Source organism: Cydia splendana, chromosome 7, assembly GCF_910591565.1.
Source record: "Cydia splendana chromosome 7, ilCydSple1.2, whole genome shotgun sequence".
NCBI lineage: Eukaryota > Metazoa > Arthropoda > Insecta > Lepidoptera > Tortricidae > Cydia > Cydia splendana.
Genome location: NC_085966.1, coordinates 14,612,092 through 14,851,157, shown reverse-complemented (window position 1 = coordinate 14,851,157; position 239,066 = coordinate 14,612,092). Strand labels below are relative to the sequence as shown.

At 38.3% G+C, this 239,066-nt stretch overlaps 9 protein-coding genes and 1 long non-coding RNA gene across 21 annotated transcripts; 7 read left to right on the top strand and 3 right to left on the bottom strand.

Moving 5' to 3' along the window:
• Window positions 1-11,794: 11,794 nt before the first annotated feature.
• LOC134792224 (uncharacterized) lies at window positions 11,795-13,092 on the bottom strand. Its single transcript, XM_063763475.1, has one exon. It carries the CDS (start codon window positions 13,014-13,016, stop codon window positions 11,904-11,906), a length of 1,113 nt encoding a protein of 370 aa, XP_063619545.1. The 5' UTR covers window positions 13,017-13,092; the 3' UTR covers window positions 11,795-11,903.
• A 1,325-nt stretch (window positions 13,093-14,417) lies between these two features.
• Window positions 14,418-18,459, top strand: LOC134792515 (uncharacterized). 2 transcript variants are annotated; one of them, XR_010144437.1, is made up of 3 exons: window positions 14,418-14,554; window positions 14,643-14,827; window positions 18,244-18,459. It is a non-coding gene; the product is annotated as an uncharacterized LOC134792515 (long non-coding RNA). The 2 variants fall into 2 exon arrangements; XR_010144438.1 differs by having other exon boundaries at window positions 14,419-14,562.
• Window positions 18,460-19,105: 646 nt separating this feature from the next.
• Window positions 19,106-49,863, bottom strand: LOC134792229 (set1/Ash2 histone methyltransferase complex subunit ASH2). Of its 2 annotated transcripts, XM_063763488.1 has the most exons (10): window positions 49,619-49,863; window positions 49,296-49,474; window positions 48,938-49,085; window positions 46,053-46,249; window positions 29,414-29,631; window positions 29,162-29,339; window positions 28,451-28,607; window positions 27,620-27,743; window positions 26,931-27,185; window positions 19,107-20,418 (listed from the first exon to the last, which is right to left on the bottom strand). In XM_063763488.1, exons 1-10 carry the CDS (start codon window positions 49,765-49,767, stop codon window positions 20,314-20,316), a joined length of 1,710 nt encoding a protein of 569 aa, XP_063619558.1. In that variant the 5' UTR covers window positions 49,768-49,863; the 3' UTR covers window positions 19,107-20,313. The 2 variants fall into 2 exon arrangements, with proteins under 2 accessions (XP_063619559.1, XP_063619558.1); XM_063763489.1 differs by lacking the exons at window positions 46,053-46,249; window positions 48,938-49,085; window positions 49,296-49,474; window positions 49,619-49,863 and adding an exon at window positions 34,962-35,198 and having other exon boundaries at window positions 19,106-20,418.
• Window positions 49,864-50,357: 494 nt separating this feature from the next.
• LOC134792514 (uncharacterized) lies at window positions 50,358-57,858 on the top strand. The gene is made up of 4 exons (XM_063763786.1): window positions 50,358-50,689; window positions 50,888-51,114; window positions 52,000-52,112; window positions 57,674-57,858. The coding sequence occupies exons 1-4, from the start codon at window positions 50,467-50,469 to the stop codon at window positions 57,843-57,845; spliced, it is 735 nt and encodes a 244-aa protein (XP_063619856.1). The 5' UTR covers window positions 50,358-50,466; the 3' UTR covers window positions 57,846-57,858.
• A 1,893-nt stretch (window positions 57,859-59,751) lies between these two features.
• Window positions 59,752-74,169, top strand: LOC134792230 (2-acylglycerol O-acyltransferase 2-A-like). Of its 3 annotated transcripts, none has more exons than XM_063763493.1 (6): window positions 59,752-59,903; window positions 65,622-65,849; window positions 68,569-69,012; window positions 72,465-72,555; window positions 72,912-73,020; window positions 73,301-74,169. In XM_063763493.1, exons 1-6 carry the CDS (start codon window positions 59,878-59,880, stop codon window positions 73,456-73,458), a joined length of 1,056 nt encoding a protein of 351 aa, XP_063619563.1. In that variant the 5' UTR covers window positions 59,752-59,877; the 3' UTR covers window positions 73,459-74,169. The 3 variants fall into 3 exon arrangements, with proteins under 3 accessions (XP_063619563.1, XP_063619561.1, XP_063619560.1); XM_063763491.1 differs by lacking the exon at window positions 59,752-59,903 and adding an exon at window positions 62,420-62,478; XM_063763490.1 differs by lacking the exon at window positions 59,752-59,903 and adding an exon at window positions 65,194-65,411.
• A 150-nt stretch (window positions 74,170-74,319) lies between these two features.
• On the bottom strand, window positions 74,320-113,221 carry LOC134792226 (uncharacterized). 8 transcript variants are annotated; one of them, XM_063763480.1, is made up of 29 exons: window positions 112,958-113,221; window positions 98,857-99,039; window positions 92,426-92,566; window positions 91,611-91,643; window positions 90,220-90,402; window positions 89,766-89,909; window positions 89,004-89,186; window positions 88,515-88,646; window positions 87,921-88,235; window positions 87,444-87,758; window positions 87,044-87,358; window positions 86,428-86,616; window positions 85,440-85,580; window positions 84,821-85,141; window positions 84,328-84,510; window positions 83,639-83,689; window positions 82,107-83,435; window positions 81,594-81,824; window positions 80,344-80,475; window positions 79,939-80,262; window positions 79,667-79,855; window positions 79,437-79,574; window positions 79,108-79,212; window positions 78,297-78,611; window positions 78,055-78,211; window positions 77,809-77,975; window positions 75,981-76,307; window positions 75,705-75,884; window positions 74,320-75,628 (listed from the first exon to the last, which is right to left on the bottom strand). In XM_063763480.1, the coding sequence occupies exons 1-29, from the start codon at window positions 113,118-113,120 to the stop codon at window positions 75,441-75,443; spliced, it is 6,774 nt and encodes a 2,257-aa protein (XP_063619550.1). In that variant the 5' UTR covers window positions 113,121-113,221; the 3' UTR covers window positions 74,320-75,440. The 8 variants fall into 8 exon arrangements, with proteins under 8 accessions (XP_063619550.1, XP_063619548.1, XP_063619549.1 ...); XM_063763478.1 differs by lacking the exon at window positions 91,611-91,643 and having other exon boundaries at window positions 112,958-113,182; XM_063763479.1 differs by lacking the exon at window positions 79,108-79,212 and having other exon boundaries at window positions 112,958-113,181.
• Window positions 113,222-117,315: 4,094 nt separating this feature from the next.
• LOC134792219 (myosin heavy chain 95F) lies at window positions 117,316-168,615 on the top strand. Its single transcript, XM_063763472.1, has 27 exons — window positions 117,316-117,529; window positions 141,452-141,641; window positions 142,215-142,288; window positions 142,919-143,048; window positions 144,093-144,257; window positions 145,459-145,721; window positions 146,339-146,488; window positions 147,401-147,657; window positions 148,283-148,440; window positions 148,867-149,031; window positions 149,430-149,553; window positions 150,427-150,529; window positions 151,224-151,421; window positions 153,707-153,931; window positions 154,503-154,710; window positions 155,393-155,529; window positions 155,711-155,815; window positions 156,538-156,650; window positions 157,394-157,501; window positions 158,282-158,419; window positions 159,971-160,063; window positions 162,391-162,435; window positions 164,517-164,637; window positions 165,179-165,296; window positions 166,491-166,676; window positions 167,932-168,071; window positions 168,288-168,615. Exons 2-26 carry the CDS (start codon window positions 141,458-141,460, stop codon window positions 168,069-168,071), a joined length of 3,708 nt encoding a protein of 1,235 aa, XP_063619542.1. The 5' UTR covers window positions 117,316-117,529; window positions 141,452-141,457; the 3' UTR covers window positions 168,288-168,615.
• Window positions 119,739-120,467, top strand: LOC134792513 (myophilin-like). Its single transcript, XM_063763785.1, has one exon. The coding sequence runs from the start codon at window positions 119,858-119,860 to the stop codon at window positions 120,419-120,421; it is 564 nt and encodes a 187-aa protein (XP_063619855.1). The 5' UTR covers window positions 119,739-119,857; the 3' UTR covers window positions 120,422-120,467.
• Window positions 168,616-187,132: 18,517 nt separating the features above from the next.
• LOC134792202 (cytochrome P450 4V2-like) lies at window positions 187,133-211,467 on the top strand. The gene is made up of 9 exons (XM_063763445.1): window positions 187,133-187,226; window positions 187,538-187,648; window positions 193,364-193,549; window positions 195,081-195,277; window positions 197,553-197,607; window positions 197,826-198,021; window positions 199,211-199,362; window positions 208,756-208,935; window positions 209,672-211,467. Exons 2-9 carry the CDS (start codon window positions 187,582-187,584, stop codon window positions 209,878-209,880), a joined length of 1,242 nt encoding a protein of 413 aa, XP_063619515.1. The 5' UTR covers window positions 187,133-187,226; window positions 187,538-187,581; the 3' UTR covers window positions 209,881-211,467.
• Window positions 211,468-213,846: 2,379 nt separating this feature from the next.
• Window positions 213,847-238,249, top strand: LOC134792211 (cytochrome P450 4V2-like). The gene is made up of 10 exons (XM_063763458.1): window positions 213,847-214,014; window positions 227,758-227,847; window positions 228,128-228,238; window positions 228,865-229,050; window positions 229,455-229,651; window positions 230,016-230,070; window positions 230,686-230,890; window positions 232,493-232,644; window positions 237,243-237,422; window positions 238,002-238,249. The coding sequence occupies exons 1-10, from the start codon at window positions 213,861-213,863 to the stop codon at window positions 238,232-238,234; spliced, it is 1,563 nt and encodes a 520-aa protein (XP_063619528.1). The 5' UTR covers window positions 213,847-213,860; the 3' UTR covers window positions 238,235-238,249.
• The last annotated feature ends 817 nt before the right edge of the window (window positions 238,250-239,066 follow it).

Here is a 239,066-nt window from a genome sequence, read left to right as displayed (position 1 = left end):
TTCTCGCTCTCACTTATAGCTGCGTCCTTAACGGACGTACGGCGGACCACCTTTGATGTTTGCAGAAGTGCGAACGGACGACTTTTTCGCAATCAGACGCAAGCGTGTGGGATCACTACTCAGGCGAGTGCGTGGCAGCAGCAACGGCCTCCTCAAAGTATTGTCGGAGAGCCTTGACTGCCCTATAACTAAATACTGGATCGAAGTGGCCATCGGCAGGGCCAAATAGGATGAGGCCGCGACCAATCGCGGGCCAATTTGTCGTGTTGTATATTTTTTGTATATTTTCTGTACCGACTAACTTAGTTATTAAGTCAAAATTGTTACTAACATCATATGGATCATTGATCTGCAATAAATGATTTTTTTTATTTTTTATTTTTATTTTATTTTTTGACACTTAGAGCATTTAGTAATCTGGAGATGTCATCCAGGCTGACGCAACTAGGAACAAAAAAAGGTTTTGTACGGACTTCAGTGACCTAGCCATAGCCAAAAAAACAAAATAAAACGTCAGTGCTATTTATCTGTCAAGTCAACTGTCAGCCACATTGCCATTACCTATATTACTTACTGAGACTTCCGGTTCGAGCGCCATCTTGACTGCACGCGGCGAGATTAATTGATTTGTTTTTTGCTCATTAATATTGTTTAAAGTGTAATATCGATAGCCTATTATACAGTAAACTAATGTGGTAGTGTGCAGTGAATGGAGAATTTATCTTGAAGCTCGTTTATCCACCATTTTGGAGTCAACGGCCGGTTGTCCACGTGTTTCTTGTAAAGCCCGCTATCGCTTTACAAGAGCTAAATCACCGTACACTGTCTTGTACTAACCGTACAATTTCAATCGTTTTACCCTGCTACTACGACCTTGACACTGGCGAAATAGCCCCAATGGGCTGAAGCCATAATTTTAAAAGAATGAATGAATGAATATTACTTACTTTACTTTTTGCACATTGCTTTGTTGCTTGTCATGGCGGTTCGTAGGTTTTACTTACGTATTGGCGGATCGTGCTAAAGACATTTATTTTTTATTTTTTGCATTCTGCTGTTTAATGTATAATTTAGATAGCATATTATGCAGTGAATGGCAAGTTGACGGGTGCAGTCTTTAATGAAGAATTCTTCTGGAAATGCGAGTACCAATTCTTGGACATCATTCGGCAGTTCGTGGTCTCGGCCGCCATTACGCTTTGTACTGCTGCTCCGGCTATCCTCCAGTGCATCGTGAAGGCCTATCACCGTACATCATGCGTTAATACTTTGTATTGTGAAATATTTTACTTGTAATCTACATTTACTGTATTTTGGCAAGGGCCCATGAGGCTGCCACTTCTCCAATAAATAATATTACTTACGTATTTCTTGCAATTTCTTTTTTAAAAGCCTTCGTTATTTTCCAAAACAGTCAAACGTGATAAGAACATACAGTGATTCAATAGATTTTGTTTAAATGCCACCGAAAACTAAGTTGTTTCAGTGCGAAATATGTGGCAATTGATACGCTCGCGAAAATCGGAAAAAAAGGAAGTTTATGGCGAAATTTCCAATAGATGAAGACCGGTAAGTATTGCTTTAGATACTTTTAGCCTTATTTTGGCGTAGCAGGCTATAATAAACACATCGAAAATTAGATATTTCATATTCACTTTCAATGTGAACTAGTGATGTACTACAAGTATCGATACGAAGTATCGATATCGACTGCAGCCTAATTTTGTATCAATGTAAAGCCTGACAACAGTTTATTTAACCCTGAGATAGTGTCGCTGCAAACAGCTTACGTATGGCAATAATGTGCGTACATCATGTATAATCGGGGTAGTGGGCATTGCCTTCATGTTGATACTCGTATAATGTCAAAGCATTGCTTACAGAGAATTCGGTTCTTTCAATTTACCTATTCGTCAAAATCTGATTCTAAATATTCAATATTTATATTTTCTTTGTTTTCTGACTCTGACGAAGTCTGATTTTCATCAGATGTTGTGTCGCTTTCAGGACCACCAACCTCGATTATAAAACGTTCAGTCTCCAATTCGATTATAGGACCTTTATTCCTATAATCGATCTACATAAACCTTAAACGAAATATTAAAGGAAATATTAAAGTTTAAACCAAACAACTAACCAGTTCAATACAACCGCACTATAAAATGTCAATACCGGTCATGTCAATTACCAACTTTAAAACATTGTTTATTGGAATGTTATGTAATCCTTCGTCTTTTTTAAGCTGTACGTATTTGATTGCATTCACTACATTTTTTTTCGCATCTTTGGAAATTTTTTTTGGCATATTTGTAGTAAAACCGTTTATATTTGATTAAATTCGTAGATATTTTCCATTTGTTTACATCGGCGAAATTCGATGACATCCAACGTTCGTTGTCAAAGAGTACTTGTTGCCAGTAAAAGAAATTAGTACCATTGAAAATCCGCAAAATGGCGAGGGTCAAATAAACTGTTGTCAGGCTTTAAATAAAATAAAATGAGTGAATTTTCTGGTATACAACATGACTATAATTATTTCTCCGAATATTTTTAGTGGAAAATTATTTATCATTTGTGCATTAATGGAATGGACATTATATTATATATTTTTGGAATCTAGTAACGGCCAGCACGTAGGTACACGACGGTAGCACCAATGAGGCGCTAACATACTCCCCCCCCTCGAGGAGGTAGAGCCTCGAGGACGAAGAAAGCCTTTTCCGGTTTGGGTAGTGGACATAGACGATGAACTGCTCTTCGTATTATGCCACGTGCCGTGCTAACATCCGCCACTCTGGATACGTTGTCTTGTCCGGGGAACAACTTAACTATTCGTCCCATTCTCCATTTCATTGGAGGGACGTTTGTCTCCTTAACGACAACCACGTCGTTAACTTGAAGTTGTTGTGTGTTGACCTTCCACTTAATCCGTTCCTGTAGTTCGGCCAGAAACTCCTTATGCCAGCGATTCCAAAATTGCTGCCGCATTTGCTCGATGTGCTCATATCTGCTTAGCCGATTTGGGTTGATGTCCAACAGGTTCGGAGAAGGTAAAGACATCAATGATTGGCCGATCAGGAAATGACCTGGCGTTAATGGCTCCAGGTCGTTGGGATCGGTCAATAAATAGGTCAGCGGCCGAGAATTCAAGATGGCTTCAATTTGATTGAAAAGCGTTGACAGTTCTTCAAAGGTCATGTGGGTGTTGCCTAGGACCCGCGCCATATGGAATTTGGCTGACTTGACTCCGGCTTCCCATATCCCTCCGAAATGTGGAGAATAAGCCGGCGAGAACACGAATTTTATACCCTCATTAGCCCCCCACGAAGCTACAGAATTATTGCTAGACTTCAGAAAGGAAGCAAGTTCGTTACTCGCACCCACAAAATTTGAACCGTTATCGCAATGAATCTCGCATGGATAACCACGACGAGATATAAACCGTCGGAGACATTGAATAAACGCGTCAGTGGAAAGACTACTAGACCCTTGTCGAAAAACAAACGAAAAGAGCTAAGTAAGCCTTGGTTATCTTACAGCCTCGACCCTTACGATCTGTAATCAAGAAGGGTCCCGCAAAGTCAACTCCACAAACCTTAAAGGGCAGACTTGGCGTGACTCTGGTTTCAGGTAAGTTCCCCATTATAGGATTTACAGTTTTCGCTTTCATAATCCAACACCTTTTACATTTATTAACCGTACTCCTAGCTAAATCTCTCCCGCGTATAGGCCAAAATTGATTGCGTAGATTATTTAGTATCAGTTTAACAGATCCATGCAAAGTTCTACTATGCTCACGCTGAAACAGCAGCTTCGTGAATGTGTGTTTAGCATCCAATAATGCGGGGTGCTTTTGCGTGTAACTGACTGGAGAATTCTGAATACGACCACCGACACGTAGTAGTCCGTCCTCATCTATAAATGGTGTAAGCTTAATTATTCGAGACTTTAAAGGTAAAGGTTTACCTTTTTGCAGTGTGCAAAGATCATCACCGAAAGACTCTAGTTGAGATTGCTTTGTTAGATATTTTAAAGATGAATTTAATTCCTCTGTCGTTAAATAACCACAACGTTTAGACGCAGGATTTCTTAAATTGTAGATAAATCTTTGCACATATGCAAAGACTCTTTGCAAAGTCGTCAGCTTCGAATATCTTTCAAAGTCTACGACACTGTAGTTTATATCTACTGTATTATCGTTAAGAGTAAACGTTTTCATTTCGGGTATGCAACTAGTATCGCTGATGAGCGGATTCAGTTGTGGCCAGTTTGACATAATTATATGGTCATTAAGGAAAGAGGGACCCTGCCACCAAATATCGGCGGTACATAAATTTTGAGAGTCAACCCCCCTTGATGCCAAATCAGCAGGGTTCATCTCTCCTGGCACGTGTCTCCATGTACTATGTTGAGACAATTCTTGAATCTCACCTACCCGATTTGCTACAAACGTTTTTAAACTCCGAGGTTCAGCTTGAAGCCAACTTAGAACGACAGCTGAGTCAGTCCAGTGGAAAACTTGCTCAATATTACAGCGTAGCGATTTCTGAACCTTAACAGTCAATCGAACAGACAGTAACGCGCCTAAAAGTTCCAAACGTGGAATAGATGTCGGCTTCAAGGGAGCAACCTTTGTTTTTGCGCACAGTAAACGTGTAAGCATGGTACCGTCAACATCTGAGGAGGTTAAATAAATGCATGCAGCATATGCATCCTGAGATGCATCTGAGAATGAGTGTAGAGTTATGTTTACAGGTTGACTACACAAAACGTATCTCGGTATATTAATGTTTGTCAAATGTTTGAGCTTGTCTACAAAATCTGTCCATTTTTTACCTAAATCAGCTGGAACTGGATCGTCCCAGTCCAGTTTTGATAACCACAACCTCTGAAGAATGATTTTAGGTGTAATTGTAACCGCACTTAGTAAGCCGAGAGGATCAAATATTTTTGCCGAGTTTGTCAAAATAGTACGTTTAGTTACTGGCGGTGTGGATTCAATTTCCACTGAAAATTGTAAACAATCGGGTGCTGGTTGCCATTTCAAACCCAGAACACTCGACTGGCTAGCTAAATCTAAATCCTTAGGTATCATGGTACTTAGGCTAGTTTTGACGATATCAGGAGCGTTCGTATGAAACTTACGAAGAGGTAAGCAAGCTCCGTTTAATATATTGGTAACTGATTCGCATATGTTGCCAAGCTCCGCTTCAGTCTGCGCACCAGTCAGAAGGTCGTCTATGTAGAAATCATGCTGTATTATTTGGGCAATAGTTTGATTGTCGCATTCCTTCGCTAATTGCAGCAAACATCGCGTGCTTAAAAAAGGCGCTGAAGCAGTACCGTATGTAATTGTATTTAATTGTAGTATACGCATCTTTTTAGTATCTGGGTCTTTCCAAAGAATCTGCTGTTATTTACGTTGGCTGGGCTCTACTAGAATCTGTCTGTACATTTTCTCTACATCTGCTGTAACTACGTATTTATGTTGCCTAAATCTTAACAAAATAGACAACAAGTCGTCTTGCACTACGGGTCCTACATACTGTATGTCATTTAAAGACTTTACCTGACGTAGTTTTTGCTGACGCATGAAACACGACTCTTAATTTGGTAGTTTCACTTTTCTCTCTTAAAATAGCATGATGAGGAAGAAACTGACTACCTTCTTCAGCTTTCGAGACTTCAGTCAAATGCCCAAGGTCTTCATATTCCTTAATAAAATCAGAATAACCTTTTTTAAGTTTAGGATTCCTAGAGATTTTTCTTTCAATGCTATAGAGTATCCTTTCTGCCATTTTGTATGAATCACCAAGAGCATCTGGCGATTCTCGAAAGGGGATACTCACGATATATCTTCCGTCACTATTACGGTGCGTAGTATCGTTAAAGAGTTTTTCACAATAAGCATCATCTGAAGATATTACAGGTTTCGAACTAGGTAACTCTTCCAGTTCCCAAAATTTTGACAACTGGTTTTTAATATCTTGTGAAAAGTTACAGCGGATAGTATGAGAACTCGTAGAGTCCCTGGGCCTCCCCCCCGTAGGGCCAGCCACTATCCAACCTAGCTCGGTTTCTACTAAATATGGTTGTCTTATACCTAGCTTCATTTTTCTTTGCCCAATCAAGTCCCAGTATATATCGGAACCAAACAAGAGATCGACTTCTGCCGGCGACTGAAACTTAGGGTCAGCTAAGGTAATATTGTTAGAAATATCTACCTTTATTCCTGTATTGAATGCAGGAAGCTCATCCGTAATCTCAGCTATTATATAGCACCTCACTTCAGCTATAAATGACGTGTGAAGTGAATGTAAATTAAGATCACAATATTCATTTATAAACAAAGGTATTTTATTAAGACACGAAATAGAGCGATTTACAACAATTGTATTGCAACCAATCTTTTGTTTAGCCTTTTCAGTAATAAATGAGGACTGACTACCATTGTCTAACAACGCGCGCAAAACAAACTTGTTTCCGTGAATAGTCACCTCCACTAGAGCTGTAGCTAAAATAATATGACGAAGGTCTGCCGCTGTCAACGTGACAGTCGTGTTAGTCGAGTTTGTTACGATAGCCGAATCAGAAACCTCATTATAGTTTGCGCCGCCGCTAGCGTCTTTATACATATAGAGCTACTTGACCCACGGATCGGCGCGCGACCGTGCTAGTCATGCTTGGGGCTTAGCCTCTTGACTTACGTTTGAAGGCGAAGGAGCTGCTAACATTTGAGGATTTGAAATATTATTACTAGGTCTGGCAGCTGCTTCCTCTTCACCTTGCTGCTGATGGTTGATCACTTCTTTATGCAATATGGTGTTGTGCCTTTTTTGCAAACCCTACATGCAGTACTGGTGCGACACTGATAAGCAGTGTGGCCGGGGCGTAAACAGTTTTTGCACAACCTCCACTGACTCACCTGTAGGAAGCGCTCATCAACCGATAAGGAATTAAATTTGGGACAATCGCTTAGCCCATGATCCTGCTTACAATAATGACATTCATTTACCACCACGGTATTCGCAGATCCCGGTGACAGGCCTGACGAAACAAAGCATTTAGCTCGAGTAACATTTTGACGTTTGTCGTGTTTATTTAAATCCGTCTGAATTTGACGTTTGTCGTTCCTCGAACTACATACCGTTTCTAAAACGTCAGCTCTGTTACGCAGGAATTTATAAAACTCCTTTAATGACGGAGTAGTTATGTCACTACGAAACTCTTCCCATTTTCGCGCGGTACTAACGTCAAGTTTCGAAGAGGCCAAATAGATAACCAAGGTATCCCACTTATCGGTCTCCTCACCAAGAGACTTGAGTGCTTGTAAATTTTTTGACAAATGGTCAATCAATTTGCGTAAACCCTCATCACTTTCCTTCGACAAAGGCTCTATGCTAAACAAACCCTTTAAATGCTGGTTGATTAACAAACGTTTATTATCATATCGCTCGCGTAGAAGAGACCAAGCGATAGGATAGTTCTCAGCCGAGACGGACACAGAATTAATAACTAAGCTTGCATCGCCTTGAAGGTATGACTTGAGATAGTGAAATTTACAAACGTCATCAATGTTCTCGTTATCATGTATTAAAGACAGGTAAAGGTCTCTAAATTCTAGCCACTTATCTGTCTTTCCATCAAAGGGAGGAAGTCTTAGCTGCGGGAGTTTCACATTCTTCGCTCCTCCGCGCTGACGGCTGCTCTGGCTGAAGAACTCGTCCCCTTGATGGTCTTTCTCCTTAAAGGCGGCAATTACCTCTTGGGCCTGAGCCATTACACAATAAAACTCATTTTCTGTGGCCTCCCGAGCATCCAGCTCACTCTGAGAATCATCCTGTAATTCAATATTAGTTTGAATTTCATCGAAAAGATTAAATGCCTCCTGTATTTTAGACAACCTAAGAGTGCATTCATTTACAAGAACTTGAGTTAGATTCCTTTTATCTAACAACGGCATGAGGAATTTTTTGAATAGGGTTAAAGCCCTTCGAACTGTTCCTCTTTGTCGTTTGAGTTACTCCATTTTGAGGGTGCGAGGATTTTTAACTGGTAAATTATACTTGCATACGCATTAAAGCAAATTTAGGTACATAGAGGTACTTACAGTAATAATCCCGCGCTTCGTAGAATTACCCATTAATTACTTACGATAATTTAATAGCGATTGATAGATAGTTGATGGGTACCAGGGGCCTATTTCTCGTACGTTACAAGTCTTGTAATACAAGTGTGTACCTATGGTAACGCTTGTATTTCAATATTTTTTACAAGTTTTCGTTTCACGTAAATGTATAATTGTTACAAGAGCGGGGATAAAAGAGTTTTCACAAGTGTTGTTGTTTCACAAGTTGACAACCACTAGTAGATATTATATACTAAAATAGTAATTTCGTTTCTCAAAAGCTGTACTTTATACTTGTAGCTTGTGACTTATCACGAAATAATGAGGAGTCTCTATAAACTGCTAATATGCGTTTTTGGTAAAAATCGATTAATAAATAAATGATGATATTGCATTTTTAAAATCTCAAACGTGTAAGTTTTGAATGCACTTCGTTAAAATAAAATCAGTAATATTATTTAAATTTAGCTTTTATTCTCCAAAAAAAACAGTAAACTCATTCCTATGAAATTATTATAATTGGGAAAGAACCAGTAAATGACCAATAACATAATAATTTTGTAACGAATTCACCCGTATTATAAAAAAAAACTGACCCACCCTGAAGCTTGTAAACATTCATAGAGTGACTGACGAAACTGAGTTTGATTTTACACTTGTAATTGATAATTTTGAGAAACGCTTTTCATTACTACTTGTATTATTATACACTTGTATATTCCGAAAACACAAGTCAGCCATTTTATTTTCCTCTTATTAAGATTATGATGCATAACAGTGACATTGACATTAAGATCACATTTATAATGGCCATTGCATTTCCTTTTTGCATAGTAAACAAACCTATTTTCTAACTTTAGACAGCAGCCTTGTAGCACTTGTAGTAATCATTCCTACGAGAAACAGAATTAAAACACACTTGTAAAATGAAATTTTAAATGTAAGCTTGTAGACTTGTGAACTTGTAACGTACGAGAAATAGGCCCCAGCAATAGCCATCCGTGCTCTCACCGGCTTAAACTCACAACATCTGGTAATCGTTATTGGATAAATTGGGACATTCTCCGAAGGATAGTCTTCATTTCAAATCAGCGCTATCTTCATACAAATATTGCGAACTTGATCACGTCGGGGTCACCAAAAATATGTTTGAGAACATACAACTCATTTAAACATATCACTTTATTAATATTTTAAGCTTTTTGTAAAATAAATAACATTTCTTCTTTTGGTAAAAAAACAATAATTTCAACAGAATCAACAAAATCATATATATCTAAATTTCGTGTTAATTCAGACCGCTTAATCAAAATTAGTAGCCATTCAGCCTTATTTATTTTAAAGTTTTGTTTGTTGGTTCCCAAATTTACGTACTTGCTCCGTTGCTGCCCTATCTGGAAAGTCGCTAATTTAGTCCAACCTATCGATAGTCTCCTAAAGTCACAACTGGAATCGATTTTGAATGTCCGTTTTAACGAACCAGCTTGGACCCAGGCTTCTTTGCCCATTAGGTTTGGCGGTTTAGGAACACGCAAAATATCGAGTGTTGCTCTGCCGGCATTCTTGTCCTCAATCCATAGCACGTCTGATCTCGCAGGTAAAATCCTTAAAACAACAAACTGCGAGATCGCGTGCTTGGATGAGGCCAGGAATGTCTGGCTAGCCAAACTGCGAGATGTGCCACCTAGACCCGAGAGGCAAAGGGCCTGGGACAACTTGGCCTGCACCGCCGTCATGAAATCCCTAGTTGACAGTTCGTCGGGAAGGGACCGCGCAAGGCTCTTAGCTGTGTCCAGACCAGAGTCTGGACAATGGCTACACGCCTACCCATCACCCCACACCGGCACATTCATAGAGCCAAACACACTAAGAATTGCCATCGGACTCCGGGTCGGGGCCGATGTATGTGTAGACCATAGCTGCGCCTCTTGTGGGGCCCCTGTTAATCGCCTTGGCCACCACGGACTCGCCTGCTCCTCGGGCGCCGGCCGCCTATCCCGTCATGCCGCGCTTAACGACATCCTGAGGAGAGCGCTCGTCAGCGCCGACGTCCCTGCGGCTCTGGAGCCCCAGATCGCAAGGGATGACGGCAAGCGCCCCGACGGGATGTCGTTGATCCCCTGGCGGTTGGGCCGCGCGCTGGTGTGGGACGCCACCTGCGCAGACACGCTGGCGGCGTCCTACATTTCAGCCACCAGTAAACAGGCCGGGGCGGCGGCTGACGTCCGAGAACGTTCCAAGGTTAATAAATATAGTTGTCTCGGCGCACACTACGAATTTGTAGCCTTCGGCGTCGAGACTCTAGGTCCGTGGGGTAGGGGGGCTCGGGGGCTCCACAAGGAGCTCAGCAAACGCCTCAGGGAGGCCACAGGTGACCCTCGCGCGGGCAGCTTTCTCGCGCAAAGATTGGCCATAGCAATCCAGCGCGGGAACGCTGCCTGCGTGATGGGCACCTTACCAAGGGCGCAAAGTTTTGATAAATATTTTTAGTTTTTAGCTTTAGTTTTTAGTTGTACTTAATTTTAGTTTTGTATTCATTTTATAACACTTATTTTACAATAAATGAGTTTTCCCCCCATATATATCTAGTCAATGTCAATAATCGAATCCCGAATTCATTAGGCGATCAAGCGGCCAGCACGTAGGTACACGACGGTAGCACCAATGAGGCGCTAACAAGGACTACACAAGCATTTTTTTAAAGCATTAAAACAACTATCGTGCCTCCTCTTCTTTAATAACTCGCGTAATATATGAGTTTTTTCAGAGAGGTTAGGTATAAAGTTGCCTACATATGTAATTAATCCAAGAAATCTCTCCAAGTCTTTGACACTTGAAGGAGTAGGCATGTTCATTATAGCACTAGTGCGTGAGTCATCGGGACTCACCCCGTGTTGCGTAATCTTATGACCCAAGTATTTTATCTCCGATAAGCCTATCTTGCACTTTTCTTTGTTTAGTTTTATGTTTATTTCCCTGCATCTTTGTAACACTTTCCTTAATCTAATATCATGTAATTCTTTAGTATCGGCATAAATCAATAGATCATCTATGAATAATTTTACTCCTTCTATATCGTCAAAATGTTCATATAATTTCCTATGGAAGATTTCAGACGCGGAGGAAATTTCATACGGCATGCGTAGGAATTTGTACCTACCAAAGGGGGAATTGAAGGTGCAAAGGTCACTACTAGCTTGGTTCAACTTAACTTACCAAAAACCCTGCTTAGCATCAAGAGTGCTAAAGTACTTTGCCCCCGCTAGACTTGAAGTGATTTCATCTAGAGTAGGCAATTTAAAATGCTCTCGTTTAATTACTTTATTTAAATCCTTCGGATCAAGGCATATTCGCAGGTCTCCGTTCGGTTTTTTGACAACAGTCATGCTATTTACCCAGTCGGTGGGCCCTTCAACTTTTGCGATGATGCCTTGATCCTGCATTTCTCTTAATTTATTTTTAACCTGTTCTACTAGCACAATTGGCAATTGTCTAGGGGCATGAATAACCGGTTGGGCATGGTCTTGTAATTGTATTTTGTATTCTCCCGGTAGACAACCCATACCTTTAAAAACGTCGGAGTACTCATCTAATACAGACTTGGCATTATTTGACCTACCTATAGACAGCTCATGGACTCTTTTAACTAAGCGCATTTCTCTACAAAATGTAAGGATTATTTTTATACATCACTTTTAGATTACATTTACCCGCAATTGGTATCAAGTCTCGTGAATAACCATATATTTTTACCGCGGTTGTACTAAGGGACTGCCTATCTACCTATTCCTAATAATTTTAAGTAGCTCTCTGGCAAAACATTTACCTCAGCTCCCGTGTCCAGTTCAAATGTAATGTTCTTATTATTAATGGATAAAGTGACAGACCATTCATCATCATAATTATGTTTATTATTTACCTCATCGGTGGATTCCCCTCTTATTTCGTACACGCGACACATTCTCGAGTAGTGATTGCGTCCATGGCACCTATCACACAGCTGACCATATGCCGGACACTGAAATCTTCTATGTGTAGACCCACATCTTGAACAGCTATGGCCGCCAGTCCTGTTGGGGTGTGACGACCGCTGCCACCTGCCGCGCGCCGCTGGCTGGTTGTCATGCCCGGGAGCTGCATGCTGTGCCTGTCCGGGGCGCCTGCCTCGCCAGGATCCACGGCGGCGCCCGCGCCAATTCGCGCTGACCGCATTTACTTCCTTATCCTCTGTCTCCTCACGTTCTCGTCTATAACAACAACTCGGTTGACCTTGACATTCCGTCGCGATTTTTTGTTTTTTTTTAATTTCATGCACGTGATGTTCCACATTCTCCTGTTTAATATTACCAGCTTGAGCACGGGATATTTCGGCTAGCCTACATATTTCTATAGCTTTTTGCAGCGTCAAGTCACTTTCTCGTAGAAGTCGTTCCCGCAAGCTTGTCTCCTGAATACCACATATTAACCGATCCCTCACAAGGTCACTGCACAGATCTTTAAATTCACACTTTGCCGCCATCACATTTAATTCAAAGACATACTGTTCAATCGATTCAAACTCCTGCTGGTTCCGTGTGAAGAATTTATGCCTTTCTACGGCGAGGTTCTTTTTGGGTTCAAAAAATCCGTCAAACTTCTTTAACAACTCATCTACTGTTTTTGATTCTTCGGTAAACTGGTCATATACCTCGCGGCACTTATCACCTATTACATGCAGCAAAATGTTAATCTGGACCTTCTGTGGTTTTTTCGCGATTTCACAAGCTTCGTGATAAATTAGAAAGGCCTTTTTCCATTTTTCCCATTCTTTGCATAAATTTCCCGATGTAACGTTCACTAAATTGTTCTCGAATTTGAACGGTAATGGCGAATGCAGCACTGACTCCATAGTGGCGATAAACAATTCCCACTCTCACGATACCTATCTATTAATCACGACACACACGTTTATTACTGTCCGCACAGAGTTTCACACTTTATTTATGATTTTACAATGGTAAATAAGTCTTTTTTCCGGCTGCGCCATGTAAAGTATTGGGAAACGTGCAATGAAACCACCTCAGCTGATTATAGACTGATTTATTATTTTTCTTGCATGCCGATCAACCTACCCTACATCTCAATCTACCCACATATAAATACTGACACAGGCAGTGGCGCAAATAAGTTGTAAAGGAAGACTTAATTTTATTATTCAAGAATATTATATATAGAAAAAAAATCATTTAATCAGGTGAAAACACATTTTCCTCTGTTACCTGTGGACCGTTGGACCGTCGGGATATATTTTAAATTAATTATATTAAATTATTAAAAAAAAATCATTTAAGTATATATTTTTATTTTAACAAATAAAAATCGTTTTCACATTTAAGTCCATCCATGTATTAGTCCACTAAAAGTCCACACTATATATAACATACGACTTAAATGTGGACTCGATTCTAACCTGATTTCTAGTACGAAATTTGTTGACAGGGGCCCATGTTGCACTTGCATACTACACTATTTAAGTCTGTTATGTTGATACTATTGTTCTTTGACAGTTCTTTGTCATACATGTTGGTAATGATTGGAACACCAAACATACACACAGACTAATCAAATCGCTAGTATGGAAGTCCCGTCTCTTAAAACGTAGTGATTATATTCTCTTTGATGACATCGCTGTATCCAGATTAGTCCATTTTTCGCCAATCTGATTCAATTGCCCGATCGAATCAGGAAGTGCGGACGCAAATATCAATTTGGCTCGCCGAATTCAACTGCCGATAATGACCGATATTACCGATAAAAAGAGGTGCGGACGCAAGAATACCAATTCGTGAGACCAGTATTTTCGTTCTGGGGCATTTTTTCAATTTAGAGGGCTCTAATATCACCATAAATCTAAAATTGGAGATTGACGCCAATTTCATTTCTGATTAAATCGACCGATTTGATCAGTCCCGTCTGGATACTACTTTTGCGGGGGAAGGGAGTGAGTGAGTGTGTACTCCTAGTGAGTATTATATTCTTTGGACAGAAGGGACATCAAATGTATTGTTATTTCTATATGATTTGTACGTAACGTACAAATAGCCATGTCAGTCCATACAAAAGTTTGCACAATTGTACAAGTTTTTCGGCAAAGCTCTTAATGACCACTCCAGTTATTAAAATAGCTTTCACATGAACGTGCGCCGGATCGCACTAATTTCGCGGTTGGGCACGCTCGTCTGAAATGGCTTTATGATTGAACGATGTAAACGGTACTTTACCATCAATGTCAAAACTGACAAATGTCATTATTATATCGGTAAAAGGGGAAGTTATGTTTACAGATTTTATTTAAATTTTGAGTATTTTTAAAACATTTATTTAAGAATTAGGTCGGTGGTATGTTTCTTAATAGTTCAAAGTCATTGTATAATGCATTCCATACAGGTATAGAGGTATATTATGTAGTCAATTCAGGAACACTACACAATGTATTGTAAAACTCTTCGACTTCTTGCATTTTTACTGTTTACAGGTATTTCTTATACGATAAGAAAAAAGTCCGGGGTAGTAGAGCTAGAGAGCACGATTAAGAAGAAATTGCAGGTTGCGTTGCAAACGACGCACCTAGACGTCATAAATGAGCTGGAACAAGCAGAAAAACCTCAATTCAGACTAGTGGTGGTTACAGACAAGTTCCATGGATTACCTATGTATAAGGTATACTAATATAATTACGATAAGTTTAATTTTTCTTTACTTCTGTAACTAGGAGAATATTTTCCAGTCACTTCTCAGAACTTGCTAGGTGTATTCATTTACTTCATTTTGTATTTGAAATGGTGTGCTTTGCACTGAAAGTGTTAAGTGGACCATGAATACATACACCTAATGAGAACAGTACCAAAAAGAATAGAGTGTATTGTCAAAGTAAATTATGTAGCCACTGTAAATTTACTGCCATCTTTCGAAAGAAGATTAAATCTGTTAGAAACATCATTTGACTTTAATCCTTATTCTTTCACTGATTTGTGTTAATTTGTTAAATATTGAAATTAACGCCATCTACTCGACTGTAGGCCAATAGTTATGGCGCCATCGCTCTAACAGATTGCACCATACCTTTGGCCTAATCTTCTGGCAGTAAATGTACTGTAGCTACATCATTTACCATGACAGTAACTCTCTATTTCTAATTCTCTTTGACAGTACATTTACTTATTTGTTAACCTTTTGAACGCCACAGACGGCAATTGACGTCAACGCAAAATCGAGACAACGACGCCAAAGACAGCATTTGACGTCGATCGTTTTTTGATGAAAATCTACTGAAAAACACCCCACTTTTAGGTTGGCATTATTTATTCACAAAACTAAATTTTACCCCCGTGGCGTCAGTGGCACGGCAAATGGATGCGCCATTTGGCGTTCAAAAGGTTAATAAAATGGATCCATTTCACTGTACAAGGAAGGGGATAAGAGACTTGGAGAAAACAGTCTGAAAGAGACCATCAAACCCCAGAACTGTTACTCATTTACAAATGAAATACTAGTATTTTAGTAAGAATAATCAAAATGAGATTGTAGTATTCTCTTGGTCATATAGCACTAGAGCACAGTCCACTCTAGGTATATTTGTGAAGTGTACCCATGATCAAATGTGTTGTGGATCATGTGTTGGGCAAAAAGTAATTGAATTACTAATTAACAATTGCAATTACAAAATGTAATTATGACTAATAATTTCCATTACATGTAGAAAGTAATTGCACATGTAATTAATAATTACAATTACGTAATGTAATAGTTAATTAAATATTTAATTACATTTCGAAATTACAATTTGAAATTAATTACTTTTCTCAATTACAATTACTTTTATAGAATGCAAGTTTTTAATCATCTTTATTTCCAAAATCAGATGAAAATTTTAAATGAGCTTTAATTTGACTAAGCAACATTGCCAATGTTAACTTTTTATATAAAAAAAATGCAAATGAGTATTATTGCAAGATTTTGTACAAGGGAAAATACGAGGGCTGATCCGAAAGTTGTTAGTTGCTCCGGCTCTACTCATGCGATTGCAATATGATTTATACCATTGTGAGGGATATTTCAATGCTAATTATGGCCATTATTTTTTTAACTTATATGTTTATTTTTTACATAATATATTTTTTACTGAAAGCAGTTTTAAGAAAAAAAAAAACGATTTTTTTCTTAGTCATTTATTGAATTTCGTATTGAAATCTTTAAGATTCAACTTATATTTACCCGGGATTAATTATTCGGTTCCTTCTGCTATTTTCGATGTATAATGCATAAATAATTTTATATGATAAAGCACATTTTTGAATAAGTATCTGAAATTACTACTTTTGATGAAATGACTCATTATTGACACCTATTAAGTCATAATTAGGTTTACTCAATCAAAATTATTTTTACGTAAAAAGACGATCGAGATTCGCAATTAGCAGCACCTAAAAAAAATATATGTTTTTAAACTAAAAATGTTTATAAAATGATACCACATAATAGAGTCTCAATTACTAATCATCCTGGCTGCTGGCCATAGGCTTCGGCACGTCGCAGAAAAAAATATTGAAAAAAAAAACTATGCGTTTTCTAAAAACGAATTGACGTCACCTCTTTACATACTGAAATATCCCTCACAATGGTATAAATCATATTGCAATCGCATGAGTAGAGCCGGAGCAACTAACAACTTTCGGATCAGCCCTCATAATGTAATGGGAAATCCAATCATTAAAATTTTTGATTTTTATACCATGGTATATAGAGTATGAAAAAAATTGACAGTATTTTATTGATACAAAAAAAGAGCGCTAGTGCCGCTGGTGGCCTATCGGTAAGAGCGTGCGACTTACAATCTGGAGGTCGCGGGTTCGAACCCCAGCTCGTACCAATGAGTATTTCGGAACTTCCGTATCAAATATCATTTGATATTTATATTTACCAGTCGCTTTTCGGTGAAGGAAAACATCGTGAGGAAGCCGGACTAATCCCAATAAGGCCTAGTTTACCCTTTGGGTTGGAAGGTCAGATGGCAGTCGCTTTCGTAAAAACTAGTGCCTTACGCCAATTCTTGGGATTAGTTGCCAAGCCTGGGGTCCAGGCTCCCATGAGCCGTGGCAAAATGCCGAGACAGCGCGAGGAAGATGATTATGACTATTGATACAAATGAGATAATAATTGTTCACCGCTACTTCATATTTTTAAGTATTTGCCCACCATTTGTTACAGTCCACGTCGAAAGGCACCTTATAGCGGTCGGCGCTTACGCCATTATTGGCGGCGCCCCAATACTAACGCGGTGCTACGCGACGTAAGCTCCAACTGCCATATTCGACGTGGTTTGTCACATTTTATCCTCTAAACTACTCTAAAGGGATGATTCTCGTGATAAAACATATGTTATAATTATAACGTTATCCAGGGTATAATGGAAATCAAATAAGTTCTTCTTTATAATTACTCCAAGTAAATTTGTTCATCTTTGCAAATTATTGAAAAGGTTAACGAAAAGTAATTGAGTAATTTAATTACCAATTAATGTAATTGCAATTGCAAATTACACAGCAAATTGAATTACATGTAATTAAATTACAAATAATTTAACTACACGAGTAATTAATTACGCCCACCACTGCCCATGATCCAGACCAGACACAGGTGATCAGGGGTCATCCATTAATTACATCACACGAATTTGAAGGTTTTTTGACCCCTCCCCTCTCATTGTCACACTTGGTCACATTTGACATACCCCTCCCCCCTGGTGTGACGTCACATTTTTACAACGAATTCGGCAAATCGAATCAAGTAGGTTGTACCTATTATTAATATTTTACCAAAATATTTTTGAAAAAAGAAATATTAGTAATTTTATAACCCAAAACTGACTAGGAAAGAAAATTAAACGATTATAGTTCCAAAAATTTGTTATTTAACTATACAGCGAATTAATAAGTTAAAGTGACATCACAAAGTTTGTGACTCCTCCCCTCCCCCCTGTCACAAAATGTCACATTTTTTGAACCCCTCCCCCCCTAAACGTGTGATGTAATTAAGAAAAATGACTGTAGTATCTAATAATTTGATTAACTTTTCAGAGATACAATTTGGTTAATGAGGTCCTGAAAGAGGAGCTGCAAGGTGGCGCCCAAATTTCTTCAATAATAGCCAAAACCCCTATCCAATGGCACAGAAGTTTGGCAGCTAAGGAACATGGCCCTGACAGTTGAGGGTTTACTTGAGTTATAGTAACTAATGCTGTAATTAATTGTTGTTCAGTTTTTCATGGAGTAAAATAAATCTTTGGTACATGTTATTATACGATGTTGGCAATTTCATCATATTATTTCCTAAAATGCGGGTGTAACATACAGCATTTAGTAACTGGAGACGTCATGGCTGTCATTTTCTGTACGAAACAGTCTGCCGATTTTTGCCGGGAAGGGGACGTTAAATGTATTGCTATTTCTACATGATTTGTATCTAACATACAAATAGCCATGTTAGTCCATACAAAAGTTTGCACTATTGTGCAAGTTTTTCGGCAGAGGGGTAAGCTCTTAAAGGCAACTCCAGTTATTAAATGCTCTAAGGGGTATAAGCATATGACTTGAAAATTAGATACACATACTATTGTCTACAAGTGTTTGATGGAATCCAGCATCTATGAGGTATCAGATTTGTCTATAATTGAAGGCATGTTTACAAAAACAACATAACTGACTACACTGGTTGACACCAGAAACGATTAACAATGTTCTTAAAAAAGTGCCAACCGCTCTAAGCAGTTATGTTGTTTTGGTATCCATCCCATCAATTGTCCTATTACAAATGAAACAAATTTTTGGGTATAAAACATTTATCAACATGTACACATTGGTTACACAACACAACATTCAACTTGTACAACTTGAGATACCTATTGAAACCTTGGTATATACATACATACTTTGTAATAGTCCATTGTTGCTATAGGAAATATAATACTCATAATTTCACTCACTATACATTATGTGTAATGTTTAATCATATGATTAAAGTTACAATATTAAACATTTCTAAGAGTGATCAACATATTTTAAATTTACCGCCTTTTTACTGGTGATAGACAGCCAGAGTACATGAATATTTTATTTTGACCAGACAAAGCATTCTGTTTTAATTTTAAAACATTATTATGTTTTGTAAGGTCAATATTCTGTTCTGGAATTAAGTAGGTATATACATAGTTGATTTAATGGTAACTATATTATATTATATGTGACAATTTACTAGACTATAGTTACCAATACAAATTAAAATTATGAAATTCATCATATTAGGGAATACATAATATATGATACATACCTAAAATGTATATTCCATTTGTATTCATATTTGAGTACACATTGTTATAGGAGTTACAACATTATTACTAATATTCATAAGACCAATACAGATTTCAGTTATTTTAAACAGTCATTATCAGATTCAGATGTATCATTTATGACCTTAGCCAATTTTTTACATATTATTCAGTATAGTTTGTCTGAATAGAATAATTATTACTGGTAATTCATGTAATATTATAATTTTACACTTCACATTGAATCACTGCACCTCTAGCATGATCTGGTTAATGATCCAAAAGGACCAGGAACAAAAGCCTCAGTATAAGACAAATATTATTTAATAAAATTCTCCAAACTTCCGAAGGTCGTTAGCAACACTTCCGAAGGTTGGATCATAACTTTGGCTCTTCTTTTTTGTATTTTTTTTAACCAGAATCATCGCAACTTTGATGTTTCAACAGACAAGGAGGTTTGAATTCTCGGCCTTGTTTCGGTTAAGTCAGTTAGGCCGCGAACTGTGCCCTGTTTATCAAAAGCTTGTAACTTGCAATACAAGTGGAAGCCCTTTTCTAACAAAAGCTGCCAAAAAGGGACTTCCAATTGTATTACAAGTTACAAGCTTTTGATAAACAGGGCACTGGTCGCACGCTCGTGCAAACATAGTGTACCTTGTAATAGAGTCCACCGTGCGTCCAGTCCGCGGCCTTAAGCGCGATCATGCTGCATAGGTTGAGAAGACTACATGAATAAATATAATACAAATATACACGTATAGTTCACTGTTGTGTCGTATCTCACACTCAGTCCATGCACACCGAATTAACGGTGCTACGTATATCAGAGATTGAAGTTGTCGAGCCGCAGCTTGCCCTCATTGTCGGTGAGGTACAGGAGGTCGGCCATGGTCTGCTCGCAGATCGCTTCCTCCGCCTTCTCCGACATCTGGGTAACAACAAATTAATACTACAGTTTCGGGTTTGTCATAAAACAAGCAAATGTACAGATGTAGTGCATAATCATTTTCCATTGTATTTTCACGGAAACGTACGAACGTGTCTTGCTATTTCAGTCAGTCTCAGTACAAAATACTGACATTGACTGAAGTAGCATGACAAATACGAACGTTTCCAAAAAAATACGATGGAAAACAATTATGTACTACATCTGTATAGGGTTTTAAACGGTCAGCAACGTACATGTAAGCCAATTATAAGTCATGTAACACCCCTAGGCTACAAGTTTAAAGTTGAAAAACTCATTTGCTTGTATTTGATTAAGAGCGCTCTTACAAGAAAAGTCGAAATAATGCAAAATTGATGATACTAGTCGACGAAATTCAGGACTTTGCGCTCATTATTAGAAACAATGAGTACTTGTTCCAGTAAAAGCGTCTTCTTATCTTTATAAATATCGTTGTAAATATTAGAAAAAGGACTTATTAAATTAGTAATGATTTTTTTTCTGATGGTCGTTTCCGAAAAACCCCGTGAAGCACTGAATGGCGAGCTCTTATTTGGAAATGTTGAGAATTTTACTCTGCTAAACCTGGCTATTTTGTGTTACTAATACCCTGTACTTTAGGCATATCAAACTATATTTTTCCTACATACCTTTGAGAAAGAGAAAATCAAAGTAAAACGAACTCGATTTTCTCTCCGAAACAAGTGTCAATTCCTACGAAAATCTACTTAATATCGAAGTCATTTTCATACTCAAGCAATCTGCAACGTTTGCTTATACTGTTGGTATACATTAGTGTTTATGAAATTCTACTATAATTTTTTGGCAATTTTTTGAAAACTACTCTATATTACCGATGACGCGCGCTGCGCCAGCTCAGTGCCGCGGCAGAGCTTGTAGAGGCAGGACCTGTGTCGGTCGGCTCCGCACATTTTCAACGGCGACGACGAGGTTTTTTATCATTGTGTGCGGCGGGCGCCGTGTAAAACGCTATACTGTGTGCGTGTAAACCGCAACGAGAGACTTTGATCCTAGCACTGTTTTTATAGTATTATAATTTATAATGGTACAGTTTAATAAACTACCGGACAGGATTAAAAATATTTGAAACGACCTGACATTCTATATGTATTTATTTGACTCAAGATAGTACTCAGGGTCTGATGATGGAGCCGGAAGGTGGTCACCGGTACCAATCAACCATGCAACTAAACCACTTCGTGTTTAGGCTCGTTTTATTCATCTCAACAAGATCTTTGACACAAGATAGTACTCAGGGTCTGATGATGGAGCCGGAAGGTGGTCACCGGTACCAATCAACCATGCAACTAAACCACTTCGTGTTTGGGCTCGTTTGATTCGGCTCAACAACATCTTTGACTTAAGATAGTACTCAGGGTCTGATGATGGAGCCGGAAGGTGGTCATCGGTACCAATCAACCATGCAACTAAACCATTTCGTGTTTAGGCTCGTTTTATTCATCTCAACAAGATCTTTGACACAAGATAGTACTCAGGGTCTGATGATGGAGCCGGAAGGTGGTCACCGGTACCAATCAACCATGCAACTAAACCACTTCGTGTTTGGGCTCGTTTGATTCGGCTCAACAAGATCTTTGACTTAAGATAGTACTCAGGGTCTGATGATGGAGCCGGAAGGTGGTCACCAGTACCAATCAACAATGCAACTAAACCACTTCGTGTTTAGGCTCGTTTTATTCATCTCAACAAGATCTTTGACACAAGATAGTACTCAGGGTCTGATGATGGAGCCGGAAGGTGGTCACCGGTACCAATCAACCATGCAACTAAACCACTTCGTGTTTGGGCTCGTTTGATTCGGCTCAACAAGATCTTTGACTTAAGATAGTACTCAGGGTCTGATGATGGAGCCGGAAGGTGGTCACCAGTACCAATCAACAATGCAACTAAACCACTTCGTGTTTAGGCTCGTTTTATTCGTCTCAACAAGATCTTTGACTTAAGATAGTACTCAGGGTCTGATGATGGAGCCGGAAGGTGGTCACCGGTACCAATCAACCATGCAACTAAACCACTTCGTGTTTGGGCTCGTTTGATTCGTCTCAACAAGATCTTTGGCACAAGATAATACTCTGGGTCTGATGATGGAGCCGGAAGGTGGTCACCGGTACCAATCAACCATGCAACTAAACCACTTCGTGTTTAGGCTCGTTTGATTCGTCTCAACAAGATCTTTGACACAAGATAGTACTCAGGGTCTGATGATGGAGCCGGCAGGTGGTCACCGGTACCAATCAACCATGCCACTAAACCACTTCGTGTTTAGGCTCGTTTTATTCGTTTCTATAAGATCTTTGACACAAGATAGTACTCAGGGTCTGATGTTGGAGCCGGAAGGTGGTCACCGGTACCAATCAACCATGCAACTAAACCACTTCGTGTTTAGGCTCGTTTGATTCGTCTCAACAAGACCTTGGACACAAGATAGTACTCAGGATCTGATGATGGAGCTGGAAGGTGGCCACGGGTACCAGTCTACCATGTAACTGAACCACTTCGTGTTTGGGCTCGTTTGATTTGTCGCAACAAGATCTTTGACACAAGGTAGTACTGAAAGTCTGATGATGGATCCGGAAGGTGGTGACCGGTACCAATCAACCATGCAACTACACCACTTCGTGTTTGGCTTCGTTCGATTCGTCGCAACAAGATCTTTGACACAAGTTAGTACTCAGGGTCTGATGATGGAGCTGGACTGTGGCCACGGGTACCAGTCTACCATGTAACTGAACCACTTCGTGTTTGGGCTCGTTTGATTCGTCGCAATAAGTTGTTTGACACAAGATACTACTCAGGGTCTGATGATGGAGCTGATGATGATAGACAGGTACCCGTCGCCACCTTCGCGCTCCATCATCAGACCCTGAGTACTACCTTGTGTCAAAGATCTTGTTGAGATGAATAAAACGTGCCTAAACACGAAGTGGTTTAGTTGCATGGTTGATTGGTACCGGTGACCACCTTCCGGCTCCAACATCAGACCCTGAGTACTATCTTGTGTCAAAGATCTTATAGAAACGAATAAAACGAGCCTAAACACGAAGTGGTTTAGTGGCATGGTTGATTGGTACCGGTGACCACCTGCCGGCTCCATCATCAAACCCTGAGTACTATCTTGTGTCAAAGATCTTGTTGAGACGAATCAAACGAGCCTAAACACGAAGTGGTTTAGTTGCATGGTTGATTGGTACCGGTGACCACCTTCCGGCTCCATCATCAGACCCTGAGTATTATCTTGTGCCAAAGATCTTGTTGAGACGAATCAAACGAGCCCAAACACGAAGTTGTTTAGTTACATGATAGACTGGTACCCGTGGCCACCTTCCAGCTCCATCATCAGACCCTGTGTATCTTCAGTGTCAAATATCTTGTTGAGACGAATCAAACGAGCCTAATCATGTTACTACATGGTTGATTGGTATCCGTGACCACCTTAATCATCATCAGATCCTCAGTACCAGTTCGTTTTTAAACCCTCGTTGATACAAACTTTACAACCTATAGGTACCAAATGCAATGACGAAACATGTAAATAAGCGAGTAGGTACCTATAATTTCTTTCGAGTACCTTCATAAGTACGAGTATGGGGCTATTCATAAATTACGTCGTTTCAAATGGGAGGAGTGGGGGGGGGGGGGGGGGTCTGGACATCGGATGATGGTAACATGACGTAGGAGGAAACAGATTCATCCGAAGCTTGATTTTTGGATGATTTGAGGGGTGGGGGGGTCAAAAATCGTCAAAAATAGATGACGTAATTTATGAACAGCCCCTATGTACATTTGCACTGCATTTAGTATTTTCGTACTTACCAAATAACAGTTTTAGAACTTTAAAAGTTAAGTACAGTTAGTGTTGTTATGGTTGATTTCAATATGCTTCGCGAAGGATCAAGAATGTTTAATCCATCATTGTAGTGCGAGTGTGGTAGAAGGGATCGGCATACTGAGCTCGCACGGCCTGCCGCAGCGCGTAAAATACCTAAACTCGCTCAACGCCGAAATGTAATAGCGCTCTTAATGTTTCACTAGGTACCCAACGTTTGTGTGTAAGAAGGTGGTTCTTTGACTTTAGCGGTAGCAGTTTGTGGGGCAGGTTTTTAGCGTCAGGTACTCTTAATGCGTAGTTTTGAAAAAATCCTATAATTATTATGAGGCTACAATATAATTATCACTCTGCGATCATATATAACCATGGATACCGCCTTTAGGAACATTACCGTTCAAATTCTCGGGCCAAATTAGCACACATACACAATTACGCCTACATTCAAATAAGACGACGCGTTTACAGAGCCTGTAATCAAAGCTCGTAAACAAAATAAGAGTCATCTTTATTACACTAATGGTACATAGCTAAGTATAGATGAAATGCATATAATGTCAATAACTACCAATCAGCGACATTAATCCGCTAATAACCTTCTTGCTGTACGTACTGGCCGCTGAGAGTTCGCGGTTCATATTTGATTAGAATATGACTTGGACAGGGATAGGTTTATGCCATACAGTGAAGAACCAGTCAAATAATTCACGTATAATAATTTAATGCAGATTAAAAGATAACTAGTTAAAATGTTGTTATGACATGACATACTAACTCAACATAAGTAAATATATCATTGTTGTATAAATGTATTCCGCTATAATAAATATTTTGTATATTTTATTATCAATCTGCATGGCAGTGCGAAGTCACGTTCAGGTATAGTCTGTCCGTTTTTCTAAGACGCCAGATCAAGTACGCCATAGTAAATGTATGGCGAACTTGATCTTAGAAATCGGACTGGCTAAGTGGCTATACAGTCTGCAAAATTTACATGGGTACACGAATCGGGTCAATTTGAAATACTTTCAGTTCAGAATATTTTATACGTATATAGCCGGGCAAGCAAGTTTGTCAGTAGAAAAAGGTAAATTAAAATTTTGTATAGGACCACAGCCGTTCGCGCGCTTACATTTTCTAAATTTGCCGCTCTTATAATATTTTAAACTTTCGCGTTTTGAACACATATTAACTCACATTATACGAAACGAAACTGATTTACGTCGGTAAATCAAGGTAATTGAATATAATTCGCGTTAGACCCGTCTATAATGTGAGTTAATATGTTTGCCGCTCTTTTCTAATGACGGAAATGGCTTGAGAGAGAACCTACATATATGTGACAGTAGAGGGTGGATTCAAATGATCAACATTTTCAGATAATGTGTGTATTTTTTAAATTAATTCAGTGAAAGCATGATAGGAAAAATGTATCTACATATAGGAGACCGGGTATGATTATCTCACGGGTTATATCTCATGAATAGAACATATTCTAGATATCTTTGCCAGGCATCCACTCAATTTCATGTCTCTCTAATTGGACAGCTTTTTTCCATAGTTCTCTGCGAATAGCATCTTGTGGGAATCTGAATGGAAAGTAATGTAAAATGGCAATACCAAATTTGATTATTAATTTGAAATAACTAGGTAGTTTTTTTATAGCTCCATCTCATGAAATAAAAAAGGAAAATACAAATCTGTAAGAAGGAATTTATTACTACATTTATAATTATATAGAAAATACCTAAACCAAACACACGTTAATAAAATAGTCTACTTCATTTAGCATAACACCATCCCTATTATCCTCGCAATTTAAAAAGTCGTATGTTGTTATGAAAGTCGTATGCAGTTGTTACGTTTTAGCTTAGCACGGTAGTATTGAAAACAAATCGTCATGTTTTTTCCAAATTCTACTGAAGTTATCTGTTTACTACAAGTGAAAAGTGATTCCACTGTCCTTGGTATGAACTAAAATAACTTCTGCACCACTTCACGACACATGAATATATTTTTAATTACAAAAAAACGTTGTTTTTATAAATCAATTTAGCCATTTGTCACTGACTGTCATCTCGGCGGTACTGAGATTGCCAATCGAGCAGTTTGTAAGTACCGCCTATCGCGGGGTAGTTTGCGTTGGGTCATAATTGAGCGGACAGAATACTTCCTAGAGATGCCACGAATATTCGGCAACTATTCGGTATTCGGCCACTTTGCCGAATTTTCGGTATTCGGTCGAATACTGCCTACTATTGGGCCGAATACCGCATATCGGTTGCACCTACCTAAAAAGAAAAATTTCACAAAAAAATAACCAAAAACTAGGTATATTTAATATTTAAAATGTATTCTTGGAAAGTGGTTAAATACGAAGGCACGTTTTTGAGTATTTATTGATTCCAAAATATTTCATTTTATCATGGATCTGATTTGATTGACTCTAACTACATTCATTAGTTCTGTTCGACATAAAAATATATCTTAGCAAATGTTGTGCTTTGTTGGCGAACAGATTTCGTAATAATTGTGACTTAAATGTTCGCATATCCAGGAAGGCTGCCCTTTGGCACTGGCCATTTTTGAAGTAGATCTTAAAATTACGAGGAAGAATGACTCTTACCGGTCTGTAGCTATATTCACTCCCCGGGGGATGCTTGAAGTTGGGCCCAAAGTTGACGCTGACAGTGCCACTCTTATGTAAACTGACGGAAGGATAATAGCAGCCCTGATACACGTCCAAGAAGGCTGCCCCTTGGCACTGGCCGTTCCTAAAGAAGTAGATCTTGGAGCCGGTCAGCGGCTTCAGGCTGTTTAGAGATTCTTGGATGTTGTCTTTGTCTTCGTAGTAGAGGTGGCTTTTGAATTTTACTAGCGGCTGGAAAGAAATAAATTTTGATATAAAATTAACAAATAGCAGTATATGAATATCAAATACAACTTGTACTTGAGTATATTAAAATATCTAGTATATCTACAAAAAAAATTGTTTCATCATCCCATCATGGATATTAAAAGATAGTGTAAGATGCAACAACAGTAGTACTACTGCTACTCTGAGCGCCGGCGTAGCGTTTACTAGTAACATTGACTTCGCGATCTTCGTAAAATTAGACCAAAAAAAGTCTGCAGCGATTTTGATAGCTCACGCAGCACAATTGTTCTTTATACGTCATCATTTCACAGAATTGTAACGATTAAATAACACTGTGTGGGTTATTAAAATCATTGCTGGCTTTTCTTGGTCTAACTTTAAACACTTTGTTTTGTCTGTATACTTAGTGTGCAAATTAACGAACAATATAAACTTACCCGATCCTTGTAGGTGTTGGGCGTGTATTTAGTATTTTGGTTATTAGGCAACACAATAAGGAAACCCAGCGTGTCGCCCTCGCCGTAACCGTTGCTGTAGTGTTTGCCGCGCGACTCATGGAATCTGAAAAGGGGTTGGCTAACGTAAATATTGAGCTAAAATATATTAAGATCAACAAATAGCGCATGCCCTGTAAATACTGCCTTCAGTACTGCTATCGGTGCCATTATGGACCGAGCGAAGTGAGTTTTTGGTTGACGGAACGGATTTACATGCGGTTTTCATCTATTAATAAAGTGATTCTTGAGGAAGGTTTAGGTGTATAATTTGTTATACCGCGCGAAGCCGGGGCGGATCCCTAGGGGTTGTTGGTATTGGTACCTACAGTCGAAGACAATATGTATACATTTTTTCACCTTATTTCAATGGGTTAAGGTGAAGAAATGTATACATATTTATGTCCTCGACTGTACCTATTTTTGGATCGTAAGTTATTCGGGACGGATTGCTAGTAGGTAGGTACCTAAGTAACGCTTTATGTACCTACCTGGTGCCCTTGAGGCTGCGCCACGAATATCCGAACTTGTCGTCGGCGAGCGGTGGCTACAGGTTCTCGTAGACCCCCAGCCGAACCCGGAGGCTGTACCTCTTCGCATCTCCTCTACTGTGGCTTCCTATTAGTAACGTTACCTGGTCCCTTGCGGCTGCGCCACGGGTATCCGAACTTGTCGTCGGCGAGCGGTGGCTACAGGTTCTCGTAGACCCCCAGCCGAACCCGGAGGCTGTACCTCCGGATCTCCTCTACTGTGGCGTCCTAGTAGTAACGTTACCTGGTGCCCTTGCGACTGCGCCACGAGTAGCCGAACTTGTCGTAGCCGAGCGGCGCCTGCAGGTTCGCGTAGCGCCGCCCCCAGCCGAGACGGGCGGCTGCGCCTTCCGGCATCTCCTCCACGGTGGCTTCCCAGTACCATGCCCCTCGTGATACACCTGCAAAGAACCACACATTATTAAATTAATAACTCATATTTTGTACTGCACGCGCATGCCTCTATCGCATCTACTTGCGGCCGTCCTATCTCATTTCTTAAAACCTCGCTTGCAACTCGTGCTAGATACACCTAATAGAACCACACATTTAGAGCGCACTATCCTATAAACCACACCCAAGGGGCACCTAAGGGAGCGCCTGTTGTATAAAATCGGTCGAGACCCGACATTCCAGCAAGTTATCGTATCGAAGGGCCTTTATGCCCTTAATGGTAAGGCTTCACTTTATCTATGGTAAGCCCTCGGAACTCACAAAAATATCTGACTCAACAAAAGTCTCATCACCATACAGCACCCTGTGCCCATCGTCAAATGTATTCTTCAGGCGGCCTAGTCAAGATGATTACAATTGAAAATAATCGCGTAAAACGAAACAACGCTATTTTCTCTCTATCACACTTCCACATTAGTCCGATAGAGACAATAGCGTTTCGTTTCTCTGCAAACGGTTGTCATCTTGGCTAGGAGCCTGGTGTCCCTGCATGTGTACTCACCGTGGGTGGCGCGCACCATGCAGTAGCCCTTCTCGCCGGTGACCGCGAGCCGGTCCTCGGATATCTTCAGCTGCGGCGCGCGGTCGTGTAACGCGAGCAACACGATGCCGGGACAGAGCGAACGGTACAACCAGCCTGGGATGGGCTTGCCGCTCCATTCATTGCTCTCGTCAAATTCCTGGAAAATGGAAATTTATATGAGTTTGATGACATCTGGTAACGAATGTATGCCAAGTCTGATTTCCTACTGACCTGTCTGAACGGAGCGTGAGGGTCAGGCTCGGCCAGTATATACCGATAACCATCCTTATTAAACGGATGCTCGGTAGGATACCCATGGGATGGTAGCTTGAGACTGGCGGGGTCGGCGGCGCGGCCCTTCTTGCCGGCCGGGGCGCCCGCCTCGGCCGCGCCGCCGACGGCCGGACGGCGCTTGCCTTGACGTCCCTTTACGTTGCCTGCCAGGGGTACTGAAAAAAAACGAAATACAAGTGATATCGCAGGAAAATGCTGGTGCAGTCATATTATTTAAAGTCTAATTCAGCATTTACATACATGATAGATAAATGTATATGGTAGAATAATGCCGCGTGTCCAGCGTAGGGTTGCCGACCGTACTATATTATATAGTATTGTACTATATTTTGGCTCTCTGTACTATATACTTTTGGAAAAATATATAGTACGCTAAAATACTATATTTCCGATTAAACGTGTATTACACTCATGTTTAGTATTTTATCTAAAAGTACTATATTTTTTTGAAATGTACTATATTCCACCAAAAAAAAGTTGGCAACCCTAGTCCAGCGGGTACAATTCTTACACAATTTCATTATATTGGCAATTGGATTGTGGATTGTGGAGGGAAAACGAAATTCAAGAACATTGGTGATACCACTCAATTTCTTTGTGATCAACTGACCAATGAATGAAAGTGGCGTTGACACAAGTACGCCAACAATGATATGATGGGCGCCAAATTAAATTACAACCAAATTAATTGACTGATCAGATTGGCAATCGAATTGCTAGGTAACAAGAATGTATGCAAATCGCTATAGTGCTCTAGCCGCATTTAAAGAGTCCTTAAGATATCGATTAGACCAATTAATCAAAAATAATAACTTCGTGTACGCATATTTATGCCAAATTGGTCAATTTTTAAGCCTTGACTGTACATAGAAATGTACTCAGACATGATATTTTGTAGACATGTAGGTACTACTTTGTAGTATGTATCGAAGATTTCCACGTGTAAGTAAGCATAAGCAATGCACATTAAATCCGAGGTTAGCGGATATCCCACACTTTGTCACTGCTCTTCGATAGTGTACGTAACGATGCAATAATAAATCCATCGGTGCATAATGCATATTAACCGTCCAATTTCAATACACCTCCTACTGGGAGCTGGGACGAATATCTGAATGTTAAGGTGAATGTTAAAATAGGTTACATTATAGTTTGCATATGAAGTGTGGCTTATCAGAAGTGATCATTACCAACTTGGTTGCTATTTGGAAATGAACTTTGCTCATGAGACAATAAGGTGGAATTTAATACGAGTAAGAGAAGTAATAAGAAATTTTAAAAAGATGATATTCGTCTGTGCCTACGTGATGGGTTGCGGTTGCGCTATAGAATTTCTTCGTTTTGTTCTTCGGTGATTCTAATGCCTGACAAGATTATAGAGAAAAAAAAAATGTAATATTGTAAATTATGATACAATATCATATCAGTCAGGAATCATTTGTGCGATTTCATGCTGACAATAGAGCTGTCCCGAAATACTTTTGAGCATGTTTTACTGTTTGATAATAATGATAATAAGATTTACTAGTAATCAAGGTGCCGCCTACAAACTTTCTTCGTTGCCCTAAGGTTGGCTGGTAGAGAACGCCTTATCCTTATGATATTAAGACCGCCTTTTGTACAATAGTTTTATTTGTGCAATTAAGATTCAATAAAATAAGGTGGTATAAAAACAACAAAATTAATTAATAATATTTTTTTTTATGATATAGGAGGCAAACGAGCAGACGGATCGCTTGAAGCGATTAACGCCGCCCATGGACACATAAATTCGTTTTAAGCTCATCGGAGCCTAATAGGGAATAAAATAATATTAAGTCATATGAGTGTCCGTTTTAAAACTAAAACGAATCTAAACAACTACAGCTTATATTTTAAAATATTAAAAATATACGATTATACAATCGAACAGTATTACCCTCCTCTTAGTCAGTCAAGCAATAAAAGCTTGTAAATTAAAAAAACTCACATTCCATGTCGAATGCTCCAATATCACCTAAGCCCAATAAGTGACAAAATTCTTTCGTAAGACGCGCGATAAGATAGCGCTATCAATGTGAACTGCGTCTAATCGACGTCTATTTGCCGTGTCATTACTCAGAGTAGGCGAGCCGGCCAATAGCACCAGACCTGTCCAGTGTAACTGAACCTCAAACCTCCTACCTAATAACGAGAGCATAATAAGATGATTACAGCATTAGTTTCGTTTAAAAAGCATACGCAATTTCAGCAGTTCGGTTCACGCGTCTATCATAAATTATATAAAATGGTGTAAGAAGAAGAAGCTACTGTATGGTGCGGCTTGCAGCGTCGTGTTTTATAAATAAAATCATTATTGTGATATCACTGCGAAAACTCGCAGTGATACTCGCAGTGAGCGTTGTAAACACAACGCTCTATGATGCTATGGGAAGTACCATCGACCAGACTGTTAAATGTTAATTGACAATTCGAAAATCTAATTGCAGACATAAGTTCCACCGATGACCAGATAAAAAAAACCGGGCAAGTGCGAGTCGGACTCGCGCACGAAGGTACCATAATGAAAAACAAAACGGAAAAAAAATGCAAAAAAAAAACGGTCACCCATCCAAGTACTGACCACGCCCGACGTTGCTTAACTTTGGTCAAAAATCACGTTTGTTGTATGGGAGCCCCATTTAAATCTTTATTTTATTCTGTTTTTATTTGTTGTTATAGCGGCAACAGAAATACATCATCTGTGAAAATTTCAACTGTCTAGCTATCACGGTTCGTGAGATTCAGCCTGGTGACAGACAGACGGACGGACGGACGGACGGACAGCGAAGTCTTAGTAATAGGGTCCCGTTTTACCTTTTGGGTACTGAACCCTAATGATGCTGTATATTTGATTCTGAGCGCAAGATTATATATTAAGCTCAAGATTTTATATTGAGTTCAAGATCGGTAACCCTTATCGTTGTCTAAGGGCGGAATGGGCGGGTTCTGCCATCTGTCCTCAAACTAAAAGGAGGCGGCTAAACTCTATCCCCCTTATTCATAAACACGCTACAAGTCAAATAAATGATTTATCTATCTATCTATTTACAAGCATCAATTATATATCAAGGGGGTATCTGGGCGCCTATAGCCAAGACGATAATCTTTTGCAGAAACCGTAATGCATCTGCTATGCTATCTGGCTCTCTACCGCACTAATATGGAAGAGTGATAGAGAGACAAACAGCTTGCGTTTCGTTTTCTGCAATCGATTTTCATCTTGGCAAGGCACCCTGGTCACTCTGGCTCGCTTGCGGTAGATAAGGGATGGGAATAGCGCTTTTGGTTAGGGATAGCAGTTCGAATATATCCTATAAAAGTGTAAGATATAAGTCATTTTATCTCTTACTAATACAAACAATTCCGTATAAACAAGAACTTGTCGTAAACAACCTTTTTATTACGATATACTTAGCCAGACTGTAGGCCCATTCACCAGTTATTTCAAAGGTTCTGCAGAACCTGTTTTTCGATATCGATTGAGAGTGTAATATTTGTCAGTAAAGTTTTTTGTTATGCATTTTTTTATTATTATTTTATTTTACTTATTAGGTGGCGAATAAGAAGTGACGCTATTTTATAAGGGCATTATTAATTTAACCTACAGATGTGTTAAGTTGCAGAAAGTTCCAAAAAGTTAGAAAAGTTCTCGGAAATTTTCACAGGTAACAAAGGAAACTTTCATTTTGGAAATGGAAATATTCGATTCCTATACAAAAATATGAGAAGAAAAAAAAACCGCGAATTTGGGAAACTTTCCGATGGCGGCGATGGCATATCACGATATATATAAAATAATAACTGATATATTTAAAAACATGATTTGTTTATACGTAATTAATTTAGTGTAACTACTGCATTTCTTATAAATAAATACTTTTAATATATTATAGTTTGATCTACGACATTACATAATGTTATTCTTGGTATAATGGTTATAACTGTTATAAGGTATATTTACACGTCGTCTAATAAACACTGCAATAATTATTTTATTACATACCTACACTAAAACATATTTGTTCTAACTAGTGACATTATAAATTAAACATTACACACCCACAAACAAATACATAGGGTGTAAGGTAGGGGGTAGGGTATCGATTTAAACTTGCACGACCTTCACTAACTGTTTAAGAGTGGTATTCTACCTGTCCATTTTCTTTGTCCAATGTCATTGCGTCTCACTCTCTAATTACTGTAATTACACAAAATGTGAGACGCAGCAATACACATTTGCATTAGACAGATAGAATACCACCCTAAAAGCGCCACTTGCACCATCCCACTAACCAGGGGTTAACCGTTAAACTAGTGTCAAATTGTACTGCTAACCATGGTTACTCCAGGTTTAACCGGTTAACCCCGGGTTAGTGAACGGTGCAAGTGCATGGCGCTAACCCCGGCTACACACGTTAACTATAAATCGTAGCGATTAATCTGTGCAGTCCGACTTGCGCAGTTTTATCTACCGTGTGTATGACAATTAGTTACCATAATCGACAACGATTTGTCATACACACGGTATATAAAACTGCGCAAATCGGACTGCACAGATTAATCGCTACGATTTATAGTTACGTGTGTAGCTGGCATAAGCTACATTATTGCGTGCTCTTACTTTTATTAATTAATCCCGACGTTCGACGTTTGATCGTGATATAACATAACATATCGCTCTTGGTTAATTGCAGGCAGACCCAAGTATACAATTTCGTTATGGCTCAAAACGATGTGCCTATTAACCTACCTACTGTTTTATAGCCTTGTTTAGTATCAGTACTACATTTTACGAGAAGACATACATACTTACCTATATCTTTATGAAGGAGGCATATAAGCTATTAATGTAAATATTATTTTTTTGCAGTATATTTCAACTAATTTTATCCAAAACCTTAACTATTTATACATCTAAACTTTCCTCTTGAATCACTATTTTTTCACTTCAACAGATTCTGTTGATGAAAACCGCATTAAAATTTCGTTGTGTAGGTACACTAGGTACGTACTAGGTAGGTACCTAGTTTAAAAGATTTAAGCGTACAGACAGACGGAAAGAGTTTGATGTATAGTCGGAATACGTATATTACGCATGTAGGTACTATTATGTACTTATGTAGAGATATAACAGAAGCAGTGTCGGAAAGGTACATTGAATAAATATTAAAGTTATTATTGAAAACAAGAATTTAAATAGGTAATTTCAAAATAAATCCTTACAATTCATGATCGGTCAAATTGAGCTCTAATCTTTACCCATTATTTTAAATACCTATATAGGTCATTATTATTCGTACGCGTTACACGATTGTCCAATCGTTCAAACATTTTCCATAAGAGAACGAGATAAACACGTAAAACAATCGAAGTAAAATATACATACATACCTATGTATAACGTATGAGCCACAGCGTCAGTGATAACGCGCAAATAAAACAAAAATATGTACGAAAAAACTTACCAGCCATCAAAGTTCAAGGTGATGAACCATTTAAATCTAAAATCAATAGTCAAGACACAGCACCGACGACACAATGCCTATGTGAGACGAGGAAATACTGATATAACACATACGTAGAGCTATGTGTGCATGTTTACAAACACGAATGCATACAATAGCGGGCAATGTGGTGATGGAATATTGTAGATGTGTCTGGGAGTTGACCGCGTGTGCGCCGACGGTAGTGCTTGGTTTGACTGACGGAGCGATAACGAATAGTGAATGTACAGACATATATCACAACTAAGTTGTGCCTGCGGCTCCGGTCGCATGGGCTTCCGATTGTATTTCCCCCGCGGGGTGGATTCCCAAAAATAAAATACAGTAAATCCCCAGGACTTCAGGCTAAATTTCATCAAAACTGCTTCAGTATTCAGCCATGAAAAGGTATATAAAGGTAGGTAAGCCATGAATATGTAGTTGGATGCATCAAAATAGACGTTACATCTACTCTACATTTTACACAAAAGTATATCTTAGTAACCTTGACTGTATGAAAATCAAGCATGCTGATTTCTTACTTTTTCAGAAACGGTTCAGCATTAAAGCATTAGATTACAAATTCCGTTACGTATGGTACCCACCACAAAGTATGAACCAAATCCTATTTAATAATTGAACTACTTCCTCCCTTTTGGAGGTCGGTAAAAATTAAGTTACATAGTTGTTTATCTATCTACCACGGTAACTGAGGTATCCATATTGAGGGCAACTTAACTAGCGGAGTTAATTGTCTGGAACCAGCACGTACGACGAGAAATGTGACTGATTGTTTAAAACTATGTACATTATGTCGTAAACAACCAGTATGGTGTACCAACGCCCACACTCTTAACTGTCCATCGGTGGACCTTATGACTTTTGTAATAAGGTCCACCGATGTACAGTTAAGAGTGTTGCTGTTTGTACCTATGGCTTCAATGGGAAAATTGTTAGAATATTAAGGCCCGAGTACACAATGGGCCATCGCCGGCCACTCCAAGGGACGCAGCCATGCGGTAGAATGAGATAGCAATATCACTTGCTCCCTCTAACGCATAAATGCGTCCCTTGGAGTGGCCGGCGATGGCCTATTGTGTACTGGGGTCTTTACATAGCTGCAACCGAAGGTAGAGTCTATTTCACAGAACAATAATCGAGATAGAAGGAAAGAGTTCGTCGATTTATATGGAAACCAAGCGTGCCGACTTTTTACCACCTACAGTGACGTCACAGCTGCAATTTAGTGATGGGAAATCCTAACCGATTCAAAGACACCGATGCCCCTCTACCCCGCTACGATTCAACTGTCTTGCTCATACTCATGGATTTTATATCTGCGGTCCCGCTCGCTCACTTCCCGCTCCCCCGCGAACCACGCCAAAAATCGAATAGTACGCCGAGTAGTTTCAATGTGAGAGGACGCGCTTTCGAGCGGTTTCATTCTGTCGACGCTGGTGGATATCTTCGCGTAATCTCAAGTAAGTTTGTTAAAATATTAAGTATATTCGTTGATATATTATTGTAACAGGAGAGATTAGTATAGAAATGCAAGGTAAAAAACACAATTTTAGATAACCTAAAAATCACAAATCGATTAACGTGAATGTCATCGATTTTCTGACGGACGAATAATAAAGACAGACGAATGATACAGACAGACGAATGGTAAAAACAGACGAATGATATTTAACGGAATCATTAGATTCCTAAATAATATTTGAATTGATTTTTAAAATACTACTTATTATTCTAAAAAAAGATTGTATCTAATACTTTTTTATATGTACATGTATAGGTATAAAATTTAGACAATTTTCAATTTTTTGGATATAACTCAATAAGTATATATGTTGTTGTAGGCTATGGAAACATCAAAATCGCGAAATAAAACCAGGGAAGAAATTTTAGAAGCCAAAAGAAGAGCTAGCCGAATACGCCATGAAAAAATTAAAAAAGATTCGAAACTAAGTGCACTGAGAAAAGAACAACAAAAAGAAAACTATGCAAAAAGAAAGAGAGAGAAGCGTGTCGTATCTATAAAAGATAAAAGTACAGATGAACAGCAGAAACAAAGACAGAAATGGCGTGAAAATTCGAGAGCATATTACTGCAAGAAAAAGCAGACTAAGGAAATACTCCAAGTGAATATTAGGGAAGAAGAAGAAAGTGAACTGATTGAGTCTAGCGGCGGTAGTGACAAAGATCCCTTACTCGTTGAACCGCCATATTCAGTGAGGCAAGACACAAACAAAAAAAATGTGGTTACTGTACTTTCGGACGTCAAAGTAAACTATGGTCTTAAAACCCTTAAAAATCTAGTGGGAAAAAGTATTAAAGAATTAAAACATAAGTAAATGTTTCATAGAGTGTGGCCAGTCAATTGTGTCACAAGAAAAAGGCGGCAAAATCAAATTTTACAGGTGCCACGCTGATAGTACGCCGAACACATGTGTATAATCGATAGACATGTGTAAATTATATGTAACTGCCGCTTTTTTCATATTTTTCGTATTAATGAGTACCGCCTTGTTCATAATAGAAGAAAAGAGTTCGTCGATTTATATGAGAACCGAGCGTGTAACATTTTGCGTTAAATCGAATTTAGCGTGTGGACGGATTCAAGCGCTTTTTTAACGCGCGTTGAAATAGCGCTCGTGCGTATGAGGGCTAAGCCAGCAGACTTCGACGGGAGAGGACGCGCGCGCTGGTCTTGCGACGCACCCGCTCATCATTAGTTTTAACTTTGTTCCTTTTACTGTAAGAAGTAAGACTGAATGTAGAATATATTTTTTTTGTAACGATAAGGATAATTATTAGGTATATGTTATGTTGAGTAGTTCTTATTTGCAAATCGTTATTTTGATTAATTTATAAAGTAGAAACCAAAGCGTGAAATCATAATCATTAACAAAGATCTTGTTGAAACTTATGTGATAAATAGTTAAGTATAATTGATAATTTCTTATTGTTAACCTTACTTACCAAAGTCTATATCTACAATCTAATCATATAGGTATAGAGCATAGGTGTAAAATGAAACTACATATTGATTTCTCTTCGTAATTTCATAAGTTCAAGCTGAATAGTGCCTTCAACAGGCCGGCATAAACGTTTGATTATTTACTTGGGCAAAATGATTCCGCCTTATAATAAAACTTTGATTGTTCTTAATCTAACTTAAGAGGATTGTGAAGCTACAGGTGAAAACACGGTTTTCATACAAATGGCGGTCATGTTTTCACCCTGTAAACATAGACTGATTTTCATGAATATTGGAAATTAAACGCACACACCTAGTTTTATAGCATAGGTACCTAGAACTTTTCAATATTCTTAAAAATCGGTCTATGTTTACGCGGTGAAAAACGCTACCGCTTTTTGTGAGATGAGAAATCATGTAACTTCACAATCCTCTTAATAACAAACATTTCTTATGGACAAATTCTCAATGTACCTACAATGATGGCTACAAATAAATCGTTTCTCTTTTATTTTCTCTTTTATTTAATAAACGATGAAAAAAAATTTTTTTTAATGTGTAACAATAATTACTCTCCCTGAAACAAAATCATTTTGTTGTACAATTGTCTCTTCGTCACTGTGGGTTTCATATGCTTAGTTAAATATCGGAGGCGTAAGTCAATGTACGTGTCTGTGATTGCTTTCATTAAGTTGACTAAATGGTTTTCTGTGGGCGATTGGTCAAATTGGTGTATAGCAATAGAACTGAATATGTTAGTGTTAATGAAACAACGCAAGACCTTATTTATTATTTGGGACTTGCTCACTGATGGGTTAATACAAAAATTTTTTGAATTGTTAATTATTTCTCTGATTTCTAATTCTGCCACTTTACATATTTGGATGGTATCTTTGGATGGATATGCAAGCCCACCTTTATCTTTTCTAATTATAAAATCATATGTATGACATAAGCTAGATTCTTGTAATGACAAAGCATTGCTACATTCAATACATTTTATTGTTTTGCCAAGTGTTCGTACCACATATCCAGCAATGTATGTTATAATTTGCTCGGTAAACTCTGTCATTTTCGGCGTCGTGGAACAAAAATAATCAAAATCTTTTAAACTACTCATATTCAGGTCTTTATTTTCGACGTCTTCAGACTCATCACTAAGGGTACCGCGTGTTGTAGTACTATTGATTATTTTAACAGCTGAAGAACAGTTAAGTACTGAAATGTGTTCTAAGTCTACGCAATTACCAGTGTTACTATTTTTTATTTCAACATGACACAGCAATTTTTTATAAAAAGATTGAAACTGTTTTGATGTAGGGTTATTGTTACATCCGCCATGGGCCCGTACATTACCAAAAAACAACTCTAGGTGATCTTGACTGAATCTATACATGGACAAGAACTTAATCTTTTCTTCTTCAATTAAGTGGTTAAATAAAAATTTCGTACTTTTAATACACACTAAAAGACCAACAAAGCCAGTTTTTCTGCCACTTTTGAGCAAAGAATCGCCTTGTGAAGTCTGCAGTCTCTGTATGTAACTTTCTGCTTTCGTTAGGAGTTCCATGACTTGAGTTTTGTTTTTTGAATTTAATGGCTGCTTATATCCTAGCTGTTTTAGGTTTCTAGAATTTAGGACATCAAATAAGTCGTTAAAAATTCGGATGAATTCTGCTGTGGCCGATGACTTTTTGAAGTCTGCAATTTTCAATGTCTCCCTACAAAAATCTAAGGAAATGGCAACGCTATTACTCAGAAGTTGAGTTGCTAACTTCACTTTCATTTTCTGATTATGGAAACTGATATGATGCTTTCTTAATTTGTTGGCTAAATGAAAATTCTCTGAATTTTGAAGTTTGTGTAAATTTTCAAAATGCGACCATGAGATAACATCGCCATTTCCATCAACAATATTACCATAGGCCTGAAGACAGTTTCTTACCAATTTAACCATATGACAGGCGTCTAAGAATATTGCAACTGGTTTCTTTGTCACTGGATGTTCAAAAGTGGTTTTCATGTCGTCATTTGGTCCTAAATTACATCCCAAAACTTTTGCCATTGATAAATTTGATGCGCTGCCATCGAATGTTAATCCAACTACAGTAATGGCCGATTCGTGTAGATTTCTTAGACATTGTAATACTAGTTCTGCCTTTTGTTTACCGTTTAATCCATCTATTAAAAAATATCCGACAGGAACCTAAAAAAACACGGGAATTACACTAAGCTGAGCACCTAACATCTATTTCATTATAGTAACACAGTAAAGAAAATTAAAGTAAAAATTAATAATAGAAAAGAAAGGTAAGATAAGGAAGAGTAAAGTAAAAACAAGCAAAGTAACGAAAAGGAAGACAAAATAAGTTACCTTCCAGTTTGCATTTATACCAGTGACCATAAATACTAAGGCCTCTTTTGCTTCAGGGATTTCATCCGTGTCCAAGCCTCCCCCGAAATCAACGTAGCCTTGGAATTTTTTGCCGTCCCATTCAATTTTCCTCCTTATTGCCATTTCATCCATCATTAGACAGCAGTACAGGGGACCTTCCTTTTTTTTTGCCATCACCTTTAAAGCTTCCAATGACTCAGTAGTGAAGCCAGGATTACCGTCAATGACTTTGTACCAATTCCGGATTGTGACAGGATGTGGCAAGCTTAAATTGAAAACCTTTCTGACGTAGTTGTAGGCCTTACTTGAGTAATAGTGTAACGTTAGTGCAAAACTCCGAAGAGCTGGTGAGTATTTTGATGTTGTGACCGATCCATTGGCATTCTTCATTTGCCTAGAGTAAAGTTCTTTTGTCGTAACATTGGTTGCTTTTAACGTTTCAGCTTGTTCCTCGCTGATCAACGTATTTTTTTTCAAGCACGTTAGTAATGCCACAAGGGAAAGTATTTTATTTACTTGTCGACGGTTTTTTTCCTGCAAGCGTTTAATTTGTTTGACTTTTACTTTTATCATCTGCCTTGCGCTTTTCAATTGGTTCATAATTTTCTTCTTCTTTGGTGTATGAATTGAAGTTTCGTCTGATGTGGATGGTTCATTAATATCCTGTAAGTGTAATACACTTTGAAATATAATATTTAATGCATAACTACTAATTACACAAATTTAAAAACAAATTAGTAACTATGTCATAATTTTATAGAAAAACTCACTTTTTCCAGCTTTCTTTTCCTTGGCGTGGTCTTGATCGAGTCTTTCTCTAAAGAAGCTGGACCTTTTATCTGTAGCATAAAAAATAATGTATTAATTACACTAAACACCGCACACACAACACACACACACCATACACGCGCCCACACACACACACACACACCATACACGCGCCCACACACACACACACACACACACACACGCACACGCACTCGCACACGCACACGCACACACACACACACACACACACACACACACACACACACAAATAAGCACTTTATGCGCAAAAATATTGTGACGTATAAATGTACCTTTTCATTATTTGAAATTATCATCAGTATATCTATAGTCGGATAAGCTGTACTGATTACTCGCCGAAACTTTGATGGGCCAGTAAAGGTGTCTTCGTGAAAATGTATAGAACAAATCCGGCTATGCTTTGTAGGGAACCAGTTTTTGCGTCCCGTTGCTTTAATCCATTTATTTTTTATACAAGGATCTTCCGGGAAACTGAAACAAAATTGCAATACAGTAATTATATTATTAAATTATCGATATAATTATTATCCTTTCGTAAATAATATTTCATTTTGACTACTACTTTATCACACGGCTACATAAATAGTAGGTTTAAAAATAATTATCATTTTTTCTGTCTTTAAAATAGATCTTAATCGATTAAGAATTCGGCATTGAAAATCGCAGGGTACAACACTATATCTTACTTTTGAGAGACGAATGAGAAATCAACCTTGAACGCTTCTCGACAAGTTTGGATTGTTTTATTTTCGTTGCTGGTTTTCAATGCTTGCCAAGTCTGACGCGTCAAATTAAAGCCGCAATGGAAAAGTAGCATTAGACACAGAGTCGCCTGCTACTGTTTATATGAAATTAATACTTTAGCATCAAAATAAATTGTTTTTTAAATAATAACAGATATTTTAGGGCAAATAGTACTTACCGATGAAAGGAAATGTCTTGATTCATAGCTCCTACATTTTTGGTGGTGTTTGAACAGTTTATTATCGAGCAAGGGGCCATTTTGTTATCACATCCGAACGTCACACACGGTAAGCGGTCGAGAGCGGACTGAGCATCGCGGCGAGCAAAGACGATTTATAATCGTCTTTTCGGCACGCGAGGTACATACACTTTTTCCGTCTACTCGATATAGGTCTGTGGTCTATTTGTATTTTTGAAACAGATTATTTGCCAGTTTAAAAATATATAAATGATCTTGGCCAGAATTTTCGATCATTCGGACCAGAGTCCAGAAGACTGAAAGGTGTCTTTTTCAAAACTACGTCCTCCTTATGCAATTCAAGCACTATAATAATTTTCTCGTCATTTTACGTCTAGACGGAGACGGGCCCCGGATGCTACACACGCGCCATTAATATTTAAACCAAGTTACAATACCTACCTACATTTCGGCCTTTACATATACCTATAGCGACGGACACCCAGTTTACCCATACTTGCGCTTAGAATCATTATCCAATAGCGCGCCGTGACGATACTCTGTTTGAATTGTACGTGGCGCGAACGCGTTTTTCAGACATACTGTACTCATGTACTACATATATTACGGCCATGTCTACATGTACATATCGACATTAGCGACGGACTTCCCAGTCCATATATTATATTTGATCTTAGAGTCATTGGTGAATAGAATCAGGCGTTACTTTGCGGAAATCCATATTAATTACAACCATTACCAAAAAGATTACTTTGCTAATCCGCGAAAAGATAACGTGCTAGTCAATCAGTGTTAACTGTTAACCCGTTATACTTACTTGCGTATTTTTTACATGCAATTAATGTATTCATAATTCATAATGGTCCAATACCATTAGAGATACGGACCCTCGGATGCTAAACGCCCTCGATAATAAAATGTAATACCCAGCTTATACAATACATTTCGGTCGTCTCTACATAGAAATGCACTGCCCAGTCTACCCATATACTTGATCTTAGAGTAATTATCCAATAGCACGCTGTGACGCGCTAGTCGGTGTTTGCATTGTACGCGGCGCGGATGCGTTTTTCAGACACTGGCTGAATGCCAAATTATATAATTTGTATAACATGCGAAATGCCTTTTAATTAAAATTAAGTAAAATTGCGGTCATCAAAGCGCAACTGTTCATTGACCTTGACACGTTCCTACATCCCACTTATTTAGGTAGCCTATCGATTTTCCTCAATTAGTACATTTTACAGTTTTGGATAGGGAAATTTTTTTATAAATTGTGACGTCCCACGGTCAAAGGTACCTTATGGCGGGTATGGAGTTATGCATACCCCAGTAATCTACAATAAATAAGCTATCGATAACACAAAAGATCAACCTTCTAGGTTGCGTAGTTACAGAGATATGATTTTTTGAAAATAATGTTGTGAAATGAGCAACTTTACGATAGAGAAGTTTTAAGTTTAGCCGCCTAAAAAACTATGTTCCTGAAGTAAGTTACATAGTTGACTACAAATAATAATACCTTATATATCTGAGATTAAAAAAATATTGCGACTTGTTCTGTAATGCAAATAGAAACTTTTGATATCGACTGATTTATGTGTATACTAACCAATCTCTTGAAAATAAAGTTTTATTTCATTTTTACGATTGATTGCAATGAGCTCTCAAGATTTAAATTTTATCTATTAGAAAACGACACTGACAGACAGTTTAAGCAAAAAACAATACCGATTTAGAGGTGAAAATGTATTTTCTGACTTTTTCATATAAAATCACAAAATTGAATATTTTTACTTTTAATGTGACACACAATCAATTTTTCTGAGCACATATGAAAGAAATTCTGTCATTCAAATGAAATAAATCCTAAAACCCCAACTAAATACTATATTTAACCCCTTATGCCACTTTAAACTTACATAACAATAACAGTATTTGCTCCATACATTTACGAAAAGGTACCTTATGGAAATAAATCTAATAATACATCACTACAAAATATCAATCATATTACAGTTTATCTTTTATGAATAGAAAATATTAATTTACATTAAACTGCCCCAAATTTAATTAGTTCTTCGTCATAATAATCTTAAAAAAGACCAATAATTTGTATGTAATGAAAAGGTACCTTGTGGTCAAGTTACATGATGAGGCATGATGATGATGGAACAGTTAGGATAAACTAATAATATTTTGGGGTTAAGATGGTATAAATCGTCTATTTCTTATCAATAATATATTTCGGTTGCTATTGAAGATAAGCGGCATTGAGGTTCAATGACCTCAGATATTCCATAAGGTAATGCGTCGGGTATTGGCATTTTTCAGCAAACCAAAGGCTGATTTACTGCATGCGACCAAACCAAATGAAGATTATTCTAGTTAAGAAAGACTTGACGAGAGTAACTTTGGTATTAATAGCAATCTACTTGGATTTGTGATGTCGGTCTATGTACGGTTATAATATTTGCGAGGCGCCCCAACCAGAACTGAAATTATCAAATTAGTTTTGCAGAATGCTAATACAGTTACCAATCTACCAAACTTCTTTTCCCGTATTGACTAGTTTTTTTGGGAATTTTCAATCTTTTTTCCATAAGGTACCTTTTCTACTAAACTCTGAGACGACATTACTAGGCTTATAACTAACTTATAACAAAAATAAAAACAGGTAAACAAACGTTACGCATTAAGGTTTCAGATCACACAATAAAAAAAAATTGAGCATTTTTTCACCTCTTTACAAAACATTTCATATCTCCGAAACTAGAAACCCTCATAAGGTACCTTTTCCCGTGGAACGTCACAATTGGTCTGCAAGATTGTGTTAATGAAATATATATGTAGTACCTATAGTGTACGTACTCAAAAAGAGCTGTAACAATTTGATCATGCTTAGAAATGCCGTGAAATCTCAGACATAGTTTACATTCTCAATATTATAAACGGATATATTGATTGCCCTGAATTGTTGGCGGAGCTCTCTTTCAGTATTCCATCCAAATTTACAAGAAATTTTCGACCCCTTGCTGTTCCAAATGCTTCGCGTAACTACAGACAGAACAGTTTTTTGATACGTGCTAGTAAATGTCTAAATAAACTTACGAAGGAGCATGACATCGATATTTTCAACAGCAACATCGAAACTGTGTGGCGTATCCTGACTGAGGAGTTCTTTAAATGAGCATGGCTTAATGGAATTTGAAATTTCATTGTGCGGGGTTTTTTTTTTCTTTATTTCTTTTGAATCTTCTTTAGTAGGTAATACGAATTCAAAATTAGTTACTCTGCCTTTGGTGTTGAAATGAATGTGTATAGTGCAATAGTGCTAGCCACCAATTGTTTTCGTTAATCTGTATTTATTGGTGAGAACCTGTAATTGGCTTTTTGTATTACATTTATAAAACCTATTAACATGTTAACAGCTGTTGGATCTCCGAATAGTAATAAATAAATAAATAAAAATAAATAAAATAAGTTGGATTTGTTTGGGAGTTAAAAGGGTCATTTTAGTTTAGGGTTTATTCGTTATTTATCTTTAGTTGATTATCAATTTATCACTTTTTATTTAATTTTGCATTGTTGGGTTGGGTTGGGATACTTGGGATGCCAACCGTTTTATGATTTACAATGACATGATCTTAAATTTTACTACTAATACCTATGTACAGCGAGCAGTAGAAAAAGCTAAGCAGGTTAAGCTTAAAATAATCTAAACAACTTTATTTTAACACATTCACTGCCAGCGACTCACTAGGCAGGTTCTCTGTTCAAAGACGCTTTACGCTACATACAGTTTTTCCCATGTTATTAGCTACGCTTGTAGCGCATAGCTTGCACTGGTAATGGGTATTTTAAAAGAATAAGAGTGCATGCAGATCATTTTAAACCAGCTGACCTGCTTATCTGCTTAACTACTTGTAAACTGTTTTGACTTACTTGTAGCAATCCCCATATCAGTGACTTTCAGCTGCCCCTGCTTGATCATGGCTTCGTAGTTAGGCTTGATAGATGTAAGCTCCATATTGTAGAGTCCAAACATTGGCCCGTGGGTTGAGTCCTCCTCGTATGTGAAAAGGACCTGGATATCCTTGATCAGCGCTCTTTGCACTGTAGCATACCAAGACTGGGTCACTCTATACAGAAAAATGGTAATGTTTTACTAACTTTTTAAGTACAGCACTTAAAATCATGTGACAATTACTATTTGACATTTGAAAACTGGCCAGTACCTAAGATGCCAATGCCATGTTAAAAGAGTTATCAAGTAAAGATACTAAGGAGATCCAAGCAACAGATTTTTTTTATATAACTTTTTCTGATGATTAAAAAAAGGAAACTTCTGTTAGAAAGTTGAGACAAAATAAAGCCTAGGTCATCAAAACTCATCACAGGACAAATACAAGTGACACTTTGGTAGGATGACTAGGATGATATAGTCCTAATTTTTAGGGTTCCGTACCTCAAAAGGAAAAAACGGAACCCTTATAGGATCACTCGTGCGTCTGTCTGTCTGTCTGTCTGTCTGTCCGTCTGTCACAGCCGATTTTCTCCGGAACTACTGGACCAATCAAGTTGAAATTTGGTACACATATGTAAGTTTGTGACCCGAATACGGACATGTAACGTAAACAAATGAATTTTAAACATGGGGGCCACTTTTGGGGGGTAAATGAAAAAATGAAAAAAAAAAAAATTTCAAACTATATCATGTTACATATCAAATGAAAGAGCTTATTGTAAGGATTTCAAATATTTTTTTTTTTATAATTTTCTAATCAACAGTTTAGAAGTTATTCAAGAAAATAGGCAAAAAATGACCATTCCCCCCCCCCCCCCCTTATCTCCGAAACTACTAGGTCTAAAATTTTGAAAAAAATACATAAAATAGGTCTATACCTATAGATGACAGGAAAACCTATTAGAAATGTACAGTCAAGCGTGAGTCGGACTTAATTACAATTTTAATCCGACCCCTACGGATTTTTTAAAGAGATTTCACTCACGTTTCACATAAAAAATACATTGTTAACAGTGCCGGATTACTTAGAGTAGTAGTTTTCTTAGAGTAATTGGTGATAATTTTCTGACAAGATAATCATTTTAAATATTTAACGGTCTTACCTACTTACGAGTAATTGTAAGGTCAAATTAAAAATAATGTTTAAAAAAAATGTTAAATTGAGAGCTAGCTTAAAGTTTTTTGTACTCGTCGACTTTAATGGTTGAATTAATAAAGACTTTGTAACCAAGGGGTCATCCATTAATTACGTCACACGAATTTCTAGGTTTTTTGACCCCTCCCCCCCCCCCCCCCCCCCCTTGTCACATTTGGTCACATTTGGCAAACCCCTCCCCCCTAGTGTGACGTCACATTTTTTCTACGAAATCGCCAAATCGAATTAAGTAAGTACCTAAGTATTATTAATATTTTATCAAAATATTTTTGGAGATATAAATATTAGTAATTTTATAACCCAAAACTGCTTAGGAAAGAAAATTAAAAGAATAAAAACGATTATCGTTTTAAAAACTTGTTATTTAAATGTACAGCGAATGAAATAATTAAAAAAAAAAATTCGGTTACTGATGAAGTTAAAGTGACGTCACAAAGTTTGTGTCTCCCCCCTCCCCCATGTCACAATATGTCACATTTTCTTGACCCCCTCCCTCCCCCTAAACGTGTGACGTAATTAATGGATGACCCCCAATAAGCAAAACAAGCACGTGCTTAGGGCACCACGTTCAGGAGGGGCACCAAAATGCCAGGTTGAAAAAGGTGAACAAATTTTAAAATTAGGGACAGACACATCGTTTTTACCACACGATTTTTTTTAGCTGTCCAAAAGCTAATTTGCAAAAATAATGGCGCGTAATTCTTTGGGAAACAATCGGTAGCAGTAGAAGAGTCGTGATTACATGCATAGATTCGATTTCAACCCACTCTTTTGCGGTTCGGCGTTAGGTCTTATGCGAGGCCTTCTGCCTTAATTACACTTGGGCGTGGATCCAAATCCAAGCTTTCCTCTTTCGCAGCTAGGCCTACTGCCTTTCTCACACTTCGCCAATTCAATTCCAAGCTCTGCTTTCTTGCATATTTTATGGATGAAAACAACCTCGAATATCGAAGCCTAAGAAATATCGAGCCCTATGCGAAGCTAGGCTGATAGAAAACTGTCCCATCCCTTCTCTGTATGAAATCCTGGATTCGCGCCTGGTTGGGACTAAAAGTAAAATTTAGTTTGTATATCGAAAAATTTTCGCGCTCGCTTCGCTCCCGTTTTCAATAACTTTATAAGGTATGATAAAGGTGACATTCGGGTGGCGACTGCAGCAACATAACTCTGTTGCAACGTTACTGCTGCAGTACTGTCAACTTCCGTGATAAAATGATGTGACTGATTTCCATACTAAAAGTAAAAATTTACAACTGTCTATCATATTGCGTTTTTATATCGAAAAATTTCCGCACTCGCTTCGCTCGCGTTTCTATTACTTTCTAAGCTATGATAAAGGTGACATTCGGGTGGCGACTGCAACAGCATTAGGTACTCTGTTGCAACATTACTGCTGCGGCACTGTCAATTTTCGTGATAAATGATGTGACTGATTTCCATTCTCAGCTGTAACACGGCAATGAACTTCTCTCAATTTACCAAAAAATCAATGTAATCTTGATGACCCGAGGGAGAGGGGGCACCTAGAAATCCTTAGGGCATCAACATATCTTAATCCGGCACTGATTGTTAAAAATTGTGTAATATACGGAACCCTTGGAACGCGAGTCCGACTCGCACTTGGCCGGTTTTTTGTTATGTATTTACCTTCGAGGCATAGTTGTCATTGCCTCCCAGTATTGATCTATGTATGGAATAATTTCTCTATCCTTGCTGAAAAGGGTCTTATTGCTGCCATTTTTTGCACTCTCCTGCTTCAAATTTGCAATAGCTGTCAGACACATTTGTGGAAATGCTACAAAAACAAAAAAAGATTAGTACTGAGAACTAAGTTTCAAATCGTCAGGTGACAAGCAAAACTCACTAAACTATCAAAAAATTAAAGTAACAATGCACTTTATTACACTTGTAACACGGTTTATTGTCCAATAATTTCAATAATGTTAGTTAGTGACTTTTGCTTGTCACCCGACGAAATATAAAACTTAAAATAAATAATACTCACGAGCTTGATTCTTCTTAAAAGTCTCCAGACCAGTTGGAGAGCAGTTCTTACAAATGAACAGATAATTTGTCATAAAAGGCACCAATTTTCCTAACTGATACCCAATACAAGACTCATGAAACCATCTGTTACATGAAGCGCACAGTAGTTCCACTATGTTAAGATTCCTGTCTTTGCCACTGTTAAAGAAAAAGGAATAAGAAATAGAAATGGGATCTATGTAAAAAAAAGTTAAATTTGGAATGCAAGCTGTTTCCAAAGTGTTTAACCTGCCAGTGTCTTAGTAGGAAAGGAAAGTTTTTTTTTGTTGTACTTCTACTTACCAGTAGCAAGACCCCTGAGAATCACTTCCAGATTTGTTTGTTTTGTTTTTATCGGCATTATCTGCCGGCTTATGAGATTCTGAATTCATGCATTGTGCACTATGTGATAGATCTGCATCGAATGATTTTCTTGTGTCTTCAGACGCCATCTCGCTTAATAAGGTCCCTTGGACACAAATAAATCCTTATTGTCTCAAAATATATATGAGTAATTGAGCATCACAATCACATGATTAATAAAGTAAAACGCTCTAATATGGGCAAAACCAAAACGGGATAAACGCTAAAAACGCTTGACCAAATTGTCAGTATTTTTTTGTAATGAATTAAAAGTCGTTTGTATTATAATGTCACATTACAAATCTGTCAAAATTAGTTTGGCGCTAGTGTAGCATTGTATTACACTAAAGAGTGAAAGAGATAAACTATTAGTTCTCAATGTATCCACTACCTAACATTATTATGCTTGATTTTACCGTACACAACCGTACACTCGTTCAGAATTGTATTCAATTGATGGGATAAAATAAAATTAAAATATTTATAGCAAAATATTGAAGATTATAAATTTCTATAATCAATATAATTCAGTAATGTTATTAAAAAAAACAGAAAAGAAAAAAATGTCAAACACAGGACGAAAATGGAACGAAATAAATAAATGACCAAATGTCAAATTTTAAAACTAATCGACAGTTACGTTACCTTGACAATGCCAAAGAGCATATTATAATCAATGCCTTGACAACAGCTTATTGGTTATTGTTGTGTATGTTATTTATTAATTTATTTAATTTTTACGTGAATTATTGGTGAATTATTAATAACTTGTCCTTTTTCTTAAAAACATGGATTCCACAACGAATACTGAGAACTTCTACATAGATTTAAAGACGTCCCAAGAGAACATTCTGCTGGAAATTATTAAAGAGGTCTGCAGTGACCCCAATAGCAAGATTTCATCAAAATTAACTGGCAAAGTTAATAGGATTATTGCGGACTGTGATTTATCTCATTATTCTAGTTTACACAAGCTAAGTACAGTCGATGAAAGCACATCTACTTTACTGGGTAAGTGGAGCTTAAAATAAGTTATAAATTGTCATTTCAGTTTTTTATGAATAAAGGTCATTTTTGACCGTTAACAAATAGGCAAGGAAAAATCCGAAAATACAGCAATATGCTTAGTGATATAGTGTTGACTACTGACCAAAACAGATGGAGAAGGCAATTACAAAATATTTAAAAAGTCATTTTAATTAATTCCAGGTCTCATGAACCAAACAACGAGGGAGTTGAGCTATGACGAGCAATCGGAGCTGATGCAAGCAATATCAGCCAAGATCCAGGCCAAGCTTCCGGCATACATCGCTGAGCTGGAACAGCTTAAGCGTACCAGTCTGTCCAGTAAAGATGCCCGCAAACAGAAAATCCAGGAGCTTCAGGAGAGCTTGGATGAAAAGCTCAACACTTTGCAAGAACAGGAATCTGAGAAAGTAAAATCTTCTTATAAAGTGCATGAAAATATTAGATAGATAATAATTTTATTGTAAACATGCCATAAGTGTAAAAAAAACGTGTGGGTAGGGTATATTGTTTAGGTTTATTAGTATGGTAAAGTTTATAGGACAGGGGTAAGGGGTTTGCTCATAGAAATAAATTTGAAGCAGAGATTCACCTTTAATAACAGTAATTTTGTCATTATTGAAAGTAAATAAAATAAATAAATAAAAATAGCCTTTAATACTGAAGTTTTGTAACATTAATACTAAATTTTATATTAAAGGAAAAAATGGAAAAATTTACGCTTCCGGCAGGACTTGAACCCGCATCCTCCACAATCCGTGTGTTGCTCTTAACCAATTGAGCTACGGAAGCCTACCAGGACATCGCAAATCTTTCCATTCCTTTCTTTATGTAAACACGCCTACATTAATACTATCTATCTACTTAAAATATACCTTGTCTTTTCACTATACAATTTTATATATTACTATTTACTATTTTCTAATTTCCATCGACAACTTCAGCTTGTCCTCCGACATAGGCCTCCAGAGTCCAAGTCCTTCCAGATACCGCAGTCTCTTGCTTTCCTTGGCCAGTCCACTCCACCTATCCGAAAGTACTATTTATTTATATATATTATTTTCTTGCACGAAAGGATTTTAATAAGTTCCAATTCAAAGGAGTTTCAATAGAGTATTTATTTTAACTACCTACTAGTCAAATCAGTATCTTTTTTGAACTGTCAAAACGATTTTCCAGTATGGAATTTATATGAAACATTACACAATGATGTGAATGGGTCATTTGGGTCAACATCCCTATTCCTTGTTATGCAATGTATCATGATGTTTTACTCAGGAAGATATATATTTCAGGTGGAGCTGATGATGCAGTGGCTTAATCACCGGCTGCATGATGCCACCAAATTCAGCGAGTCCTCCACAGAGCTCCTCACCCTCAAGACTAGAAGTTTGGAGCTCAAGTCCAAGTGAGTTAACATCTGAACACAAACCTACAAAAAATTAGTATTGCATGGATCTGTTTGTCTAGGCCCAAACATTTACCCTTTATTCATAAAACTTTACAAGCTTGAAATAGTTAATTTATGTTTTATGCCTTTCTAACATAGGTATGGATAAGTCAAAATGACAGATTAAGGGCCAGTTGCACCAACCACATTTTAGGGTAGTAAATGAAGCAAGTTGTTGTATGGAGACCCATGCATTAATTTCTCAGTCGATGAAATTTAGCTTGGTTATTGTATAGTATGAGCCGAGACTAACATTATAAATATCCAAAAAAAAAAACTCCTAAGTTAGGTAAAAACACAAATCTGATTATATATTGAACCGAGTAATTCCTCAGTCCAAAATTATTTTACAAAATAAGTTATTTGTATCAGTATGTGATACTAGAAAAAAATCTAAAAGTTTTGTCAAACATGAGAATATTTTTTTATGATACTTCCTTTTTTTGACGCTCATTTTCATGGGAAAATTGCTCTGTCATTTTTTTCTTCTTATATGATCTTAGAATATAATTTGGCGTAGTGGGTAAAAAAATCCAAAAAAAATGCGTATCGAAATGTATGTATGTATAGAACTATTAAAAACTGAGAGTGGAAAATTTTTAGATTTTCATTTTGTAGGTATAAAACGGCAATAAAATGGCATTCCAGTGAAAAAATTAGACTGAGCAATTTTCCGGTCCAAGACACGCCAAAAAATTTTATTTTATTAATACTGGTATTTCTGCTGGGATATTTTTTTGATATTTCATATATTGTTGCAATAAGTTACATGAATATGTCTGGCGAAGAAAGTTTGAACGGAGCATTTTTCCGTAAAAAGATATTAACGATTTAAGACTTTAGGTATTTACTTTAATTCTATTATTATTATTCTTTGGAAATTTATACAATACTTTTTATTTATTGATACTTTATCATACTGTAAAGTTTTTTCAGGCTGAGGAATTACTGCGGGGTCCACTACCTTTATTTACTACACTAATTTGACAGACCAATCGACATCACTCAACAGAGAACTATGAAAAATATTTAGCGAACGCTTTAAGGGGCTACCCGAGATTTTCATCGATTTTTGACAACTTTTGAATCGTATCTCTTTTTTTTGCACTACAGATAGAATAATGAGACAAACCGTTATCGGTTTTTCAATCTTTTATCTCCGGTTTTGTCCACCGGATTTTGAAAGAAATGAATACTTATTTTTTTATGATTTTTTTAAACATTGTCTAAAAAAAACACCTTTATCCTATCTAGTTTGCAGTGAAGGATCTTACATGTACGAAATCTACATATTTGGGTTCGTCTTTGACGTCTCGAAAAACGTGTCCAGGGTTTTAATTTTAAACTAATTAACACAAAAGTTATGGCCAGAAAACCAGTTTTTTACCCTAAAATTTTTCAACTTTGATGCCAAATATCTCGAACACAATGAACTTTGAAGTAAATATGGGATACTATATTGCTTAAAGCCGTTGCTGTGAATATAATAAGCTACAAAAAACATTAGAAAACTAAGGGATTTAGATCGAAGGTCATTGGCGTGGGGTAACCCCTTAACAGTGACAGGCGGTTTGGTGCAAGTGATCCTAAGACACACGCACACAACACAAAAGATACAAACATTGTGTTGTGAGTTAAACCAGCAAACTCACATCCCATCACATCTTTTTAGGGTTCCGTAGCCAAATGACAAAAAACGGAACCCTTATGGTTTCGTCATGTCTCTCTGTCTGTCCGTCCGTATGTCACAGCCACTTTTTTCCGAAACTATAAGAACTATACTGTTGAAACTTTGTAAGTAGACGTATTCTGTGAACCGCATTAAGATTTTCACACAAAAATAGGAAAAAAACAATAAATTTTGGGGGCTCCCCATACTTAGAACTGAAACTCAAACATTTTTTTAGGGTATTTTGGGGTATCTATGGATAGGTCTTAAAAAATGATATTGAGGTTTCTAATATCATTTTTTTCTAAACTGAATAGTTTGCCCGAGAGACACTTCCAAAGTGGTAAAATGTGTGTCCGTCGCCCCCCCGTAACTTCTTAAATAAGAGAATGATAAAACTAAAAAAAATATATGATGTACATGCAAACTACCACCGAAAATTGGTTTGAACGAGATCTAGTATTTTTAATACGTCATAAATCGTAAATCGCAATTTTATTATGTTACTTGCTGCTACGGAACCCTTCATGGGCGAGTCCGACTCGCACTTGGCCGCTTTTTCATCTTCCCTCACATCACTCAAATCACAGCTTGTATATTAAGAGCGCTATTACATTTCGGCGTTGAGCGAGTTTAGGTATTTTACGCGCTGCGGCAGGCCGTGCGAGCTCAGTATGCCGATCCCTTCTACCACACTCGCACTACAATGATGGATTAAACATTCTTGATCCTTCGCGAAGCATATTGAAATCAACCATAACAACACTAACTGTACTTAACTTTTAAAGTTCTAAAACTGTTATTTGGTAAGTACGAAAATACTAAATGCAGTGCAAATGTACATAGGGGCTGTTCATAAATTACGTCATCTATTTTTGACGATTTTTGACCCGCCCGAGCTTCGGATGAATCTGTTTCCTCCTACGTCATGTTACCATCATCCGATGTCCAGACCCCCCCCCCCCCACTCCGCCCATTTGAAACGACGTAATTTATGAATAGCCCCATACTCGTACTTATGAAGGTATATTACTCGAAAGAAATTATAGGTACCTACTCGCTTATTTACATGTTTCGTCATTGCATTTGGTACCTATAGGTTGTAAAGTTTGTATCAACGAGGGTTTAAAAACGAACTGGTACTGAGGATCTGATGATGATTAAGGTGGTCACGGATACCAATCAACCATGTAGTAACATGATTAGGCTCGTTTGATTCGTCTCAACAAGATCTTTGACACTGAAGATACACAGGGTCTGATGATGGAGCTGGAAGGTGGCCACGGGTACCAGTCTATCATGTAACTAAACAACTTCGTGTTTGGGCTCGTTTGATTCGTCTCAACAAGATCTTTGACACTAGGTGATACTCAGAGTCTGATGATGGAGCTGGAAGGTGGTCACCGGTACCAATCAACCATGCAACTAAACCACTTCGTGTTTAGGCTCGTTTTATTCGTTTCAACAAGATCTTTGACACAAGATAGTACTCAGGGTCTGATGTTGGAGCCGGAAGGTGGTCACCGGTACCAACCAACTGGTACCCGTGGCCACAGTCCAGCTCCATCATCAGACCCTGAGTACTGACTTGTGTCAAAGATCTTGTTGCGACGAATCGAACGAAGCCAAACACGAAGTGGTTTAGTTGCATGGTTGATTAGTACCGGTCACCACCTTCCGGATCCATCATCAGACCCTCAGTACTACCTTGTGTCAAAGATCTTGTTGCGACAAATCAAACGAGCCCAAACACGAAGTGGTTCAGTTACATGGTAGACTGGTACCCGTGGCCACAGTCCAGCTCCATCATCAGACCCTGAGTACTAACTTGTGTCAAAGATCTTGTTGCGACGAATCGAACGAAGCCAAACACGAAGTGGTTTAGTTGCATGGTTGATTGGTACCGGTCACCACCTTCCGGATCCATCATCAGACCCTCAGTACTACCTTGTGTCAAAGATCTTGTTGCGACAAATCAAACGAGCCCAAACACGAAGTGGTTCAGTTACATGGTAGACTGGTACCCGTGGCCACCTTCCAGCACCATCATCAGATCCTGAGTACTATCTTGTGTCCAAGGTCTTGTTGAGACGACTCAAACGAGCCTAAACACGAAGTGGTTTAGTTGCATTGTTGATTGGTACTGGTGACCACCTTCCGGCTCCATCATCAGACCCTGAGTACTATCTTGTGTCAAAGATCTTATAGAAACGAATAAAACGAGCCTAAACACGAAGTGGTTTAGTGGCATGGTTGATTGGTACCGGTGACCACCTGCCGGCTCCATCATCAGACCCTGAGTACTATCTTGTGTCAAAGATCTTGTTGAGACGACTCAAACGAGCCTAAACACGAAGTGGTTTAGTTGCATGGTTGATTGGTACCGGTGACCACCTTCCGGCTCCATCATCAGACCCTGAGTATTATCTTGTGCCAAAGATCTTGTTGAGACGAATCAAACGAGCCCAAACACGAAGGGGTTTAGTTGCATGGTTGATTGGTACCGGTGACCACCTTCCGGCTCCATCATCAGACCCTGAGTACTATCTTAAGTCAAAGATCTTATTGAGACGAATAAAACGAGCCTAAACACGAAGTGGTTTAGTTGCATTGTTGATTGGTACTGGTGACCACCTTCCGGCTCCATCATCAGACCCTGAGTACTATCTTAAGTCAAAGATCTTGTTGAGCCGAATCAAACGAGCCCAAACACGAAGTGGTTTAGTTGCATGGTTGATTGGTACCGGTGACCACCTTCCGGCTCCATCATCAGACCCTGAGTACTATCTTGTGTCAAAGATCTTGTTGAGATGAATAAAACGAGCCTAAACACGAAGTGGTTTAGTTGCATGGTTGATTGGTACCGGTGACCACCTTCCGGCTCCATCATCAGACCCTGAGAACTATCTTGAGTCAAATAAATACATATAGAATGTCAGGTCGTGTCAAATATTTTTAATCCTGTCCGGTAGTTTATTAAACTGTACCATTATAAATTATAATACTATAAAAACAGTGCTAGGATCAAAGTCTCTCGTTGCGGTTTACACGCACACAGTATAGCGTTTTACACGGCGCCCGCCGCACACAATGATAAAAAACCTCGTCGTCGCCGTTGAAAATGTGCGGAGCCGACCGACACACGTCCTGCCTCTACAAGCTCTGCCGCGGCACTGAGCTGGCGCAGCGCGCGTCATCGGTAATATAGAGTAGTTTTCAAAAAATTGCCAAAAAATTATAGTAGAATTTCATAAACACTAATGTATACCAACAGTATAAGCAAACGTTGCAGATTGCTTGAGTATGAAAATGACTTCGATATTAAGTAGATTTTCGTAGGAATTGACACTTGTTTCGGAGAGAAAATCGAGTTCGTTTTACTTTGATTTTCTCTTTCTCAAAGGTATGTAGGAAAAATATAGTTTGATATGCCTAAAGTACAGGGTATTAGTAATACAAAATAGCCAGGTTTAGCAGAGTAAAATTCTCAACATTTCCAAATAAGAGCTCGCCATTCAGTGCTTTACGGGGTTTTTCGGAAACGACAATCAGAAAAAAAATCATTACTAATTGAATAAGTCCTTTTTCTAATATTTACAACGATATTTATAAAGATAAGAAGACGCTTTTACTGGAACAAGTACTCATTGTTTCTAATAATGAGCGCAAAGTCCTGAATTTCGTCGACTAGTATCATCAATTTTGCATTATTTCGACTTTTCTTGTAAGAGCGCTCTTAAAAATATTACCTATAATTATAAATGAGGGTTTTTTTTAGTAAAGGGCTTTATTATGTCATTATGTTAACTTCAATTACCAACTAAAAACAACGTTTTTCTGTAATTCTCAGAATACTGCACCTTCAGATCCTGCAGAACATCTTCACGGAGACCAGTCAGTCGATCAAGGCGTACAGCGAACTGCACAAAGACTTGAAAGACAACGTCAAAGATGCGGAGGTCAGGATCAAGAAGTATAGAGAAATCATTGATAGTGATTTCAAAATGGGTGCTAATAAATAGTCAGTATTAATAATTTTGTTTAATTTACCTATTGCAGTTAGTTAGATGATTCACAGACACCAGTGTATTTCGTTTGAATACGCGAGTTCTGGCGAGGCGAAATTTGCGGCAAAGCATTGTAATGTGATCTCGTGTCTTAGTAGCCTAGACAATAGCAGGAAAGTTTCCAGAAAGTTGGAAATTTCAGGAACACTTTATAGGAAACAGAGGAAACTTTCATTTTGGAAACGGAAAACTATGAGAAGTTTCCGATATTTTGGAAACTTTCCGACACCACATCAGTAGAAGCCGCAGACCATCAATAACAATGTTTCATGACAATCATGACTCATCGACTTCCACCTACCAACTCCGCTTTATACCTACAATAGGCGAGTCCGTAATATTTTTCTTTTACTCGAAAAATACTAAACTACGTGTCGCACTTCCGCGCACTAGCACAGACAACAACAGGGTGGTTTACAATATAGTGCGGTGGAGAGCCTAAGAAATCTAAAACTTAAACTTTACATTAAAATCTTATACTAATATTAAGCGTATTAAGCTATATTTTGTGGCATGCATTTCTAGACATCTATTCTGGATAAAATGTATTTGTCACATGATATAAATAAAGCGCCTGAAACAATTTAATAGCAAAAGCTGTCTTTGGATAAGACATCGTAAAGAACATCGTAAATCCTAAAGCGTGACTAATCATAATTTACAATGTCACTTTGACCACTTTGTCTTATAGGTCTCAGACAAAAGCGGTCAAAGGTTTATCGTACCATCGACCACTGTCGCCCACATACATTAGTGACAATTTGTAAATCTTATTGCCAAGGCAAGTTTTACACATGGTCGGTTTAGTGTCGGCTGGCTGTTGCTGTTAGTACAGTCAGCAGCAGAAGTTGCTAAGCGGGCAAGGTGTTCAAAATATTACCTTTGACACACTCTTAGGGCCAGTTGCACCAACCACATTTGACAGACTGATCAACGTCAGCCGGCGCCCCCGGCGCTTTACTATGAAACTTTTCATACATAAAAATTTAGTGAACTCTAACGATACGAACAGTTTGATGCAACTGACCCTTATTCTCTTAACAATAAAGTCGCGTCAAGATAATTTTGAACAACTGGCCCGCTTAGCAACTTCTGCTGCTATCTGTACAGTTGTGGGCATATATTCTCAATTTTTCTATTTTAAATTGTTTGCACAAATGGATCTATGGATCTAAATTTCGGTTTCAGGTCTCATCACCCGCATCTTAATGTTTCTACGAGACGGCATGTGATCGTTGAAATGCTGTGCACAAGGTCGTTTTTCCATTGATAATGCAAATGAAGAATACTCTTCTTTGTATGGTTGATTGGTAGGCACTTCACTATTGTGAGCTCAGACTAATAACGATGATTGTGAGTAAATAATGGTGACATTGAAAGAATACTCGTTTTACCACTTTTCTAATGGAAATACAAATTGTAAACATCTCATGACATGACCTCGTAGTTCGTACATCTTATAGGTATATACTTGAAGGCTACCCTCTTTTGTTACAATCGGGGTCTTCCACTTTGCCCTTTCGTCCCTCCGAATCCTCCGTTTTAAATAGCTTACCTATTATTTTAAATAAAGCCTTGAGGGTAGTTTGTACACGCAATAGGGCAGATACCTATTATTTCATACTGTAAATCGACATTCGTAATTTTTATTGCCAAGGTATAAGATCTATCAATGGCCAGTTAAAAGTGTTGTTGTTAGTACCGCCATAGGAAATAGTGTATTTTTTTAAATCTCTGACTCAGTGCAATTACGGAAGCCGGGACCGCATACATCTTGAAGTTCACTTGTAGTATCTAGATTAAAATAAAACTATGTAATAAAACGAGTTCTAAAGTCCTTCAATACAACATGTGTTGATAAAGTTCATTGTTATTAGTTCAGTTTGTTAGTGGAAGTCACGGCGCGCCGCCGTTTGCTTGTGTAGTGTGGTTTTATGACAAACAAGATATTTCTACAACAATTCGCAGTGTCGTTCACGTGGGCGCAATGGAAATGATTACAACTCCTTTCAAGTGCGTAAGTTTTTATAATTTTAACTATCGGTGTTAAGTTATTTTTTAGATTTTTTTGTATTACGGTCGTAGCAGAATTTGTTTTTTTTAAAGTTAGAACTGATTAGGAACTTACCATTTTCCCAGGTGCCCATCTCTGTATTTTATCGGAAAATATCTATAATAGTAAAAGGTGTGCATCTGAGACATTATGCCGAACGTTTACATGTACTTATACACAGTTAAGCATGAGTTAAGCTATAAGCTAAGTCCTGATTATTTTTAATAACTTAATAGGTACTCCTACAAAATTCTCATTGATAGCCGGTTTACCTTAAAACTGCGTATTAAGTAAATACTTAGTAATGTCAAAGACATATGTAACTTGTAATGTGAAGATACGGAGCAGGGACGGAAAATAACGCTTAACTTATTTATAGTAGTTCATTGGGTATTTCTGTATCTATAAAACTTATGTCGAATTGTTTATGAGTCTTTTGCGGGTATATCTTACCGAAGACTTAATTACCTGTATCTAGGACCTAGCACCCACCGGAATGGAACGGCTTTTTATAGGTCTTTGGACTGCTAGAGGATTTGATTATAACACAAAATTTTTATTTAGATACTTAGGTACTTAACTATATAGGTAATAGGTACTTGTACCTACTTCCATTCATATTTTGACATTAATGAACTAAGTAAGTATACCTAACTGTAAAAATAAAATTAACTGCCAGTAGAGCTAGCTACAGTACACACAGAACGATCATCATGGTCCCGCCGGTTTATTGCTAAAATAATGCTGCAGCCATTTTGACTGAGAAAGTAGATGGCGCTGTAAGTGGACTGCGATTCATACTATATATTACATACTTACTATCGCATCATGTTCGGGATCATTTAGCGCGATCTACTTCAGGTGTCAAAACTGTGGGTAACTACAACTATGTTGCGATATTGTATTAAGTATATTTATTGTTGTACCTCATTATATTAGTCATTACAACACCAACCATGATTTTATCTACCTATGTATGGAACTGTAGGTAAGAACGGCTGGTATCTAAGTGGGTTAATTCTGTCTTACACGTCACGTCCTTAATAACTGGTTGTAACTCGAGACTAAACGCAAAGATGCGTTGCTTGCATACGATCTGTAAAGAGAAAAGCAAAATCCGTACAATTCGGTGACTCTGGCTGTGTAAGTTGATATTTGACTTGTTTACCACAAAATATAATATAAATATAAGGGGCTGTCCTTAAATTTCGTCATCGATTTTTGACGATTTTAAAATCCCCCCCCCCCCCACCCTTAAATCATCCAAAAATCATGCTTCGAATGTTTCCTCCTACGTCATGCTACCATCATCTGATGTCCAGACCCCCCCCCCCCCGCTAATTTGAAATGACGTAATTTATGAATAGCCCCGGGGTTAGACATTACACCTCTTCTGCAAACAATGACTCTTTACTAAACGTAAGGTCACCAGCGCTATATCTGAATTAATGGCAAGGTGGAGAATAGGTCGTTTTAGTTGTTAGACACTTGTTTATTACTAAGATGAAAGGTCAACCACTATCGGTGACGGTATTCTTGTTTTAAAACTCCTTATAAGTTTATTCTTTTATGCGTCATTTATCGACGGTTAAACACTAGTCATTGTTACGAATTAACAAACAGAGCTATCGCAAATGAAGTAGGTATTCATATAACTCTGCCCATGTACCAGTTTTGAATGGTTCACGGTTAGTTTTACTAGACTTATATCGACCGGGATATGGACAGTGATTACCTTATGTATTGTGCCAATGTGACAAAGAAGGGATGAAGATTGTGTTGATGATCTAAAGGTTGATGATTTTGAAGAGCGGAGGAGGGTAATAGGCCTTGATAATAAACGAGATGCTCTAAAGGCCCGACCACCTACAGGCCCTACAGCCTTCACCTATCACTACGTTGACGGAGTCCTGACACTCCTGACATGCCCTCGGTGTGGACGAGCACTGCAGACGAAGATTGGGTACTGCAGTCACATGAGGGCGCACGAGCGAGCGGACCAGCTCAGTTCCCGCTCCTAGGCATAATATAATGCAGTCGCTGTGGCCGAAATCGGCCGGAAAGAAGAGAGAGAGGTTTTTCAGTTAGAAAAAATATTTAATTTCACAACTACTTCCTTACTGATTGCCCCTATATAAACAGATGGGGCCTCCTATGCTGCCCCCTGTAGTTAAATACACTTAAACACAATCTAGGCCTCTCGTATAGTTACTGATACGATACTTATTTACGATTATGGACTTTGGGTCTAATATCAGATTATGAATTAGTTTTCCGAAAATTGATTTCATCGTTACGCAAAAAATATTTGTATGTCCAAGGCGATAAGGCTTAAGTTTAAACAGCAATCGGAGAGATAGTGGTCCTGATAGGATATCGAAGTAATATTTAAACCTGACAAGTGTTATTGACTGATAAAAATATGAACATTACGCATCCTGTTGCTTGATTTGGCTCAAGTGTCTTGGTGCATATAAAAGTGTGTGAAAATATGGATTTTGGCGAAATTTGGGCACATATTAAAGATGGTTTCTGGTACGTATCTTAACTTGTTTGTATCTGTATATATACTCTGATGTCTCTGCTCGACTTCGAAGAAAGGATTAAGGAGTCTGGGTATGCATAGTTGTACACATGCAGACTATAGCTTGGCTATTGAACTTTAATGATGCATCATAATTTTTGTTGGCGTTAGTATTTACCTTGCGTTGGAGTGGTGAAAAATTTTGTGTTTCACTATGAGGTAAAGTTCGTTTAGCCTTCGTGCCTTGAAACCCTCGCAACGCTCAAGATTCCATTGCTCGAACCACTCGCTACGCTCGTGGTTCAATTTTGGAATCTTTCGCTTGCTCGGGTATCAATATTAGCACGGGCGGTTAAACAACAGCTTTGCCCCCTTGTAAAACAAATAACTATTATTTGTAGATCTTAAATGACTTAGGTTTTAGGGTTAGGTTAGGTTAATACCTTTACATTAGGTACACGTGTGTAGTATATATATTCTTTTCACATCACCTAATCAGAAAATGGATTTTTCTTCACTGCTAGGAGGGATCAAAGTGACACTTTTCTGTTCAACGACATTTCATTGCCAGTATAAAATATTAATATAATTAACTATGAACATCGTATGTACAGCCTGGCAAAAAGAGTAGAAATTAAAAAGTGGCAACACTGTAGTGTCAACACTAAGATTTTTTTATTTTCCTCATAGATGATGTGAAAAACAGTATGTGTCACACGGTATCAAAATTATTTCATCTTGGGCGTTAACACTTTAATCCCTCATTACGCTTCATTCAGGATTCAATGTACGCCCTTGACAGAAATATATCATGATCCCTTGTAACACAAACTACTATTCTTAGATTGGCTCATCTCATCAAACCACATTCCAAGCATCTTTCCCCAACGGCACCTTATAGATCCGCGTAAAGGTTTTGTGTTATGTACAGACTAGCTGTGCCCGCGGCTCCGCCCGCGTGGAATTTGGTCTGTGTCAGTAAGCGGCTAATTTCTAATCCTAATTTCTCTCCCTCTCCCCTGGAGGCGGAACTTGAAGTAAAGTTGACAGATGGATATGCTAGAGGACTGTAGTCCAGATAAAATATTTTACAATTAGGTACCACTAAATAAAACTACACTCCAAAGTCAATAGTTTTTTCGCCCTTATTCAAATTTTACACATGATTTAAACGACAGAGTAGTAGGTGTATATCGGACGATACAGTAAGCCGTAAGGTATACGCGCGCGAGCGAAAGCGAAGCGGCCTGCCTGGCTAGACCGCCACTCACCGTGGTCTTCTTCAGACTCCTGAGGAAGACCACGTGCCCCTTGTAACCTCAATGCGTTGCGAGACTTTCGGGAATGATTCGATTATTTTCGGGAATGCATGGTAATGCGTATAAAATGCAAGTCCCAAATCGTTTGACTCCGCAAACGACCAGTGCCGGATTAAGATATTTTGATGCCCTAAGCATTTCTAGACCATGGTGCCCCATCTCCCTAGGGTCATCAAGATTACATTGATTTTTTTTGGTAAATTGAGTGACGTTCATTGCCGCATTACAGCTAAGAATGGAAATTAATCACATCATTTTATCACGACAATTGACAGTGCTGCAGCAGTAACGTTGCAACAGACTACCTAATGCTGCTGCAGTCGCCACCCGAATGTCACCTTTATCATATCAAAGAACGTTATTGAAAACGCGAGCGAAGCGAGCGCGAAAATTTTTCGATTTAAAAACGCATTTTTATAGACAGTTGTACATTTTTACTTTTAGTATGGAAATCAGTCACATCATTTTATCACGAAAATTTACAGTGCTGCAGCAGTAACGTGGCAACAGAGTAATACTGCTGCGGTCGCCATAGCTTAGAAAGTGATTGAAAACGCGAGCGAAGCGAGCGCGAAAATTTTTCGATATAAAACGCAATTTGATAGACAGTTGTACATTTTCACTTTTAGTATGGAAATCAGTCACATCATTTTATCACGAAAATTGACAGTGCTACAGCAGTAACGTTGCAACAGAGTAATGCTGCTGCAGTCGCCATATCTTAGAAAGTAATAGAAAACGCGAGCGAAGCGAGCGCGAACATTTTTCTATATATTATTAATTTATTAAATCAACATAATTATTTAATTATTTTTGTTGATATCCGTGTCTTCTAAACTAAGAGTTAATTTGGCAAAATCTTTCCTCGGTGGCTTATTCATGTCAGAACGTATTAAATTCAGCGCCATCTGTTAGTTTACCAGGGTACTCAATAGTGGTAGCACATATTTGAAAAAAATTTGCCCCTCCTTCCTAAGTAGCGCCATAAGATTCAGGGGCAAACTTAAGTCAATCGAGTGTTGTGGCTACCCCCCCTTTTAGGGGTTGAATTTTTATAGCCTATAACCTGGCCGGGGATTTTATCGACAGATTAGTAAAGTTTTCATCAAAATCCGTTCAGCCGTTTTCACGTGATGCGCGTTCAAATAAACAGACAAACAGATAAACAGATAAACAGACAAACAGACAAAAATTCTAAAAACTGTTGGAACGTGTTCTGTTATCAATTCTAAGTATCCCCAGCCAACTTTTTTTCAAATATCTTCCATGTACGGACTTTCGACCCTCTTCAGCTTTATTATATGTATAGATACACTTAAGTATCTTTACGGGTTCTTTTCTTCACGAGACTTTCATTCAAATTGACCTAACGTCATGGCGCTAAACCAACGCGATTATAATATTTAGACAAACTCCTAAGTAAATCAAACAATGTAATTTTCATCAAAAATTATAAAATATTCTCAAAATGTAACAAGGAAATACCAAATTTAAATGCAGTTTTAATCACTAGATTGGCATTTTGTAATTTTTATTTGAGTGCATAAACTATCCTTCTTACCACTCCCGATGTTGGGTAAAAATTACAAAATGTCAAGAACTCCAAGAAGCAAGTCATATCCAGGGTAAGTAGTAAGTAGATCTAATTCCCATCCCCAATGTTACAATCGGTATAACGCGCATAATATAGGCCCCGGATCGGACTCCAAAAAGCGACCAATATTTCTTCCTGATGCTGTCTGTCCTTTACTACCGCCTAAAACCCACGATGACCCAGTTCACTGCCCTAGCCATAGACGTATACATTAGGTACATCCAATTATATTTAATTCCAGGAGCCTATCAGACGCCCTAGGCGTACAATGGGCGCCACGAGACCTGCCCATGGCGCGGCGCCTCCAGACCCTCGGCGCCATCGGATGGATCAGCCTGGTGCTATTCGGGGAAGCCTTCGCCATCTACCTGTTCTTCAAGCTGCTGTACTCGCAGTACTGGTGGCTCGCCATCATTTACTCCGTGTGGATGCTGAGGGACATTGACACGCCGGCTAGAGGGGGACGCACGTAAGTATACCCTATCTCGAAAGTTAGAATAGAATAGTTAATCGTTTATTGCGAACCATGGTACATAATAAAGTAGTTAGGTACTTACAATAAAAATTGTGGAACACATGGCGCCCTGGTAGGGCATTGCAAATTAATCTTATATCTAGGTATTAAGTTACTCTTAGGCACCTGCCTAAAGTAAATAAAAGAATGGTCCTCTCCTCCTGGTGTTAGCGATCCCTCGAATGCATCGTTAAGGGTGGAGAATGGTCCGTTTTTTTGGTAAAGTAGTCCCAAATTGCCATATTACTTTCCAAGCAGAGGATAAACTAGGCCTTATTAGGATTTAACTGAAAAGCAGTTTGTAAATATCAAATAAAATAAAAACTTTTACAAAAAAAAAAGAAAACCGACTTCAAAAAGGATAAAATAAAATATAATCCGTTTTTAAGTATATGCGTTACTAACTGATATGTTTGAAGTCGGTGCCAAGCCAAATTTGAAGCATACCATGATTTTAGGGCGATCCGATAACAATGTGGCTATATGTATGTACGTTGGATTGCCTTACACGACAGCAGTGATCATACTTTCTTTAGATACCTAAGAACCCACTGTCAATCCACCTTGGCGCAGTCCGTACCATGTTTGTCGGTACTAGTATAAAACCAATGCGATTGCCGATATGTTTTTTAAAGAGCAATTTTTACTAATTTTCGAACTGTTGGGATTGGGACTGAGTTATTTCCCGCCTCTTATCCAGAGAACTTGATTTCAAAATATAAAACAATTCAAGAACCATACCTACCTACAGGGCTTTAACTTTTTACCTGCATGGCAAATTTCACCAGTTTACATGGCAGTTGTTTAGCTGAAAAGGTGACAAAGAGACAGACAGAATTACTTTCACTATTATAAGACCTATTAGTACAGTTGGATGCTGATAAGCAATAGTGTGTCAACCCACATTAATTTTTCAATAAGATGTCAACTCAAACAATTAACGCTTAAAGTTGACATTTTATTGCAAAATGGATGTGGGATGACTCATTTTTGCTAAACACCATCCAGTTGTAATGTGATTTATAGATATAAAGCTGATTATTTTTGACCGGTATTGTTACTATTTGCCTTAGCACCGACTTCAAACATATCAGTTAGTAACGCATAAACTTAAAAACGGATTATATTTTATTTTATCCTTTTTGAAGTCGGTTTTCTTTTTTTTTGTAAAAGTTTTTATTTTTCCATTTTTAATTGTAAGGCATTGTTAACAGCTTATGAGTGACGCGTGACGCATGAATGAAAATAATAATGATGCGTATCACTAAATTCGTAATCATTCCTGTCACTACAGTGCACAAACACAAAATCCATCCTCCGCCCCGCCACTGACCCAATCCCTCAACCCCCAGATCACTCAACCTCACAGCACATCAACCCCTGATCACGGAACCCCTCGACCCTGAAGCTTGAACCACCAACCCTTCAACCGCCATTTCCCGACTCCTCAGTAGCCTTACCATAAGTCTAACACTGACATATTCGCTAGCGTGTGCGTAACTTACTTTCTATGCGTCTCGCTCGTACTGGCATCCTATTAGTGCGAGCGAGATGTATAGAAAGTAAGTTACGAAGACGTTAGCGAATATGTAGTGTCAAACTCGTGTTAAGGCTACAGTTGTACTTCATCAAATGGGTTAATAACGGGAGGAAATGTTTCAATTACTATAAAAAACAACGATGTCGCCATACTCGTAACTTTAAAAATTGAGGAGTTCCCTCATTTCCTTATGAATTCCGTCACCAGATTATAACCAACAATATTATGGGAACACCTTGGAGGTAACTTCGTTCAAACAAAAAAATAATTACTCAAATCGGACCACGGGTTTCGGAGTAATCTACACTTATAAAATCATCATCATTTATCATCAACAATCATCATCATCAGGTCCACTCCATCAAATTAGTGGTTTTCAAGAGGAAATGCTTGATTTGCTTAAGACAATACCCAAATCACCATACATGTTCCTTTAAAAATTGAGGAGTTCCCTCAATTCTTCACGGATCCCATCATCAGAACAGCACCAGATTAATGTGGGGCGCTCTTGGAGGCAGTTCTCTTCAAACAAAAAAATAATTGCTCAAATCGGACCACGGGTCTCGGAATAATCGCTGAACGTCGTACATTTTAAGAAATCGTCATGATTATCATCAAAACAATCATCATCATCAGGTCCACTTCATCAAATTGGTGGTTTTCGAGAGAAAATGCTCGAGTTGCTTAAGAAAACACCCAAATCACCCTACATGTGCATTTAAAAATTGAGGAGTTCCCTCAATTCCTCATGGATCCCATCATCAGAACAGCGCCAGATTAATGTGGGACTACCTTGGAAGTACCTTCTTTCGAACAAAAAAAGAATTACTCAAATCGGCCCACGGGTCTCGGAGTAATCGATGACCATACATAAAAAAAATAAAAATAAAAAAAACATAGCCACAACCGAATACAGAACCTCCTCCTTCTATGAAATTGAAGTCGGTTAAAAATACGTCACGTTGCACATACTCGTAAGTTCCAAGATTCAATTTGATATGAGCTGGGGTTCTCCCATGTCGGCTTACGGGTTTGGGTTTGATCTGGTTCTGGTTTGGTGGCTGAGCGGTAAACCGCAAAATATGTGTTGTGTTGTGTATTATGTACCTTTAATCTGATGTCTTTCTCTTTCAGGTTTGAGTGGGTAAGAAACTGGGCCTGGTGGCGTTACTACCGCGACTATTTTCCCCTCAAGCTCGTCAAAACGGCGAACCTGGATCCTTCCAGAAACTATCTCCTCGCATGTTTCCCACACGGCGTTGTCTGCACCGGGGCCTTCGGGGCTTTCGCTACAAACGCCATGGACTTCTACAAGATATTCCCTGGAATGAGCTGCAATATGATCACTTTGGGCGGCCATTTTCTAGTACCGTTCTTCAGAGATTTGATTCTTGGGCTGGGCGCTTGCACATCGTCAAGAGAAAGTTTGTTGTATCTGCTGGACAAGAAGAAGCATAAAGGCAACTGTGTGGCATTGATCGTTGGAGGGGCTGCTGAGGCGTTGGACTCCCACCCTGGGGAGTACAGTGTCATCTTGAGCAGGAGGAAAGGATTTATCCGTATCGCGATGGCATCAGGGTAAGAGTGCCTGTTTAATTTGTCTAATTGTGGGCAGTGAGGGAATACCTATGTCAAGCGCGAAAACGCAAGTCATGCTAAGCAGTCAAAGCCTCAGCGGGGATATAAGAGATAGCCAAATTTGTTCGGAATTTCTCATTAGGAATCATGAAGCCGAATTTTAGAATACTACCTACCTATACCATATTGATATCTAGCGAGAGATCGGCTTTGGCACATATTAACTAGATTATCTGTTGTTATAAATTTATAATTTATCATATTCGCTGGAGTTCATTACAATGATTTTATCTAAATGAACGCCCTTTGTATTAACCCTCATTATCAGCAAAGTAGTAAACTTTGCAACTTATTTATAACTCGGTATCTGTTGTTTTTGTTTTGCTAAGCAGTGTTTTGTCAATTCCCGACCCGAGATTTGCGTTAATTGCCTATTGATTTTGTTTGTTTGCTCCACCATTATAACATACTCGTATAGTCGTATCATCGAGAGCGTGGAATTGCATTTGTAGTGGTTGTATGCTGATAGTACAAGAAAATAGAAAATTCAAATATAGAATGCCTGTAAACAAACAATACTACTACATATGCAATTCCACGCTCTCGATGATACGACTATATATTGTTTATTTTATTTGTTATAGTTATAGCTAAGGTTCAGTCAACTTATTCGAAACAAAGCAAAGGTACACGGTAAAACAATTTAATCTGACAAATACCTACAAAGACATTAGACATAGACATAGACATAGACATAGACATAGACATAGACATAGACATAGATATGCTTCGAGCAACACCGGCTTCCGACACATCGGAAGGGAGGGGCCCAAGCGATATCTCACCGTACAAATCTTTCTGCCATTTTTCGCGGGGGGAAAGGTGCACACAGTCGCACTTCTCACACACTTACATACAAAATCCAATCTGTAATGACGACACAAATACATAGAAAATGACACACGTCAAAGACAAATCTTGCAAACCTCGATCTCTTTTTGTGTACGGACGAGTGACAAGTGTCACAACACGTACACTAACACATTTTCGTTGAAGTATGTTATTGTATTCTGAGAGATGAGAAGTCGGATTTGTCGCTCGACCGATCCGCAATTTGTACTGAGCGAGCAAAATCGATAAATCCAACAATTACATGAGACTAAAATATAATAATTGTGTTTGAATGTAATTAAACGTATGATATGTAAAAAAAAATATTACATGTGAAATGTAACACTTTCTTTTTGTAAATTTGATGTCCCCGACCTCTTTTTATAACAAAAAACCGAGCAAACAGGCATTTTTGTGCAGCAGTGTTCACGCGCGCGTCTGGACTCGGTCTAGTGAAAAATCCAAGTGCAACTAGTTTTATTACCCGCGCTAGATTAGATTGACGCGCTAATCTTGTACCTCGGCAGAGGGGAAATAGTGCGAATGCCGCCTCCCTTCCGTGTTGCTCGAAGTTCTTATGTTATGATATGACTTTATTTAGGACGTCACTTTGACATAGTTCTATTGACCGAGGAAATGAATAGGTGGACTATACAGGATGTCCCTAGCCATTGGACAAAGCCGAAATGTCCTTATGACATTAATCCGCTAATAACCTTCTTGCCGTACGTACTGGCCGCTGAGAGTCCGCGGTTCATATTTGATTAGAATATGACTTGGACAGGGATAGGTTTATGCAATACATTGAAGAACCAGTCAAATAATTGACGTATAATAATTTAATGCAATTAAAAAATAACTAGTAAAAAATTTGTTATGAAATGACAGACTAACTCAACATAAGTAAATATTCATTGTTGTATAAATGTATTCCGCTATTATAAGTATTTTTTACAGCTAGGTATATTTTATTATCAATCTGTATGGCAGAGCGAAGTCACGTTCAGGTAAAGTCTGTCCGTTTTTCTAAGATCAAGATTAAGTATAGTAAATGTATGGCGAGCTTGATCTTAGAAATCGGACAGGCTATTCAGCCAGCAAAATTTATGGGTACACGAATCGGATCAAAAATTTTTGAACAGGCGGAGACACAATATAAAGGCTCATCCCCACTTTCAGTTCCAATGGAAATATTTTATATGTATATAGCCGGTCAAGCAAGTTTGTCAGTAGAAAAAGGCGCTAAATTAAAATTTTGTATGGGACCATAACCGTTCGCGCGCTTACATTTTCTAAATTTGGCACTCTTTTCTGCTGACGGAAATGGCTTAAGAGAGTACCTAGTCGTAGCATATAGTCGTGACAGCAGAGGGTGGCTTCATTCAAATGATCAACATATCCAGATAATGTGTGTATTTGATAAACTAATTCATTGAAAGAGTGACAGCAAAAACATATCTACATATAGGAGACCGGGTGTGGTTATCTCACGGGTACAAATCGGTACAGCAGTTTTATTAAGCTGCGTGAACCCTTTTTCTGACAAGTGGAAATCTTCATCTTTGAAATGAATAGAACATATTCTAGATCTTTTGTCAGGCATCCAATCAATTTCATGTCTTTCTAATTGGACAGCTTTTGTCCATAGTTCTCTGCGAATAGGATCTTGAGGGAATCTGTATGGAAAGTAACATAACAAATACTAGAATAACAATACGAAATTTGATAATTAGGTAATTGGAAATAACTAGGTAGTTTTTATACCTTCATCCCATGAAAGAAAAAAGGATGATATAAATATATAAGAAGGAATTTATTACAATGTAGGATACCTAAATCAAACTTAAGTTAATAAAATTGTCTACTTCATTTGGCATAACATCATCCCTATTATCCTCGTAATTTAAAAAGTCGTATGTTATTATGAAAGTCGTATGCAGTTGTGACGTTTTAGCTTAGCACGGTAGTATTGAAAAAATGTCGTCATATTTATTCTAAATTTTACTGAAGCTATCTGTTTACTTACACGTGAAAAGTGATGCCACTGACCTGTGAGTGAGTGATTGGTATGAGCAAAATAACTTCTGTAACAATTCACGACACATGAAAACCTGTTTTACTATAAAAAAAACGTTGTTTTTATAAACCAATTTAGCCATGTGTCACTGACTGTCATCTCGGTCGTACTGGGGGTGCCGATCGAATAGTTTGTAAGTACCGCCTACAATCGAATAGTTTACGTTGGGTCATAATTGAGCGGACAGAATGCTTCCTTGTCTATGACTATCTTAACTGTATACGTATTATTAGGTACCTACGTAATTGAGACACAATCAGAAAGGAAGAGATTCGTTCCTTGTGCTCTCTACTGACCTGTAAGTGGAGATGGAGTTCGTGTACAAACGCAAGAGTTAGAAGCGACGAACGAGCACGTCAGACGGTTTTACCTGATAGGCGGTCTTCACTTCACCATATTGACCTTAATCGATTATTTTTTGTTACCAAGTAATCGATTAACGGACCATCGATATACTTACCTACATGACTTCCTTTTTTTACAGAGCGCCCCTCGTGCCAGTATTCTCATTCGGCGAGCCCGACGTTTTCCGGCCATTGAACAACCCTCAGGACAGCTGGCTGAGATGGTTCCAGGTAAGAAAAATAACCAACCCAAAATCGTGATTAGTCTGTTCAAAGAATTCTGGGCATTTGCTTCATCAGTATTTTTCACACGAAACAAATTAGAACCTAATCTGTGTAAGATCCTTCTATTAAGAAATGATCACAATTGCTTCTTTATAATAATAATATCATCAAGCCAAGTTCAAAAGAAGAGAACTGGCGACGCAGCGGCCGTGTGTTGTTGTAATTTCTGGTATGAATCTGTTGAAATACAAAAGCGAGTAGGGAGAGCGCGTTTTTGTGTTATAAAATCAATTTGGGGTACCTACCATTGGCAGTCAAAAGTTTTAGTAGGTAAATTATAACTCTAAACCCCTTATTTACAGGAAGCGGTACGGCGGTGGACCGGCATCTCGCCCATGTTCCCCGTGGGTCGCGGCGTGTTCCAATATAACTTCGGGGTGGTGCCGCTCCGTGCGCCCGTTACCACTGTCGGTGAGTAACACCCTCGAACTTCCCTCAGGGTTTGAAAATGCGATTGCATGGTGCGCAATGGAGCTGGCTGGCTGAGTTGTAGGTGTAGGTATACGAGGGCTTCGGTCGCGTCTTACGGAGTTTAGCTTCGCAAGTCATATTAGAGCGTTCCATGTTCCTAATTAAAAACATTTGGAGGAGTCGCCATCGTCGGACACGGCGAGGAGGACTATATACACCCTCAGGATAGTTTTAGCCCATTATGTCTTAGCAGCTTAATCATTGGATTACTTTCTTCCAGTCGGCACCCCCATGGAGGTTCAAAAGAACCTGGAACCAACCGACGCTGAAGTGGACGCAGTCCACGCGGAGTTCACACAGAGGCTTGTGGATCTCTTCGAAGCGGAGAAGCACAAGTACTTGAAGAACGCGGAGAATACACATCTGGTTATTACGTAACAGGACTATTCTATAATCCATCCTTAGATTATGCCCGCTGTACTGTACACATTCGTCGAGAGACAGGCGGAGGATGAGTATGGTATACTTCTCGCTTCTCGTCTCGTCTCGACCTTCTCCGATTGGGTGAAGTTTATGAAGAGACTCTCGGCGAGAGGTTCTCGACGAGCGTGTACAGCCGAATAAGAAGGCATACGTTATAGGTACCTACTTGCAAGGTATAGTTTTTAGGTTTCGCCAATATTTTGAAATTGGGTCGATCAACTATTTCGTTTTAATTTAAAACCCGATAAGAGATAATTCATCCAATTAAATTTCGTATAATAATTTGTCCTGTGGCATCTAAGGTCAATAATAGGTACGTACAAAACCCTTTTCTAACGTGTTGGGTACAGAAATCAAATCACATAGCGTAAGGAATAGCTCAATGGTATTAGATACTTTATTCCATATGAATAGACTGATAATTTAAATTAATAATAAGTTCTTTAAAATGGATTATAACAATAGAATTGTCTGGAATATTTTTCGCCCATTGATTTCTACTATTGAAATTATCCAGATTTTGGATAATTAAATTGTTTCAAATATTGATAATATATTTTTGGGCATATCTATTTTAGACTAGCTATGACATCATGCAATATAAAATATAATTATGTTACAAGTGAAATGTAAGGTACAAATATATTTTCGTATGCTGTTACAAAATGTATTGTTTTAGTGATATAAACCTCGAACGGCTTTCCATCTGTTCGTCCGCTATAGTCGATACTCTGCACAAAACAGTATTAAATCTCTTGCACACTACTTACCCAAATACGGCACATAAAGTTCAAAGGCAAAAATGAAACAAAAGTCCATGTTTTACTATTTTTATTTATATTATGTACATTTTATATACAATTTTATCATCGAACGCGCGCGCCTTTTCCCGCGCAGACTCTTTTGAGCATATAACATATCGTAACTGCTTAATGCTTCCCTTATCGTTCCTTTATGACGGTATCATTATAATTATACATATAATAGCGGGAATGATACAGAGAATATCGGGCATGCTACTACTATACTTTAAAACTTAATTATACTAGGCTGAATGGATTACGAGTATAGCTGGATCATCGATATAAAAAGGTTACCAAATAGGTACACGAAGCAAAGAATGGAGCAGTAGGAAATACTAAGGTGTCTAATATTACACAAAATCAAAATTGTCGTGATGTAAATTATAGATACAATACAAATAGAGGATTACTTAGAATATCCATAACTTACTTTAAGTATTGTAGTATCATGCTGATGGCAAGATCCCGCCTATTAGGCAGTCACTAGAACGGAGCTCCAAAGCAATGTCACGAAAAATCAAAATAAAAAATAAAATAGCCGCCAAAGTACCTAACAAATAAAGTTGACGACATTTAAATTAGTGACATTGCCAAAGAACTCGAAATCACTCAAACGAAAACTTAACAAAGACTCAACGGAAATAAGAACGTTGTAGATAATACAGGATCAATACAATCGACCGAAACAGAAACATTGGAAAATGGTTCATCGCACACTAAGATCCATACAGGTAATACTACCAAGAAGATTACGAACAGTCTTAAGGAAGATAACAGCAACATTTTCAAAATGCTAGAAATAAAAACTTAAGTATACGAATATTCTCATAATTGGTAAAATGATGAAAAAGATTTCCAAACCAAAGTACTCTTAGAAAACTTAGCCTATTGTCAATCCAGTAATATTGCTTTGTCGAAGCTAGTTCTATTAATTCGTAATATCTTCTAAAATGTCTATCAAAGAAAATGTTTGATCCCAAGAACTTATAAATTGTCTAATCTTATTTGATCCATTGTCAACAAACACTTGATGGAAGATAGCTGAATGTTAATGGATCATATGTCAAAGTCATGGTAAGAAATCCAAGCCTGAAGGCGGATAAGTCACAATCAAAATAGAAATGTAGGGTTGCCTCACGCCTGCTTTGGATGCGGTGCCGGCGCAGGCGGCGCGGGCTTGAAGCACTGCAGCAGGAACGCAGTGTACATCACGAACGCTATTGACAGCGCTATCAGAGCATACATGAATATGTTTAGCTCCGGCTGTCTAAATCGATTCTTTCGAAGCCAGTCCAGTACTTCCTCTTCGTTCATTGTGTCACCTTTAAATATGTAAATATTTTTTTAAATGTTGATCACTCGTATAAATAATGCACACATACTTAAAAAAAATCTTACCTCTGTATATGCTTGGGAATCTCTTTCTAAAGTACACGATAGCTGGTAATTTAGTGACTCCCCATTTTCTTGCATATCGCGGGTCTTCCATTTTTACAAAAGTTATATCCAAGTTATCCGTTTCGCTGTCAATATTCTCCAATTTGTCTAATACAGCACGACTTTCTTGTGATTTTTCGTCTGCAACCAAAAATAATAATATTTCTGTTAATATTTATTATATGGCGATTATATAAATTCAATTGATTCATGAATATAATACCACATAATACTTACAGAAATAAACAGCTAAAAATTCGTTTTCCTCCAGCAATTTATCCAACATTTTGCGGTTAACCTCCTCAATTTCATTTTTAATTTCAAAAACGTCTTGAGAAGTTAGCCAACTAAGAACCTTATCAACTTGATGGAGGTCCCCATCATAGAGCATGGGTACTTGTTTGCGGAAATACACTAGAGATGGTATATTAATGACGTTGTACTGCGCGGCCGCTTCTGGACTGGCTATTTTTACAAAGTCGATACCAAATTGATCTACTTCACCGTCTATTTGTTCTAGTGATTCGAGTATATCTTCACATTCTGGACAGTCTTCATCATCATCTGTAATTAAAAATAAGTTTTTGGCAAAAATTTCATTTTAGGTAGGTACAAGTTTTTATCGCTGACTGTACTTTTCTTTCCACAGGCAACTAGTAACAATTCTAAAAACCCCAAACACAAATTAGGTTGCGTTATTTTATCACAGAGTTTTAATGGCCACCTCCAGTGTCCATCATCAGATCATCTCCATGCCATCATAATATTGCATTGTCATCGGATTTACATATGTATGCATGCAAAATTTTAGCTCAATCGGAAATTGGGAAGTGGGTCAAATTTAACTTGCACGATTTGACCCACACAGACATAGTTAGGTATGCATTTGGATTTCATTAGGTTTGATTTTGTTTGATATTTTCCTTTGGTCCGTTTTCATAACTATGGTTTTCGTAACTGGCTGCCAAAGAAGATTAATTTTTCCTATTTCATAATTAATTATCAAACAAGAATTTACTTTCTGGTTTCGTAATCGAGTTTCGTAACTGGTTATGAAATAAGATTTTTTTTTCTGTTTTCGCCTGGATTGGCTACGAAATATGAATTATTTTTCGCTGCTTCGTAATTAGTTATCAAACAAGAATTTATTACTCTTTTAGTAATCGAGTTTCGTTATTAACTTCGATATATTTTTTGGAAGTTAAGTTCCCCTTTTGTTGCCAATTTACCCTGTGAGTGACTGACTGGGTAAATTGACTACAAAAGAGAAGAGAGCAACATCCAGGCTCTTTCTGTACCAATTTTGATTAAAAAAAAACTTAGATACAATAAAAGTACCTACCTACATAGATATCCCTACAGTAAATTAGAGAAAATAAAAATACGAATATTGTAAATCATCTACTTTAATTTTCTAGATTTGTATAGATACAAAAGCTTGTTAAAACAGAGTACCCTTAGTAACAGCAAAATAAAAGAAAAATATGACCTAACTTCCTTTAACAAAAAATATAATTTTCACTTCGTAATAATTCTTCTTAGTCTAATCTAATACATAAATGGAGCAATAATCTCAACGCAGAGCCCGGTAGTTATTTTGTGTCGTTTTACACGAAAATGTCCAATTATGAAAAAAGAAAAAGTAATAAGTTTTGATAATTAATTACGAACGAAGAAAAAATACTCGATTACGAAAGCAGAAAGTGAATTCTTGTTTGATAATTAATTATGAAACAGGAAAAATAAATCTTCTTTGGCAGCCAGTTACGAAAACCATAGTTATGAAAACGGACCAAAGGGATATTTTACAGTTAGGTAGTATTTTCCACGCGTTGGTGTGGTGAAAAATTTTGTGTTTCACTCGGTGGCAAAATTTGTTTAACCCTCGCAATCCTCAAGACTCTACTTTTCGAACCAATTTTGGAATCTTTCCCATGTTCGGGTATCAATATTAGCACGAGCGGTTAAACAACAACTTTGCCCCCTTGTAAAACAAATACATAGCTATTTACTTAACCTTTTTTAATTATTTAGGAACTAAGCAAATTAAATTAAAATTACTTACAGAAGAAGACGACAAGTAAATGTGATTCGACTAAGAGCCTCTCTAGCATTCTCTCGTTTACGGATTCAATTTCATCTGCAAGCTCCCGATTTTCATCGTCAATAAGCCATTCAAGAATTGATTCTTCATTTTGCAGATCACCTTCAAAAAGCAGTGGATTGCCGTTCCTAAAATTAGATTTGTTGATTTAGTTTGTGATATTTCAGATTTACACGATCATAGAGTTCTATATTTTTGTTTAAGTACCTGAAGTAAACCATCGCCGGGAAGGTCTTGATAGAATATCGTTTGGCTAATTGTGGATCTTGTATTTTAACCATATGAATACCGTAAACGTCGCATTCGTCGTCTATCTGCTCTAGCCCTTCAAGAATAGCGTCGCAAATATGACAGTTCAATTTGTCTGGAAGAGAAATTTGTAAAAGATAATTTGTGTCGTTGGCATCAGGTATCTCTAAGTCGTGACATTTGAAAACAAAGTTACTTACAAAAGTATACTGCCAAGTACTGTGTTTCTTCAACCATATTTTCTAGCATCACTCTCGTTATCAATTCAATGCGGTCTTCAGTTTTCTGTGTAATCAACCATTGCAGCACTTCTTCCTCCTCCGCCAGAGAACCTTCGTACACATTCGGAACATTGTTTTCAAAATACACCAACACTGGGAAGTCAGTAACTCCATACGACTCCGCTATCGCGTAATCTTGTGTCTTCACGAACTTTATTTTATGTCGGTCACAATCGTCATCTATGTTCTCCAGTTCTTCCAAAATGCCAGCGCATTGCTCGCAGTCAAGCGAATCTGAAACGGGCATATTTATTAGCAATTAAATTGTTACGACAGGTTGTCAGTTATTAGCAATTGGATGGGGATATGTGCTGTATCTCTGAGTTTGCACATAATTTATTAAAACTACGATAGGATTCATAGGATATGACTAGCTAGTACAAAGATGGCGAAACAATGTACAAAATTTATTTTCTGTCCATTATCTAGTCTGTCCACTATACTATTTTCTTTTACATGGCACGTTGATCAAATATAAGAATCATAATAAGAAGATAAGATTCACCATCCCTGGTCTAGTAACTAGATCTAGAAAACTCATCGAACTCTACCTACGAAGAGGTTACTATCAACTGAAATAATTACAATGCAACAGTGTAAAAAATTACGCATGCACGTGCAGTGAAATTCTTCATAATCTTTTAAGATGCGACTAAATACAGGACAGAAAAGGTTTGGTGGTAAAATCGTGATTTTTTTAAATCAAAGGGTTGGTCAGGGGAAGGAGTACCCTCTTCTGGCGCCTCTTCGTCTTCAGGATCCCTTTCTTTGTCTTTCTTTTTCTGCGCTTTTCGCATTGCCTTTGAATTGCATAATTCACATAACGTTTTGTTCCCTAATAACAATTGTAACGGTTATTTATTTATTTATATTAGATACTATATGCTATTGATTCTGTACCTGTAACAATGTATTTCTCCTCCCTGTGTGGGTTAATATTTAAGATTAAATTTACATAAACTAGTATTTTTAATGTAGCGTTGTGTGTATTAGTCCGAGGTATTAGTTGTGTATTGTACAGTATTAATAGTATGATACAAGATCAAAGTCGACACTTACAGAAGTACACGGCAAGGGATCCTTCCTCTTCTATCAATTTGAGTAAATCTTTACCCTCGAGAGCTTCAATTACATCACCTGATGGATTCTTTTGGGTCAACAACCAGTTTAATAACTGATGTTCATCGTAAAGATCACCTGCAATATTTAATATCATACTTTAATAAATCCGACAATAAATCGATTTTATTTAATTCATGTTTATCAGTGAATTAATTACGAGTATTTACCAGCGTAAATGACAGGGTCTTTAGATCCCATTTTGAAGAACAGCACAGCAGGTAAAGCGAAAACTCCAAATTCCTTAGCCATCTGCTTGTCGTCAATCTTGACAAAGTTGATACCGGCGCCGTCAGCGTCGTCGTCAATGTGCTCTATCTCCAGCAGCACTCTGGGACACTGTTTGCAGTCATTACTGTCTAAAACATGTCATATGTGCAATACCATTGAAATTATAATGAACCGTCTATTTAATATTCACCACTTCAAAATGATAACTCACAAAAGAATACTGCTACATAATCGGATGTCTGTCGTATCTTCTGAAACATTTTACGATTAACTTTTTCTATGTGATCAGTAAGTTCCATGTTTTCCGGATTGGTCAACCAGTCCAAAATCTCTTCCTCGTCATCCATGTCTCCGTCGTAATTGATGTATTTGCCCTTCCTGAAATAGGTGATGCCGGGCGGATTGCGGAAACCGTATTTCTTGGCCATCAAACGATCGCTGCATTTTACTACTTTGATGCCGTATTCAGATGCTTCGTCATCGATTAGTTCCACGTACCTTAGGATACGCGGGCTCTCTGGATCGTCTTCTTTATCTAAAAGTATAAATATGTCAAGCAAAGACTTCGCTTTAAAAAAAAATAATGATGCTGTAAGACTGGTAGATAGGTACTTACAGAAAACAACTGCTAAGAATTCTTTTGTGTCAATATATTTGAACAATTTTTCTCTTTCAATATGTTCAATACTTTCATCTTCCTTTTGTTTGACCATCCATTCCAGCACTTCTGATTCATCCAGTAAGTTACCTAAAATATTTCCATCGTTACTAATTTGCTGAAAAGGCTGTGTAAATTAACAAATGAATTAAGGAACCCACATCCATTTTAATTATATTTAAAAAAACTCACCCGTTTACATCCAATAAACGTCATGCTCGGAATAAACTACAGCAATACCATGCTGACATCATTCGTAAATTAATGAATAATGATAAGATTAAGTATAATAGAAATAAGTATTTATTATAACAAAAAAATATTGATCCAGCGCCGACTAAACAATAAATAACAGCCATGCGAATTTACGGTCAAACAATACAACTTACATATCGCCATATATTGTCACTCAATGCCAGCACCGATCATATAAATAATGGGTTAAAAAGGAGACTTAAATTAAATAACAAGAATTCTACGTCACCGGCATTGCATTGGTGTTGAATCGAGAACAAATTATTTTATAAGTTTTGTAGAAAATAAATTCTATGTTTATATTCTAGAAAGTACGTAAAATAGTTTATTAAATCTTTTACAAAATAATGAGATTCCATGAAGACTAGAAAACTATATGAACATGAAATCCTTACAACAATAAGTCTTTCAGATGACTCGGCAAAATACAATAAGAAATGCCTTCGTGTTGTTGTTTTCTCTCACTTTAATTTAAAAATATTGGAATCAATTTACAATAATAATAACGATTTATACATCTGTTCATAGTCACAAAACGTCCCAATATTTGGTCTTCACATGTTCAATTATATCGTAAAAAAAGTTTTTTTTAAAGATGACAAGAATGGTCCGTATTCACATTTGGTAGAGTTAGTGCTCATTTGTATATTGTTTGCTGATGTAAATACAGTCCATTTGCGTTCAGTTAAATACAACATTCAACCCTGTTATGTGCTTGCAGGAATCAAGGGACACGAGGTTACAGAAAGCTAGCGTGTTAATATGCAACAACCGATGCAACGTTAGGCTGGACTCAGAATTAGAGGTGAAACCGTATTGCAAGGACTAAACGTAACATTCGTGTCCTCTTGATGCCCGTGCACTTGCGGCAGTATCAGATGATAAATACTGCTACAAGCTATATTCTAACATGTAATTTTACCACCACCAAGTAGTTTCAGACCCTTGTGAACCTTTTTTTCCTTTTCCCTTTTCCGGCTTGGCGAGTGCTTTCGATCCCTTGGCGGACTTTTCTTGCTGCTTGGGGCTTCTCTTCTCGAGTTTCTTGGCCGGAACCTTGGTCGGGGTGGCTTTGGCTACTTTGGTCGGACTTTGAACTTTAGTGGGACAGCACTGGTAGGGTTCGTAAGTCATTTTTGGGGCGGCCGGTTTCGCCCCCAATCCAATGTAGAAACAGCGATCGCCTGCAGTCAGTAAAAATCTCGTTTATAACCCGTAGAAACCTTAATTAGAATAGTTAACTGCGAGTTAATGCGCGTATATTTTGTTATGCGCTGTCTAGAAAAGATGATATGTTAGTAAAGGTATAAGAGTTCAGAAAACATTTATTGGTAAGCGCGAATGACTGCAGGCGACAGCTGGAATGCTATGCTAGGACCCATGCGAGTTCCATAACTCGACCATGCAGATGTGTGTGGGGTACGTCCGTGCCTCCGTGCAGGGTCTCAGGGCCAACCTTCATTTACCTGTAAACATTCGTTTTATTCTACCGAAAAAACTATCGTCTTCATTGTCATCGTCGTCATCATCATCGTCATCGTCGTCGTCGTCATCCTCGTCATCATCATCATCTTCGTCATCCTCGTCGTCATCATCATCATCATCATCATCGTCGTCGTCATCGTCATCATCGTCGTCGTTATCATCGTCATCGTCGCCATTGTCATCGTCATCATCGTCGTCATGGTTTCGTAAATTCTTTCTTTTATTCTGAATTCCTTTTTTTTGCCCCAAATAATTGTTACGTTTCTTTTTAGATTTTACACTGTCATCGTCACTGTCGTCATCATCGTCATCGTCGTCGTCATTTTTTTGGCGTTTTTTTTTGCTCCCTAAATTACTACCGCCTTTATTTCTTTTGAAGGTTGGTTCATCATCATCGTCGTCGTCATCATCATCGTCATCATCATCATCATCATCGTCGTCGTCGTCGTCGTCGTCGTCGTCGTCGTCGTCGTCGTCATCATCATCATCGTCACCATCGTCATTGTCATCACCATCGTCGTCATCGTCGTCATCATTATGTTTACTTTTCACGGAGTTTTTTTTTACTTGTATTTTTTTTGAACCAGCACCTATATTATTTTTTTGAAATTTATTTGAAATTGATTTATAGCTTCTTCTATTAAGCTCGTCATCATCGTCTTTGTCTATGTCGTCTTCATCATCGTCGTCATCGTTGTCATCGTCGTCATCGTCATTGTCATCATCTTCGTCATCATCGTCATTGTCATCATTATCATCGGCATCATTGTCGTCGTCGTCGTTATCGTCGTCTTTCTTACTATGTTTGTTACCAGGAATACGGATTCTTAATTTACCGACAGTCTTCCATGTAGCTTCTTTATTTTTTCTTAATTTTAGTAATTCTTTTAATTTAGACCCTTTCACTTCGTTGTCCTTGTCGTCATCGTCGTCATTGTTGTCATCATCATTGTCGTCATCATCATCATCGTCATCGTCATTATCATCATCATCGTCGTCATCATCATCGTCGTCATCGTCATCGTCGTCATCATCATTATCGTCATCATCGTCGTCGTCATTGTCATCGTCGTCATTATCGTCATCGTCATCTATTTTCGGTTTTACTTTCCCATCTTCCTTCCTTTTTGGATCACCGGGGAATCTAACTTTCAATGTTCCCATAGTCTTCCATTCTGTTGGTTTTACCCTTTTCGGTGTATTTTTCTTATCCACGTCTGCATTTCCGCCAAACCCCGAGGCTTTACTACCATCTGCATTGGCCTTCGATTTAGTATTAGCTTTATTTTTATGTCGGTTGCTATCTTCACCTGCAGGCATTAGTAACTGTCATGCAAAATGACATAGCTCAAACATCCAGCATTTTTAGCGTAAAGAAATAACAATTTTATATTTATAAGTCTCTCTTTAAGAATGATGTCATGCACGTAATATTGAATAAGTAATATATAGTTTCTAAGTCAAAGTTCGTTTATCCTTAATTAAAAATCTAGAAATGGATGTGGATTCTTACTTTTTTGATCTATAAGCCACTGGAGGACCTTTTTTTCTTTCTTTAAGTCACCTATAAACAGGATAAGGAGTTAGGAGTTAAGCATATTATTATGTATATAAAAACTCTTCCCGAAATCCATTCATTAGGAATTTTAGTAAAGTTTTTCATTGAGGAAATTTGGCATTATGCATTTACAATGCTTTGATTTATTTCGGTTTTTGTAAAATTACCTACACAACAATTCCATAGTTTTTAAGTAATTACATAAAATAATAGTGAAACGTTTAAAAAATAAACAATAGCTTTACAACGTGTAACTAAAATAGTGCCGATCGGTTTAAGGGCATATTCGGTATCGTGTTCTGATTAAGAAAAAGCAGAAGGAAAAGGCCAAAGAGTTGGCCTTTATTTGGAGGGTTGGCCGACTTGGACAAACTGACCCATAAAACAATTTCCGTAAAAAACTATTATTATTACACTGTTCTAATCAAAACACGATACAGAATAAGCCCTTAGACGGCCTTAAATCCCCACTGTTTTTGTTACACCTTGTATAAATTAAAAAAAAATCACTCAATTTATTCTTACTTGACGTTGTTGAAAATCCTTTTTAGAAACCAAAAGATTGAATTTGTTAAAAAAATATACCTACCCTTATAGAAATAAAAAAAAGATTAATATTTTAATTACGAAATATTTGAACTTACCATCGTACATGATCGGAACGCCGGTCTCATAGTATACCAGAGCTGGGAAACTGAAAATGCCAATGTCCGAAGCCAGTTTGGAGTCCTTGGACTTGACGAACTGAATCTCGTATTTGTCCGTGTCGTCGTCAATTGTCTCCAGTTCTTCGAGCACTTCGTCGCAGGTGTCACAATCATCACTGTCTGTAATAGTAAACGACATATTATAACTAAAATTTCTCCCGAACAGTTACTGGTCCTACTCCAAAATTTATTTACTATGTCAATGACAGGACTTGCTAAACTTGTCTTTACTGTCCTAATTTTTTGAGTTTTAATTTACCTAATCAGTAAACACGCATTACTCCAAATATTTCATGTGCGAGAATATGTGTACGCTATAACATATGATCCTATTGGCAATTGGCCTGAATTTTGAATTTGATAACTCGCAAAAAAAGGAACTGGTAATAATTAGAACGAATAAATTATTAAAATCGATAAGGATACTTACAAAAGAAGACGGCAAGATGTTCCACATCTGCAATTAAATCCTTCAAAGTCTTCCTGTCTACGCTCTCAATAACGTCAGGCCGAGAGTCAACCAATTCCAACACCCAGGACAAGATATCTTCTTCATGCATCAGATCGCCTTCATAGATGGTCCTGAACTTGTGGCGGTAGAAAGCTAAAGCCGGCAGCTCAGACAGGTCGTATTCCTTCTCCACTCCTTCATCAGAAATCTTGACGAAATCGATGTCTTTTTCTTCGCACTCGTCATCGATGTTTTCAAGCTCGCTGAGTACTTTTTGAGATTTCTTGTCGCCCTCCTTGTCTGGAATAGTGCAAAAATGAAGACATTTAGAGAGATTATTACAAATTTATCATCTGTTTACATCGATTTTAGTTTCTACTATTTATTTTTCTATGCGTTTGCGTAGAGTCTTATGTTTGTAACCTTTAGTGTTTTATTTCTCTTAAGCCACACGGAAAATTCACGGCCATTTTTGATTTAGTTATAGTTATACAATATAATATACTTAAATAAATTTAATACAAATATACATTAAACACGTTTTCTCCATACACGGGCAAAAGGAAATAGATTCAAGTTTCAATTAATTGATACTTACAGAAAAAGACAACTATGTGGTCGTTTTCAGCGAGGATCTTCTCCAGCATCCTGGAGTTGACCTCCTCGATCTTGCCGGGGATCTCGAGGGTGTCTTCGTCCGTCAGCCATGACAACACTTCATCCTCGTCTTCGAGGTCACCTGGAATTACCAATTGCATACATTTCATTGACGAATTATGAATAATACTCCGTTTTCCATTTTTTTGCGAACCTAACGAAAAAAGCGAGGCGCCAAACCTTCAAACAGAAGATATAAAAAAATTGGATTAGCGTTTGAGCCTAATTATATAGAGAACTTATGAAATGGTAGCATGCCTCTAATATTTAGTAATTCGTTTCTATAACATTTTACTATCGTCATTTTTAAATTTTGGTTGGTAATTTATTTTGTTTTTTTTTTATACTTAATTTCTTATAGCAATTTAGAATAGAATAGAATAGAATGTTTTTATTCGTAAACACACAGACAATAGACATACCTAAAAAGAACAGAGTGAGAATAATTAAGTGTCACGAAATGGCCTCATCTCAGCATGTTGCTGGCGACTTCCAACGCTGATCTTCCGATGATACCATCAAGTGAGAAATAATCACGGGAGGTAACAGACAAAAAGAAAGAAACAAACAGAAAATTGAATTATGCTGATAGACAAATAAAACTATACCAAACAAGGCGTGATAAAATAATCAACTCAACAAGTGGTATCCACTAAATTAAAAAAATAGGTAGACGTACAGTAGACGTCAAACATATGTTTACATTTTTGCACCTTCCTGTCTTGTAATACGGCGAAAACTATAAAAATATATTATCCTTGACGTCGACTTTTTTACGAGTTTGTCACTTACTTGACATACGTTTGATACTTTAGCATTGCTGCTGAAGAACAATTTTCAGTTTAGCCACGAGGAAAAAACGTTTGAGAACGGGAATATTTCGGCAACACTTAAGTATTCCAAACACAAGAATAGGAAAGATTACTGACCCTTGTAAATGAGTGGGTCCTTGTTCCTGAAGAACACAAGCGTGGGGAAGGTCTTGATGCCGTACTTCTTGGCGAGCGGCAGGTCTTCGGTGGTGACGAAGATGATGCCCGTCTCGTCCAGCTCGTCGTCGATGTTCTCAAGCTCATCAAGAATGTTGTCGCATTCATCGCCCTCTTCGCAGTTGCCGCCTGGAATTCATTGGTTTTTTTTTGTTTATTTAGATATGAAATGCTGCCAAAAGTGCACTTTTGCAAGTCTGACTCTAATGTAGAGTTAGTTTTATAGTTTTGTAAGATTCCATTTCTTATTTTATTCACTATTTGATGTTTTTGTGATTGTTTTAATTAAACTTATTATTACCCTCGAAAATGCTGCACATTATATCGTATAGGTAATTTGTTCCTATGGTGTTATTGGTGTTCCTATGAGATTAAGGGAGGATATAGTTTAACCGGAAAGCCAACGTATTGCCATTGAATAGGTCTGTAAATTGGTATTCATTAATGTACGTGTATATCCCTATCACCACATACCTAAATAAAATAACTGAGGTACATACATGTAAGTTGAAAAAAAAACAATATAAAAAATTAAATTATGTAAATATACACTTACTGAAATATACGACCACGTATTCGTGCTCTTCGATAAGATCAGTCAAGATCTCATCAGTAACCTCCTCTATTGTAGCGCTGTTCTTCTGTTCAATGAGCCACTCCAATACTTCATCTTCATTCATCAGGTCACCTTCGTAGATAGCGGGGATGTTCTCTTCGAAGTATACGAGAGTCGGCAGATGGTCGATACCGAATTCTTTAGCTTCATTCTCGTTGTCCATTCGCACAATAACGATACCTTCCTTTTCTAGTTCATCATCAATGTTTTCTAATTCGTTGAGGATTCTTATGTCTTGTTTGTCATCTTTATCGTCTAAAATATAAAAAAAATATTTAATAATTTCATACACTTAAAAGGGAAAGTATCACACCACTCCTTGACTAAGTTTGATACTTACAAAATATAACAGCTAAATACGGTGTACTTTCTATTAGCTTGTCCATCATCTCATCAGTGACTTCAGGAATTTCACTATGCCGTTTCTGATGTAGCAACCAGCCGAGTAATTCATCTTCCTTCATCAGATCGCCTTCGTAGATGTGAGGGATGCCTTTCTCGAAGAAAACCATAGTTGGAATGGATTCAATACCATATTCCTTGGCTTCTTTATCGTCATCAATCTTGACGAAGGCAATGTCATTTTGGTCACATTCGTCGTCAATGTTCTCCAGCTCAGAAAGGATCTTTTGACTCTTCTTCTGGTCCTTGTCGTCTGAAATAAATTCGAAGAACTGTATTTCATTTTTATGTCAGTTCTTCACGGGACAGTCGAGAACGATTCAAGACATTAATCATTGGTGAAGTAATTTGTGAATTTGGCATTGTTTCAAACTGGCCAATGTTAAGGCTACGAGAGTGTGAAGAAAATACTTACAGAACAGCACAGCGACGTATGGCATTTTCTCGATGATGAGGTCGAGCATTTCATCAGTGATGTCCTCAATTTCGTCGCTCTCCGCTTGATACCTGAGCCAAGCTAATACTTTTTCTTCCTCTTCCAGATTTCCTTCATAATAAGTCGGGATACCCTTTTCAAAATACAGAAGAGTTGGGATCTTTTCAATGCCGTATTCTTTGGCTTCTTCATCATTGTCGATCTTTACAAACGCAATGCCAAGGGTATCGCACTCGTCATCAATGTTCTCAAGTTCTGCTAATACTTTCTGAGATTTGCGATCGTTATTGTCATCTGTGAATAAAAACCATAGTTTTATCAAAATTACGAGTGCTCAAGTAAGGTAACAAATAGATGATAAGTGTCATGGCGTGTGTAAATTATGATAGTTCTCTCTGGTTCTAGTGTACATACATATACTTATGTATTTTACAATAGCTATTTACAAGAATGAAATGTCTGGTCTGTCTAGTCGTCAGTCTGGTGTTAAAAATCATATCCACATTCAAACTGCTCTGGAAACGGATTTTATTAGATGTTGCATTTGTTGAAAGCTGTATAGTGTGAATTTACAGAATAGCACGGCAACGGTTTTCCCGTCCTTGATCAACTTGTCCAGCATTTCGTCGGTGACGTCCTCGATCTCGTCCTTCTCCAGCTGACCGACCAGCCACTCCAGGATTTCTTCCTCGTTTTCAAGATCACCTGGAAATATTGTGTATTATAGACGACATTTCAAAAGTTTACAAGGGAGAACCTAGTAACAATAAGGAGTACTTCACATCAATCAAGTTACTTGATGTTGATTCTAAATATATATAGAATAGAAATCTGAAGAAAGAAACTAAGGAAGTTTATAAATCTAGAAGTGTTTAGTGTTTAACATCTTTCAAAATAAGACCTATAAAACTCCTCGCAACCCAGTTTTATGTTCAAACATACAAGTAGATGCTGCGATATTTTCAGGTGAAAACATGAACAGTAATAAAATCTATGTAAACACAGTTCTTTATTTTGAAAGACTTTTATTGCAAACAAGTCTATTCGAGATATTATTGTTACCGTCGTAAACGTTGGGGATCTGCTTCTCGAAGTAGACGATGGAGGGAATGTTGTCGATGCCGAAGGAGTCGGCGGCCTTGGCGTCGTCGATCTTGACAAACTGGATGCCGTGGCGGTCGCAGTCGTCATCGATGTTTTCGAGCTCGCCAAGGACTGTCATTGATTCCTCGTCACCGTGGTCATCTGGGAAAATATTGTATTTATTTGATTGAAAGACAGAATACAGATACTACTACTAGATTTTTAGTTCTTTCTAGATACTGAAAGATCTAAAAAGAACTAAAAATCTTTTTTCAGATAATTAAGCTGAGTCAGATTTTTGGTAAGTAAATATTACTAATGGGAAATGGAATATGTGAAGTGAAAATACCACTAAACCATTTTAATGCATACATACTGCCGAAGATCTTACAATTTCACCAGCATGAAATGGTTCAAGGTTGCAAGTGAACCGTAACCTATTTTCGTGAAAGATATAATTTCGCGTTTGACGTCATTTACAAGTGTAACCCACATTTTCTCCTTTGAAGCGAGTGTAAATGTATTTTTAGAACACGTACGTATGGTATGATTGATTGTTTTGTTTTATTCCTATTAGTTAGCTAAGAAGGCTGACTATAAAAAGGAACTGGCGAGTTTTAATAAATAAATAGATAAGTACCATACTGGGACTGAAGAGATGAAAAAACACCTTTAAAAAAGTCGTTAAAAGGAATGGACTATAGTTGAGCTTGTAGATTTAGTTAAAAACCGTATACGTACAGAAGACAACAACAAGGTTATCCACGTTGCCGATGAGGGTGTTGAGGGTCTTGGCTGTGACGTCTTCGATCACATCTTCTTCGTCACCGGTGGACTTGTTGGCAATCAACCACTCCAGGACATCTTCCTCTTTGCTCAACTCACCTAAAATTACAATGTCACGTTTGAATACAGTGTGAATTTTATTAGCTTTACCACGCTTTACCCTTTATGAAAATAATAACAACTAAATGCAGACAAAAATAGATAATTAAAAAAATATAGACTTTTTGAATATTGATCTATAACATCTATTTTTAATAAATGACAAATTATCAATCAATGCTACGAATGGCAAGACACTGGTATGATTACTGCAAATTATGTTATGCGGAATGCTGCCAAGGCGTGCATATGATGCATCCGTCCATGTCGTAACCATCGTAACTAATCCATAAAAAGCTCTGTGACTCACTTTCATAGATAATTGGTATTTCATGCCTGTAGTACACCAGTCTTGGCAGCTCTCCAAGACTGTACTCCTCGGCTAGTTCTTCGTCGTGGATCTTGACGAACCCGATTCCCAGCTGGTCAGCTTCATCATCAATGTTCTCCAGTTCTTGAAGCGCCTTCGCACACTTCTTGCATTCGGGCTTGTCTGAAACGCCATGACGGGATATTTCAACTTTAAGATTATCGGTTTAAAAATTATTATGTGTACATCTGTTTGCATACCTCCATGCTCCGAGGATTCTAAAGCAGTGCTATTATTGTATGCAATGCTCAAAACTAAAGATGAGTGTTGTGTGTTATTGGAAAATTAGGTGTTTTAATCGTGTGTGCATATGAAGCGTGTGTCGTGCAGTATGGATGCCTCAGGTCAGGCATCCTCCGATTCGCATAAGTATAATATAAAGCGGGGTCGACTAAGTGCTATGTGACTATAATATAACAAGGTGTCTGGATTCTAACCGCTAAACATATAAAGTGCGTTGGGGTTTCACTAAAACTGTTACCACATTTTCTGTTTCTATTCAAATTGTATTATTACACAAATGTGCATCTCGACCTCGGCCATATTTCTCTGCATGGTCTCGAGTATATAAATAGGTGAGCGTAAACAATTTGTGACATGCCGTCCGCTCCCATCACATATTTAGGTCAAGGTCAATTCTAAAACCGACGAAGATTTGGGTTGGTTCGGGGTGTTTGATGAGACAATGGGGTTTGAATAGTCCGTTGTAGTTGTAGTCCGGTGCGTGACAGGTCGGTGGGGCCGTCAATCCCGGCGGCCAACGTCGGAAATAGAAGCTCTGAAATAGCTCGCCACTCGGCCCGATAATGCAAACGCGTTTTTGATTCTACTCTTCCCGTTAGACTAGACTGGATTAATAGTTTGGCGATTTCAAGTAGCTAAATAGTAGCTTGCTTTAGAAAAACAGAAGAAATATGTGTTCTCTTCAGGTACAGGCGTCGATTTTCTGTTCAGAAGTAAATTTAATTTCAAGAGCTAGTAATAATTTTAGTTCAAATTGTAGGATAATAAAATTTTGATAACCAGGGCCGATGCTTTTGTGACCAAATTGTGGGCTTTAGTTCTTATAATTATAGCAGATGAAATTATTGTAATGAGGATTACAGGTACGTACCTAAATATTGAATTATCGTCTGTGTTTTAATTTATCCTATGATTCATTATTAATTAGTTAACATTTTAACCAAAGATTTTCCCTTACGGCCAATCTAGTTTCGCTGAAGCGAAAGCACGGCTGAAACATAAAATTACAGAAAAACATTCTACAAAGCGAGAAGAGTTATGCCACACGAACATAAAAGGAACATGCCGCCAGCTAGAATCTTACTTACTGTTCGATGGGCCGCAACTTTTGTGGTCAGGACCTACGCCACAAAAACACAGTAAAAACCAACGCCACAATGTACAAGTACAGAAAACCACAGTACGCTTAGAGATAGAATGGCGTACCCCTGTTCCCATAGCTTCCAATTGAAAGACATTTACAATTACTACTACTGTACAGTACTGTATTTATAATAACGCTCCAATGAACCCAAAGTGAGTTAATTATTTATTAGTTAAAATCGCTCGGGATATTTTTAATTCCGTATAAAAATCAAATAAGTACATCTTGCATGCAGCTTTAAAAAAAAATTTCCTCGCATGTTTGTTGAAAAACTTCGTATGAAACGCGTATGTATTGGTCATTTACACACGTCGGCTTTCTTATTGAGCGCTCGCTTACAGCTGGCGCGCACAATATGGCCTCGTGTGATATGACCAACGTAGCACACTTTGTATCACAATGTACTAATAAATTATAGCTCATGAAACAATTCCTTTACAAGCCCCTATATAAATACAAGCTCGAGAAGAAAACTAAGATAAACACTGTTTGAAACTTGAGCCCGAGATTTTTGCCTTGAGCCGTTAAAGTACCTAGTGGGTAGTTTTTATCGCCAAAATTACACCCATTATTATGCATCTGTACACGCAAGAAACTCATTTGCTATTAATGCACCCACCTGACATGTTATACTTAGTAAAGTATTTTTAGAGATCACTTTAATTTCAAAGGAGCGTAATGTTAGTTGAGAAATTGCTTTTATCACGATAGCTGATAAGTGGACGAAGACGAAAACCCTCATTCCACGCGTATACTCACAAAAGAGAACAGCAACGTAATCCGTGTCCTCGATGATCTTGGACAGAATCTTCTGGTTTACCTCCTCTATCCGGTCCGGAAGGTCCATGGCTTCTAAACTCGTCAGGAAATCCAGGACGCTTTCTTCGTCCATGAGATCTCCTGGAAATTTAATAGTACATTATTGTCGAGGCTCGGAAGTAGCTACTTGCAGGCTGAGGATTCGTTTTAAACGGACGACCTTGGGAGTCCGTTTAATTGAATCCGAAGCCAGCAAGTAGCCTTCCAGCCGAGTCATATATAATAAGCTTTTCTCAAAAATGGTGCAAGAAATATAAATATCATAGAAATATTTTACAAAAGCAACTTTCTTACGTATATATTTTCACAGAAAAAAGTAGAAACAATTGAAAAAATTAGCTTTGCCGCCTTTTTATTTTTTTAATAAAAAAATAAAAGTGTATTTTTCTGCCGAAAATACGCCAACCTATTTGAGACAGCTAAATAGTCGCGGTACTAATCATCTGTTTGGCTGTTTAATGGGCCTGTGCCTTCATTTGATATGGCCATTTCAACTTTTAAAAAGTTTGGAACTCGACAAATAATGGAATTTGTATGCAACATTGCAGTCCCAAAATCGAGACTGCAATGTTTTTAACTTTTTAATTTTTGACTGACCATAAACTACGCGCTTCGCAACCTATTTTTTAAACGGCAAAGTCGACTTTGCCGTCCATTTTTGAGAAAAAGAATTTTAATGATTGGCAGCATAAGTGGAAGAAATTTGTGACATCATCGTTACGTTGCTTTCGTAATACGACCTTATTAGCTTTCTCATGCTGTTCCTATTACATCAAGTTGATTCTGGTTAAATATTTAATCATGGGTTAGTCTCCTGAAACTAATCTACCATCGTATGTTTTACCTCTGAGTCCAATTATTATTAGACTTGTGGTTTTTCAAATGTGACAAATTAAAACATATCTTTATAAATATTTGTCACATCAGTCACGTTAGTCATCGAGATACTTTTTTTAACGATCGCCTTTGAAGATGTCGGCTGTGAATTCATTTAAAGCGTCTTGAGTTTCATAAATTTTCGGAAAATAATCAATGCTATAGCTGTTCCATTTAGATTTGAACTTAATAGTGTTTGATATAGGTAAATATAGTATTAGGTGTTTGATATAGTTATTTATTACACATGTCTGACAGAGTTGGGCAAAAATTAACTTGAATAAGAATAAGAATAAATATAGAAATTTTATTCTTATTCAAATCGATTTGAATTAGAATAATTCTTGCACTAGTTATTTTAGAATAAAATTAAGATGAATAAATCATGTGACTTTTATTTTAAATGCGGAATAAAAAACAGAATAATTATTCTAGAAGTGAGACTATTCTAAATAAGGTTTTATTCAATTAAAATGTTATTTAGAATTAAGTTAATTTTTGTAGTACAATCGGTTATACATATTTTGTAAGTTGATTTTCAGCCTTCTATTTAAAACTCGGATTGAATTGATATTTGTCACTTTAGTTTAGGTACAGTACACATTGACGAGTTCCGCTATATACTATCTAGTTCTATCATCCGATCAGGGTGCTTAGCCAATATGCCAAACGTTAACGCTCCGTAGAGTTGCGTATAGTCTCTCTCTATCACTCTTACATATTAGTGCGATAGAGAGACAGATAGCCTTTCGTTGTCGTAGCACAAACGATTGGCATGTTGGCTACGCACCTAAGGTGCGTAGCCAAAATGACAATTTTTCTTTTTAATTTAATAGCCAAATAATTAGGTAAATTTAGCTGTTCTGGGGGCCTAGCCAAGATGCCAATCGCTTGTGCTTCGACAACGAAGCACTTTCTGTCTCTATCACTCTTACATATTAGTGCGAGAGAGAGACAGAGATAGCGTTTCGTTCTCATAGCGCAAACGATTGGCATATTGGCTACGCACTCAAGGTGCCTAGCCAAGATGCCAATTTTTGTTTTTAATTCAATAACCAAATCTTTGGGTACAATTTAGCTGTTCTAGGGGCCTAGCCAATATGATAGCTTGCGCTCTAACAACGAAGGGCTTTCTGTCTCTATCACTCTTACATATTAGTGCGATAGAGAGTCAGAGAGAGCGTTTTATTGTCGTAACGCAAACGATTGGCATGTTGGCTACGCACCCAAGGTGCCTAGCCAAGATGACAATTTTTGTTTTTAATTTAATAACCAAATCATTATGTACAATGTAGCTGTTCTGGGGGCCTAGCCAACATGCCAATCGTTTGCGCTACTACAACGAAACGGTATCTGTCTCTCTATCGCACTAATAAGTAAGAGTGATAGAGGCAGAAAGTGCATCGTTGTTGGAGCGCAAGCGATTGGCATGTTGGCTAGGCCCCCAGAACTGCTAAATTGTACCCAAAGATTTGGTTATTAAATTAAAAACAAAAATTGTCATCTTAGCTAGGCACCTTGGGTGCGTAGCCAACATGCCAATCGTTTGCGCTACGACAACGAAACGCTATCTCTGCCTCTGTATCGAACTAATATGTAAGAGTGATAGAGACAGAAAGCGCTTCGCTGTTGGAGCGCAAGCGATTGGCATGTTGGCTAGGTCCCCAGAACAGCTAAATTTACCTAATGATTTGGTTATTAAAATAAAAGCAAAAATTGGCATCTTGGCTAGGCATCTTGGGAGCGTAGCCAACATGCCAAACGTTTGCGCTACGATAACGAAACGCTATCTCTGTCTCTCTATCGCACTAATATGTAAGAGTGATAGAGACAGAAAGACCTTCGTTGTTGGAGCGCAAGCGATTGGCATGTTGGCTAGGCCCCCAGAACTGATTGTACCCAAAGATTTGGTTATTAAAATAAAATAAAAAATTGGCATCTTGGCTAGGCACCTTGGAAGCGTAGGCAACATGCCAAACGTTTGCGCTACTACAACGAAACGCTATCTCTGTCTCTCTACCGCACTAATATGTAAGAGTAAGAGACAGAAAGCGCTTCGTTGTCGGAGCGCAAGCGATTGGCATGTTGGCTAGGCCCTCAGAACAGCAAAATTTACCTAATGATTTGGTTATTAATTAAAAACAAAAATTGGCATCTTGGCTAGGCACCTTGAGTGCGTAGCCAACATGCCAATGGTTTGCGCTACGACAACAAAACGCTATCTCTGGCTTTCTATCGCACTAATATGTAAGAGTGATAGAGACAGAAAGCGCTTCGTTGTCGGAGCGCAAGCGATTGGCATCTTGGCTAGGCCCCTAGACGAGCTAAATTGAACCTAATGATTTGGTTAGTAAATTAAAAATAATACGGTTACTGAAACTATGCGATAGTCAATTTGTAAGATTTTATTCCATAAAATGGGTATCAATTAGACAAGAGACTAACTACTATTACATCTACCTAACTATTATACGTAATTAGTACCTATACGGTACCCAGACCACATTTTTATTCGTGGAATATTATTTCGAATAAAAATCATGATTATATTTATTTGATTAAGAATATGTTATTCTCATTCAATTTTTTCTCATACGAATTATTCCCGACCAAAATTATTTGAATATTTTTGACGGGAATAAAATCGAGATGATTTTATTCCTACAAATTCTTATTCAAATAATGATTTTATTCTTGAATGCCCAACACTGATGTCTGAGAACACCGTAATCCGTTAAAGATATGATAACGGTCGGTAACCGCAGACACCGATAATTGAAATTTCATTACCTAAATAAGTACTTATCTGCCAGTTCTGCCACTCAATCGCTCTTGCATATTTGAGCGACAGATAGGCTATAACGAAATTTCGATTTTCGATATTCACGGTAGAACCTCAGTATAAACGCTCGTATTGCGGTGCGAATTTACTGTGCGGTATGTTTCTCAGCTGGATTGGAACCATTGTCATAACTATTAAAATAAATAAGATATTTTCCGCATTCAAGACTCCCTGTACGCCCACACGGTCTTTTTACAAATCGCTATCTGCGTAAATAACTTTTACAATGTCGCGTAGCTATTCTTTTATTTAATTTGTTTTTAGCGCCTGGCGCTTTTGGGTCACATCAATCTTTGATTTAACATTCGACAAACGTCTAAGTATAATCAGAAAGATTAGAAAGCTTGCGCGCTACATCTACTTTAATTTTAAAAGTAAAAGCAAAGTTGAATTGATTTTTCTTACAAATTACTTTTGGAAACTCCCTATGTAGGTTAAATAGTATCATCTCTATCAGGATAACACATTATAATCATCAATTTATCCACAACTATCACTCCTGATTGAAGGTAGGTACTTGACATGGTAAGACGTCTGAGGTATTTGATGTTCGACATTTTTTGGGTTCCTTGATTTATCGTTTGGCAAATTTTCTTGACGACGAAAATAACATGAACTTTAAATTTTATGTTTGGTACCTACTAGCTTTTATCGGTGACTGTACTTTTCTTTCCACTGGCAACTAAATACTCATCTAGACAATTCTAACAACCCCAAACACAATTAGGTTGCGTTGCTTTATCACAGAGTTTCCTATGGCCACTTCCAGTCTCCATCATCAGATCAGCTCGATGGTACCATAATATTGCATTGTCACGCGACTTACATATGTATGCATATTTTCAGCTTCATCGGAAACCGGGAAGTGGGTCTTTAACTTGCAAGTTTTGATTACAGACAACGGGACAGGTGAAACTATGTAAATAAGAGCTTGTAATTATAACAAGTGACCGTCAATAGTAGATTGTTAACCAAGGGTTGAAAGGCACCCATTTCTGTCGAGGTATTTTGGCGCTCGAACGCAGTGAGAGCGCCAATAGTCCGAGACGGAAATGGTGCCTTTCACCCGAGTTAAACACTCTACTTTTCATATCGAATGCGAGGAAACCAAACAAGACAAGGCAATTTCGCAAAATCAGTAATTGAAGTACCCAATAGACCTACGGCCATGATTTTTTTCCTTAGGACTTACTTGCAATCGGAGACTTTACATGTGTGAAGATTAATAACCCCTAGCGAAAATCATTTAGATTGCAATATTTACGAAAACACACATTTTTTAACAAACTGCAGTAATTTTAAAATGATTTGTTCATTATAGTATGAAAATCAGCGGGATTGCCTCTTACTTTTTAATTTTATACTTTTTCGTTCTAAAAGCCGCAACAGACTACCGGACCGCACCGCGACCTTGGTGCGCCGTACCACGTAATAACATAATAAAAGTATTTTAAATATTAAATAACAATTTAATTAATAATATAAGAATTTTTTATCTTGTATTTTATTTTATTTTCATGAATATTGTGCGAAATAACTTTAAAAACCAATTTAATATCGTACAAACGTTTAACTGTGGCTGTATAAGATTCTGCCTTTGCTCATTTACGCAAGTGTAAGGTTTAAAAAAAATTTTTGGTGTATTCCTTTTGGTTCCCGCCTTATGAAATCGAGTAAATAGAATTCAACGAAAGAAATCAAGAATAATTTGTTTTTAACAATTTACTTATATCATTTTTTATAAAAAGAGGATCAACGTGGGATTAGTAAAATTAATCAATTACCAATTGTTACAGGCGAGGAAATAAAGACCCTATTTTTCCATTTTATTTCCACCCACTTGTTCATGGGACGGGGACGCAGAGGAGTACACCACTTTTCTGCGCTAGAGCATAAACATATCACTTTCTGCGCACCTTTTAGAACAACAACGACCCACTTTCAGAGCATGAGATATGAAAAAATATTTTTGGTACACACTTTTATCGCCGACTGTACTATCTCTTCTTTGCATGTCTATCAAGTGCTTCTCGAGATCGTTCTAATGAGCTTAAACTCAATATTTTTATGTTTACCCATTGAAGAGTTACTTTGGGTCTTTGGCTATCTTCTAGTTCTGACTGCTTCATCCTAGTTCTGTGGCATCAGATCAGCACCATTAGTACGTATATTATTGCATTGCCATCGGATATAAAGAAGTATGCCAAATTTCAGCCCAATAAGACACCGGGAAGTTGTTAAAATTTAAGTTACGAGATTTGAAGCACATATAGTAATTTTTTTTATCTACATTTTTAAAAGAAGCCTTTATCAATGAGACATGTCAGCTCCGTTAGGCCTCTACATTCAGGTGTTACTCGATATAAAAAAAAAACTATACACGAATTTCGCAGTTTCAGACAGGGGTTCCGCCAATATCGAGTGAAAAACCCCAATATCAGTTACTGCATAACCCCTAGCTTCAAATAGTTGTCTCGAGTCCGAACCGAACACATTCCATTAGGAAGTGCTGTACATCCTCGACAGAGTCGCAGATATCGCAGTTGGGCGACTCTGCTTTTCTCATCAGATGAGCAAACATATTTAATGGAATCTGACTGGACCGAAGCCTGATGTAGATGGAGATGCTAAATAAAAGTGTGTAAAAACTAACCTTCGTAAATGATCGGTTCCTTCTCACGGAAGTACGTGAGGGCGGGGAATTTCGTGATGCCATACTGCTTGGCGAGCCTCTTGTCGTTGATCTTGACGAAGTCCACCCCGAACGTGTCTGTGTCGTCGTCTATCTTCTCTAGCTCTTCTAGCACTTTGTCACATGTCACGCAGCTTCTTGCATCTGTTGGTGATTTGATAAAACGTGAGTCACAACTCACAACCTTCCTCTAAATATAAAAGGGCCTACCGCGAACCACGGTCGACGTGTTGCCTCTTTGTCGCTCTTATAAATTCGTACGTAAGTGTGGTTTGCGGTAGGCGTTCTGATTAGGACTAGTTAGTCTTACTGGTTATGAAGCTTTTTTGCCCGAAAGCTGCACATTAGGAGGAAAGCAAGCCGCTTTGCACGATGATAGTAGAGGCCCATTAAAACATTTTTTTTCGAACAACCAGTCATTTCGTCCTTTAGGAGCCGAGGTGAAGCGAGGTCTATTATAAACAGAAAAAAAAATCGACAAGTTTTACAGATCCTCCGATTTCGAAATTAAAACAAAATATGTCAATACAAAAATAATGTAAAAAAAATTGAAAACCTATTTTTTCCTATTACACTTTATTTTTGCAAATAGTATATTCTTCTTATCGTATATTGAAAACCGCATCAAAATCGGTTAAGCCGTTTATGAGATTCAAGTTTTAGAATTTGGCTAAGTTTTATTTACTTGGCGATAGTACTGTCATATTCCTTAGACGAGACTTTTGCTTCTGTTAATGACCAAGTTTATGCGATGTAGGTTGTTACGATAAGCAAGGATACACATGTTGAAGTGTTCGTGTTTTGATGCCAGTGGAAGATGGCCCTTCGTGGACCAGAAACTCTTCCAGGCTTTTTTCGATGCGACGATCGATTTCCTTGGACTGCTTATTATCGAAGGATGTTATCTCGCCCAAGCAGGTGTATTCGTCAACGAAATTGTATATCCTGCCCATCTACCGTGACCCTACGCCTCACGCCATTGACTGGGTTTTTGTCCTGTTCATTTCCAATCCGACTTCAAGACTTGGCTGGTCTAAGGTCTTCTAACATTTTCTCTAAATGAGGTGCAGTGTGGGGGAAAACAAGACTATATGTCGTCGGAAAAACGCAGCTTTGTCAATGTCAACCTTATTTCGCCGACGTCAATGCCCATTGTTTACCATTTAGCCACCAGCTTCTGGACGATTTCCTGTAGGCAAGAGGTAAACAGCTTTGGAGATAGTGGCATAGTGGGTCGATCATCCTGTTTGACTCCTTTTTGGATGCAGAATTAGGGCCGGGAACTTGCAGTACTTTTGCAGTAGATGGTTCCGATGAACTCGTGCCTATAACGCTGCTCGCGTTGCTTCGCTGTGTGGCTAACGATGTGTCTTGCACTAAAGATGCGCCGACCCTGGGGTCGCCCTTTTTTTCACGTACCTAGGCATCAATGTCCTAACTTATTGATAGTTTTTTTTTTGCCTCAGCACAGTAAGAGCCGCTTGTCTCTACGGCTACTAGTACCTACTCGTATGTACAAATTCGTAGGCAGGCTCCAAATTGGAATATTTCGCTCGTTTAAGTTTTGCTGCGTTTTCGGCGGCTGCTCCGACGCGCCCTGGCGCCTGAGGTGTGAAGGGGCAAGTGTGCTTACACACGTCGCATCACAAATGAGGCTGTGTTTTCGCGCTCACGGAAGCAGTGTCAATTTAGGCCCTGAGACTCCAACACGACTGTCGGATGTCCAGCGTCCAGTAGCATCCTGAATTACCTGCCTTTATAAGCTTATTTGAACCCCTAGAAACCATTTCATTAAATTGTATGATGCACATGCAGAGCACTGAACGGTTTTTTACAGTAAAGAACAAACTTGGAACTAACCTTCCCTCAACTCAAGCTGCACTTCACAAACATACCTTGCATGCAGCGTACCATGTGAGCCAAGTACGAATGACGGCGAATAGACCTTTTCAGGATTCCGTACCCAAAGGGTAAAAACGGGACCCTATTACTAAAACTCCGCTGCCCGTCCGTCCTTCTGTGCAAACGGACAGAACTGGTAAACACCAGGCTGTATTTCATGAACCGTGATAGCTAGGCAGTTGAAATTTTCACAGATGATGTATTTCTGTTGCCGCTATAATAATAAATACTAAAAACAGAATAAAATAAATATTTAAGTGGGGCTCCCATACAACAAACGCAATTTTTTTGCCGTTTTTTGCGTATAATGGTACGGAACCATTCGTGCGCGAGTCCGACTCGCACTTGGCCGGTTTTTTTGTGAATATATACACATTTTTTTTTAAATAGATAAAGTAAATACCCACAAGATACTTATAATTTACTATGATTTACGTGCTTCTTGGTCTATAAAATAAATAAATAAAACTAAGCCAACTTCTGAAACATGGATCTCATAAACTGCTTTGCCGATTTTGATGCGGTTTTCAGTATATTATGAAAAATGTGTTTAATTTTATGGTATAGTACTTTTTTCTAAACATTATTCAATGTGGAAGACACTATTTGCACAAATAAACCGTAAAAGAAAAAAATAGTTTATCAATCTTTTCACACTATTTTTGTATAAAAATATTTTGTTATTATTTTTTTAATAATAAAAAATGTACTTTTCTTTCAATTGACACCAAATTTAACGAAATCGGATGATCCGTGAAACTTGTAGATTTATTTTTCTGTTTTTAGCAGACCTCGCTTCACCTCGGCTCCTAAAGGACGAAATTACTGGTTCTTCGAAAAAAAATGTTTAGATGGGCCTCCACTATCATCGTGCAAAGCGGCTTGCTTTCCTCCTAAAGTGCAGCTTTTTCTTCATAACAAGCATGACTATAGTGGGGTCTAATGTCTAATACGTGAGGGCTTAGAGCATTTAATAACAAGAGTCGCCTTTAAGAGCTCACCCCTCTAAGGTCAAGGGTGAATTCCATAAACACCAATGGGGGTTCGGAGACCCCTAGGTCTCCGAACCCTCTGACCCGAGGGCCACGGCCTCAGCTCTCCTGCTTCCGGGCAGGGTTATATGGCCTTTGGCCACCTGTTTCCTTTCCGCATCCGACAAGTAAGGGCTTGCAGACCAATCTGCCGCTTGGATTAGGTCATTTTGAGCATTTGTTCCAACTAGGTACGTGTTTGTGCATATATTTTGGTAAAGAACTAAAAAAGCAATAGATTTCCTTGGCGTTGTTTCGTTAGGGTTTATGATATGTGTGTTGACTATGTGTGTACATAATCCATTACATATCAAGATCAGATGTTTAAAATTCGAATGCCGTTCCAGACTTATGGGCTCTACGAGGACTAAGTACGCCGTCCACTACGAGTGCTACGCCGTAGCCCCGTAGTAATAATTTTAAACAATCTGTAGAACGGTATTCAGATTTTAAATTTTGTAATGGTTTTGATATTGATACGAATAGAATAGAATAGAATAGAATAGAATATATTTTTCACCTCAGCAGCTCGAACAAGGGTACTTTGCTTCTTAAAAACAGTGAGCAAAATGCGATTTTGCTCACTGGGTCATTTTGTCTCACTCAGTGAGCAAAATCGCATTTTGCTCACTGATTGTGTCTCACTCAGTGAGCAAAATGCGATTTTGCTCACTGAGTGAGACAAAATGACATTCAAGTGACCTTTATAGTCATTTCAACATGCGGGGTCTAATACAAGTTCGATATACTTGGGTTCTATTATCTCTGTCCCTCTAGGTATGTTCTCACTGCTTAGGGTGAAAAATTTTGTGTACTACACGAGATCAAAGTTATTTACATCTCGTGCGCTTTTGAATCCCTTACTACGCTCAAGATTCTAAATTAGATTCACTCGCTACGCTCGTGAATCTATTATAGAATCTTTCGCTTGCACGGGACTCAAAATAAGCACTCGAAGAAATATCAAACTTTGATCTCTTGTTGTACAAATAACTATTATTTGTATTAATTGTACATCGTCATATTCATAATTTACAATTAGGGGAACAAACATATTATTATAATATTAAATGAATGTTACATTTATATACAAGTCAATTACGCTTTAATGCAAGTTAGATTAAATATAATGATTAATGAATTATACTAAACATAATTTGAACACAATTTCATTGAATAAAGATGACATGTCATGAAAGTTATAATTATACCTATACATATTCATTCATGGTTTGACTTTCGACATATTTAGTCATTCATCCAAAAATTCTTTCACCGAGTAGTATGCTTTTGTTGTGCAAAACGTTTTGAGTTCACGTGTGAAGCGTCGTTCAGTACTCAATTCTTTAATATGATATGACCTCTTAAGATTATTTGATTCGTGCGCAATACACTGGGAGTCGTAATGTTCTATCTAACATTTAGTAGTGAGAGATGCACTGCGAATCTTATTAAGGTCGTATCAAAACAAGTTGAGATTTTAAAACTTAGAATTGGCCTCCTTTCAGAGCGCTGAATAGGTTTAGGCTTATTTTATTCTAACCTCTAAGTCATGCTTAGCGAATCGTGACACATTGTCGTAGAGAACCTCTACGACGCATTTTCGCTACATACCGAATAAAACATATATAGTAAAACGTATACGAAGGCTACGCGCTTAGCAGTGAATGAAAATGAGGTAAAACGAGGATGATTGTTAGAAGCTTGTTTTCAACTTTACGTAACTTTAAGTTACCTAGGTAGAGTAGGTAGTTCATCTCACTCATAGTTACAGCAGATACGCAAGTTGTAGATTTTAATAGTCGCGGTGCTGCGTTTAATCTAAAATCCATAACGAGTCAAGTTGAAATTATTATACTCGAAGTAATAACATATGTACTCGTAATGTCAGTAATAAACGGAATGATGTAGTCAGATGTAATGTAAGTTATTATAGGAACGACTTAAACTTCTGTTTACTAACACTGATTTACGTAAACAAATCCAACGTGGCTTTTACTGCCTCAGCGATTACTATTACTGCCGTCATCGGGTCCTTCATTGTGGCCTAAATCGAAAACTTAACTTCATTAGGCAGGGTGCCCTTTAGTTCCCGCGCGCGTTGAAGGGACTGTCATCTCGTGGCCAAAATTGGAAACTAAAATTTGCCATAATTTACCGCCAATAAACAGGGGGCTTCTATGCTACCCTGTACAGTGCACACATGATCTATACACGGTGTAACATGAGGAAACCGAATAATTTTAACCACGTTTTTCTGAGGTCAAAAGAAGTAAAAAATGTAATATGAGTTTAGGTCAATTTCGCCAAAAAAAAATTTTTTTTTGTTTTATTTTATACATTTTTTGTATGTATTTGTATATAAAAAATACTTAAATGTTATTGGTAAACTTGTCACTTAATATTGATTTTTACATTTTTTTTTCGTAGAAACTACATTTTGCAAAGTGTTACTTGTCACTTTTTGACATCTATCAATAAGGATATTTAGACTACGTCCCATAGCAGCAACATCACCATCAAAAAGGCCTTTTACACTATGTAACAATAAAAACTTGTTTTTATTTTAATTAATAATATCTCTGAAACTAGGCGAATTTCAAAAAAGTTTATAGGACATTTTTGTCTCTAAATATGATCAGGAATACGCTGTTAAAATTATTCGGTTTACTCATGTTACACCGTGTATAGTTCTTTCAAATAATGTTGATCGTGATCCGTGACACGGTCACGGTCTGCAGACGCTTTATGTTTACATCATCAAAATAAAGCTCTGCACACATCTGAGGCTCTCAGCCTTCACGTCGCTATTCTGAGCCGGGCCCGACACGTTCGTCTGCGTCTTCGTTCGGTGCTAGATTACGTTGACATTAGCATTGAGAAAAATTAGACTATGATCTCAAAGAATGTCAAGGATGAAATGAATAAGTTCAGACCCTGTCGTGACGGTAGCCCTGTCGCGTAGAGAGTCAGTCCCAGCGTACTTTGCAAGCCTGCACCGATTTGACAAGCTAGACTGAGAAAAGTGTGAAGTGCCAGTAGAGTATAAACTACAGATTTCTAGAATAATATGACATTTTTTATAGCGGCACCTTTACACTTTGTCGCTGGAAAGTCGATGCTCGGCTAGCTTAGAAACTAGACGGACTCTACGTGTTATCGCTGTTTGCCTATCATTCTAAAGACTGTGAAGTGCCAGTACAGTATAAACTGCAAATTTCTATGATAGCATGACGTTTATAGCGGTGGCACCTCCATACTTTGTCGCTGCAAAGGTGCAGTTATCTTAGAAAATAGACGGATTCTACGTGTTATGGTTATCGCTGTTTGCCTATCATTCTAACAAGTAGTACCTAAGGTTTTTACGGAGAGAGCCAAACAGCGATTAGGTTAGGTTAGGGTATTAAAAGGGACGCTTAATGTAATTACTTATCTCAAACGGAGAGCTAGGTAGAGCGTAGTATACACGGTGGCAAAAAATATTTGCTACCACATAATCATGTTAGACGATGGCTTGCTTTAATTACCCTGAATGAACTAACGCCCAGAAGGCTAATTTATATCAGTCATCGCCTTACTAGGTAAGTCGTACATACTTAGTAAATTTTATTAAGTCGGCCGGCCTACAGTGGCCGTTTTATTTCCAACAATACCTACATCGGAAACAACGAACATTACGCAAACACATGCCCGGCTATTTTAAATGTCCTCTGATTCATATAGAAAAACGTCAGAAACGCGTAATGCTACGAAATGCATAACTACAAATGTGTTGGGTATTTTTAACCGAAGCGAAATGATGGACGGACAGAGTAAAGATAGCTGTGACGTCGACCAATTCAGAGTTTGGAAGATACAAAGCTGGAACACGCAGAAGTACGTAATTTTTCGTTAGATTTTATTGCTCATTTTGTTCATTTTATTTGACATGCCCCATAGTCCATAACGTATAATGTGGTACCTACTACCTACCTATGTATTAGGTTGTAATTACGAGTAATATTAAGAATAATGCCCATTATGATTTCTTTACTCACTATAATATTGTCCTGTCTTATTTCCTATATTGACTCTTTCGTAAAAACACGACCAATTGACGAATGGCTTAATTGTAGGTTTTGATAGCATTTCCTATAATTTGATAGGGATTTTGTATAATAAATATTAATTATTGTGTCCACGAAAAGATATTCAAACAAATGCTCAAATTTAATGACCTATACGTTCTAACGGCTATGCAAATTAAATACGGTAGGCATGTTATGTTCTCCGTAGGCAACAAAAGCTCATATCAAAATCCAAACTGAAAGGTTGCACAGAACCTTGTTACCTATTCTGGTATAGATAACATTCCAAGGCAAGACATTGTAGTAAAATATCAAAATAATTAAGACAATAAAACAGCTACTTTTGTACACACAGATGCTCCATAACCGCCCACATGAAATGCAAGGTGGTGTTGATGTAGGTATATCCAGACACTTGTTGTGATGAAACATTCTTTGAAAACTCTCATTTGTGACAGTAATTAGTTTCTTACGAGTTACCTTGTTTACCTACTAATGTATAAAAATACGAACAAAATTCCATGAGTACCTTCATTTGGTTCAAAATTAAAGTAATTCGAGTTTGCTCCATTCCAGTTGTGGAAGAATTTTTGCTCTTTTTCAGTTTTTTGCTTGTAGTTCAAAAACAGTACGTCCTACGAAAAATTTGCTCTACTTAATCATGATAAAAATGGACATCTGAGGATACCTACCTACCTACGAAAGGTACCTTAACATGAATTCGTTAGACAAAGATTATAAAAAAATGGCCGCCACTTTTTCCGCTTTTTTTGGTATAATCGTGTTAAAATCCGAAAACATTTTTCACCAGTGTCTGATCCACAACAACCTTGACAGTAGTGACATTGTAATTGATAGTGGGTTCCTTTTACATCGAGTCAATCCAATGTAAAATGTATCTTACAAGGCTCCCAAAATTTATCTACACTTCCTGGGAAGGAGCAAACTCGGATTATACGCATTTAGGACCGTCATTATAACCAACATTGCCCGCTTTAAAAATAAAAAACACGAATTTCACAAAAACAATATATCACATCATATGACTTTTTTTTGCTCAGCACGTCCATACTATGGACTCCATAGTGATCAAACGCATCAGTTTAATTGAAGAAAAAGATTTTTAATCATGTTTTTACCTACTTTTTTGGCGTTTTAGAGGGCGGACAAAGATATCCGGGGCGCCAACATTGCCCACGTCAATTTGGTGTTCAAATACAGCTCGTATGATGATGATGTCTAAGGATCATTTAAAGGTTTTGGGCAATCCTACCGTTTCCTGTTAATAACTTGGCGATAAGTGTAAAAACTTTTGAATAAATTTGGTGGGCAATATTGCTCGTTTTTGGCCATTTCCATACAAGACTCACCTAAGAATTTTACAAAGGCTAGGGTTGTCACTTTAGAAAAAACCTGTTACCATAGTTTAATGGCCTAAAATATGAGTTTTGCTGTATTTTTCATGCGTTAAATGGATAAAACATCTAAATAAAGGATAATAAGACCAATTCAATACAGTATATATTTATAAACTTATTTTGGTAATGCGTATAAAATGCGAGTCCCAAAATCGTTTGACTCCGCAAACGACCAGTGCCGGATTAAGATATTTTGATGCCCTAAGCATTTCTAGACCATGGTGCCCCCTCGCCCTAGGGTCATCAAGACTACATTGAATTTTTTTGGTAAATTGAGTGACGTTCATTGCCGCATTACAGCTGAGAATGGAAATCAGTCACATCCTTTTATCACGAAAATTGACAGTGCCGCAGCAGTAACGTTGCAACAGATCGAGTACCTATATAATACTGCTGCAGTCGCCCCACTTGAATGTCACCTTTATCATATCTTCTATTAGAATGTTATTGAAAACGCGATATATAAAACGCAATTTGATAGACAGTTGTACATTTTTACTTTTAGTCCCAACCAGGCGGCAATCCTGGATTTCTTACAGAGAAGCGATGGGATTTTTTAACCGACTTCAAAAAAAAAGGAGGTTCTCAGTTTGACCCGTATGTATATATGTATATTTGTTCGCGATTATCTAGCGTTTGGCTAAACCGATTTTGATGTGGTTTTCAGAAAAGTGTTTGTTGCATTCTGGAGAAGGTTTTAGTATACATAGATCTGAGCTGATGCTGAACCCTGGCTGTACCTAGTGGAACTCAGGTTTGGTGCAACATAGGCCCACGCTGTTTTGGTCATCCGACGCGTCTTGATGAGCACTTGGGAGAACAGTACTCAAGATAGAGCTGATGCTGAACCCTGGCTGTACCTAGTGGAACTCAGGTTTGGTGCAACATAGGCCCACGCTGTTTTGGTCATCCGACGCGTCTTGATGAGCACTTGGGAGAGCAGTACCCAAGATAGAGCTGATGCTGAACCCTGGATGTACCTAGTGGAACTCAGGTTTGGTGCAACATAGGCCCACGCTGTTTTGGTCATCCGACGCGTCTTGATGAGCACTTGGGAGAGCAGTACCCAAGATAGAGCTGATGCTGAACCCTGGCTGTACCTAGTGGAACTCAGGTTTGGTGCTACATACGCACACGCTGTTTTGGTCATCCGACGCGTATTGATGAGCACTTGGGAGAGCAGTACCCAAGATAGAGCTGATGCTGAACCTTGGCTGTACCTAGTGGAACTCAGGTTTGGTGCAACATAGACACACTCTGTTTTTTGTCATCCGACACGCTTTGATGAGCACTTGGGAGAGAAGTACCCAAGATAGAGCTGATGCTGAACCCTGGCTGTACCTAGTGGAACTCAGGTTTGGTGCAACATAGACACGCTCTGTTTTTAGTCATCCGACACGCTTTGATGAGCACTTGGGAGAGCAGTACCCAAGATAGAGCTGATGCTGAACCTTGGCTGTACCTAGTGGAACTCAGGTTTGATGCAACATAGACACACTCTGTTTTTGTCATCCGACAGGCCCTTGTGGGAGCACTCGTGAGAGCAGTACCCAAGATCACTATTGGACCCTGTAGGTAGCGCTGCTGTCGGTATATCACCAAATTTGATTTGCTTCAAAAAGTTGATTGCTGCGGTTTAGTTTTCTCAGTAAGCAGTAAGTAATAAACATTGATATTTAGTACCTAATAAAAAACATATATTCTTTTTTAACCGCCTTCAAAAAAATAGGAGGTTTTCAGTTTGACCCGTATGTATGTATGTATGTATGTATGTTTGTTCGCGATTATCTCGCGTTTGGCTGAACCGATTTTAATGCGGTTTTCAGAAAAGTGTTACATTCTGGAGAAGGTTTTATTTAGTGTACAGTACATGGATGGTTTGAAAAATCAATTGGACCCGGTAGGTGGCGATGCTATCGGTATACCTACCAACAAATTTAAGTTGCTGAAACCGATTTAGATAAAATAGTGGAAGTGGGAGTGGGAGTCGGACTCGGACTGGGACTGGAAGTGGGAGCAATATACATACAAATCGTTTAGCACCGAAACGTCATATTATGTTTTGTCGCGATTATCATCGAGTTAGACCATCACCAACATTAGTAGGTAGTTACTAGCCCAAAACTAAGTGGAGAAGATAGCAAACTAGTATTTTAGCCCATAACCTAAAATAAATGAAGTACCTATCACTAAAAAGTAAAAATAAAAAATGATAAAAAAATAATGAAAAAAATAAAAATAAACAAAAAGAAAACCATAATAAAATAACTTAATTTATTTTCTTTTTATAAAAAGGGAACCGCCTTCAAAAAACCAACCCACTGAAAAGCACATTTTTTTTTTATATGGCACCCCTATACGTGTCCAGTCCCTACCCCGTCGTAAAGCAAATTTCTGCCAAAAAGTAATTAATTCCTAATAATAAGAAAATTAATAATCATCCGGGTAATTACTTAGTTTTTGAAGGCGGTGCCAAACCAAAATTTTAGAGAATCGATATTTTAGGCAACGAAGAACGCTGCACTTAATTAAGACTTGTAAGTACTACTACATACTCGTATTTTTTTTCTTATTGGCAGCAAATAGTGTTTTTGTTGGTTTGGCACCGACTTCAAAAAGTCGTACTCGTACCCTTTTAGGGGTTGAATTTTTATAGCCTATAACCTGGCCGGGGATGTTCTCGACAGATTAGTAAAGTTTTCATCAAAATCCGTTCAGCCGTTTTCACGTGTTGCGCGTTCAAATAAACAGACAAACAGATAGACAGATAAACAGACAAAAATTCTAAAAACGTGTTCTGTTATCGATTCTAAGTATCCCCAGCCAACTTTTTTTCGAATATCTTCCATGTACAGACTTTCTACCCTCTTCAGCTTTATTATATGTATACCTAGATGTATAGATAGATTTACAAGAAAAAGATTATTCATCTTCAACTTCATTCATACTGGCTAAACTGGTTAAACTAGAGGATGAAATAAAAAAGAGAATATAATGTAGATCAATTTTTACAGATAAATATACTTTATATTGAAAATGTAATATTTTTATAAAACTATATAAGTTATTATACGTACTTTAACGTACCTACTAACTTTACAATTTTAATTTGCCCAATATTCGGTAGGGATTAAAGTACTAGCCCTACTTTTAAACACAATGCCTCATAACTGTTTTAATGAATTTGTAGATATATGTATAAATATTTATATAAAGGTGTGTTTTATATTAATAAGAAAAGCACAAAATAGTTAGAACTTAATACAGTACTTCAAAGTAGTGACTAATTATAAATCGTCATGTCAATAAAACTAGGCCTTCTGGAACATGAATCTTATAAACTCCTTAACCGATTATAATGCGGTTTTCAGTTTCTGATAAGAAATATGTTTGACTTTATTATTAAGTACTTATTTGCAGACATTTTTCAATGTGGAAGACACTATTTGAAAAAAAAAACGTCAAAGGTTTTTTTTTTATAATTTTACACTAACACTATATTTCTTTAATATAATTTTGTGTATATTTTTTTTCCTGTTTTTAACAGACCTCGCTATTTCTCGGCTCCTAAGGGACGAAATTACGGGTGCTTCGAAAATAATCGTTTCTCCACTATCATCGTGCAAAGTGTCTTGCTTCCATCTTAAAATGCAGCGTTTCGGCAAAAAAGCTCCATAATCAGTACGACTATAACTGAAACCCGGAAATATTTGTCAAAGGGTTCTCAATTTTTTTCTACTTGCATTCATTTTTCAAAATTTTTTTACCCGCCTAAATATACCCTATATTTGACAACTCGCTGAAAATTCCCAAGTCAAGTTGTGCACGTTTAGTTTTGTCACAAATATAACCTATTTTCTATAGGGTGGCTATAAGTATTTTTAATTTTTTCTACATTAACGTGTTTAAAATTGTCTTTTTGGGCAAAGTTTCCCCTGGAGGCAAAGTTGGCTATAATGACGGGACCACATGAAGGTACTAAAATGATTTCCAGCTTGCTGGGCATTAATTGCCAAAACGTTTTTTTGGATCTAATTTAACTGGCTTAAAACAGTATGAGGATTCCATACAAGTGATAGTCTTACCCCGGTGATAGTCTTACCCCACCTTACCTTATGTGAAATTGATTCAGTAGTATAGGTATATTAGGTAGGTACAATTGAATCTTATAGAGCAAATGCAGTGCAGCAACGTCCACTCCAAAAAAGAGTATTTTGCTGACTTTGCTTCTATGTACGTATAGGTATATGACTCTATTATGCGAATTACGTGAATACTAATTAATAAAGGAGTATCTACTTTTTAAAGACAAGTGATATAAACTGTATTTGCCTTAATGTCTGAAAAATTCAATAAAATTTAGAAAATTACACTAAATATCTGCGTGCTTCACAAAACGCGGCCGTTATTTTCATTAATCCAGTAACTAAATTGATAACATTTCGTGATTTTGGATGATTTCCAAAGGAAACAGTTGTACAGAACATTTTCTTAATTGTCTTTTCTGTAAAACACACTCGGCAACCTGCGCCTATTTTTGTAACAACACGTTTTATGACTGAAACTGTAAGCAAGGGCTTCGAACGCGCGTGACTATTGGCCAGATGTCTGTGGGTTATTTGAAGTCATTGGAATGTTTCAATTGACTTCAGGAAACAGATGCGACATGAACAGGCTGACTTGTTAACAATAATCTTATTTCAATAATAAACGATCTTTAGTTTATCGACATGATATCAGATAAACTAATACTGCCCTCTAATGTTTTGTTTATGTTTTTGTTGACGTCACCAGCCATGTCTTCTGGAGCGAAATACGAAATAGACACCTCAAACTGCATTTCGCAAGAAGTCTGAGTTAAATCAAGGGATCGTCGTGCTTAGAGGAACGATCGCAGTTAGATCAGAGCGACGGCTTCTCAGCCAAGAGACAAACTTGCGTCGGCCGGGCTCCGACAGTGATTTATTGCACTTTTTGTGTCTAGCCGGCCACTGCATCCTTCAAATGAGTGAGAGCCGCATTTGACAGACGAGTGACGACACATATATCGCGAGTAACATGTACATTCGAGATAGCGTCCGAGCTAAATCCGCACTCACAGATCGCACTTTCTGAAGCAGGAAGATGTACGAGTCAACGAACAGATAAAATTGCCACCACGCCAGCTGGTGACAAGCAAAAATAGGTGGAATGCCTAAGAGCACGTAATGAAAGTCTATTTCAGCGGCACGCACGGCACACCACACTAGTTAGTTTTAGCCGGGCCCGGAGCGTAGGCGCCTGTGACCTTGGAGCCAGCATCGGTGGAACGGTGGAAAATGAGACTCGCCGCCATTTTAGGCCACGCCGACGGCCGCTGCGGTCGGGTCAAGTTTTATTGTCTCCGCTATTCGGTTGCATAACGAGAGAATCTCGCACCGAGCCGCTCGCTTCGAAAATATCATGCGCACAGCCGAAAGCTCCGGTGAGTCGAGGCGGGCGGCTCGGCCGTCTCCCGAAGATCATTAACTCGGCTATAACCCATTTGGACGGGCGCCGTCGCAGACGTTTCGACACGGCGGCCGCCCCCGCGCTGGCGCCAGGCCAGCGGCTTTCGAAAGCACGAAATTAATGGAGACGCGCGCCGGTCGGCCGCCGCACTTACACCAGTACACCGCGACGAAGTCCTTGTCTTCCAGCACTCGATCCAACTGTTTGGCGGTAACCTCCTCGATCTGGGGTTCGGCTTTCGGGGGCGACTTGCGCGCGGCGGTCGCGGCGGCGGCGAGGAGGAACACGGCCGCCAGAGCCTTCAGCCAGCGAGCCATGGCGAGGGCGCGCGCGTACTGAGAGCGCGCCCGGCGTGCGTCTGCGCCGCCCGCCCGCGCTGCGCATGCGCCCCGATATAGCGGCGTGCGCCCGCCCCACGTCCCGCCCTACGCGGAGCGGAAACGCTACCTCTTATCCCAAAGCAATTCATAAAATTCCTTATTTTATTGTAACCTCTTTGGAGGTACTATATAAACACATCCACACAGAGCGACGGGTATATTCACCTTGAAATCTCAAAATTGAGATTCCTTTTTCGTCTTAAAGCGTCGTTTATTTAACTACTATTGAAACTTTTAGAAAGTCACGTTACTCCATCCATATGAATAACTCGGTAGTTAAAACATTTGTAGAACATAAAAAATAATCAGCAAAGGACACCAAAGAAAAAAAACTGCTGTCAACACCATTCATTGCTACAATCGTTTCCGCTCCCTCAATCGTCGAAAGAACCGCTCCAACCTTACCACCATCCCATACGAATCCCGCCGCCCAAGCCATGGGTATCGGCACGAAGCTCATTCTACATTGGATATTTTAAATTCTCTGAAATATCTTGCTATCTGCTTCCGTCCCCATTAAAACGTAAGAGATAGGCAACACTCTGAAGGTGACAAAGTCTTAGCGTTTTAGTTTCTCCCGGTTTCCCGGCACCTCGGAGCGATGCTACAGTTTTGTTTACATCGCGTTTGTTTAAGCATGGTGACACGGCCTTGGCGTCAGTTATAAATGTTAGATAATTGGAAACGTTTAAATAACTGTTGTTAAGGATTCTAGGAAGCGTGGATATTTTCCACTATGGGTATAATAGCAAAATTTGTTACGGCACATAACTTGTCTGTATTGTGACACATACTTTTTAAATTCGTTACCAATATTCAGGTCTCTTGACCCCTTAACTCCCAGGGATCGGATACGAGTATATATCAGAGAGATTTGCCAGCAAAAACACAGTCTTGAAGTTTTAATGGGATTACGTTTTGAAGCCCTTTGCTGACTTGATATTGAGGCGGTAGACTTCGAGGGGTTAATACCTACTCGCATCAGCTCGTCGATAAGGTCAATGCCCGTAGAGACATCTATAATGATTCCTCCTGCTGCTGGATGCTGTTCTTTCTCCTGACTGATTTCGGCCACAGCGGATATTTATTCTATTATTCTTATAGGATACCTAGGCATTTTTATTTTTAATTATTATTAATATTGGTTTGCTTTATGGATCCGAGTGCTGGGGAGTTCGAAAGCACGAAGAACAAAAAATGCATGCCACTGATATGAAAATACTGCGATGGGCTGGTGGTGTACCAAGACTAGACAGGATCCAAAATAGGTAGATACATCCGGGAGTCTTTCAAAGTGGCCGAAATACCGCAAAAAATGCAAGAGAACCGCCTGCGTTGGTTCTCGAGAGGTACTGGCCATAGAAGAAGGCGAAAGAGGTAGAGGCCTCCCACCAACCACCTGGATGCACAGACAGTCCAGAAAGCTAGATTTGCTGACGACGGGGTTAAAGCCAGAAATGACACAAAACCGCCAAGATTGGCGAATGAGTATCAGGAGGGCTGACCCCGAAGAGAGATAAAAACCAGGGGATTGATTGATTAGTATTGGTGGGCCTTTATGTGACTTACGTTACGTATCCGATTTTCCTGTTAAAGGTTCGAGCGACCTTTTAATATATCATGACAGTATGTACCTAACCTACACCACCGACAAAGTTGTTAACCCGACGCCTAGTTGTACGATATTGCTGTAGAGTGTAGATGGTCAATCCATCAGCTGATCTCCCTTTTGGTCGAGTTCATTGCGGCACTCAATCTCCAAGCCATTAACTTGATCATGAATCATGAATACGTCGCCATTTGGTTTACCATGCTGCCAGATTTGCAATTCCTCATATGCATTTACAGATTGTCCTCGTATGGCTAGAAGTAACAGAGGGCCTAATAGGAACACCGAAGTTCGCAAATTGCGGGCGTCTATCTCGTTTATGGAGTTCCGAAAAGAGGATGCGCTCCGCCAATCAATTAGGTATCCAAAAACTCAAGCGGCTTTACTTTTTTTTTTTTTTTTTTGGCAGAGAGGGATTCGGAGCGATTATTTCCGAAATATTGAGTATCAGAAAATGGGTTTTCATCATTATCACCTATCCAACGCCACCCGAAAAAAATCATATCCACTTTACGTGTAGGTAGGCGACATACCTGTGTACCTACCCTAAAAAATGTTTTTTCAAACTTTTATTTTACCACTATCTCGGCTTAACGGGCATTTATATACCTTTGTGAAATTGCAGCTTTCTAGTGTTTTAACGCTGGGCTATTCCGGGGATGGACAGACAGAAACAGACGGACATGGCGTAACTAGAACAAGAGTTCCTAGTAATCCTAGTTGACTCCGGAACCCTGAAAAGGCAGCCCTTTACCTATTGTATGTGTGTCCTAATTATCGTATCGAGCGAGGAAGCTGAGAAAAGAAACCTGCATAGGTACAGAGATATATATTATTCCCGCTTATTTAAAAACATCATACAACCAATTTGCAACAAATCTAAAAAGTAAGCTGGTCGAAAAGTGCTACTACAGTATATCTGAGTTTATGGAAGATACCTTGTTATAATTATAAGTATATGTAAGTAAGAAAACACATTTTAGTTAAAAAATATTAAATTGATTAAGTACTCCTAATTGTTACCTACTCTTAATTTACTTTATGTCATGTTATGCTTGTCACATAAAATTTATAATTTGATTTGTTAGAAATATTTTTGCGATACCCTACCAGGGTCCATGTGCCTGTATGTTACTATGTAGTTTACTTGTATGTAATATAAATATGTACATTGGATGCAAAATAAAGATCTCTATCTCTATCTATCTCTATCTCTATATAACTCCGTATGGTATAAATGTAGGTATGTGTTATTAAACTTATTAATTATTGTAAAGTCCCCAGTTGTGTGAGTTATGATAGTGATAGGTCTTTGCCCAGCAGTGGGATGAATATAAATGCATATTGCTTATATCGGTGATAATTTGAAGACTGAATAGTTAGCTTGCATGTTAGTACGTAATAACGTAGGTATAACGCCTGGTAAAATATAATAGCTATACTATCAATACTACAATTAAAATTCTGGCAGGCATTTACAAACATTTTACAAAATCGATAAGACTTATTGTACTTAAGAATAAAATTATACTTCTAACCTCAATTTAATGATTAATAAAATACCTTCAAATATATAAATTTCCACGTAGACATATAAAAATAAACTGTACTTACTTTATTATATTTTTGGTGTACTTAATTATATTTTCGTTATTGATTTTCACACTTCACTATCTGTTTACTTCCAAATCCTGACAGAACTTCTGCAGAACATGCTATTCAACCTTCATCAACACTGAAATAGTTTATTAACAAAATCTTCTTTACTAATAAATAAAAAATAAAAGAATGATTTTATTTTAAATTACCGATTTCCGAACGAAACGAAATGACGTAAGTAGGGTTGTACTACATAAAATCGGAAATGTCGATATCGAAAAACTACACAATACTCAACACACACAGTATTAAATTAATAAATTTTATTTAAATAAACTTACAGTAATGTCTAGTGATCTGCGATTTGGTTCCTATTAGAGGTGGGTTACTTTTAATCAGGACATCTTTTGACAAAATTAATTTTCTATGATATTTCTGCTTCTAATCTTCCAAACAACTAAATCATGTTTGCTGATGACAATAACGTATTCCATAACTACATATAGTTATTCTGAACCTTATTTTTATATGGGATGATTCATTAGATGGTAATGCAAATAGGTTATTTTAAAAACAAGGTTAGGTGGCGCCATCATTAAAATGCAATTAGACTTAATTTCTTTATGAAGTTAGAACTCGTAGCTTACATCAATAAAGTCCCTCAACTTTTGTTAGTCAATTTTTTTTATCTATGTTGCAAATTTGATTCGTGTCATGTGTTGCCCATTTATTTTGTCAAGAAACCCAAACAGCGTTAATTGATAGTCAATTTTCGTTAATTTGTACCAAAAATACACTGAGTCAACTCGATTCTCGATAACACTGTATGACGATGTATACATGCCCATCTCTATTTTATAATTGACCAATCACAAGTTCGCTCGGAACTGTCACTTTCAAGCTGTCACGAGGAGGGGGCCGTGGAAGTGGGAGAAAACGTTTCCGAACGGATAGTCAGCGCGCCGCGTACACCGTTGACCATTCGTTGTGTCAACAATTTTTTGTTGGATACCTGCGGTCGGTTGGCTGCTAAAAACTTGTGATAGTGCTGTGATTGTGAAATAGTACAAATGGATATTCAATCTTAACTCGTTACTGTTTTGTGAAAAGTGGTATATTAATACGTATCAAATACTTGGTAAGTAATAAGAAAAGTTTGCAAACTAAACTTTCTTACCTTTGTTAGATTTTGATGGAGTTCTTATCATTGATTGCCGAGTCACTGAAATCTATCCACGCTGGAAACTGTGCAGTGTGCACGATTTTTAGCGATGTAAGGAGATCTGAGCTGATTAGAAATAAGGCTGCTTCCAAAATTTTAGATTCTTCATGTTTCATTGCGTTTATTAATTTTAATTCAGGCATAAGTACTTGATTTTATCGGGTTCGCTATTTTTGATAATCTAATATGATTATCACCGTATTCGTATAAGTTCTTTATCCATAGACGGCATAGCATGATTCACCTTATATTCTACTTTTTTAATAACATTTTGAAAAATAACTATTAATATTCGAATAGGTAAGTGACAAAAATGTTTTGGTGTGCCTAAAGGTAAATAAACATTGTTGTCATAATTGAACTTTTTGGAAAAAGGAAAATTGGACCATTATGCCATGTTAGTATTCTTATTAGACTACCCCATTCCATCATACAATATGTACACAAAAATAAAAATTGGTTATAAAAGTTTATTTGTCTTTTTTAAACTGTATTTTTGTACTCAGGGTATGTACCAATAGGGCTGCCATCTCTAAATTCGCCAAACTCGGACAAAGACTTAAAAAAACCCGGACATTTGGTGTAATTCACATTTTTTCCTGGACGTGTATCTATACGGTTTTTACCTACTTCATACACAATAGTGCCGGTAAATAATTAAATTCAACAAAGTTTCTTCACATATAAAGTGTCCAGGTTTTCCCCAGACACCGCAGAAAAAATACAGAAAAAAAGAGGTACAAAAAAACAAACTTACACATAAGGCATAACATTACAACACATAACATTACATAATATTAGCCTCGTAATGGTCCCAACTCAGCATTGTGTTATCCTGGATGGGCCAATGCTGGTGCTACTGAAGGTTTTGATAGTGATCACCAGATTCCAATAGAAATATATGGAAGTACCTAAAAAGTTATTAGATTTTAGTATTGGTGACACTCATACATTAACACTTTGAGCGCCCTTTGTTTAGCTCCCTCAAGTGAGTTTTTGCTTGATCCCTTCCCACACTCCTCTCTAATCTCACGTGAGTTTGAGTGGGTTCTGTCTGATTTTAAATTCTTCATTTCATTTAATTCAACAAAAAATAATAATTAAGGAACAATATTTGAAACAAATGATGTTGGTGTGTGTGTGTATATTTTAGGATATAACAAATGAAGGCTACATGTGAAAGATGTGTTAAATTATACAGTGGTAACAGAAGATATAAGTAGGTAAGTAATATGTAGTTCATTAAGATACCTCTGTATTTTGAGATTAATATTTCATTTTCAGAAAAAAGTGACTAGACATGTTCTTTCCGTGTACCCATCAAAAGCTGTCAAAAGGTAAATTCTATTCACCCATACCATTAAATTTTACTTAGGTATAGTTAGCTATAGATCTGTAATTATCTCCAATCTCATCGTAGGGTGTTGAAAGCTCATAGTATACCTATTATTCCTGTCTCTACTCTTTCAATATTTCTAGTTTCCAAACATAAGGGTAAGTTATGTTTTTGTTTCTCGTAAGGCACATATTTATGATACCTACCTATGTACCTAAGGCAATATGGGAAGGTATGCATATGTGTTGGCTATTAAATTTTATCACACAATATCATTTAATATATATATGAACGTGAGTAGGTATCGCTACCTTACGTCAGCGTTGATATAATGGTAGGTAAATCAAAATTATATTCTGGATAATTCTTTGAATAACGAATTTCCTGAAACCTAATTGATCCATATGCTGCGAGCTAATCGAGGTGCAATTTTTGCTTTATAACAATTAGGCACCTACATCTGATAAGGTTTATATCTGTATCCGGGTAAATCCGAATCACTAACGAACGTCGGCTGATTCCGAAATTCTATCATGTCAGAGTTTATTTTCGGAATATGCCGACATTCGGAAGTGATTTGAAATTACCTAAAATCCTTCAATACACATTCTTCTAATTATCCGAACGACGAATACTTATAAAAGCCTAATTCTCTATAATTCCCTCGTTATCATGTGATGCCTATAACTAGACGATGATTTCATACATTCTATCACTTATTGATAGTTTATACACATCGATCATATAATTAAAGGAATAAGTATACCCTTATCAATATTGCCGCAGTAATAAATCGACGTCAATTCGTGAAACAAGTGATAATCGTTATCGACCGTACTTATCGCGCCGGTATCGAGATATCATAAGGAGGCTCAGTGGAACCTTGTCTGCAAACCCAACAACACATCATGGCAGAGAACCGCGCGGGGAAAGCTGGCATCAACGCTGACGCCCAGGCCAGGATTAACAGCAAGTACAACGATGATGTCGCCCGCGAGACGCTCGAGTGGGTCAGGGTCCTCACCGGACAGCCCGCCAACACCTCCGGCGACGTGGAGAACCTCTACAACGTCCTTAAAGACGGTACCCTGCTCTGTAAGCTAGTTAACGCCATCCAAGAGGGCTCCGTTAAGAAGATCAACCAGTCCACCATGGCATTCAAGTGCATGGAGAACATAAATGCCTTCTTGGAAGCGGCCAAGAAGCTGGGCGTACCTCCTCAGGAAACTTTCCAGACTATCGACTTGTGGGAGAGGCAGAACCTTTACTCTGTCGTGACCTGCCTGCAGTCGTTGGGAAGGAAAGCCGGTAACTACGGGAAGCCCTCGATCGGGCCCAAGGAGGCCGACAGGAACGTGCGGGAGTTCAGCGCGGAGCAGCTCAAGGCCGGCCAGAATGTCATCTCCCTGCAATACGGCACCAACAAAGGACAGCAGACGGGCATCTCTTTCGGAGGCAGGAGGCAAATATAAATCCTTATCTATGTATATGACTAATAAATTTGTAATACTTTTCTAATATGGTATTTTTATTTTATTACAAGGTGTGCCTGTAGATTATATATACAATGGTATGCGTAACAATTTCTGATTAGATAAGGTTAGAGCTCAATGTTTTAGTGCAGCTGCGGTCGATTTAAGGCGGTTACCACACTGCCGTCGCATGCTGTCTGATGTCGTTGCGAAGTGCGAAGCGACGAATTCGCGTGCGGCGACGACGGTACGATGGTGCAGTTTTCTCCATATATATCTTCGTCCAAAGCTGCATGCTCGACGAATCGCGTTTATGAGCAAAAATCCTCACGGTGCTATGGAGCTCGGTGTGGCATACCCTGCGGCGCGCATCGCATCTCCGTCCGAAAGCACGAATCGTCGTGCGATTCGCACCTTCGCACGGAGAGGCGGAGCTAATGTGTTATACCATGCGTTTTTGCATACAAATCGAGATTCTACAGTACAAAGTAAAAAATCGCAGCACCGGACGTCGCTCCGAAGTGCGAAGCAGTGTGATAACCGCCTATCACTTGCGTAGTACTTACCTGAGATAGCATGCAGTTTTACTGAAAATGTTGCATCGCATGTATGTAACCTATTAGTTAAAAAAGCCAGCATTTAATAAGCCTAAAGGATTCAGTTCGGCCCTCGATAATAAATAGATAATGTTAGATAAGGTGCGCGATTGCATTTCCATTATGTACTTAGAAATGAGTAAGTATTGGATCAATAAATACTTAGCAACGAGGCCAAATAACTTCAAGGCACGCTATGAAGACAAAGCCGGTCTAGACCTACCTTGTAATACATCGTAGAAAATACTCTGATACTTCGGTGTCTATTTAAATTTATCAATACTCAATAGGCATAAACATGGAACTAAATATAAACACGGAATAACCCGGTGTATAAGTACCATTTTTTATTTTAAAACACTACTTGTGTTACTTTTATCAGCACTAACTAAGTAATAAATAGCTGACACCTGGGTAAGTGTTCACCCAACCTTGAATGGAACGAGATAGTATGGCCATTTCTCCGTGACCATCACCTTTAACAAATGTTAAGGGGAGAATTTGTGACGTCACATCCTAAATATTGATCTAACGTTCGCTTGCACAAAGATAAGATGTCATTATAATTGCTTACCAACCTTTGCCGAGTCGAAGACTCGAGCTAACCAATATAAATTATAAATGCTCCTCCGATATGCGTAGTTGTTGTATTAGGTCTCGAGTTGTAGCTCGCCAGAGAACTCAACTCTTCCGCGGGCGTGGGAATATACAGCCAGGGTATAAGCGGTATCAGCTACCGCCAGGTACTAACCGAGGATTATAATTTATGATTAAGTGCTGAACAATGCAAGTACCTACGTATTGTTAATGCTTATAGTTTTTTACTTTACTTAAGCAGTCAGTACAATCATCTGTATTAATAATATTAGATGACAAAATGTAATGTTCCGTAAGGCCTCCGCATGACGCCGTACTCTTCGAACAGGATCAATATAGCGTCACGCTCTATAAGAAATTTTGCTGTTTTCCAATACAATGACGCTGTAAGTAGGTGTAGGTACGCAGCGCCTGGAGATCAGAGACATTGGTCTGAGAGCCCGTAAATCGAAATTTCGTTATCTGATCTGCCTCTGTTGCTCTCGCATATTTGAGCTATAAAGAAAGATGCAAATAGACGAACGAACGAAGTGGTTTGCGGTAGGCCCTCATATAGGAAATCAGAAGGTCAAGTTTAAATGAGTTAAATTGGGTGTCGGTGTCAATGCAAGTCCTGTTTTATACTCCGCTTACTATTACACTTTTAACTCTTGACTGAGTCACAGTATAATTGGAGCAATTACACTGGAGACCTTCCTGACAGTTAGCTTCAATTTAGCACTACAGGCGGTCCTGTGTGTTGTTTAATGCTTTATTTAATGTCATATTTTGCTTGGATAAAGAAAAATGCAGGAATGATTGCAACGACAACTTACATACTTTTTCCGATGGAATAAATGTTACTTAAACGAGCCTAAGGTCTTAGGAGGATACAATAATAATTTAACAGAGCATGTTTTCTTCCACACCCATACTGTCACCATAGACATAACAACACTCTCTCTGTAGGTATGCAGTTTTGTGTTTCCGATGATGAGTAAGTTGCTCAAAGCTTCCGAGGATGCACTATGTTGGTCAAAGAAACAATAGTAAATTGCGCATGCCGAACATTTGGATTCGCTCTCAAAACATTTTAATCGTTTCTTTACCTTGTTCGCGATTAACGAGAAAAACATATATGTTTATCTTATTAGTCCAAAATGAGTCATGTACATACCTAAGCAAGCAGTCGGGCAGTGTAGATGACGTCACACATAAACAAAGCCCTAATTTTCCGTCACGGCCGTGTCAGCACCCCAGCCGGAAGCTATGGTCACGCGTCGGTTGCCGACGGAAGCACGGATATTCCCGTGTCTATGGGACAATTGCTCCATACGGCTGCGTACGCGCCGCGTCGCTACCGCGTGTTGCTGATTATTTTTGAGTCTGTATTCTCACTCACTCTATTTGATTCTAAATTCAAATCTTTTAAAAGTTCTAGATCGTCTCATTGCTAAAGAAAAGGGCCACGTCTCCGTCCGGAGGTGTTGGGCTTCACGTCAAGTAGCATTACAAGCATTTGTCTACTTTCAATCAAAGACATAAGAGTTCTGATACTTCTGATACCTGAATACGAAAAATAACATTCAATAATACAATCCTACTAGGGAAATTAACTGAAGGGGAAGAAGCTATATACCATATCAGGATGAAAGTGGCCACTATGTTTACTTTGATAAGTGGCCCTCACTCTGCCGAACTTATAAATTTCCAGTCACCTTTATGATCTTTGTCTTTATTTATTTACCTATCCTAAAACTACGTGGAACTATACTGCGTGATAGTGGAAATAGATGCATAATGACTACGTTTCATGGACATACTTAACTCGGTGCATTACTCCTAGGTCAGCTTTAATTACACAGCGGTCAATGGGTCAAATGCTTTTGAGAAAACCTACTTGAGCGATTTCTTATTGTCTCGTTTCTAAGTACTTATAACCCTTCAAATATTTTTCTATATGCAATTATCAGAAGAAAATTCTCTATAAGATACATAGTCATCTTTGACTAATAACCGGTTTCCTTACGCCATTTACCTTGAATCATAAAATGCCGCTTTTACCTCAACGTTTAACAATTGCTTCGTCATTTACTCTAGAGAATAAATTCTCAAGTCTTCTGAACGTCATATGTGAACAGTGAAAAATAGGGCTGACCGAAATACGACTTACTTCCACCTCAATGCCAAATCTTTAAGCATCAATAAGTATACTTATGGAATAATAGATAGATATTGTTCCCGGTAAACTACTATAATTATTAGGCTTTGATTCATGACCAAAATATGATTGTCATTTTGATCCTATCATTGCTCCAGTGAAAGTTGTTCACGTATTCGCAGTATCATTCCAACCTACCTTCGCATATTACGCGTTTGACACTTTGATGACGATGATACTGCAAAAGCGACATAATACTCGTAATGAAATAACCTTATGGCTTAGAAAGTTGTAACATTTCAGCAATTCGCCATTTCTGGGACAGTTATGTTGCATAACTTTTAACAGTGGGCATTAAGCTTTGCATGTTTGCATTGAAATGTTATACAATTTGTTGCTAAGATAGTGCATGAGAAAGTCCTGTTGAGACGCTGACATGAGCAATTGAGCATAAGTCTTTAATCTTTTGTTAATACAACAAGAACCGTGTAAAATAGAAACTGGCTATGAATTATCTTGGTGGATAATCAGGCCTTCACCCGCTTTCCTTTGCAATTTTCTATTAAAACGAACTTGAAAGATTCCTACTTCATAGAAAGATTCAGAGAAGATAAAACCAATACTAGGCAAACGTAAATGCCCTACTTATTGGTTTTTAAAATCTGCTAATGTTAAATTGTCACATGATAAACTGTTCCACATGCATCCTGTCACCTGTCAGGGCATATCAAGTTAAATACTGCCTAAATTTTATTTGTTAAATGGACTTAAAAAATAAAATATTTGATGTACATGAATGCAGCGCGGCGAAGATAAAAATTAGATTAAATGGGTAGTTAAATTAAATTAATTAACAATATATTCGGATTATACCTATGGTTAAATAATTTTGCTACAAATGGTAAAATTGTCACATAATTTCCATCTCCAATCCCACGCAACGCGATATCGATCGCTGTTGCAAGGCTTCCGACTCGGTCCGCTGGAGAAGGCTCCGTTACTCAATCCGGGCTTAACGGGATGACGTCCGATGACAACTGGTCTCAGGTGCACCAGGCCAGCGTCTTGTCGCAGCATCAAATGCAGAGGTAGTTATTGTATTTTATCTATCGCAGCAATGGAAAAAATCCTAGGCAGTTATTGTATATCCTATTGGTGCTACAAGCAGATACCTACTTGGAGACTGCAACGCTTAAGTCAATGATAGGTTCGATTATCTGCTACATTCGGGTATTTAGCAATTATTGTAATATTTGCATGATTTCTAACCTTAAGAAACGGCCATTAACTTAGGTATTTCTTTACAAAATTCGACAAATTAATGGACAGTATAAGTACTGGTTCTTATCGACACTATCAGAAATGATTTTAGCAATGAAAACTTACTGTTTTCGTATGGATGGTATTTAAATTTCCATAAGATCTTACAATATGAATATGCACACATTTGCACCAGTTTAAGAGAAAGTGTATCTTAATGTCTTAAGTACATACGATAATGACCTAGATCCAGTACTAATTGATACTGTGCTTACGTATCAGTTTCCCGTAATCAAATCAGCGTAGCGTGAACATTTAAGATTCGCGTGTTTCAAATATTTCTTATTTATTACTGTTACGTCAGAAACAGTCATTGTTTTCGGTTTTGAAAGTAACTTTGTTTCGGATTGGAGCACGGAGTAAGTGAACTCGAATTAAGTAGAGCTGCATAACTCATTGTGCACCCGAAATGTGGGCCACACGTAATTGTATTGTCTTCGCTGATCATTTATGATATAATGTTTGTTTCATGTTTATTTGATAGATCTATTTATTATTTGTTGTCTGGTCACGTTTGTATTTGTCCTGGTCATTATTAATTAATTACGGAATTAATTGTTGTGGCGATGACATGCTGTTTTGAATGCGTTACACGTGCTTTATGTCTCATCCACTTAGCAAAATAAAAACAGAAATTTAGCACTAAAATCGAAAAATCTTATCACACCGGTTTGTTCAAAAACAAACATTGAGATATAATTTGGCAGTTTATTTTAAATTGCTTCGTAAATGATCACCACAGTTCCGGCTTGCCTTAGAATTTGTTATGATACTCACCTTAGGTACCTTGAAAGGTATAATATACAACGATTTTCTTTTATTTCAACACGTACTTATTCTAAGGTTTATTCATTTTGTAAAGTACTACGACGTCGGATTTCCCATTATACCGTATTTCGCATCACGTCACTTCAGCCGAAGCCGACGCCGAAGGGGAGGCCAAATTGATACGGCCCTGATGCCTTGCATGATTTATTCGTTAACCTGCGTTATTGATAAATGCAGTTTGACCTTATCTGTTGATCTGTAATTGTCACAATTAGCGAACTACGCAAGAGTTCAGGATCAATCATTGACATTAACTGTTAATAGTTTGGATTAAGATTAACGTCATATCGATTATGAGTCTACCACTCACCTCAGGCCCTTGGTAAAGAGTTGATGATTTTCTAGTAAATTGTAAAAACTAGTTTATTTATTACATTTTGACTTACATAACATAATACAAATCAGCTTCATGCAGCCAAGCCTTCAACTAGTCCGTAGTTGACCATAATAGCAACTACTTACTTACCTACCGCCTCAGTTCAGTACGAGCTGAAAACTCGCCAGCCTGCTTCCATTCACTATTACCACTATGTGGCTGATGTCCTCACGTGCCCTCAATGTGCGCGGAGGTTCACCTCGAAGATCGGCTACGTCAGCCATATTCGGGCGCACGAGCGCCGAGCTAACTAGGAACCGAAGTGATCTTCAAGGACATAATCGGCCGGAAGGATCATCATCAGTATCATCACCTACCGCCTCACCTATAGTTCCGTGGATAAGCTATATTAAAAAGCTTGGATTAGAGTGCTACGCTGTTACTTTGTTAAACTGATAAATCAAGTTAGCAGACTAGTATAAGCGGCGTAAGCGCGAATCGGCTTAAGTCAGGTTTTATCCGTTCCATCCGTCCGTTAAGTATATACATTTTTTACCATTAATAACCGAAATATAGCGCATAAAAGAGCGCAAGTTAAAACAAAGTTTGTTTTGTATTTGAATTCCGTCGGTTTCTCATATACTTACCTACATTAGACGAAAGTGCGTCATCAAAGTAAGAGCCCATACATCAACGAAACATTAAGCATCTTACCAATACTCTCTGGAAAGTCACATAGCTCATTTCCGTTCGCAGTTCCTTTTCCGTTACTATTGACTCTATGCTAATGCACCTCGTAATCGTAACCATTCGCGGCAATTGATGCCAGTCAGGTTTCTAATGTCGCCAGTTCGTCTCGTCATGTCTGATTTATTTTTGTATTGTGTGATGATGATGTGAAGTCATCTATCTTATATGGCTTTTTTTACTGCTATAATATCTACATATATATTTTATAAATACAAGACTAAGTTCTAATTGTAGTGATTTATGTACACTTAACACATTCACTGCCCCCAACGCACATGTGCGTTCACCGTCATACAAGTTTGTTCCTAGGCCACGCCCCCTGGCAGTGAATGCGTTAATTATTTACGCTACACCATACCAACAACATTCATCATTAGCATCATTAGTATCATTACACATTAAAGCTTCGAGCAACACCGGCTTCCGACACATCGGAAGGGAGGGGCCCAAGCGATATCTCACCGTACAAATCTTTCTGCCATTTTTCGCGGGGGGAAAGGTGCACACAGTCGCACTTCTCACACACTTACATACAAAATCCAATCTGTAATGACGACACAAATACATAGAAAATGACACACGTCAAAGACAAATCTTGCAAACCTCGATCTCTTTTTATGTACGGACGAGTGACAAGTGTCACAACACGCACACTAACACATTTTTGTTGAAGTATGTTATTGTATTCTGAGAGATGAGAAGTCGGATTTGTCGCTCGACCGATCCGCAATTTGTACTGAGCGAGCAAAATCGATAAATCCAACAATTACATGAGACTAAAATATAATAATTGTGTTTGAATGTAATTAAACGTATGATATGTAAAAAAAAATATTACATGTGAAATGTAACACTTTCTTTTTGTAAATTTGATAACAAAAAACCGAGCAAACAGGCATTTTTGTGCAGCAGTGTTCACGCGCGCGTCTGGACTCGGTCTAGTGAAAAATCCAAGTGCAACTAGTTTTATTACCCGCGCTAGATTAGATTGACGCGCTAATCTTGTACCTCGGCAGAGGGGAAATAGTGCGAATGCCGCCTCCCTTCCGTGTTGCTCGAAGCATTAAAGTCTTGCCAAAAGCTTATTGAATAACTATTTAGAATTTTAGATAAGACCAAAATTAGCCCTTGCACACAATTTTAAATAATGATAATAGTTAGTCAAATAATAAATAGGGTAGGTAAGTGTACTTACCTGTAGTACGGGTGCAGTAGGAGTAATTTTGACATGTGTCATTGCTGTCCTTCCGTCCTTGCGTGTCTGATGCATGGTGGGTATGATGGTGGGTATTTAATATGAATTGAATAGTGATTGTATTTTGACAGACTACCTCGAAAGGGGGTGTTGTATTAATGATTATCATAGAAATAGGACAAAGCAGTGATTAATATGTAGATATCATTTAGAGTAAGTAATTAATTATAGTGTGTGTGACTTTTTTGACTGAGTTTATGCAATCGGCTTTTGTTTATCCTCCTGTACGGTTACCATCAGTTTGTCACTGACATAAACGCCGTCGAGAACGTAATTTACTTTCTATACATCTCGCTCGCACTCGCATATTAGTGCAAACGGGATGTATAGAAAGTAAATTACGTTCTCGACGGCGTTTATGTCAGTGACAAACTGATGGTAACCGTACTGCTAGCGTATAGTATACGTACGTAATACAAGTGTATGGAGTGAAGAGACATGTGACAAAAAAGCTAAGCGACTGACAATATCAAAGACGGTTTCTACAGTCTTTAATTCTTTTTTTTAACTATATAGTTAAATGAAATGAAATGAAATGAAATGAAAATGCTTTATTGCCACAAAAAAGTACAAAATATAAACTAAACTAACTATTGTAATAATATTAAGTATAGGTTATAATTATTTCTATATAATTATTTATAGATAGTTCTCTTTTTCTTCCCTTAGCTAGGGCAAGTGCTAATTTAAAAAGCACGTAACAGCCGTATTACACTACAGCCAGCAGTGCAGAAACCGGCACGCAAAATAAAAAGGCAGAGCATAACAAAGCTGATGGCAGATACAAGATACCACTGATAGCGGACCGGCGACATGGAACGGATTAGCTTCCGATGCCGTCGACCGAAACACCAGGCTCTGCGGTTTAACACTAGCCTAATGAGCGTTTATATGTCAAGGAGACATAGTCGTTGGCCGGTCAATAGTTATGGCAAATCTCTAAAAATCATTAGTACTTGAAGCACTTTTGTTTATTTGGACCAATATAGAAGGCATCGGCATATAGGATAGTAAAGTGTCATTCTATAGAACTTGCTAACTATGTAAACAACCCGCCATATTGAAATTGTCTCTGAATGATGAGTTTACTAGTGACTTTTGTTTACATAGTTAGCAAGTTCCATAGAATGACACTTTAGAGGGAGCTTAGTTGACCGAGCAGGAGCAAAGCATGTGGCAAAAAGTTTGTCTGTCCGGATGTTCTCCTCTACAAATTGCATTTCTCAAACGATTCTCGAGAAATTTGGTAAGCAGGTTTTTCTTAATGGCGCAGCCATAGTGGTTCGCGAGATCGCGAGGGCTACAGCTCACAGATCTACTTTTCGATTAAATCGGTTTATCAGTTTGCACTGGCAATTACGACAATGCCAAAGATATGGCAGGTACCTACAAGATATTTCTGACTAGAAGGGTATTAACTGTGGGTCCAAATCCCCATTATTGCCAATTTGCCACGATATCACTTAATGGGCATTTACATGTCAAGGAAACTGACACTGTGGCTAGTTTTAGCTAATTTGTGCTAATTTAAATGTCACGCCGCACTCCGAACAGGTACAAACTGTTGCAAAACACAAGTAAAAGTAAATGAAGCTAACGGCAGAATAAAACGATACCTAGGTAAATCTGTTGTACCCTATTTGGCCTTGGAAAGGTCACATTTATTTCCGTGTGGCTATAATCGACCTATTTGTCTACGGGTTGATGGATTTCAACTTTTCAGGCCACTCAATTTAGGGGAGGTTTAAAATGCAGCGTCACATACTAACGAAATCTATTTGAATTTCTGCGATGGCTGTTATTAGTTTCAAAATTGTGTTCTCGCTCCTAGAACTTAGTTTTGTATTTATAAAAGATATATGTAGATATTATAGCAGTGAAAAAAGCCATATAAGATAGATGACTTCACATCATCATCACACAATACAAAAATAAATCAGACATGACGAGACGAACTTGTCCATATAAAATGTTTTAAATAATATACTTAGCTTAAGAAGCCGTACAAAAATATGCATTATTTTTATTTTAGCAATCCATTGGCATTGGTCTTATTCAACATCAAACTATAATTCCAATAATGTTTACCATGTACCTCTAGGTAGCAAATATTTAATTTGACCTGCTTCAAAAGGCATCTGATAGTACTATATTCTGTAGCGAAGACGTATTTACATGAGAATAGTCTTTGCTGCTTATAAACGTAAGGATTCAAGTCATGCTCGCTGACTCACGCTTTCATTTACACTTGGTAACTTAAAGACCACATGTGGTTGTGGTGTTATGAGTCGTAAAATACACATATGAGGTGCTCTGAAAGGGAGATAACAGTTCAAAGACCCAAAATATAGGCCACGAAATTGTTACTAATTGGGCATTTTTTCCAACATTACTGAAAAAAAAAAGGAATGTAGTATTTTGTACCATTAACATAAGATAACTACAGTGACTTCGCAAAAAAGGTTATCAGCATTGTAAGTCGCATTGCAAAATTTATGTACAGTTAAATCTGTTGAAATATCTGCAGAAGCAAACTTGACAGTTCCGTATGAACGGTAAGCATTCTCTCAATTTTACCGTTGTTGCATGGGTCACTGCAGCGACCGTGTTTTCTGAGCTGCCTTAATGTAAAATGAAGTAACCACCTATCTTGGTATACACAGTTACTGTATTTTGGAATTGTGATGGCAGTCGTTTACCGGTTCGAAATGGTGCCCGGCAAACCAGTTCCCTTATCACTCACCTTGCCATTGAAGACGATGACTAGCGTGTTACGTCATAAAAATATGGTATTACGCTGACATTGAGTAGAAAAGGACTTGAGAATCATTAATTATTCTATAGATTACGCCGTTTTTTTAATATTATAGTAAAGTAACGATTACTTGTGTTGCGCACTGTATCGCGTGACGATAATACATATTTAATAATTGCTTATGCCAATATGCCATTTTCGAATTGTTTTTCCATTTGTATGCAAGTAAATTGAGTATTGATTCGGGCCTTACTAACCTACTTAGGATTTTACGCTTGTAGGTTTGCGACAACTGGGTGTGGTAATTTTACAATTTATTATATTGCAACACGCGATTTTAGCCAAAACAATGTTTTTCTAAGATATTGGTGAGTTGCGAAGGTTGCCTATGACATTCAATAGACATTGTCAATAAACCGAAAGTAACCCTAATTGTTTTTAATTACTTGACAAATATTCTGTTGTGATTTCTAAGGTATCATTTACCTACTCCTATTTTTATGTTTATAGTTAATCTACGCATACTGGTCACTGGTTACTTCATACACTTTTTTAGAGTAGCGGGTATGATATTTGCATTGTTCACAATAAATGTGATAGCTTTCGCGTCTTTGGTCTGCTAGCTTTCCTGGTCTGTATTACAGATCCTGTAATCCAGTTTACTTATTAATTCCCGGGTCATTAATTCACGGGTGAAACGGTGAAGAACCATAGTCGAATCCAGCTTTTTATGCCGCTGTACGCAAGAGCCGGATAATTAAACCATATGTTTAACACGCCAGCAAGTTCAAGGTTTAATTGGATCAATAAGAACTGGATTCTCGACGATGCCTGTATAAGTCGAGGCAGGTGTCCGACTCCTACGCTCGAATCATATTCCGTGTATAACTATCTTAATCTTATTGTAATCCAATAAGGTGCACAATTGCGTAAATACTTATATTTTAACTCTACGCCGTTTTTGTATATGCCTAGCATGCCAGTGATATGTAAAGTCTTTATTACCATTGAAACAATGGTCTGTGAACATAGCATTACACAGATAAGTACTTTATTTTTTATACGGAATGCAGTTATGGAGATTTTATCAAACCCAGAACACTGGTTTTCTTTTAAAGCAAATTGGCTTCAGGAAGGAAAAGCGTTGACTTTTCAGGAAATCTCGTATAATGTAAGATAGTGATATTATCGGTGCGTGTTAAGTATATCATGTACCTATTCCGAAACCGAGAGACATTTTAATACAAAAATTTAAAGTAATAAAACGCTGAAACGTTTAATGATTCCAGACTAATGACGCTTTCTCAGAAACAATTTAATAAAGGTCTACAATACGTGATATGAGACCTATTATATCCTAAAAGAAACAACTAAAATAACTGTCTCTAATGAAAAATACCTTATTATTTGAATCAGTGTTTTGTTCAGACACTTCACTACAACACCATTTATTCGCTATGGTGACTATTATTTAATTAGATTAAAACATTACAATACAATACAATACTATTCGCAAGTAATCGTAAATCCAGTCTCACACCGTTTCATCACGAAGTGTCGACATGGAAATAGAGCAAGAATTTTCATTGTGCTTCGAGCCTTGGAGATAAGATAAAAGACCGGCTAATTGTGCGCCATTGTTTTCAACATTCCTATTGGTTTACTACACTTTTTTACAGTTTCAGTTGAAACTGTTTAAGACCAAGGTGAGATCACTTATTAGATGAATCGTATGTCGCATAAAATATATCTATGACAAGTTCAATATTACCCTCCCTATAGGAATAACGAACCCGCTCAATACATCACTAACTAGATTACTAGATACATGAAAATACTTCTAAATAACTACATGTCAAATCTTCACTTCTGAAATGATAGAATGTCCTAAGTTCTATAAACCTGAGAACGCTTGGGCTCTATTTTCTTATCTTTACATCTATCCTCTTTATTTGTCCTGTCCATATTTGCTGCAATTGGTTCCATCCAGTACCTTCTTTACCATAAGGGCACACGGGGCCTGTGCCCAGGGCCCCCATCCTCAGGGGGCCCCGAAGGACAGACAGTAACAGTATTTTTGATTACTCATAATAAATAGAAGATCGTAGTAGAAAAATGTTAGTTTAATTCGCTTTCTTTACTTTCCAAAAGTGCCCCTAATTCTTATGTGCCCAAGGGCCCCAGCATAGTTTAAGATGGCCCTGGTTCCATCAGTTTTAATACTTATTCTGAAACCAAGTACTTAATCGAAGTAAACGTGTAATAAGTACGCTACGAGTAATAGGCTAACCGGATTAGGCTTATAAATGAAGTAAGAAGTAGGTAAACAAAACAGCATATGGCATTTTACTGCTTACTACTGCAGTAAATGGACGAAATACTAGCAATAACTATGCACTTGTCGACTTGACAATTTTAGTTTTTTGAATAAGTCGCCGAGGGTGAGAGGTTCGGATTTACCAAAGATGATGTGATCATGACATTCATGACGGTCAAAAGGTCACTTTAAGGATCCATAAAAGCATTGAACTGAGAACATTTTCCACACATATGGATTAAATAACTAATGGTTCACATAAAATAAGAATTTTAACATAATTTGTCCAACCTTTTCCTTATTCATCTTAGATTCCTTTAGTTTGGAGTATTATTTTGGCTTATAATTCACAAACCTGCAGTGGGCAATTTATATTTAAACACGCATGACACGCACCATCTGTATCTACACCATAATGTGGGGTTACAATTCCATTACAGCTATAAAAACGAGGTAACTGGGCATTAAAATACTTGAGTGACTTTCGACATCATTAAATTGCATTAGTTTTAACTTCTGATCCCTAGAATTAATGATTTATTTGTATACTGTCATAGTTACAGTAATTTATTTAATCACACCAGCCTTCCAAACCCCTTTCAACGTTCTCATCTCGATGTGTCATCTAAACAAAGAGAGGAGCAATTGCGTGCGATCTCGGAATTGTCTGGCGTGTCAATGAATGTGAATCATTCGCTTTCCGGCGATTTATAGGCATTACTAGCCCAGATTTGCTACACTCAACGAACATAATTAAACTACACAAACACTACTGTTTCAGGTTTCTACTTAAATTTAGTTTGAATTCGGACCTTGTGCTCTACAGTTAAAGGATGACTTCAAAACTCTATTTTCTATTTAACTACATCCAATTACTGCCTAGAAAACCTGTTAACTTAACCCGTTCGCTGTTGAGATCGCCTGCGTCTATAATCTAAACTAATATCGAAGGAAGTATTCTAGGTATATGTTCTAGGTACCAATAAGTAATCTTCAGAATTGATGGCCAATTTAAAAATGCCAGTGCGTCTATAAAACAGCCGCGTGTTGTTAGATGCGATCCACTGATATTGCCTGATTCTTATGCGAAAATGTCTCTACTATAATTACAGGCCCATTTTATTGTGAACATGATAGTTTACCGTAGAAATTAAGTCTAATATATGTTAAAGGGCAAGTCGTGACTCGTGACATCCAAGAATACCAAAGGTAATGATGGGACAATGAAAATTGACACGGTAAAAGCATATAGGTGCGGTCAGTGGTCCTATTTTCTGAAATGGCGCGGTTCGAGGTCGTGGGGTCAGGCCTAATGTACGACTTGACCAGTTTTGTCCAATTTTGCAAATGTAAACTCTAGATATATGAAGATAAGGTTTAGTATCTACGAAAGGGTCTTCGTAAGTTCGAGGAACCATTGTCGAACACGGTCTAAAAATGGCAGAGGTCGCCGACATGATTTATTAGGTTCTTCGTGATACTTTGTGTTGGTTATGTTCGTGTGAATCCGGCGAGTGCAAATGGAATTGTGTGACTCATCAATGTTATGGTTGGCACAGCCTGTTTGGGTTACAAGTTTCGATGAATTTGTTATTTCGACTAAATATCTTGTTTTCGCACATCACAGGAATGTTATCTAGGCAAGGTGTTCTTATTCTATATCAATGTACCTAGGTGCTTATAATACCTGTTTCTATGAACTGTAAAGCCAAAAGTGTATGCAATATTTTATACTGTATTTTTGCCTATACTTATTAGTATTACATAGGGTAAACCCTCCAGTGAATGAACACCCCCCAGTGAATGAACAAAATCACGTTTTTTTTGTCTAAAATAAGAAATATAGCAATTTCTACCACTTGTCGTATTTTTTTTCTTATTAACAACTCTATTTCCTATGCAATTATAACCCCTGCTAAATTTATTTTCGACCAGTTTGAACGTGACTGGCGTTTAAAGTTTACGTATTTCTGGTTTTGAAGTTTTGTATGCAAAAATTATATCCCAGATAAGAACAGTGTACGTTTGGAGCAACTTATGAAGTGATTATTTAATGTTTACCTGTACAAAGTTTGGTTATTTGGTTAGATTAAGAGTTAAACCTTCTACAAATGTACACTTTGTCGACGTATTATGTGATTAAGTCTTTATTTTTTATAGTTCCAATACTGGCTTATCAAATGTTCTGAAACCAGTAAATGAACGGTGTTTTCATTTACTGGTGTCGTCTAGATATAATTTTTTTTCTAAATTTATGTGTAAACGAATTGGTATTTAGCTTGTTTTTTGTGATCCTGCATAGAAAATGATTCTGATTCTTTCAGCCAGTATTGGAACAAACAAAATTTCTATAGTCCATTTACTGGATTTTTCATGCCTATGTATGAACAATACAACATTTGGGGTGTTCATTTATAAGATTTCTACTAATTCTATGTTTGAACAATGTAACCACGAACAATGCAATGACAAGTTTATTATTTTAAGCATTATTTGCTAATCCTAACTTTTTTCATCAGAATATGCTGATTGTTTCTTGTTTTAAAGATTGATTCTCTTTTTCTTAATAATATGTAATTGGGTTCTGGTGAATAACCATCATTTTATTACATTCTAATCTATTTGAAATCAATATGGAGGGGATAAAAATATATGAACGCTTTCGCTATACCTACTAAAATAGAGCTGGAAACGTTTATAGTGTTAAAAATGTTTTTTTAAAGCTGATTAAAAATATCTAAATGATGTTCATTCACTGGATTTTGCGGTGTTCATTCACTAGTTTTTATGTTCATTCATTAGGTTTTTGGGTACTTTTTGATTAATTCTGCTATAACTCAAAAACTATGAAAGTAATAAAAAATCGCAGAAATTACTTTCTTATTTATTAAATGAGGATTCATTAAATTGCAGATAATTATTGAAATCATTAATGAATGCTGAGAAATAATTTTTCAAACTTGGATAATTCCTTAAGTGTTCATTCACTGGAGGTCTTACCCTATTTCAGGTTTTTCTTAATGTTCAAGGAAATCTCGTGCTTAAATCAATCGTTAGGATAAGGAAACCCGTAAAAACGTAGGCATTACGTTACGTAAATGGTTCAAGTTTTTAACTTTTATACAAAATAATAGTTTTAATCGGTCACAATGTTTAATGGTCTACCTCCCAATAGATGTTTAATTATTGAACGTGATTACAAGAGAGATCTGACCATTTCAGAATAAGCCCTTCAAATGCAAGTGCACGCAACAGCAGTTAATAGACTAAGATCAATGCAAGAACATGAACATGTACCGCCCACATTTACCTAACCCGTTTTAGTTGTAAGGTATAACGTAGTGTTTTGCCTCCGCTTCTGCTGGTGTTCGTACTTAGTAATGAGTTCTTGCAATCCTAATGAACTTTTACCCATAAGTAATATAACTATGGAGAGAAGAAAGAAGTTCTTCAATTTGGAGTACGGTCTGATTTTACATAAAATTGTTCTGTTATGTTGGTATTTTGAGGTAATTGATATGCCATTGTTGAGTTGGTATGAAATTGCTTTAGTTGCGGGTTCCATGGTCTTTGAAGTCAAATATTTTAAATCGAAGGATTTATAACGTTCAGTTTTAGTCTTGCTTCTCATCTAAAGGATTATACCGAAACATCTAGGTACGGTCAGCCAAGAAAGTGATCTACCACTTTTCGACTCTATCAATCAGATGATAGAGTCGAAAAGTGGTAGACCACTTTCTTGGCTGACTGTACTTGTTACCTGCCAATCAGTCTTGACCTATGAATTGCCAACGAATAACAATTATAATAAAATACAAATTTTAGGGGTGGGTTAGATAAAGCTGGCCACCACGCCAACACCACGCTGTTTTCTGTCACCCTTTTTCCCATCCAAGATTGGTATTGGTACTTAACATTATTTTTAGGGTTCCGTACCCAAAGGGTAAAAACGGGACCCTATTACTATGACTCCGCTGTCCGTCCGTCCGTCCGTCCGTCCGTCCGTCTGTCACCAGGCTGTATCTCATGAACCGTGATAGCTAGGCAGTTGAAATTTTCACAGATGATGTATTTCTGTTGCCGCTATAACAACAAATACTAATAAGTACGGAACCCTCGGTGAGGGAGTCCGACTCGCACTTGTCTGGTTTTTTACAACTGGCAAGGAAATCCACCGGCAAAACTTGTGATAATACTACGTCAAACCGTCGTCAAAATGACATTCTATCTTGTTGTTTATTAATAGTGAAATCTGTAAAAGTGTATTTGATTGCAAAACAGATACAAAAATGGGTAAATAATAATAAAATATCATGTGGCAACGCAATATCATGTGTTCGTCATTAAACCAATATCAATAGACACAAATTATCCCCAGCGCTGCGCTGCTTCATTCTCAGAAGGATAAACGAGCAAAAACGCAGCTTTCATCAACGGCTTGATTGTGTCACGTTCTTAATGCACCGCATGATCTCTAGACTAACTACCTACACAACATAATGGCCTTATTTCAACTGATTAAGAGCTACATCCGCGGCTCAGGATAATAAAGTAACTTTCATTGGAGCGTTTCGAACGATTTCTGCGATGAGTCTACAAACCCCAGGATGAAGTAGCAGTTTATTTGTGAAAACACGTTACAACGTTTGATTAATGAAATAGGTACGGTAGCGGTACGATTTTATTGCAAGTTATAATATTTCTAGGCCTGGAAAAATTCGTGTGTTACGTGTGCTAAAAGTCAAATGTCTCTCCATCAGGCGTGGCTCACTCCGCGATTTCGTCCCTTTGCTACAGGTAGCTAAAACGGTTCCACACCAATTTTGGTTGTTACTGGCTAGCCATAAGCCGCGCGTGGCGCTGTCGCCACCTAGCGGCTATATCTGTCCTGATCGGAACAGATGCGTTTTGTTAGAGAGTGAGTCTTCTGTACCTAGTACTATTATTTATTCTGTGTCTCCATGTAAAACCCCGTTCTAGTCTTTCCTTCCGTTTCATATCATAATACAATGTCTTACGATTACGACTTAATAACATAGTTTATGATACTATTGCTTGTGCAAAATTCAATTCCTATTTTGATCGAAAAAAGTTATCATTGTAAGTTCTTTTATTTGGTTACTAATTAACAACTACATGTATTACTGCTCGCATAAAGGAACAATTTTATAATACCTAGCTTTCTTTACAATTAATAAACAATTAAAGCATTTTATAATACGAACCAGTTTTATGGAAGTTAATAGATCTCCAATTTTAATGCCTGTTATGTAATAGTTTGTGTATAATTAGTGGTCAGATCGTAAATTGTATGACTTATTGTTTGTTTTGCTCATTGATTCTCAACGTTGTTTTATAGAATTTTCCATGATAATGTATGAGTACTCATATTATCGACCACATTTAGATTCCTATCTATTAGTGCGGTACCTAATATCCGTTTTAAGTTTAGTATCAGTTTTGATTCAGTAAAGTGTTGTTGATAATAACAGTTTCTTTGGCGTTAAGTGCACTTAGTTTGGAACTATGGTTTAATCATAGTTATTTTAAAAACTAAGCAGCATCTACAATTTAAGTCATTGGTAATATACATAATGAATTTCGGATAAGATCGAGTGAAAGGTGAGGCCTTCAAGAACATTAGATTATTTCGACTTTAATATCATATTCATTATTTAGTCAATTCTTTTAATCATAATATCATATCAAGGTTGGTTATTATCCATCCGCTGTAACCCACCATTGACTAGTCAATAATCAACATAATGTCTTAATACCTTAAATTGCTAGAGTCGCCGTTATAATATGTACTTACAAAATTTAGAATGGCTCGTAATTTGTCTCCATTTCTACGGCAGCCAGTCTTTGTCCCATTGCGCTTTCATTCGCTTTTCCAGTTCGTTTCTTCTCGCTACACCGAATAATTCCCTTCGTTTATCCACGCCAGCAGCCATTCATGTTTACTCGTACCTTTTGTGATTTTCTCCGTAATGTTTTGGACAATTTTCTCGGCTTTGTCCCGGAAGCAGGTCAGCGTTCGGAACTGTGTCGTTATGGTGGAAGTCTTACAGCTACCCTTAATTTGTAGGACGCGGTGGGTAGGGAACTAGTGTAGTGAATAATCCCGTATCAAATTACCAAGTGGATGGCTTTGTATGAACAATTTGTTACTAAATCACTATGCTTCCTGCTGATCCTGATATTGATATATGTAGTGTGTTTGTTTTAGTCGATCATGACGATAAACAAGTTTCGTCTTCAAGTCAATTGAGGCTCACGTCTGTTCCCTCATTTTGTGTAAGTACCGGTAATATTGCTTGTTATGTTCTACATCATTGTTGTTCTCACGTGTACCGCATTAACTATGTCCAATCTAGTGTTTCGCGAAATTACGCGGACGCGGGTTTATCTTTGGTATGTTTGTGTTTGCCGTAAAACTGTAAGTGTCTGTTGTTTCTAAATCTTAATCTCAATGTAGGTAGGTGAAATCTCTCTGAAAAATCTGAATGGCGACACAAATTTTAGTTGATACGACTTGGAATACCAATGCAGCTTTTTCTTCCTTTAGACGTCATTCTTGGTGTCACAGTCTTTTAATTGAACTTGCTGCAATCCGAAACGTAACCGGTACAGTTTTTGTTTCCGTCGTTCCATCTAGCGGAACGAGGCGCCTGTTTTTACGGACCCTCCTTACGTCATTTTGAAAGTGTAAGTTATGCTCGCTAGGTCCGAAAGTGAGTTAATCGTACGTTAATTCTAGCGGAATTACATCGGGCTTAATGTCTCAGTGTAAGCTTTTTTCGCAACATTTTTTGCCAATTAAATCACAAATACTTCTCAAAGCACCCTAGGTTAATACGTTTCGCCTTCTGCTTTGGATCAATATTCAATTGGGTATTTCCCATATCTTTGCCACGTTATATGTCCTACTCCCTACTCCTAACTAATTTAAAACATAAGTTCAGGGACATTTACAGTTTAGTTCTATGTTTTTTTTTACACATATATTAATTTATTTATTGTCAATTACATACATAGAATAAACATTAATTTCAGTTAAGAACTAAGAAATAAATTATCAGTAACCTCTAAAACTATATTACAACTAAGTTCTTTGGTTGAATCAATGTTCTGTTGGCTTAATTAAATACGAGGTCACCCTTTTACATTTTGTAAAGTATTCAAGTATACAATCCCTTTGTAGTTTGAGGTTTTTTGTACTTAATAGCTGCGATAACAGGCTTGAATCAAGATTATCAAGCCGCTTGATAGATTTATGGTAAAATTGTTATGTTTATGTTCAATGCAGAAGATTTGTTCTTAATAAGTGCTCTCGGTAGATTAATTGATATCAAATCATCTGTGTTCTAAAGATTTTTAGTATTTTCTTGTTGCAATACCACCACTAAGTACACAAACAATAAACATCCTAACCATAAAGATGTTTATCATCACTGTTATGTTTCAAGTGGTATAACACGTGTTTATTGGACTGATATTAATGTGTACACTTCCTACGTCAAAATAAAGACATTACGTCTTATTCCATCGCAATAAGGTGTAGATTGTTTATACATATATGTTTAAGTCTGATTTCATACGGTTCATCTTGACGCTTCATGCGTGCTGTGATGTAATTTTAATTACTTAGTCTGAACTCTGAATATGAATAATGCTTCTGGGTTAGTAAAGTCAAGACCCACTTTCGGAAGAAGATAAAGAAATTATTAATTGCTGTATTTATAAAGCTAGTTCATTAATAAAGGTTGGAAGTTGCTTAAATGGCAATTTGTAATATGTGATATTATTATATTTTCAATGTTCTTTACCTACCTATTTATAAAGCACAGATTCTAACAGAGTGAAGATAATTCTAACGACGTGAAAAGGCCGTTTTACGCCTAATAGCCCTTTCAAGTTCATATTTCTTATATTCCCAAAACTCACAGAGTATTCACACCATTGAATTCGAAATGGTGCCTAAACTAGCATCAGTAATCGATTGGTATATCACGTGATGGCCTCAATTGAAATATCTCTTGATAGAAAGATTGTAGAAATATTCGGAATTGATTGGGCCTACTTTAATACTCGTAGACCATGACTTCTTTAGTAGCACTGGAGCTGTACTGTAACCATACTGTCTATTGTCGCAGGTCACGATGATGGACAAGCAGCTGGTGTGGGTGCGCGACCCCACGGACGGGTTCGTCCTGGCGCGCATCCAGGAGCTGATGGGCGAGGAGGTGGACGTACTGCCTCTGGATAACAAGCATCCTCGTCGAGTGTGCAGTTTTGAGGATGTCATGCCCGCTGGAGATCCTGCCAAGGACGTCGATGACAACTGTGAGTACTGTTGACTTGACAAGTGGGAAGGTAGGAGCTGATAGTCGAGGAGGTGGACATACTGCCCCTGGATAATAAGCATCCTCGTCGCGTCTGCAGCGTTGAAGATGCCATGCCCGCTAGAGACTCTGCCATAATTGTGAGTAGCGTGACTTGATCATCAGCGGATCGCTAGGAACTGATAGACGAGGAGATCAACTCAACAAGCATCCTCGTCGCAAGTTTGAGGACGTCCTTCAGGCTGGGATCTTCATCCTGCCACCGATGTGGATTACTTGTTAGAAACCAATCTCAATAGCACAAATATTAGGTCATATTCACATTTTGGCAATACTGTTGTTATTATAGTCTTTATATAGTGATGTATGAGGTGATGTTTGCGCAACCGCCAGAACCGCCTAATGGTCAACTGTAAAGTAATGCTCCCTGTAAACTTCTGACTGAGACCAGTATCTTCAATATCTATCTATATACTTGAGTTGAAATAAGCGGGGATCAGGGGGATGAGATGGCGATACTTATTAAAAATTATAAATAAGCTGCCTAATGTTGTCATTAATCTTTCGTTTTCAGGCGAACTGATGTTTCTCAACGAGGCCACACTTCTGAACAACATGGTGGAGCGGTACAAAAAGAACAAAATTTACGTAAGTATTGTCTTAACTTACTTGTTCGCAAGACTCATTTTTACGAAGTAAACGTTGACAATAGATCTTATGAGTCATATTGCTTGGATATTCTCACCTTGGCCGTTACACTTGGGATTTATTGATTATTGCAGCTGGTTCTTGTTTGCATGAATATTTATGAATACATTCTAAATATGTATTGAAAAATTAAGGCGTCTCGCGGGACTTGTTTACATTGATCACATAAATTAAGAGATATTTAATTTTATTGCATTAAAATAAACATAATGCCATTTTTCTGTTGGAGTACGTCGACTTTATTCAGAAATTTCAACATCTCGTAACTTTTCAATCGCCTTGGCCTGGCAAAGAGCCAAGAACAATGGACACCTAGTCTAAAGTGTTAATTATATATGATGCATGCTAATCATCATGTTCTCTCATATCTCCTCCCACGTTATAGCCTATTTAGCCGAAACTTATGTTAAACATCAACTGATATTCAGAAACTCTGCTTACTGTTTCACAACATTGGTTCTACGTGTACTCATAGCGTTAAGAGCGTGCACCTAAATGTGCCTAAATCTATAGCGGTCGGCGATCGTGCGTTTCTTGGGCGAGGCATTATACGAGAAATTTCGTTTCCAGACATATGTAGCGAATATACTGCTGGCAGTGAACCCGTACCGCGACCTACCAGACATGTACTCTTCGGCAACGATCAAGCGTTACCAGGGCAAGTCTCTGGGCGAGCTGCCGCCGCACGTTTTTGCCATCGGTCAGTACAATACAATACTCTTTATTGCACTCCTCACATACTTACACGTAGTTTACAATAAATGTACAATAACATAAACAAAGACAGTAGAGGTAACAACTGGCGGTCTTATCGCTTAAGGGCGATCTCTAAGATCAGTATTTAAGTTCATCGGTTTCCGAACTAAGTGGCACTCAAGTAGAAATCCCGTTATTCTCGCTTTGTTTCGAACTTGGCCACTTGGTTTGGCTTGGTTATTTTGAATTGAAATTAAAGCGTGGCCAATTTGAAATGCCAGAGTTCCAAGCCTTATAAAATGGGTTTATACCTTAAAACCCATCATCATAACATTCATGACACTTAAAGAATAGTGGGAAGTAGGCAGGTGCGCTGTCCATTTTAATATTTAAGCGTTAGCAATCGTCTACCTACAGTATTGATTAGGCTTTATTGATATTAAATTTGCTTCTGGCTGCAAGGCCCATATTACAAATAATACAATTGATGTATTAGTTGGGACACTCCGGACTTTACAAGATGTACGAGTATAATGAATAATGTAAGACGTCTTAATAGTCTTAGTAAATGATTGATGGATCAGCATCCATAACGCTATTGAAATGCATTCTGTTAGCATTATATTACGTGACAGTCAGTAATTACAATTGCTAATACTATGACTTATATCCGTTGAATCGCAATTAGAGCTTATTTCTCCCGTCACTAATTTAGTTTGAGTAACATTTTTACGTTAAAAAATAAGGTTGAGGCTGTCTCTCAAATATGCATTAGTAATATATTTTTATTGGTTAGATATGGTTGTAGCTAGGTAAATACCTGTCTTCTTGACCCTTGATAAAAAGGTCGAGTTAAGACTGAGGGAAAAACCTCCGCTGAGGTTTTTCTTTAAGACTATAACTATTTATCATCATCATAAATTTGATTATTTTCTATGCTACTGTTTTGAGCTCCTGGTACTTACATTATTGCGTTGACTATTATCTTAACTTACCTTCTACTACCCCTCCTTCCGTCTAACTAATAGTAAATTTTATGTAATTTCAGCCGACAAAGCGTTTCGCGATATGAAATCACTGAAACAGTCGCAGTCCATCATAGTGTCGGGAGAGTCGGGCGCGGGAAAGACAGAATCCACCAAGTACATATTGAAGTATCTTTGCGACCTGTGGGCTAAGGGAGCCGGGCCGGTTGAACAGAAGATTCTAGATGGTGAGTACTCGTTTTAAATTGATTATTCCGTGTTTTAGCATACTTCAGCAGCTGAAGAAATCTTTGAAAACAACGAAATAGAGGCTTTCTCCATGAATTACGAGATATGGTAAACTATCGTATGATGAAAATAAAAATATGAAGGAAATTTTACATAACTGACCGGTCAACTTACGATTAGAAAAGGCCGGGCCATCAGCATCACTGACGGCGAATTGAGGACAGTAAAAGTGTAGAACTATTTTCCAAGAATACTGGAAGTGCAACACAGCTGAAACGTCGGATAAAAATCTATTATATCGCGTTAGATCCGCTCTATGTGTACAAAACGCGAAGTGTTATATGCTGTGAGTCCCACACTTTTACTGTCCTATATCTAAAACTTGAGGATGGAATACAATTCCTCGTTTAGACGAGACTATATTTTCCTAGATATAATACTTTGTCACGAAATTAACTTATTCCTTTTTTTTATCAGTTCGTTTAAAAAAGAGAGAAATGAAATTGAAATTGAAAGAAGAATTACAAACGCTTGGAGAAGATTTTGGGGACTTAAAGAAGTTATGAAAAGTGATATGCATATTAAGATTAAACAGAAAGTTATGGATAGCTGCATCCTCCCATCACTGACCTATGCGAGCCAAACATGGAATTTCACAGTTTGTAACAAAAATAAGATTAGGTCATGTCAAAGAAGTATGGAGAGAAGTATACTCAATGTAAAAAGAATTCAAAAAATATCGCATACATTAATTAGAAAGAAGACAAAGGTCACAGACGCCCTAGGTCACTGTAAGAAATTAAAGTGGCGGTAGGCGGGACACGTCGCTAGGATGACAGACAACCGATGGACTCACAGACTGACCACTTGGAAGGGGCCATCAGGTACAAGAAAACAAGGCAAACCCAAAGCGCGATGGACTGACGAAATAGTGAGACTGGCTGGTGATCAATGGATGCAAAAAGCTAATAATAGAGACGCTTGGAAATCACTAGAGGAGTCCTTCACCTTCGAGTAGCGAGGGGTTCTTACATTATTAGATATTATAAATTAAGTATAAAGATGTTAGAACGTAGAACTGTTTTGTAGAAATAGGTTTATTTAAAAGTGTGTATTTTTTTTGTAAGAAATATAAGGCTTTTATTATTATTTATAATATTTTGTCACGAAATTAACTTATTCCTTTTTTATTTTCCACAGCCAATCCAATTCTAGAAGCCTTTGGTAACGCGAAAACAACACGCAACAACAACAGCTCCCGTTTCGGCAAGTTCATGGAAGTACACTTCAGCGCCAAATACCAAGTGGTCGGCGGGCACATCTCCCACTATCTCCTCGAGAAGTCCAGGATATGCACGCAGAGTGCCGAGGAGAGGAACTACCACGTGTTCTACCTGCTGTGCGCTGGTGCTCCGCAGGAGTTGAGGGCGGCTCTGAAGATTACCAAGCCTGATGACTACCACGTAAGGTCACCTTTCATTGAGAGACTTCTAGTGGTAGCAGGCGTGGCTCACTCCGCGATTTCGTCGCGTCGCTACAAGTACATGCGGCCCACACCAATTTTGGTGTCTAGCAATAATAGTTGCCGCGCACCGCTACGGAACGGACGCCTGCTCGCGCTTGCGCCACCTTGCGGTCATATTTGTCGTAATAGATGCGTTTTGTTAGAGAGTGAACCTTCTGTACCTAGTACTATTATTTATTCTGTGGTGGTAGGTATAACTGGATTGTTAAGTTCGGTGGCTGAAACAAAATTTACACCTAAAGTAATACCAGTAATTGTTACTGTAAGTCACGCAGAAACCACGTATTCTAGAATTGCCCCATTACCTTGTCCAGGTATCATTATGTAACAGTCGAACGGCAACAGGATAATTTTTTCCAAGTAAAGAGATGATCTTATTACGTTACGTTCTTATCTTACTAACGTCAGTGTAAGAAGTAACAGTGGCGCGATGGCCTGTGACGTGTACCGAGCTACTAACAATGGCGATAACAGCCGATGTATGCGGCTCGGGTGCGCGCGACCCCTCGTTGAATGACTGTATAGACTGTGCTAACGTTGAATGTGAATTTCCAGTACTTGAAGAACGGTTGTACGCAGTACTTCACGACGCCGGAGTCGGACAAGAAGCTGTCCGCCGCGCAGAAGTCGCAGCAGCAGCAGGCCAAGGGCGGCCTCCGGGACCCCATACTGGACGACGTCGAGCACTTCCAGGCTCTCCACCAGGTACTAACATCAACACACTTGGCTCACCATTTACAGGTTTTATGTCATTGCAATACGGTTCAACTTCGCGACGCCGGAGTCGGACAAGAAGCTGTCCGCCGCGCAGAAGTCGCAGCAGCAGCAGGCCAGGGGCGGCCTCCGGGACCCCATACTGGACGACGTCGAGCAATTCCAGGCTCTCCACCAGGTACTAACATCAAGACACTTGACTCACCGTTTACAGGCTTTATGTCATTGCAATACGGTTCAACTTCGCGACGCCGGAGCCGTACAGGAAAATGTCCGCCGCGCAGAGGTCGCAGCAGCATCTTTTGCAAGTATTCTTTGAGCTACTTTGACAGTACAATAACATCGACGACGTTATGACTACCGGTCTGGCCTAGTGGGTAGTGACCCTGCCTATTATGAAGCCGATGGTCCTTGGTTCGAATTCCGGTAAGGGCATTTATATGTGTTTACTGGCTCAGTCAATTTGTGTAAGAATGTCCAATATTTATTTATTTAGTGTTAATTCTATAAATTTGTAAGCACTGGTGGCCTAGCGGTAAGAGCGTGCGACTTTCAATCCGGAGGTCGCGGGTTCAAATCCCGGTTCGTACCAATGAGTTTTTCGGAACTTATGTACGAAATATCATTCGATATTTGCCAGTCGCTTTTCGGTGAAGGAAAACATCGTGAGGAAACCGGACTAATCCCAATAAGGCCTAGTTTCCCCTCTGGGTTGGAAGGTCAGATGGCAGTCGCTTTCGTAAAAACTAGTGCCTACGTCAAATCATGGGATTTGTTGTCAAGCGGACCCCAGGCTCTCATGAGCCGTGGCAAAATGCCGGGATAACGCGAGGAAGAAGAATTCTATAAATTTGTACCAACATATAATAAGCATATTATCTATAACAAACCCTTTTTCCACAGGCCCTAACCCGCGTCGGTCTATCAGACGCCGAGAAGAAATCCGTCTACTCCGTAGTAGCCGCCGTCCTACATCTCGGCAACATTCAGTTCGAAGAAGAAGGAGGCGCGAGAGGCGGCTGCCATGTCACTCCTACATCTGAAACTTCACTCGCTACTGCGGCGTCTTTATTGGGAGTTGATAGTGGGGAGCTCAGGATGGCGTTAGTGTCGAGGCTGATGCAGAGCTCTAGAGGAGGGATGAAGGGTACCGCTATTATGTAAGTAACTTTATGTAATTTTTGATCTCCAAGGGAGGCTGCCTATGGCATGGCAATTAGGGTACTCTTTGCTTAACGCTGGTAGTAGGCGCTGGTTTTAAGGTAATGGCGCTGGTTTCAAGGTTAATGCAAAACCTTAGAAGGGGATGAAGGGGACTGATATTATGTAAGTAATGTCACGTTTACTTTTGGGATAATACTGCGGCATCGTTGCTTGGAATTCATAGTGGGAAGCTCAAAATGGCGTTACATATATTCAAGGTCGATGCAAAACTCTAGAAGGGGCATGAAGGGAACCGCTTTTATGCAAGTAGCATCACGTCTACGCCAGAGACTTCACTCGCTACATCGCGTCAGTAAAATGTTACTTGACATATAAGACGGGAAATATTTCGTGTAAATACCGTACGAAGTCTTCGATTATCTTAAGGGGCTCACTGATTAACAGTCCGCCGGACGGTATCAGCCTGTCAGTTAGAACAAAATTTTGACAGTTCCGAACAACTGACAGGCCGATACCGTCCGGCGGACTGTTAATCAGTGGGCCCCTTTAAAGTTACTTTTAGTCAGACATACCTAGTCCATATTATATTTTTTTATCCAACTTTTCTGTTTCGTTTTTAAGGGTCCCTCTAAAGACGTACGAAGCAGTGTCAGCCCGGGACGCGCTAGCTAAAGCGGTGTACAGCCGCCTGTTCGACTACATCGTGCACCGCATCAACGCCTCCATACCCTTCCAGGCCTCGGCCTACTATATCGGAGTACTCGACATCGCTGGCTTTGGTGAGATATTCCAACAAGATATAACATCCCCGCGACTAGGGCTACCAGATAACAATTTATAATTTCGTGATAACATTCCTGATTTGCGAATATTTTTCCTGGCGCTCATATCGGTGACGACGACAACGTGGGGAGGTCCCCCCTCCTTGGGGAAGGGGGCTTACTTGAGGGGGTACAGGAAAATTCCTGACGTCTGGTAACCTTACCCGCGACCCCAAAGTGACTGATTGCCCGTATTATATTGTAAAATTTTGTCTGCTGAATTTCGAAAAAATCCCACTATAATTCATAAAGACTTACAAGCGCTTCTGTTATGTTTCAATATTGGTCCTTGCTGAATGTCCATAGTTTGTAACTACAACCCAAATCCCCTATTTATAAAGAGTTTCCCGAGCATTTAAGTATTTGGATTACGTGTTGTTTCAGAGTACTTCCAGATGAACAGCTTCGAGCAGTTCTGCATCAACTACTGCAACGAGAAGCTGCAGCAGTTCTTCAACGAGCGCATCCTCAAGAACGAGCAGGAGCTGTACAAGCGCGAGGGGCTCGTCGTGCCCGAGGTGCGCTTCAGCGACAACCAGGACTGCATAGGTACGAGGGCTCCCACAGGCTGGCCTCATTTTGAGACGGTCTTTCTTGACATCACCCCGCCTAGCACGAACATTTTCGCGATTTACTACCCTCTGCTGATATAGGAGATTTTTTTATCTACGGCTTAGCGACATTCCTACACCCCTTTAAAGTTGTCTTTCAACCTCCCAAAGAGAAGTTTTAATGTTGTTATGAGCACTAGAATATATCCATAACTTCAGATCCATGAACGTGTCGTCACGCTCAACATAATTCTTATAAATTTGAATCTCTAAAAAAACAAAACTTATTCTGGTAACTAGCACTGACGTTAAAAATTCATTTTTGAACTTTTTATTGACGGCTACTTTTCTTAGAAGGCCACGTTGCCATTACTAAAAAACAAAATTTACTTGCAGATTTAATCGAAAGCAAGAACCACGGCGTTTTCCATCTTTTGGACGAAGAATCCAAGCTACCCAAGCCAGAGTTCGGCCACTTCACACACTCCGTGCACAAGCAGCTAGGCACCAATAACTCGAGGTAAACTGTTGTTAACACGTTGTCACTTAACCTTTTCGCCGCCACGTCCTGACCACCTTAGAGGATATTACCAACGGAGACGCCATGTCTATAATTTTCGGTACATAATAGTCTGCCGTTTTTTGCGGGGGAGGGGCACATCAAATGTATACGTAACGTAAACATAGCCATGTCAGATAAACGTCAGTCCATACATGTGGTTGACATGTCGTTGACCATTGGCCGCCTATTTTCGACAGAGGGGAACGCCTGTTAATGACCACTCCGTGCCACGTCAATGAAATAAGAAAGTGTCATCAACGCCATGTTAAAAATTGCACGTAGACAACCCGCATAACATATCAAGCCGTGACGGCGAAAGGTAAAGAAAACTTGTTTGTGCTATTAAAAATTGTGCTTATTATCGACCTATAAAGCGACACTAACAAGTAATGTTTTATGTATTTGATGTGTGGACGCATCGTATACATAGCAATTATACTGCAAGGGTGTCTGGGTGGTGGACGATAACCGGCAATATTACTTGGGTAATAGGTTTTGGCCGAAGGGTGTCAAGTTCCGGCGTTCCGCGGCCGGCGGGGTTGCGAACTGCATCGCAGCCATATTGTGTTTTTAATTTTATAATAAAATATATTCTAGTTTTAAGGTCTATGGGCCAATAGTTGCCCGAAAAAAAATATTCATTAATTTACCATACCGCCAAGAACTCCTGTAGAACTGGAAGTCCAAGATCATTGCTAAGGATATACGTGCTAGTGGTCTTGCAAAAAGGGACCCTGACCCTGGGACCCAAAGCAATAGCGTCTTAAGACGCAACTGGGACAAACGCTAAGATAATAGAGATATGTAGAAGCATTACTTTTTAATTTTCAGATTGCAGCTACCTCGCTCCTCCCGTCTAAAGGCGCACCGAACTCTGCGAGATGACGAAGGTTTCCTCCTGAGGCATTTCGCAGGCGCCGTCTGTTACAATACTGTGAGTTACCATTCCAGGAGTGGGCTATTGGGTTTTTAGTAGTTATGATTTGGCTTCATCAGATTGGATGCTTTCAAAGAGTAGGGTAGGGTAATAGATACAAGTTCGACTTGAACACCTGGACCAAAAGCGCCTTCAACGGAAATCTCGACCTTAGCCGTCCTACGCTTACACTTATAACGGCCAAGGGCAGCTTTATTGTGCACAGTGCGATCGGTCATTTAAAACTAAGTTCGGTTTTGCGAGCCATAAACGTGCTCATCAGAGGAGGTTGCCGTTGTCGGACACGACATGGAGGACTATATGGAGGAGTACTTATAATTTGGCTTCATCAGATTGGATGCTTTCAAAGAGTAGGGTAGGGTAGACGCGATTGGACACTGCAATGCATCATTAAATCATCAATATTTAAACTAACTTGGATTGATAGTTATTTTATGAGAAATTTGCACGTTTTATCACTGTAAACACTAATCAGTCGCAAATTTTCATACTTATCTTACATAAGTATCAATGTTAACATTGTTAACCTTTCCAAAAATGTCGGAAAAGTCGTGTAATTAATTCAAATGTCTTTAATTACACAAACGGGTCTACCGCGATATAATTTCATTGTTTTTACCTTAAATTCCGACGTTGAATATGTATACAAAATGCGAGAGTTTAAAGTGTTAATTCAAATTATTATTTGTAGAGCCAATTTATAGAGAAGAACAACGACGCCCTCCACGCGTCCCTCGAGTTCCTCGTCCAAGAGTCGGGCAGCACGCTCGTGCAGCAGCTGTTCCAGAATACAGACAACAACAACGCCAAGGGCAAGCTCAACTTCATCTCCGTGGGCGCCAAGTTCCAGAGCCAGCTGTCGCAGCTCATGGACAAGCTGAAGCAGAACGTGAGTTGTCTATAGGCTGATACTAATATTGCAGCATTCCATGAAATTGTCTACCGTTTGTCCCGTACAAACGCGAATTTTCTGAAGATTTGCAGGTATAAGAGTTTCCTTTTCTATGACAAATTGTCAAAAAAATAATCGCCTGCTTAAAAATGCCGAAAAAAAATCGCAACACAGGAAATAAAATGCGTTTGTACGGGACAGCCCGTGGAATGGCTATTATGAATTTTGTACGAAAATAAAAATAAGCCAACAAAATTGTGTAAAACTGGTAAATCCACGTAATATTTCTTATACCCCGGTCACAGTACAGACTCATAGGACACAATATTGATCATGCCATGGCCACAAAATAACTAATAGTACTCGGTACAGAAGGATCACTCTCTAACAAAACGCGTCTATTACCGCAAGGTGGCGCAAGCGCGAGCAACTATCTACTATTGCTAGACACCAACATTGGTGTGGGCCGCATGTACTTGTAGCGACGCGACGAAACGCGGAGTGAGCCACGCCTGCCAGTGCATGATTTGGGGCAATATCGCCCTGCTCATTGCTCTGCCCTCAAAGACATACTGTAAACGGGTTAAGCTGAACTTCAAAAGACGCGAGGCCCTTCTTGTGCGCGTCTTTCGTCGCGTACTGTATGTGTGGTGCCATCCACAACGAATACGTAATTTCATATAATCTGTAATAGTTTTTTCTCAAAAATGGACGGCAAAGTCGACTTTGCCGTTTAAAAAATAGGTCGCGAAGTGCGGAGTTTATGGTCAGTCAAAAATTAAAAAGTTAAAAACATTGCAGTCTCGATTTTGGGACTGCAATGGTGCATACAAATTTCATTATTTGTCGAGAACCAAACTTTTTAAAAGTTTAAATGGCCATATCAAATAAAGGCACAGCCAAACAAATGATTAGTACTTATTATTATAATGTTGGTACCGCGACTATTTATAGTTCGTTTTTTTTTAGCATTAGAAATAAGGTAAACAATCTTAATGTGTCTTTTAATTTAAAAACACGTTTTAAAAATAAGTTACGGCAAATATGTAACAATTATGAATCTAATACGATCATTTATATTCTTCTGCTTTCATAAGTAATAGTTACTGATTTTTAAAAAGCGTTTTTCAATTAAAAGACATGTCAAGATCGCTTACCTTCTTTCAAGTTCTTTCTAATGCTAAAAAAACGAACTATAGCTGTCTCAAATAGGTTGGCGTATTTTCGGCAGAAAAATACACTTCTATTTTAAAATTTAAAAAATAAAAAGGCGGCTAAGCAAACTTTTTCAATTGTTTCTACTTCTTTCTTTAAAAATATATAAGTTGCTAACAAATTAGTCACGGATATATTAAGAGATAATACATAACATTAAAACAATAGGGGATATTACTGCAATGTTCTGCCGCCAGAGTGCAGCACTACCGACTCAGTAAATTCATAGACTAACTTATACATACTGTGCCTTAAACTGTTTTTTGACAAGTTTCACAGACAATAAAATATGACATTGATGCATCAAGGCGGTTTGTTAACAAGGGCCTACCGGTAAACGCGAAAATCGAAATTTAGTTATCTGCCTCTTTATCGCTCGAATATGCAAGAGTGATAGAGAGATTAGATAACAAAATTTCGATTTTCTTGTTTCGCGGTAGGCCATGTGATTGACGTGTGTCAATGTGGTTTGTTTACTGTATGTGCCACAAAGGTGCCACCTACGCAGAGCTTTGCCTAATATTCCCTATTAACTTTTAACTGTAATTAAGGAACCTTTGTATATCATTTTTTTGTTTTCACTTACCGAACAAAAAAATAATTGTAATTTATTTTTAAAATAATCACCCCTATTATGTACCTGTCAAGATGTTTAACACTGTCTGTCATGTCACGTCACGTCAAGTTTAAAGAGGTTCTCGAATGTCTAAAGAGGTCTCATTTAATTATATTATTAACAGGGTGTTTTAACGTAGCAAATTTGTTTCCTAGTTTTCTCCAAAAAAAAACATAACAAAACCAATGATGTTTCATACTTAAATGTACTCCGAGAACCGAGTACTATCACCTGTAAAAATATCCGTGACTAATTTGTTAGCACCTTATATACATAAGAATGTTTCTTCTGTAAAATATTTCTATTATATTTATATTTCTTGCACCATTTTTGAGAAAAGCACTATATATGACTCGGCTGGATGGAAGGCTATTTGCTGGCTTCGGATTCAATTAAACGGACTCCCAAGGCCGTCCGAGCCTCGACAATAATGTACTATTCATGTCCCCAGGGCACGAACTTCGTGCGCTGCATCAAGCCCAACTCCCGCATGGTGGGGCTGGCCGTGGAGGGGTCGCTGGTGCTGACGCAGCTGGAGTGCAGCGGCACCATCGCCGTCCTGGAGCTCATGGAGCACGGCTTCCCGTCGCGCGCGCCCTTCCAGGACCTCTACTCCATGTACAGCCAGTTCCTGCCGCCAAGGTTGCGCACGCTGTCGCCCAAACTGTTCGCCGAGGTACATAATACCATCCCGATGACCGCATTCTGTAAAAAACAATTAATTCGAATCGAATTGATACATCTGGTCGCATTGTTTGTGTTTATACATGGAATTGGAACAATTTGGTACAATCACTGCTTTGTCCAATGTGTATTTTGTCTCACATTTTGTTTAATAAGAGAGTGAGATGCAATGACATTGGACAAAGAAATTGGACAGATTGAATACCGCCCTTATAATCATGAATATCATGATAATGTAATAAAATTCTTAGTATAGTAGTAGTAGTAGTAGTAATCACTTTATTGTACACAACACAGGTTTACTTAATATTTACAGAAATAAAGATACAAAGGCGAACTTATCCCCGATTAGTTTTATTTACATCGTAAAAAAAATATGGTGCGGTGTAATTTTTGTATCATATTTCTGCAGTATTGCAAAAACTTCAAGACTCTTCAAATGTGAATTCAATACACTTTACGTCAGAAGGTGAACGTTTTTGACGCAAAATGATTCAAGAAAATCAGGTCTAAATGTTCTTAAACCGTAGACCAAAATCATAACAATCCATTTTATTTCCCAGGCTATAGTGCACAGCATGGGTTTATCCACCTCCGACTACAAGTTCGGCATCACCCGCGTGTTCTTCCGGCCCGGCAAGTACTCGGAGTTCGACACCATGATGCGCTCCGACCCGGAGAACCTGCGCGCCGTCATCGACAAGGTGCTCGCGTGGCTCGTCAAGTCGCGCTGGCGGAGGTCCATATTCGCTGTGCTGTCTATTATTAAACGTGAGTTATATATACTACACAACATGGTCTATACTTCCAACTACAAGTTACGGCTCGTCAAGTCGCGCTGGCGGAGGTCCATGTTCGCCGTGTTGTCTATTAGTGAGTATTGTGGATCTTGGATCATAGTCTATACCAGAAGTCGGCAAAGTTTAGAGGAGAAAAGAAAAGCCAACCACAGTAGACATCATTAGCTTTCGAGTGGCAAAGAGCCACAAGAGTTAACTTGAGTGGTCTAGTCCACTCATTCTAAACTAAATTTTTATTCCGGCTTTCATACAGTCGAAATATTAATTTATGACCCATTTTGTACCTTGTCACAGTGACAATAGTATGAGGTTTCACAATCAATATGAAAGTCGCTAGAGACCTCATACTATTGTCACTGTGACAAGGTACGAAATGGGTCATAAATTAATACTTTCGACCGCACATGAGCATGTGAGAGGATCTTCTGTGAACTTCGATAAACAGCCTCAAAGCAAAAAACCTTAACTGCAATAACAAATGCAAATTGATCTCGAACTCCCTGACAATGGACAACGAATATGTTACGGATACTTTTTAACCACGCGTCCTATTTACCGTGCTCGGATTTTGCGATCGCAATCTGTTTCGATAATGTTAGAAGTAAAAGATAATTACAGTTACACAGCATTTCCACCTTTATTTTGTATTGCAGTAAAGAACAAGATAGTGTACCGGCGGCAGTGCCTGGTGACGATCCAGAAGGCGGTCCGCGGGTACCTGGTGCGGCGCCGCCACCAGCCGCGGCTGCGCGGGCTCGCCAAGATACGAGCGCTCGAACACAGTCTTAAGGTTGGTTTTAATACCGGCTGTTTTATTACTGGATCAGGGAAATAGAAAAATAATAGCAGCTGAAGTCAGTGAAACCAAACTGCTGCTAAGCTTAAAAACTAATTAAAAGTGGAAAAAGCCTAACCCTAATGCTCATATATGGTGGAGATATTCGCTGATATGGATGTTTTTATTACTAAAGGACATGGAGTCAGTGAGCCAACAACTGAAGAAAGAAAAGGATCAGGCTTTGAAGAACATCGACGTGTTGAGGAACAGTATTAGAAACGCGTGTGGAACCATCAAGGTACGTCAAATGTATTCCTTTCCATCCATCAATTAACCAGATCGATGGTACCCTGGCAATTTAAGGGACTGTCATACCGTCGTCGGTCACTGTTAAACGTTCGCTAAATTTTACTGTGTGGGAATTTTCGTTGTTGCTCTGTGTCAAATCAGTTCGTCATTTTTGGTTGGTGCAACTGGGCCCAACTCGTGTCTAATATTATCAGTAGCTTCTCCTGAATCCCAGATGTTCTTAACGCATTCACTGCCAGGGGGCGTGGCCTAGGAACAAACTTGTATGACGGTGGACGCACATGTGCGTCGGGGGCAGTGAATGTGTTAAAAAGTCTTTATTCCAAAATGTAATTTTAACTTTTATTAAATAAAACTTTGGTTCCAAATTCTAAAACAAAACTTAAGCTTTTGAGACTTACGAGGATGTATCTCTTATTTTTTTCCTTAACAAGTGCTAGAGCGTCTGCAGATGATTCAAAATGATTTAATACTTCCCTCATTGAGTCTTATTCTAGCGCTGATTGTACAGATGTAGTGCACAATTGTATTCCATCGTATTTTCTCGGAATCGTTCATATTTGTCATGCTACTTCAGTCAACCTGAGTATTTTGAGCAAGACTGACTGAAATAGCAAGACACGTTCGTACGTTTCCGTGAAAATACGATAGAAAATAATTATGCACTACATCTGTATAAGCAGTTCCTAAAATTGCGAGTGTTTTTTGCAGACCAACGACAAGATCAGTCGCCCCGAGATAGACCAGCTCTTCGCGAAGCTAACTAAGGACATCGAAGTGCAAATGGCCACGTTGCAGAAAGCCATGGTCGACCAGAAGAACAGGTACATATTGCTTCATTCTAACTGTGTTCCTTTAGTAAACATAACACTGTTTTGACAATATTAAAAGATAAGATAAAGATAAAGATAATTTATTTGTCAAACATGATGTGTGAATATTGTTTGATGTGTGTGCGCGGTTGTACACGGTTGGATCAACTTTTCCTTGTCGATCGTCGTTGTGATTTGCATATTTTGGTGTCCTAAGAAGTAGTATTCTTTGAAACAATGTTTCCTTTTTTTATAACCAACTGTTACTGTTGTCCTCTGGCTGATAGGGCCGAATAACGCAGGAAATACTTGATTCAATCACATTCAACCAGGCCATATCCCACGAAAGATTACCAATGTACCATCACCCACACTGTTAACTATACATCAGTGAACCTTAGGCCTTCTATAATAAGGTCCACCGATGTACAGTTAGGGGTGTTGCTGTTTGTACAATAGGGTTTTAGACTGACTAGTGAAATCAGTTTCTTTTTTCTGACTGTCAAAGCGCTTAGCTACTATGGAATATATACAAACATGTGACGGTCAAGTTACCTACTCTTTATAGTTCTATCCGCTTTATTAAATATAAATTGTGTCAATAAAATAACTGCTGTCTATGTTATTGTAATAATTTTCTGGTGCCTTATTTCGTGAACGTTGTGAAATAATTTATTTTAAATACAGTTAACATGCTTATTGTTGTACATGAAACTCGCTATCAGATAAATGTGTAAAGTCTGTGTAACTTACAGGGAAGAACAAGAGAGATTACGCAAGATCGAGGCGGAGATGCGCGTCGCCGAAGAGGCCAAGCGGCTCGAGCTCGAGCGACAGCGCCAGGAGGACGAGCATCGCCGACTGTGAGTACACAACTATAGTTATATCTAACGCTTGCTGTACGCGAATGCGTAGTGCGGTCTCTGTCACGCCTGCCCGCGGTGGGCGGCGTGCTGTCCCTTTCTTACAGGGAAAAACAAGAGAGATTACGCAAGATCGAGGCGGAGATGCGCGTCGCCGAAGAGGCCAAGCGGCTCGAGCTCGAGCGACAGCGCCAGGAGGACGAGCATCGCCGACTGTGTATAGTTGTGACTCTGTCGCACCTACATGCGGCGGACGACATGCTATCTTTTTTTTATTAGTTACTTGCGTGCAGCGGGTAGTTAATACAGCTATCGCCTTCTTTCTTAGTCTCATTCTTTAACAAATGATGTGAGAATTTGTTACTCCTTGTGCCTCTCACGGTCGATTGCTAAATTGACGAACGTGAACAACTGTAGCCCTTGTCAAAGAGAATTTGAAATATAGTAATGTAGTACATTTACTGCCATCTTTCGACACAAATGATTAACACTTTTAGAACGCCATTTGATTTTAATCCTTATTTTTTCACTGATATGTGTTAAATTGGTTAGCTGGTCAAAAAGTATCGGCATCTAGTGGAGAGCAGAGGCTAAAGGTATGGATGGCGCCATCGCTCGACTAGATTGCACCATACCTTTGGCCTATCGTCGAGTAGATGGCGATACTTTTTGACACGAAGGAAATGCAAAATCAGTATTTTTAACTGTTCTATGGTACAAGACTATACATCCTTCCTGCTACTGTGATATCTAGTCTGATATGTGCGTAATGTTCACCAGGAAAGCGGAAATGGAAGCGCGGCGGAAAGCGGAAGAAGCCGAGCGGCTGCGTCAGGAGGAAAAGGATCGGCAGCAGGCGCTGCTGCTGCAGCAACAACTCGAGCAGGCCGCGCAGGAAGACCGCGACAGCCGGGAGAGGTAAGAAGCCGAGCGGCTGCGTCAGGAGGAAAAGGATCGGCAGCAGGCGCTGCTGCTGCAGCAACAACTCGAGCAGGCCGCGCAGGAAGACTGCGACAGCCAGGGGTAAGAAGCCGAGCGGCTGCGTCAGGAGGAAAAGGATCGGCAGCAGGCGCTGCTGCTGCAGCAACAACTCGAGCAGGCCGCGCAGGACGACCGCGACAGCCGGGAGAGGTAAGAAGCCGAGCGGCTGCGTCAGGAGGGAAAGGATCGGCAGCAGGCGCTGCTGCTGCAGCAACAACTCGAGCAGGCCGCGCAGGAAGACTGCGACAGCCGGGAGAGGTAAGAAGCCGAGCGGCTGCGTCAGGAGGAAAAGGATCGGCAGCAGGCGCTGCTGCTGCAGCAACAACTCGAGCAGGCCGCGCAGGAAGACCGCGACAGCCGGGAGAGGTAAGAAGCCGAGCGGCTGCGTCAGGAGGAAAAGGATCGGCAGCAGGCGCTGCTGCTGCAGCAACAACTCGAGCAGGCCGCGCAGGAAGACTGCGACAGCCGGGAGAGGTAAGAAGCCGAGCGGCTGCGTCAGGAGGAAAAGGATCGGCAGCAGGCGCTGCTGCTGCAGCAACAACTCGAGCAGGCCGCGCAGGAAGACCGCGACAGCCGGGAGAGGTAAGAAGCCGAGCGGCTGCGTCAGGAGGAAAAGGATCGGCAGCAGGCGCTGCTGCTGCAGCAACAACTCGAGCAGACCGCGCAGGAAGACTGCGACAGCCGGGAGAGGTAAGGAGCCGAGCGGCTGCGTCAGGAGGAAAAGGATCGGCAGCAGGCGCTGCTGCTGCAGCAACAACTCGAGCAGGCCGCGCAGGAAGACCGCGACAGCCGGGAGAGGTAACAACACCTAAAGTATATTCAACCTTACTTGTCCTATCATGTAAACAAACACTTCTCGAAGACATTATCACACTTTTATCTGGAATTACTCAGTAATCATCACTTAAAATGTTGTTGTATACTTAAAGATACTCACAGAGTATTGAAATCAACCAAATAACCAATGAGAAATATACTTTCTAATAAGATTTTCCTCCATAATCGCAGGAACGAACGGATACCTCAAACATCTGACATTACAATGTCTAGATTTTCTATGGATTTGACGTTTGTTTGTTTACGTGATATTGATAAGACACGTAAGGATAAATATACTTTATGTAGTATACAGCATGTAACCAAACGTGAGGCAAAGAAATGTACCACACAATTGTTAGATCATAAATATGATAATGAATGCGGATTGGCTCGCCGCTCCTGTGTGCGAGAGGGAAATCTGTACATATACGTGAACAGCGCTGTCGCGCGTTCCACTGACGTAGCTAGGCGTGGGTGGACTGGGCCGTCGCCCACGGCCTCGCGTCCCAAGGGGGGCCTCGCGCGAGGCCCCTTCGGGCACAGTGAAAGAAAAGGGCCTCGCAGATGCGACTTCGCCCACGGCTAGATTAGTTCACGCTACGCCACTGGCGAGTTCTTTGGCTAAAGTGCTTTATTAACAAGTATCTCTTACTCTGTCTGTTTGTGCAGGTTGGAGCAGGAGCGTCGGGACCACGAGATGGCCGTGCGGTTAGCCAAGGAGACCAACGGGCACGTGGAGGGCTCGCCGCCGCAGCTACGCAGGTACGCGTCCATACTTACATATCATGGCCTATATGTGAACACGAATGTACAGTCACCACACGGGATTCTTATGCCATTTAGGGTTCTTGCTAAATTAGAAATTCTATAGCGTAAGTATTGAACCACCAGTTTAGCTAGAACCCTAAATGGCGCAACAATCGCGGAGCGTGATGGTGCGTCTATACAGGGTGTAATCGTTAAGTGTAGCCAGGCGATAATTCCGTAAATATAACAGATAAATTTAAAAGTGGAAAAATTACTGTCTTGGGTGTGATTGGGTGTCTAAGCTTAATAGCATCGTTCGCAGACGTTTCTGCTTATTAAAATTAAAATTAATATAACAGATATCTGAAAACTTCAAATTGGTATCGAAAGTGCGTTACCCAATGAGTAAAATGACATTAATAACTTTTTTAAATAAAAGCCGAAATATCCCAAACATTATCTTCAAACTCTCCCAAACATTTAGTACGACCAGTACGACGACTCACCCCTCAAAGAACGTCGGTGTCGTAAGAGATAAAACTGCTTGAGACTCATTATTTGCGATAATACACTTTAAGAGCCAACAGGAGTGGTCATTTCTCCATACAAACGTACTCCTCGTTTTCCTCTGTGGTTTTTGAAGCTAGAGCAATGATTTTTTCAACACAGATTAATATTGTCAATATCTGTGTCGGACCGTTTTGGTTTTTTTGTTTTTTAAGGCGCTAGAGCCCTTCAAAAATGGCCAAAATGGCCTAATTGACTATGCCGCAATGAGAGGCGTGGCATTCAAAACTAATATCAATTAGCCAAAAAAGCAAAACGGTCCGACACAGATAATTTCATAATCATTTAGATTTCCAAATTTGGTTACGATTGGTTAAGTTTTGGAGGAGGAAACAGAGGAGTACGAAACCTCGATTTTTGATATTTTTACGCAGGATTTTTCGCCTTGTCCTTATCGCACTACTTTTAGGTGCCGCTTACGTTAGCGAGACAGGTATATTTACCTAAAATGTTTAAAACTCAGCTCCTGTTTCGTCTTAACTAAAATAATAAAACTACCGTTTATGAAATAATAAATCCTAACATTTATTCGACATTCGTTGAGGGGTGAGTCGTCATACTAAATGTATGGGAGGGTTTGAAGTTAATGTTTGGGATATTTCTGCTTTTATTTAAAAAAAAGTTATTAATGTAATTTTACTCATTGGGTAACGCACTTTCGATATCAATTTGAAGTTTTCTGATATCTGTTATATTTACGGAATTATCGCCTGGATACACTTAACGCTTACAACCTGTATATGACGAATGCACCATTAGCGTGCTATGTGCGAACTTCTCGCGCAACGCATACACATCGTACGCATGGTAACTACGAAATGCGCGTAAGCGGTTAGCAAGTTTCGCTAATGGTTCGCTAGTGGCGCATATACGTCAGATCTTGACGAGCTTTTCGAAGTTCGACCGTGGACTAGTAATAATTTCCTTTTTGTACAGTTACAGATCATTACTTATCTTGACCGCGTATACGTTAACGTCGTACCCGGGGCTCGTTTCATGATAGCTGATGTCTGTTTAAGGGAAGGAAGGGTCTTTTTTGTATTATAAAAGGATGTAAAATAAGCAGCTTCATGGTTGCATTACCAGTTATCATGAAATGGGGCCCTGGACAACGGCCGTACTTTATAACAAAATATTTAAAAAAAAATGAAAATATCATAATGATTTTATAATATAAACAAAAATCTGACTTACGTTAGAATTGTTCAGAAACAAATGTTTATCGAATAAACTAAATATTACTTCAAATCAAAAGAACACTGTCGCATGTCGCGCCTTTCTTCCTGTATATAGCTTGGCACGACATACTGCGACAAGACCACAATTAACAATCATGAGCAGTACATTGACTTTATACAAACGTCGAGTCGACCCACACGCTTTGTGATTATCACTCACTCGTTCAGAAACACAGTACTGTATTCTAAACGCTGAGTGCGTTAAAACAACACCGATCGGCCGACCTTTATGATGTTCCCGAAAAAAAGCGTCATCATTATCTCACATACGGGTAAATGACAGCTCACACTACTAGTAAATTGACAAAACACACTTCCTAAACAGCGCACAAACTGTACTGTAGTTCCGTGTGAAGTGTTTAAGAGAAATATATATTTAAGACCATTGCAAAATGATAAATATGATTTATAGTTCTGAGGTAAACAGATTGTTGTACATATTTGATTGGTTGTACGCCGTGTCAGGCTTTTGTTAGAAGTTGATATACTGCGAATGATTAGTATTGTGATGATAGTAAGTATTATTTGTTTGCACAGTTTCCCAACAATGGACACAGTGAATGGAGAAAATAAGTTGAACAGGTATTCAGTGAGACTAACGTTTCCTTCTACGCACGCTCGCTATATCTTTATGATTCGCTTTCAATTATTATAACAGATAGTAGAGCTGTGATAGTGTCATATGTTGTGACATCTTGTGCTACTATTTATTTATTTATTTATCGTATGGCAATAGGTACACACACTTATTAAATTTACACTTAACATCAAAATTTACAATTCCGCAGATACAAACTCGCGTTTATTGTGATCGCCTAGTATTTCTTTCGTTTGTTCGACATCAGTTGTAACTACACGCAGGGGTCCAAATTATATAGATAAGTTTTGGCAAGAGAACTATTTACACAATTATAATATGTATACACATTATTTTGTGTAAGGGGCTGTCCATAAATTACGTCATCGATTTTTGACGATTTTTGACCCCCCCTCCCCTATAATCATCCAAAAATCATGCTTCAAATGACCCCATTTCCTCCTACTTCATGCTACCGTCATCCGTGGTCCAGACCCCCCCCCCCCCCCTAATTTGAAATGACGTAATTTATGAATAGCCCCTAACTAATAATGCACATAGAGCATGCTGATTGAAAACTGCTGATAATCTTCTCAAGCGGTCTGTAGTTATGTTAGTTTCCTTTTCATTCGGCGATTTTTCAACGTTGATATTATTACAACTCTACTTTCTGATATAGACTACAGGATGCGTTCTTTTACTGATATATGTATAATATCGGGGTAAGACAATCTTCGAATTTTTTCGCTGAATCGACATTGGATTGATAGTTTGAAAACTAGAATTCACACAAAGAATATGCACAATATGTCCCAGACTTCAACAAGTTTTACAAAAAAAATATTCCTTAACGTTTAAATCAGTTGCAAAAATTATCTCCCTGGGAACAAAATAATACACTTTCTAACGAAACAGAAGTACAAAATAAAAGTAAGTATGAGTCGAAGTTATGATTAGGATCAAGTAAGAGCGCACCTATAGTAGAATGATTGAAAGCGAAATGATCTCTACTGACACCTACTAACTCACTGCTAACTTTATATCGCTTATTTCTACTATGGCATGGACTGCGCTTAACTATGTAGTTGTAAAGTAGTTTTTATTATTATTTAGATGTGTAACTAAACAGTAATCACATTAACATGAAACATGGAATAATCTTCTGATTTTTTGTAGTTTACATAATGAATATTGTTGGATAATTAAATTAATATATAAAAATAAAACAATAATTATAAACCTCGATTTTGTAATTGAAAACCAGTCTAGGTAGTACAAAAAAAAAGCAAAAATGTAATTTAACCCTATTTAAATATTATTGTCGAGTATTGCATCAATCTATTTTGACTGATTGAAGCATTGTATGTGTATCGATCGAGTTGGAATTCATGGAAACCGTAGTAAATAATACGTAGACCCTGAATTTTAGTATTACTGCTTATAGAAATATAGCTGTCGTGTGTTAGTTTTTTGATTATTTTAAATTTCGATGAGCTTTATAACACACCTTATAAGTGGGGTAATAATTTAGTTTGTTTTTGTCGATTAATGTTACTGCATGCGTCTTCAGACTTGCATCTTGCTTCTACTTTGAAATCGTTTTGCACTGTAATTAAAATCACTTAAACCGTATGTGAAAATCGTCTATTTTCATATCTATCGGTATTTCTGTATTTGAGCGATAGATTATTTTCAAATATCGATGTTCGCGGTAGGTCCTGTTATATCAAATGTATTTATTCGTAGGTTACGATATAACTTTTTTTGCATCATACGAAATAGTATTTCTCCCTCAATCAAGTAAATTAAGACGTGTACTAGTAAATTGCTTGTAGATATATGACAGTCCTATATAAATGAAATTATTTACGGATGCTGATTATAGTACTTAGACATTTTTTGATAAATATCATTACTATACTATACTAATTTGTTCTTTTATAATACTTGTATGAATGTGTAGTTAATGTGTTGTTACTACTATTATGTGTAGGACTACTTTTGAACAAAACTGCATGAAAACTGCACGTGTCCTTATCCCACCGCAACACAGTTCGGTTTGGTATAATGCGTGTTTGAATTATAGATCGGAGCGAGTTAGGATGCAGCAAGCGATGCAAGGCAAGCAGAAACACGACTTGTCCAAGTGGAAATATTCCGAGCTGAGGGACACCATCAACACGTCGTGCGACATCGAGCTTCTAGAGGCAAGTGCATGTAGTCATCCTCCTCTCTCTTGATGACTGCGACCCTAACTGAACATTATGGACGTTGTCTATCGTGAACCCTTATATGGCTGGCTTGGCCGAACTTGCACATGTGACAATAAAGTTGGTTGGTTGGTACAGTCAGTGTAAGGGTCGGTTGCACCAAACCGTCTGTCATCGTTCCCTAAATTTGATTGTATAGGATTTATAAATACACAAAAAAAAACTTATTGACATACGCCACCCGCACCTTCCCCGCCGCCCTTAGTCGTCCTACCCCGTCGCCCCCGTATCGCGCAGGCGAGGACTCATTTAAGCGGTCGGTCTATAGTAGGTCACAAATAAATGCCCTTACCAGGATGCAAACCCGGGATCTGCTAAAAAATATATAAAGGGATGAGTATAATAGGCGGCAAACTTAAAAAGTGTAAGCGCGAAGGGTCGTTTAGTCATTAGTCGCAGAAGTTTGAATTTTTACGCCTTTTTTTACTGACAAGTCAATTTGGTCACTGAAATTTATGCGGTATTGGTTGTTATATAGGCGTGCCGACACGAGTTCCATCGGCGCCTGAAGGTGTACCACGCTTGGAAGGCCAAGAACGCGCGCAAGACTACCATGAACGAGCAGGAGCGGGCGCCACAAAGCATCATGGACGCAGGTACATATTTAACGTGCTCAATATTTAGCGTGCTAACACGTGCACCATCGGCGCCTGAAGGTGTACCACGCTTGGGAGGTCAAGAACGAGCATCATGGAAGCAGGTTACGGAGGTCAGGTTACCTACATATGTATAGATGGCTCGAAGAAGGACGCACGTAAATCGACCATGACCGACAACGCATCACGCGGCACGCACCTGCTGTCACTATTTATACCATTACAGATAATAATAGAAATAGAAAAAAATAATAATTTTAACCTCTTTGAACTAATATTGACGTGTGTTGCGTTAGACGTGACGTAAGAAAATATACGTCTAGATTTTTTACACAGGCTAGTTTGTTTAAGAAGATTCTATGTAATTATCTGCTCACGAAATTTCACGAGAATCCCTTTCTAGAATCTAGAGGTGCACAAAAGCAAATCCCAATCTGAAACGGAGACTGCGTTCGCTCAGACAATAATAATATGAATTTTAATCAGTGTTGCGAACTCGGATTTTGAAAAAATGCTAGACTAATGTCTAGATTATGCCAAAATTATGTCAAAGTTTTTTGAAAAATGCTAAAAAAAATTTTCACTTGACAATAGACACTTAAAATAATATGGTGTCTAAAAATATTCAGTATAAAACACCGTACGTACCTCTGCTAGGACTAAAATGCCGACTGCTGTCCCTTCTCAGCAAAATAGCAAAACAGAGATTTGGCTAAATTTATGTAAGTACCGACAAGATCAGTGAAGGCCAGTCCAGATGGGACAATTTTCGCCCAACCTGATACAATTGTCTGATCAAATCTGCAAAACGGAACTCAAATATGTCAATCCACGAAAACATCAGAGAGGTCAATTTAACTGAATTTATTTGCCATTAAAAAAAAAATATTATATACATAAATAGTCCGTCGACGTCCATCCGCCTACAAAAGTCAAAATTCATTTGAAAATATGAACCACATAAGGCGATGGCGCATATTGTTACTTCCAAGTTGGTGCAAATTTGCCTTAGACTAAATTATGCTAAAAAATATGCCAGATGCTAAATGGAAAATTTTGGTGCCAAAGCGAATGAAAATATGCCAGATCTGGCATCATTTATGCCAAGTTGGCAACACTGATTTTAATAAATTTTCACCCTTCGCTTGAATAGCCCTCTTCTGTATAATATACATATGTATAATGTCCGTCCAGCCAAGACTCCCCGCTTGCCAGCCAAAGGCGACGTGCTCGGCGCCCGGCACCGCTACTTCCGCATCCCGTTCGTGCGGCCCGCGGCCACAGACCGCCGCGGCTGGTGGTACGCGCACTTCGACGGCCAGTACGTCGCGCGCCAGATGGAGCTGCACCCCGACAAGGCGCCCGTGCTGCTGCAGAGCGGTGAGTGACACATCCGCACATTATGATTGTACATAATACCTTCCACACCGCACAGTTTGACAAAACCAAATATTGTACCAGATGTAGTGCATAATCATAATTATAATTGTTTTCCTTCGTATTTTCTCGGAAACCTTCGTATTTGTCATGCTACTTCAGTCAACCTCACTACTTTTTGTACCGAGAGAGACATCGAGTACATTTCGATGCTTAGTGCGGAAAGTATGTCATTACTTCACGAGTACCGAGATATCGTACTCGGGACGAGTGAAGAATGACATTTCCGCACGTGTATCGAACGACCTTTTTTAATACAGTTGCGAAAAAATAAGAAAAACAACAAGTAAGGAATTCTAAACTTACTTATTTTTAGATTTTTCAGGCAAAGCACTCTCATTTGCTATTGCAGCCTTCTCACAAATGTCTGGCGGTGTTAAAAATCAAATTCAAACTCTAATTCACTCATTTTATAAGTAACTTTTTGAAATATTAAGATTGGAAAACAAAGTCGTTGTAAGTTCAATCTTTCGCAGTGAAAATTTTTGACATTAGGAAGAGGTGTTTTTTTTTTAGCTTTTATTCTTGAATTTTATTTTTATTATTGAACCCACTTCAATTAAAGTTTTTTTTTCTTCAAATGCATGTTCTATACTCGGGTTCTATAAGACATAAACAATTGTAAATATAAAACATTGTATTATTATTACCTAAGTATCGTTGTTTACGATTATTTGTGTATCGTATTGTGTATTTATAAAAACAATATCGAATGTTGCCTTCTCTTAAGAAAAACGCCTCTTCTTTGACAGGCGTTTGGCAGCTATTCCGTTCCATTCAGACAACTTATTAAGAAAGGAATTTTCAATATTCAATATTAAAAAATAAACGTGTTATAATGTGTTATATGCTGGTAAGTAATAAAATATGACATATGTATATTTTTCGTATTTTTACATTAACAGTAGGTTTTTATGTTGATTACGACGTTTAAAGGAAACTAATATTAACACTCATCAATAAGTAGTCGTAAATTGGAAAAAGTATCAATTTAAAAAAAATGGAAACGTGAAAAGCACTAGTTCGCGATAACCAACTTTCCGCACGCTAAACAGCTACGTAAAGTAGCACTTTTTGAGCAACTGTATTAAAAATAATTATGCACTACATGTGTAATATAACTAAATGTAATTTTAAAGCCTTTCAAGTGTCGATGTCGCTACCAGCAGCTTAAAATGTGGTATTTTTTTTGGCTCAGGTGTGGACGACATGCAGATGTGCGAGTTAAGCCTGGACGAGACGGGGCTCACGCGCAAGCGCGGCGCCGAGATCCTCGAGCACGAGTTCGAGCGAGAATGGGCACGCCACGGTGGCGCCCCCTACCACAGCAACAGATAGGTAATAAGATAAGACAGACAGACAACATTTATGTAACTACCATAACAACACATGTGTAACTTTCACAACAACACTAGGTAACAAACGACAACAACAGTATAACATATAGGCAACACACGACAACACTAAACTTATGTAACTATCTCAACAACAGATAGGTAACACAAAAACAACACGTATATATTATATGTATAACCTAATTTTTTTGTGTTACAGGTACCCAATATTCGTGGCGGATATCAAGAAAACGGGACATAAACAGCGAAACGCAACGTATCATAATAATTTAATTACATAATAACTAATTCTATCTTAGAAGAATTAGTAGAGTAAATTATAAACCTACACGAAACATAGTGCTTTTCAATGTGCCTTCACAGGTTCCTAGTATCATAAACATCAAAGTGCAATAATTAGGCTTAGGAATTTCGGTAGAACTCTGTATCGTTAGAGCCATGAAGTCTTATAACAAAATATTGTTTGAGCTTACATTTATAGTTAGAATTGCAAAAAGTACGAGTTAGACGTTGCGGGCATGTATTTAGTGAATAGAATCAGGCGTTACTTTGCGGAAATCCATATTAATTAAAACCAAATTATTACTTTGCTAATCCGCGAAAAGATTCTTTTCGCGGATTCTTCTTTCCATCCTGTTACCCCCTGCTGGGGTGTAGGGCTCGAATCTTTTTCTTCCACTGACTCCGGTCCTGGGCAGCTTGGGTAGCCTCCTCCCACCCCATCCCCAATACACCCAGCTCTTGCTCCACAGAACGGCGCCAAGTAGATTTAGGGCGACCATGTTTCCGTTTGCCGGGCATCTTCCAGGTCAGGGCCACTTTGGATAGGTGGGTGTCAGGTTTCCTGAGGATATGCCCAACCCAATGCCATTTCCGCGTCTGGATCTCCTTGTGTACGGGTGCTTGTCCGGTTATTCTCCATAAGTGAGCGTTTGTGATCCAGTTAGGCCAAAAGATACGTAGGATTTGCCTTAAGCATTTGTTCACAAACACTTGGAGTTTTGTCATTAGGTCTTTGCGGACAAACCAGGTTTCGCACCCGTACAGTAGCACGGCCTTTACATTCGAGTTGAAGATCCTCACTTTAGTTCTTCTCGTTAGGATAGAGGAGTTCCACACAGGTTTAAGCTGGCTGAATGCAGCTCGGGCTTTGTTTATTCGAGTTTCAATGTCAGCTTCCGTTCCTCCACTCTGGTCGACAATACTGCCCAAATAGCAAAAGCTCGCCACTTGATCGATCTGGTTTCCCTTAATCAGCAGCGGAGTTGAATCGGTGGTATTCTGGCGCATTTCCTTTGTTTTCTTGTAGTTAATGCGCAATCCTTCCTTTTCAGCCTCCTCTGCTAGATCTTCCGCCTTGTCTTGGAGTTGCTCACGCGTGGTTGCTATAAGACAGAGGTCATCTGCAAAGTTGATATCCTCGAGGTCTTTTTCAGATGTCCAAGGCAAGCCTCTTCGACCTTTGCTGGTAACCCTGCACATCACGTCGTCGAGCACCATCAAAAATAGCAGTGGGGAGAGCAAACAACCCTGTTTGACGCCTGCTGTGACATCTATACTCTCAGTGAGTTTACCCTTGTGGAGCACTCTACACGACGATCCATGGTAGAGTGCTTTGATAATGTTGATCAGCTTATCTGGCACACCGTTAAGCTTCAGAACCCTCCATATGCTTGCCCATTTTACCCTATCGAATGCTTTTTCAAAGTCCACGAATAGGGTAAAAACCTCACACTGCATCTCCTGACATTGTTCTAGGACCATTCGCAAGAGGTTGATCTGGTCCGCACATGAACGCCCCGGCCTAAATCCTGCCTGTTCTTCTCTGAGCTTGCTGTCAATCACTTTTGCCATCCTCGAGAGTAAGATCTTGCACAGCACTTTAGAGCAAATGGGTAGCAGATTTATACCCCTCCAGTTAGAGCATTGGGATAGGTCTCCTTTTTTGGGTAGTTTTATAATAATGCCTTCCTTCCATGATGTTGGTACCTGCTCTTGCTCCCAAATGCGCGTCAGTAGTGGCTCGAGAATTTCACCGGTGAGATTTACATCCACTTTCAGAGCTTCCGCCGTGATCCCATCGTTACCGGGTGCCTTGCCAGATTTTAACGTAGTAACTGCTTTGATGATCTCGCTTATGCTCGGAGGGTCTTCATCAATATCGGGCAGAATCTGGCTATGTACGACTGTAGTCTCCAAAGAAGTCGGGGCCCTAAACACCTCAGCGAAATGCTCTCGCCATGTACAAAGCTGCTGCTCCAGAGTTACCTGTAACTTTCCGGCTGCGTCCTTCAGTGGTTTGTCAGCGATAGGCTTATTGCAGAGAGTCCTTGCAGACTTATACAACTCCCCCATATTTCCTGAGTACGCAGCCAGCTCCGCCTTTTGTGCTATCGCTTCCGTCCAAGTACGTTTGTCTTTTTTGAGGTTGCGCTTAATTTTTGACTCGCATAAGTAGTACTCGTACGCTAGCTCTTCCTTAATTTCTACGGACTGCGCGGAGTTAATTCGTTGTTTCTTTTCGTGCCTTGCCTGGATCATATCCCAAGTGGTTCCTGAGATCCACTGCTTCTTTGGCTTTCGCTCGTATCCGAGCACAACCTCGCAACTTTTCCGAAAAGCGTCTCTAACGGAGTTCCAATGTTCTTCCAGGGCAACCTGAGTTTCACTTATATTCTCGCCACGCGCGCGGAGTTCGTTTTGAAAACGTAACCTTGTGGGGGATTTTTGGAGCTCCTCGATATTGAACCTGCGATTTGCTGACTTAAAGCTCTGCTGGATGCTTGCCACTTTAAGTTTGATTTTGGCGACAACTAGGTGGTGATCACTGTTTATGTCAGCCCCTCGTTTATTTCGGACATCTAGAAGAGATCTTCTCCACTTTCGGCTTATCATAACATGATCGATTTGGTTCTCCGTGCGACGATTAGGTGAGACCCATGTCACTTTGTGGCATTTCTTGTGTGGGAATATAGATCCTCCTACTATTAAGTCATTTTGGCAACAAAGATCTATGAGCCTATCACCGTTTTCAGTTCGGTGTCCCTCCGCGTGCTTGCCTATCCACGGTTCAATATTCGAGTTGCTCTTTCCTATTTGGGCATTGAAGTCTCCCATACATATAACAATATCTTGGCGCTTTGTTTTCTGTAGTGTGGCCTGGAGTTGGCTGTAGAACTTGTCCTTCGTTCTTGCGTCCGCTGCATTTGTTGGCGCGTAACACTGTATAACCGTGATGTTTCTTACTTTTGAGTGAAAACGAGCTGTTATAATGCGGTCCGAAACAGGATGCCATTCTAACAAGCTATTCTTTGCTTTGTCGGTCATTAGGAATCCTACGCCATATTCGTGTTTCTCAGTGACATCTTTGCCGGAATAGACAAATGTCATCCCATCCACCAGCTGCTCCCCAAACCCCTTCCATCTGGTCTCTGAAATGCCTAGAATCTCAAGCTTATAGTTACGCATGACTTTGGTAAGTTGGTGTAGGCGACTTTCTTCTTTCAAGGTTCTTACATTCCAGCAACCAATCATTGTCCATTGTTTCATGCCGAAGGTTGTTAGAGTTTTATCAGTCCGGTTTCTTTTGATTCGAGTTTCAGTAATAAGAATGGATTCGGGCATACAGGTTATTAGCCCATAGTGCCCTAGGCTGATGGCAGGGCTGCTGCCTCAAAGCGTACCGCCACGCTTGATTTGTACCAGAGTTTGCTCTCCTCTCATTCGTTTATTGGTTATTTAGACCAAAAGGCCGATGAATGCCTCCTCCAGTGAACTGGGTGTATGGTTATACCGCCACGGCTCGGTCGCCAGAGCCTCGTTTGTTATCCAGCAGGGAGCACCACGGAAGCAGATTTGCCTCCGCCGCCATTCGGCGCGTGCAGGTGAGGTTGACATTAGGGCAAGCTAGATGTTGATGCTGTTCTCCCCTTACTCCCCTTTTCGCGGATTAGCAAAGTAATAATTTGGTTTTAATGGACATGTATTTAACAAAATTTACGGTAAAAATGTGTTTTCCATATTATTGAACAACGATATATACCTATTATAATTTATAGCAATTCCATGGTATTTCTACTAAAATTCCTTAACCTAGCAACTACATATAAATTTAAATGCGTTATCTAGCTAGCATTTCATTCAAGCAGGAGATTACATACGAGTACAAGTTTATGGTAAAAAACAATGAATTATAGATTATTTGTATCCCTTTGAAATACAATGAATTAATTAGTCTTGGGTGTATAACAGTATCTCCTAGTTCGAATGAAACGGTTGTAGAAATGAATGCAAAATAGTCGTATACATTTGTAGTTGTTGAATAAATAAAGTACATACTTACTAGTAATATAATTATAGACAAAATTATTAAATTAATGTCATAAAGCTAATAAGGTGCTGGAGAGGAAATAAGCAGCTATTTTATAAAATATAGGTATGTGTGTTTAGCGCGTGATGAGATTTTTGAATGAAAAATCTACTTAGGTATACATTTTACAGCTAATACTTATACTTACTCTGTATTAAATACATAAATCAAATTTTGATCAGAGTAGTAAGCGCATTGTGTATTATTGAAACGTATGAAAGTATTTTAACAGTATTTATTTATACATTCCTTTAATAAAATATTTCGAAATCGAAACGTCCATGCATTCCTATTCGAAGACTTGTATAACTTTTTTTATAATTTGGGAATAGTTTTATGAAGTACAATTGTACATATAATCATACCGTGTCAACCGTGTGCCTTTTAAAGTGCTTAGCCAGAATACTGCTATGTATTTATGTAATGTGTATGCTTTACCAAATAAAAGTAACGTGAATTTGATCAAGTTTTTTTTTTCATATATACTCCAAAACATATTATAGTCCGTCCGTTATTCTAAGATCAAGTACGCCATACCATAGTAAATAAATGTATGGCAAACTTGATTTTAGGAAACGGACAGGCCATACCTACAGGTTGTAACTAGACGCACTAGCTGATCTAGTTAACATAAATAATGATTGACACAGCTGATCAATCGATAATATTTTCATAAACTTTAAAACCTCAATTATTATGTACAAATGTTAATTAAAATAAATACATGTAAGTAACTATAATGTATGCATTCAGTAAATTAATTTTAAATAAAAGCAAAACATTCTCACGAGAAATCCAAAACAACAAACAAAAACTTAACTAAGTCAAGTTTCGTAGTGAGCCATTAATCAGAAAAAGTGATTCGCTGAAACCAAAGAGAATGGAATGTGTATAGAGAATTACTGTCGGTGAATTTTGTAGTCACGAAGGTTATGCTGCCATCTGTTGACGCAGTATTGAAATTAAAGATGAAAATGTATAAACATATCAATAAAATAAATATATTTACATATAGACATAAATGATTTTTATTAATTTTGGATCGCCATGTGCTTTGATCCGTGTTTTTTACATTGATGTGCGTTAGAATTGTTAAATATCAAGGGAGTGGCGCCATCTGTTAGAGAGTAACTTTGTCTTGATTTCCGAGGCAAGGGGTTTCTTTTGACTTTACTTGTCTTATGGGAATCACATCTCTTTGCTAAAACTACTCAAGATTGGTACTCGAGTTTAAAGGAAATAAATAACAAAGATCTTATATCGAAGTGCGTCTAACGCGTCAAATGCGTCAAACGCGTTTTGTTAATGTCTTTTATGGTTATAAATACCCCCACGCCAAGCTGGGAACTGATTATTCTATTTTTGTCCGTCGGATTGTCACGATCTCTGGCTCGCCCGTAGACGTTAAAACAAAGGTGTTATTTTGACGATTGGATGTTTGACTTTACGTAGCTACTATGCTGCTTTTTGTCAGACTGTTCAATTGTTAGTTCAGTGTAGATACTTACGTGTGTTTTGGTGTTTTTTGTGTTTTAGAGCCAGATTAGTGTCTGATTGCACGGTCAATCAACCGGAAACGCCTAACCTAGCGGTGATAAGCAGGCTTTTCCGGGAATCCAGTAGAGTGTTAGGTCCAGGTCGCGAGAGGGGCCTGGCGTCAACCTTTTTACCTACACAGGTGACTATTATTCCTCTTACGTTCTCTTCAAGGTCTGACAGAGGGATGTGAGGATCTCGCGTGTGGATCATTAAGAGTAATCTTTACTCACTGAAATCTGTTGGTAATTGAAGAAGCGTGGTCTTGTTATATATTTATATATCCACATTTTATATTTGGAATAGGGCGCCTTATTCGTCAGTACCCTTGGCTACGGCCTACACTGCGGAGGGAGGCAATCACACAGACACTAGGGTTTGCAATACCTCGGTTTTGTCGGCCGAACGTTTACAGCTTAAATTAGGGTCCCTCTCACACACATCCCCCTGTAAAGATAAAGGTTCGCCTCGGTAGAGTTAGGGTAGAGTCATTATAAAATTTTACTTGTGTACACCTACTCATTTCTATGCTATTTTCTTTGTTAGTGTAATTCTTTCCCATCACGGAACAATGGTGTTCCGGACCTTTGGGAGGCGTGCGCGGAGCCGAAGCCAACACGTAGAGGCCCTTTTGACACTTTAATGAAATGTAAGGGGTACACCGAGCGGAGGCTGCCCTTGCCCGTGTCATGGGACGCACGCAGAGGCAGCACCCGCCAGGGTGTAAGGACTATTGAGAGTTGATGGAATCTAAAATGAACTAGGTTATTGGGTGAAAGCGATGGACTAAGAACTGAGCTATGGGGTAAAAAACCGGACGCCTGCCTAATAAAACGGTATGCAATTTTATTTCCGGCAGACGGTGACTCGCCCTCACAAGATGGGCCCCCACAAAAAGCGACATCTAGGATGGCTCAAGGGCAACACCGGTGTGAGCGGCTCAGGGGTGTCGAGAGGTGTGCGCCGCTTTCTACCCAGTGGCTGTTAACAGCCACTGGGCCAACTCGCGTCTTATGCATATTTCACTTCCACCCCTGGAGCTTATAGCTCTAACGACTCCACTCTGGCCGGCCGGCTAAGGCAAGCCAGAGGCAGAGAATCCTGTCCCACCCACCCTCCTTGCGGGTAACAGAACTCTCCAGGAGCACTCGGGTACGTGAGGTCGCTAATCCCCAACAGCTCGCCACAAGCTGCCCTGCGTTGACTGATTGCACTGGTAAAACCAGCGGGCGATGGGGTCGTCACATCCCTACGCCTAGTGTAATAATTATTGTTTTTTTTTCTGTCATTGCAGCTGTCAAATAAATGATTTATCTATCTATCTATCCATCTATCTTATAAAAAAATCCATGATTTTACTAATATTCAATTTGGTCAAGCTCTGGATCAAATCGACTGTTTGTGATAATGATGGCCCTTCCGACCGATTTCGGCTCGCTCGTGCGGCCGAAGATGGTTGCCGTAGCCGATCGAAGCACAAGGTGAGTGCTTCACTACGTGGCTGGTGGCACGTGAGGACACCAGCCACGTAATGGTAGTGGATGGCAGCAGGCTGGCTTGTTTTCAGCTCGTCGCTTTTAGCGTCGAGGTCAACTTGCCCTTGCTCGCGTACTTTGTTCTTCCCATTGAGAGGGCTCAATGTTGCATCTTTTCATGTGTCGCTTCTGAACATCTTTGTATCTGAGGAGTTGTCTGTATGTAAGCAGTAGGTATTCAAAAGCCGTGCCAGAATAAGCTAAGTGTTCTGGCCCCACCGAGTTTGGGCTTGTATAAATCCGAGCTTGGCACGGCCTCTACATATATTGTGTGTACTCCGTGTACTCACAGTAGTTTTAAATTCGATTGTTGCTTATTTATTTGAGTGCCATCTACGCCATGATGTCGATAAACACTATGTTGGCTAACATGCTGCGCCGCTACAGGATATTGCCGCCTTCCCGCGTGGAAGAACACAGGCTCCAGAAACCCTTGAAAGTCTTATATGACATGATGAGGGACGTAGATAACTATCAAATAAGGCTAGAGGAAAGAACAAAAAATGAGATCAGCAAGCGAAATTGAAATTGGTCCAATGTGCAGTAAAAACTGGTGGAGGTAAATTCTGCTAAAGAAGTATTTCTGCTCAAAATCGAAAACGATTAGGTACAAAAAAAATATTACAGAAAAGTAAAATGTTTCTATTTTCCATGACTAAATTTAAATTTAAATCACAAAAATAAATGATTAGACTTTTTTTTATTCATTTATTTATTTAGGGGCTTTTAATTACGACAATCCCATCGTACCTTAAAGTAAATTACAATCATCTACGCCCTACGGCCTGACAGCATACTGACTAATGAAAACTCTTAAAAAATAAATTTTGTGGTGGCGTTAAGTCACAAAGATTTTTCGCGGCTTGTGTCGCATTTTTCCCTTTTATCAGCTTTTATTAAATTTTATTTCAAAATGTATCGTTTTTTTTTTATTTTAGCGGACAAAAAAAAAAACAACAGAAAAATGACTGCAAAGAGTTTTTTTGTTATTATTTACCTAAGGCCCACTTGCACCATCCCAATAACCCGGGGTTAAGCGGTTAAACCGTTAACCAAGTGTCAAATTGTACTGGTAACCATGGTAACTCCAGGTTTAACCGGTTAACCCCAGGTTAGTGGAATGGTGCAAGTGGGCCTAAATGTAATTTTCAATGGTATCAAAACCAGCTAGATACAAACCGTAGGTACAAAGAGGTTTTATTACAACTTTACTTTACATTAGAATAGAATAGAATAGAATTCTTTATTGCGAAACCATGGTACATTTAATTGTTACAGTAAAAGGTTGTGAGAACACATGGCACCCTGTTAGGGCATTGCAAATAAATCTTACTTCTAGGTAGTTTATGAATATTAGAACTAAGCCTAATTTTAAATTTAATTAAAACATTTTCTTAACTTATTTCTATACTAACAATTAAATAGTTGTACCTATATTATTATTTACACAGGGGATTAGTATTAGTACCTGGTACTCGTAATTACAAAAAGAAGCTATCTTCCATGAACTCTTGGACGGAATAGTATGCCTTCTCTATTAATAATAATTTTAATTTTGATGTGAATGAATTTAGATTTTCTATGTTTCTGATATTATTAGGCAGTTTATTGTAGATCTGGATGGCCCTGAAATAAGGGCCTTTTTTGTAGATGTCTAAAATTGGTTCCGGAGGGACGAGCTTATTATTTCTACGTGCGCTTTTACAATATTCAAATAATTTTATATTCTTTCTGACAAAAATTGAAATTTCTAGAATGTACAGAGAGTGAAGAGTCAGAATTTGGAGGTTGGTGAAATGTTTCTTGCAACTGTCGATTTGTTGTATATTAATTAGTATGCGGACACATTTTTTTTGGGCTAAAAGAGATCGTGAACGTCACTGCTATGGCCCCATAATATAATACCGTAACGAAGCCAAGCTTGAGCGTATGAGTGGTATGCGGACAAGGCGCACTCAATATGTGTGTTTGCCTTTAGGTTGCTCAGGGCAAAAAGGAAAGAAGATAGTTTTGATTTTAATTTTGATATGTGTTTTTTCCAGTTGATATGGGTGTCAAGAGTTATCCCTAATAGAGTGCAGTCTGTGTCTTCTTTTATTTTTAGATCCTTCAACAGCGGTGTTAAATCGGTAGGTTTTTTCTGGTAGGGCCTGAATTGTATTATCTTTGTTTTGTTTGTATTTATTACTAAATTGTGTTCCTGTAACCAGTCAGAGATATTTGTGAATGTTTCTTTAATGTGCGAGTAGTCATTGGAGTCGTTGTCATGTCTAAACAGGAGGGTAACGTCGTCAGCAAATATGATAGATTTGTGGTTGGTAATTTTAGGAAGATCGTTAATATAAATTAGGAATAGCAAACATCCTAATACACTACCTTGGGGGATAGAGCTATTAATAGTGTGCCAGTTAGATTGCGGTTTTATTAGTTTGTCGGAGTCTTTAGTGGTGGTCTATTTGTACGAACTGCTGTCTATTGTTAAGATATGATTTTAGCCAATTATGAGCATTGCCGCGAATTCCCATTTCATACAGTTTGGTGAGTAATATAGGGTGAGAGACCCTGTCGTAGGCCTTGGACATGTCCAACATAAGACCAATTTAGCGTAGTTTTTAGTTTTAAGGTGTTCCAGTATTCCTTGGATAAATGTGTAGACTGCAGAGTTGGGCAAAAATTAACTTGAATAAGAATAAGAATAAAAACGGAAATCTTATTCTTATTCAACTCGATTTGAATTAGAATAATTCTTGCACTAGTTATTTTAGAATAAAATTAAGGTAAATAAATCATGTGACTTTTATTTTAAATGCGGAATAAAAAACAGAATAATTATTCTAGAAGTGGGACTATTCTAAATAAGGTTTTATTCAATTAAAATGTTATTTAGAATTAAGTTAATTTTTGTAGTACAATCGGTTATATTTTGTAAGTTGATTTTCACCCTTCTATTTAAAAGTCGGATTGATTTGATATTTGTTACTTTAGTTTAGGTACAGTACCCAATGAACAGTTCCGCTATACACTATCCAGTTCTATCATCCGATCAGGGTGCTTAGCCAACATGCTAAACGTTAACACTCCGTAGAGTTGCGTATAGTCTCTCTCTATCACTCTTACATATTAGTGCGATAGAGAGACAGATGGCATTTCGTTGTCATAGCACTCGTAGTGCAAACGATTGGGTGCCGCGCTAAGATGCCAATTTTTGTTTTTAATTTAATAACCAAATCATTAGGTACAATTTAGCTGTTTTTAGCGCTTTCTGTCTCTATCACTCTTACATATTAGTGCGATAGAGAGACAGAGATAGCGTTTCGTTGTCGTAGCGCAAACGATTGGCATGTTGGCTACACACACAAGGTGCCTAGCCAAGATGACAATTTTTGTTTTTTTATTTAATAACAAAGTCTTTGGGTACAATTTAGCTGTTCTGGGGGCCTAGCCAATATGCCAATCGCTTGCGCTCCGACAACGAAGCGCTTTCTGTCTCTATCACTCTTACATATTAGTGCAATAGAGAGACAGAGATAGCGTTTCGTTGTCGTAGCGCATACGATTGGCTGGCTACACACACAAGGTGCCTAGCCAAGATGACAATTTTTGTTTTTTTATTTATTAACAAAATCTTTGGGTACAATTTAGCTGTTCTGGGGGCCTAGCCAATATGCCAATCGCTTGCGCTCCGACAACGAAGCGCTTTCTGTCTCTATGACTCTTACATATTAGTGCGATAAAGAGACCGAAATAGCGTTTCGTTGTCGTGGCGCAAACGTTTGGCATGTTGGCTACGCTCCCAATGTGCCTAGCCAAGATCCCAATTTTTGTTATTAATTTAATAACCAAATCATTAGGTAAATTTAGCTGTTCTGGGGGCCTAGCCAACATGCCAATCGTTTGCGCTACGACAGCGAAACGCTATCTCTGTCGCTCTGACACTAATATGTAGGAGTGATAGAGACAGAAAGCGCTTCGTTGTTGGAGCGCAAGCGATTGGCATGTTGGCTAGGCCCCCAGAACAGCTAAATTTACCTAATGATTTGGTTATTTATATAAAAACAAAAATTGGCATCTTGGCTAGGCACCTTGGGAGCGTAGCCGACAAACACAACAATTTACCTGTACTGGGGGCCTAGCCAATATGCCAATCGTTTGCGCTACGACAACGAAACGCTATCTTTGTCTCTCTATCACACTAATATGTAAGAGTGATAGAGATAGAAAGTGCTTCGTTGTCGGAGCACAAACGATTGGCATCTTGGCTAGGCCCCTAGAACAGCTAAATTTACCTAATGATTTGGTTATGAAATTAAAAACAAAACTTGTCATCTTGGCTAGGCACCTTGGGTGCGTAGCAAACATGCCAAACGTTTGCGCTACGACAGCGAAACGCTATCTCTGTCTCTCTATCGCACTAATATGTAAGAGTAATAGAGACAGAAAGCGCTTCGTTGTTGAAGCGCAAGCGATTGGCATGTTGGCTAGGCCCCCAGAACAGTTAAATTTACCTAATGATTTGGTTATTAAATTAAAAACAAAAATTGGGATCTTGGCTAGGCACCTTGGGAGCGTAGCCAACATGCCAAAGGTTTGCGCTACGACAGCGAAACGCTATCTCTGTCTCTCTATCGCACTAATATGTAAGAGTAATAGAGACAGAAAGCGCTTCGTTGTTGGAGCGCAAGCGATTGGCATGTTGGCTAGGCCCCCAGAACAGTTAATTTACCTAATGATTTGGTTATTAAATTAAAAACAAAAATTGGCATCTTGGCTAGGCACCTTGAGTGCGTAGCCAACATGCGAATGGCTTGCGCTACGACAACGAAACTCTATCTCTGTCTCTCTATCGCACTAATATGTAAGAGTGATAGAGACAGAAAGCGCTTCGTTGTCGGAGCGCAAGCGATTGGCATCTTGGCTAGGCCCCTAGACCAGCTAAATTGAACCTAATGATTTGGTTAGTAAATTAAAAATGATAGTTACTGAAACTATGCGATATGCGACAGACAATTTGTAAGATTGTATTCCATAAAATAGGTATAAATTAGACAAGAGACTAACTAATACTATTACATCTACCTAACTATACGTAATTAGTACCTATACGGTACCCAGACTACATTTTTATTCGTGGAATATTATTTCTAATAAAAATCATGATTATATTTATTTGATTAAGAATTATGTTATTCTCATTCAATTTTCTCTCATACGAATTATTCCCGACCAAAATTATTTGAATATTTTTGACGGGAATAAAATCGAGATGATTTTATTCCTACGAATTCGTATTCAAATAATGATTTTATTCTTGAATGCCCAACACTGGTAGACTGCTAAGGTGGATGATCGATTTTGGCGGAAGGCAAATTGGTTCTCTTCTAATAGGTTGAACTTTTCTAGAAAGTTATAAATTCGGTCTGCCATACATCTTTCAAATATTTTTGAGATTGTGGGTAGGAGAGGGATTGGTCTGTAGTCAGCAAGATTATGCTGTTTTCCGCCCTTTTTTTAAATTGGTTTTATAGCTGCTATTTTTAACTTGTCGGGAAAACAACATTCATGGAAGGACTGGTTAATTAATAATGTGATTGGTGATGTTAGTTCGTCGTTACATGCTTTTATTAAAATTGGGGGTATCTCGTCAAAGCCGCAAGTGTATTTGTTTGGTAGGTTATTTATAACTTTTTGCACTTCTAATGACTGACACGGGCTGAAGGAATATTGATTTGATGACATTAAAATTCGGAAGAAAAGTTTTCCCCGACGTTAGTATTTTATTATAATACTTATCTAGTGATTTCTCTTTGCAATTTATATAGGTACCTACTTCACTTTGTAATAGCAGGTATATTCCTCTGAAATTTTGCACTGCTTAGTTTTTCATAAAGTTCAAGTAAGTACCTGAATAATATATGTATTTAGTTTATTTACGTTCATACCGCTGATAGATGTATGTCTTCAACTGAATTTGCATATGCATTGGCATTTGCATACACTTCAGTAGGTAAGTATTAAGTATAATAATATTTAAAATGTGATTAAAAATGTGACGTTCCATGGGTAAAGGTACCTTATGGTTGGTATTGAGTTATGCATATCCCAGTAATCTACAATAAATAATTTAAGCTATCGATAACACAATAGATCAACCTCCTCTAAGTTGTGTATACTTACGGAGACGTTATTTTTTGAAAATAATGTTGTAATATGAGCTACATTACGAAAGAGACGTTTTAAGTTTAGGCACCTAAAAAACTATGTTCCTGAAGTAAGGTACCTCCATAGTTGACTACAAATCATAAATCATAAGCGCCTGCTTCCAGCACGTATACGTTCGCGTTCACGGAGGTCGCTGAGGTGCTCCGCGCGTTGCAGAAACTCCCTCCTAAGCGCTCAGTAGGCCCAGATGGAATTCCACCTTTCTTAAATTTGGCGCCCCGGGCCAATACGTTTCGCCGCCCCAGAAGTCAAGGAAGAAAAACAAAATGCAATCCGCCAGGAGCGGCATATATGGGGTAGGCGCCCCGGGCCATGGCCCGGATGGCCCTATATAGGGTAAATAATGTAAATATGCCCCTGGTTCAGTGGCGGATTTAGACATTTGCCGCCAGTAGGCTATGCAGATTTTGCCGCCCTTATCCACCTCGCTTATAGCTTTTTAAAGTAATTTCCAGTCAGAGGCGAGGCGTTTAATTTTATAGGAGAACACACCATTTAGACGGTGTCGACACAAGATGTGTCTACACCGTGTCGTAACGGCGACTGGAAATGGTTGTATAGGTAGCCATATTAAAATGCATTGGTATTAATAATCTTACTCTTGACTTGTCACATGGCAGCGTGTCAAGCCAAGTTCAAGGTTACCCTTCCGTTATTAAGTAATTAGGTAGGTAAATGTTAAGACAAATGAACTCCAGTTAAACGTGATAATGAAAAACAGGATAAAGCTTACCCCTGCTTAAGTTTAACGCACAGGTTTAACGCCTTGCCGCTGTGGTTACCATATCGTTCAGATTTAGTGTCTCAAAGACACACGCATTTTTGCTCAAGCTGGGACGGGGACTTCACTTCGCTTAGTCAAAAAATCCTACTAGACTAGCTGAAAATGTTAGAACTATTAAAACTCAACTGATAAAAAAAAGTTAAAAGCTTTTGGAGTGACATATGAGACCAAGCGAACGACTCCCCACATTTTATGGGTGATTCTCAGAGAAGACGTTCGGTGCGTGACTTCGGTGCCGAGTTTTTTTTATAACTTATTTGATATGCAACTTTATTTCAAATGGCCCTCCTGAGAAATGCCCTTATAATAATCCAACAATCCTTTTAAGATGGAATTCGAACTTCACACAACTTTGGGAAATTAGTAGTAAATAATATTTTTATAAAATATTTTGATTTGTGTTTTTGTGGTTCATGGCGTTAGCCCGGATAGCTAAAGACGCCGGTTCGAATCCTTCGCCACTGGAGGGCTTCGTAACTTTATCTTTATATATGACATCTATTTCGGTTTATAAGTCGAACTTCTGTAGAAAAAAGATACGTAATTGTATAAATCGTAAAACATTACTCTTCTTTCTCCAGTCGGTCAATCAACACTTAACAATGTTGCGCATTGCCGATCAACATTTTAATTAGTACCTACCTACTAAGCGCATGTATTTAAACAAAGCGCTGTAATACATAAATGCAGTTCTGGTTTAGTACCGAGTACCGAGTTTACATTATTACAATAGTGAAGTGGTTACACTAGAACAATGTTTTGGTCGCTCTTATTGGTTGCAGTGATGGCGGGTGTTGTGTACTACAGATGGCAACGGCGAAGGCTCTATCAGATTCATAGTGAGCTACCCATTAGTGGCAAGCACTACCCGATTATTGGTTATCTAATGAGGAATTCTGATGCTAGTAAGTTTCATCATAGATTCGCCATTTAGCTACCACAGTGGACCGTTCCTGATCAACCTGTAAATTGGCATACTTACATAGGTCTGATTTATATAGGTATTATTACTATATAGGGTCTGGCCGCAATCCTATAGTGAAACTGCCCCTGGCTGAAGTGTATACATACCTTTCTTAGGTGCGTTTATTTGTCTTATTATAAGATATCGTTTTACCAAATTCCAAGCCCCTTGGTTTAGCCAAAAAAAAATTTTTTAGGATCGTTTTAATTTTTTTGTTGCTAAACTACTGGTTCGATTGTTTTGAAATTTGGATGTTACATGCACCTAATACTCTTAATAATAGTAATTCATTTAAAAAAAAATCAAGGTTCTTACTTGTTCATAAAAGCTTAAAAAAATGTTTTTAATTTTTTTTAATACTTGAGAGATAGCGACATTCGACAACCTCAATTTTTAGTTATAGATGGTCAACCAAATCTTGTCAGTAGAAAAAGGCGCGAAATTCAAATTTTCTATGGGACGATATCCTTTCGCGCCTACATTTTTCAAATTTGCCGCCTTTTTCTACTGACAAGATCTGCTTGACGCAGTTATATTTAATGGTTCACGTTTGTATGGGAAAAATTCAAACTCTAGCTAGAAGAAGCGGCACCCCCTTATTTGGTTACACTTATTATGCTGATAAAGTACACCAAGTTTTGTAACTTTATCTCAACTACAAGGGGGTGCTCAACCACTTGGAAATTTTTCAACGTTGTATGAAATCCAAAAATAAATAAATAATTATTTTTTAGATTTTTATATAAGTAAGTAGTTGTTTTCACATTATTTGTAATTGTGATTTATAAACTACAAGTTAAAAAAAATTAGTTCTTTTTATAAGAAATTTTCAGGTCAAATTCAAAAAATCTAACTTGAAAAATTATGAAAATTATAAATAAATATATTGTTTTACTTCATAACTCAAAAAATAATCAAAGTAAATAGCTGAGAATGAAGGCCTGTTCACGTAACACATAAAATTAGTTTGTTAAGGAATATTTTAAAAGCTATAGGACAGGACAGGAACATTTTTAAAATATACAGTACGGAGATGGTGAAAAACTGGCGCATATTTTTGAGGCCCGTCGCAAGTTATGAGAACATCTAGATAATAATCATTAGGCATTTTAAATTCGTAATTAGTTTCTCTATTTAGTTATTAAATACATATTTATATACAATTAATGTACCTAATACATATACCTACTAGACTTACCTAGTTTATATTTTATGCTGCCAGCATTTTCGGCTATCATGTCGTCGGGAGCATTTTTAGATATACACTCGTTTAGAATTGATCATTAATACACAACATTTTACCAAGCGAGTAAATAAAAAAATATGCTAAAACAATAAAAAATACTTTTAATACTTGCCTATAATATAGTCATTTATTCAACGATGCCAGTCCCAACTAGCAAAATAGTCGTATAAGAATTGATTTACTCAGCCTGTAATCGTATAACAGCCGAGTTACGGTTGTTGAAACACCAATATATCGTATAATAGCGGTTAACTCGACTATTTAGCAATTTTCGCTAATTAGTGCTATAATCATGTCGTATAAACGTTTATAGCACTATCTTTTAGCACTTTTATTCCACCTTTTAATAAATGCTGAGTTAGCGCTACTAAATCACTTTTATTCAGCATAATTGTTCTATTAAAATCATATAACAGCTATAGAATAGCTAATTGTCTGAATAAGGCGCTTTATTAATACAACTGTTACTCAATTCTCTTCTCTGTTGCTATAAAAGCTTATTAAAAGCAATCCAATAACCATTTGGCAACAATGCTGCTGTAACAGCGCGCTCATATCATAATTCGGGTAATGGGGTTCAAACCGCTGTTATAGGAGCTGAAGTGTATTTACAGGTTTTATTCAAAATGTATTCAGCTTAGAGTACTTTTAAAGAGTTTTGAACTACATTAACAGCACAAGTCAGCCATGTTGTCGTTTCAATATAGTCCGGTGGCCAACTGCATGAAACCCTACCTGATAAAAAAATAGAAAAATCCTACTCTGTAGGGGTAGCTGACTTTTAGTAGCATCAACTGCTCTTGGTCGGCCGCGGCTTAATTTGGCAAATTTTGCGCAAATGGCAAAATGGTGGCACAAAAATTCATCAAAAAAAACCCCATCGTATAATACAATTGAGGACAGCAAAACAAAAGTGGTCAGCTACATCCTGTGTTGGCAGGTTCCTGTGTCCTACCGAATTTGTGGTACAACGTGACAGCTACAATTTACCTCATCGAAAAATAGACTGAAAAAAACTGATTGTAATACCTACATTAAATTTGTTGACGTATGTCTTGGTCGGTCTCACCTTAGCCTGGCAGCTTTTGCAGTCCGTCCGCATTACAAAAAATGTCAATGGCAGCTATCCTACCATACAAGTGACATTCTATTTTTCGATGAGGTAAATTGTAGCTCACTTGGTACCACAAATTCGGTCGGACACAGGAACCAGCCAACACAGAATGTAGCTGACCACTTTTGTTTTTTGATGAATATTTGTACCACTTTTTTGCCACTTGCGCAAAATTTGCCAAGTTAAGCCACGGCCGTCCAAGAGCAGTTGAAGCTGCTAAAAGTCAGCTACCCCTACAGAGTAGGATTTTTCTATTTTTTTATCAGGTAGGGTTTCATGCAGTCGGCCACCGGACTATAAATCCATAAACATGGCGACATCATGTGCTATAAGTGTAGCAGTAAACGCAGTTATTCGACTTATAGTCGAATTAATGAGATATAAGAGAAACTAGATCGTGTAAGCAAATTTTTACTTATTTTAATTAATATTTTTTTATTGAAATTTAAGAAAATAGACGGCCCATGAATATATATGAACCAGTGCCTTTGGTTTTATCAATAAAGTATTTTTCGCGCTAGGTTTTACTGTATTACGTGTACTTACAGACAGTAAAAACTTATGTACACAATCACGGTAAAAATAAATGTCATGGATGACAGCAGTAAAAAAATACTTAAGTACCTTTTTGTTTTATTAGACACGTGAAGACGATTAGGCCTCAAACATAATAAAATAATTGTAATATAATCGCTTACCTGAGATCGTTTTTAGCACATATTAGTTGAATAAAAGCATTTACTGCACTCTTACACATTTAAAATGCCGAGTAAAAGCAATTCGGCTACTTTTACGAAACATTTTTGCTGAGAAAAAGCAGTGCGGCTGCTTTTATAGAACACTTTCACTGAGTAATAGTAAATTGCTAATGTTTATAGAACAAATAGTCGAATAAAAGCACTATCGTTGCTATTAAAACACTAGAAGCGCTTTTATCCACTTTTACTCAACTCTTGCAGCATCGATTTGCTTCTTATACAGCGCTTACTCGATTTTTATAACACTTTTAGTCTGTATAAGTGCGCCTTTTCGCGTTGAGTAAACGCTTACAGGACTTTTATTCGACTGTTTTTACACCTTTTATAGCACCAAAAAGCGAAAATAAAAACGTGCTCTCAGCTTTTATAGCACATAGATTTGCTAGTTGGGGTGGGACGTACCTTTTTGACGCGTCCTACGAAGAGGCATTTTCTATACATTTGTATATAAAATAGAAAAATGCCAAATCACCATAAATCGTAAATAATCTTATTGTAATAAATATCTTGCATATTTCAGGCAAGCATCAAGTTTGGTTCAAATCTCTTGGTCATTTGGCCATTGACAATGGCGGCGTTACATCGTGTTGGGTCGTAAACAAGCTGTATATAAGTAAGTTTTCATAGCCTTATTATCTAAACAATAAGGTTATTAGCTCTCCAACAACCTATTTAGCTGGACATATACCTACCCAAAGTTAGATAAGAACTATAAATTAAAGCTTGAGAAATGTTCTGATTGAAACCTTTTACATAAAGGACCTATATACCTACTCGATTCCTATCAACCTGTGCACATTTTGCTTTGTGCGACTGCTTACAATAAGCTGTTATTATGAGGTTACTTTGTACCTATGGTTTTTAAAAAGTACGTACGTAACTATAAAATAAATAAAATACCTAATTACCTATACTGTCTAACAGTTATTGCGGACCCGGACACTTCCGAAGTCGTATTGAAGCACTCGATGGAGAAAGGCTACGTGACCCAATTCATTCGCTCGGTGATCGGGAACGGCAGTATATTTGCTGCAGGTAAATACGAACAACGCGTAATTTTGTAAGTTGTACGGAAAAACGCGCACTTACCTTTTAATCTGGGCCTCGTAAAAAATGTGCATAAAATATTTATAGTAAGTATAGCTAAGCAATCAAGAATGTATTGCCGACTTAAGCTTTAACGATTTTAACAAGCAAACTTAATGGGGTTGCATTCATGATAGAATAATAATAGATGATTAATAGAATAATATAATAGATTCAATTACACAGTTGCTACGGTCAGCTGCACCGACGTTTGACCCCAGTTATAGAAATGAGTACCTATTAAGTATTTGACCTAGCCAAGTGACAATCATATTTAGAAATAATCGCCAATCGAAACATAAGTAGGCATATTAGTAAGACGATATAAAACGTAGTGATTTAATACTCTTTGAGACGATACAAGTGCGAAAAGTATAAACTCGTGTCGATTTAAAACACTCCCAAGTAGCATGAAAGTGTCGCGGTAACATCAATATACCAGCCAATTTAGAACTTAGAGTGATTTAAGGGACGTATAAGAGTGTCAGAGAAGATATAAGCTGTATAAAAGGTATTTTACACACATTATACAGCTCAAGCTGTATAAAATCATTATAAAGGGTTCTGCGGAAGCATGGGGTGCTTTATCAGAATATAAAAAATCTACTATAAAACTAAAAGTGTTGTGAGACACTACAAGCTAATTCTATCGTAAAAGCTGTATACAGGCTGTATTGTAGTAAGACTTGGCACTTTTAGCTGTACAAAAGTATCTGTCAACTCCGTTTTAAAACTTTAAGTGTTGTGAAACACAACAAGCTAATTTTATCGTAAAAGCTGTATACAGGCTGTATTGTAGTATCACTTGGCACTTGTAGCTGTCAACTCCGTTTTAAAGCTATTTCTTATGGCGTAATTTTATTCTCCTATAAGAATAGTAGTTGTATAACTTCTGTCTGTAAGGGTATTATAAAACTAAACGAATAAATGGCAGCTATTGTACAGCTTTTTTCTGTATTACTGACAGAGTCGCTTATACTTAACAATCTTTTGGCGTAATTTTACACTCGTATAAGTATAGTAGTATAATAATTTTTGAAAATAAGTGTATTATAAAACTAAAGGAATATATGACAGTTACAGTACGTGATTTTTATTTATTATACGGATCTCTAAAGAGAATTATAACTTATGTACGGAGAACCGAAATACAGCCAAATGAATACAAATATTCTATTATAAAGCTGTTTTAATTACAAAAGCTGTAAAAGACACTCCATTTATTACACAGCACAGCTACTAAGATTATAATGCTCTCCAACTATCCTGTAGGCTGTTTAACAATTGTCGCCATTTTACAACGAAAAAAAAACGTATTTGTAAATATAATTAAAGAAATACTTGCAAATATTTAGCAGACTAACGCCGTGTTATGATTACCAGGTAAAATAAATTGACTTTAGCCTTAGAATGAATATTATAAATATTTTTGATATGCTAACCTTAAAAACACAAACACTACACACCACACACCACAACACTTTACCGATTTTTGATATTTTCCTTATGGTTTCTCTTTGTTATTTTGCAGGCGCGTGAATATTTTGCCAGAAAAGATACACAGGTTCACAATAAATAATAATCGGCACTTACCAATGATATAATATTCCAATTCCACTCAAGTCCTGTATAATATTTACTTTTACTTTTACCATCCACTATAACACTTTATTGTCGCCATTACTACATTACGAATGAACAAGATTAAGACATTTTAGTTTCTTAAATGATTATTATTCTCTCGTAATTATTTTTCAAAATTCATTTAAGAGCGCTATTACATTTCGGCGTTGAGCGAGTTTAGGTATTTTACGCGCTGCGGCAGGTCGTGCGAGCTCAGTATGCCGATCCCTTCTACCACACTTGCACTACAATGATGGATTAAACATTCTTGATCCTTCGCGAAGCATATTGAAATCAACCATAACAACACTAACTGTACTTAACTTTTAAAGTTCTAAAACTGTTATTTGGTAAGTACGAAAATACTATATGCAGTGCAAATGTACATAGGGGCTGTTCATAAATTACATCATCTATTTTTGACGATTTTTGACCCCCCCCACCCCTCAAATCATCCAAAAATCAAGCTTCGGATGAATCTGTTTCCTCCTACGTCATGTTACCATCATCCGATGTCCAGACCCCCCCCCCCCCCCACTCCTCCCATTTGAAACGACGTAATTTATGAATAGCCCCATACTCGTACTTATGAAGGTATATTACTCGAAAGAAATTATAGGTACCTACTCGCTTATTTACATGTTTCGTCATTGCATTTGGTACCTATAGGTTGTAAAGTTTGTATCAACGAGGGTTTAAAAACGAACTGGTACTGAGGATCTGATGATGATTAAGGTGGTCACGGATACCAATCAACCATGTAGTAACATGATTAGGCTCGTTTGATTCGTCTCAACAAGATCTTTGACACTGAAGATACACAGGGTCTGATGATGGAGCTGGAAGGTGGCCACGGGTACCAGTCTATCATGTAACTAAACAACTTCGTGTTTGGGCTCGTTTGATTCGTCTCAACAAGATCTTTGACACAAGACAGTACTCAGGGTCTGATGATGGAGCTGGAAGGTACCATTACCAATCAACCATGCAACTAAACCACATCGTGTTTAGGATCGTTTGATTCGTCTCAACAAGATCTTTGACACTAGGTGATACTCAGAGTCTGATGATGGAGCTGGAAGGTGGTCACCGGTACCAATCAACCATGCAACTAAACCACTTCGTGTTTAGGCTCGTTTTATTCGTTTCAACAAGATCTTTGACACAAGATAGTACTCAGGGTCTGATGTTGGAGCCGGAAGGTGGTCACCGGTACCAATAAACCATGCAACTAAACCACTTCGTGACACAGACCCTGAGTACTAACTTGTGTCAAAGATCTTGTTGCGACGAATCGAACGAAGCCAAACACGAAGTGGTGTAGTTGCATGGTTGATTGGTACCGGTGACCACCTTCCGGATCCATCATCATACCCTCAGTACTACCTTGTGTCAAAGATCTTGTTGCGACAAATCAAACGAGCCCAAACACGAAGTGGTTCAGTTACATGGTAGACTGGTACCCGTGGCCACAGTCCAGCTCCATCATCAGACCCTGAGTACTAACTTGTGTCAAAGATCTTGTTGCGACGAATCGAACGAAGCCAAACACGAAGTGGTTTAGTCGCATGGTTGATTGGTACCGGTCACCACCTTCCGGATCCATCATCAGACCCTCAGTACTACCTTGTGTCAAAGATCTTGTTGCGACAAATCAAACGAGCCCAAACACGAAGTGGTTCAGTTACATGGTAGACTGGTACCCGTGGCCACCTTCCAGCTCCATCATCAGATCCTGAGTACTACCTTGTGTCCAAGGTCTTGTTGAGACGAATCAAACGAGCCTAAACACGAAGTGGTTTAGTTGCATGGTTGATTGGTACCGGTGACCACCTTCCGGCTCCAACATCAGACCCTGAGTACTATCTTGTGTCAAAGATCTTATAGAAACGAATAAAACGAGCCTAAACACGAAGTGGTTTAGTGGCATGGTTGATTGGTACCGGTGACCACCTGCCGGCTCCATCATCAGAGCCTGAGTACTATCTTGTGTCAAAGATCTTGTTGAGACGAATCAAACGAGCCTAAACACGAAGTGGTTTAGTTGCATGGTTGATTGGTACCGGTGACCACCTTCCGGCTCCATCATCAGACCCTGAGTATTATCTTGTGCCAAAGATCTTGTTGAGACGAATCAAACGAGCCCAAACACGAAGTGGCTTAGTTGCATGGTTGATTGGTACCGGTGACCACCTTCCGGCTCCATCATCGACCCTGAGTACTATCTTAAGTCAAAGATCTTGTTGAGACGAATAAAACGAGCCTAAACACGAAGTGGTTTAGTTGCATTGTTGATTGGTACTGGTGACCACCTTCCGGCTCCATCATCAGACCCTGAGTACTATCTTAAGTCAAAGATCTTATTGAGCCGAATCAAACGAGCCCAAACACGAAGTGGTTTAGTTGCATGGTTGATTGGTACCGGTGACCACCTTCCGGCTCCATCATCAGACCCTGAGTACTATCTTGTGTCAAAGATCTTGTTGAATGAATAAAACGAGCCTAAACACGAAGTGGTTTAGTTGCATGGTTGATTGGTACCGGTGACCACCTTCCGGCTCCATCATCAGACCCTGAGTACTATCTTGAGTCAAATAAATACATATAGAATGTCAGGTCGTTTCAAATATTTTTAATCCTGTCCGGTAGTTTATTAAACTGTACCATTATAAATTATAATACTATAAAAACAGTGCTAGGATCAAAGTCTCTCGTTGCGGTTTACACGCACACAATATAGCGTTTTACACGGCGCCCGCCGCACACAATGATAAAAAACCTCGTCGTCGCCGTTGAAAATGTGCGGAGCCGACCGACACACGTCCTGCCTCTACAAGCTCTGCCGCGGCACTGAGCTGGCGCAGCGCGCGTCATCGGTAATATAGAGTAGTTTTCAAAAAATTGCCAAAAAATTATAGTAGAATTTCATAAACACTAATGTATACCAACAGTATAAGCAAACGTTGCAGATTGTTTGAGTATGAAAATGACTTCGATATTAAGTAGATTTTCGTAGGAATTGACACTTGTTTCGGAGAGAAAATCGAGTTCGTTTTACTTTGATTTTCTCTTTCTCAAAGGTATGTAGGAAAAATATAGTTTGATATGCCTAAAGTACAGGGTATTAGTAATACAAAATAGCCAGGTTTAGCAGAGTAAAATTCTCAACATTTCCAAATAAGAGCTCGCCATTCAGTGCTGCACGGGGTTTTTCGGAAACGACCATCAGAAAAAAAATCATTACTAATTTAATAAGTCCTTTTTCTAATATTTACAACGATATTTATAAAGATAAGAAGACGCTTTTACTGGAACAACTACTCATTGTTTCTAATAATGAGCGCAAAGTCCTGAATTTCGTCGACTAGTATCATCAATTTTGCATTATTTCGACTTTTCTTGTAAGAGCGCTCTTAAAATTTATATTCTTATATCGTACTTATAAGAGATTATCTGTAGTGTTAAGCTTTCCTGTTACACCGAAATATAGCTGTAATGCAGCTTATATATGTATTGCGTATACAGCTACTCTACAGCTCTAATAACGCGAAAGGCTGTATAATTTGGGCCCTTTTTTAACTTATAAGGGCTGTATAAGCGCTTATACAGCCTTTGTACAGCCTAACTGTACAGCTTATAGTATACAAATAAACTTAAATAGGTACAGCTTGCAATGCTACTTGGGCTCCCTTCGGTCGTGTCGTGTGGTCGTGTATTGTACAACGTTTTACAGTAGGGTAGGGACATACGGCCGTTAAAATTTTTGATGTAGCTCCACAGCCTTCACACCATATGTACCTACTGTAAAATATACTTAAACGTTCACGTCACTTTTTGTTGCGTTTGCCATTCCGATATATATAAGTACCTAGTTTTACTTTTTGATTGGCGTTTGTCGATATACCTACATACGATTTTTATCTGGCCTACAGCCCCTGAAGGACGTTAAATATCTCATTAGCTGAGTGTACATATATGTATATATATTTTGTAACGATAATCTCACACTGAAAGTGCATAATATGTAGGTATCTGTTGCAGTGGACATATGGAGGCCGAGACGAAAAATTTTAGCTCCTGTCTTTAGTATGAAGAATCTAAACCAATTTGTAAAAGTGTTTAATAGACAAAGTATGATCATGGCCGACATGCTGGAGCCGATGGCTGGAGGCGCTGACTTCTCCGTGTGGAGATATTTTAACACTTACACGTTCGATTCAGTTTGCGGTAAGTAGAATTTGAGGTTTTCAGTAGGAAATGAAAATATATCTACCAATAGACCTGCGTAAGTAGGAATAATATTGAAAATTCTTCATATAACGTTTAGAGGATGTTGAAAGTTTGTTGAGAACAAATATTTCTTTGAGTTAGGGACTTGAAGTGTCGTAGAACAGAAGAGTGACGAAAAGGACTCAAAATTATACAGACATACGATTTTACCGGTTAAATAATATTTAAATAAGTAAGTACCTCATAACGGATTAACTATGACACAATACACCTCTCACAATTAATAATTATAATAACCTAATCACCTACTGTCGGAGTCTGTCATTTTACTTGAACTCTTCTCAAAGAGCTCAATTTAGGTACTCATTAAAAGATGTAAAGTAAAATATGTAAAAGATGTAAGCACTTATGTAGATTTCAGTTTACGTTGATTGCGAATTGAAAATTAAAGACATGCAATAATTTTCGATATTTTGTAAAATAATTTAACATTTAAGTAGGTAAATACGAGATAATAATAATGTTTAAGTAGGTAATTCATATTAAAATACAATTCTTTGGTTGACCTTCAGCCTTAATTTTGAAACAGCAATTTGAGTATGTATTAAATAAAATTGGAATCAAATGTATATCATATATATATACATGTTTTTAGGGTTCCGTACCCAAAAGGTAAAACGGGACCCTATTACTAAGACTTCGCTGTCCGTCCGTCCGTCCGTCCGTCCGTCTGTCACCAGGCTGTATCTCACGAACCGTGATAGCTAGACAGTTGAAATTTTCACAGATGATGTATTTCTGTTGCCGCTATAACAACAAATACTAAAAACAGAATAAAATAAAGATTTAAATGGGGCTCCCATACAACAAACGTGATTTTTGACCAAAGTTAAGCAACATCGGGCGTGGTCAGTACTTGGATGGGTGACCGTTTTTTTTTTGCATTTTTTTTTCCGTTTTTTTTTCATTATGGTACGGAACCCTTCGTGCGCGAGTCCGACTCGCACTTGCCCGGTTTTTTATCATATAGCTACCTATATCATACATGTTTTTATCATATAGGTAAGTACCTATGCATACACTTTAGGTTAAACATTTAAAATATTAAGTATTTGTGTAATTGGTCTTTTGATTCCCTCGTACGACGCATTATTTTTCACTTGGCTGAGATATGTGACTCTAGGCTTTCCTCTGCCTCTCGTCTGACTGAAGATAATAACCCAGGAAAGAAAGGATTGGCAATTATTCCACCGACAAGAGCAAAGCTCTTAAATTATGATGATGATGTAATTATGATAAGATTGTATTATGGTACGTCATTAATCGTCATCTAGTTTTTAGTTACCTACCTATATGTAGAAATAGCGCTTAGCTAATCATTTGCGTCGTTTCCAAGCAACCCCACTTTGGCGCTTGCCATAAGAACGCTTTGACAGGTTATTCGTCTAAAGATACAAGCAAATTTCGTCCTTATGGTAAGCGACAAAGTGGGACCTTTGACTAGACTTCGACACATTTATCTTTTTAGAGACCACCTTAGGCATTGATTTAAACAGTCAAAATAACCCAGACCACAGCTTTCTCGTCGCATTCGACTGGCTGTCGCAAGACGTGGCAAAGCGAATAACGTCTCCGTGGCTGCACCCGAACTTCGTGTTTCAGCGGCTGCCGAAGTACGAGAAGTTTGTCTACCACAGACAAAATATACATGATTTTGTTGACGAGGTACTTAGTTAAATTTTCTTAGCTTTCGTAGGTAAATGTACCTACATGCGCTCGTATAAGTTTAACTGTTAAGGGCTAGGGAGAAAACCACAACCCCACGATTACTTCCAAACGCCGACGTATTTTTATGTTTCCGCTTGGGCTTAAAAGTTTGATTAGAGTACATTTATTTTAGTAAAGGGCAAATACCTATTGGAGGGATCCTATTCTGGCCTATTCTTTTTAGTTTCAAGTTTTCTTAGATATTTACAAACAACATCATTTACGTATAGAATTAACCACGCCATTGGCAACGGGACTAATTGTTCATAAATTATCGTGTTGATAGTTGACGTCTGTACAATGCGATTATCTAAAGATTAGCATTTCTCGACCTTTAGGGGCATATACGTCAAGATTCAGAAAGGTTAGGGTATCATAATATCTATAGTCTGTGCGGAAAGAGACGACGCATAGAATTTATTGGTTCCCTTATACTTAAGTAGGCATTCGAGGACTTTTCTCTTTCCGCACAGACTCTAAATTACCTAGTACGTTTAATGACTTCATGTCTGAAAGTAACAATATTCACAAGTAAGTCCAAATATTATGATGCGCTAATGTCAAAGTGTGTTGCAAGTTTAATAACAGACGAAGTTGCGAGCTAGTATTAATTATTTTAAATATTTTTCTCAAACATGCAATGAAATATTGATGTTATGTTCCTTATAATAGGCTGCGAAGTATGACGTTTCAGGTGCGGCTAGGACAAAAGGTCGTTAATGGAATTTCATACACATCTTGCAGGCCTAGGCCGGCAAAGTCCTCTTTTTTAATTTTCATTTCACAGATATTTGTGACACAGCATCGTGGCATTGATCCATTAAAAAAAATTAGAGGCAGTATTTGCTTTATGGTTCGTAATGACACTCTGCCACTACGCCTATAAAAAAAAGAAAAAAAAAACAATGTTTGCTATAATTTGCAGTTTTATTTGTATAAAATCAACATGAACTTAATAAATAATACATTCTATAATTTTAAATTATAAATTTAACTACACAAATAAAAAAAATTAAAATATTTCATCTAAACGTTAGCGGTAAAAAGGTCTACTCAAACACGCGTAGTTATATTTTTTAAATTCTTATGGAGGTAAAGTTGAAAAATATTCATTCTGTTTTATTGGATTTATGGTGCGTTGTTGATTTTTTGACTTTAATATGAGTTCCGACGAAATAATGAAATTAATATTAATTGTAATCGTAGGCGTTGGAATTGGCAGCGTAAGCAGAATTGATTTTAATAACTTGCTGCCTCTGCCGCCAAGTCAAAGACGAAGTATGTATATGGTTGCTTATGGCAATTTTATTATTTGAGAAACTAAGAAAAATGGCTTACAGTTTATTAGAAACAGTTTTGTGGCATATTTTAAATGGATGTAACTACAAATTCGTCAACACTGTGGAAATTATACTTATTTACCCCGTGCATAAAGCAACGATGTATGTGAAACATGATATCAACATGAAAGGCAATGTAAACTTATGTGACGAAAACGACAGTCAGACGGATACAAGGCGAAAAAATCAAAGATACATGAAAATATACGGGTAGTAAAAATACACGACTCGTGTAAAACATACGCGTGATAATGATATAGGTACGTGTTGGTTATATTTTGGGTGTACTTTACTTTTAGTTTTTTCTATAAATAAAACTTGGGTTTCGTGGATTTTTTATTTTATTTATTTCATTGCATGTTTGAGAAAAGCACTATACATACCTCGGCGGGAAATGGGGTTGCCCGCGCTCAGACCTATCGCCGACCTCGCTTCGCTCGGCCGTCTATATGTCTTCGGCCGGCAACCCCTTTCGTCCCGGCCTCTGTAGTAATATACTATTATAAATATACCGGGTGTGGCCTGTAACATGAGCAAAAAATTAAACTGTAGGCTGGCTCCTCATACTGACCAACATTTGTTCAGCGACTTTTAAAAATAACTTGTGGTTTGTTTTTTAATACACTTTAAAGTTTATTCTAAGACGCAATGTAGGTATTTTGTTATGTTTAAGGCGTGACGAGCAACGTCAATCACAATGAATATGGCGTGGCGATGGCGTCCATTGAAGATAATATTTATTTTGTATGAATAATAGGGAGTCTAAATACTGTGTCACGGCTTGAGGAGTACAATCTATGTTTTAATTCTTTGCTCGTGTTACAGGCCACACCCGGTATAAGGTATTTTACATGTATTTATTTACATTTAATTTAATCGGTGTTCATGTTCAGATAATACAAATGAAACGCAAAGAGATAGAAGCGATTCGGCGAGGAACAAAGAAAGGTAATTATTAATGGACATATGTATAATTGATGTTGAAGACAACAATGTACTTAGCAAATATTTTTTTTCTTTAAAGAGAAACTAAACTTTGAAAGTAACTAATTAAATCAAATCCTAAAAATCCTAAAAAAAAAAAAAACAAAAAAAAACAAATCTAATACCACTATATTAATGCAACGAGATTAACGATGTGCTAGTACCATTTACATATTTTACAGCAATCAGCGCAAGAACTTTCTTGGACATGATGATAGAGTCATCGGCTCGCCTCGAGCAGAAGTACTCCAACCTGGAGCTGCGCGAGGAGCTGATGGTGATCGTGATGGCCGGCACCGACACCTCCGCCGTGGGCGCCTCCTTCGCCGCCGCCATGCTGGCTCGCCATTCCCACGTCCAGGAGAAACTACACCACGAGTAAGGCCTTATATAATAAAATGCTACGCCACAAAATTGTCAGTTAGGGGTAGGGTTGATGATTTCATGACAATCCGATTTTGCACACACGGAGACACGGACACATATAAGTATAATACTTATCATATTCAGGGATCGTACATTTTCCAGCATTTTTGGTGCACGAAGTGTTGTTAACGGAATTGGTATAAATAATTTCAACCCTAATGATTAATTAGCGTTTATTACGTTGATATTAACCTTAATTTACCATTTCAGTTGAAATTATCTATACCAATTGCGTTAACACCACGCGAATCGATTTGGTGCAGCGGAGTGGTGTTAACGGAATTGGTATAAATAATTTCAACCCTAATGATTAATTAGCGTTAATTACGTTAATATTAACCTTAATTTACCATTTAAGTTGAAATTATCTATACCAATTCCGTTAACACCACTCTGCTGCTGGAAAATGTACGATCACTGCATATTATCATACTCCCAATAGGTATTTTATTAGGGTCTCCCCAGATATATCGACGCGCATTCGGCAAAAGCCGATAGGAAAAAGCTTTATGTCCGGCAGGCGCCGGCCGATGCGAGCCGAGCAAAACGACGACTTCTTCGCTCTTATTGCGCGGACATAAAGCTTTTTCCTATCGGCTTATTCACCGACCCTTATTGTTCAGTTACGAGTTGTGAACGTGTAATAGCGAGCATGCGAATGGAAATCGGCGGGCTAAGAAATGATAGTTTCGTCCTAGCGACTCTACCTCTTCTTTTCCTTCACTCATTATGCAACGCAACGGTTTTCTTAACTCTATAGATCGTTATCACCGTTAAATTTATACAACCTTTAAAAAAGCTAATAACAGTAGGTAATAACTCTTTTACCGTCAGGTAATTATAGTTTTTTTATAAGTACATCATCATCATCATTGGTTGGTTGGTTGGTTGGTTTGTTGTAGGTGCTTGTTGCGGCGCTTATGGGTTTAGGGGTCCCGTATCGCCGTTGATGCGTATAAAGTCCTGTAGCTACATCGATCGCACACAAAACGCGAGTCCGCATATAAATAAATATCACAAATAAAGCTATACCTAGTTAAAAGTGATAGGTAAATACGGTTTCCAAGTTGATCATTTACACTTTACAATACACATTTAAATAATTATAGTGATTTCACAATCCCATAATTTTATTCACCAGGTTAGATATGATATTCGGCAACTCTGACCGTGATTTGACCGTGGAAGATTTGCCAAAGCTTAAATACATGGAGGCGGTCATCAAAGAAACTTTACGGTTGTACCCTCCAGTGCCCGTCACGGCGAGAGAAGTCACCAATGACGTGACATTACGTAAGAACTTTAAGCTTTCTTCTATGTTTCACAAGGATTCTGACCGATTTTTTCAGTCATCTTTATTAAGCACTTTTTTCCGGGATTTGAACCTACGATTTTAGACCAACACACACAAAAGGTTAATAATTAATAAGATATCTTGAACATTTTAAGTAGGCTTATTATTAACCGGGCAACTAAAATATTAAACAAGAACTTTCACTGGGCATATAATAATATAATTTGGCTGTGCATTAATATTTTAGCACCAATAAATTTATATTAGCCACAAATTTAAGCATTATATTATTAAAAAACTGGCAGCAAAACAAGCCACTCAAAAAAATTATAGGGAAGGTTGGCGTCTAAAATAATAAGTTGGCAACTAATATTGTAAAGCGATCATAAAATTTGGTTGTTTATATATTTTGTACATATACAGAATACCTAAGATACCTATATACATAAGCTTTAAATACTCCATTTTAAAATAATTTAAATTTAAACATATTGTGAGCGACGCAATTAGATTTAAGTTTTTAAATACCAGTTTTACGTTTGTCAAAGCTAGGGGACGCACGGGGAAGGCGGGGTGCGCGGGAGCGGCCCTGATAGTTTACCGCACTAGAGCAAATTTTAAACCAGTCGATATAAGCTGTTGCACTCTCCGCACGTCCCTTTATGCTAGTATTTTGTGGATGTACCGCCCTCTTAAAAATATAAGTAGTTTCCATAATTTTGGCTATTTTTTCATCGTGAAACGAACCCACAAATCTCACAAAGTGGTCTTCGAGCCGGATCTTGATGTTCATCACGCCGCCGTCGAAAATAATGGTCAAAACTCGTGGAACTGTAAGAAGAGAACAGGAGAGAAAGGAAGCTTACGAAGCCGTTCAAAGTGAGCCGAGTACGAGTGCAGCTAAAAATGATGAAGCTAAAGTGCTACCGGACAAATTATTGGAAGTACGAAGTGTGAAATCCGAGATGTTTAAAGTTGAAGTGATGCCCGGCTCCCATAAACCCGTGTCCGAGAAATCGTTTACAACTTCTATGGAGGCTCGCAGAAAGCTAGAACTAGAGTCGGTCGAGAAGAAATCACAAATCGTGCAACCTGATAAAACAATAGTGTTAAAAGCCCTAAGTACAAAGTCCGAAATGCCCGGCTCCCATAAGTCTTTGTCCCGGAAATCGTCTACATCTACCATCGAGGCTCGTAGAAAGAAGTTAGAACTGGAGGCAGCCGAGAAAAAAGCACGAATAGAAATGCAGCTTATCGATAAACGCTTAGAAGCGGACCTTGCAGAATTAGAAGAAGAATACAGTCCCCCGTCGGAAACCGATAATCGAAGTGAAGTTGCTAAGTGGGTAGAACGCAGTAATTTAGAGTTGGAATCGCAGCACGCCGCTAATCAAGGTCAATCTTCAGGCTTGCTGCACCCGCCGGCCGTCATGGATTCCGGCACAGATGGTCCAATTCAACAGTTAGCCTGTGTACTTAAGGATATGATGTCCACTTCTGTTTGCAACCAAAACGACAATTCTAATTTGCTAAGCCGCATCAGCACACCTAAAGAGTTACCCATATTTTCTGGAGACCCTATGGAGTGGCTTCAATTTAAATCTGCATTCGACGAGTCTACCCGAGTCTGCAAATTTAGCGACAGCGAGAACCTGTGGCGCCTAAGGAAATGCCTTCGTGGACCCGCCAAGGACGCAGTGAATGCCCTACTTATCAGTACCACATCTCCAGATATACTGATGTCAACCTTAGAGTTACAATTCGGGAACCCTGACGTCATATTATCCCGAATCGTCTACGAGATCAAACGATTAGGCACAATGACCCCTGATTACCACAAAGAAATCATTGTGTTTTCGAATAAAATAAGAAATTACGTCGCTGCCGTACGTGCCCTAAAACGTGAAGAATACCTACAAGGAATGAGTCTTGTCACTATTGTGTTGTCAAAGCTGCCTACCATATTGTTATCAAAATGGGCCGACTATGGTTATCAACGCATCACCGAAGGTACTACTTCTAGATTCGACTTATTGGCTAATTTTCTTCACGAAGAAGCGCTCAAAGTGTCTACATGCAGTGCTACGTTACTAAATACACGTCCGGACAATTTTAAACGTAATAAATATCACGATAAGAATGACTATAACGCGCAGACTGTGTTAGTGCAAAGTGGACATAACGAACTTAATAATATGTGTCGTTACTGTAAAATAGCTACACATGACTTGCCGCAGTGTAAAAAGTTTAAAAAATCTTTACGCAAAGATCGCTGGCAATACGTTAAACGCCGCGGTTTATGCTACAAGTGTTTGTTATCGCATCACGACCGAAATACTTGTCCCGCAGCCGCCTGCGATGTAAACAACTGTGGATCAGCGCATCATCGGTTATTGCATTTTATACCTAATGAGAAACAAAATGAGGACAATAATAGTACAGTACAAGTAACCGAGATTGAAGCGGAGCCTAAAACGGAAATAGTGTCGAACGTGAACTCATCTTCTACGCCAAGGGGCTTAATAAAAGCAGTGCCTATAAAAATCCATGGACCCTGCGGTGTGATTAGTACCAGCTGCTTGCTTGACGACTGCAGCTCGGTCAGTATGATAAGCGCAAACCTTGCCAAACGGGTGGGGGCGCGCGGCCGTCGCGAGTGCATGCGTGTGCGTGGCGCGTGGAAGGACTCGGAGCTAGTGTGCGAATCTTATCTCGTGGATATAACTATATCTAACAAAAATGGACAAAAGTTTACGCTTACTGCGCAAAGTGTAAATGACCTTGACCTACCGAACTATAATAACATGAACTTAGTGAACTGTGATGAATATACTCATTTACAAGGACTCAAAAATAATTTATGTGATGAAAACTTAAAACCAGAAATACTGATAGGCCAGGACAACTACCACTTGCAGTTACCATTGGAAATCGTTGTTGGTAGTCCTGACGAGCCCTGTGCCACTCGAACACCTCTTGGTTGGTGCATACATGGAAGAGCACCCGCCCGTATGTCGTCAGCTGCGCTGCACTCAACTCTGTTTATCTGCAATAATGACGTCACCGATGACGCGACTGAGAACAAGCGACTGCTGCGAGACCTACATGAAGAAGTACGTCGTTCTTTCACGTATGACTCACTGGGCGTAACTAGTAAACCCCGTGAGAACTATAACGACGTATGCGCCGTAGAAAAACTTGACAAAACTTCTAAACTTGTTGATGGACGGTGGCACGTTGGACTCCCCTGGAAGAATGAGCAATGTGAATTACCTGACTCTTTCCCTCACGCCATGTCGCGCCTTAAGGGAGTGGAGCGCAAGATGGAAAAATGTGATGGCTATAGAGCAGTGGCGTAGCTAGCATGGGTGGCACCCGGGGCGGAAATTGTGGATGTCACCCCAAAATTCAATCAAAATTGTAAAATATGTTTAATATTTTACAATTATAAAATTACGTTTAATATTCCATAGCTCACAATTTACTCCATCGCTTTCATTTTAGATTCCATGAACTCTCAATAGTCCACACCCTGGCGGGTGTTGCCTCTGCGCGCGTTCTATGACACGGGCAAGGACAGCATCCGCTCGGTGTAACCCACATTTCATAAGTGTCATAAGGGTCTACATGTTGGCCTGGGCTCCGCGCACGCCTCCCAAAGGTCCGAGTCATCATTGTCCCGTGAAAGATATACAAATAATTTACGTTAAAAAAAAATTAAAAACTTTTTTTGCCAAGTGCGCGATTTCAAAGAGATTCTGTAAAATCCCATTTCACAATGAATTTCAAATAGTCCAGAGTCACCAAATTAGAAATAGTGACATAGCTTCTCAATTACAGAAATAATCACATAATTAAAAAAAACTTTCTGAATAAAAAAACCTACGAGGCACCAACATATTATTGTTACATACCAGGAACCCCGAGAGATTTTAACCATGCATTTCTGAGGCCAAAATGAGGAAAAAATACTAAAAGAGTTTACGTCAATTTCGCCAAAATAAAATTGTTTTTCGATTTTTTGTACATAAAATGTAAATGCTATAATTTGTAAAACTGACACCCAAAAATAATTTTTACTTTTTTTTGTCAATTACAGAAATAATCACAATTAAAAAAAACTTTCCAAATTTGCGAAACTTTCCACATGAGAATTTCTCGTTTTTCGATTTTTTGTACATAAAATGTAAATGCTATAATTTGTAAAACTGTCACCCAAAAATAATTTTAACTTTTTTTTGTCAATTACAGAAATAATCACATAATTTAAAAAAAACTTTCCAAAGTTGCGAAACTTTCCACATGAGAATTTCTCGGTAACTTCTGAGAATGTTCTCGAGAACGAGAATTTATTTATTTATCGTAGTTTATACCATGAATATTCACAATAGTTTAGGTGTAGTATCCTTACCCCCAGAAAATTCCGACTTTTGGTCTACCGCTTCCGGTCAGAAAAATGTATGACGGCCCGGCCAAACGGTCAGACCTAGGTGGGGGGTGCTCGACCAAATGTCATATTGACGCCGCCATGTTTTTTTTTCAATATGGCCGACATTTTTCATTTTAATTTTTTCAAGTTTGCACTAGCGCGCTGAAATTTTGGCCACGGAATCTCGGGATCCCCTAAATACCTATCAAAAATAGTGTTTTTCGAAAAATGCTACGATTGCGGGAAAACTGGCCACTTTTATTTTGTATGGCAACTTTTAAACGGTGCGTGATAGGTGGGGGGTGCTCGACCAAATGTCATAGAGGGCCCCGAGACAAAACAAACTGCATTAAAAAAAAAAATGGCCGACTTTTTTTTTTTATTTTTTTCAAGTTGGTGCGAGCGCGCTGAGATTTGGCATGGCGGGAGATAGAGGCCTCTAGATTCCTATGACAAAAAAAGTTTTTTTGGAAAAAATCCAAGATGGCGGAACAATAATTTCCATGTTCTGAGAACATTCTCGAGAACGTTTCCGCTTTTTGGGAATGTTCTGCAATTTGTACATTGCTATGCTGGTGCTACTGGACTATGAAACTAGGCGAATTCCAAAACAGTTTATAGGATATTTTAGTCTTTAAATATGATCAGGAATATTCTGTCAAAATCTCTCGGGTTCCTCGTGGGCATGTTGTATATTATTTCCTTAATGGCGGTTGTGCAATCTGCCACAGTTTTACGAATTTTTATAGATGGCACTACTGATGTTCACGGTCGGGTGTCACCCCCCAAATGGGTGACACCCGGGGCGGGCCGCCCCCGCCGCCCCCCCCCCTAGCTACGCCACTGCTATAGAGAGAGATACAGCGAGCGCGTCCAGCACCTGTTTGACAATGACTACGCACAAGAGTTAAAGGATACCACAGTAACTAGCAAAACATGGTACTTACCACATTTTGGAGTGGATAATAAAAATAAAAAGCGCCTCCGTCTTGTTTTTGACGCTGCCGCTGAAACGAATGGATTGTCGCTAAACCATTACCTACTTAAGGGCCCCGACCTACTGAGGTCACTGTTTGGAATAATGTTGCGGTTCCGAGAGCAAAGGATTGGTGTAACTGCCGACATTAAAGATATGTTCTTACGCGTCAAAATCAGAGAAGAGGACCAAAATGCACTACGGTTTTTATACCGAAGCGACCGCAAGGGACCAGTGAAAACCTATGTCATGACTTCGCTAATATTCGGTGCTAACTGTAGCCCCTTCGTAGCCCAATATATAAAAAACAAGAACGCTCAGCGTTTCGAGCCGACGATGTTACCTGCCTGCGAAGCTATATACAACCAACACTATGTGGACGATTATATAGACAGCCTACCAGATGAAAAAACCGCTATTGAATTGATAAGAGATATAAAATCAATTCATCAGCAAGGTGGCTTCGAATTACGTAACTGGACTTCTAATAGTAAACAAGTTCTCGAGTCCATGCCAAAATCAACTCTCGGTGAAGCGGCTGTAAAGTTTAAAACCGGAGAACAATATGAAAGCGAACTAACTCTTGGCTTAATCTGGTTTCCACATGAAGATGTACTGGGTTTTGACGTTTCATTTAAAAAGATTCCTGAAAATATAATCAACGGAACACAAAGACCGACGAGTGTTGTTATGTCCATATTTGACGTCTATGGATTTTTATCTCCGTTCACTGTAAATGGCAAAATGATTCTACAAATATGTTGGCAAGAAAACATAGATTGGGATACGGAAATACCTAACAAAATATATGAAAAATGGTGCAGTTGGATAAGTTGTTTACAGTCATTACGTAACATACGGCTGCCGAGATTCTACTACAACGCAGCGCATATGGGTGTTACGGGAGTGAAGGAGACAGACTCGGCCGGTACCGCTAGTGAGCGAGACAAGGATGGCGCGCCCGCGCCGGCGCAACCGCTGAACTTAGAACCATCGCCCGCTGCATGCTATACGAACCTACAATTGCACTTGTTTTGCGATGCGTCTGCCAAAGCTATGTGTACCGTCGCGTACTGGCGCTGGGAAAGCAACGCTCATGTGTACATGGCGGTTGGTGGCAAGTAAGTGTCGAGTTTCGCAAAATAAAATTACGTCAATCCCGCGACTTGAACTGAATTCTGCTGTCCTAGCTGCTAGATTGGCTGACACTATAATAAAGGAGCATAAAATAAAACCTAATCGCAAAATATTCTGGAGTGACTCATCTACGACTTTACACTGGATCAGAAACAAGTGTCGTACTTATAAGCCATACATAGCTAATCGCTTAGGCGAAATAGATGAACTTACCTGCAGTGACGAGTGGAGGTACGTCCCTACGCACCTAAATGTAGCGGACGTAGGAACAAGAGAGGCGTATGATATATCTATTCTGCAAGATCAATGGCTACACGGACCGGTTTTCTTACACGATAATGAGCGCACTTGGCTGACGGATTGTTTACAACCTGCAATAAATGACAATGAATTAGAGTGTGTTAACATTATACAAATGGTAAATAATGATTGTAAGGACTTACCTGTACCTGAGCCTACGCGATTTTCATCTTGGCTGCGCCTGCTTCGAAGTACTCACGCTGTTTTGAAGTTTATAAAAAGATGTCGAAAACTTACCGATAATAATAATTACGAGGCAATGGAGGAAGCCGAGTGCCTGCTGATAAGACAATCACAGGCCCAATCGTTTAGTGAAGAGATTAAAAACCTGAAACAAGGAAAGTACATAGAAAAAAGTAGTAAGCTACTTACCTTATCACCTTACCTTGATGAGCACGGAGTCCTGCGCGTCGGGGGCCGAATTGATGCTGCTGCCGATGTGTCACCTGAAACAAAAAGACCAATAATCCTAGATGGAAAAGATTATATAACTAGATTGATTGTGAAGTCTTACCATGTCAGCGCTGCTCATCAGAATCAAGAGACTGTGGTGAATAACCTTAAACAAAAATATTGGGTTATTAAACTTCGCCCAACGGTTAAAAATATTGCATCTAAATGTATGGTCTGCAGAATAAAGAAAAGCCGACCTGAAATTCCCAGAATGGGTAACTTACCTGAAGCACGGATGGCTCATCACCAGCGACCGTTCACCTTCTGCGGAATAGACCTGTTCGGCCCCCAAGAAGTGGCAATTGGGAGAAGACGGGAGAAGAGGTACGGCGTAATTTTTACATGCTTAACCGTTAGGGCTATTCATTTGGAAACCGTTGCTTCCTTGACGACCGACGCCTTAATTATGGCCCTCCGTCGTATGGCCGCGAGGAGGGGATGGCCTCAACAAATATTTTCCGACAACTTCAGGAACTGAAAAATAATGACGAGATTCGCAACGCTGCCATAAATAATGGAACCAAATGGACATTCATCCCCGCCGCTAGCCCACACTGGGGTGGGGCATGGGAGCGACTTATAAAAAGCGTAAAGAGCTCGCTGAAAATCGTCCTGAAAGAACGTGCACCCAGAGAAGAAACGTACAACACGTTACTCGCCGAGGTGGAAAATATGGTTAACAGTCGACCTCTTACGCACGTCTCTGTCGAAGCCGGAAGTGCATTAACCTTGACACCAAACCATTTTCTTTTGGGCTCATCGTCAAACTTACCTCAAATGGGCATTTTCGATAACTCCGAGTTTTTCCTTAGAAAACAATGGCGAATTGCACAGAGGCTTGCCGATTTATATTGGAAACGTTGGGTCAGAGAAGTGTTACCCGATTTGTTACCGCGACCAAAATGGAATAAGGAGCAGAGGCCCTTGCAAGTGGGGGACCTAGTCCTTATTGTCGACCCTGATGGGCCCCGTAACATCTGGCCACGAGGCATCATCGAACAGACTTTACCTGGACGAGACGGACGAACCAGAATGGTTAAGATAAGGACGAAATCGGGTGTCCTAACCCGATCCGCCGCACGCGTCGCTCGAATACCTATTGCAGAAGAGTGCTGCTAGGGCAGCACTGGGGTGGGGCATGTGAGCGACGCAATTAGATTTAAGTTTTTAAATACCAGTTTTACGTTTGTCAAAGCTAGGGGACGCACGGGGAAGGCGGGGTGCGCGGGAGCGGCCCTGATAGTTTACCGCACTAGAGCAAATTTTAAACCAGTCGATATAAGCTGTTGCACTCTCCGCACGTCCCTTTATGCTAGTATTTTGTGGATGTACCGCCCTCTTAAAAATATAAGTAGTTTCCATAATTTTGGCTATTTTTTCATCGTGAAACGAACCCACAAATCTCACACATATGCATACCTAGTACTTTAAATTGACAAATTTCCTAATCCTAAAACACCACAAATTTATTTACCAATATTACCCTACTATACTTGCTATACTTATAGTCGAAATTCCTAATCATGAAACACCTAATGGCCATTATACCATTAGGTCTTTAAATTTTTAATTACTCATTTCAATAGTTACCACTGTGTTCTGCCAGAGTCAAAAGATAGGTGCGACGACGAGCGAAGCGAGGAGGAGCGTGGTAGGTTGACCGTATAGTGACCAAACAAAATATTTTAAAAGAACTTCATCTTTAAATTAATAGATAGCCATTTTCTTTTTAAAATGTGCTTCATAAAAAGTCGCCAATATAATAATTCAGTTGCCAAATAAATATTTGGTACCTGCCTAAAAATAAACAAAAGCTGTAACGGCATTAAAATACAACTCATATTGATATATTTTAAGGCTCCGTTTTTGTTGCCAAACTATTAATTTCAGTACCCATTTCTATTATTTTAAACTACCCAAATTCGATTAATTAGTTGATTATTTTAAATATAAAATACAAATGCATTTATTTCATTACTTTTTACAGCAGTTCTTGGTATAAAGGTTAGGTAAGTAGTTCATCTTAGGTATAAAGAGGTATTTCAACACAGAAAAGAGTAAGTAGGTAACTGAATTGCCTTTTTAACGAATTCGCAGCTTCTGGCACAACCTTAGTTGACGGGGTGACGGTGGTTCTGAACATCTGGGCGACGCACCGCAACCCCACCTTCTGGGGAGCTGACGCGGAGCAGTTCCGCCCGGAGCGCTTCCTGGAGGGGCCGCTCAAGCACCCCTCGCAGTTCCAGCCCTTCTCGCTGCCCATGAGGAACTGCCTTGGTTAGTTTTTTCTTGCATGTGTCTGATGGCTAGCGAAATAATAATTATAAAAAAACAGAACATAACGTAAAATAAATATGTACATGTAAAATATATCCCATTTTAAATATCTAAAAAACTCCTAGCAGGGCTGGTAACCCATGGAGTATTATTACCACGCCTTCTTCTTCTCTCTTGAAGGAGAGGCCATTTTAAGTCTCAATTATTTCGTTAAATATAAATACATTAAATGGTTCTAATGGCTATTCTGATTCTGATGGCTAGCGAAATGTTGAATCATTATTGTCATTAGGGTCTCCCCAGATATATCGACGCGCAAGAAAAAGCTTTATGTCCGCGCAATAAGAGCAAAAAAGTCGTCGACGCGTCCGCAGGCGCCGGCCGATGCGAGCCGAGCTGAACGACGACTTTTTCGCTCTTATTGCGCAGACATTATAAACTTTTTTCTATCGGATTTTGCCGATTCTGCGTCGACATATGTGGGGGAACCTTTAATATCAGCTGGAAATCATCGACTGCCTGGTATGACTCACCCAACGGGCCCCTGCGTTTTTGGCCAGATCAATCACTGACAGCTTTCTGGCCCACCGCCGGCTATATACTTCTCGCTATACAGCGGCTATACGTAGTGTACCTACTGGCCATAGAAAAAAATCAAGATTTTATGAATTTGATCCAGTACTTAACTGTCTTAGTGTACCTATTGTAATTTATTTGAATACTTTCTACTTTTCAGGATACAACTACGCTATGATGTCGATGAAGACTATGTTGGCCAACATGCTGCGCCGCTACAGGATATTGCCGCCTTCCCACATGAACGGACACAAGCTCCAGGAACCCTTGAAAGTCTCGTTCGATATCATGATGAGGGACATGGATAACTATGAAATAAGGCTAGAGGATAGAACAAAAAATCAGAATATCGAGGGAAGACGGAATTGAATTGAATCCTATGAACAGTGTTGTATTTTTATTCTTGTAGTAAGAATTTCAGTAACGTAAAATGTGCCTATATACTTTGCTCCATAATTCGAATTTTAATTAAAGTTTAAAATTATTGTATTGTAGATTTGTAGGAAGCAAGTTTTTCAGTAGAAGGCGCGAAATAAAAAAAATCTATGGGCCTTCGTGCCTACATTTTTTAATTTGCCGCTCTTTTCTACTGACGGAAATGGCTTGACAGAGTTGGTCTATTTGGTCTAACTCTACCCATTTTCATAGTGCGACTGTGACTTTGTAGTGAATTTTAAATATTTTATAAAATAAGTTATTTTAATGTTTTTAAGCATTAATTTGACGTTTGAAATATGAGAAATATGATTATCAACAAAATCAAGCGTAACCTATTTTATTCATCGATATGTTTGTTCAAATGTAGGCAATATCAAAATATCTAAGATCTTGCCAAAGAATTAACATTTTAGGTACATTAAGATGAAATAAGATGAATCTTAAAGAAGCGTACTATGCATATGTGCACTCAATCCTTTCATACGGAATCCTGTTATGGGGAAATGCAACAGATTTTGAGCGCGTCCTAAAAATGCAGAAACGTGCAATCAGAGTCCTGGCTAACGCAAAGTACAGAGATAGTTGCAGGGACCTTTTTAAAAGCCTAGGAATCTTAACATCAGTGTCAACATATATTTATGAGGTATTATTATACGTAAGAAAAAACCAGAGTGAATTTGTATGTACTAGGGATATCAGTGTTCGCCCAACAAGGTATCCAGACAATCTGAGGCCAATAAAAAGTAGATTGAACATTGCTAAAAAATCCCCCAAGATAATGGCTCAGAAATTATATAATAAGCTGCCAAAAGAAATTAAAGCCGAAACTAATATCAACACGTTCAGTCTCCAAGTAAAGAAATTGCTACTCAATAAGACAGTGTACAGCACAAAGGAATACCTAAATAATGAATATAATCACACCTCAATTATGTAATTTAATATTGTAATTTGCAAACGATTATAGCATGTATTATTTACTAGATTATTTTTTTTGTATATTTTTGACGATCTTAATATGTATTCATCTTTATATTCGGTTGTAATAAAAACATGTAATACTTATTGAGAAATAAATGAATCTAAATCTAAATCTAAATAACTTTTACCAGCTTTCCTTTTTTTCGCAGATTGGTATGAGTATACTCTCCAATGGGAACTAAGATTTATATTATTAAATCTGTATGCCTCAACCCTAGCAAGTACTATCTTATGAATGACATGTGTCAATTTAAAATGTAAATAACTTTGTAGGGTTGTCACTGATATAAAAATATTTAATTTTAATGATTTTGTTTTAGTTTTTAATCCAGCTTTACAATTATAATAACTCGATTATAGATCACTTAGATAACACTATTCTTTCAGCTCAGTCTCTAGAAATGTTCCACCCTGTATATTCACCCGGAACACCTAAAATAATTGGTCGAAAGCGGGCCTCGCAGATTAGCAGCAGCGTTGATCGCAAAAGAAGGCCACACAAAATATTAGACTAAGTTTAACGTATTCACTGCCTAGGAACAAACTTATATGACACTGAACGCACATGTGCGTTGGGGGCAGTGAATGTGTTAATTTGCGAATGTACTTACTGTATGATTTAATTTGTCCAAAGCAAAATGAAGTGCTATCGATAATTACGTTTGTAAATAAATAATTTTGATGAATCTCGACCTCCATTATGTATGTATAATAAAATTAATAAATAAGCCATGAAATGTCCTACAAGTTTTCCTAAGGCATAAGGTATACCGGAATTCATAAAGTAATAGTACCTACACATAGAACCTTTCATTTTGGTTTAAGTGTATGATTATTTTTGTCCAGCTCGGTACATACCCGCTGCCTATATAGGTACTTACCTACACTATGGCCACGCCTACTTTCTTACAAAGGACTTGACCAGTATACATTTCATACAGTAGATATGTTTATCACAGTACTTATTTACAAAGTGGTTCGAATCCGTGTAAATAGTGCAAGGATATTCTTAGGATGCACGGAAGTGAGCAAGTTCCTCTCAAGTAGTTCTTGACCCGGGGGCCACATCGCCGTGTTGTCGCTGGACCGTGACCCTATTCCTAGTAGGTGCACGTGGATAATTACCATAATTGCTATTATTATGAATAGGACGCAGGTTGCACGGTTGGTTGGGGCGATTTAACTTTTTGAAAGGCATTTGATATATTTTTAAGAAATTTATCTATTTCTGAAAAGCGCAATTTTAGGCTGCGTAGGTTTATGCAACTAGGGGTATGTTTTTTCTATTAGTTAGCCTCGTACTGCCTTACCTTTCTGAGTAATGTCGACCTCCCCTCACGGTCCCTCATATCGTAAGATTTATAGCACGATTTCATTAGATACTTACTTTTGAGTTTATAACAAAAACTACTAATGAGAAGTACCTACTGTCAAATGAAGGCTTGGGATGCATATCTAATTACAAAAACATTGCAATTTACCTTACGTCTTTTTGCGGAAAAACATAACTACCTACCCCTCTCCCCCCACGTGAGTTTTGGGGAAATTAAACTTAACCCCCTCATCCACTTAAGCGCTTGGATTAATTGTACCTGCTAGGGTAGACCGAGGCGAATCTGGTCATTTTTTGTTTGACGGTCAATAAATACAATTTTTAAGGTGATACTGTTTTTATTAATATTCAGTTGGATAAATTATTTATTAATGAACAGAATCCAAGGTTCAGACATAAAATCAAACTTAAATGTGATTTATGAAAAATAAAATACAAAACCTCTTAAAAAATCCGATTCGCCCCATTTTAAGGGGTAAAACGGATCAAAAAACTCTCATAAAATCTTAATTAATAATGGTTAACAATGTTAATCATATGATTAAGAATCACAAAGGTCAAATAATTGAGATCAACTATCATTGGTATCTTTAATGTTGCATTTGAGCATTATTTTTATTCCTCCTTTCTAGTTCAATTTTTTATCACGCCACCTACAGAAAGCGCAACATAATATCACTCCTATATGCTACTATATATTTTAACAATAAATCCAAAACATGCTAATGGCCATTTAGCAACAAAATCGAATTAAAATATTTAATGGCCTTAAATGAAAATAAACAAAAACTGTAAACTTTTGCAAACCAAAAGATGAAAAATCACACATATCCGATTCACCCCATATGAGAAAATTAGTTGTTGGTAACAAAAGACTCTACGTAGGGATAGCGGTTTCGTTAAAACCTTATTAGCAGCTGTAGTCATATTTTCTCCCGACCATTCCCCCTGATACCTCTTCTTTTATACGTACGCACCATCTAAAACATGCGAAAATAAAATAAGCCAAAAAAAACGTCCAAAAACCTTGTTTTATAATGTGATCCTAATCGCCCCCAATCAGATGTTTGAATTATTTTCGCGTAACGGAAATATACCTTTAAATACAATAAAAACAAAATCAAATCAGGAAACACTATGCGCCATTCACAATAAGTAACAACAATTACAAACCTTTAGCCTTTTGCGTTTACTTTTATCACGGACTGTATTTGCACATTTTTTACATCGGCGGTAAAATCACAATACACCTGTACGAGCGACTCATCGGGAAGTGTCACCGTGACCGAGGCGTGAGTCTTTTCCAATGGCAGTAACTGTGGCGACATGCGTTAGGAACAGAGCGAACGCGGGACGCTGATTGACTGGCTGTAACTAACCGCGATCTATCAAATTTTACAGAAATGCTTATTTTGATCCGATTTCCCCAGTGATCCGAATTGCCTCGGTCTACCCTACATAACAAGGTAAGCTACCTACATAAACATCTGCAGTACTATTTTTCTACAGTTATAATCTGACAGGAATGTGAAGTAGTTCTTTTCCGTTAATCAAAATATTTTAAAAATAGGATTAGTAAGAGAGTGGCCACGGAGCAATGTTTTGGCTGCTTGTGTTGGTGGCAGCGATCGCGGGTGCTGTTTGCAGGCGACGAAGGCCAGTACTTTGTCAGATCCACTCAGACCTTCCGATCGGCGAAAAGTGCTATCCGGTTATCGGGCATGCATATCTTGTTAAAAATTCCGATACAGGTACAGGTGAAGTTTCTTTATTGTACTTACAAGCCTTTTCAATATACCGACCTATTTTTTTAGGGTTCCGTACCCAAAGGGTAAAAACGGGACCCTATTACTAAGACTCCGCTGTCCGTCGTCCGTCCGTCTGTCCGTCCGTCCGTCTGTCACCAGGCTGTATCTCATGAACCGTGTTAGCTAGGCAGTTGAAATTTTCACAGATGATGTATTTCTGTTGCCGCTATAACAACAAATACTAAAAAGTACGGAACCCTCGGTGGGCGAGTCCGACTCGCACTTGTCTGGTTTTTTATACAGGGTGTCCCATAAGTGACACGTCACAGTGACACTGGGGGTAGACCAGGCCAAGAGGAACCAAACCAACTTGACCCCAGTAAAAGTGGCACGGTTTTCGAGGCCAAATTTGCCAAATTAAGGTTTTTCATGAATTTTGACCGTTCCCAAGTAACACACAAGCAGGATAATAGAGTAAAATTATCATCTTATTCAAATTAAGATTGCATAAATTTTGTGTATAAGCGGTGGAAATTACTAAATTCGGAATAAGAAAATATGTGGGCCTAGTGGGGTGTCCAAACCTTATCTTTTAATGTATATGAATTTCTTTGGTACTTCACAGTTTCACATAATTCATTCATAGATGGCGTTAGTAGTAGCGGTTTTGGAAATTTATTCAGGTTATTTTTGTTGGCAATTAACTCTAAAATATTTGTAAAATTATTTGGAATAACATGTTTGTAATATTTTGCATTAAAATTCACAATTTAGCGATTTATTGTTATAGAAAATTAATTACCAAATAAGTTAAGAGATGGCACTTTGTTCCCAACGCGTCCGTTCTACAACGCGGTGTTAAGATTTTTCCGGGTTTCATATATAAGCTTCGAGGAACAATATGTCGTCAGTTCAAAATTCAAATCAAGCAGTGAGTGTTATATACAGTGTGTAGTAGTTGTAAATAGTAAATAAAGTGGTGGTTTTAAACAGTGTGGTGTTATTTTTGGACCTCGTACATGGTCCTTCGAGCCGGATAGTTGGCTATTCGGTTATAGGATTCGACGGCAGAGGGCGCCGTCCGGCACAGTGCGGGTGCTGCCGAGAGCAGTGCCGACGTGAACCACGGCCTGACGTCATTGGCAGCGACGACATCGGGTGACGTTATCGGCAGCAGCGACATCGCGTGACGTCACGGCAGCGGCGACATCGGGTGACGACACGGCAGCGGCGACATCGGGTGACGTCATCAGCGGCGAGTGCAGTGTGACGTCAGTTGTGGTCAAGTGTGAGTGCCGGTGGTGAATTGTGAGTACTTTATTATTCATTACTGAGTGAGGACTTAGAAAATTTCACGTGTAACTGGACTTAGAAAAATTCAATCGGATAATCTGGGACTTAGAAAATTTTCAATCCGATTGAGTTGGGACTTAGAAAATTCAGATCAGTAGCCAGGACTTAGAATATTCTATCACGGGGAACCTATGCCCGATTTAAGTTAGCTGTCAAACACTTAGAAATAAATCACGATGGAGAAACTTCTGAATATACAGGATGACTTGCAGTCTAGAATTGTTCGCGGTTTCGAAAACTTTAAAAAGTCTCCCAAAGAACGCCGTAATTCTGTTGATTACCTCAACACTAGATTGGAATTGTTGGAGGAATTATGGACTCAATTTTCACGCACGCATACGCATATCATTCAGAACAGCGAGTCAGAAGCTTATATTCAAAGCACATATGTCGTAAACAATGTGTATGATAACGCTGAAGAAGCATACATAACTTATAAATGCCTTGTTAAATCTTTCCTTAGCAGTCTCAAGCCAGCTTCTACATCTGCAACGTCAAGCATGAATGTCACCGAGCCCAGTAAGTCAACCAACAAGGCTGAGGAACGCGTCAAACTGCCCAAGATTTCCATACCAACGTTCTCCGGTCTGTATGCTGAATGGGTGAGTTTCCGTGACATGTTTATTTCATTGATACACAGCAACAAGGATCTAGATGATGTCCAGAAGCTGCATTATTTAAAGGGGCATTTAACTGGCGAAGCTGAACAGTTGTTGAGACACATTCCAATCACCAAAGATAACTACAGTACCAGTTGGGAGCAACTCGAGAAGCGGTATAACAATAAGAAATATTTATCAAACTGCATCCTGAAACGACTGTTGAGTCAGCGTAACTTGGCTACTGAATCTGCAAGTGCCCTCAAGGAGTTGTTAGATACGACCAACGAGTGTCTACAAGCGCTGAAGAACTTAGGCATAGATGTTAAGAGTTGGGACGTTATTATTGTACATCTAATGTGTTTAAAGCTAGATGCTGAGTCGCGAAAACAATGGGAACTCAAGTCAACTGAATACAATAGTGAGCTACCAACTTACGAACAATTTGAAACATTTTTGGAGATACGGTTTCGCGCATTGGAGTTCATTGACCCGAAGCTTTCTCGACCCAGCACTAGCACTTACAAGAGTTCCAATAATTCTGTAAAAGTTCATCACGTATCAGCTGTTACAAACCCATCTTGTGCGTTTTGTTCCGAAGCCCATAAAATAAGCAATTGTAAGGAATTTTCCAAACTTGATATTGATGCTCGTCGTGGTTTTGTCCAATCACATAGCCTGTGTTTTAACTGTCTAGGCCCTCATCATTCAGTTTATGCATGCCGTCAATCATCTAGATGCCGAATTTGCCAAAGGAAACATCATTCTTTATTGCATTCCAAGAATAACACACCAGCAACTGAGTCTCAGGAGTCTGAAGAAACAAATTACTCAGTTGTATCAAATGTGGTTGCACCTGCAACTGCATCTCACTCGTCATCTGATGATGAGCCCACCACTACCAACATTAAAAACCACTTTTCGACAGCTCATAGGCTGATTTTATTACCAACAGCATTGGTTAATGCCATGTCGAAATCTGGTCAACTCATAACACTCAGGTGTTTTATCGACCAAGGATCAGAAGAGTCGTTTATCAAAGAATCTGCGGTTCATCTGCTCGGACTTTCCAGGATTCCCCACAAAAGCACAATCACGAGACTATGCGAAGATGAAGAGGAGAGTTCCCTGAGCTCTAACTCGTCGGTGAAGATAACAATCACATCTCGCGTAGACTCTGATTTTAAGGTAAACGTAAATGCTTTTGTGTTAAGCAAACTCACATTGAATCTTCCAGAGAAACGAGTCAATGTTGAGTCTTGGTCCGAGCTGTCTAGTTTAGATTTAGCGGATGCAACATTCAATGAACCGGGACAGATCGACTTGCTACTTGGTGGAGAAGTCTATAGTCAAATACTCATGGGCGGTGTTCTCAAAACTCCACAGGGAGGACCCATCGCTCAGCAAACTTCCTTAGGTTGGATCATTTCCGGGCCGGTTCACTCAGGTGAGTCGGAATTACACAATAAGATCAGAGCTAACTACATTCATGTCATTGACAACGAGCTTCTGAAGAAGTCTTCAGAGCTTGAGGCTGATCCTATTGCGCCAGATCCCAAGCAAAATCACACTGAGGAAGAAGAGAAGCAAGTAGAATCTTTTGCTACCACTACTAACCGGGATTGTAGTGGTAGGTATTCATTCAAGTTGCCCTTCTGCGAAGAAAATATACAGTACTGCAGGTGCACTGAAGGGAAACTTTATCTCGCAGCAGTTAAACGATCCAATTTACTCGAGAGAAAAATCGAGCAAGAACCCCAGTTGAAGGAGAAGTACATGAATAACATCAAGGAGTACGAAGAGCTTAGCAACGTGAGAATGGTTTCGAATGAAGTGCAACCCAAACCAGAAGTTGTGTGCCTTCCCCAAAATGCTATTACTCCAGAAGACAACAAGGTAGCGATAGTCTTCGATGTCTCATGCACGGGAATAAAACGGCAGGTAAAGGTCTACGTCGAAGATGCTGAGTTCCGACAAAGTTTATGTCGAGATGGTCAAAACGAACTCGGAACAACTGTGGCACCTACTAGGGCTTCCAATACCGGGATCCCGGGATCCCGAAATACCGGGATCCCGTCATTTTAAACGTATTTTTGAATACCGGTATTTTTAAATGCAATACCGGGATCCCGGTATTTTCAAAAACAAGGAAAATTTGCAGTATAAACCATTTATATCCATTAGAATGGTCTTATTCAGCTGTATTAAGAAGCTTACTACACGTCAGACGCATCTAAGTTGCATCTAGCCCATATTTTATTATTGAAATAAGATCGTTGCCTGAACGTCAGATAAATATTTGGTGGTTGGTGGTAGATGAATCCTGACAGTGAGATTAATAATTATAGTTAGTTCTTAAAATTTTATCAAAAATATTAAAGAAAAGAGCAAGGAATAAGGAACTGTAGTATGGCGAACTAATTTAGGCGGAAATTAGAAAAAAAGTTGGCTGGTGGGTTGTTGGACTAAAAATGTGACTGGTGAAGTCAACAAGTTGGATAAAATTATTGCCAACCTTGAGTGTGAAATATAATTAATGCATATGGCGACATTGATTGTTTATTGTTCTAAAAGCTTTTAGGGCATATCGGGTGTTACAGTAACCCTTTTTAATTCCCCTTTTTAATAAATCTTTAATTTTTTAAGCGCTTCATATTCAATACCGGGATCCCGGGATCCCGGTATTGATAAAGACATTTTCGGTATTAATACCGGTATTCTAAGAAGTCCGGTATTTGGAAGCCCTAGCACCTACTCTGGCTGTCAAAGCACTGCAGCAAGTTGCACCTGAGCGCGAAGAAGCCTATCAATGGGCAGCAGCAGACAGAATGTTGCGTGTGGATGACCTCCTGTCAGATTGTGAGACTGTGGGAGAAGGAAAACAAACATTCAAGGAACTCAATGAATTACTGGGCAAGGCAGGTTTTGAACTAGCAAAGTGGAATACTAACAGCGAACAATTAATGAAGATAATTAATCAGGGTTCTGGAAATGAAGGCAATGTAGAAATCAAACTGGATACAACTATGAAGATTTTGGGTCTTACTTGGAACCAAAAGACTGATAGATTCGAATATGCAGTTAAATTACCTCCATTGCAGCTTCCTATCACAAAGAGAAGAATGATATCGGACATATCCCGATTGTTCGACCCGCTTGGTTGGCTGGCGCCAATTATCATCTGTGCGAAGATATTCATCCAGAAATTGTGGTTGACAGGTGTGGACTGGGATGACGAAGTTCCACAACAACTAGTGTCAGAATGGCTGAGCTACAGAGAAAAATTGGATCAAATTGCCAACTTTAGCATACCAAGATGGGTACATACGGAGAAAAGCAGCAAAATTCTGGAACTTCAAGGCTTTTGTGACGCGTCTAATGAGGCATATGCTGCGGTAGTGTATTTGCGTACAACGAATGAAGATGGAGATGTTCATGTCTCATTAATCACAGCCAAAACAAAGGTAGCCCCGATAAAACAAGTGTCAACCCCACGTTTGGAATTATGTGGGGCAGTGCTACTTTCAAAGTTGCTGATGGAAGTTTCCCGAGTGATGAAGATAGAAAAGTCAAACATCCATGCATGGACTGATTCGACCATTGTGTTGGCATGGCTCAATAGCAGACCTAATCGATGGAAGACATTTGTGGCCAATCGAGTGACAGAAATACTTACTTCGCTTGATCCTCAGCAATGGTCACATGTTTCATCTAAGGACAATCCTGCTGATTGTGCCTCCAGAGGTACCCATTGCATACAAGAAGAGCACTTGTGGAAGGAAGGTCCAGCATGGCTGAAGGAAAAGGATATTGAGTATCCTAAAAATATGCATCTTCAAACAGATTTAGAAATGAAACCAAACAAAGTCTGTTTGTTGACTACTTGCTCACCTCAAGAAAGAATGGACATCATAGGAAGATTCTCTAGTCTTAGACGGCTCCTCCGAGTAATAGCGTACTGCAAAAGATTTGTTAAACGAATGCAAGGAGAAACCTTGGAAGCGTGGCTAACTACTAAGGAAATTCAAGAAAGTTTGACAACATGTATTATGATAGTGCAAGATAGTTGCTTTGAAGCTGAAATAGTAAACCTGAAAAAGAAGAAAAACATTAACAAAAGCAAACTTACCTCGTTAAACCCTTTCATTGATGACGCAGGACTTTTGAGAGTCGGTGGACGTCTGCAGCACTCTTGTGTCAGCGAAGATATGAAGCATCCGATAATCATTCCTGAAAAAACGCATTTTACGAATCTTCTACTTTCTGATGCGCATGAAAGAACGTTGCACGGTGGTCCTACTTTGATGCTCAATTATTTGAGATCCAAGTATTTTATACTTGGAGTCAAAAACTTGGTTAAGTTTTATGTGCGAAAATGTGTGACATGCATTCGCTTTGCAGCTTTATCTAATCATCCGTTGATGGGGCAGTTACCTGCCGCTAGAGGGCTCCCCAGCAGACCATTCCGTCATAGTGGTGTGGATTATGCTGGCCCTATAAGCATCCGAACTTCAAAGGGCAGAGGCCACCATTCGTATAAGGGCTATATATGCCTGTTTATTTGTATGTCGACTCGAGCAATCCATTTGGAAGCGGCAAGTGATATGACCGCTCAAGGTTTTTTGGCAGCTTTTAGGCGATTCGTGGCAAGGCGTGGCCATTGCTCAGAGTTATGGAGCGACAATGGCACCAATTTTGTAGGCGCGGCTCGCGAACTGAAGCACCTATATGCTGATGAAAAGTCCAGCATAGCAACTGAAATAGCTGACCAGTTAGCAACTAACGGTACAACTTGGCATTTCATCCCTCCCCATGCACCTAATTTTGGAGGACTGTGGGAGGCGGGTGTGAAGTCTACAAAACATCACCTCAGAAGAATCATTGGAAATACAACTCTTACCTTTGAGGAGATGTCAACAGTTCTCGCCCAGATAGAAGCATGCCTGAATTCTAGACCAATTTGCAAGAGCACTGAAAATAGTGATGCATCTGAACCTTTAACCCCTGGTCATTTTCTGGTAACAGAACCTCTTGTGTTGGTACCTGATTACAACTACAAGCTTCAAACATCAGTAGTCTCAAAAGATGGCAGTTAACTCAGAAACTGGTGCAAGATTTTTGGCGTCGTTGGTCGCGCGAGTACTTGATGCAGTTTTATCATCGATACAAGTGGGCTCATCAGACTCCTGAGCCAGCTGTTGGTGATGTGGTCTTGGTCAAAGAAGATGACCTTCCTCCATCTCGATGGTTATACGGTATCATAGTTGAAAAACATCCAGGTGCGGACAATATCACGCGAGTTGTCAGTCTTAAATGTAAGAATAATATTATAAAAAGGGCTGTGAACAAATTATGTTTCCTTCCTGTAAACTAGTTTAATTTTATTCGTTGTTGTTTCAGTTAAATGTTAATTTGTGTTAGTACCTTGCATTGTTATCGTTTGTTATATTATGCCATGGTGGGCGGAATTAAGAAAAAACTGGTATTTGTTCTTGGTGGGCGGAATGTCCAAACCTTATGTTTTAATGTATATTAATTTCTTTGGTACTTCACAGTTTCACATAATTCATTCATAGATGGCGTTAGTAGTAGCGGTTTTGGAAATTTATTCAGGTTATTTTTGTTGGCAATTAACTCTAAAATATTTGTAAAATTATTTGGAATAACATGTTTGTAATATTTTGCATTAAAATTCACAATTTAGCGATTTATTGTTATAGAAAATTAATTACCAAATAAGTTAAGAGATGGCACTTTGTTCCCAACGCGTCCGTTCTACAACGCGGTGTTAAGATTTTTCCGGGTTTCATATATAAGCTTCGAGGAACAATATGTCGTCAATTCAAAATTCAAATCAAGCAGTGAGTGTTATATACAGTGTGTAGTAGTTGTAAATAGTAAATAAAGTGGTGGTTTTAAACAGTGTGGTGTTATTTTTGGACCTCGTACATGGGGCCTATATACCAATAAATGCTGAATAAATTTTGCATAGTATCGGTTTTGCATATTAAAGCTGAATAATACTTATTTCTTACACCGTTAGTCAGACATTATTCAGCTTAAAGCATTTGTGGTTACTAAAAGCTGCATAATAGCAGCATTAGCAGCAATTAGCTGTATATATTTTGTGTCGTGAGATATTAAGCAGACAATATTAAGAAAAATGTGATAGTGGCTACTAAATGCTGAAAAGAAGCGTCGGTGAAGACTTTCAACTGTATAAAAGCGGTTGCAGTTTCTGTTTTAATGCTAGTTTTTGAATAAAGGTGGACGCTATTACTGGAAGCTGTAATGAAATCCACATATTATTTGTTATTCAGTAGCTGCATATATGGGTTAGTTATGGCTTTTATAGACATAATGTCTGAATAATAAATACTAAAACAACACTTATACTTAAGTTATAGCGATTTTAGTACACATATACTATCTTTCCTTGCTAAAAGCTGCAAAATGAACGCAACGAGAAGCGCTATTCAAACTACTGCTTAGTATCAACAAATGCGCGGTGGAGAGGGTTCCGTAGCTTTATACACGGTCAACAGTGCTACTTGAGCCTGATTGCTTTGAGCTTGAGCGTGTTTTTATTTTATTTTGAACGCATCTTGCGTATTTATTCTTTAATCCAACCATTATTTAAAAAATCGAGGTTTAGTTTTCTTAACAATTCTCTTCGATTGGTTATTTTACACAAGATGCATTGTTGTTTTAATGACGTAAAACAATTGCTAGCTACCATCGTAAACACTGTTAACTGACCATTTGCATACCTTACTGCAACGAGATAAAGTTTACCAATGGCCGTTTAAGGTTGTTGCTAGTTGGCAAACAAGGTGTCAAATGCTAGTTATTGATATTGTTGCATTAAACACTTGTAGACTGGACTGGGTATGAGAAAAATTAAATAATCACCCCCATTAAAATATAACGAAATCGATTCTCCTGTCGATTTTGAACAGACTGTTTTTAGGTTTCAAGTGGGTCTACTCATACCCACGAGTATAGTGTGGGATGGGTATTACCCATCCCACACTATACTCGTACTCATACCTAAACAATAATGCCCATACCAAACTATACTTGTACTCATACCCGTGATACCCGCTACTAATATACCCGCACCTTCGCACCAATACCATATTCATATTCATACCATCCATACTCGTAACCACACCATAGTCATACTATACACATCTTCGTACTCACGTCGTACATCTTTGCGTATACCTTTACCTTCTACATATTTGTCGGAACTGATAACGGAAAAAATAACTGTGTAATCTGCCGAGCCCCCAGATTTATCATATAACTTAAATATTATATCGCGTTTATAATATTAGTAGGAAGTAGGATTGAATATTGCCCGTGTTACATACCTATAATGTTTCTCATCAAACTAGTGAGGATCTATGTGGTTTTTACTATTTGTGTATAGGGGTCATCCATTAATTACGTCACACGTTTAGGGGGAGGGAGGGGGTCAAGGAAATGTGACATGTTGTGACAATGTGTTAGCCGTGTTTAAGGGACGCCCATTGAAAGGCTTTTAGCGCGGAAAGGGTTGTCCGGTCCCTGAACACGTGCCTATGGCGAAAATTTAAAGAATTAATGTAATGTAAAGCGTTTTACAATACATATTTTACTAATATCATGTAACTTAAATATGATACCTATCGCGTTTAGGTATAATATAAGTAGGAAGTAGGATTTAATATCGCCCGTGTTACATACCTACAATGTTTCTCATCAAACTAAGTGAGGATCGATGGTTTTTACTATTTGTATATAGAACCCTAATAGGCGTTAAGATCGAGAAAACAATTACTATTATACTGATGCTATTCAAAACTTGTTGTTCTAAAACCATTGTTATCTAAAATGTAGCTTAGTAACGCGTCTAATGTGAATGCTTTTTCAGAAATTTAGCACATAATAGCTGTGGCAGCAGCTTATATTCAGCACGGTCGGACGCCATTATGGTTGCTCATATTCTAACCTCTACAATTAAATAGGAATTCAAATTCAACTCAAAAACCCATGTTTATTCATTTATAAAACGAATTTTATCGTAGCATAACTTGTTAAAGTTCATTTTCTATTACTAAAATTTCAAATTTAAAAGTGGACTAGCAAAATGTCTATATTTACTTTTTAAACGGTGCATTATTTACGCGGCGCTTCAAAATTTCAATTTAAATATATATATATATATACCGGGTGTGGCCTGTAATATGAGCAAAAAATTAAACAGTATGCTGTACTCGTCATACTGACCAACATTTGTTCAGCGACTTTTAAAAATAACTTCGGGTTTGATTTTTAATACACTTTAAAGTTTATTCTAAGACGCAATGTATTGCGAATTTTGTTATGTTTAAGGCTTGACAAGCAACGTCAATCACAATGATATGGCGTGGCGATGGCGTCCATTGAAGATAATATTTATTTTGTATGAAAAATAGGGAGTCTAAATACTTCATAATTTTTAAAAGTTGTTGAACAAAAGTGTCACCGTTTGAGGAGTACAATCTATGTTTTAATTATTTGCTCATGTTACAGGCCACACCCGGTATTTACAGTAAAGTGGCATGCGTAATGAAATTGGAATTATGTAAACATTAAATCTGTGTATACTTACAAAATCAGTCACTAATTTTGTATTCACTACAGAAACACTTGACACGACGAGTTCACAAACTAAAATGGAGGACAAATCATTGATTTATATACACATTTTCTGTATTTTAGTGCTAATGTCTGAATATATTTTCTATAAAAATGCACTTGTACTTGCACTGTATAAGCGCTTATACAGACGTTATACAGCTACCTTATTCAGCATTCAGTACGGCATGCTCTATTATTCAAACAATATTCAGCTACTTCTGTGTTATTTGGGTTTTTAATCGTTTTTAACATTGTTAGTGCCAGTGTGCACTCGGAAAGGTCTCGAAGTTAGTTTTTTTTATGTGTACGGCATCATGAATAGGTAATTAAGATAACAGAATAGGTATTTTATCTATAAACAATGTAAAATGCAAATAAGTACTGGCTTAATCTTGAATTAAATTCACAGCGAAACATTAATTTCGACTTTGACCACCTGTCGTGAAAAAAAAATAAGTACTAGAAAAGTAATGAGCAAATAACGTCAAAATATTGAGCTTGTTATGCAGATTCAAAAATGGTATAACACATGTACCTTCCTGCAATAAAATAGGAATTATTATCATCTTTCGAAAGCCTCATAAAAAATAGTTAAAACTAAACTAAAAGATATCTAATTCTGGATACAGAAATAAAAATAAAGCCTATTCAGTATTTGCCGAATGCTTAAAAGAAAGAGATGGAAAATGGTTAAGTCCCTTTTTAAGTATATCATTGAGTTGATAAAGGTTCAAAGAAAATAAAATACTTCAGGTTAAGTTAAATCAATTTTTTAAAGTAATTTTATTTTACAATAAGTGCTCGAATTGTTTTTCCCCGGCTCGTATCTCGTATGCACGCTTGGCACCGTCTTGTAAAACTTCAAATTAATTTCGGATATGTTTCGTGCTGCCTCGAACATACGCCGCCGTAGTTCCTCTTGAGTAAACTTTACCTTTTAAGCATTTTAAGCATCCCCAATGAAAAAAATCTAATGGGTTTACTTCCGGGGAACGCGGCGGCCATGCCACTGGTCCCAATCGGCTGATCCATCTGGGAATTTCTGTGTGAGGTGGTCGCGAACATCGCGAGCGTAGTGTTCTGGGCAGCCATCTTGCTTTGGTTCCAGCTCCAAGAAGATGGATCGGCCGACTGGAACCAGTGGCATGGCTTACGTTCCCCGGACCTAAATCCATAAGATTTTTTATTGGGGATACTTAAAAGATAAATTTTACTCCAAGCCAATAAGGTCCCAATAAGGAACCTTTATCAACTCAATGATATCCTTAAAAAGGGAGATAAGCATTTTCCATCTCTTTCTTTTAGGCATTCTGCAAATACTGAATAGGCGTTTTTTTATTTCTGTATCCAGAATGATATTATCTTAACATAAATCGTTATTTTTACTAAGTAGCAACGGATTGCAGATTTCCAAATTTTAACTTATTTTTATGAGGCTTTCGAAAGATGATAATAATTCATATTTTATTACAGGAAGGTACATGTGTTATACCATTTTTGAATCTGCATAACAAGCTCAATCTTTTGACGTTATTTTCTCATTACTTTTCTAGTAATTTTTTTTCACGACAGGTGGTCCAAGTCGAAATTTATGTTTCGCTGTGAATTAAATTCAAGATTAAACTAGTAATTTTATGCATTTTACATTGTTTATAGATAAAATACCTATTCTGTTATCTTAATTAACTATTCATGATGCCGTACACATAAAAAAAACTAACTTCGAGACCTTTCCGAGTGCACACTGGCACTAACAATGTTAAAAACGGTCAAAACTCATGAAAAACCTTAATTTGGCAATAACTCGAAAACCGTGCCACTTTTACTGGGGTCATGTTAAGTTGGTTTGGGTCCTCTTGGCTTGGTCTACCTACAGTGTCACTGTGACGTGTCACTTATGGGACAGCCTGTAGAAAGTAAACCATTTTCCAAGAATCTTTTATTACCGCTATAAAAAAGAAAATTAACATTTTGGAGTTAGGTTAATGAAACTTATCAATTTGTTAAATATAACATAAGTACATATAAGTAGGAATTAAAGTTACGAATGTAAGATTTGCATGACTTGTCGTGAAACTTTCCCGTGTGAACTAGATTCAACCTCTTGTAGGTACACTTTGGTACAATGAATTGTTTAAAGCAAAAAATATAGGTTTCACTGACACATTTCTTTGCAGCATTTAAATAAGAGTTAGTTATTTTTTTATAGAATAGAGATTCTAATTCTACTCCCTTCGGTCGTGTTTTAAAATTCGCCACTAGTTCCGAATTTCTTATTAATCGCACTAGTATCGTAGTAAATAGCTATTTTATGATATGATTTGCTTGTGTGTCATATAATTTACAATAAATTGAATAAGCATTCTTATTTAAAATAGGTTAAACTAACCTAACACAAAGAGAATTAAGTCCTTACATTAAAAACGTTCAGTTCACTTGCTTTATTTAAACTTTTAATTTCAAACTAGCACCAATAAACTTAGAGGATATAAATAAATAAATATAAATAAATATTATAGGACATTTTTACACAAATTGACTAAGCCCCATGGTAAGCTCAAGAAGGCTTGTGTTGTGGGTACTCAGACAACGATATATGTAATATATAAATACTTAGATACATAGAAAACCACCATGACTCAGGAACAAATATCTGTATCATCATACAAATAAATGCCCTTACCAGGATTCGAACCCGGGACCATCGGCTTCATAGGCAGGGTCACTGCTCACTAGGCCAGACCGGTCGTCAAACCAACGGAGACGCCATGTCTATAATTTTCGGTACAAAATAGTCTGTCGTTTTTTGCGCGGGAGGGGCACATCAAATGTATACGCAACGTAAACATAGCCATGTCAGATCAGTCTATATATGTGGTTGACATATGGTTGACCATTGGCCGCCAATTTTCGACAGAGGGGAACGCATGTTAATGACCACTCCGTTTGGTTATATTCTCTAAGCCAATATAAAGGATAAAAATATTTTTAACCAGTGGTAAAAATTACAAAAAAGTCTGCTGTTCCCAGAGGCCACAATTTGGTGGTAAGTACGTGACCTTTCCTCTCATGTCGGTTAAGGAGATTTTAACTGTCTGGTCTTTTAATTTTTCCTACATTATTGCAGACGGTGCCGTTTGGTTTAAAGCGTTGGGCCGGCTGACCATTGAGAATGGCGGCATCACATCTTTGTGGATGGCTAATAAGCTGTATATAGGTACGTATCTATAACTTTTTTACTATTTTTCCAATAGGCAACATTACGATCAACGATCATACATTGTTACTTCTAAATAACATAAAGGTACTTAGAGTTAGACCAATAAGTCTGCAAGTTCTGCAACGATTTTGATAGCATACGCAGTGCAAGTGTTATTTATATAGGTCATAATTTCATAGAAGTTTGACATGTAAAACAACACTTGCACTGCGTGTGCTGTGCTATCAACATCGTTGCAGACTTATCTTGGTATCTAACTCTACCTATTTTCTAACAGTCGTTGCTGAGCCGGAAACCTCTGAAGTAATATTGAAGTCTTGTATGGAGAAAGGCTACGTGACTCAATTCATACGGACACTAATTGGCAATGGCAGTATATTTGCTGCAGGTAAAATATAACCTTACGTATAATTGTATACCGGGTGTGGCCTGTAACATAAGCAAAAAATTTAACTGTAGGCTGTACTCCTCATACTGATCAACATTTATTCAGCGACTTTTAAAAATAACTTATGGTTTGATTTTTAATACACTTTAAAGTTTATTCTAAGACGCAATGTATTGCGAATTTTGTTATGTTTAAGGCGTGACAAGCAACGTCAATCACAATGATATGGCGTGGCGATGGCGTCCATTGAAGATAATATTTATTTTGTATAAAAAATAGGGAGTCTAAATACTTCATAATTTTTAAAAGTTGTTGAACAAAAGTGTCACCGTTTGAGGAGTACAATCTATGTTTTAATTATTTGCTCGTGTTACAGGCCACACCCGGTATAAATATGAATAAAATACATATTTAAATTCCGAAAAAAATTGAGTGCATTCGACCTCCGGGTTGAAATGAAAGCCGCACGCCTTTCGTTCGATTACGCTTTTTAAACCTCTATAAATATTATGACAAGAAATTAAAAACAATAGATAGTTTCATAACTCGATACACCTTGGCATCATTGCATACCTACCCCCTACCTATACCTACTTAAAAATACTACTTAACAATTTTATTTACAGTTGACATCTGGCGACCGCGGCGCAAAATTTTAGCTCCTGTCTTTAGTATGAAGAACCTTAACGAATTTGTAAAAGTGTTTAATAGACAAAGCATGATCATGGCCGACATGCTGGAGCCGATGGCTGGAGGCGCCGACTTCTCCGTGTGGAGATATTTTAACACTTACACGTTCGATTCAGTTTGCGGTAAGTAGTTAGATTGTTTTTTAGATGTCTGAATTTTATAAACAACTCTTTCATACCTACACCTTAAAAAAATCTTATAACAAGACTAAGGCAATCGAACTAGGACAAAGCTCGAAATCTCTTGAACAGTTCTGAAATATGTATGATACTAAATTCACATCCATTTTATGCAATACCACACGACATGACATGCATGAGCTATGCCAATATTAACGTTATACCCGACTGTAGCTAAATCATAAAGTAGGTCAAGTCAATAAATCTACCAAATTTTAGGACTGTTCAAGAGATTTCGAGCTTTGTCCTAGTTCGATTGTGTTAATGCACTATCTGGTGCTTAACAGTGGAAAATATTAAGATAACTTCCTCACTTGGTACCCTGCTTACAACTAAGGTTTTTTTAGAAACAACATTAGGCATTGATTTGAATAGTCAAAAGGATCCAAATCACCGCTTCCTCATCGCGTTCGACTTTGTGTCGCAAGAACTGGCAAAGCGAATGGTGTCGCCGTGGATGTACCCGGAGTTCATTTACCGGCTGCTGCCGAGATACAACAAGTTTGTCTTCCATAGGAAAATCATACGTCATTTTGTTGATGAGGTAGGTACAAGTACTAATTAACTCTAGTCACAAAGCGCACTTTTAAGTTTAGGTTGATTCAAGAAAGCTAGCGCGGATTTCATTAATTTGGTATGAGAACATTCACAGTTAAGTACAAATTCGCGCCAGCACGTATAAATCTACCTGCATATAACTGACGGATTATTAAGTACCTATATCTTCAGTGTAGAGCAATTCTTTCTTCTTACCTCCTACTGAGTTAACCGATTCTTTCCATTATAACTTGTACTTGTACAAAATGTTACATGATTAACATTTAATTTATGTTTAACATTTATCTATGTTTTCTTTATTCTAGCCAAGTTCTAGGTACCTATTTAACTTCGTCCCTGTTAATTTACAGGTAATAAAAATAAAACAAAAACAACAATCTACATTTCAAAAAGGGGACATTAATGGTAAGTGTGAAACCTGGAGTTTAGAGGTTTATATTTACGCGACGTAAATTTTAAATATTTAAAGTAGGTACCGGAAAAACATAAAAATATTATATTTTTTTATTATACATAAAGTTTTCGGAAATTAATACCCGAAAATAGAGTCGTTAAGTTTTCATGCCTCAAGTTTGGCGCTCTGTACGTCTACCACCAGTTTTTACATTGACATAACGCTCACGTCTACGTAATTTACTTTCTGTACATCTCGCTTGCACTAATATGCGAGTACGAGCGAGATGCATAGAAAGTAAGTTACGTAAACGTGAGAGTATATGTCAATGTCAAAACTGATGGTAGACGTACTGGTGGGATATGTAAATGTATAGGTATTTAAGTACATTGTTACTGCCAAGTCATTGCAAACTTAGCGCGGTTGGATTGGAGTCTAGTCTGCCTCGTTTTGAACACGTGAAATTATTGTATTCTTCCGTCGTCGTTTTACCATGCACTCAAATAAATGTGCTATGTAAGTTGGTATAAAAACAATATGACCAACTACAATTGCTCTTTCTTCTATTGGGCTTATTGTAGGACTTCTATTGAGTTAAGTACTCAGATTTCGGCCATTTTGTACAGATCTCAGCAACACTGCTCCAAAAACATTCCTAGACATGATGATAGAGTCATCAGCCCGTTTAGACAAGAAATATTCCGACCTGGAGCTGCGCGAGGAGGTTATGGTGATCGTGATGGCCGGCACCGACACCTCCGCCGTGGGCGCCTCCTTTGCCGCCGTTATGCTGTCCCGGCATCCCCACGTCCAGGAGAAACTACACCACGAGTAAGGCCTTCGTATATTCGTGAGCTAATGCTATTTTTTATTACACCATAAAACAGTTATGCTCGGAGTGTCAAGTACGATACTATGCGTGGTCGCGACAGTTGAAGAAAAACTAAGAGTAATATAATTTGATTTGTTGGAGCATTCCACGGGCTGTCCCGTACAAACGCATTTTATTTCCTGTGTTGCGACTTTTTTTCGGCATTTAAAGCAGGCGATTATTTTTCTGTGCATATTTTTGACCATTTGTCATAGAAAAGGAAACACTTATAGGGTAAAGGCACCAGTGCTCAGCCATGCACCAGTAGTCAGCCTTTCTTGCCTATTTTTGGCTGTGAATAATAAAGTTTTTCTAATTTTCATGTCAAAAATAGGTAATTTTATAGATTGATAAACTATTAATTGAGAAATACCTTAATTTTTAAACGAATACTCTACGATGATCCACAAAAATTTTTCAAAGTAGTGGTGTCTTCTGACATGAAAGGTTAAGAGATATGCGCTATTTTTTTTGGAATGTCACATGGTATTTTGATAAGACGATAGCAGCCGAATTGTGATTTATTTTTAAAAGAATAGGATTACTTCACCTAATTAATACCTAAACTATCTGAAAAACGTAAAAAAATAATATTAATCCGCATGGAAGTAACATTTTTAAGGCGGCTGACTATTGGAAACTACTTTTTTTGTACAAAATCCAATAGTGAGCCTCCCCTGGCTGACTACGGGGTTTGAAGCAGTAATTTTAAAAAGGTCGTAAACCCAGAAGTCAGCCGGGGAGGCTGAGCATAGGATTTAAGATTTGTTATTATTTTCAAATGAAGTGTAAGTCGTTAAATCAAGCCCCTTTAAAAAATTACGTTATTATGACTTTATTTGATTGAAATACATTAAATACCCAGTAGTCGGCCTGTGGCTGACCACTGGACAATAAGTTCCCTCTACTCGAACCCACTAATCAGTCATTAGAATGGGATGGCTGGGCACTGGGTTCCTAAAGGCTGTGTCTTGGTATACAGGGGGCTGATTACTGGCAAAAAGGCCCTTTTATTATATTTAATTCAATATTGCCAAAAGTTAAATTCAATTAAGATTTATTCTTTACAAAAATTAATCTTTATTAAATTCTTGAACAGGAAAAACATTGATAATACCTATTGATCCATAAGTGTGCAAATTATACGATCTTGAACATAGAAATTTCGTTATAATAAATAAATATTGGGGACATCTTACACAGATCAACCTAGCCCCAAACTAAGCAAAGCTTGTACTATGGGTGCTAGGCGACGATATACATACTTATATAGATAAATACATACTTATATACATAGAAAACACCCATGACTCAGGAACAAATATTAGTGTTCATCACACAAATAAATGCCCTTACTGGGATTCGAACCCAGGACCATCGGCTTCGCAGGCAGGGTCACTACCCACTAGGCCAGACCGGTCGTCAAGGCTGACTACTGGTGCTTTTACCCTACCTACTTGCAAATCTTCAGAAAATTCGCGTTTGTACGGGACAAACGGTAGACAATTTCATGGAATGCTCCTGTTTTCTAGTAATGATTATGGTAATTATTCTATTCACAGATTAGATGTCGTGTTCGGTAACTCAGACCGAGCTTTAACCGTGGAAGATCTGCCGAAGCTCAAGTACTTGGAGGCGGCCATCAAAGAGACCTTACGGCTGTACCCTCCAGTGCCCGTCACGGCGAGAGAAGTCATGAATGACGTGAAATTACGTAAGAAAATTAAGTCTTAAGTACACTAATTGATGTAATTAATTTAAGTTCAAAACAAATAGGTCACGGTATCTATTGATGGCCATGAGCGGACTATGAGAGGTCCTGAATTTAGATTACGTGATCTGCTACTACATATATATGTCAGAGGCACGGGCGACGGCAGTGGGCATAGTACCTCAATGTATTACTTCACAGCTAAATTAGTACGCTACTAGTGCATCAAATAAGCATTCGGACTCGTTAACCATACTAGCGCCTACTATATCTCAGTACTAAATGATAAGAAGAACCAATTGCTATTCCGATGCAAACTGATTTGTTGTAAAATAAAAGATCACATCCTTTCAAAACAACACATCCTTTCTTTATTTCACAGAAGTAAGCTTCTAATGAAACATAAGAAATCAAAATAACACTTGGAATAAAACACTTAGCTAAATGGATAAAGAACGTTGGATTCTATAAGCTTTCAGAATAATCCTTCAGGTATAAGCCTTCAGGAACGTGGCGAGTTAGGCACGAGGTTGGCTAACGAGTACGTCCGATCTCTAGCGCGGCCCGATCAAGAAGAACCACCAGCGGCGGAGCCTCGCTGCTCCAGGGTGGATTTCATCACCAAAAATTTCACCATACAAAAAAATATTTTTTTTAAATGTTTAATTTAACACGATTCTAGCTGGGTAAAGTAATACGGGGCTGTATATTGAGGATATTTATGGTATTTATACAATCATTTGTGGCTTATATTTGAAGTTATCGCTTTCGGAAAATAAAAACGCATGATGGTGATGACAATCATGGTATGGTAATGACTCTTTTATAGACGGTAATGACACTGCATGTACGGTAATGACGATTTGGGAACTAATTTCTATATGTATTAAACACGTATTAAAAAAACAAAAACTTTTTTTAATAGTAAGGCTTTAGAACTTTAATAAACATTACAAATAACATGTTTTTGAACATAAGACTAGCTACATAAATTATTTTTAGAAAATTATAAAAAATACATTTTATTCATATAAATAAATATATAACAAGTATTTTTATTGTATAATTTTAAATAATTTATATTCCGAAATAGGCAATTTATGTATTCATTTATTTTTTTGGGTTTTTTTAATGTTAAATCATATTAACAATATTGTACTCTTATTATCAGTTTAAACCCGCATCTTCTTTTATCTACTGCATAACTTGGTATTTATATCATATTATAAAATTGCTGGCTTACCAGTGAGCTTAATTTTTATGATATATTACTTTGTTTTTGATAATTTGATTCATTGCATAAGTTTGTATTTTTGTTGTTTTATAAATTAACTTTAAAAATAGCTATAATGATTTAAATCCATATATATATTGTTTAATAGCTAAACATTAATATATAATCAGTGTTTTATAAGTTGCAAGACCCCTACTTGTAATGCATGTCATAAGTTACAAAATGTTAGGTATTGGGTCCGGTGACGATGGTATAATTATTAATTGCTGTAATTATATACATCAATTAATATAATATTATCAAAAAACATAAGGCCATTACGATAGTGAGCCAGTACCGTAGCCTATGGTCGCTTAAAACTTAATATATGTTGCTTGTTTAAATACTTTGTTTTAACACGACTAACATGCAATTACAAACTCTAAGTTGCACGATTTACATTATTAGATAATAAAAAATAAACATTTGTATGTTCTAAGTTCTAAGTGACCTAAATTTTGCCTGCTTCAGTCAAAATGTTATTATTTATTTATTTAATCGTATGGCAAACATATTTTAAAAATAGAAACAAATATGTGCAATCAGATGTCAAAATGTTATTTAAAACTAACCATCCTCTAGTGTGAAAGAAATAGTCATATCTTCTTCTACATTTATTCTACATTTATAAGGTAGACATTATATAGTGTTAGAAGACATAGAGAACGTTTTTCAAACATACAGCTTAATTTCATAATGAATTATAGCAAAATAACTAGAAAAGTTTCTGAGAACCGTCATCACCATACACATGAAATCAACACCGGTCGTAATTTTTTCCCGGTGATGATGGGTATGGTGTTGACGATTTGAGAGTTTCTTGTTTTTATTTCTAGAATACGAATAATAGTAGTTAATGTCTATGCTACACAATAAACTTCATGTAGTTTGCCATTCATTTCAATAATTATTTCTAATATATCATTTATAACTTTTTTAAACCAAAGCATAACGGTGATGATGCTCTGTTGTGACAAACTACGTTTTACAAATTTGTTCGTAATATTTCTCACGATTCAATGATGTGACTTTATAGTGAAATAATTTTTGGCATTCTATATTAAAGTGAAAAATAGGGCAAGGACCTTTAGCGGTATTTCGTTGTTCATACACGGAGATAAGCTCACATTGACATTACCATGACGGTGTTGACGAATATTCGTGACAAAATTTTAAATATTTTTAAATGTACTTTCTCGGTGAAGGAATTATTGCATATTTTTTCATGTGTTAAACAACAACATGGAAAAGATATAAGTAAAAGAAAAATCGCAATCGTACGATAGGTATGCTATAATTTTCACTGCAAACAATAAGGTTCAGATTTTTCCGGTAGACGGTGATGATTTTAGACACATAAAACATTTTATATAAAAAAAACTATTAAGTTATTGGGGATGGTAATTGAAGGAACATGAAGATAATAGTTCTTAAAAACATATAAAAAAGTTGCAACTCGCACAACCTACTAGTTTTTATTATAAAGACCGAACCATAAGTTTTCGCAGGATTTTGAAATCCACCCTCCAGTGCTCCCGCCTCAACGTCAAGTTGGTCAACCTGCTTGACCAGTCTACCAACATAACGACAAAAATGCCAACTCGTGCCTATGTTTACCCAAGAGAAACCTCTTGACGTTCCAAAGCCTTCTACCTGTCATCTTAGTTCAACAACACGCCAATAGATGGCGTTACTCTCTACGTTATGAATATCGTTACAACTTCCAAACAGCAAACATTGCTAGTAGCCAAACATTGCTAATCAATTGTATACAGGCGTCTAAAACCCATATATATGTCGGGGCGTGACTCCAGAAGGACGTATTGCAGCGTTACAGTTCATAGTTTTAGACGCCTGTATCAAATCGATTAGCAATATTTGGCTACGGATTACTTGGATGTAACGAAATTTATAACGTAGAGTAGAGAGTAACGCCGTCTATTGGCGTATTGTTGAACTAAGATGACAGGTAAAAGGCTTTGGAACGTCAAGTGGTTTAACTTGGGTGAAGTTCGGTACGAGGTGGCATTTTTGTCGTTATGTTGGTAGACTGGTCAAGCAGGTTGACCAACTTGACTTTGAGGCGGGAGTAGTGAGGCTCCGCCGCTGGTGCTTCTTCTTGATCGGACCGCGCTAGAGATCGGACGTTAGCCATACCTCGTGCCTAATTCGCCACTTTCCTGAAGGTTTATACCTGAAGGATTATTCTGAAAGCTTATAGAATCCAACGTTCTTTAACCATTTACCTAAATGTTTTATTTCAAGTGTTATTTTGATTTCTTATGTTTCATTAGAAGCTTACTTTTGTGAAATAAAGAAAGGATGTGTTGTTTTGAAAAGATGTGTCCCGCTGAGTATGTTGTCGGTTCCATATTGGGCTAAATCTTCTCAGGTCAGAGGTGTAGGGTTGGAGCCGGCCTAGCTTGACTTGAATAAAGATTTGAACGTTCCATGTGGTCTTTTTATTTTAAAATGAATCCTTTTGCAACCAAATAGTGATTAGTTATTTTTATCATTTAGTACTGAAATATCCGAATGTTTATTTCATGCACTGGTGGTAGCATACTAATTTAGCTGTGAAGTCAATACATCGAGGTACTACGCCCATGCGCCCACCGCCATTTAGGCCTCTCTCCGACATATACACGGTGTAACATGAGTAAACCGAATAATTTTAACAGCGTATTCCTGATCATATTTAGAGAAAAAAATGTCCTAAAACGCCTAGTTTCAGAGATAATATTAATTTAAAAATAAACAAGTTTTTGTTGTTACATAATGTAAAAGGCTTTTTTGGTGGTAATGTTGCTGATATGGGACGTAGTCTAAATATCCTTATTGATAGATGTCAAAAAGTGACAAGTACCACTTTGCAAAAAGAAGGTATTGCGAAAAAAATGTAAAAATCAATTTTAAGTAACAAGTTCACCAATAACATTTATTTTTTTATGTACAAATACATTCAAAAAATTGAAAAAAAAGAAACAAAACAAAAAATTTTTTTTTTTTTGGCGAAATTGACCTAAACTCATATTACATTTTTTCCTTCTTTTGGCCTCAGAAATGCGTGGTTAAAATTATTCGGTTTCCTCATGTTACACCGTGTATATGTACCTACTTACAAAGTGTAGTCTCTAGAACAGTGTCGTACGCACAAATATTATATTGCAGTTTAAATTCTGATCATTGTAGTAGGGTTTCCAGGCTTCCAGTAACCTGATGTTGGTGCCGTTCCCCCACCAGCTCCCTTACAATTCTCAAATATTCGCCGTGAAATAAATCACATCAACAAAGTACAAATAATATTGGCCACTATTATGACTTCCAGCATCAGGTACTACTCTGGTGGAGGGGGTGTCGGTGGTACTGAACATCTGGGCGACGCACCGCAACCCCACCTTCTGGGGAGCTGACGCGGAGCAGTTCCGCCCGGAGCGCTTCCTGGAGGGGCCGCTCAAGCACCCGTCGCAGTTCCAGCCCTTCTCGCTGCCCATGAGGAACTGCCTTGGTTAGTTTAATAGCTAGCATAATTCAATATCATTTTCATCATCGTCATATCAAATGGAAAACAGACACATCTACTCCCATAAGAATTCATAAAACTTTCCTTTCACTGTGCTAACTTCATTGACGTATAATATCTCAGAACGGGCCTTACGGGCACTAAAAATGTTACTAGTTCAGCGGTGTCACTCACAAATTCGAGCCAATCGTGCAGTCTAACGCAACTACATATACCTATAGTTGCGACCAATCGCGCGCGTGATGCGAACTCATCAACCAATCGCGTTGTAGCGGTGTCACACCGCTGTACTGGCCCCATTGATGCCCCATTCTTATTGCCCGTAATATACGTCAATGGCTAACTTGATCAGATCATTGGTCCAACTTGTTGAGCCTTATTCTATGCTGGCAGTTCGCAGTGATCACTCACGTAGATTTTTGCTCCACCAGCCGTGTAGTTGATGTTGTAGAGAAATCCAAGATTTGATTGATATACAATTTGGTCCAGAACTTAACTGATGGTATGTAGCAGTGTTCAAATGTATTTTGTTATGATTTGACTAGGTACTTTAATTGTTTTTAGGTTACAACTACGCCATGATGTCGATGAAGACTATGTTAGCCAACATGCTGCGCCGCTATAGGATATTGCCGCCTTCCCACATGGACGAACACAGGCTCCAGGAACCCTTGAAAGTCTCATTTGACGTCATGATGAGGGACATGGACAACTATGTAATAAGGCTAGAAGATAGAACGGAAAATCAGATCAGCGAGAAAAGACTTCTAACAAATCAGAAAGAAACAAGCCAATAGAAGTGTTATTGTTAAGAGTGCCCAATTACTATAGCAGTCACCCTACGGCCTTGTAGTGTACACTATGCGGCAATTTTAAAGATTGTTTTTAAAAGCTAACGTTACGAGACTATTCAGCTACCACAAAACATAAGATATGCGCCGTATAGCGCCATCTAGGTCGGCGGATAAAATCAGGGGCACGATTTTTTCTTGGACTGTATACTTCTCGTACAATCAATAAAGTTGTGTTTGTAAATATGCTAATTTTTGAAATATTTGTTTTAATATACTTATCGGGGCGTGACTCCAGAAGGACGTATTGCAGCGTTACAGTTCATAGTTTTAGACGCCTGTATACAATCGATTGGCAATGTTTGGCTACGTATTACTGAAGTTGTAACGAAATTCATAACATAGAGAGTAACGCCGTCTATTGGCGTATTGTTGAACTAAGATGACAGGTAGAAGACTTGGGTTGAAGTTCGGTACAAGCTGGCAGTTTTGTCGTTATGTTAGTAGACCGGTCGAGCAGGTTTGCCAACTTGACTTCGAGGCGGGAGCGGTGTGGCTCCGCCGGGAGGCTTGATCGGACCGCGCTAGAGATCGGACAACCTCGTGCCTAACTCGCCACGTTCCTGAAGGCTTATACCTGAAGGATTATTCTGAAAGCTGATAGAATCCAACGTTCCTTATCCATTTAGCTAGGTGTTTTATTCCAAGTGTTATTTTGATTCTTATGTGTGATTAGAAGCTTACCTTTGTAAAATAAAGAGAAGAAGTGTTGTTTTGAAAAGATGTGTCCCGCCGAGTTTGTTGCCGGTCCCAAATAGGGCTAAATCTTCTCGGGTCA

Coding starts and splice junctions, on each gene's coding strand:
- LOC134792224 (XM_063763475.1), bottom strand. CDS start 13,016: ATGGAGTCAGTGCTGCATTCGCCATTACCGTTCAAATTCGAGAACAAT.
- LOC134792229 (XM_063763488.1), bottom strand. CDS start 49,767: ATGGCGTCTGAAGACACAAGAAAATCATTCGATGCAGATCTATCACAT. Junction 49,086..49,295: donor TTTTAAGAAGAATCAAGCTC/GTGAGTATTATT, acceptor TTGTTTTTGTAG/CATTTCCACAAATGTGTCTG. Junction 46,250..48,937: donor ATGACAACTATGCCTCGAAG/GTAAATACATAA, acceptor TTTTCTGTATAG/AGTGACCCAGTCTTGGTATG.
- LOC134792514 (XM_063763786.1), top strand. CDS start 50,467: ATGGATTCCACAACGAATACTGAGAACTTCTACATAGATTTAAAGACG. Junction 51,115..51,999: donor AAGAACAGGAATCTGAGAAA/GTAAAATCTTCT, acceptor TATATATTTCAG/GTGGAGCTGATGATGCAGTG. Junction 52,113..57,673: donor AGTTTGGAGCTCAAGTCCAA/GTGAGTTAACAT, acceptor TGTAATTCTCAG/AATACTGCACCTTCAGATCC.
- LOC134792230 (XM_063763490.1), top strand. CDS start 65,356: ATGTTGGGTAAAAATTACAAAATGTCAAGAACTCCAAGAAGCAAGTCA. Junction 65,412..65,621: donor AGAAGCAAGTCATATCCAGG/GTAAGTAGTAAG, acceptor ATTTAATTCCAG/GAGCCTATCAGACGCCCTAG. Junction 69,013..72,464: donor CGTATCGCGATGGCATCAGG/GTAAGAGTGCCT, acceptor CTTTTTTTACAG/AGCGCCCCTCGTGCCAGTAT.
- LOC134792226 (XM_063763480.1), bottom strand. CDS start 113,120: ATGGCTCGCTGGCTGAAGGCTCTGGCGGCCGTGTTCCTCCTCGCCGCC. Junction 86,617..87,043: donor ATACGTGGTCGTATATTTCA/GTAAGTGTATAT, acceptor AATGAATTCCAG/GCGGCAACTGCGAAGAGGGC. Junction 83,436..83,638: donor GTGGCTTATAGATCAAAAAA/GTAAGAATCCAC, acceptor TAATGCCTGCAG/GTGAAGATAGCAACCGACAT.
- LOC134792513 (XM_063763785.1), top strand. CDS start 119,858: ATGGCAGAGAACCGCGCGGGGAAAGCTGGCATCAACGCTGACGCCCAG.
- LOC134792219 (XM_063763472.1), top strand. CDS start 141,458: ATGATGGACAAGCAGCTGGTGTGGGTGCGCGACCCCACGGACGGGTTC. Junction 145,722..146,338: donor CCAAGCCTGATGACTACCAC/GTAAGGTCACCT, acceptor GTGAATTTCCAG/TACTTGAAGAACGGTTGTAC. Junction 162,436..164,516: donor GGAGAAAATAAGTTGAACAG/GTATTCAGTGAG, acceptor TTTGAATTATAG/ATCGGAGCGAGTTAGGATGC.
- LOC134792202 (XM_063763445.1), top strand. CDS start 187,582: ATGGAGAAAGGCTACGTGACCCAATTCATTCGCTCGGTGATCGGGAAC. Junction 198,022..199,210: donor CAGGAGAAACTACACCACGA/GTAAGGCCTTAT, acceptor TTTATTCACCAG/GTTAGATATGATATTCGGCA. Junction 199,363..208,755: donor CACCAATGACGTGACATTAC/GTAAGAACTTTA, acceptor ACGAATTCGCAG/CTTCTGGCACAACCTTAGTT.
- LOC134792211 (XM_063763458.1), top strand. CDS start 213,861: ATGTTTTGGCTGCTTGTGTTGGTGGCAGCGATCGCGGGTGCTGTTTGC. Junction 229,051..229,454: donor CACGTTCGATTCAGTTTGCG/GTAAGTAGTTAG, acceptor AGGTTTTTTTAG/AAACAACATTAGGCATTGAT. Junction 230,071..230,685: donor TCAAAAAGGGGACATTAATG/GTAAGTGTGAAA, acceptor CATTTTGTACAG/ATCTCAGCAACACTGCTCCA.